This window comes from Salvelinus alpinus, chromosome 11 (genome assembly GCF_045679555.1).
Source record: "Salvelinus alpinus chromosome 11, SLU_Salpinus.1, whole genome shotgun sequence".
Lineage (NCBI taxonomy): Eukaryota > Metazoa > Chordata > Actinopteri > Salmoniformes > Salmonidae > Salvelinus > Salvelinus alpinus.
Window position 1 is genome coordinate 62635580 of NC_092096.1, and position 287177 is coordinate 62922756.

The 287177-nt window shown below is 43.9% G+C and overlaps 10 protein-coding genes and 1 pseudogene across 31 annotated transcripts in view; 7 read left to right on the forward strand and 4 right to left on the reverse strand.

The window, feature by feature from the left end:
- Positions 1-2451: 2451 nt before the first annotated feature.
- Positions 2452-10666, reverse strand: LOC139534623 (RNA-binding protein 4.1-like). 6 transcript variants are annotated; one of them, XM_071333899.1, is made up of 4 exons: positions 5807-5903; positions 4620-5044; positions 2919-3762; positions 2452-2663 (listed from the first exon to the last, which is right to left on the reverse strand). In XM_071333899.1, exons 2-3 carry the CDS (start codon positions 5029-5031, stop codon positions 2939-2941), a joined length of 1236 nt encoding a protein of 411 aa, XP_071190000.1. In that variant the 5' UTR covers positions 5032-5044; positions 5807-5903; the 3' UTR covers positions 2452-2663; positions 2919-2938. The 6 variants fall into 6 exon arrangements, with proteins under 6 accessions (XP_071190000.1, XP_071190004.1, XP_071190003.1 ...); XM_071333901.1 differs by lacking the exons at positions 2452-2663; positions 2919-3762; positions 4620-5044; positions 5807-5903 and adding exons at positions 6112-7890; positions 8163-8981; positions 9302-9737; positions 10488-10666; XM_071333903.1 differs by lacking the exons at positions 2919-3762; positions 4620-5044; positions 5807-5903 and adding exons at positions 9302-9737; positions 10488-10666.
- Positions 10667-24880: 14214 nt separating this feature from the next.
- Positions 24881-56476, reverse strand: LOC139534625 (mitogen-activated protein kinase kinase kinase kinase 2-like). Of its 2 annotated transcripts, none has more exons than XM_071333907.1 (32): positions 56022-56476; positions 48440-48497; positions 47675-47762; positions 47063-47127; positions 46930-46985; positions 45955-46002; positions 45785-45827; positions 45439-45511; positions 44547-44678; positions 40586-40648; positions 40320-40401; positions 36301-36411; positions 36007-36085; positions 34763-34821; positions 34532-34584; positions 34211-34249; positions 33288-33321; positions 32986-33148; positions 29554-29729; positions 28956-28997; positions 28607-28691; positions 28445-28524; positions 28128-28188; positions 27751-27883; positions 27450-27508; positions 27242-27345; positions 26648-26831; positions 26405-26497; positions 26218-26304; positions 25986-26056; positions 25840-25895; positions 24881-25725 (listed from the first exon to the last, which is right to left on the reverse strand). In XM_071333907.1, the coding sequence occupies exons 1-32, from the start codon at positions 56163-56165 to the stop codon at positions 25638-25640; spliced, it is 2709 nt and encodes a 902-aa protein (XP_071190008.1). In that variant the 5' UTR covers positions 56166-56476; the 3' UTR covers positions 24881-25637. The 2 variants fall into 2 exon arrangements, with proteins under 2 accessions (XP_071190008.1, XP_071190007.1); XM_071333906.1 differs by having other exon boundaries at positions 27450-27511.
- Positions 56477-56593: 117 nt separating this feature from the next.
- Positions 56594-67474, reverse strand: LOC139534626 (menin-like). 5 transcript variants are annotated; one of them, XM_071333911.1, is made up of 10 exons: positions 67418-67474; positions 64373-64895; positions 61417-61625; positions 61107-61235; positions 60877-60917; positions 60617-60704; positions 60320-60456; positions 58662-58788; positions 58188-58361; positions 56594-58043 (listed from the first exon to the last, which is right to left on the reverse strand). In XM_071333911.1, exons 2-10 carry the CDS (start codon positions 64821-64823, stop codon positions 57531-57533), a joined length of 1869 nt encoding a protein of 622 aa, XP_071190012.1. In that variant the 5' UTR covers positions 64824-64895; positions 67418-67474; the 3' UTR covers positions 56594-57530. The 5 variants fall into 5 exon arrangements, with proteins under 5 accessions (XP_071190012.1, XP_071190010.1, XP_071190013.1 ...); XM_071333909.1 differs by having other exon boundaries at positions 61408-61625; positions 67418-67469; XM_071333912.1 differs by lacking the exon at positions 67418-67474 and adding an exon at positions 65513-65720.
- Positions 67475-67951: 477 nt separating this feature from the next.
- Positions 67952-102435, forward strand: LOC139534652 (reticulon-3-like). Of its 4 annotated transcripts, XM_071333961.1 has the most exons (9): positions 67994-68295; positions 75569-75616; positions 80863-83337; positions 88947-89154; positions 90026-90164; positions 91303-91372; positions 96805-96851; positions 99655-99713; positions 99855-101393. In XM_071333961.1, exons 1-9 carry the CDS (start codon positions 68199-68201, stop codon positions 99901-99903), a joined length of 3192 nt encoding a protein of 1063 aa, XP_071190062.1. In that variant the 5' UTR covers positions 67994-68198; the 3' UTR covers positions 99904-101393. The 4 variants fall into 4 exon arrangements, with proteins under 4 accessions (XP_071190064.1, XP_071190062.1, XP_071190063.1 ...); XM_071333962.1 differs by lacking the exon at positions 80863-83337 and having other exon boundaries at positions 68009-68295; positions 99855-102435; XM_071333963.1 differs by lacking the exons at positions 75569-75616; positions 80863-83337 and having other exon boundaries at positions 67952-68295; positions 99855-102435.
- Positions 102213-126365, reverse strand: LOC139534653 (zinc finger translocation-associated protein-like). 3 transcript variants are annotated; one of them, XM_071333966.1, is made up of 8 exons: positions 126180-126365; positions 125819-125980; positions 123070-125423; positions 122686-122806; positions 107651-108175; positions 106954-107292; positions 105276-105764; positions 102213-105153 (listed from the first exon to the last, which is right to left on the reverse strand). In XM_071333966.1, the coding sequence occupies exons 5-8, from the start codon at positions 108123-108125 to the stop codon at positions 104684-104686; spliced, it is 1773 nt and encodes a 590-aa protein (XP_071190067.1). In that variant the 5' UTR covers positions 108126-108175; positions 122686-122806; positions 123070-125423; positions 125819-125980; positions 126180-126365; the 3' UTR covers positions 102213-104683. The 3 variants fall into 3 exon arrangements, with proteins under 3 accessions (XP_071190067.1, XP_071190068.1, XP_071190066.1); XM_071333967.1 differs by having other exon boundaries at positions 122686-125423; XM_071333965.1 differs by lacking the exons at positions 122686-122806; positions 123070-125423; positions 125819-125980; positions 126180-126365 and adding an exon at positions 108693-109161.
- On the forward strand, positions 109918-121894 carry LOC139534651 (uncharacterized). 3 transcript variants are annotated; one of them, XM_071333958.1, is made up of 8 exons: positions 109918-110064; positions 110916-114654; positions 115875-116786; positions 117005-117060; positions 117154-117215; positions 117459-117776; positions 117879-117984; positions 119366-121894. In XM_071333958.1, the coding sequence occupies exons 2-7, from the start codon at positions 111145-111147 to the stop codon at positions 117974-117976; spliced, it is 4956 nt and encodes a 1651-aa protein (XP_071190059.1). In that variant the 5' UTR covers positions 109918-110064; positions 110916-111144; the 3' UTR covers positions 117977-117984; positions 119366-121894. The 3 variants fall into 3 exon arrangements, with proteins under 3 accessions (XP_071190059.1, XP_071190060.1, XP_071190058.1); XM_071333959.1 differs by lacking the exon at positions 119366-121894 and adding an exon at positions 118454-119346; XM_071333957.1 differs by lacking the exon at positions 119366-121894 and adding an exon at positions 118259-119345.
- A 471-nt stretch (positions 126366-126836) lies between the features above and the next one.
- Positions 126837-163044, forward strand: LOC139534627 (echinoderm microtubule-associated protein-like 3). Of its 3 annotated transcripts, XM_071333913.1 has the most exons (25): positions 126837-126995; positions 147043-147216; positions 147523-147637; positions 150633-151154; positions 151730-151771; positions 152433-152549; positions 152825-152853; positions 154550-154579; positions 154871-154991; positions 155334-155483; positions 155612-155681; positions 156249-156359; positions 156634-156729; positions 157682-157816; positions 158087-158225; positions 158450-158601; positions 158704-158829; positions 159164-159295; positions 159389-159456; positions 160552-160640; positions 160803-160900; positions 161277-161364; positions 161458-161556; positions 161917-162047; positions 162150-163044. In XM_071333913.1, exons 1-25 carry the CDS (start codon positions 126971-126973, stop codon positions 162339-162341), a joined length of 3051 nt encoding a protein of 1016 aa, XP_071190014.1. In that variant the 5' UTR covers positions 126837-126970; the 3' UTR covers positions 162342-163044. The 3 variants fall into 3 exon arrangements, with proteins under 3 accessions (XP_071190014.1, XP_071190015.1, XP_071190016.1); XM_071333914.1 differs by lacking the exon at positions 150633-151154; XM_071333915.1 differs by lacking the exons at positions 150633-151154; positions 151730-151771.
- An 849-nt stretch (positions 163045-163893) lies between these two features.
- On the forward strand, positions 163894-201396 carry LOC139534629 (metastasis-associated protein MTA2-like). 2 transcript variants are annotated; one of them, XM_071333916.1, is made up of 18 exons: positions 163894-164294; positions 178689-178756; positions 182414-182507; positions 187292-187409; positions 188858-188921; positions 190931-191048; positions 191736-191838; positions 192333-192432; positions 193656-193844; positions 194045-194119; positions 194270-194328; positions 194432-194532; positions 194652-194809; positions 195053-195281; positions 195371-195460; positions 197201-197322; positions 197654-197796; positions 198237-201396. In XM_071333916.1, exons 1-18 carry the CDS (start codon positions 164267-164269, stop codon positions 198388-198390), a joined length of 2013 nt encoding a protein of 670 aa, XP_071190017.1. In that variant the 5' UTR covers positions 163894-164266; the 3' UTR covers positions 198391-201396. The 2 variants fall into 2 exon arrangements, with proteins under 2 accessions (XP_071190017.1, XP_071190018.1); XM_071333917.1 differs by having other exon boundaries at positions 194670-194809.
- Positions 201397-202219: 823 nt separating this feature from the next.
- On the forward strand, positions 202220-204352 carry cth1 (cysteine three histidine 1). The gene is made up of 2 exons (XM_071333919.1): positions 202220-202640; positions 203056-204352. The coding sequence occupies exons 1-2, from the start codon at positions 202632-202634 to the stop codon at positions 204004-204006; spliced, it is 960 nt and encodes a 319-aa protein (XP_071190020.1). The 5' UTR covers positions 202220-202631; the 3' UTR covers positions 204007-204352.
- A 1351-nt stretch (positions 204353-205703) lies between these two features.
- On the forward strand, positions 205704-213004 carry LOC139533353 (TAF6-like RNA polymerase II p300/CBP-associated factor-associated factor 65 kDa subunit 6L; annotated as a pseudogene).
- A 15946-nt stretch (positions 213005-228950) lies between these two features.
- LOC139534631 (EH domain-binding protein 1-like) overlaps positions 228951-287177 on the forward strand; it is a 58363-nt gene continuing 136 nt past the window's right edge. The window contains exons 1-20 of one of the 2 annotated variants that reach the window (XM_071333920.1): positions 228951-229243; positions 246170-246227; positions 247038-247133; positions 247250-247303; positions 247658-247839; positions 248198-248346; positions 248904-248963; positions 255394-255453; positions 257506-257662; positions 276407-276497; positions 276725-276891; positions 277045-277093; positions 277226-277747; positions 279023-279080; positions 279732-279769; positions 280009-280120; positions 280229-280328; positions 280687-280760; positions 283563-283677; positions 283998-287177. The exon at positions 283998-287177 is cut by the window's right edge and continues 136 nt beyond it. In XM_071333920.1, the coding sequence (XP_071190021.1) occupies positions 229140-229243; positions 246170-246227; positions 247038-247133; positions 247250-247303; positions 247658-247839; positions 248198-248346; positions 248904-248963; positions 255394-255453; positions 257506-257662; positions 276407-276497; positions 276725-276891; positions 277045-277093; positions 277226-277747; positions 279023-279080; positions 279732-279769; positions 280009-280120; positions 280229-280328; positions 280687-280760; positions 283563-283677; positions 283998-284094 (2343 nt within the window). In that variant the 5' untranslated portion in view covers positions 228951-229139 and the 3' untranslated portion in view covers positions 284095-287177. The remainder of the gene's footprint in view (positions 229244-246169; positions 246228-247037; positions 247134-247249; positions 247304-247657; positions 247840-248197; positions 248347-248903; positions 248964-255393; positions 255454-257505; positions 257663-276406; positions 276498-276724; positions 276892-277044; positions 277094-277225; positions 277748-279022; positions 279081-279731; positions 279770-280008; positions 280121-280228; positions 280329-280686; positions 280761-283562; positions 283678-283997) is intronic. The other variant, XM_071333921.1, reaches the window with a different exon arrangement.

Below are 287177 nucleotides of genomic sequence, written 5' to 3' on the forward strand. Positions count from 1 at the left end.
AGGCATGCGGACTGCAGATGTGGCCGCGGCAATACATTTCAATGTCCGTACTGTAAGACAGCGCTACAGGGAGACAGGATGGACAGCTTATCGTTCTCGCAGTGGCAGACCACGTGTAACAACACCTGCACAGGATCGGTACATCCGAACATCACACCTTCGGGACAGGTACAGGATGGCAACAACAACTGCCCTAGTTACACCAGGAACGCACAATCACTCCATCAGTGCTCAGACTGTCTGCAATAGGCTGAGAGAGGCTGGACTGAGGGCTTGTAGACCTGTTGTAAGGCAGGTCCTCACCAGACATCACCGGCAACAACGTCACCTATGGGCACAAACCCACCGTCACTGGACCAGACAGGATAGGCAAAAAGTGCTCTTCACTGACGAGTTGCGGTTTTGTCTCACCAGGGGTGGTCGGATTCGCGTTTAACGTCGAAGGAATGAGCGTTACACCGAGGCCTGTACTCTGGAGCGGGACCGATTTAGAGGTGGAGGGTCCGTCATGTCTGGGGCGGTGTGTCACAGCATCATCGGACTGAGCTTGTTGTCATTGCAGGCAATCTCAATGCTGTGTGTTACAGGGAAGACATCCTCCTCCCTCATGTGGTACCCTTCCTGCAAGCTCATCCTGACATGACCCTCCAGCATGACAATGCCACCAGCTTTACTGCTCGTTCTGTGCGTGATTTCCTGCAAGACAGAAATGTCAGTGTTCTGCCATGGCCAGCGAAGAGCCCGGATCTCAATCCCATTGAGCACGTCTGGAACCTGTTGAATCAGAGGGTGAGGACTAGGGCCATTCCCCCCAGAAATGTCCGGGAACTTGCAGGTGCCTTGGTGGAAGAATGTGGTAACATCTCACAGCAAGAATTGGCAAATCTGCTGCAGTCCATGAGGAGATCCACTGCAGTTCTTAATGCAGCTTGTGGCCACACCAGATACTGACTGTTACTTTTGATTTTTGACCCCCCTTTGTTCAGGGACACATTAATCCATTTCTGTTACCCCCTTTGTTCAGGGACACATTAATCCATTTCTGTTAGTCACATGTTTGTGGAACTTGTTCAGTTTGTGTCTCAGTTGTTGAATCTTATGTTCATACAAATATTAACACGTTAAAATAAACGCAGTCGACAGTGAGAGGACATTTATTTTTTTGCTGAGTTTGTGCCTTTCAAATAATTTCCAATCAATTGAATTTACCACAGGTGGACTCCAATAAAGTTGTAGAAACATCTCAAGGATGATCAATGGAAACAGGATGCACATGAGCTCAATTTTTAGTCTCAAAGCAAGTTTATAATAGCAATAAGGCACCTCTGAGGTTAGTGGCATATGGCCAATATACCACGGCTAAGTGCTATATCCAGGCCCTTCGCGTTGCGTTGTGTAAAAACAGCCCTTATCCGTAGGTATATTGGCCATATACCACACCTTCTCGTGCCTTATTGCCTAATTAACCACCTATAAAAAGGTGTGCTAACTAGTGTACAGGACAATGTTACCAATATCATGCATGAGTAACTGAGGAGCAATAAACTAAAATGTGAGCAGTTGTGTTCATTCTGCTGCTGACATTCTAGGGGGAAAACAACTACCTTCCAAGCTCACCTACTACCATCCAAAAGAAGAATGGGGTGGTGAACAAAACATGGTAAGAAATCATGAATCAAAAGACCAAACTTTTCAGACAGTGACTTTATTGAGAAACAGATGGACAGAAATTTTTCTCATATCATCATTCAGAACAAATGGTGCCAAATCCACTTCTAAAATACTGATTTTGTCAAGATTGAATGGGTTCATGGGGCCGGCCCATGGTGATGTATAAGCCTACACAACAGTTTAGAAATGTTCTAAAACTAAGAATCTATTCAAAGTGTAATATTTCATTCACACACAATTTGAATAATACTGTAACATTTGAAGTGAAACATTTTCTTTGATACAGGTGCAATTCAGCCAAAAAGCGGGATTTGGTCATTTGTCCATTGAGGCCCCTACCTTAGGTGTATAGTAGAATTACATGTGTATTATTTACACATTCATTCACAATACCTATGTATTTCGATGGTTTTAAAATGAATTATCCAGAAGAAAAAGGAACGCACACCTATTTAGGCGAGGTGCTGGCTAGCGGAGTAGAAAACTTAAAAATAAAGGAGAGCCGCAATCACGATGATTGTACCCTGATGAAGACAGCTTGCCTGTCGAAACGTTGGTAAATTAAATATTTTTGCATCTGAGCTCCTAGAGTGTGCGGCTCTCCTTTATTTAAAAAAAAATGAATTATAACAATTAGCAAATGATTGCATTCATCACAATAATGCATACAACTGCTACCAAAAGTCAACTGCATTGGATGATTCAACTGGTGCTACTTCTCTTATAACTGCAGGACTCACATTCAAATCAAAATAATGTGTACTTGGTTGGTTTATGTAAAAAAAAAAAAAAAAAAAAAAAAATATCTATGCACATTCTGCTTTTAGTGGGGAAATACAAACGTTACTAAGCGATCAGTTGACACACGAGACAAATACCGAACAGGGAAGCTAAATGTCTGCACTTTCACAGTCCCACGATTGCGGCCAAAGCAGAAATGCATCGTGAGTCGAAACAAAGATGGTCAACCGAGCACGAGACTGTCGCGATACCTGAAAAGAGAGCATACCAAATAGTAACATGGTCACCCACAAGATGCATTTAAGTTCTACGGCACGTATTCTCTTCTATTTGATCAACAAGCTTGATGGGCATCAGACTTATCAATCAACGTCAAGACAGAAAACCTGACGTTTACCTAGGACGTTACCTAGGAAATAAACTATCAAAACACCCAGTGTTTACATTAATACCAGTTCCCTGGGAACTTAATCACGCTAACCTGTGAAAGCTAAATCAGGTCTCACCTGGACAGGAGGGAGAAAGGTTAGTAAGCATATCGCGCCCGCTCGGCGTAGGGGTCCCGCGGGATGTCGTAAGCCGAGCTTCTGGGGAGAGAGGGCACCGGGGAGAGGCGCGCGCGCTCGTACGCCTCGGTAGGTATTCGCCGGAATGGGCTCCGGTCGCGGGAGTAGTATGAGGAGAGGGGTGCTGGTGGAGAAGGGAGAGGACGGTGCTCGTATAGGTCGGGGCTAGAGGGAGGCAGGCGCTCCCTCATTATGGCCGAGGAGAAAGGGTACGGTGGGCTGGGCAAAGGAACAGACCGGCGCTCTTCGAAATAACTGGCTCCATACGGGCGAGCCCGGTACTTCTCGTAGAAGTCCACGGCACCATACGGATCCCGGTCCTCGTACGATGACCGCCGCACAGGGTAGGCTGGGACCACGCCGTGGCTCCAGCTGCTGCCTCCGTACGCTGCCTCGCTGGCATACACCCGGGCCATGCTATGTTCGGCGGCGCTCATTCCGTAACCCGGTGGAAGCCCGTAACCCAATGTGCTTTCATAGCCTGCGGGCCGGCCGTACCCGGGCGCCCCGCCAAAGCCGTGCGCGGGAGAATAGCTTCCACTGTAACCTGGATCGCCGACACTCAAGCCCCGGTGATAACCGCAGCCACCGCCGAACCTAGGGGCACCGCCATTGAATCCGTCAGAGCTTGGCTCGGCACCCTCTCTGTAGTTGCCCGAAGTGTCGAGCGGGCACTCTTTGGACCAGTGGCCTTCCTGCCCGCACCGATAACAACCTGTCCTCTCTCCCATGCCCGGCGTTGTACGCAGGCGGCTAGTCGAAAGCTTCACGCTCATCAGTTTGCCTTAAAAAAGAAAAACGCAAGAGTTTACCACGATACAACAAACTGTCCCATCTATGCACATGCTCTACGGAATCAGATAAAAGCCAGGCATGAATTAGAACACCACCATCATAACATTCATCTTGGAACTCCTCTGAAAGTGAACTCCGACAACTGTTCCACGTTCTATGCATATGAATAAGCTACCTTCTTATTTATCATCACTATTAGAATTCCTAAAACCAGGTCTCAAGCATGGATTACACTTGAGGCCCACGCGATTTTCATAGAGTTGGGTATGGCTGCCTTTTCCTGTTACGCTCCTTGCCTACGGAAAACCCTGCAGACTAAACTTAAACTTGAGACTCTTGTCCTCCTTACTCATTTTAAATATTAATTGGAATATTTGTATTTTTGTACTGCTTGTAACCGTTTCAGGTAATGCAAGTTCTTGTGCTGTTAGTAGAATAACTTGTGTAAATGAAATCTGTTGCTGTATTTTTTTTTTTTTTTGTATTATCTGTGATCGTTTTGTTTGTCTTGTTTAGGTACAATAATTAAAAAACGATGTGTAAACTTGTATATGCAGGGCCCAGCTGTAAAAGAGACCTTGGTCTCCGTCTGTGTTCCTTGTTGAAATAAAGGTAAAATAATGCAGGCAAATCTAGAGTCCAAATTCTTGCCTGAAGTTGGGGGAAATGTGTACAACGTGTTGGATGTATTTTGAGATAGCGCTTGACTGTCCCTTACTCTTTCACCACTTACATGTATCCATGACTTACCCATCAGTTTTGTTAGTGAATAGAACTCATTCTAATTACCAGGGGGATACCTACACCACACTGGCAACTGACCAACCAAGCCCTGTGTGAGTTCACCTTGGAAGGCTGTGTTGTCCAGCCCACTGATGGCCTCCATGGCATCCTCCACACGCTCCAAGTGGACAAAGGCGTAGTCCTTCACTATGTCACACTCCACCACGGGGCCGTACTCCTCAAACTTTGCCCGCATCTCTTGGTTGGTGCAGCTGCTGTTGATATTGCCCACGTGCAGCTTGGTGGTGTCTTTGGGTCTGCCGCGGCTCATCTCCACGTTCATCTGCTCCCCGTTGAGCTCATAGTGGTGGAGGTTCTTGATGGCCTCCTCCGCTTCAGCTTTGTCCTTCATGTGCACAAAGCCAAAGTTCTTGACGATGTCACACTCAGAGACCTTTCCATACTGGGAGAAGAGGGAGCGCAGCTCCTCTGCCATGGTGTTTGGAGACAAGTTCCCAAAGAAGATTTTCACCATGGTGATGCTCCCACTTCAGTATATGAACAATGGAAGAGGATTAGACAAAGGAAATCATTTGATTAAAACAACAAAAAACTCTTGGCTCAGGGAGTCTTATGAACCTAAAAGTATATTGAGTAACCTATTAAAATATCAAATGATTGATCAATAAGCTAGTGTCTTAGGACTCTCTTTATGCATTGTTGTCGAGTCTCGTCGCATGTGTTTTGTTCTAATATATATATATATTATCCCAGCCCCGCATGAGGTGTTTTGCCTTAGGTAGGCCGTCAATGTAAATACGAATGTTGTTGTTCACAGACATGCCTAGTTAAATAAAAATGCACTATGCAGTGTAAGTGAATGCATTGGGTCATAAGTAGGAGGACCAGTTATTAACCAATCACAATGCTGTTTTTGCAACAGAGGTTATGCTTAGGAAGTGAACAAGTTGTACATTGCTCATTCATTCAAGCTCGCGAACTAACATTAACAATTTCAGCGACCAGCATCTTTGCACGTGTACTCGTTTGGAACGTGCATGAGAGCTAGCGACACTATTGCAGACAAGCTAGTAATTGCCTTTTGTGGCAACGCTAGCAAGTGTGTCGTCTGTCTGTGCATGCACAACGCGCATGCTACGCTAACAATAGATCCGAAACGCGTTGCATGATGGTCATATGATTTTACATAGTTGTATTTCATATTTGTGCTGGTTGCAACGGCAATACCTAACATGACATTAAAATGAATGGATAGCTAGCTAGATTACATGTTCTATATTCCTTCGTACCTTTCGCGGTGGACTCACTGGGTTGATGCCACTAGTTTCCGAAGGGCTGAAATGGCTCCTCTGCCCGCGTTTGCTACCTACGGCACAATCTCTATCCAGCCTCTCACAAGGCAGAACCAGATCGGGGTTCAAAATCAGACCTGTTGATTGGCCGAATGGACAATTGTTTTCTTCTTCTTGATTTAGTACCTATCATCAGGTTTTATAGTAAGTATCATCTGAAAAGTATTGTCAATGCATTATCAAGTATAGATGTGGAAAAAGTCCGGATGTCTCGAGAGGATAAATACAAATATGATTCTCACCAAAATACATTTTGGTTTATTAAAAAATAAAATGCATAAAACGTACACGCTTTGACTGTAGGAAATATACCAACTACAACAATTCCCATTAGAACTGAGCAGACAGATGCTCTGTTTAGACAGGCCGCCCAATTCTGATAATTTCCCCACAAATTTGTCTTTGACCAATCACAGCTCTTTTCACGTCAGCTCTTTTTGTATATCAGAATAGGGCTGCCCATCAAAACGCAGACTAAGGCACCCCAAGAACGTGATCAGACTAGAGCCCATTATATCTCAATGGTAATGTCATGTAAGTAAGCATTTCACCGTAAGGTCTACATTTGTTGTATTCGGCGCATGTGACAAAGTTTGATTTGATAGCAATGCCAGTTATGCTCATGTTATTTACTGTATTCAACATGTTTGTGTCTAGAAATAAATAATACAGTAATAGAGGACAATTTTGGATTATTAAAGCTTGGTTTGTTAGAAACAATATTTAGATTGTTGAAACAAGCCTCTTAAATTTGAATTTCAGACTGGACCATCCTAATCATGCAAAAATAGTTACTCTTGGAAGTGTATTAAACATGCACTTTTCCAATGAGTACCAACCGATTGCTTATTTTGGTTAGGAAACGCACACCGTTTTTAGCCCTGCAAATACACCCAAAATAATTCTAAAGCTGGAATGTTGTCTTGGGATAATGACAATGTTGTGACAGCAGATATTAACCAAAGAATGATTGAGGCCTCTAGTGGCCAAAAGCTGTACTGGCATGGGCAGCACCATAGAGGGCTTCCACCATTTTAATATAGACAACTGGGTGGGACTTCCAACTTCATTGGTTGATCCCTCCTGGTGACCCCGTTGGAGTCGTGTCCAACCAGGTCATCAGGAGGGAACAGCCAATTGTGTAGAGAATTGACTACCTCAAAATGGATGTCTCAATGGCGCTACCCATGCGGCCACAAATGCTATAATGGCACAGATGCAAAGATGAGTCCTCTATCTCAATGATATTAACTCAAGATAGCAAAAGCAGTATGACAACAGGATCTCCTCTACACTAAGTAGAACATCCTCCTTTATCAAAATGAAAGTTCTAAAATCCAGTGGATGAATTTCACAGATTGTTCTGGGGAATATTCATACCCGCCTATTCTTACATTGCTTTCCCAGGGGAAAAACATTTAAATAGGGGGGATTTTTTTTTTTAAATGACTACTGCGCTATACACGGCATGAAGTTTTAAATGAATAGTTGAACAAACCAATTAAATGAAAACAAGATATTTCTCAAAAAGGATAAATATTTCTCTAAACTACGGTCACCTCAATCCGACAAATAAAAAATGTGGCAAATTCAGAGGCCAATTTGCTTTGACGATTTTAAATCACAAGGGGGAGAGGAAAAAACACATTTAAAACCCCCCCCCCAAAAAACATGACCCACACAAACTAACAAAGCGATTTGAAAGCCGGTATAATTAAGCTAGTATTAACATCAAACTGTAGAAATGCCACACTGGTGGTTTTCGATAGCAAACAGGCGTTGTAACTGACAACTAAAATAAAGGAAGAATGTGGAGTGGTGTGGACTGATTGGTTAGTTGAGAGGATTATTCGTCTGCCGGCACCGGTGCCAGGAAGATGCACACGCCAATTTCCGTCCGCGTCACTCTCGCGTCACCACATTCCGAGTCGCGAAAGGTTTGTTTGCGGCACAGCTCGATGGAACCATGCAGCTGGGAGAAGGAATGGTAGCAAAGGAAAAGTCCGGCATTTCATACACACCTAGAAAAAGAGCAGAGCATTCGCTTTGAGAAATGGGATGGTGTCTCACGGTTTAAAAAGCACTGTGTGGGGGGGGGGGGGGGGATCTTAGTTCTTGTTCTTCATTGAAGAAATATAAAGATGAACACGAATATAAAGATGAACACGAGTCTACTGTATCCCAGTCCCCACTGTAACATCATCAAGTACCTGTTTTATAATAAATGGAACGCACCATTCCAGAACACACTCACCCACAGGAATGGGTTAGTATTCCTAGTTGATTGGCTCACCTTGGCAGTGTGTGGCTCAGTAAGCATAGCGTGCCCGATCGGTGTAGGGGTCCCTGGCCCGCGGGACAGCGTACGAAGAGCTTCTGGAGGACGACACCGGGGACAGCCGCGAGCGCTCGTAACCATAGCTGTCAGAGGCGACGGCCACTCGTCTGATCGGGCTGCGGTCTCGCAAGTAGTACGAGGCGGCCGCCGAGGGTGGTGGTAGCGGGCGGCGCTCGTACGGGTCGATACTAGAGGAGAGCCTTGAGAGGGAGGAAGAGGGGGGAGGGGGAGGTGGGATATAGCCGAGGCGGCGCTCTTCAAAATAGCTTGAGCCGTATGGCCGTGCTCTGTACTTCTCGTAATAGTCAACACTGCTGCTGTAGTGGTCTCGCTCGTAGGCCGATGCCCTTTCAGGATAGGAGCTCGGAAGCCTGCCGCTGTACCGATCCCTGGCATCTGCGCTGTACTCCCGAGCAGAGCCATAGCTAGGCCTACGGCTCAGAGGGGGAGGCCCCCCCAGGTAACTGGACGCTCTGCTATACCCTAGCCCGCCCATGTAGTCGGATGCCGCAGCTCTGGGGGGCATCCCGTAGCCACTAGGGTATCCGCCGCCACCCCTGCTGAAACCCCGTGGGAAGCCCCTGCCGCGGCCCCTCATTGGGCCACCCCCGGGTCGGTCATCGCGGTCACCGTAGCTACCGCCATTCTGACCGCCGTTAGGGCAGTCTTTCGACCAGTGACCCTGTTTCCCACAGACATAGCAGCCGGTTTGAGCTCCCATTCCCGGGACCGTGCGCAGGCGACTGGTGGACAGTTGTACGCTCATCAGCTTGCCTTTTGAGGAGAGAGAAGAGACGCATGAGACCGTTGGCTTCTGACACGCTCCACTGCTTCTTAACGACTAAAGTTATTTTCTTATTGCAAATACTTATATATTAGCATCAATTGGTTCACCTGCACTGTTACGTTGAAACCGAATAAAAGAACCACGGAAAAGACCCAACCTTATTGCCGTTACTTATTAATTGACCTCAGAATTAAACCAAAATGCTATAGCGGCATCACGTTACGAGCTTTATGCCATCTAAAAAGGAAGTGTATTCTGTAACTACGGAGAGCACAGACTATCTGCTCTCTTCTGCCTGCGGGTTCACCTTGGAAGGCTGTGTTGTCCAGCCCACTGATGGCCTCCATGGCATCATCCACAGACTCCATGTGGACAAAGGCGTAGTCCTTCACTATGTCAGCCTCAACCACAGGGCCATAAGCCTCAAACTTGGTCTTCAGCTCCTCATTGGTGCAACCCTCTGGGATGTTACTGACATGCAGCTTGGTGGTTGACTTTGGTCTGCCGCGGCTCATCTCCACGTTCATCTGAGCCCCGTTTAGCTCATAGTGGTGGAGATTCTTGATGGCCTCCTCCGCTTCAGCTTTGTCCTTCATGTGCACAAAGCCAAAGTTCTTGACAATATCACACTCAGATATCTTTCCATACTCAGAGAAGAGAGTGCGTAGCTCCTCCTGCGTGGTTCCGGAGGCGAGATTGCCTATGAAGATTTTCACCATCTTCAAATCAGAATGTTGTTATTCCTGCAAGGGGAGACAAGCAGTTTGTTTTTGTTTACCAAGTATATATCAAATATTTTTAGATTTAATTAAAGAACCACGTGTAGACGTAGCTTTACAAGACAGCCAACTTTCAAAAATAGTATGATATTATTATAAGCGTTCTTTAATACGTCAAGAGAATAATATGTCAGCAAGTTCTGACGTAACATTAGCTAGTTAGCTAACGTTACTTCCGCAGCTAGCTGACCAGGCCAACTAGCAAACAGTTGTTTAGCATTGATGACTTGCCATTTCATCATTCATGGCTAGCTATCAAGATTATATATAAATATTAATCTAGCAGCTAGCTTCAGAGGTTGCATCTAAAGTTTAATTTACCTCACTTTAGCCAGCTAACTTTGGTTAGCTTGCTATGCTCTGAGCTAACTGTGTTAATTGTAATTAAAAAAAAAAAATCTTATTTAGCTAAATCATGTGATAGAAAACTGGCTAACATTGGGTGATAGTCTGAAACCTCCAACTGAAATTCAAATGGTGTTGATAACCTAGCCAGCTAAGTTAGTTTGGTAGCCATTTGCGTTAGCTAGTATGCTACCGCCGATACTACAGTAGTTTTAGGAAGAAACGTTTGCGCGGTATGGTGCTAGCGTATCTAACTAGTTCCTACTTTTGGTCTAAAAAACACACCATGATAATATCGTACAGAATACCTTACTCCAAACTCTAACAACTAGTTAAATAAAATTAACCAATAACTGAAATGTCCCTCACCTGAACTATGAATTCAGCCGCCAATGAATGACTTCTGAAATGGCGTCGTGATGATTTTTCACCTTCTTCTTCTGTGGAATTACGGCGGTCCGCAAACATACCTTAGCACCACAGACAGAACAATGAGACAGATATTTTACCGGATGTGTAAATGTGAAGCATCCGCTTGGCTTTTCCACTCACAACCACGACAAAATTTGGTAGTGAGAAGATGAGACGAGATGGATTTTTACCGAAATTCTGCAAATGTTCTCATCGATGAAACATTTGATCACAATACAGTTTCTGTTGCCAAAACGATATCTGTGGACTGTTTTGTAGACTTTACCCTTTGCCAAAGTTTTTTTGTTAAAGTGCATGGTTTAGATGTATGCTAGAACGCGCAAACTATCTTTGGAAATAGTAATGGTGTCTTTTTGTGCCTCTAGTAAGCTTATTCTTCTTTGATGTTTAACTTCGGTTGGCCTCCAATACATGTTGCATTACCGCCATCTACTAGATTGGAGTACAACTTTACTATACTTCCCTTGAAAAAAATAAACAAATACCCTACCATCTAACGCTACACTCACAAAATTAAAAAAAACTCCCCTACTCCACAATGTAAATCTATTTAGTCCTACCTCATGCCAACAACCTGAAAGCATGGGACATCACCACTTAACACCCTGTAACTCTTCTGACGTCAAGTCCCGTACACTAAAATACAGTTGAAGTCGGAAGTTTACATACACTTAGGTTGGAGTCATTAAAACTCGTTTTTCAACCACCCCACAAATTTCTTGTTAACAAACTATAGTTTTGGCAAGTCGGTTAGGATATGTACATTATGCATGACACAAGTAATTTTTCCAACAATTGTTTACAGACAGATTATTTCACTTATAATTCACTATATCACAATTCCAGTGGGTCAGAAGTTCACATACACTAAGTTGACTGTGCCTTTAAACAGCTTGGAAAACTCCAGAAAATGATGTCTTGGCTTTAGAAGCTTCTGATAAGCTAATTGACAAAATTTGAGTCATTTGGATGTGTACCTGTGAATATATTTCAAGGCCATACCTTCAAACTCAGTGCCTTTTTGCTTGACATCATGGGAAAATCAAAAAGAAATCAGCCAAGACCTCAGACAAAAGAATTATAGACCTCCACAAGTCTGGTTCATCCTTGGGAGCATTTTCCAAACGCCTGAAGTCATTTGTACAAACAATAATAGGCAAGTATAAACACCATGGGACCACACAGCCGTCATACCGCTCAGGAAGGAGATGCGTTCTGTTTCCTAGAGATGAATGTACTTTGGTGCGAAAAGAGCAAATCAATCCCAAAACAACAGCAAAGGACCTTGTAAAGATGCTGGAGGAAACAGGTACAAAAGTATCTATATCCACAGTAAAACGAGTCCTATATCGACATACCCTGAAAGGCCGCTCAGCAAGGAAGAAGCCACTGCTCCAAAACCGCCATTAAAAAACCCAGACAACGGTTTGCAACTGCACATGGGGACAAAGATCGTACTTTTTGGAGAAATGTCCTCTGGTCTGATGAAACAAAAATAGAACTGTTTGGCCATAATGACCATTGTTATGTTTGGAAGTTAAAGGGGGAGGCTTGGAAGCCAAAGACACCATCCCAACCGTGAAGCACGGGGGTGGCAGCATCATGTTGTGGGGATGCTTTGCTGCAGGAGGGACTGGTGCACTTCACAAAATAGAAAAACATTGTGGGAAGCTTGTGGAAGGCTACCCAAAACGTTTGACCCAGGTTAAACAATTTAAAGACAATGCTACCAAATACTAATTGAGTGTATGTAAACTTCTGACCCACTGGGAATGTAATGATAGAAATAAAAGCAGAAATAAATAATTCTCAACTATTATTGTCGCATAGTTGACGCTGGAGAGGCGAAGCAGGTACGGGGAGTCAAACATTTAATAAGGAACAGACATGGAACGAGACAAGAACAGCATCAGCACAAGGGTAACAAAGACAAGAACAATTAATGCATCAACAGGGAACAGAGCAGGGGAACTGACAAATATAGGGGAAGTAATAAACAGGTGATGAGTGAGTCCAGGTGAATCCAATATCGCTGATGCGCGTGACGAGGGAAGGCAGGTGTGCGTAATTGATGATGGCAGGAGTGCGTGATGCAGGGAAGCCTGGCGCCCTCGAGCGCCAGGGGGGAAGAGCGGGAGCAGCCGTGACAATTATTCTGACATTTCACATTCTTAAAATAAAGTGGTGATCCTAACTGACCTAAAACAGGGAATTTTTATGAGGATTAAATGTCAGGAATTGTGAAAAACTGAGTTTAAATGTATTTGGCTAAGGTGTCTGTAAACTTCCAACTTCAACTGTATATACACACACTACATGACCAAAAGTATGTGGACACCTGCTCGTCGAATATCTCATGGGCTTTAATATGGAGTTGGTCCCCCCTTTGCTGCTACAACAGCCACCACTCTTCTGGGAAGGCTTTCCACTAGATTTTGGAACATTGCTGCGGGGACTTGCTTCCATTCAGCCACAAGAGCATTAGTGAGGTCGGGCACTGATGTTGTGCTATTATGCCTGGCTCGCAGTCGGCATTCCAGTTCACCCCAAAGGTGTTCGATGGGGTTGAGGTCAGGGTTCTATGCAGGCCAGTCATGTTCTTCCACATCGATCTCAACAAACCATTTCTGTATGGACATTGCTTTGTGCATGGTGGCATTGTCATGCTAAAACAGGAAAGGGCCTTCCCCAAACTGTTGCCACAAAGTTGCCACAAAGCAAAGAATTGTCTAGAATGTAGCATTAAGATTTCCCTTCACTGGAACTAAGGGGCCTAGCCCGAACCATGAAAACAGCCCCAGGCCATTATTCATCCTCCACCAAACTTTACAGTTGGCACTATGCATTCGGGCAGGTAGCGTTCTTTTGGCATCTGCCAAACCCATATCTGTCCATCGGACTGCCAGATGGTGAAGCATGATTCATCACTCCAGAGAACGCGTTTCAACTGCTCCCGAGTCCAATGGCGGCAAGCTTTACACAACTCCAGCCGACGCTTGACATTGTGCATGGTGATCTTAGGCTTGTGTGAGGCTGATCGACCATGGAAACCCATTTCATGAAGCTCCCGACAAAGTTCTTGTGCTGACGTTGCTTCCAGAGGCTGTTTGGGACTTGGTAGTGAGTGTTGCAACCGAGGACAGACGATTACAACGCACTACGCATTCAGCACTCAGTGGTCCCATTCTGTGAGCTTGTGTGGCCTACCACTTCGTGGCAGAGCCGTTGTTGCTCCTAGACATTTCAACTTCACAATAACATCACTTACAGTTGACCGGGGCAGCTCTAGCAGGGCAGAAAATTGGCGAACTGACTTGTTGTAAAGGTGGCATCCTATGACGGTGCCACAATGAAAGTCACTGAGCTCTTCAGTAAGGCCATTCTACAGCCAATGTTTGTCTATGGAGATTGCATGGCTGTGTGTTCGATTTTATGCACCTGTCAGCAACCGGTGTGGCTGAAATAGCCGAATACACAAATTTGAAGGGGTGTCCACATACATTTGTGTGTATATACTGTATATTCATTGCGGGAAAGGGGAGAGTTAAAAACATAATATACAATACAAAAATAAAATAAATCTCCCAAATCCCCACCCCACTCCTTCAGTGATAATCTAAATCACATCGCTACACAGGCTCATGTGTCTGTGTTGACCGAACATTAATCGACAGGATTCCTTGTAATGCACCCAAAAACGTTCAGCCGCACTCACAACGATTCCTATTTCCTCAGATTTCTTCTTTGTTTGCGCCGTGCAGTTTATAACCAATGCAATAAACGATACTAAGTCCACCTTTTTAACATGCAACGTGCCAGGGTCCTACTGGCAAGTAACATTTACTTCTGTCTCTAATCCAACTACCATGGTTTCTTCAACTTTACTCCCTTCTTCCACTCTTCTCACCCCCTCCGGATAGGAGACATGCTGGACAGCCCTTATTCTTGTCACCTCAGTCTCCTTCACCCTAACAGGGCACTTCATGAATTCTGGTACATGCTCACCACCACAATTGCAGCATTTTGCCTCAACTGTCATATGATACTCCTCCCATCTATATACACTTGACAAATGTCCGATAGTACATTTATCACACTGCAAGGGGTTTGGGCATGAAGGCTCTTACAGGATATCACACATAACCCAAATATACGTACAAAGGGCGAGACTCTTCAAATAACAAAATAATGGGCTTCCTCACTCCATCCACCATACAGGTCAGTTGGCGTGTACTAACCACTGGGCTTCCTCACTCCATCCACCATACGGATCAGTTGGTGTGTACTAACCACTGGGCTTCCTCACTCCATCCACCATACAGGTCAGTTGGCGTGTACTAACCACTGGGCTTCCTCACTCCATCCACCATACAGGTCAGTTGGCGTGTACTAACCACTGGGCTTCCTCACACCATTCACCATACAGGTCAGTTGGCGTGTACTAACCACTGGGCTTCCTCACACCATCCACCATACGGATCAGTTGGTGTGTACTAACCACTGGGCTTCCTCACTCCATCCACCATACGGATCAGTTGGCGTGTACTAACCACTGGGCTTCCTCACACCATCCACCATACAGGTCAGTTGGTGTGCACCAACCACTGACTCTATTTCTTTAGTTACATCCTTTGCACTCTCTTCTAGCGCCACTCCAACCCCTTTGATAGGCGCCCTGCTTCACAGATCCACGCACGATACATTCCAATCCGATATATTTTTCAGGTGCAAAGCACGCACCTTCTGCTGCCACAGCCTGTCATTTGAAATGGGAGCAAGTGATTCATAGCGGGCAAAACAAGCAAGGAGGTGGGCAGAGCCAAGCACGAGCTAGCAAGAGCCTATTGGCGAGTTCTAGAATTGATTTGCATATTTCCGTTAGGGAACGCCTACTCTGTGAAGTGAGCATGTGCAATAACTCAATTCGCCCTTGCACTCCTAAACAACGCAGTTTTTTAAAACTTTGGCAAATGGGAAAGTCTACCAACTAGTTTTGGAAACAGAAAACTGTATTGAGATCAAATGTTTAATCAATGAGAAAATTAGCAGAATGTCGGCCAAAAACCATTTAGCTCCATCTTCTCCCATTGCCGGCCCCTGGGCTTCCTCTAACCCTACACCCATTAAAACATCACCACTATTCCACCACTTTGGCCCTATCTGATCCTTCACCTGGCCGGCAGCCTGGGAGGACGGGACACTATGGTTCGAAACATCTTGTAAATATTCTGCAGTAAAATCTACTACACCCAAGTGCTTCTCCGCAGCTGCCACAACATCTATTTTCTGGAGAAGCCCCTGATGGAGTGTGCAGTTCTGGGCTCAATGTGGGCAAACGCGTTTAACCCGAACCCTTCCCATCTCCTTCAAGGTCACCCAAGTTGAGGTTCACGTTGAAGGTATCAACGTCAACGAAAGCGAATCTTAATCGAACCTAACCTACATGGATAAAAACATGAACCATGGAAGTAAGTGAGACTGTCATTATGCATAATGTACTTTGTAATACTCATGTTATACCAGTGCAGTGGTATATTTTTATATAACCAACTACCGCACCGATGTTAGCATAGTGTTAATTAGCACCCATTTGCAGGTGAGCTAGCTAATTGCTTACAATGAGGGAATCTTATTTGGACAAATGTGCCTACTTGAGCAGTAAGCCTAGGTTGACATGTACAGTTATGTAATCGATGTGATCGTTGATTTTCTGTGTTTCGTCAATGTATGCCTTGTTGTGTTTGCCTGGCTCTAAACGTATATCGTTGATGCCAACGGCCATTCCCTAAGTTACACATAGCGAGTCTACACAGCCTACACATAGTATATACAATAATGAAATTAAATGCCTATTGCTTATTTTATGCCTTTCTAATTATCATGCCTTTTATGTCTATGCTTATTTTCTTTGATGTATAGAGACACGTTAGTATGTTATTGGAGGGCCAGAGTCCCAAAATTAAAAAATGCATCAGCAGTCAACTTCATCACTGCCCCTTCTGCACATCAAAGGTCAACAACCACATCAAAGGTCATGCTTCAGTGGGGCACAGAGGTACTATTTCCTTCTTTGTTTATTGAATATATTTGACGTCCACGTTTTTTGATTTACCCTATTTTTTCAGTTACATCAGTGTATTTAATTAAATTGTATAACTTGTTACTTTACTGTTATTCCTCTCTTTCAGAGTTCACAATCATAAAGTGTGGCTTCAGTTGTAGAAATGCGACACACTTTCATTGTTGCTATTGCTACGGCAACAATAATCAACAGAGCACAGTTTCTGAAGCACCTGACATACCATCATCATCCAGTGGCACCTCAAGAGCACCCAGAGGCCCTTAAACAGTGGCCAGTGGCCCCTCAAGAGCACACAGAGGCCCTTAAACAGCGGCCAGTGGCCCCTCAAGAGCACCCAGAGGCCCTTAAACAGTGGCCCCTCAAGAGCACCCAGAGGCCCTTAAACAGAGGCCAGTGGTCCCTCAAGAGCACCCAGAGGCCCTTAAACAGTCCCCAGAGGCCCTTAAACAGTCCCCAGAGGCCCCCCAAGAGCACCCAGAGGCCCTTGAACATTCCCCAGAGGGACTGTGTTATGTGTTATGTTGTTTAGTAAAGATAACGTAGAAGTCACCCGAGTCTCTGATCTCTTTACTGGAGCTGGTATAACTTAATGTACAAAGCACATTCAGCTTGTCAGTATGTCGATATGGTATAGTCTGTCTCCATTCTCATGAGGAAAGTAAATAGCATTATAAATCAGGATAGGTAGTAACTGTATATATATGCTCAATGAAATAATATAATTACAAAGTTATAACATTTATCAACACAATTTTAACAGTACATGACATACATAACAAGTATGTTGTTCAATGCAACAATATCAGTAGCTTGTCTCAAATATAGCATGAAGCAAAAAGTGTTACAACACATGTGCTGGTACCACTTCATATAATATTTCTTACGATCTTCAAAAATGAAATACGTTTGTATTCAACGTGTGCCTTGCACAAACGTGTGTTTGTATTCAGTGTGTGACTGTCAAACCTCAGATGGACAAAAAAAACACTGGTGGGCGGGGTCAAATGTGGGCGGAGTCCCTACATTGAGCCAGGCCCCGAACTGCACGCTGTGATTGACGTTCCGTTTATGCAGTACAGTTGATAACCATGGCTATGAACGCTAAGACGCCAACCTTAGTAAAACATATCTTATTCTTTAGTATCATGGCATTCGCATATTTTGTTTGTGCATGCTGCCACCTACTGTGCGGTGGTGTGTGGTCGATAACGTTGCATTTTGTGATACAACAATAAGGGGAAAAGGAAAAAATATCCACCAACTAACCCTACATCTATATAGCACTACTACATACCACCAACTAACCCTAAATCTACTGCATATAGCACTACTACATACCACCAACTAACCCTATAGTATATCTACAGTGGGGCAAAAAAGTATTTAGTCAGCCACCAATTGTGCAAGTTCTCCCACTTAAAAAGATGAGAGAGGCCTGTAATTTTCATCATAGGTACACTTCAACTATGACAGACAAAATTAGAAAAAAAATCCAGAAAATCACATTGTAGGAATTTTAATGAATTTATTTGCAAATTATGGTGGAAAATAAGTATTTGGTCAATAACAAAAGTTTATCTCAATACTTTGTTATATACCCTTTGTTGGCAATGACAGAGGTCAAACGTTTTCTGTAAGTCTTCACAAGGTTTTCACACACTGTTGCTGGTATTTTGGCCCATTCCTCCATGCAGATCTCCTCTAGAGCAGTGATGTTTTGGGGCTGTTGCTGGGCAACACGGACTTTCAACTCCCTCCAAAGATTTTCTATGGGGTTGAGATCTGGAGACTGGCTAGGCCACTCCAGGACCTTGAAATGCTTCTTACGAAGCCACTCCTTCGTTGCCCTGGCGGTGTGTTTGGGATCATTGTCATGCTGAAAGACCCAGCCACGTTTCATCTTCAATGCCCATGCTGATGGAAGGAGGTTTTCACTAAAAATCTCACGATACATGGCCCCATTCATTCTTTCCTTTACACCAGGGGTGTCAAACTCATTTCGCATCGTGGGCCACATACGGCCTAGGGAGATGTCAAGTGGGCCGGACCATTAAAATTATACCATACTCTGCTATAAATAACCAAAATATCATGTCTTTCCTTTGTTTTGGTGTAAAGAAGCACAAGAACATTAGGAAAATATTGAAATTTAATGAACTATCCTTTTACAAAACATTTCATGAAACACCTCATATTTCCTTAGACAAATGTGCAATTTACTTTTATCATTCACAAATATGCATTGCAACTGATCCCACTGATTGTACAAAGGCACAAAACTTTAATTGGTACTGAAAAATATAGTAATGCACTTTAAGATTAAATGAGACTTTTAAAGAAAGGAATTTTTAAACCACTTACACATACGCATATAAAATCTAAATGTAATCCCTGCGTACACCTTACAAACTAAGGAGAGTGATTTTAAATGTGTAATGAAGAAAGTGTTCGCCTGTCCTGTAAATCTGTAAACTTCATACATGAAACATACATACACATACAATACATACTGAAAATTTATGGAGTTGTATGAACAGTAGAATTCCATCACACAACTTTTGTTTTGAAGCTGCTGACTAACATTAAAGTGCACATTTTTTTAAATCACCACAGTAAGGATTCATCTTCACAGAGCTGTATTCTTTCAATGCAAACAGTATCTAAGGCAGCATTTTAAAGGTGTTAGTCTAGTCTGGACTTGTATTTGTTCCTGAAACTTGGCATCTTTTGGCCTGTACAAGTGCATCAACACCAGGTGTCATGTCCTGACTAGCTGTCACTTTCAGAATCTCATTTAAGTGCTTGTTTGTGAGCCTTGAACGCATTTTTGTTTTATTGATATTCATCACTGAGAAAATTTGTTCACAAAGGTAGGTTGTCCCAAACATGCACAAAATTTTAGCAGCCAGGGCTGTTAATTTGGGGTACCCTGGTAGTAGATACTGATAAAATCTGTCCAGACCTACAGAGGCAAATTTGCCCTTCAAATCTGCATCACACTGCAAATCAATTATCTCTAGCTGAATTTCGACCGGCAGATCAGAAGCTTTAACTGTGAAAGGTGAGCGAAAAACTGAAAATTCTGTCTCAAGTTCACCAAATACCTGAAAACGTTTCTCAAACTCCCGCAGTAGTCCTGCAATTTTGTCTTTGTACCGTTTCATGTCCGCATCAGGTCTGGTCACACACACATCTCTCAGACAGGGGAAATGAGCAGGGTTGCCATTTGCCAGTTGCATCTCCCACAAAGTCAGCTTCAACTTAAATGCATGTATGTTGTCAGAAAACTGTGTGACAACTTTTTTGCGGCCTTGCAACATTTTGTTCAGATTGTTCAAGTGTTCAGTAATATCAACCAAGAATGCAAGGTCCCGTAGCCATTCCTGAGATTGTAATTCCAACACCGGTTTTCCTTTTTTCTCCATGAACTGTCCGATTTCCTCTCGTAGATCAAAGAAATGCCTCAGCACAGCGCCTCGGCTTAACCATCTCACTTCAGTGTGGTATGGCAGGCTGTGGGTAATGTTGCTGTCGCTGAGAAGTTTGTCAAACTGACGATGGTTCAGACCTCTGGACCGGATGAAATTTACAGTGCGAACAACCACCTCCATGACGTGGTCCATTTTCAGCGACTTGCAACACAATGCCTCCTGGTGCAAAATACAGTGAAATGTCCAGAAACGATCTCCTCCATTAAGGGCTTGTACTTTGTCTTTGAACTTTGTCGCGACACCTGCTTTCTTTCCGACCATGGATGGCGCGCCGTCTGTAGCCAGGCTGACAGCGCGGGACCAGTCCACTCCAACTCTGTCCAATGCAGCAACGACAGAGCCGAAAATGTCCTCGGCTGTTGTGGTGTCCATCATTGGCACCAACTCAAGAAACTCTTCAGTAACAGTCAATGTCTCATCAACTCCTCGAATAAATATGGCCAGTTGGGCCACGTCTGTGATGTCAGTGCTCTCGTCAATTGCCACGGAAAATGCAATAAATGACTTGACTCTCTGTTTCAATTGACTGTCTAAATCTGCCGATAGTTCCGAAATCCTCTCTGCTATAGTATTCCTCGTCAGGCTAATATTGGCAAAAGCTTGTCGCTTCTCGGGACATACAAGTTCAGCCGCCTTCATCATGCATCGTTTAACAAAGTCACCGTCGGAATACGGCTTCGATGCTAATGCTATTTCGCTAGCAATTAGGTAGCTGGCTTTTACCGCTGCTTCACTGACTTCTCGGCTCTGGATGAAAGTTGACTGCTGTTTCCTCAGACCCGCCAGCAATTCGTTAATCTTATCTCTTCTCAGTTGTCCTTGCAAGCCGTCATATTTTTCGCTGTGATGAGTCTCGTAGTGGCGTCGAATATTATATTCCTTCAATACCGAAACTTGTTGCAAACACACCAAGCACGAAGGTTTTCCGTGCATCTCTGTAAATAAATAGGACGTGGTCCATTTTTCTTTGAAAATTCTACACTCCTTATCTACTTTTCTCCGTTTGGATAACGACATTTTGGCTAATGAGGGTGTAGCGGAGAGGTAGAGACCAAGGTATTAACAACGTCGTAACAAGCAGCAGATGGCGCATTGATACCGTCTGCTGTTTTCAGTCTGTCTCAGTGATGCGGCTTGTCTTCTACTCTGATGGAAAGAGTGCGCCCCTTAGCGGATAATCCATGAATTGCAGCGAATTAAAAATATTAATTCCATGTCTTTTATGCATTTTTTCCACTTTCAAATTATCCTGCGGGCCTGATCGAACCTCCTTGGGGGCCGGTTCCGGCCCGCGGGCCGTATGTTTGACACCCCTGCTTTACACGGATCAGTCGTCCTGGTCCCTTTGCAGAAAAAAAGCCCCATAGCATGATGTTTCCACCCCCATGCTTCACAGTAGGTATGGTGTTCTTTGGATGCAACTCAGCATTCTTTGTCCTCCAAACACGACGAGTTGAGTTTTTACCAAAAAGTTCTATTTTGGTTTCATCTGACCATATGACATTCTCCCAATCTTCTTCTGGATCATCCATATGCTCTCTAGCAAACTTCAGACGGGCCTGGACATGTACTGGCTTAAGCAGGGGGACATGTCTGGCACTGCAGGATTTGAGTCCCTGGCGGCGTAGTGTGTTACTGATGGTAGGCTTTGTTACTTTGGTCCCAGCTCTCTGCAGGTCATTCACTAGGTCCCCCCGTGTGGTTCTGGGATTTTTGCTCACCGTTCTTGTGATCATTTTGACCCCACGGGGTGAGATCTTGCGTGGAGCCCCAGATCGAGGGAGATTATCAGTGGTCTTGTATGTCTTCCATTTCCTAATAATTGCTCCCACAGTTGATTTCTTCAAACCAAGCTGCTTACCTATTGCAGATTCAGTCTTCCCAGCCTGATGCAGGTCTACAATTTTGTTTCTGGTGTCCTTTGACAGCTCTTTGGTCTTGGCCACAGTGGAGTTTGGAGTGTGACTGTTTGAGGTTGTGGACAGGTGTCTTTTATACTGATAACAAGTTCAAACAGGTGCCATTAATACAGGTAACGAGTGGAGGGCAGAGGACCCTCTTAAAGAAGAAGTTACAGGTCTGTGAGAGCCAGAAATCTTCCTTGTTTGTAGGTGACCAAATACTTATTTTCCACCATAATTTGCAAATAAATTCATTAAAAATCCTACAATGTGATTTTCAGGATTTTTTTTTCTCATTTTGTCTGTCATAGTCCTCTCTCATCTTTTTAAGTGGGAGAACTTGCACAATTGGTGGCTGACTGAATACTTTTTTGCCCCACTGTATATACCACTAGTTCAGCGTTTCCAAAACCCGGTGCTGAGGACCCCAAAGGGTGCACGTTTTGGTTTTTGCACTTGCACTACACAGCTGATTCTTCAAATAATGAACTCATCATCAAGTTTTGGTTATTTGAATCAGCTGTGTTGCTAGGGCAACAACCAGAATGTGCACCCCTTTGGGTCTCCAGGACCGAGTTTGGGAAAAGCTGCTCTAGGGCAACTCTTTTCACTGCCTCAGCATACAACACCTTTTGTTCTACTCTAACCCTGGCAACATCAGCCTGTCTCTCTCGCACCGGTCACTTCTGATCCCTAGCGACATGGGCACCCCCACAATTGACACTGTTTTTTCCACCGATACCACACACTCCTTTGTCCCATGCCCTCCTGCACACTTCTCACGTCTCGGAATCTCCCTCCTACACACTGCTGCAACATGACCATAAGCTTGGCATCTGAAACACCTTAGTGGGTTTGGCACAAAAGCTATATAACGGTTTAACTGACATATCCTAACATGGCTTCATCAGGTAAAGACTGCTTCAAAACAAAAAAAGACAGACAATGTCTTCTAAGTTTCACCACACTCGCCACTGGGTCTGCGTGGCACCAAACGGCAGGTGTCACAGACACAGGGAATCTTCACTTTCAGTTGCTCCACCTCAACACAACGTCACCCCCGCAATGAATCCTTTCAAAGGCGCCCTGCTCTAGAGAGCAAAGCAAGTCACAGGTCTTGTCCCGAGGCATTTGACACAAGGCACCCGCTACCCCTGGACGGAAGAAACACAGAAAATCATCACAAGTCCACTTCGAGCTACCTTCACCGATTTAACAGTACCCAACTTATTTTACTCCCACTGGGTCATCAGCCAGGTCTCCTCATCATCTATCTTAGCTCAAAAAAAGACTACTGAAGTACGTTATTCCTATCACTCTATATTGGCCTCAGCCACAGATTATCCATTATATTGACCAGATACTCAAGTGGCTGCTCTAACAATGAAAATAAATTTCTTCAAAAATGGAAGGTATTCAGGAGGTAAGATCAGGTGAGACAATTCTAGCCAATGAGACGGCAGATACACATGATAAAAATGTCATGCGGACGACACATAGTTGTACATTTCGATGAAACATGGTGAAGGCCCAAAATTGCCTACCCTGGAAGCCTGTGTTTCATACATAAGGAAGTGGATGGCGACCAATGGTTTACTTTTAAACTCGGACAAAACAGAGATGCTAGTTCAAAGTCCCAGGAAACAAAGAGATCTTCTGTTGGATCTGACAATTAATCTTGATGGTTGTACAGTCGTCTCAAATAAAACTGTGAAGGACCTTGTCGTTACTCTGGACCCTGATCTCTCTTTTGACGAACATATCAAGAATATTTCAAGGGCAGGATTTCTCCATCTTTGTAACATTGCAAAAATCAGATTTTTGGGGTAAAAAATGATGCAGAAAAGCTAATCCATGTCTCTGACTCTATTGCAGGGGGCTGAGTCACTGACTTACTAGTGCTCTTCCATGCCGTCCCTAGGAGGGGTACATCACTTGAGTGGGTTGAGTCACTGACGTGATCTTCCTGTCCGGTTTTGCGCCACTTCGTTCTTGTGCGGTGGAGGAAATCTTTGTGGGCTATACTCAATCTTGTCTAAGGGTAGTAAGTTGATATCCCTCTAGTGGTAAGGGTAGTAAGTTGATATCCCTCTAGTGGTGTGTGGGCTGTACTTTGGCAAAGTGGGTGGGGTTTTAATCCTGCCTGGTTTGCCCTGTCCGGGGCCACAGTGTCCCCCACCCCTCCCATGTCTCAGCCTCCAGCAATAGTCTATGTTCCAGGGGGCTAGGGTCAGTCTGTTATATCTGATATAAATCTCCTGTCTTATCTGGTGTCCTGTGTGAATTTAATTATGCTCCCTCTAATTCTCCCTCCACTCCCGGAGGACCTGAGCCCTAGGACCATTTATTTGTATTTATTTATTTAACTAGGCAAGTCAGTTAAGAACAAATTCTTATTTACAATGACGGCCTACCCCGGCCAAACCCTAACCCGGACGACGCTGGGCCAATTGTGCGCCACCCTATGGGACTCCCAATCACGGCCGGTTGAGATACAGCCTGGAATTAAACCAAGGTCTGTAGTGACGCCTCTAGCACTGACCTGCAGTGCCTTAGACCGCTGCGCCACTCGGGAGACCATGCCTCAGAACTACCTGGCCTAATGACTCCTGGCTGTCCACATTCCACCTGGTCGTTCTGCTGCTCCAGTTTCAACTGTTCTGCCTGGTGCTATGAAACCCTGACCTGTTCACCGGATGTGCTACCTTGTCTCGGACCCGCTATTTTCGACTCTCTCTCTCGTCTTTGAAAAAAATCTATTGTTTGGCGTAAGTTAAAACTAAGTATACATAAAATCTCTTAAATCCATATTCCCACATCATATGATTTTCCCCCCAAAAAATTCAAAAAGCAACATGCATGCTCCTTCAAGTGTATTTCATGGATGATGAGTGTTACATTAGGCCTCATACTGCACAACCAAACCAAACCAAAATCATTAAACACAACATAGTATCACTACCAGTCTTTGAGCACTTTGTGGGAAAAAAACACATGTTGCAAGCCCTTTTTAGTGCTGGAATAGTCTTCATCTGGGTCTGGGAAACAGGCCTTTAAATTGATCTCAGTAAAGTCTTTCAAAGCACTTTTAGAATGTATTGGCACTCTGATTCTATGGCACATATTTTCTAAACTATTTATGTTGACATCTTGGAGCGGCGCCACCTATGCCATGACGTCACATAGTAATACTACAGTTAATGGACAGAGCAGGGTGGTATTCACAATGTTGTTTCAGGAGACAGGTCAGACTTCAGTTATCAGTCATACCAGTAAAAATAGACAATGGGGTTGTGTAAGGTTAAAAGTAGTTTGTGCCATTCAAGGGGTTAGAGGTCACGACAGGGGGCTCTCTCTGACAAGTCTTTTTTTACAAGTCCTTCCTCAAACACACACCAGCTCAGTTATCTCCCTGTGGTTTAGTGTGTGAGAGTCCCCCATGGTCTGTCTGTTCCCCATATGCAGGTAGAGGGGGTTAGTTCAGTTTGAGACAAGTCTACAGTGAGTTTATTAGGTGCCAGAGAAGCACTTCCCATCTCAAGACACACTCTTCTTCTCTTCTTACTTAAATCCCAATATCTATTATTTTCTTTCAGTCCTTTTCTCCCTTCTCTCAGTAGCTGCTTTCATGGCCAGTCAGGATATAGAGGTTGGTCATGGCTGACGGGTCCTCTGTGGGGGTACTCTGAAGAACAATATCCCTACAGAAACGACAAAAGACCGAATGTGATTCGTTTTCTCAGATAACCTTTGACCCCTAATGCGAACACACATAATGTGGTATTCAAGGTAACAGACCAGCGTTTGGAGCATACCTATTCGTCCCCAAGACCTGGAATACTCTGCTTTCGTCTGTGATTTCCTGCGTGACCTACAAAGATGAATGTAAATGTATTTCACTGTTTCGGCGAGATAATATACTTCCAATGCAGATCAAGCATTTACAATCAAACATAATCACCTCATTTGTGTGAAGACTCCTCCCTTTAAGACCATGCTTCCAGAAAGCCAGAACACTGTCCTGTAAACAAACTAGCCACACAACAGTAATGTCACAAAAAAAAATCTTCCACGCACGTAGTGTGTAGCTGTAACTACAGTACCTCACCCCTGCCTGTACCTATGATGTGGTGATGAATTGAGAACATTCTATGAGGTAAAGAATTATTATTGAGATTGAATGAAGTTAGTACTTAGTGTTTCAATGGGGAAGTCAAAGACAAGTTCAGCAGCCAGCTCCTTGGAGGGAAGACCTTGTAGGTTGACAATCTTCACAGTCTCTGTAAAGTGACATTAAAGATACCGTTAGTAGTGGACATTAAAAGGCAGGTGGTGCTAATGACATTCTAGGTAGGATGTAATATATTCCAATAGACTCACTCTCCAGTACAATGAGAACCGTGTCTCTGTCCAGCTGTGTTGCCTGCATGGCTCCCGGTCCGGCTCCGGTCCGGCCCCGGTCCGGCGTACTCTCTGTACACGCACGCACACACACACATGCACATATACAAAGACAGAGAGAAAGAAAGAAAGAGAGAGAGAGAGAGACAGAATTACGGTTATACAATTTCTCTACACAATGTCATACGGTTCAAATCCTAATATCTGACATCTCTGTGCTACCTGGTGAAGAATTTGGTGTGCCGTTCAACTCTATGATGTCGAACTTCAGCTGCTGGTTGGTTGGTGGTTTCCCTCCCTCTGCAGCACAGTCCCCCACCCCGACACATAGCTGTGGGAACTCATCCTTCACTAACACCAGTAGCTCAAAGATAGGGAGCGAATCAGGTAGACGTATGTCTATATGCTGAGAGGGAAAAAGGGTAGAAAGACCAATTTTACAAGTCTTACAGACATGGTTCATATACATGCACTACATGGCCAAAAGTATGTGGACACCTGCTCGTCGAACATCTCATTCCAAAATCCTGGGCATTAATATAGAGTCGGTCCTCCCCTTTGCTGCTATAATCTGCTCCACTCTTCTAGGAAGGCTTTCCACTAGATGTTGGAACATTGCTGCAGGAACTTGCTTCTATTCAGCCACAAGACCATTAGTGATGTCAGGCACTGATGTTGGGCGATTAGGCCTGGCTCGCAGTCGGAGTTTCAATTCATCCCAAAGGTGTTCAATAGGGTTGAGGTCAGGGCTCTGTGCAGGCCAGTCAAGTGTATGTTGTATGAAATAATTGTGAGTTTTGTTATGTCGATACACACCTTGAGCTGCAAGAACTTCTGCAGAGGCTCATACCACAAGAGTAGAATTAGACCTGATGGTACAGCCCCACACAGGAACGTGCTGTCTGTGTGTGGGTTTCTTGCTAGAGAGAGGAGAAAGAGCAATTTCAATTGAATCAATTTCAGATAAATTGAAGCAACTTTCTGTGTTGTGATTAAACATAATGCAGTGCCAAATTTCACTTACCCACGCTGCATCTTCGGCAGCCTTTAGTGTCTGGTATCTTCACAGTTACAGCATATTTCCTGCTGATTGACATTTTATATATTTTTAACTTTAAATTAGGACAGGCACATACTGTATATTGAAGACAAATTGAACCCGAACACATTGATGCTCACGCGCACACACACACACACGCGCACACACACGCACACGCACACACACACACACACACACACACACACACACACACACACACACACACACACACACACACACACACACACACACACACACACACGCACACAAACACACACACACACACCCCCTCTGCCTGGGGTTGATCCTCTCAGTGAGGCGGTTGGTACTGAGGGACAGGTGACTCTGTTTCTGCTGCTTGTGGCCCCTCTGTTCAAACAGAGCCGTCAGACTGTGGGAGTACAGCTGGGAAGACTTCCCTGGGGATGGGGTTGGAGAGGGGAGGAATGGTAAGAACCCGTGTTCAAATTTAGCAGTGCTTGATTGAGCTTGCCATGGTGCAATGGAACCAATGGAATAGTCTCAAAAGTGCAAACCCCACCCACCTGGCACTCAAGCAAACACTGAAATACTATTTGCAACCAGGTCTGGTTTATTACTGGAGTTGATGGTGTAGGATCCTATGAACAACATGATAGGTGTGTACTTGGGGTAGAGCTCTACCTGATACGGACATCAAGACATTGTTCATGACAAACAGCCAGGTACATCTCTGTGGGAGCAACTGTGGGGGGAAGAGAGAGGTATTCGTTTTAAGTTTTATTAGTCGTATGTACAGGATACACATGGTATATATACACTGTCTAACGAAATGCCTCCTCGCAGGTTCCTTCTCGACAATACAACAACAATAAGATAAGAATATGAACATAAAGTAAATGGCTCAGTAGAATAGTATTTGTGGTATGCTCTGAAATTGTAACGCAGACTACCCACATTAATTCATACTTTCCCACATTCATCAATATCTAAACTGTTACCTTCTCCAGGGTGTCCTCATGGAGCTCGTTGAGGTTGAGGGTGTAGACACCCTCTTCTGCCCCCAGAATAAGATACTGATCTGAGGAAGAGATAAGATAATGTCACGGCCATTTATAATGACCTTGTCTTAACCTCTTTAATAACCCCTTCTGTACCCCTACCTCTAGTTTTAGGGAGAATCCAGGTCACAGCACAGTGGATCTTCAAAGGACAACCATTGAAGACTTTAGAGAAACAGGCGCCCATCTATGAAACAAAACATGTTGTATTATCATGATGGCTATTTCTACATTGCTGTAAAATAGGCATGGTTAGACTATTATAATTTGTTTAATGTTCATCTTAGCAAACCATTGTTGCAGTGATCATTCCATCAAGGGTTTTTGAGACCAATAGCCATTAGCTACATAGCCTGTTTATAAGCATGTGGAAATATTGTTAGTTATTGATGCAGCAGCTTTTCTGTACTGTCTTAGGGCACATGCTGTTTGACTAGACCTCTGCACTTACATGAACTTGAGGGGTAGGAGGGAGTCCATGACAATCAGCTCTCTAGAAATTAAACAGGGTTAAACACAACAACAACAACAACAAAGAAGGATAACGGTGTAGTTCAAATGAGGATGTTGTTTAAATTCATGTCACAAAGCAGCGCCATAGGATCTGGCCATCTCTGAATTCTGTCGTCCTACGTGAAATGTTACAAAAGGATGGTTTATGAAAGGGGACATGGAAGAATGTATTGAAACATGTTATTAGGTTAACAAACCACACACTTTTTGTCAGTACCAGGGTTGATGTCAATTTCATTTCAGTCAGTTCAGGAAGTGAATTCAAATTCCAATCAAAAAATGAATGTCACTTTACTACTATTATGCTGGAATTTCACTTATTCCTTGGAAGTGTCTGACTTCACTTTGAATTGAACCCCTAAGTACTGGCTATGTACTGGTTAAGGATACCGTCTACTGGTAGCCTCAAATCCATACGATGTGTTGAAGCCAACTGCCACTGCCATTCTCGGGCGTCAGCAGCTACAGTATGGATATGAGGCTATGTACAGATACTGTATGTAGTGAGGCAACATTGCCCTGTGTTTTAAACTCACAGAGTTCGTCTTCCTCCTCAGTGTGCTCCACTCTGGAGAGAGAGAGGTTTCTCTGCATGATGAGGTCACCCCTTCTGTCTTCTTCTTCTCTGCCTGTACGGCGCCTCCCTCAGAAACACTGGGGTCACTACACCACTGTCTGCTGATGTCCTGAGTTGCAGAACACCTGGCCAAGACTGGAGAACAACAAGAGGACGAAGGAGGGGGAAAAAATGAATGTTGAAACGGGCTGTCGATCTTAGCATAGATGGAATTGGATTAAAACACACCGAAGATACACTACCTTTCAAAAGTTTGGGGTCACTTAGAAATGTCCTTATTTTTGAAAGAAAAGCAAAAAAATGTGTCCATTAAAAACATCAAATTGATCAGGAATACAGTGTAGACATTGTTAATGTTGTAAATGACTATTGTAGCTGGAAATGGCAGATTTTTTAATGGAATATCTACATAGGCGTACAGAGGCCCATTATCAGCAACCATCACTCCTGTGTTCCAATGGCACGTTGTGTTAGCTAATCCAAGTTCATCATTTTAAAAGGCTAATTGATCATTAGAAAACCCTTTTGCAATTATTTTAGCAAAGCTGAAAACTGTTGTTCTGATTAAAGAAGCAATAAAACTGGCCTTCTTTAGACTAGTTGTGTATCTGGAGCATCAGCATTTGTGGGTTCGATTACAGGCTCAAAATGGTCAGAAATAAAGAACTTTCTTCTGAAACTCGTCAGTCTATTATTGAGAGGCGACTCCGGGATGCTGGCCTTCTAGGCAGAGTTGCAAAGAAAGAGCCATATCTCATACTGGCCAATAGACTGTCCGTTTCCAGCTACAATAGTAATTTACAACATTAACAATGTCTACACTGTATCTCTGATCAATTTGATGTCATTTTAATGGACAAAAAATGTCCTCTTCTTTCAAAAACAAGGACATTTCTAAGTGACCCCAAACTTTTGAACGGTAGTGTATATAATTTAACATATCAAGAGCTTGGGACTATCTGGTTCTATCTGCAATCATTCTAAGATAATTGGCTTAAAAGTTCCAAACCCTCATTGGTTGGAATGGTGTCAGCAATTTTTATCTAGTAGTCTTTTGAACTTAACAACATGAATTGGGATATTTAGAGTACTATTTAGGTAGAGAACAAAATGCAGATAGAATCGTTTAGTCCCAAGCTCTCAATATTATGACTGCATTATAATAATAATTTGGTGGGTGCTTATATTTGTCCTGTTATACACAGTGTGTCATGGAAATGTGTTTTTTTGCATATCTCAACTCCCCCTGAGGCACCCGCAGGGAGTGGGGTCATTGCCAGGGTCACTAGTGGTTAGAGCATTGGGCTAGTAACCGAAAGGTTGCTGGATCGATCCCCTGAGCTGACAAGGTAAAAATGAGTCGTTCTGCCCCTGAGCAAGGCAGTTAACCCACTGTTCCCCGGGTGCCGAAGACATGGATGTCGATTAAGGCAGCCTCCCGCACCTCTCTGATTCAGAGGGGTTGGGTTAAATGCGGAAGACACATTTCAGTTGAAGGCATTCAGTTGTACAACTGACTAGGTATCCCCCTTTCCCATTGCACAGCGCCCCTGGAGCAATTAGGGTTAAGTGCCTTGCTCAAGGGCACAGCTCCAGTATTCGAATCAGTAGCCTTTCAGTTACTGGCCCTACGCTTTAACCTCATGGCTACCTGCAGCATTGGAATATATTACTCACTAGGCAAATACGGAACAGTAATTCTGTTGTCAATACAAATACTGACATCAACAGACTTCAGTAAATATTCACAACCCTTTTTTCCCACATTTTGTTGTGTTACAAAGCGGGATTAAATTGGATTTAACCGTAATTTTTCTGTCAATGATCTACACAAAATACACTGTAATGTTAAAGTGGAAGAAAAATGTGATATGTATTTTTTTATGAATGGAGAACAAAACCCTAATACAGCATATCTTGATTAGATAAGTATTGAACCCCCTGAGTCAATACATATTATTATCATCTTTGGCAGTGATTACAGCTGTCAGTCTTCCTGGGTAAGTCTCTAAGAGTTTGCACACCTGAATTGTACAATGTTTTCCCATTATTCTTTTAAAAATGGTTTAAGCGCTGTCAAATTGGTTGTTGATCATTGATAGATAACCATTTTCAAGATTTGCCAAACATTTTTAAGTCGATTTAAGTCAAAACTGAAACTAGGCCAATCAGGTCGTCTTGGTAAGCAACTCCAGTGTATATTTGGCCTTGTGTTTTAGGTATTTGTCCTGCTGAAAGGTGAATTTGTCTCCCAGTGTCTGTTGGAAAGCAGACTGAACCAAGTTATCCTCCAGGGTTTTACCTGTGCATAGCTCTATTCTGTTTCTTTTTATCCCAAAAAATGTCATCCTTCCCGATGACCAGCATACCCATAACATGATGCAGCCACCACCATGCTTAAAATTATGAAGAGTGGTACTCAGTGATGTGTTGTGTTGGATTTGCCCCAAACATAACGCTAAAGTTAATTTCTTTGCCACATTTTTTGCAGTATTATTTTAGTGCCTTATTGCAAACAGGATGCATGTTTTGGAATAATTTTTATTCTGTACAGGCTTCCTTCTTTTCACTCTGTCGTTTATGTTAGTATTGTGGAGTAACTACAATGTTGTTGATCCATCCTCAATTATCTCCTATCACAGCCATTAAACTCTGTAACTTTTAAAATCACCATTGGCCTCATGGTGAAATCCCAGAGCAGTTTCCTTACTCTCCGAGTTAGGAAAGGCGCCTGTATCTTTGTAGTGACTGGGTGTTTTGATACACCATACAAAGTGTAATTAATAACTGCACAATGCTCAAAGGGATATTCAATGTCTGCTTTTTTCTTTTACCCATCTACCAATAGGTGCCCTTCTTTTGAACCATTGGAAAACCTCCCAGTCTTTGTGGTTGAATATGTGCTTAAAATTCACTGCTCGACTAAGGGACCTTACAGATAATTGTATGTGTGGGATACAGAGATGTGGTAGTCATTTAAAAATCATGTTAACCACTATTATTGTACACAGAGTGAGTCCATGAAACGTATGTGACTTGTTAAGTACATCTTTACTCCTGAACTTAAATAGGCTTGCCATAACAAAAGGGTTGAATATTTATTGACTCAATACATTTCAGCTTCAAATTTTTTATTCATTTGTAAACATTTCTAAAATCATTATTTCACTTTGACATTATGCGGTGTTGTGTGTAGATCAGTGACACACAATCTCAATTGAATACTTTTAAAATTCAGGCTGTAACACAACAAAATGTGGAAAAAGACAAGAGGTGTGAATACTTTCTGAAGGCACTGTATATTAATCTCAGCACCCAGAACCAAATCAGTTGTCATGACAGATTGAAATATGACCTGTAAACATTGACTCTGTGTGTGGATTTTCCTTACCTGACGTGAAGTTTTTGGGTGTGTGGGTGGAGTCGGGCCCCAGGCTGGAGCTGGGGCCAAGGGTGAGGTCCTTGTCCTCCAGGGTGGGACAGAATGAGCTGATGGCAGGCAGGGAGGCTGTGGAAGGGCTGAATAACCCACTCTTCCTCCCACCTTTACCCCCCTACACAACCAGAAACATTAGACAAACCACTATCACGTAATGCAATAGGAAATAGCTGGAAGGATTATCTTCATATCTTGCGTTACACTTGATTGTTTCAGAAGATCTGTTTTCTTGGCGTTCTGTTATTGCTACTTACACCAGCAGATGGCACTCTCTTAATGGTTAAGCTCCTGGAAAAAGAAAGAGTCAATGGTAATGTTAGTGTTACACATATAACTTCTCAGAATGTCTCCCCTATGTGGAAGCTACCTGAATTGCAACAGCACTTGGCTGCGTTCCAATAAATCTTCCCCCTCCCCCGCATTCCATTTCCCATAACATGGAGGAGACTTGCGCTTGAGCCTTTTACTTTTAGTCCACCAGCTTCGAACAGCTGGAAAAAAACACCTGTGGTTATTCACATTGATTTATAAGGGATGGTACAACGATTCCCTACAATATTCAGTGTTTGTTTTCTTACATACAGTGTAGAATTTTAGCAATCAGGAAATGGCAGAGCGATTTCTACATTGGCAGCTTGACACGATTTCCACTAGACAACACAGCCACAAAGTAATAACAGCTTTCCCAATTTGACAACAGGAGAATATAACTGCAAATCGCAACACCGGCGGGTACGTAATACTTTGAAACACAATCATTCCACTATTACTGCAGATATATTATGGACATTTTCTGAAAATCATTAAAAAAAATCTTATGTGTAGCACCAATAATACTCATGCACTCTCTGCTAAATCAAAGGTAAATCAGATTTCCTTTCCACGTGGGATGCTTGCTTTCACAGTATATAAACTGACATGGGTTCAGTTATGTTGGCTCTTATTAGGACAAGATTTGGAGCAGGGCAGGGTCAATTAATTGTGAATATGCATACCCCAACAATAATAATCAGTGATCAAATATTATTTAGTTCTTTATCAGATAATGTCAAGTATTCAAAAGGTATTAATTTCAATGTGATTAAACAAACTTCCACAGCTTCCTTGATAAGAGGCATTGTCGCCGGGTAGAATACTGCTGAATAGTGTTTTTACAATGGGTGGTCTACTGGCCTACCTCAGCTGCAGAGCTTCCTCCACACATTCCAACAGGCTCCTGAAACAGGAAGACAAGATGTTAATCTCTCTATGGAGCCACTAGTTCTGAGAACATGATGTGACAGAGAATCGCCTATTCTGTGACAATGGGAGGGTTGGAGCTAGTGTTTTCTGTTATGGATTCAGGGGTTTTTCATTATTGTTCTCCTGTAAACTTGCTCTAGTGGGAACGTCAGGTCCACGGCCATACACACAGACAGTAGATTTGAAATAATGCTCGTAATAATGTTTGTTTGACGTACTGCTACCAATAGTTAACTGTGGAAGAGGAGCATCTTACGGTGACTCAGTGTCCTCTTCTGAGACGTCCCAATCGTCTCCGTACGAGCTTTGCTGAAAAATTACGAAGAATCATCAACAACATACACACCCATAATATCCCTATCAATAGAATTCATACATCTCCCACTGCCCCAAATAGCCATTCTATGTTGACATTCTATGTAAATCAAATTATGATATCAAATCATAAACCCCAACATGTAAAACACAAGAAAGAAATGTGACTCACCATATCAGGATAAGGCTCTGTCACTTTCCTCAACGGAGGCCCAAACTTCACCTGGTCCACTAAGGGAAACACAACTAAGTTGATCATGAGGAAAATGTACACTTCAATACAATATATGTATTTAATAACTGCTGAGCCGAAACATGTTTTATAATATGGCATGATCCTTTTATGTGATGAATTTACTATCAATGCCATTGGATAAAATCCAGGTGGATCTGCTATCCCACTGTCCTCTTATCATCTCTTGTTACGTATTCAGATCGATTGGTAAACTACTCTCATACTGAGCCCATATCACTGTGTTACAGTAATACCAAGTCATCGACTTCTGGCAGCTTTACCTTTCACCCCAGAAGACCCATTGTGATGCCCATACAAGAAGAGTCACAACACCCCTCTCCACTAGCACCATGTATTTGTTTTCGTGTTGACATGCTTGTCTAAATATATGCTGTCTTGTCCCTGGCTGCTGCAGAGTGGGCACATTGTCCACCACCACCACACCCTGTGTATGCTGTAACCTCACTGATAGGAGACATAGCAATAGTTCCTCAATCACCCCCCCCCCCCGCACTCCTCGTTTCCCCCACCTCCTCCCCCCAGAACCACTCCTCACGTGTGGGCACGTCAGAGGACCACAGAGGGAACATGCCATGTGCATGTGCAGGACAGTGACCCCTCTATGTGTCTCTCTGTGTCGGGTGACTCTAAGACTTGGGGACTTCCTCTCCACCACCTCCAAGTCTCAATGGGCTTCTTGTCACAGAGGTCAGGAACCCAAGTGTGTTGTGTCCTGCTCCATCTGCCCCAGTTTCACACATTATGCCAGTAAGGGTGATGTTGACCTCAACTCTCCAGGCACACATAATACACACAGATACACACACACACACGAACACACAGACATACAGATAGATACGCACGCACGCTCACACACACACACACACACACAAACACATGATCGACAATCAACACACATACACGGCCCTTCTCTAACTACAGATGAGTGATCACTTGAATTACCGTGGGCAGGTGTACCGTATTAACAGTAATAGCCAGACCACATTTCAGATGAAGATGTTCAGGGCAGAAGGCTCTCATTGACATTGTTTATTAGGATGGTTTTGCATATGGGGACATGAGTACTTCTATAACCTCTTCACACATTGTTGTGATGGTGCGTTGTGTGGGCTGACGATGGGGTTTCAGTGTACAAATTGTGTAGGGATTTGAAGACTCACGCTGCTCTTCAGACAGAGTCCTCTCTGCAGGCAGGAGTTTCCCTGCAGACTGGATCTTATCAGGAGCAGCTTCTCCATTCTACAGACAAACACACGGATGTGTTATACATTCACAGAATAAATCACACTAGGACCAAGCAATTTTCCAGAGAGAGCTAGGTGATTGCCATGTGTTACAAAGCAAGTGTGTGTGTGTGTGTTTTGTGTGTTTGTGTGGGTGTGCATTCGGCGTGTGTACTTGCATGCCTGCATGTGTGTGTGCATGTCTGTCTGTCTATGGTCACCTATCCTCACCTCCAGATCGTTGTCGTCCATGCTGTGTGTGGAGTGGAGGTCAGGGTTATTGGCCATGTCCAGCAGCTCAATAATCAGGTTACGGGTCAGCAACTGGGTCACAAACGGGTGCTGGGGAGACGGCAAGAGATACAGCTAATGACCTATAGCTTTTATGTGGCACTACATCAATAAATCACTTCATCATTAGTTTCCTTGCTCTCTCTCAGCTGCTGCACCCCTGTTATGGGCCCCTATAGAAATAAACACAGGATCCTAGGATGGCTATGCTTTTAGCACCTCAGACAGAGGCTTTAGACCAAATCCAATTTTATTTGTCACATGCGCCGAATACAACAGATGTAGACCTTACTGTGAAATGCTTACTTACCAGCCCTTAACCAACATTGCAGTTCAAGAAATAGAGTTAAGAAAAGATTTACTAAATAACCTAAAGTAAAAAATAAAATAAAAAGTAACACAATAAAATAACAATACAGAGGCTATTGTATATACAGGGGGTACCGGTACCAAGTCAATGTGCGGGGATACAGGTTAGTCGAGGTAATTTGTACATGTAGGTAGGGGTAAAGTGACTATGCATAGATAATAAACAGCGAGTAGCAGTATTGTAAAATCAAATGTTAAAAGTCTGGGTGGCCATTTTATTAATTGTTCAGCAGTCTTATGGCTTGGGGGTAGAAGCTGTTAAGGGCCTTTTGAACCTAGACTTGGTGTCACGTCTGCTCCCGCTCTCCCTCTCTGGCGCTCGAGGGCGCCAGGCTGCCCTTCATTACGCACACCTATCACCATCATTACGCGCAACAGCACTCATTGGACTCACCTGGACTCCTTCCCTTTGTTGATTGCCCCGTCTATAACTGTCTGCTCCTCCATTTGTTCCCGGTGTCAACATTAATGTCAATATGTGTACATGTCCAGACACTGTCCTGTCCTGTTCCATGTCCGTTGCTCATGAAATGTTCACTCCCTGTACCTGCTTCTCGTCTACCAGCGTCGTTCCTTACACTTGGTGCTCCGGTACAGCTTGCCGAACGGTAGCAGAGAGAACAGTCTATGACTTGGGTGACTGGAGTCTAACAATTTTTGGGGCCTTCCTCTGACACCGCCTAGTATATAGGTCCTGGATATCAGGAAGCTTGACCCCAGTGATGTACTGGGCCATACGCACTACCCTCTGTAGCTCCTTACTGTCGGATGCCGAGCAGTTGCCATACCAGGCGGTGATGCAACCGGCCAGGATGCTCTAGATGGTGCAGCTGTAGAACTTTTTGAGGATCTGGGGACCCATGCCAAATATCCTGAGGGGGAAAGGTGTTGTCGTGCCCTCTTCACGACTGTCTTGGTGTGTTTGGACCATGATAGTTTGTTGGTGATGTGGACACCAAGGAACTTGAAGCTCTCGACACGCTCTACTACAGCCCCGTTGATGTTAATGGGGGCATGTTAATGGGGCCACACAGTCATGGGTGAACAGGGAGTACAGTAGGGGACTAAGCATGCACACCTGAGGGGCCCCTGTGTTGAGGATCAGCGTGGCAAATGTGTTGTTGCCTACCCTTACCCCTTACCACATGGGAGCGGCCCGTCAGGAAGTCCAGGATCCAGTTGCAGAGGTAGGTGTTTAGTCCCATGAACCTTAGCTTAGTAATGAGCTTTGTGTTGAACGCTGAGCTGTAGTCAATGAACATCATTCTCACATAGGTGTTCCTTTCGTCCAGGTGGGAAATGGCAGTGTGGAGTGCGTTTGAGATTACGTAATCTATGGATCTGTTGGGGCGGTATGCGAATTGGATTGGGTCTAGGGTTTCCGGGATGAAGGTGTTGATGTGAGCCATGACCAGCCTTTCAAAGCACTTCATGGCTACTGACGTGAGTGCTACGGGTCGGTAGTCATTTAGGCAGGTTACCTTCGCTTTCTTGGGCACAGGGACTATGGTGGTCTGCTTGAAACATATAGGTATTACAGACTCGGTCAGGGAAAGGTTGAAAATGTCAGTGAAGACACTTGCCAGTTGGGTCCACCCATGCTCTGAGTACACGTCCTGGTAATCCGTCTGGCACCGCGGCCTTGTGAATGTTGACCTATTTAAAAGTCTTGCTCACATCGGCTATGGAGTGCATGCCTCAGTGTTGCTTGCCTCGAAGAGAGCATAAAAGGCATTTAGCTCATCTGGTAGGCTCGCGTCACTGGGCAGCTCGCGACTGGGTTTCCCTTTGTAGTCCGTAATAATTTGCAAGCCCTGCCACATCTGACGAGCATCAGAGCCGGTGTAGTAGGATTCAATCTTAATCCTGTATTGATGCTTTGCCTGTTTGATGGTTCGTCTGAGTGCATTTCTTATAAGCTTCCGGATTAGTGTTCCGCTCCTTGAAAGCGGCAGGTCTTGCCTTTAGCTCGATGCGGATGTTGCCTGTAATCCATGGCTTCTGGTTGGGATATGTATGTACGGTCACTGTGGGGACGACATCGTAAATGCACTTATTGATGTTGCCTGTGACTAAGGTGTTATACTCCTCAATGCCATTGGATGAATCCCAGAACATATTCCAGTCTGTTCTAGTAAAACAGTCCTGTAGCGTAGAACACATGTCATCTGACCACTTCCGTATTGAGTGAGTCACTGGTACTCCTTGCTTTAGTTTTTGCTTGTAAGCAGGAATCAGGAGGATAGAATTATGGTCAGATTGCCAAATGGAGAGCGAGGGAGAGCTTGTTTGCATCTCTGTGTGTGGAGTAAAGGTGGTCTAGAATTATTTTTCCACTGGTTGCACATGTGACATGCTGGTTGAAATTAGGTAAAAAGTCCCCAGACACTAGGAACGCTGCTTCTGGATGAGCATTTTCTTGTTTGCTTATGGCCTTATACAGCTTGTTGAGTGTGGTCTTAGTGCCAGCATCAGTTTGTGGTGGTAAATGGACAGGTACTAAAAATATATATGAAAACGCTCTTGGTAGATAGTATGGTCTACAGTTTATCATGAGGTACTCAACCTCAGGCGAGCAATACCTTGAGCCCTCCTTAATATTAGACATCGCGCACCAGCTGTTATTGACAAATAGACACACACCCCCCGTCTTACCAGACGTAGCTGTTCTGTCCTGCCGATGCACGGACAACCCAGCCAACTGAATATTATCCGTGTCGTCATTCAGCCATGACTAGGTGAACCATAAGATATTACAGTTTTTAATGTCCCGTTGGTAGGATAGTCTCAAGCTGAGATTTTCCAGTGATTGCACGTTGGCCAATAGAGCGAATGGTAGAGACAGGTTACACACTCGCCGACACATTTTTACAAGGCACTCCGATTTCCACCCCCTGTATTTCTGTCTTTTCTTCACGCGACTGATAGGGATTTGGACCTGGTCTCGGAGAACCTTTGCGTCAGACTCATTAAAGAAAAAATCTGTGTCCAGTTCAAGGTGAGTAATCGCTGTTTGATATCCAGAAGCTCTTTTCGGTCATAAGAGACAGTAGCAGCAACATTATGTACAAAATAAGTTACAAACAACGTGAAAAAACACACAAAGTAGCAGAGTTGTTTAGGAGCCTATAAAATGGCAGCCATCCCCTCCAGCGCCATCTTTTACCAGAGGCTCTGTCTAAAACAATGGGGAGTACTGATCGTCTTTCAGGGGCTGTTCCTTATTATAAACCGGGTGGTTCGAGTCCTGAATGCTGATTGGCTGAAAGCTGTGGTATACCACAAGTATGACCGAAAATGTATTTTTACTGTAGTAATTACATCGGTAACCAGTTTACAATAGCAATAAGGCAATATACCACGGCTAAGGAATGTTCAAAGCACGACGCAACACGGAGTGCCTGTACACAGCCCTTAGCCGTGGTGTATTGGCCATATATCACAAACCCCTGCGGTGCCTTATAAATCTTTTGTCATACCCGTGGTATAAGGTCTGATATACCACGGCTGTCAGCCAATCAGCATTCAGGGCCCAAACCACCCAGTTTATAATGATGAATTAATAATGAGCAGAGTGCACGGTAGTGTACCTGCAGTAACGTTTCGGCCGACGGCCTCTTCCTAGGGTTCTTGATGAGGGACATCTTCACAAAGCTCTGGAACCCTGCAGACCTTCGGGGAAAGTGACAGAGATGAGACAGCAGAAACACATACCCATCCTGGAGAATATGGATGCTGCATTCAGAGAACAGTCTAGTGTCAGGAGGATGCTTTTAGAGTGCAGGTATGTCACAGATGCTGCATTCTGAGTTGTCTGAATTATTTTGGAAATACGGTGTAATCATATTCATCTCACCACTTGGTCTTGTCCTTGAGCCTGGGAGGCTGGAAGCTGCTTTTTGACATCAACATCAAGGCTCTGGAACACAGTTTTAGTAGTTTGAAATGTCAACACAGTAGAAAACCTAGCCTGGTTGTAGAGATCTGTTTATTATGTACTTAAGCCAACTCCTTTGTCATTCGCTGACATGTTTGGCATAACAACGAGCAGTACAGAGGGGGGTTGTCTGTAGCACAAACACATGTGCTACCAAAGTGTGGGGGATAGTTTTGAGTCACACACCAAACTATTATACCATATTGAGGTATGTGGATAACCCACAAAAATGCAACATAACACAAATATCTATCTTCATCTGTCTCTCTTTTATCCAACTTTTCAATGCAATTATGGTGGATCTAAAGGAATGAAGGAAAAAGGGATAGAATGGAAACTACTTATTGTTGAGGTTAAGGCTGGAGTCCAGAGGGGACTGGTATGGAGCCACGTCTGTGTCCCTGTCTCTGCCTGGATATCTGGATCTGTTTCTGCCTGTCTGTGCCTCTGTCTCTGTTTGTGTCTGTGCCTCTGTCTCTGTTTGTGTCTGTGCCTCTGTCTCTGTTTGTGTCTGTGCCTCTGTCTCTGTTTGTGTCTGTGCCTCTGTCTCTGTTTGTGTCTGTGCCTCTGTCTCTGTTTGTGTCTGTGCCTCTGTCTCTGTTTGTGTCTGTGCCTCTGTCTCTGTTTGTGTCTGTGCCTCTGTTTGTGTCTGCCTCTGTCTATGTTTATGTCTGTGTCTCTGTTTGTGTCTGTGCCTCTGTCTCTGTTTGTGTCTGTGCCTCTGTCTCTGTTTGTGTCTGTGCCTCTGTCTCTGTTTGTGTCTGTGCCTCTGTCTCTGTTTGTGTCTGTGCCTCTGTCTCTGTTTGTGTCTGTGCCTCTGTCTCTGTTTGTGTCTGTGCCTCTGTTTGTGTCTGTGCCTCTGTTTGTGTCTGTGCCTCTGTCTCTGTTTGTGTCTGTGCCTCTGTCTCTGTTTGTGTCTGTGCCTCTGTCTCTGTTTGTGTCTGCCTCTGTCTCTGTTTATGTCTGTGTCTCTGTTTGTGTCTGTGCCTCTGTCTCTGTTTGTGTCTGTGCCTCTGTCTCTGTTTGTGTCTGTGCCTCTGTCTCTGTTTGTGTCTGTGCCTCTGTCTCTGTTTGTGTCTGTGCCTCTGTCTCTGTTTGTGTCTGTGCCTCTGTCTCTGTTTGTGTCTGTGCCTCTGTCTCTGTTTGTGTCTGTGCCTCTGTCTCTGTTTGTGTCTGTGCCTCTGTCTCTGTGTGTGTCTGTGCCTCTGTCTCTGTTTGTGTCTGTGCCTCTGCCTCTGTTTGTGTCTGTGCCTCTGTCTCTGTTTGTGTCTGTGCCTCTGTCTCTGTTTGTGTCTGTGCCTCTGTCTCTGTTTGTGTCTGTGCCTCTGTCTCTGTTTGTGTCTGTGCCTCTGTCTCTGTTTCTGTCTGTGCCTCTGTCTCTGTTTGTGTCTGTGCCTCTGTCTCTGTTTATGTCTGCGCCTCTGTTTGTGTCTGTGCCTCTGTCTCTGTTTGTGTCTGTGCCTCTGTTTGTGTCTGTGCCTCTGTCTCTGTTTGCGTCTGTGCCTCTGTCTCTGTGTGTGTATGTGCCTCTGTTTGTGTCTGTGCCTCTGTCTCTGTTTGTGTCTGTGCCTCTGTCTCTGTTTGCATCTGTGCCTCTGTCTCTGTGTGTGTCTGTGCCTCTGTCTCTGTTTGTGTCTGTGCCTCTGTCTCTGTTTATGTCTGCGCCTCTGTTTGTGTCTGTGCCTCTGTCTCTGTTTGTGTCTGTGCCTCTGTCTCTGTTTGTGTCTGTGCCTCTGTTTGTGTCTGTGCCTCTGTTTGTGTCTGTGCCTCTGTCTCTGTTTGTGTCTGTGCCTCTGCCTCTGTTTGTGTCTGTGCCTCTGTCTCTGTTTGTGTCTGTGCCTCTGTCTCTGTTTGTGTCTGTGCCTCTGTCTCTGTTTATGTCTGTGCCTCTGTTTGTGTCTGTGCCTCTGTCTCTGTTTGCGTCTGTGCCTCTGTCTCTGTGTGTGTATGTGCCTCTGTTTGTGTCTGTGCCTCTGTCTCTGTTTGTGTCTGTGCCTCTGTTTGTGTCTGTGCCTCTGTCTCTGTTTGTGTCTGTGCCTCTGCCTCTGTTTGTGTCTGTGCCTCTGTCTCTGTTTGTGTCTGTGCCTCTGTCTCTGTTTGTGTCTGTGCCTCTGTCTCTGTTTATGTCTGTGCCTCTGTGTCTGTGTCTCTGTTTGTGTCTGTGCCTCTGTTTGTGTCTGTGCCTCTGTCTCTGTGTGTGTCTGTGCCTCTGTCTCTGTGTGTGTCTGTGCCTCTGTCTCTGTTTGTGTCTGTGCCTCTGTCTCTGTTTGTGTCTGTGCCTCTGTCTCTGTGTGTGTCTGTGCCTCTGTTTGTGTCTGTGCCTCTGTCTCTGTTTGTGTCTGTGCCTCTGTCTCTGTTTGTGTCTGTGCCTCTGTCTCTGTTTGTGTCTGTGCCTCTGTCTCTGTTTGTGTCTGTGCTTCTGTCTCTGTTTGTGTCTGTGCCTCTGTCTCTGTTTATGTCTGTGCCTCTGTCTGTGTCTGTGCCTCTGTCTCTGTTTGTGTCTGTGCCTCTGTTTGTGTCTGTGCCTCTGTCTCTGTTTGTGTCTGTGCCTCTGTTTGTGTCTGTGCCTCTGTTTGTGTCTGTGCCTCTGTCTCTGTTTGTGTCTGTGCCTCTGTCTCTGTTTGTGTCTGTGCCTCTGTCTCTGTTTATGTCTGTGCCTCTGTTTGTGTCTGTGCCTCTGTCTCTGTTTGCGTCTGTGCCTCTGTCTCTGTGTGTGTATGTGCCTCTGTTTGTGTCTGTGCCTCTGTCTCTGTTTGTGTCTGTGCCTCTGTCTCTGTTTGTGTCTGTGCCTCTGTTTGTGTCTGTGTCTCTGTTTGTGTCTGTGCCCCTGTCTCTGTTTGTGTCTGTGCCTCTGTTTGTGTCTGTGCCTCTGTTTGTGTCTGTGCCTCTGTCTCTGTTTGTGTCTGTGCCTCTGTTTGTGTCTGTGCCTCTGTCTCTGTGTGTGTCTGTGCCTCTGTCTCTGTTTGTGTCTGTGCCTCTGTCTCTGTTTGTGTCTGTGCCTCTGTCTCTGTTTGTGTCTGTGCCTCTGTCTCTGTTTATGTCTGTGCCTCTGTTTGTGTCTGTGCCTCTGTCTCTGTTTGCGTCTGTGCCTCTGTCTCTGTGTGTGTATGTGCCTCTGTTTGTGTCTGTGCCTCTGTCTCTGTTTGTGCCTCTGCCTCTGTCTCTGTTTGTGTCTGTGCCTCTGTTTGTGTCTGTGTCTCTGTTTGTGTCTGTGCCCCTGTCTCTGTTTGTGTCTGTGCCTCTGTTTGTGTCTGTGCCTCTGTTTGTGTCTGTACCTCTGTCTCTGTTTGTGTCTGTGCCTCTGTTTGTGTCTGTGCCTCTGTTTGTGTCTGTGCCTCTGTTTGTGTCTGTGCCTCTGTTTGTGTCTGTGCCTCTGTCTCTGTTTGTGTCTGTGCCTTTGTTTGTGTCTGTGCCTCTGTTTGTGTCTGTGCCTCTGTCTCTGTTTGTGTCTGTGCCTCTGTTTGTGTCTGTGCCTCTGTCTCTGTGTGTGTCTGTGCCTGTTTGTTTCTGTGCCTCTGTCTCTGTTTGTGTCTGTGCCTCTGTCTCTGTTTGTGTCTGTGCCTCTGTCTCTGTTTGTGTCTCCGTCTGTGACTCTGTTTGTGTCTGTGCCTCTGTCTCTGTTTGTGTCTGTGCCTCTGTCTCTGTTTGTGTCTGTGCCTCTGTCTCTGTTTGTGTCTCCGTCTGTGCCTGTGTTGGTGTCTGTGCCTCTGTCTCTGTTTGTGTCTCTGTCTGTCTCTGTTTGTGTCTGTGCCTCTGTCTCTGTTTGTGTCTGTGCCTCTGTCTCTGTTTGTGTCTCCGTCTGTGCCTGTGTTGGTGTCTGTCTCTGTCTCTGTTTGTGTCTCCGTCTGTGCCTGTGTTGGTGTCTGTGCCTCTGTCTCACCTCATAGGGTGGAGGTCAAACATAGGCGGCTGGAGCTCTGCCAGCTCGATGGCCGTGATGCCCACCGCCCAGATGTCACACAGATGGTTGTACCCCCCCTTCTTCTCCACTGCTGCCACCTCCGGTGCCATCCTGGCACGGGTACATAAATACCAGTCAGATGAAATGAGTATTATAATGGTTATAATGCATTGTAAGACTTGTCATGTAAATAAAATATTATAATTTCATAATGATCCTGAAAGTTGTTCTGTTAGAAGACACATGTATTACTATGACCAGACCAATCAGTGTCTACGTAAAGCAGACCAATCAGTGTCTACGTAAAGCAGACCAATCAGTGTCTACGTAAAGCAGACCAATCAGTGTCTACGTAAAGCAGACCAATCAGTGTCTACGTAAAGCAGACCAATCAGTGTCTACGTAAAGCAGACCAATCAGTGTCTACGTAAAGCAGACCAATCAGTGTCTACGTAAAGCAGACCAATCAGTGTCTACGTAAAGCAGACCAATCAGTGTCTACGTAAAGCAGACCAAACAGTGTCTACGTAAAGCAGACCAATCAGTGTCTACGTAAAGCAGGGCAATCAGTGTCTACGTAAAGCAGACCAATCAGTGTCTACGTAAAGCAGACCAATCAGTGTCTACGTAAAGCAGACCAATCAGCGTCTACGTAAAGCAGGGCAAACAGTGTCTACGTAAAGCAGGGCAAACAGTGTCTACGTAAAGCAGACCAATCAGTGTCTACGTAAAACAGACCAATCAGTGTCTACGTAAAGCAGACCAATCAGTGTCTACGTAAAGCAGACCAATCGGGGTCTGCATTAAGCACCGACCAATCAGTGTCTACGTAAAGCAGACGAATCAGTGTCTGCTGATTCAGTTATCTTACCAGTAGGGAGTTCCTATAAAAGACTTCCTCTTGGCTACAGAAGCACTGATCTCTGCAGCAACTCCAAAATCGGCTACAGGAAAACAGAGACAGAGAGTCAGAGACAGTCTAGTCGCCGAGGGAGACTGAATCCAGAATCCAATATGTCTTATGAGTGGCTTGTTATTAGCACGCTAGTTAACCTCAAAGTTATTGCAGACAGTGTGTGTGTGTGTGTGTGTGTGTGTGTGTGTGTGTGTGTGTGTGTGTGTGTGTGTGTGTGTGTGTGTGTGTGTGTGTGTGTGTGTGTGTGTGTGTGTGTGTGTGTGTGTGTGTGTTGGATGGTATAGAATAGATGTTCACTGACCCAGTTTGATGTCTCCTCGTTCTGTGATGAGGATATTTGCTCCCTATAGACAGATGGACACACACACACACACAAGCGCACATACAAACACACACACAAGCTCACAAAGATATAAACACAGAAGATCCACAGACTGACAACAATAACATACAGCTATGTCAAAATGATACCTTTATGTCCCTATGCATTTTACTTGTCTCATGCAGGTGGTACAAGCCCTGTCGAAAAACAAAAACACAGAATCAGTTTGACAAATCTCTCAACCTCATCATTAGTTCACCCCACAAGCAGAGATCGGCAAAAATTATAAAATACAATTCCAAAATATCCTAAAGACCAATGTATCAAAATAAAATACAAAATACTTTTGCAAAGTATTGTATTGAATTAGAATACATAGAAAAAGACCCTATATCATTTTATTTCAGGACTGTTGAAAATTATTTAGAAAATACAAAATACTCTCTAAAGTGTCTTGTTGAAAAATATATTGGATTGTAGTTCAGGCCACTGAAATACATATGACAAAATACTCAAAAGTAATTGAAATACTAATTTCAAATACACGTAACAGAAATTCGGCCCATCTCTGCCTACAAGCTTATGGAGCCAGTCACAACACAACAGTGAGCAACAAACAGGGCCGGCTCCAGGCATAAGCAACATAAGCAGTCGCTTAGGGCCCCCAGCCCATTAGCAACCCCCCCCCCCCCCCCCTCCAAAACAAATACATATATTTTGGGGGATCTCAGTTAGAATAGTAGAATACACAAGGTTTACATTTGAAATTTGGTTTTCCATCAGAAGTTGTTCTCTTTTTGTGTCAGTCAATGACAGTCACTCGATTAGCCATGTCAGCTAACACATTTTATATTGGTAAGTTAGTCTAACCGGTTATCTAAATGTGTAGTAATCATGGCCGAATACTGACCGGGCAATCTCCCCAAAAGGCTAGAGCTGGCCCTGGCAACAAACACAAACTGCTGACATGAATAAGGAAGGTAATGTTATGTTGCTGTGCTGTGTGTGGTGCCACGGAACTTGATGCATCGCTTTCCTGTGGTTAGAAAGACATACGATTATATTGTGACTGTATCCCCCAGTTAGGAAAGTGAGAGAGCTCATATGTTATATGACTGACTAACCTGGAGGGTTTCTCTGCAGATGTAGGCTATCTGCTTCTCCTTGAACGGCCCAGTCACTGTGGAAATACCAGTAGAGACCTGAGATTAATGGCACATACAAGGGAGGGTGGAAAATAGTTTCAGCTGTGCGTACCGTGGTAAATGTCTTGTAACGACCCCCCTCCACAGTACTCCATGCATATCCATAATTTTGTGTTCCTGCAAAAATGATAGATCCAGTTTTATTATCAGTCTTTTGTCAACGCTTTCTGTTCCGTTGGCTTTCCAGACTAAAAAAGGGTATTTACATCTGAATATTTAGACAGCTTTCTGAGAACTTGGCTGTAGAGAAGTTTTACAATCCAAACAAATCACATTATTATCTGCCCTTGAAATGTTACAGAGGTAACAACACTCAGACGTTCCAAGAGGACCAAGCTAAAAAAGAGAGAACCTTGAGTGAAATCATTTTAAAGTCAGTGACAGTGTGTGTGTGTGTGTGTGTGTATGTGTGTGCGTGCATATGTTTCTCCCTATGTGTTTGTTAATGACCTCTATCAGCAATAGAGCTTTTTTGTGTGGAGCTCTACATTATCTGTGGTGTGGGAGAGAGTGTTGCATTCTATGTCCTAGTAGTGGGTGTTTGAGACAAGAGTGGATTTCGACACATCCAATAACACATCCAAGAACACTCACAATCCAAGGAATTCCATGGATGGACGTGGACTATCATAAAGTGTAAAATCAGACAAGCTTAGACATGTACCTGTGATAGCTGCCGAAATAGGCCACGATATTCTTGTGCTTACATTCCTTCATCATAGTGATCTCCTGCTGGATGGATGTGATATCACCTGAACAGAGAGCATGCAGGTCACATGTTCTGACATCTCAACACTAATATTGATATTAGTACTAGAACTACTACTACTGCTGCTGCTACTACTGCTGCTACTACCGCAGCTACTACTGCTACTACTACTACTACTGTTACTACTGCTGCTACTACTACTGCTACTACTATTGATGCTACTACTACTACTACTACTACTATTGCTGCTACTACTACTGCTGCTACTACTGCTACTACTGCTGCTACTACTACTGCTGCTGTATACTAGTATTACTAGTACTACTAATACTATTACTGATACTAGTACTAGAACTATACTACTACTAGTACTGATACTAGTACTAGAACTATACTACTACTACTACTGCTACTACTACTACTACTGATACGACTGCTACTACTGATACTACTACTACTGATACTACTACTACTACTATCACTGATACTCCTACTACTACTACTGCTACTACTGCTACTACTACTACTACTACTACTGATACTACTACTATAACTACTACTACTACTGCTGCTAATACTAGTAGTAGTTGTATCACTGTATCACACACAATATATTGTTTACAAAGAGTTAAGAATGTACTACACAAAATATGCATGAAGGGTAAACATGCAAGAATTGACCCATAATACAGGTCTGACAACACTGAGCTTTTCACTTACCAGGATCCAGTTTGACTATTTTGATGGCTGCCATTGCTGAACTCCTGATGTTTCGAGCCTGAAGGAAATGATAAAGTTAGCTGTGAGTGATTACCTGTGTGAACTTTCCTGTTAACAGGCTACAGAGTATACAGGCCACAGAATGCCATATATTAGTCAGCAGCAGGACATAGGCCTACAGCTAGATTCCATTACAGTGGAACAAAACCAACAGTAATCAATGTTTCCTTATGTCTTTTGCATCAACTTGCTGATGACTCCTTGCAATTGCTCTATTTACAACAGTCTATTATCTGTTTTTTCTCTAACTTTTTCTTAATGCATTTTCATCTCTGTTTGGAGGCCCTGGCCATCTTGATGATAAAAGACCCAAGCCCCCTAGTCAGCCATCTTGATGATAAAATACCCAAGTCCCCTAGTCAGCCATCTTGATGATAAAAGACCCGAGTCCCCTAGTCAGCCATCTTGATGATAAAAGACCCACGTCCCCTAGTCAGCCATCTTGATGATAAAAGACCCAAGTCCCCTAGTCAGCCATCTTGATGATAAAATACCCAATATTAGTTAGTTCCTGGTTTTATGGCCCGGCTGGTCACCTGCTCTCTCTGACATTCAGCATAACCTTGTATTGATGCAACAGTAGGAGATAGGGTGTGTTGGATAGTGAGAGGCCTGTTGGTGAGAGGTCTGTCTGTTCTACACAGTCCCAGGGTGCGTCCGAAATAGCACCCTCAAATCAAATTGGATTTGTCACATGCACCGAATACAACAGGTGTAGACTTCACAGTGAAATGCTTACTTACGAGCCCTTTCCCAACAATGCAGAGTTAAAAAGTAAGAAAAGATTAGCAAAAATAAAGAAATAAAGGAAATAGTAACACATTTTTAAAATTTTATTTCACCAGATAGGCCAGTTGAGAACAAGTTCTCATTTACAACTGCGACCTGGCCAAGATAAAGCAAAGCAGTGCGACACAAACAACAATACAGAGTTACACATGGAATAAACAAACATACAGTCAATAACACAATGGGGAAAAAATCTATATACAGTGTGTGCAAATGAGGTAAGATTAGGGAGGTAAAGGCAATAAATAGGCCGTAGTGGCGAAGTAATTACAATTCAGCAATTAAACACTGGAGTGATAGATGTGCAGAAGATGAATGTGCAAGTAGAGATACTGGGGTGCAAAGGAGCAACAAAAAAAATATATATATGGGGATGAGGTAGTTGGATAGGTTATTTACAGATGGGCTATGTACAGGTGCAGTGATCTGTGAGCTGCTCTGACAGCTGATGCTTAAAGTTAGTGAGGGAGATATGAGTCTCCAGCTTCAGTGATTTTTGCAATTCGTTCCAGTCATTGGCAGCAGAGAACTGGAAGGAAAGGCAGCCAAAGGAGGAATAGGCTTTGGGGATGACCAGTGAAATATACCTGCTGGAGCGCGTGCTACGGGTGGGTGCTGCTAAGGTGACCAGTGAGCTCAGATAAGGCGGGGATTTACCTAGCAACGACTTATAGATGACCTGGAGCCAGTGGGTTTGGCGACGAATATGAAGCGAGGGCCAGCCAACGAGAGCATAGAGGTCGCAGTGGTGGGTAGTATATGGGGCTTTGGTGACAAAACGGATGGCACTGTGATAGACTACATCCAATTTGCTGAGTAGAGTTTTGGAGGCTATTTTATAAATGACATCGCCGAAGTCCAGGATCGGTAGGTACTATAGTCAGTTTTACGAGGGTATGTTTGGCAGCATGAGTGAGGGATGCTATGTTGCGAAATAGGAAGCCGATTCCAGATTTAATTTTGGATTGGAGATGCTTAATGGGAGTCTGGAAGGAGAGTTTACAGTCTAACCAGACACCTAGTTATTTGTAATTGTCCACATATTCTAAGTCAGAACCGTCCAGAGTAGTGATGCTGGACGGGCGGGCAGGTGCGGGTAGCGATCGGTTGAAGAGCATGCATTTAGTTTTACTTGCATTTAAGAGCAGTTGGAGGCCACGAAAGGAGAGTTGTATGGCATTGAAGCTTGTCTGGAGGGTTGTTAACACAGTGTCCAAAGAAGGGCCAGAAGTATACAGAATGGTGTCGTCTGCGTAGAGATGGATCAGAGAATCACCAGCAGCAAGAGCAACATCATTGATGTATACAGAGAAAAGATAAAATGACTATAAAGAGGCTACATACTAGGAGTTCCGGTACTGAGTCAATGTGCAGGGCTACAAGGTAATTGAGGTAATATGTACATGTAGGTGTCCATGTACATGTATTGTGTAAGTGTGTGTGTGGCGTCAATTTTCATGTGTGTACGTACAGTGCATTCGGAAAGTATATTTATTTATTTATTTATTTATGTTGCTCCTTTGCACCCCATTATTTATATCTCTACTTTGCACATTCTTCCACTGCAAATCAACCATTCCAGTGTTTTACTTGCTATATTGTATTTACTTCGCCACCATGGCCTTTTTTTGCCTTTACCTCCCTTATCTCACCTCACTGCTCACATTGTATATAGACTTATTTTTCTACTGTATTATTGACTGTATGTTTGTTTTACTCCATGTGTAACTCTATGTTGCTGTATGTGTCGAACTGCTTTGCTTTATCTTGGCCAAGTCGCAATTGTAAATGAGAACGTGTTCTCAACTTGCCTACCTGGTTAAATAAAGGTGAAATAAATAAATAAAATAAATAAAATCAAGACTCTTCCTGGAGCTGGCCGCCCGGCCAAACTGAGCAATTGGGGGAGTAGGGCCTTGGTCAGGGAGGTGACCAAGAACCCGATGGTCACTCTGACAGAGCTCCAGAGTTCCTCTGTGGAGATGGGAGAACCTTCCAGAGGGACAACCATCTCTGCAGCACTCCTACAGTCAGGCCTTTATGGTAGAGTGGCCAGACGGAAGGCACAACTCAGCAAAAGGCACATGACAGCCCGCTTGGACTTTGCCAAAAGGCACGTAAAGGACTCTCAGACCATGATAAACTTTACTGAGCAAAGGGTCTGAATACTTAGGTAAATGTGATATTTCAATTTTATATTTATCATTTTGCAAAACTTTCCACCGAAATGTTTTTGCTTTGTCATTATGGGGTATTGTGTGTAGATTGATAAGGGGGAAAAAAAATATTTCATCCATTATAGAATAAGGCTGTAGCGTAACAAAATGTGGAAAAAGTCAAGGGGTCTGAATACTTTCCAAATGCACTGTATTTTGTGTGTGTGATTATATGTAGTGTGTGTGTGTGTGTGTGTGTGTGTGTGTGTGTGTGTGTGTGTGTGTGTGTGTGTGTGTGTGTGTGTGTGTGTGTGTGTGTGTGTGTGTGTGTGTGTGTGTGTGTGTGTGTGTGTTAGTGTAGTATGTGTGAGTGTGTGGGTAGAGTCCAGTGAGTGTGTGGGTAGAGTCCAGTGAGTGACATTTGATTAACTGTTCAACAGTCTTATGGCTTGGGGGTATAAGCTGTTCAGGAGCCTTTTGGTTGCAGACTTGGCACTCTGGTATCGCTTGCCGTGCCGTAGTATAGAGAACAGTCTATGACTTGGGTGGCTGGAGTCTTTGACAATTTTTAGGGCCTTCCACTGACACCGCCTGGTGTAGAGGTCCTGGATGGCAGGGAGCTCATCCCCAGTGATGTACTGGGCCGTACGCACTACCCTCTGTAGCTCCTTGCGGTCAGATGCCAAGCAGTTTCCATACCAGGCAGTGATGCAGCCAGTCAAGATGCTCTCAATGGAGCAACTGTTTTTGAGAATATTTTCAGCCTCCTGAGGGGGAAGAGGCGTTGTTCTGCCCTCTTCACGACTGTGTTGGTGGGTTTGGACCATCATAGGTCCTTAGTGATGTGGACACCGAGGAACTTGAAGCTCTCGACCTGCTTCACCACAGCCCTGTTTATGTGAATGTGAATGTTTACTGTAGTCCACGATTAGGTCCTTTGTCTTGCTGACGTTGAGGGAGAGGTTTTTGTCCTGGCACCACACTGCCAGGTCGCTGACCTCCTCCCTTTAGGCCGTCTCATCATCATCGTTGGCGATCAGGCCTACCACTGTCGTGTTGTCTGCAAACTTAATGATGGTGTTGGAGTCGTGCGTGGCCACGCAGTCATGGGCGAACAGGGAGTACAGGAGGGGACTAAGCACGCACCCCTAAAGGCCCCGTGTTGAGGGTCAGCGTGGCGGAGGTGTTGTTGCCTACCTTCATCACCTGGGGGCAGCCCATCAGGAAGTTTAATCTCAGGGTCCTTAACTTAGTGATGAGCTTGGAGGGCACTATGGTGTTGAACACTGAGCTTTTGTCAGTGAAAAGCATTCTCACATAGGTGTTCATTTTGTCCAGGTGGGAAAGGGCAGTGTGGAGTGCAATAGAGATTGCGTCATTTGTGGATCTGTTGGGGCAGTACGCGAATTGGAGTGGGTCCAGAGGGTCTGGAATGATGTTGTTGATGTGAGCAATGAACAGCATTTCATGGCGACAGATGTGAGTGCTATGGGACGATAGTTATTTAGACAGGTTACCTTGGCATTCTTGGCCACAGGGATTATAGCTGTCTGCTTGAAACATGTAGGTATTACAGAATGGATCAGGGAGAGGTTGAAAATGTTAGTGAAGACTCTTCACAGCTGGTCAGTGCATGCTCTCAGTATGCGTCCTGGTAGGCTCGCGTCACTGGACAGCTCGTGGCTGGGTTTCCCTTTGTAATCCGTGATAGTTTGCAAGCCCTGCCACATTCAACGAGCATCAGAGCCGGAGTAGTAGGATTTGATCTTGGTCCTGTATTAACTCTTTGCCTGTTTTATGGTTCGTTGGAGGGCGTAGCGGGATTTCTTAAAAGCATCCGTATTAGTGTCCCGCTCTTTGAAATCAGCAGCTCTAGCCTTTAGCTCAGTGCGTATGTTGCCTGTAATCCATGGCTTCTGGTTGGGATATGTACGTACGGTCCCCGTGGGAACGACGACGTCGATGCACTTATTAATGAAGCCGGTGACTGATGTGGTACATTCCTCGACCCTATTCCCTGTATAGTACACTACTTTTTATCAGGGCATGCATAAGGAATAGGGTTTCACTTCAAACTCGGATGCAGACAGACTTAGAGCTTTAAAAGTGTCAAGGTCAGCGACATGGTTTATATTGGGACATCAGCCGTTACGTAACAATGCTGAGGGAAAAGTCCCTGCTTTTGAATCCAAAGGATGTTGTTTGCAATGTCCATCCGACGTTCGTCCATTTCCTCCTGTTTTGTCCTGTAAATATGTATTGCTCCCATTCTTTCAGAAAGGTCAAACGTTGATGTGACGTCAGGTTTTAAGGCCCTTAGCTCTCTCTATGCACAACAAGCATAGAATCAGCCAATGGGCTATCAGGTTGCCTGTAAACAAAACCTGATGCTTGGCAACACCCCGAATTCATGTTTCTTTCCCCGTTATACTGGAGTACTTCCTGTGACTGAAGTGACAGTAATGTCTCTTTTAAGGTTCATCACTGGGCAGCCTGAAATAACAGTGTGCTGTTTGATAGAGTTACAGACGATGGGACTGAAAATAAAACTTTGATCAAGATTCCATAAGTTCTTTCTCACAAAGCTTGATTGAATCAGAGTGGAAATGACATACAACAAAAACACAGTTTTCCTGTATTACACATTCCAGTAGCGTGTTGCATTAAACTGGCCTTGGACCATTAATGATATTCAGTGAGAGATAGATAGGCCCACAACTGCAGTAACAGCGCAAATGGTAGTGTGTGTGATGTAACGTACAGTGACAAACGACCTGCAGCCCACAGTGTGACAGTGATGACTGGGCTCTGCAGTGCGGCTGCTGGTTTGTGAAACAGTTTTCTGTTCTGTGGGTTTCCCCCCACCATCGAACCTCAGGCAATCTCAGTCAGGTCATAACAAGCATATAACTATGAATGTACGTACGTACTCCTCATCCTGTCTTCGGCTTACTTTTGCATGCACACCAGAATACAAGACAAAAGGAACTATTCACTCATAAAAGAAAACAGCTAACAATCTTTGCGATTCTCAGAAAAACAAACCATTCTTGACTATGCAGCGAGTGACATACTTTCTATTAATTACATAGCCACAAAAGATCACACACTTGAAAATCGATGCCTCAGCTGGGTAGCAAGAAGTTTCGTGGATCTTGTGAACAATGGTCACCTTGAATGTCCACAAAGTCAGAGAGCCCACTAGGTAACAAGGCCAGTGGTTTGAACCCTGACCTCCAGGCAGCTCTACTAAAGCTGGAGAAAGAACAGTGGAGGAGAAAAAGAGTACTGCGAGGTAGTGGGAGGTGACAACAGGCCATTGTCTGTGGGACAGTAACAGTTTCCTCATTCACAGCAGGCAGGCACAGCCCGGGCATTTACATGTGGCTAAGGCATGGGGGGGTAGACATTACGTAACTTCGAGACTGAGAGAAACAAAGTGCAATTCTAAGGGATATTTTGAATTGTTCATAAATCTGTTCTTCGTCCAGCATACACCCATGCAACCAGACATGCTTCATCTACTCATTTGCTGGATGCAGAGTTCAACAGACCTCATTAGCCCAAAAGTTAACACAATTGTGCGTACAGTAAATGTTTTTCATTGTATGTCTGTTTACATTTGTAGCCTATTGGATAGGGAATGTTTTGGGTATGGGAGGAGAGGCACACAACGATTTGAGTCGGACTCCCTCGCAGGATGCATGTATGAGACATTCAGGGTGGGATTACAGGATGTTTGTTTCCTGCAGCTCACATCCCCGAGTCAAAATAGAATAGACTGATCGAAAACATACCTTTCTACATAAATTGGGCGTCAACAGCCAAGATCCATTAAACAGTGTTGATAAAAGTCAGTGCACTTCAAACTCGATATCTTGTATCATCCACCTGACTTAAACAGTGATATATGAAATAGGCTATTCTTCTGTCACAAAAGCAGCACAGAATAAAAGTATTGTTGAGAGGAGAGCAAATAAAAAGTGTAAAGCAGGTCTAACACAATGGAATGGAATGTCTGAGCCCTTATAAATGTTCCTTTAAGGGTCCTGATGGATGTTGGACTAATGGATCAGCCCGGATGCCAACCCAGCCTGATTGTGAATACTGATTAGCAGAAGATTAACTACTAGCCAGTGGAATGGGCATTATAGGCACTGAGCATCATTAACATGTGTGCACGTACTGTATCTCTCCTATACCCGAATTATTCTCAAATAGCAGCAAGGCAGGCAGGGGCGACATACGGCCAACCTTACCTGCATCTCCCTTGTTATTGGTTGTGGTAATAACACGTTTTAGAAGGTAGCCTATATTGTTAATTACGTGCGTAAAAGTTTGATTAGATTTGAAAGGACTCATTGATTAAAACAATATGGTAGCTTTTTTTATATCCTGTTTTAAAGTTGTAGCCTGTCAACATAAAATCGAACAATATTTCAATTGTGGAATAAATAAAAACTTGTTTTTAAACAGCTAGGCTACGTGACACGGCGCAGTAACCTAACCCATATAGAGCTTATTAAAACGCGTATGTGTGCTAATCTCCAAGCCGATCTGACATTTTCCCCACTCACCTTGAACACATCACCATACGTGCCAGTCCCAATACGTTGAATTAACTCGTAATCATTCAACGGGTCCAAAAACGAGACTCCAATAGTGGTATCCATGCTTACAGACTGAGCTGCGCCCGGACTCACACGCACGTTTTTATTCATTCATGACAACAATACATCCAGCGAATCAACCACTGGACGCAAGGTGTTTACTGGAGCGCAATACTCCACCACGATTCTTCTGACAGGCAAATAGAGCTAATAGCCTCAAATACTACTCTTCTTTCCAGGCATTCATCTTATTCTAGCCGAACCACAACTGGGGTTGTAGGCTGGGTTTCTGTATAAGCACTTTGTGATATCTCCTGACATAAAAAGGTGCTTTATAAATACATTTGATCGATTTATTATGGACCGTCGTGTATCCAAGTCAAGTGATCTCAAATCCCAAGTGTTAGAATATTTTCCTGATATATAACAGAATTTTACCACTCAGGAAAAGAAACTAGCAGATGCACACTGTACATCTACAAATACCCCATTATGACATGTGAAACAGTATTTCAATAATATTAAAAAGAGAAAGGGTATCATTTTAACTTATTTTATTATCTGCAGATAAAAAAAAAACAAGTTATCAAGCAAAATACTACTGAATGTAGCTACCAGGGACACCTACAGCAATCCCATTTAAACAGTGTGTGGTCTTTCTGGTCACTTTCTATTGCCTATTGCAGCTCTGGCTAGTCTCAACTAAAGGCCACCTACATTAGAAATAAAAGAGGCAAAGTATAAGGCAACAAATAGCTAGCATATAAAGAGACAACGTAACAGAGTTGGACATTGTTACACAGTAATAGTCCGAATCACTTCCAGGGATTTCAATCAAAAAGATAAATTAAGATTCAAGGGCAGAAAATATAGAATGGAATTCAGACTGCTTTCTAACAGAGTAATTCCCCCATTCCAAAATAGGTTCAGAGACAGGGTGTTTTCACCATTACTTTGGCTTTACAGAGCTTCTACACATAAATCAGTGAGAACTCAAGAGTTGATGTGCACTACTGCCCATTAGATCCACACAAAGTGACAGCAATTGAATGTTTTAACGGCCTATGATACACAATCATTATTGAATCACAAGATTAAAAAGAATGACTTGGTTGACAATTCTGTTCAAACTTGATTAAAGTGACTTCCTCCACATGTACACGTGTGTCATGTTCTTACCGACCCTCTTATGACCTTATCAGGGCTTATGATATGATTGCTAAAATAACCTTAAAAAAAAATTAATAAAAAAAAAGCTAATCGCTGATGCAGCAGTTGTGTGTGTATTGCCTTGCCTCTCAGTCGGTCCTATAGTCAGTCTCCCTTTGTTTTTCTCCCAATGGAAATTCTAGCCTGGTCCCAGATCTGTTTGTGCTGTATAGACACTCCTATGACAATGACTATGGGAGTTGGCTATACAACACAACCAGACATGGGAACCAGGCTGGAGAAAGTTCTACAGCCAGAGTTCTCCTTCTACAGAGATTTGCGCTGGCGCTTCATGAACGACATGGTGTAGTCTCCCGACTGTGTGCTCTTCTGCCTCTTCATTTGAACCTGTGACTGGGCGGTGAGCTGGAGCTTGATGGCACTGGAGTTGATCTTGGCTGCCGACAGCAGCTCCTTCATGCCTTTCATCTTCTTGCTCTGGAAGGCCACCAGGGGACCCACGCTGGGGGAGGGCAGCTGTTGGGCAGGAGAGGGCACCGGGCTGGGGGACTTGGCCTTGCCTTCTGGGTCTCCACCACGGAGTCCTGAGGAGCGACGCCGCGTCCCGCCCTCCCCACCTACTTTCTTGGCCTGGGCAGGCTGGGTTGGTGGTGGGACAGGGGTGGTGGGGGTGGATTGTGTAGGAGGGGAAGCTTGGTCTTCCAGTTTGGACTCACGTCTCGGCCCACGTCTTCGCCCCTCGCGGGGGTCCTCGCTGGATTGGTCGTCGTCGTCCTGGGGCTCCGGCTCTTTGGTGATGATAGACACTTTCTGACGGATCTGTGGAGGATGTAACAGTGAACAAGGATATAATAAAGTGTTTCAAAGGGTGGTTTGTGAAAACATCTAGTTGGGTTAAATAGGTTATAAAGTGACTAGGGATGCCTTTAAAGGGATAGTCCAGTCTTGTGGTGGTGTGATTACCTGTGCGTCAAAACGACTGAGGGACTGGACCAGGTAGGTGGCCCAGCCCACGTGGAGGACGGGGGTGGGGCTTCCCTCCTCCCACTTACAGATACCGTCATAAAACCGCAACAGGTGGGCAAAGCATTCTGGGTCCTGGAGGGCCGAGAGGGCGGCAGCCTGTATGGGCTGGTCCTGAGGTGGAGGTAGAAGGGGCGAGATAGGGGGTGAGAGAGAGAAGAGCGGGGCGAGAGAGAGGGAAGAGAGAGGGGAAGAGAAATCAATGGAACATAGGAAGGAAGAAGGAAATGAGTAGATAATAGATAGAGGGATAGAGGGGGGAAGTTAGATGAAAGGGGTCCATTCAACACATCAATGAAAGGCAGCTGTCATATGAGATATTATTAATGCATCATTCTGGGACATGAGATTAAAATGAGAAGGGGAAAAATGTTTACTCTGTTCTTAATGATGTAAAATTCCACTAGTCATTACCTTTTCTCCTCCCTCCCCTCCGCTCTCGGCAGCTGCAGCCGTCTCCTTCAGCAGGGTGGGGATGACGTCGTTGGCGATGTCGAAAAACTCCTTGTAGATCTCTTCATCCTCGCGGAAGTAGTTGTAGCTGGGGGAGTGAGATCATTGTACATTGTTATAAAGCACATGAGGTTTGACTTCTTTAAAAAGTGTCAGTTCATGATGACCTTTCATTCATTCAATTAGGTTATTTATTCTCCACGTACGCAGTAAAAGGGATATTAAAAGGTGTGAACACTTGTATCCCTTCTTTTTTTTCAAGAACCCAAAACCACGACAGAAAATACTCAAACGGCATTTTATTTATATTGGTAGATCACATGCCATGATCCTTGTTGTCGTGACAGCAAGCCGAGGGAGCCGAGACTGAAGAACAATGCGTGAAACAGGAAAGGCAGAGAGGTAAAGGGAAGTCAAGAGGAGAGGGAATGTACTGACTTGCCTCTCTGGTGCACACATCCTAGAGACAGAGACAGAAAGAGACCAACAGAGAAACAGGAGAAAATCGGTCTCGTCGGCTGTTCCCTGTGATCGGGTCGGTCAGTATTTTTAGCCCCTGCAGGCCGATGAACAGTGTTTATGTGGGAGTAAAGTGCAGGTTTACTGCCCCACGAGGACCAGAGCCAAGGCTGGAGGAAAGCTCCCTGCGATTGCCTGTCCTGAGGACATCGTATTTAGGCTACACACACCCTGTTAGTCAGACAGAATTATGCCCCTAGAAGACACGCATGCAATATAATGAGTACAGTGCCATACAAAACCACAAGCTAGCCTGAAAGGACATGGTCAGACAACTTGTTCCAGATTTAAGTCTACAAAACACTGTAATTAAGAGCCTAACGTTCCTGAGAGGCATCTGCTGCCCTCTGCTGTCAGAAAGGTGAAACAGTAACTGGTGTAAATTGTCACTGCATACCTCAGCAAAAGATGGTCAACAGGGTTTGCCTCAGTACCCATTGTTTCAATACTAATAATTAATAATCATGTAACTTTGTTGTTGTTGTTGTATTTTACCCCCTTTATCTACCTAATTTCAATCGTCTCATCCCTGCAACTCTCCAACGGCCTCGAGAGGCGAAGGTCAAGTCATACGTCCTCCAAAACATGACCTGCCAAACCGCGCTTCTTAACACCGCTCGCTTAACCCGGAAGCCAGCCGCAGCAATGTGTCGGAGGAAACACCATTCACCTGACCACCGAGATCAGCCTGCAGGCACCCGGCCCACCACAAGGAGTCGCTAGAGAGCAATGAGCCAAGTAAAGCCACCCCCCCAGCCAAACCCTCACGGTACCTGGACGATGCTGGGTAAATTGCGCACCGCCCTGTGTGACTCCCAATCACGGCCGGTTGTGACACAGCCCAGGATCCAACCCGGGTCTGTGGTGATGCCTCTAGCACTGCGAAGCAATGCCTTAGAATGCTGTGCCACTCGGGAGGTCAAATTTGACTTTTATAGCCCTTTTCATTGGGAAGTTAAGGGACACTTAAATGAACGATGCCAAAGGTTATTTCTGTGGGCCAAACATACCTTTTTACCATTAAACACAGATAGTTGACACAGAGCAGCCGCGTAAGGAGCATAGAGAAGGTAGCTAAGCTAGTTGCTCCAGTAACTTACTCCTGCATGACCTGTGCAGCCTCGGCCCAGGCCCCCAGTGCCTCCCGGACCTCCCTGTGTCTGTAGTGGTAGCCAGCCAGGTACATGAAAGGGTAGATGTGTTCGTTGTTGTAGTACTTCTTAGCAGAGTTCACAGCCTGGAAAAAATTAAAAATTAAAAACACACATACATGCAAGGTATGAATAACTCCTCAAAATGAGCTGATTAAATTATATTTCAAGGATGATTTTGTTAAGATGACGTTTCAAATCAAAATGTCACCGCTTTATTGTTGGTGTACAGATCCACACACTCACTTTAAGGTGGATGGTGTAGGGGTTCTCTTTGCCAGGGATGGGCTCCTGATCCTCCAGGTCAGCCAGGGTGCCCATGGCCATGGGATATCTGTGGCACAGCAAGGGAAAAGAGCCACTTGGTTGATATGACAGAACAATAACATGCTTACAACAAAAAATATAATTCATTTGGATGTAACCAATAAGCATTTTCACCACAACACTTCAAAACGAATGTAGTATTTCAACAAGCTTTTGAGATGCATCAAAAAATAAATCACCTTTCCAGGTCTCCTCGCTCATAGAGCAGCCATAGAAGCCTCTGTGTAGGAAAAAGATCAGAGAGACCGAGGACAACACAGAAAAGCATTTATGAGTTAAATATAAACTACAGTTCCAGCCAGCGTGATGTCTTTGATGATGCCAACAGGTGCGTTTTAGGTGAAACTCTCCCCTTACAATATTCATTATATCACACTTATCATCCCCAATGTGCTGATGGTGGTCACACCTGTTGAAGCTGTAGCATCTCAGAGCTGTCAGTGTGCAGGTCCAGTGAAGGGTTGATGGCACACACCATGAAGGCCACCTCCATGTTCCTGTTACACTTCATATAGGAACCCTTCAGGTACAGCCAGCTCTGGAGGACAGGGGGGAGATGGGGGTTAGGGTTGAGAGGTGTTGTACTGTGTTTACAAGTTCAAGGTTTGTGTGTAGAACAGCAGTTCTAAGTTGATAAGTAGCTATATTAAAAAGGTGTGTGAGTGCATGTTATTATAATGTAATTGCAAGGGGTGGAAGTATCTCTGTACCTTACTTACCCTCTCGCCGACACCGGCGGCAACTGTCTGCCCCCTCCGGTCCTCGTTGCCCTTGCCGTGCCAGGTGACCTCAGCTGTCTCCTCTCCGTTCTTGCCAAAGATGACCCAGGCGTGGTCCTCGGACAGGGCCAGGTGCACATCCCGCAGCCCCAGAACCTGGCACGCTGCCACCACTGCAAATGCCACCCCCGAGCTGTCCAGCTTTGTGCCTGTTCAAAATAAAGAAAAGCAATAGGATTGAGTTAGTAACAGCTTTAGCCTCCTTCAGACAAAACAACCTTGTATTTTAGTCAAACTATACAACATGCTTTCCTGTTTGTGAACAATGGTTTTTATTGGGTCACAAGGGCAATACAATCACACAAAAAAACATTACTTTTCCCGGGTATTTTGTTATCCCCCCCCACTTACACACCGTCCCATCCCCACCTATCCCAAACATACCCCAGTCAAACACACTACCAGTCAAATGTTTGGACACACCTACTCATTCCAGGGTTTCTTTATTTTACTATTTTCTACATTGTAGAATAATAGTGAAGACATCAAAACTATGAAATAACACATATGGAATCATGTTGTAACCCAAAAGGTGTTAAACGAATCAAAATATATCTTATATTTGAGATTCTTCAAAGTAGCCACCCTTTGCCTTGACAGCTTTGCATTCTTGGCATTCTCTCAATCAGCTTCACGAGGTAGTCACCTGGAATGCATTTCAAAGAACAAGTGTGCCTTGTTAGAAGTTAATTTGTGGAATTTCTTTCCTTCTTAGTGCGTTTGAGCCAATCAGTTGTGTTGTGACAAGGTAGGGATGATATACAGAAGGTAGCCCTATTTGGTAAAAGACCAAGTCCATATTATGGGAAAAACAGCTCAAATAAGTGAAGAGAAACGACAGTCCATCATTACTTTAAGACATAACGGTCAGTCAATCTGGAACCTTTCAAGAACTTTGAAAGTTTCTTCAAGTGCAGTCGCAAAAACATCAAGCGCTATGATGAAACTGGCTCTCATGAAGACCGCCACAGGAAAAGAAGACCCAGAATTACCTCTGCTGCAGAGGATAAGTTCATTAGAGTTAACTGCACCTCAGATTACAGCCCAAATAAATGCTTCCCAGAGTTCAAGTAACAGACACATCTCAACATCAACTGTTCAGAGGAGACTGCGTGAATCAGGCCTTCATGGTTGAATTGCTACAAAGAAACCACTGCTAAAGGATACCAATAAGAAGAGACTTGCTTGGGCCAAGAAACACGAGCAATGGACATTAGATCGGTGGAAATATGTCCGTTGGTCTGATGAGTCCAAATTTGAGATGTTTAGTTCCAACCGTCGTAACTTTGTGAGACGCAGAGTAGGCGAACGGATGATCTCCGCATGTGTAGTTCCCACCGTGAAGCATAGAGGAGGAGGTGTGATGGTGTGGGGGTGCTTTGCTGGTGACAATCAGTTATTTAGAAGTCAAGGCACACTTAACCAGCAGGGCTACCACAGTATTCTGCAACGATACGCCATCCCATCTGGTTTGCGCTTAGTGGGACTATAATTTCTTTTCCAACAGGACAATGACCCAACACACCTCCAGGCTATGTAAGGGATATTTGACCAAGGATAATGATGGAGTGCTGCATCAGATGACCTGGCCTCCATCATCACCCAACACCAACCCAATTGAGATGGTTTGGGATGAGTTGGACCGTAAAGTGAAGGAAAAGCAGCCAACAAGTGCTCAGCATATGTGGGAACTCCTTCAAGACTGTTGGAAAAGCATTCAAGGTGAAGCTTGTGGAGAGAATGCCAAGAGTGTGCAAAGCTGTCATCAAGGCAAAGGGTGGCTACTTTAAAGTTTGGGGTCACTTGGAAAAGTCCTTGTTTTTTAAAGTAAAGCACATTTTTTGTCAATTAAAATAACATAAAATTGATCCGAAATACAGTGTAGACATTGTTAATGCTGTAAATGACTATCGCAGCTGGATTTTTTAATGGAATATCTACATAGGCGTACAGATGCCCATTATCAGCAACCATCACTTCTGTGTTCCAATGGCACGTTGTGTTAGCTATTCCAATTTTATCATTTTAAAAGGCTAATTGATCATTAGAAAACACTTTTGCAATTATGTTAGCAGAGATGAACTGTTGTTCTGATTATAGAAGCAATAAAACTGGCCTTCTTTAGACTAGTTGAGTATCTGGAGCATCAGCATTTGTGGGTTCGATTACAGGCTCAAAATGGCCAGAAACAAAGACCTTTCTTCTGAAACTCGTCAGTCTATTATTGTTCTGAGAAATGAAGGCTATTCCATGCGAGAAATTGCCAAGAAACTGAAGATCTCATACAACGCTGTGTACTACTCCCTTCACAGAACAGCGCAAACTGTCTCTAACCAGAATAGAAAGAGGAGTGGGAGGCCCCAGTGCACAACTGAGAAAGAGGACAAGTATATTAGTGTGTCTAGTTTGAGAAACAGATGCCTCACAAGTCCTCAATAGTACCCGCAAAACACCAGTCTCGACGTCAACAGTGAACAGGCGACTCCGGGATGCTGGCCGTCTAGGCAGAGTTCCTCTGTCCAGTGTCTGTGTTTTGCTCATCTGAATCTTTTCTTCTTATTGTCCAGTCTAGGATATGGCTTTTCCTTGAAAGCCAGCATCCCGGAGTCGCCTCTTAAGTGTTGACGTCGAGACTGGTGTTTTGCGGGTACTATTTAATGAAGCTGCCAGATAAGGACTTGTGAGGCTTCTGTTCCTCAAACTAGACACACTAATGTACTTGTCCTCCAGATACTCAACTAGTCTAAAGAAGGCCCGTATTATTGCTTCTTTAATCAGAACAACAGTTTTCAACGGTGCTAACATAATTGCAAAAGGGTTTTCTAATGATCAATTAGCCTTTTAAAATGACAGAATAAGACGTATGATATGATCAGCCATGTACCCCAAATCCTACCTGTGATGAGACTGAAGAGGGATTGGATGTGGGCGCGGTCCTTAAAGTAGGAGCGGCTCAGGCTGTTCCAGATGACGTCAGACACCTTCTTCACCAGTTCCCTGCTGGATCCGCCGGCAGGCCTGCGGTACTGAGACAGGTCCACTGCTCCCCGGATTTGGGCAGTGAAACGCTCACGTAGGGCCGACAGCATCCCTAACTCCACTGTAGGGAAGCAGGAGTTTGGACAGTCGGGCTCCAGTGGCTCGAAGCGCACCCCCGGGACGTTTATTGGTATGACCCGGTTCACGGCCAGGAAGTGTTCAACGAAGCCCAGGACCAATGAGAGAAGGGCCAGGTCCGGTTCGGGTTTACGGAGCTCCGCGTCGAACAACGCAACCACACCATCGATCCCCTTTAGGGGAAAGTGTTTCTTCTGGGCTGAGTGTAGTCCCATGTTGACCCCTCTCATCCGTCACAGTTCGCAGTCACTCACTAGGCCGGTGTGTCTTCTCCACTCTCAGCTGCAGTGATGTCATAGGGGCTGGATGAGAGGAAAGTGTAAATCAGTACCAGCACACACATTGAAATCAGTTATACTGTATTTCCCCTAACATTCAAAGGCCTTTGTATGGCTTCTTTCACTTTGTGCAAAAAAAACAACTGTAGACTGACTAGCCTAAGTGGGCGTGGCACAAATATCCATTCATTACGCAAAATATGTTAAAAAAAAGAAGCTTAACCTAATACTGGGAACAAATATTGATATCTGATACAAACTGGGCTAACTAGCTAATAACAATGTTTTAAAATAATACCAAATCCAGATAATTGCATGATAGTTTAAAATGGTTCGATAAAATTTCACCACCCCACACAAGATCGTAAAATTAACAATAAGCTATTAAATTAATTTTTGGTCAAGACAAAACACGAAGGTTGAGGAATTTGATAGACCGGCAGGTGCAGTTAGCAACAATATGCAAATAGGCTATGCAATATGCCTAAGCTAGCAAGCTGTGCTAGCAGGTATAATAGCAAAACATGTACAACTACATGAAAATACAACTATTATGTGTATTCCAATCGATTTACAAACCTTCCGGAACTCATAGCCCGCTCGTAAGCTTATTAATATTTCGAAAGAAACCTAATACGCACCCGTTAGTTCAATGCTACACCCACATGTTTTTGTTTGTGCCTTGCTTTTGCCGCGCAGTTCTATGACTGTATTCGGGCTGTTCAAACGTGTCAGAACTTTGGCGCACCTTCAAATAGCTACCAACAATGCAGAGTCGTGCTTAATCGAAGATTAGACAGTTCAACGTATTTGCAGCTCTACTAAGCTGCGCACCCAGCGCTCAGTTTAAACGTGTTTGAACGAGCCCCCTTTTGTCCTTCCTTATTGACTGGACAGATGCATGTATGGAAATGTAGTTCAACTTTACACCATTGTTGCCAAAACGTTCTAAATAAGATCACCGGAGACGACTTAACCTAGTTGTCTGGGGAACTACTAGGCGACATTATATAAGATGATCAGACTAGGTTCTAAATGAGCTTGCCCATGAGCATGTATGAAGTGTTTTTGTGTTTGCCAACCATTTAGCCCCTATAATTAAAGCCTATTTTTATTTAATGCTGTGTCTCATGGATGCCTAAATGTGATTTTAAAATGTGACAAAAAAATGTCTTGCCTACAGAAAAACGTTAATTTGAAAAAATGTGGGGGGTGTACACGCCTCTTTATCATGATGTAATGTTTATCACGAGACTTGCCATCACTGTTTCAGTTAACGCGTTATAATGTTGGGTTAAGGCAATGTTTTATACAGAAATGTGATATTGCATAGGCAGGGTGGGCAAAAATGACTAAATACAATTACAAAATACCATAAAGATCAAGGTATCCAAATAAATCACAGAAAACTTGTATTTTGAAATTTATTTAATTGAAATACAGTTATACATTTGCAAGTAGCAAGCCCAAACAGAAACAACATTCTCAATAAATGTTACAGAAACATTACATTTACTTGCTATGACTGTGATTAGTGTTGTTTTATCTACCTTAGTTGAATGCACTGACTTGAGTCACTCTGGATAAGAGTTTCTGCTGAATGACCTCAACATATGTGTGGAAATTAACATACCAAAATGAACTGCAAAGCACACTGGGTATTATTATTGGCCTTGTTTCAGGGGGCATGTCTAGATGGGATACAGCTTTACCTAATTATCCTAAACTGCTACAAAAGTCAATTTTGACAAAAGCCATAGCCCTTCCAGACAAAACCTTGATTTGGGGCAGAGCTCATTAGAATAATACTTAGCATGCTTTGCGATTGTCTATTTTTTCATACACATTTATAATTAATTTACTTAGCAGACACTGTTATCACACCATAATGCAATCAGACTTCTGATATCAATGCAGGGTGAAAGGGGGCCACAAAATGGTGAACCGCTATAATTAAGAATAATATATAGTCTTTTGTATTTGGAAAATACAAATTACAGCTCTTGAAAGTATCTTGTTCCAAAATGCATTGGAGTGTAGTTCTGCCCAGTGCAATACAAATTACTCAGAAGCAATTGAACTAAACAAAAATATAAACGGAACATGGAAAGTGTTGGTCCCATGTTTCATGAGCTGAAATAAAAGATCCCAGAAATGTTTCATAAGCACAAAAAGCTTATTCCTTTCAAATTGTGTGCACAGAAGTCTCAAGTTTTTAGGGGGCGTGCAATTGGCATGGTGACTGCAGAAATGTCCACTAGAACTGTTGCCAGAGAATTTAATGTTCATGTCTCTACCATAAACTGCCTCAAAGGCCGTTTTAGAAAATGTTTGTCCAACCGGCCTCAGAACCGCAGACCACGTGTATGGCGTCGTGTGGGCAAGCGTTTAGCTGAGGTCAACGCATAAGCTACGGACAACGAACACCATTTATTTGACCCTTATTTAACTAGGCAAGTCAGTTATAAACAAATTCTTATTTTCAATGACGGCCTAGGAACAGTGGGTTAACTGCCTTGTTTAGGGGCAGAACGACAGATGTTTACCTTGTCAGCTCGGGAATAAGATCTTCCAACCTTCTGGTTACTAGTCCAACGCGCTAACCACTAGGCTACCTTCCGCCCCAATTGCATTTTATCGATGCCAATTTGAATGCACAAAAATACTTTGATGAGATCCATTGGGCCCATTGTGAAGCCAATTTTGTTTTAAGGTATCTGTGACCAATAGATGCATATCTGTATTCCCAGTCATGTGAAATCCATAGATTAGGGCCTAATGAATTTATTTCAATTGACTGATTTCCTCATATGAACTGTAAAAGTAAAAATCTATGAAATTATTGCATTTTGCTTTAAAATCTATGTTCAGTATACATATTTCCAATACATGTAACACAAATACTGCCCATCTCTGTGAATAGGCCTACACTGGGCTTAGCTTTTTTTTATTTTATAGCCTAAGCACTTTATAAGGCCTATTTACATTCTCAAATTAGAAAACATAGGGTCATGTTTGCATAATAAAATGTGGTAGGTATTTTTCCATAAATAGGCTATACATTTATAAACACAATGGGAAAATGTTGGGTATAGCCCTTTAAATGAGCTAACGTCAAATGTCCGCCTTGTTTCGCTCTTTCTATCCTGCACTCACAGCGCTTCAGTACGTGCGCGTGAAGGTGCACAGGCTCGGTGACACTTGCACCCAGCTCTTTGGGAATAGGAGGAAAGTCGGAAGAAGAGGATATTTTAAGGACAGCAATAACAGACAAAACAACATTTATTCTCGCCGTTACTGTGCAGAATATTGTGAAATTACAGGAAAATGGCAGATTCAATGACCCAGTCCGCCCAGATATCATCGTCGCAGGGGCTTGCCGATGGACAGAACTCTGTTGCGACCAAAGACTCAAAAATGTCGGGTAAGATGGATGTGTTGCAATAGTCAACATAGAAATTATGTTTAAACGTTCAGTAACACAGGTGCTTTGAAATAAAGTAGCCCGTTGTTCTAATGTAAGACCGTCAAAAAACAATGTTTTAGGACCGTGAAAGGCAGGTACATTTAAAATGCTTAGCTCTACACTTATTTGTTCGTTGGGTAGGTTAACCAGTATATTGTCCTTGTCTCTGTAAGCACTTGACATAGTCAAGTTGTTGAACAAGTAGTCCATACCTTGTAAGCTGATGATTTTGCATTATTGTGAGCGTTAAAGGGTGCTAAATATCCTAATATTAGACGTTTCACTTGACCAACAAACACCCACCGCCCTTTATGGGATCGAACGATACTCCACTGACGAGAAATTGTTTTAGAACACCGTTACCACCTACCCGTCGTTGGTTCGAGAAACGCGCACCACGATTTGATGGAACACCAAACTAGTCTACTTGCTTTGCCAAAGTTTTCTCAATCTCTGCAATCCCGAACTTTGTATTTACCAGACAAGGAAACAGAACGCGATGACACATTTTATTCTCTATTTGGGCCACGGTGAAATGGCTACATGTTGCAGGGACTGTGATCTGCACTGCAGATTCATTGTTACCAATGATTTGTAAATACACTAGTTGACTGACAGGGGGCGCTGTTATGAAGTCACCGTTCCTCCATCTTGGCACTCCCCCATTGTAAAAATATATTTAACTAGGCAAGTCATTTAATTAAGTCCATCACTGATGGCCGAGGAACAGTGTCCTGCCTTATTCGGGGGCAGAACGACAGATTTTTACTTTGTCAGCTCGGGGATTTGATCTTGCAACCTTTCAGTTACTAGTCCAACACTCTAAACACTAGGCTACCTGCCTCCCCTCAATACATGGATGGCATCAACAATCCAGGGTTTATATACATTGTTGATTGTTATTGGGCAACTGCAAATTTTAAGGGAGAACCTCTTAAAGGGCTGCTGTTTTTCCTGTTGCCAAATCACCTGCACATTGGTTAACAAAGCCATGCAAGAATATTAGTGCTTCACAGTCCAATCACTAATTTTCTCGCTATGATGCATTGATTCTATGGTCTGTTTTTCATTTCTTTTTTGTCTTTGGATGCATGTGTCCTGTAAGCTATATGATTGGGGGGAGGAAAGGACACTTGTCTCTGCAACAGTCTTCAAACTGACAGTATTTTGTTCATTAGGGAAGGGCATTTCAAATAGTATAATCCATCTATTCAGCAAACCATGTCTCACTTATAAAACTTGAAACAAGCATCTGTTGGGAGTACATTTGGAGCTGTGTATTAGGCTATAACTTCCTGTATATTATGCTATATTGGCAAATACTAATGGGGCAATGATAGTAAAATAAATGTTACACTGCCATACATGCACTCAAACATATTCAGTTGGCCTTGCTGTTATGATTTTTGTCTTTTTAAAATATTTTTTGCGTTTTCCTTTGTTTTTAATCTTTTTCTCTTTTGTTCAATTTGTTGGTGCATTGGGTGGGGAATGGAATTATAATTTTTTCTTCGGGGGGACTGTGGGGGAGGTCTTGGATGGTTGAGGGGCAGCTCTTTGGGAACTGTGGGGGGGATCTTTCCCTTGAGCAGGGCGTTGACCCTGGTTGCTTCTGTGTCGCTCTGGATGGGAGGCTGTTCGATGACCAATGTGACGTAGTTGTTGAGCGGCTTCACTGCATGTATATTGTATTTAAAAATAAAAAAAAATTACACTAAAGTAGCCTAATCAGATGATCAATGTACAAACTGCTCTTAAATAGAAAATCATTACGGTACTTTATTGGTTGACATACAGGTTGTGTGTTACAGGCTTACTTTACCATATGTTAACAACCAACCCCTTTAAATGTAGTTTACTGTATATCATTTCAAAGGCATGCTAAAAAGGGACCCAGCTCATATTGCAAACAGGGAATGCTTCTGTGTTCTGTTCAAGGCTGAATACCAGTTATATTGCCTCAAGTGGGTGTGTCACAAAGTCATTTACTAACTGGTACATGTTTCAAAGGGGAGTCATATTTACGCTTCGATCACACCGACAGCGTCGTTGCATTTTGGTACACCAGAATTACGTTAATTTCCAATCAAATGCTGTGTTTGCCTTGCAGCATTGTGTTGCAGTGCGTTCGGTGTGGTGCATACGTTGGAGTTATCGAACGTATGCGTCAAACTGTATGCGTAGACGGCTTGACGGAAATGGTAGCAGAAGGTGGATGTTGAACTTTAGTTGAATACATATTCAGATGATACTGCTTACTATTTTGCGCAACGACGCTGTCAGTGTGTTCGACGCGTTAGCCCAGTGTGATAACTTTTTCCGTATTTTTTTTAAAGTGTAAATTTCAACTTTTTTTTAACTGATCTCCAATATATTGGGATTGCCTTTGCATTTTTCTGAAGTCCATGCTACCTTGTCAGTTGTCCGTCTACCATTCTTTCATTTGGCCTTGGTCACACAGACCAGATGCCAGTAACTTGCTGCCTTGTCATTACTATTTTTTCCCCCCTTACGTCAGCTGTATGATTTAATGATGACACTACAGTCCTTGTTGGACCCTTGGCGCTACTGTCGTACAGTATCAATGTCCCGTGGCAAAGGTAATGTAGCACCCAGTCTGGAGGAAACCAAATGGACTTACAGTACCAGTCAAAAGTTTGGAAAGACTTACTCATTCCAGGTTTTTAATATATATTTTTTTTTTTACTCTTTTCTACATTGTAGAATAATAGTGAAGACATCAAGACTATTAAATAACACATATGGAATCATGTAGTGACCAAAAAAGGGTTAAGCGACTCAAAATATTTGTTATATTTGAGATTCTTTAAAGTAGCCACCCTTTGCCTTGATGACCGCTTTGCACACTTGGCCTATCTTGCTCTCTGAGGCCGGTGTTGGCCAGTCTCTTTCATGCCTACTTCATTCTCAACACACTTGAGTGACAACACTAAGGAAGTGACCATAGAGATCAACCTAAGAGGTCTCACATCTAAAAGTGCATTGAGCCAGTTGATTGTCAGGGTTATTTAGTTCATGAAAAGCACCCCCTATTCTTTTCGATGCTGCTTTTACGAGGTGATTGTGCAAGCTCCGTCAATGGAACCATTTATCTAAGGTGGCAGAATGTCCATGGGTCTACTGTTTTGTTGGACTGTACAGGAGAATTTGTTACAATGATTTCTGAATATCTCAGAAATGCTGTTCAAGTTGTCAGTGTTTGATTCAGTGCTATTTTCTTTCTTCCTGCATCTGTTTTAATAGGAAGTTAAAACACTGCCTGTAAAACCAAAACAACTACTGGATTGGAGATGCATTATTCAAACTCGGTAATTTTACTGTGTTATCAGAGCTAAATCCGGTGCTCTACCGACTCCTGTTTCATAGGCTATGGACATTTTGATCTGGATTTCCACCCGTTTTCAGTTAGAACGACGGTCGAGGTCAGCAAACGGCAAGATGTTTTTAGTTTGAAAGATGTGTGCTAGTTCAAGCTACAGTAGTGACTAAGGATTACTTTAGACTAGAAATGTTATGATTTGAAATGCTGCATTTTGCAGAGTGGGAATCAACATTCGGCTGGTTTTAGCTTGAGCGTTAAGATGCAGTGAAACAGATACAGGCTGAGGAATGATCCAGAATCTAGGCCAGTGCAATGAGGAGCCTGCAGATAAGACCATGGCTGTAGTTTGTGAGAGAACATGGGGTACTTTTGGCTCCCTCTCCTATCTGCCTCTTATTTTCTCCCCCTCTCTGGCTGGCGCTCTGTTCTGGCAGACTATATAGTCTAAGGTCAGTAAATCTGGCTGAGGCAGCAAACTGGCCCCCCCGGGGGTTTGAGTGTCTTGACTTGACTTTCCTCGGGATGGGACAGAAATGGCTGGTAGGACTGGGAATGCAATGTTAGGCCCTCGTTCAGTTGTGTGCCATTGGCCCTCAAGGGCTCCCCCATAGATGAGCCTACATCCAGTAGTATTAGAGAATAGGGCGGCATGGTGCCAAAGCAGGTTCACTTCCTACTCATGTCTGCCGGTCATGAGAATGTTGTATCAAGGCTGGAAGTGTTGGAAACACGAGCTATATGAAGCCATGTTTAACCCTTGTCATAGACAACCTTAACAAGAGGAATGGTTAAAGTCTGTAAAAATGCACATTTTTCATCTTTGTCAGTCTGCTAAAAGGGAGTGGTTCTCTTGCATAGATCTTCTTAGATAAGTGACTCTAGAGGTTGTTTTTGTGGACACTGGGAGGATACGTTTCCATCTGAAATGCTTCGTGTACTTGCACGCTACCACCAATGGTTTCAGGCTATTTGGAATTGTCAGCGAAAGAAGCGTAACGTTGACTAATTTTCTTATTGCAGGTGTGGCATAGGTAGATTAAGACTCGCCCAGGCTCTTAAAGAGGAATGTTACATAGCAAGGGCTCGTCGACCTGATCAGCCAGTCTCCTACGTGAATCGTTTTGGGGTGACGATGACTCTAATTGATTAACCGGCTCTTGAACTTTATATATATATCATACACACATATACTGAGTCTACAAAACATTAAGAACAACTGCTCTTTCCATGACACAGACGAGGTAAATCCAGGTGAAAGCTATGGTCACTTGTTAAATCCACTCCAATCGGTGTAGATGAAGGGGAGGAGACAGGTTAAAGAATGAATGTTAAGCCTTGAGAAATGGATTGTGTTTGTGTGCTATTCAGAGGGTGAATGGACAAGACAAGATTATACAGTTGAAGTCGGAAGTTTACGTTGACTGTGCCTTTTAAACAGGTTGGAAAATTCCAGAAAATTATGTCATGGCTTTAGAAGCTTCTGATAAGCTAATTTACATAATTTGAGTCAATTGGAGGTGTACCTGTGGATGTATTTAAAGGTCTACCTTCAAACTCAGTGCCTCTTTGCTTGACATCATGGAAAAATCAAAAGCAATCAGCCAAGACCTCAGAAAAAAATTGTAGACCTCCAAGTCTGGTTCATCCTTGGGAGCAATTTCCAAACACCTGAAGGTACCACGTTCACCTGTACAAACAATAGTACCCAAGTATAAACACCATGGGACCATGCAGCCGTCATACCGCTCAGGAAGGAGATGTAGTCTGTCTCCTAGAGATGAACATACTTTGGTGCGAAAAGTGCAAATCAATCCCAGAACAACAGCAAAGGACCTTGTGAAGATTCTGGAGGAAACAGGTACATAAGTATCTATATCCACAGTAAAACGAGTCCTATATCGACATACCCTGAAAGGCCGCTCAGCAAGGAAGAAGCCACTGCTCCAAAACCGCCATAGAAAAGCCAGACTACGGTTTGCAACTGCACGTGGGGATAAAGATTGTTCTTTTAGGAGAAATGTCCTCTGGTCTGATGAAACAAAAATAAAATTGTTTGGCCATAATGACCATCGTTATGTTTGGAGGAAAAAGGGGGATGCTTGCAAGCTGACGAACACCATCCCAACCGTGAAGCACGCGGCTGGCAGCATCATGTTGTGGGGGTGCTTTGCTGCAGGAGGGACTGGTGCACTTCACAAAATAGATGGCATCATGAGGAAGGAAAATGATGTGGATATATTGAAGCAAGACATCAGTCAGGAAGTTAAAGCTTGGTCGCAAATGGGTCTTCCAAATGGACAATGACCCCAAGCATACTTCCAAAGTTGTGGCAAAATGGCTTAAGGACAACAAAGTCAAGGTATTGGAGTGGCCATCACAAAGCCCTGACCTCAATCCTATAGATCATTTGTGGGTAGAACTGAAAAAGTGTCTGAGCAAGGAGGCCTACAAACCTGACTCCGTTACACCAGCTCTGTCAGGAGGAATGGGCCAACATTCACCCAACTTATTGTGGGACGCTTGTGGCAGGCTACCCAAAACGTTTGATCCAAGTTTAACAATTTAAAGGCAATGCTACCCAATACTAATTGAGTGTATGTAAACTTCTGACCCACTGGGAATGTGATGAAAGAAATAAAAGCTGAAATAAATCATTCTCTACTATTATTCTGACATTTCCCATTCTTAAAATAAATTGGTGATCCTAACTGACCTAAGACAGGGAGTTTTTACTTGGATTAAATGTCAGGAATTGTGAAACTGTCTAAGGTGTATGTAAACTTCTGACTTCAACTGTAGTGGCTGCATGCATACACTAAATGACTGATAGGTGGCTCTGTGTTGAAGCCACTGTTCCTCCATCTTGGTACTCTCCCGCCGTTGTAAAATGTATTAATGTCTACATTCATTTTTGCCCCACTTATTATATTAGACACCTTAATGCATACTTTTAAAATTGTATGTGAGCTAAATGAAAATACAAAGATTTCCTTAATGTACAATCTGTAGAGATTACTAATGTCACTGTCTGCACTAAAACTAAAATACTTAAATACACAATTTTGTCCTTGAATCCATTTAGTTAAACTACTGTAGAATTCCTATGGAGGACTGCTCCTACTAGGGGTGTCATATGGCCGACTGGAGCCTTCAAAGCCTCTCAATGGTCAATACATGGCATTAGTGGTCCTTGGTTTATATACATCATTGTTGCCATCCCATCTCACTCACAGCTGAGTAAATTCCCCTACATGTCTCCTCTGGTGTTTCCCAGCTGTTAAATGTGTAAGGAAGGAAAAGCAAAACCTTGTTCCTCCTTCGATTATTCATGGAGGCTGTTAGATGGGACTATTGCTCTACAAAAACTGTTCTTGTGATCACTTGGGTTACATAATGAATTACCATCAAGCGAGTGCAATGTGGGTGTGTGATTGGCGACGGGTATCGTAAACCAAAGGAGAAATATGTACAAATTGCATAAAAATTATGGAAAGTACCATACAATGTTATGAGAAGTGTGACGTTGTTGGAAGCATCGTTGTTTGTGCGTCGTGAAGAATTTGCGTTTGTCATATTTGTTATTGTCTTTGCTTGCATAGGAAATGTTAACGTGCATGGATTAAGTTGATCATAGGTGTTTATTGGTAGTAAACTGGTAGACGCTACCAGTTGCATGGGGCTTGCATGTTAGTAGTTATTTTTTCCGTAGCTTCTGACATTGTAAAGCATACAGTATTGTATAGTTGATATAAGGTTGGATTAGTGGGAGTCCCACCAGGCATCCAGTTGACGTTAATGTATAAAATTGTGGGTGGTTGTTATGGGGATGGGAGTTATTTTCTGCCACTGTAGGATGTTCATTCTTCTGTCCTTTTTTAATTTTTTCAGATTCCTTTCTTTCCTCTTCGCCTGTATCTCTCATTCAGTCTCCTCAAGGCAAGTGTATGGTTCTGTTACGCTGCTCGTCTGCTATCCTCCCTTTCACGACCTTCACGCTCTCTTTCCCTGTCATTCTCTCTTGCTCGGCTGCCGCTGTAATGCCTTCCATTCCTCTCTAGTGCCCTTCTCCTACTCTAGTCCAGTCCAAGTACTTCATACTAGAGGCTTGGAAACATTTAATTCCACCCCCACTACGCAATCTTCAACAGAGCCCACCCCTAGAAGCCCTGTAACTGTATCCCATCTGTTTCCTGCTGACCGCCTGCACTAATTGCAATTTAGCTGGGCAGCGAGGCTCCTCCCTCTTTCAACAGTGTCTGACTTGGAATTTTCAACCCCCCCCAACTGGAGGCCAGACCTGTTCAATTACTAGGACCAACAGGCCCAACCCCGAAGCCCCTGACTGACGCCCATGGTGCATGGCAAGGGAAATCACGTGTTTAAAAAAAAAAATATATATATATATATTTAAGGGAAGTTTGCACAGAGTTCAGGTTTAAAGCCTGTTTTTAAGTGAAGATGTCTTCAGTTTAAAGCCTGTTTTTAAGTGAAGATGTCTTCAGGCATGCATGTGATGTACCATACTGGATACAGCATATATGCTAGACACACAGCCTGACACGTGATGAATTGATTAATCCACAGAGCTAATTGAGATGTACAGTAATGGATCAAGCCATCTATTGATGTAGTGATACAGTAGATTGATTCCCAATGGAATGCACTGACTTTCCCAGTGGAATAGGTTGAAATTGATGGAATAAATTGGCATCAAGGAGGCATCAAACTAGCAGCACAGTGATGAGGAATATTGCATGTTTGGAATTAGATGAGTAATTCCCCAAAGCTCCCTCTAACCTCCCCCAGAACCCCCCCCTGCTCCCTGATCTTACCCCTATCCGAAAACTGACAAGACCTACAAATGACAGCAAGCGGATCTATTTCTAGTCTTTACTGCCTGCTCCACTCTGTCGCATTATTTAGGTCAACGGCACTGTAGGTCCAAGATAATCCCAAGATTGCCACCTTATTTTAAGAAAGCTGAGAGAAGTTCAAGTTCACGATGAGGAAAAACTCTAAAAATGGCTCAGGTTGGTTGTCCCAGAAGGGCCCTAGCTGTCCTTGGATAGATGGCCCCTTCATCCAGGCCTTATGCCCCATCTCGAAGAGCCTCCCACCCCAGTCCCTTCACCGGCACTGGAGGATGAGAGGCACTGGGGAGGGACCCACTCCACTCGCTGCTCTATGCCCACATAAGGCTGGGGTCGGCGCCCTCCTCCCTGGATGCGCTCTGCCCCTCTACCTCTGCTTATAGCTTCTTAAGCTTTTTGCATGTCACCACTGCTGGAGCCAAAAAGTAGTTTTTATTTTAGGGACTATCGTAAAATGTATGTATTTTGTTTTCTTGATGTAGCTTTTTTTGCTTGGTTTGTTTTCTGAAACACAATTTCGTTAGTTTTTATAAAAGTAGCCTACAATGTGTAGACCTGTACAGTATAGCAAGAGTATTAAACTTAAGCCAGACTAGATTAGAGGTCGACCGATTAGGATTTTTCAACACCGATACCGATTATTGGAGGACAAAAAAAGCCGATACCGATTAATCGGACGATTTATAAAAAATAAAAAAACATTTATATATATATATATCATACACACACACATTTTTGTAATAATGACAATTGCAACAATACTGAATGAACAATGAACACTTTTATTTTAACTTAATATAATACATAAATAAAATCTATTTAGTCTCAAATAACATGAGAACATATGTTAAAACGAACCACCAGCTTTCATGGGTCTTCAATATTGCCTGCTAACCTGGATTTCTTTTAGCTAAATATGCAGGTTTAAAAATATATACTTGTGTATTGATTTTAAGAAAGGCAATGACAGTCATTGATTGTTTTTTTATAAGGTAAGTTTAATGCTAGCTAGCAACTTACCTTAGCTTACTGCATCCGCGTAACAGGCAGGCTCCTCGTGGAGTGCAATGTAATCAGGTGTTAGAGCATTGGACTAGTTAACTGTAAGGTTGCAAGATTGGATCCCCCGAGCTGACAAGGTTAAACTGTCGTTCTGCCCCGTTCCTAGGCCGTCATTGAAAATAAGAATGTGTTCTTAACTGACTTGCCTAGTTAAATAAAGATTAAATAAAGGTGTAAAAAATAAAAATATATTTTTTTAAATCGGCAAATTGGCGCCCAAAAATACCGATTTCCGATTGTTATGAATACTTGGTATCGGCCCTAATTAATCGGCCATTCTGATTAATCGGTCGACCTCTAGACTAGATGGCCAGAAACTGAATCTGTCCTATGTAGTGCTAGGATATTAAGTCAAACAGCTAATCACACGGTGAGGGAGATGGGCCTTGGAGCTATTCCATCCATCACTAATTGGAAATGACACTGCTGTACCCAATGGAATTTGATCTCTTATCATACAGTGACTCCTTTTCTCTGCAGCAAAAATATTCCACTGTGTTCACGCTTTTGTGAATAGTAGTACTTGTATCATTTTTAACAATAACAGATTGTAGGCTTACCACAACGCGCAATATCCTCATACCTTCAAGTGTACCTAATATGCAGTTCTAGTCCTTTTTTAAAGATGTCTAGCTTTTTCTTGTCTAGAGGCAAACCTTTTCTTGATTTAGCTAAGCTGTGATCCCTACTGGAAGGCTGTGTCTTATCAAGTAAACTATTTGACTCATCCGCATAGTGTAAATCAGCTCAATCATTTTGGCACTATCTCATCTTGAAGAAATGCATCCCTTTTTGAGTCTTCCTGCTAGACATATTTTGGGATGTGTGACGTTTGTTGGACCATGTTCAATAGACCATTTAAAACGGGGATTAGTAACGAGTGTCCCTTTAAAAAAAATCCCACACACTTTAGCACTCAACTCCAATTACTGTGGGGAGTAGATGACGTAATATAATAACCTCTATCTCGAACAACTGAGGACCACAGGAAGTGATGTTCTCATCAGAGGTTGAATGAGTATTACAAAACTGTGTTTGACAGTTTCTTATATGTTTTTGGGTCGTGTTATTTGTGATTCCAATCAGGGAGTGTCGGCTCCCTGTTGCCAGTGGCTCTGATTCCTGTTCACGGTGCAGTAGCTGTTTTGTCATTTGTTTACTTGCGTCGAGCCAAAATGCTACATTGTTTTCGGCTAGATGGAAAGTCCATTTGTGTATGTGGCCTAGTTTGAACAATGCATAATGGACCTCAATGGGAGGGGAAGGTACAGACCAAGACAGCCCACCCTTGAGTTGTGTACCGATGAACAACATGTCCACGGTGCTGTGGGTTTAGGATGGCTGCAGGGTCAAGCTGACTGGCCACAATGCCTATACAGAGCACCAAGCTACAATAACACAATACTATTAACTCGTTGACGTAAGCTGTTGGGTAGTTTATGAAATGTACTATAACATTGGATTTGAAAAGAAACGGCGCCATTGATTTGTTCCTCTTAGATTAGGATCTCTTGACTCCATTTATAGTAAATAACCATATAGAAGGAGAAATGGACCTTGTTGCATTTGGAAAAAGTACCAGCTGCATATTTGACCTGTTCCTTCCGGAGATATTGCCTCAAAGCAGGGGTCAAACCTTGGTCTCTGTTTGCCTGGGGATGGCAGAGGCAAGCAGACAGCTGATGTGTACCTCCCAATATAGCTGCCAATTCTCCACTATGATTGCTTGTCTCTGGGTGTTGGAAAAGTACAGGGGGGGGACCATTAAGCTGAAAAGGGATCATGTGATTATTGGAGCAGCTTGGAACATCTTGCGGATTATGTATGCATCCCCCCCCCAAATGACCCAGGATACCCGTGGCACTGTGCCATGGAGGGGATCCTTGTCCCAGTCTGACTCTGTCACTTCAGCTATGGCGTGTGGCAATAGCAGCAGGTTAGTGTGCTTAGTGGCGTATTGACAGACTGCAGCACAGGGGGGGACATGATTTAGGAAGCCTCAACACCAGGACTATTGTCCAGCTTGTTATGTGTGCTGTGTTAGCTGGGTGTTCTTATTGATTACACCGATGGTCGGATGGGACAAGGCCAGACTAGTGAGACGTAGTCATGCTTGCAAATTGGTCCGTAGGTCATCTGAGGATGAGACTAGTCCTGTAAATCAATGATGTTTTAATTTCACTCCGGTTATATTTTTGAGTCTGAGGTAGTGCACTGTATTCATTCCTGGGATGAGTCATCTCAGGACATTAAAGATATTTGATTGTCGTTCTTCTGTTTGATTAATATTGTACCTAATTTACAAGATTATGGTATGACGCTTAAACATAATTATGTTGGCATTGCGTTACTTACACAGACATCTGCAGGATGGAAGACACGAAGAAGAGTATTCCCCTTCAGAGTATCGCCCTTCGTATGTAGGCCTATAGGTTGTTTTCAGATAGTAGCTCATTTGGTAATCAAATTATTTGTTAATTAGGTCATTATAGAATAACACCTTTTTAATTTAACTCCTGTTTATACTAGGCTACAGTCGCTTGACCTTAGTCTCTGGCCCATTTTTAAAAGGCATTGCAAGTTAAAATGGGGAGCATTTATCCTATGTGACCTTTGCTTCTAGGCACATTTTATATCTGGTCCCTGTTGTCACATTCAGTTCTATGATGTTGGTCTTCGGGAGATGTGAAGTGACTGCTCAACGGTTCTCAGTAAGGTCGTTGATATTACCCAGATAGAGGAAGGAAGGATAGATTGAGTGTACCAACCCTTCCTCCATCACAAGTATTTTGTAAGACATACCAGACACGGAGTACCCGATTTAACTAAACTCCAGGCCATAGTCTATGCAGCTGTACTTAAAAAATATATTCATAGCAAAAGATGTGATTGTGATGTAGACCACAATGCATATGCTACCACAGGTCACACAGTATAACAGTTTTGTTTATAGATACAATTTTCTTATTTCGTTTGGAGCTGCTTCATTTCGACCATACAAGTCATTTCCAATGTTGCCTCATTGAAAAGGCTCTTCAATGGCAACAACTTGAGACGTTAAGTCAGCAATGCATGCTGACTGACGCCCTCATCCATTACTGACTTTAAACCGTCTCATGCTATGCACGACTGCTTGGGCTGCAACAAAATGGCCTCCACCGACTATAACTGGAAGTGCATGGGAGTTTGAGTGTGTGTGATTTTTATGCCCTCCTTCTTCCCTTCCCTGCCTCCGTGCATGGCCGACAGACAAAAGGGTGGTGCTGGGCTCTGACACACCCTCAGAAGGGGTGGCCACCTCCCTTCGCATCGCCAGTTCTTCTCAACCCGGCTCATCTTCTTCCGCTAACTACGGGAGCGACCCATCGTCAGGTCAGCCTGACGGAAAGCAAGATGATTCACCGACTGTGACGTCCCCCGTGTCTGAGAGGATTAAGGCACTGGAGGCCCTGGCAGCAAAGGAGGAGCCCAAGAACGACGGCGGCTTCCCTTACTTCAAAGAGCGCCACTATGAGACGTCTCCTACTGAGGCGCCAACAGAGAGCACCTCACCCTTCCAGAGAAAAGGAGCCTCCATTGATCAGGAATCGCCAGAATCCCCCTTTGAGGTCATGGGAGAAGCCCGACAAGGGAGTGAGTTTGAAGATACTGCAGACTGGATGAAAGCTCACTTACCCCCTGTGCCTGACTTTGAAGATGCTCTTGTATCAGAGGAGGATGGCAAATCCCAAGAGATAAAAGTGGCAGATAAAGTGGTGCGTGATGATCCAGAGGCGTTTGCCTCTGTCCCTGACGCTTTCATGGACTCTCCCATTGAAAGGCCTGAACTGAAAAATGTCTTCAAAGACCCAGCGCAGCAGTCTAGCATCGAGGAAGAAATTGACCTGAGCTTCCTACCTAAAGCTTACATAACAGACACCCAAGGCCCTCCTGACCTTCATTCCGAGATCACTGCTTCGCCTGCCCCTCCTGCTGGTTTGGACTCTGCCTATCCCTCTGACTCTAAAGAGAAGGATTTGAAGACCAAGCAGGCCCCATGGGGTGGTGACCTGGCGCTCCCAGAGGTAGTCGACAGCTCAGGAGACTCTGAGGACACAGCCTCCATTCCTGGCCCCTCTTCGTCAAGTGATGCTACACCTGCCCACAACCCCTCTGTTCCTTCTCTCCCTACTGAAGAAAAGGAAACCCCGCCAGCAAAGCAGCCAATGCGGGTCCCTACCATCAATGTTATTGAGACAGACGAGCCGAATTACAGCGATGAGGAGATGGAGATTGAAATAGAGGACGAAAGTTATGAAGTTGTAGGAGACCCTGTGAAAGAGGCACCAAAAACACCTGAGCCAGAATCAGATGTGACTAAAAAGGAATTTTCCCAAATTCCTCCCTTAGAATATGAGGGTTATTCTCCTCCCTCCTCTCCTGTCGACTCTGATGAATATTCACCTAAACACAAGATCCTGAAATCTGAATTGGATACAGATAATATGAAGACCACAGTACCTAATGATGAGTCAAAGGGCTCAAGTGCTGACGGTTCACAAGCACAGAAAGTGGAGTCTGACCACTCACAGACTCCCAATGAGTCTAATGGAAAGTCTTCACCTTCCACTGCCAAACCTCCTGAGAAAACCGCAGAGAACCTTTCAGACTTTCCAGAATATGATGATGATGACTGGTCAACTGGCTCGCAAGATATCTTAATTAAATCGAGCTCTGCTAATGTTGCAGCTCAGGATCGTCCACTTTGCCCCTCATACAAGTTTGAAGAGAAGCCAGAGTCTGATATTAAAGAGGATTATATGCAGTCAGTTGAGCTTTCAAAATCCAACTACATGGAGGATGACGCAATCCGTAAATACGACAGACAGTCTTTTGAAGATGAAGACTCACTTCCATCCATGAATGACACCATTGATGATAAAGAGCTGAACTTTAACACTGTACGTGAGCCTTCTTCCGATCCAACCTCACAGATCCATATGGGAACACTACTCCCTCAAAACAATGCAACCACTGTGGAGCAGGATATCCCCTCGATGGCTGAAGTGGACTCCTCCCCCAAGCCTGTTGGAGGCCAGCCATCTCCCAGGGAGTTTCCCAAAGATCCATTCACCTCTTTCCAGAGCGAACTGCCTGGCAGCACCCTGGAGCCCAAGACTGAGAAGAAATTGAATGATGAAATCCTCATTACAGATAGCATTGTCAACAGCAAGACACATCCACCTAAGGAAGCTGAAGCAGGACACCAGTCACCAGACAATACCAGTGACCCAGAAAGCATTGAGCCGGACTGCTCAGTCTCTGGTGCCACGGACAGCTTCGTCGAGTTCATGAGGGAGTGCCTGAAGTCACGACAGGACGAAGATCCAGAAGACCTCCGTCAAGATCTCACAGCCAAGGATGAGTGTCCTAAAACAGGCGCCCCTCCCTCCCAGTCCACACCAACCATGGTCATGGATCTGGAGCAGGAACGCCTCACTATCAATGCACTCAAAGAGTTGGGCAGCAGCCAAGAGGAGGAGGCTGACCTCCAGTCTAGTATCAAGGCTTCTGAGAAATCCCAGTCTTCCTTTATATCGACAACCTCCGACCCTCCTTCTCCCCAAAACAAACCTGCTTCCTACGGTGTATATTCCAAAGAGGTAGAAGCCATCGACGTGTGGGTGGCAGAGGCCTACCACCTTGCAGAGCATGTCTTGGCAGCAATACTAACGCACTTGTCAGGTAACACGTCTTCCCTCTGGGATCTATGCCTGCTAACCTCACACAAGCAAAGCACAATGATCACTCTTCCCCTCTCTCTCTCTCACTTGCACCTTTCTCCCATCTTGGTCTTCCTATTCAAAATAGGAGCACACTAACTATATAACATATGGTATATAATCACCATGTTGATTTTCTTTTTTTATTCTGATACAGGTGCCTTTGCGTGTATTACTGAAATATTTATTTTAGTCAAGCCTTCTGAAGGTCTCCACGTTCAGAGTGCAGTTATTACAAAAGTCAAAAGGGTCAAACTATATATTGTGCTGCGTGTGTATTTTCAAAATGACCCCCCATGTCCTTAAGCTTGGCAGTAATCATGGTCGGACAGTGGGTGGTGGGCAGTTCAAACGTGGCTTCCTGGTGTCTGCTTGCAATGTCCCTGGAAGTCAGGTGGAATAGTCGATCCACCAGTGTTGGGTTTCTGCTTTGGGCGACGTTCCACGCTACAGTGCACTTGGAACAGGACGGGAGACGATCATCCCAGAGACTGATGGTCATTTTGAAGGAGTGGACTTTACTCAACTTTTTTTGTGATGACATCATTCATCCATTATGATCCTGCTGGATTGGATGTTACAAAGCATGACCAGACTCAGTAGAGAGAATTATGTGAAAAATACTCCGATATTCATGGGTCATTGTGGGCTGCTCTCAGGTCTGCATGTGCCTAAGTGTGAGTTGGCAAAAGGCTATACAGATGGGACCAGGCTAGGGGGCATTGGTCCTCTTTGTTTTTTGTGTGAAAATTGTCACAGTAGGCTGAGATGCAGGGTACCAATCGCTCTAATTAATCTTGTCCTCCTCTTGAATCATGGTACAGCACCCCCCCCCCCCCCCTCCTTCCCTTATCTGGAAAATGATACGCCGTGTGTGTGTGACCAATTTGGTTTTAATGGTACAAAGGATGCAGTAAATGGACTTCTGCTCAATATCTCAAATCAAATGTTATTTGTCACATGCACCTTACAGTGAAATGCTTACTTGCAAGCCCTTAACCAACAATGCAGTTTCAGAAAGTATTTACAAAAATAAACTGAAGTAAAAAAATGTTTTGACCATATGATCATCCAATATTGCATACATTATCACGGCTGTCATTGTTACATACCGTCTAACAAGCTGTCAAGTCTACTCTATTTATATACATTTAGTGTAATGGTCGTCTGCTTTTGATTTACCCAGTGGCAGGATAGCCCTCTACTTCAGTGTAGAGTTAAAGCAAATAGGGGACCTCTTCCTATTCTCTTCCTGCTCAGTGCAAAAAGGAAATCCAAACCTGGCACACATTGACTGGTATGCAGACGAGTGAATGCAGGATGCACTCAAACCCGTACAGTCTCTGTGAGCTTAACCTACACCACGGGCATGCTATGGAGCGGTAGGTCATCACTGAGGCAACCAGTAACTAGGGGAAGGTGTATGCTATGCAGTCGCGGAGGGAATGATAAAGAAGTATTACAGTGAAGTACTGTTTGAAAGCTGCTTTAGCACAATGTGTATATAGTGAAGGCTGAAGGTTGCATTTTTATTCTAACATATTGATCAATAATGCACTATATATACGGAGTTGACCCAACTTTGGCAACGCCTTCCTCATTGAGTCCCCCGCCCCTTTTGCCCTCAACAGCCTCAATTTGTCAGGACATGGACTCTACAAGGGGTCAAAAGCGTTCCACAAGGATGCTGGCCCATGTTGACTCCAATGCTTCCCACAGATTTGTTAAGTTGGTTGGATGTCCTTTGGGTGGTGGACAATTCTTGATACATGGGAAACTGTTGTGTGAAAAACCCAGCAGCGTTGCAGTTCTTGACACAAACCGGGGAGCCTGGCACCTAGTACCATACCTCGTTCAAAGGCACTTAAATATTTTATCTTGCCCATTCACCCTCTGATTGGCGCACATACACAAGCCATGTCTCAATTGTCTCAACGCTTAAAAATCCTTCTTTACACTTTTAGGGCTGCAATCCCGTTAACGGGATCGATATGACAACAGCCAGTGAAAGTGCAGGGCGCCAAATTCAAACAACAAATCTCATAATTAAAATTCCTCAAACATACAACTATCTTGTACCATTTTAAAGGCAATCTTGTTAATCCCACCACAGTGTCTGATTTTCAAAAAGGCTTTACAGCAAAAGCACAACAAAGGATTGTTAGGTCACCGCCGAAACACAGCCATTTTTCCAGCCAAAGACAGGAGTCACAAAAAGCAGAAATATAGATAAAATGAATCACTAACCTTTGATCTTCATCAGATGACACTCATGGAACTTCATGTTACACAATACATGTATGTTTTGTTCGGTAAAGTTCATATTTATATCAAATCTCACGTTGATCAAAGATTGGCGCGTTATGTTCAGTAGTTCCAAAAACATCCGGTGATTTAGCAGAGAGCCACATCAATTTCCAGAAATACTCATAATAAACGATGATCAAAGATCAAGTGTTATACATGGAATTTTAGATCCACTTTTCCTTAATGCAACCGCTGTGTCAGATTTCAAAAAAGCTTTATGGAAAAAGCAAACCATGCAATAATCCCAATCAAGACAAAAATATATCCGCCATATTATGCAGTCAACAGAAGTCAGAAATAACATTATAAATATTCACTTACCTTTGATCTTCATCAGAATGCACTCCCAGGAATCCCAGTTCCACAAATGTTTGTTTTGTTCGGTAATGTCCATCATTTATGTCCAAATAGCTACTTTAGGTAGCACGTTTGGTAAACAAATCCGAAGTCACGAAGCGCGTTCACTAAAAGCAGACATGTCAAACGATGTATTGAATCAATCTTTAGGATGTTTTTAACAAATCTTCAATAATGTTCCAACCGGAGAACTCCTTTGTCTTCAGAAATGCGATATTACAGAGCTCGCTCTCACATGAACGCGCATGTTCAGCTCATGATAGACTTTACTCAATCCCCTCTCCTTCGGCCCCACTTCACAGTAGAAGCATCAGACAAGGTTCTAAAGACTGACATCTAGTGGAAGCCGTAGGAAGTGCAAAATGACCCATATCCCACTGTGTATTCGATAGGCGATGAGTTGAAAACCTACAAACCTCAGATTTCCCACTTCCTGGTTGGATTTTTTTCTTCTTCTGTTTTTTTGCCTGCCATATGAGTTCTGTTATACTAAGACATCATTCAAACAGTTTTAGAAACGTCAGTGTTAACTATCCAATACTAATAATAATATGCATATATTAGCAACTGGGACTGAGGAGCAGGCAGTTTACTCTGGGCACCTTTTCATCCAAGCTACTCAATACTGCCCCTGCAGCCATAAGAAGTTAACCTGTCTCCTCCCCTTCATCTACACTGATTGAAGTGGATTCAACAAGTAACATCCATAAGGGATGATCGATTGACCAGGTGAAAGCTGTTTAATGGAAGGAGCAGTTGTTCATAATGTTGACTAGTGGTTACTGTATACTTAAAGACCAAAATTCAAAAAGCATAGCTTAAATATTTGGGCCTATTTTTCTCTCAATCTGCTACATGTATAGGATTTCTTTTTTTAAGTGCCCATTTTCCCGTTTGAACCTTGTCCTGTCCCTTAGCTTCCACAGTGTTGCTGCCTCAACTTCCCAGGTTGTTAGGCGTGGAATGCCTGGCTAGGTGAGTTAAGTTTATTTTAGTGCGTTTTTAACTACCTGTTTTAGTTGGATTGGCTCCATTGTTGATAATTTCAGCGTGGGTATACCAGTTTTCCATCAATGGGCCTCAAAAAGAAATGGATATACTCCTGCTGATATGAATCAGTCATCTTCCCAAATAGGGTACACATTTGGACATTGGTATCTTGGGTTAGTAAGAAAATCTTGACTTGCTGCCAGGCCTTTAAAGATTAGTTCAAATCAGGCAGTCCAATTTGAGTAAGAATTGTTTTAATCCTGTGTTTATGTGGACTGTGAGGGATAGGGCCGGCCAGTCAGTCAGAAGGAAGTGGATCATGTGAAGACTTGAATCAAACTTACCCACCCATGCCAATGTGTGTAATCACCTATGGTATTTGAATTGCATAATGAAGCTTTATCAGCTGGTTTAGCTTCACAGGAGTAAAGAATTCCAGTCTGTGTCCAGGCTGTTGTATTAGGTCAAACACACATACTGCCAAGCAGGAGGTGGTGTGGTGCCTGTACCTTTAAGAGCTGGTTGCTGTCCAGTGAGGTAGAAAGCAGCCCACTGCAGCTCTGTTGACACTGGGAACGTTGCTTGAGCCTGTAACACGGAGGGGGGACGATAATGAACGAGGGCCGTCAGCCCAGGCTGCCTCCCTGTGGGTACCAACAAGCATGCTGGGAGGGACTCGGACCCCTGCAGTGCTGGGTGAGGAAACCCCACTTGTTCACTTGGCGCTGCTCAGCAGACAGTCAGGCGGCATCAGGAACATTAGAGTGTGGTCTGTCCTCCTACAACAGGGGCGCTGCTGCTCTGTCAGTCTGTAAACAAGTTTTTATTTTTCACCGTCATGCAGCCGGGCTTCACATTTGAACTGATACACAACATATTGTAGTATATTTGGAACAATGTTATTTAATAATGGAGATTTCGATTTTTGATAAATAGGCCTGCAGAGGAGCAGTGTTTTATTACATTAGTTGTGAGAAAACAATACTAAATTAGAGGAAGGGTAAAAGAGCACTATGAGAACCAAGTATCTTAATCCTCCCTCGTTCAATAAACCCCCACACAGTTGTCTAGAATTGCCAGTTAACATTGACACACTGCATCCAATATGAGTGGGTATTTTTACATTAATAAAATATCTGCAGTGTAGCCTAATTTCACAACACATCTATATCCTGTTTCAGTAACAGGATATATAAGTGATTGTTTTTCTCCTCCACTCAATCTTGTGTAAATTTGTGCCTTTACTATGTGCAGCCCTGGATAAATTCCTATTACCCATCTGTAACACTGCCCCACGACGCAGCTGCTTACAAGCTGATAACATATGACGATATTAATCTTAGCTGCCCTATTTTGACGACGTGACATGCTAGATCTGAGTGTCGGTATGTAGGGCCAGGGGGGGGTGTAGTGAATGAGTGAAACCAAAACGCCAACAGAATTTCCTCTGTGGTTGCATTATGGATCCTCTCGAGGGGAGTGGGAGGGGTTGTGTGTGTCTGCGCTACTCTGCTCTCCCCCTTAATCAGCTGAAACACACAGCAGCCCAAGCCTGGAGCCCCCAGAGGCACGTGGGAGTCAGCAATTTACCCAAGGTTTCTTTAAATGCCTCCTTTTCATGCAGATGAAGGGAGGCCATAACAGGGTGCATAACAGCTCTGTATAGAGATTAAATTCTGCATGCATGACTCTGTCCACACATACACACACACACACACACTTTTTTTTATATATAGGTCTGAGGTTGGAGATCACAATTTGTTAGTTGTGTGGTCAGTATGTGCTGTGCAATGAGTAACCTTAATTATTTCCTCTTCTCCCTCCTAATCTCTCTCCTCCACATATGCTCATAAACAATAAATACACACACACACACCCCTTTCCCCCCTACACACCCCTATCTCTCACCCACTCTAGTCAAGGACTTGGTGCACTGGCGAGACCCCAAGAAGTCTGGCGTGGTATTCGGCCTGTCCCTGCTGACACTCTTGTCCCTGGCGGCGTTCAGCGTCATCAGCGTTGTCTCCTACCTGCTCCTTGCCCTGCTCTGTGTCACCATCTCCTTCCGCATCTACAAGGCTGTCGTCCAGGCCGTGCAGAAGTCCGACGACGGACACCCCTTCAAGTAAAGCAGCATACTTCATAGGGAACCTTGTGATGCTTAACTACCAACTCTTGTATTGGTTTATTTGTTAGAACATGAAAAAGACAGTGGTGGTGGTAGTAGAGGTTGCTTGATAGGACACACACGGCTGTGGTTGGCAAAATGTCTACCAGACTAGCCTAAGAAGGGCCAGGAATTGAATTCACCACATGACCAGGAGAAATGCTATGCCCCATTTTAATAAGTTATTGCCGTTTTTAGTATGATGAATATACATCTTCATCGTAGTAATTTCCCATTGGCGACCAAAAATACTATCTGCTGAAAACTCTCCAAATGGGGAATAAAAAATAAATAAATGCAAAGCTCCAGCAGCATATTTGTGCTTGTTGTCATAACCTTTGCCTGAGTTAATTATTTTATACTGGAGAGGGCTTATTTCAGTTGAGCATCACAACCCAGCCGTACAGACTGATGACTAATACAATGGCTGCGTTCCAGGCTGCCTACATAGCACTCGTATCAGATGAAGTCATTTGAATGGGGTTCCTTCAATGTTGAACACTACCTCGGCATTTGCAGAGTTCTGATAACGCGAACGGGGCCTAATACTCTTTATTATGCCTGAAAACAATTGTTGTCATAGAAAAAAAGAGTAACTAGCAATCGCGTGAAATTTAAAGCGGCTTGGTTGGTTTAGCGATGATCTAATTAGCGCTTAGCACGTTAGCCTGAAATTAGCAAATTAAACCATGAAATGTGTTATTTTAGTAATTAGCTCATAGCAGGTTAGCCTGAAATGGTCCAATGAAAGCAATTTGTTAGATTAGCATTTAGCAGCTTAGTCTGAGTTCACAGCTTCATCTACCATGCTGTGGTTGGTTCTCCTCAGAGCTCTGATGGAGAAGGATGTCAGCGTTCCCCCGGAGACCTTCCGCAAGCACGTGGACTCCAGTCTGACCCACATCAACCGACTCCTAAAACAGCTGCGCAAACTCTTCCTAGTTGAGGACCTCATCGACTCCCTGAAGGTGAGTTTAGGGGTCTGTCCTTCTGCCTGTCAGTCAGTTGTCATCCCCCCCTAAGGGTATCTGACCCTCGGTTCATGATTGATAGTGTTAGACCAGTGACTCCTTCCATAGTAGCTCTTGCGTGTTTGTGTGCATCGTCTTGCATCTTACCTCGTTTAGCGTCTTGTGCTTACACACCCTTGTGTGTAAATATGTACGGGACCCTAAACAAGGTATCGTGCTTGACAGTCCTAAACTGACTGACGACTTCTCATATTCCTAGGTCTCTTCCCCCTTTAACTCTCTTCTCCTGGCGCACAATCTTTTTATAACTCGCACACACTCTGAACACTTCCTGCTGTATGTGTCTTTTAATAAACCTCTCTAGCAACTCAACCCTATTGTATCCTGCAGTGTTAGTGTGACAGGGATCTATAGTCGAGTTGTTCATGTGACCTATGGGAGAGGGAGGGAGAGCTCCATGCTATGGCTGTGTGCATCAATCCCACAGGGTAGGTGCTAAATAAGCCCTTGGTTAGTACCGCAGCCATCAGATGGCAGCAAGCTAGTGGACCTAGAACTCAGCTCATGGTTAGCTATGCTGCGGAGATGGATGGAGGGGGCGGGGCTACTTCCAGTGTGCCAGCTCATTAGAGACCCGACATACCAACCTATCAGACCAAGACGACCGTCGCTGGTCCATTCCACCGCCGCTATGGCAGAGATGATGCTCCTAACTTCACTTCCAGCTTATTAAATCAACCTTCAAACCCTCTCCCTAGCTGGAGGTAGAAGCTGTCCTTAACCTTAGATATAGGATCAGATTACCATATCTCCATAACCTAACCTTAGCCAACATGGCGATTAGAAAGATATTTGACCCAACAACAGTTGTTAGGGGCAAATTCTCCCTCGTCATTCATACATATTGCATGTCATGGTGATGAACCGTGGATGTATTCCGTAGGGGGTGGGACTTTTAGAGAACGTTCACATAGAAATGTAATGCTATTCTACATGACAGAACTATGCCTGTTCTACATTTCTGTCTGCAAGGATTGAACTACTTAACCTCTCTTGAACAGGCCCCAGGCAACCAGTGTTCTAACCAATGATTTAATGACATCATTGGCTGTAACCCGGCTTGTTTTCCTCCCAGCTGGCTGTTGTGATGTGGCTGCTGACCTACGTGGGAGCCGTCTTCAACGGCATCACCATCCTCATCCTGGGTAAGAGGCTATTGCAGCACTGCACGGAGGTCATGTGTGGTGTGCAGCGTTAAACACTTTGAAATGTAATAGATATCTATGGCGTTTGAGAACTTTTTCATGTCGGCTGGTTTGAACATGCATGAAACCTATGAGACTGAAAGGGGGCTGTCTATTTTACTTAGTGACCTATATTTCCATCTGACCTGGTCTACGGCCAACACACGTATTGAATAATCTTGATGGATTTATGTTTATATGGATGTGGGGCACACAGATTGTTCTCGCTGATGCCGGAGAAATGCATTTTGTAGAATCGACAGTTTGCAAATGTCACAGCTGTTCGGGGCGTTGCCAACCTGTGAAAGACATGTAAGGCAAATTGACTACACACTCAAATTATACTTTTTTTTAACATAAAAAAAATAATAATTGTCTTCTGATGTGGTTAAAGGATTGTTGTGGACTTAGAACATCCCATTTTTGTTCTATACTGAACAGAAATATAAACGCAACAATTTCTACGATTTTACTGAGTTACAGTTCATATAAGGAAATCAGTCAATTGAAATAAACTCACTCAGCCCTAATCTATGGATACCTTAACAAAAATAGTTTTAGCGCGTGGATCAGGAAACCAGTATCTGGTGTGACCACCATTTGCCTCCTGCAGTGCGACACATGACTTTCGCTTAGAGCTGATCAGGCTGTTGATTGTGGAATGTTGTCCCGCTCCTCTTCAATGACTGTTCGAAGTTGTTGGATATTGGCGGGAACTGGAACACTCTGTCGATCAAGAGCATCCCAAACATGCTCAATGGTTGACATGTCCGAGTGTGCATTATCTTGCTGAAACATGAGGTGATGGCGGCGGATGAATGGCACAACAATGGACCTCCAGGATCTCTGTGCATTCAAATTGCCAGCAATAAAATGCAATTGTGTTTGTCTGTAGCTTGTGCCTGTCAATACCATAACCCCACCATGGGGCACTCTGTTCACAACGTTGACATCAGCAAACCGCTCTCCCACACAACGCCATACACGTGGTCCGCGGTTGTGAGGCTGGTTGGATGTACTGCCAAATTCTCTAAAATGGCGTTGGAGCCGGCTTATGGTAGAGAAATTAACATTCTAATGTCTGGTAACGGCGCTGGTGAATATTTCTGCAGTCAGCATGCCAATTGCACGCTCGCTCAAAACTCTGCGGCATTGTGTTGTGACAAAACTGCACGTTTTAGTGGCCTTTTATTGTCCCCAGCACAAGGTGCACCTGTGTAATGATCATGCTGTTTAATTGTCTTCTTGATATGCCCCACCTGTCAGGTGGATGGATTATCATGGCAGAGGAGAAATGAGCACTAATGGATGTAAATTTGCGAGAAACAACCTTTTTGTGCGTATGGAAAATATCTGTGTTTTATTTCATATTGCGTTTTAATATTGTTTAAATATTGTGTGTGTGTAAAAATAAAGTGTGAATTTCAGTGAAAAAATCCAAAACCTTGAAAAATGAAACGGAACAGAATTTGGGCCCTAATAAATACGCCTAAAATAGAATGGGTGCATTTTCATGAAGAAAATGTTTCTACTTCAGCTGTCTAAAAATATGTGTGTGGGAGATGTAGACTTTAAGTTAATGTAGGTCTGATATACTTTAGTAGACTGCAATATATTTTATTTCAGTTATGAAAAAGGGTAGCTCTATGCCTCCTGAAAAATGCTTAACTCCAATGTATTGGATTTAGCCGTACCCTGACACAAACTATTATACTGTTGCTATCCTGAGCTACTTCTTGTGTGTATGTAATGACCTGTACAGTGTATTCAGACCACTTAAGTTTTTTCCACATTTTGTTACGTTACAGCCTATTCTAAAATGGATTACATTGATGAGGAAAACAATCTACACACAATAACCCATAATGACAAAGTGAAAACAGGTTTTTCAAAATTGTTGGACATTTATATAATGGTCACTCTGACAGACTTCCCTTGTGGAGATGGGAGAAACTTCCAGAAGGACAACCATCTCTGCAGCACTCCACCAGCCTGGCCTTTATGGTAGAGTGGCCAGACAAAAGCCACTCCTCAGTAAAAGGCACATGACAGCCCGCTTGGAGTTTGCCTAAAGGACTCTCAAACCATGAAACAAGATTCTCTGGTCTGATGAAACCAAGATTGAACTCATTGGCCTGAATGTCAAGCGTCACGTCTGGAGGAAACCTAGCACCATCCCTACAGTGAAGCATGGTGGTGGCAGCATCATGTTGTGGGGATGTTTTTCAGCGGCAGGGACTGGGAGACTAGTCAAGATCGAGGCAAAGTACAGAGATCCTTGATGAAAACCTGCTCCAGAGCACTCGGGACCTCAGACAGGTGTGACGGAACACCTTCCAACAGGCACCGGCCCTTAACACACAGCCAAGACAATGCAGGAGGCGCATCGGGACAAGTCTATGAATGTCATTGAGTGGCCCAGCCAGAGCCCGGACTTGAACCCGCTTGAACATTTCAGGAGAGACCTGAAAATAGCTGTGCTGCGATGCTCCCCATACAACCTGACAGAGCTTGAGAGGATCTGCAGAGAAGAATGGGAGAAACTCTCCAAATACAGGTGTGCCAAGCTTGTAGGGTCATACCCAAGAAGACGCAGTGTTGTAATTGCTACCAAATATGCTTCAACCAACTACAGAGTAAATGGCCTGAAATACTCATGTACAGTTGAAGTCGGAAGTTTACATACACTTATGTTGGAGTCAATAAAACTCGTTTTTCAACCACTCCACAAATTTCTTGTTAACCAACTATAGTTTTGGCAAGTCGGTTAGGACATCTACTTCGTCCATGACACAAGGAATTTTTCCAACAATTGTTTACAGACAGATTATTTCACTTTATAATTCACTGTATCAGAAGTTCACATACACTAAGTTGACTGTGCCTTTAAACAGCTTGGAAAATTCCAGAAAATGATGTCATGGCTTCAAGGCCTACCTTCAAACTTGGTGCCTCTTTGTTTGATATCATAGGAAAATCAAAAGAAATCAGCCATGACCTCAGAAAAAAAATTGTAGACCTCCACAAATCTTTCATCCTTGGGAGCAATTTCCAAAAGCCTGAAGGTACCACGTTCATCTGTAAGAACAATAGTACGCAAGTATAAACACCATGGGACCACGCAGCCGTCATACCGCTCAGGAAGGAGACGCGTTCTGTTTCCTAGAGATGAACGTACTTTTGTGCGCAAAGTGCAAATAAATACCAGAACAACAGCAAAGGACCTTGTGAAGATGCTGGAGGAAACCGGTACAAAAGTATCTATAGCCACAGTAAAACGAGTCCTATATCAACATACCCTGAAAGGCCGCTCAGCAAGGAAGAAGCCACTGCTCCAAAACCGCCATAGAAAAGACAGACTATGGTTTGCAACTGCACGTGGGGACAAAGATCGTACTTTTTGGAGAAATGTCCTCTGGTCTGATGAAACAAAAATAAAATTGTTTGGCCATAATGACCATTGTTATGTTTGGAGGAAAAATGGGGAGGCTTGCAAGCCAACAAGCAGCATCATGTTGTGGGGGTGCTTTGCTGCAGGAGGGACTGGTGCACTTCACAAAATAGATTGCATCATGAGGAAGGAAAATTGTGGATATATATAAATAAAGCAACATCTCAAGTCAGTCCGGAAGTTAAAGCTTGGTCACAAATGGGTCTTCAAAATGGACAATGACCCCAAGCATACTTCCAAAGTTGTGGCAAAATGGCTTAAGGACAACAAAGCCAAGGTATTGGAGTGGCCATCACAAACCCTGACCTCAATCCTATAGGAAATGTGTGGGTAGAACTGAAAAAGCGTGTGCAAGCAAGGAGGCCTACAAACCTGACTCGGTTACACAAGCTCTGTCAGGAGGAATGGGCCAAAATTCACCCAACTTGTGGAAGGCTACCCAAAAAGTAGGTCAAGTTAAACAATTTAAAGGCAATGCTACCAAATACTAATTGAGTGGATGTAATCTTCTGACCCACTGGGAATGTGATGAACGAAATAAAAGCTGAAATAAATCATTCTCTCTACTATTATTCTGACATTTCACATTCTTAAAATAAAGTGGTGATTCTAACTGACCTGAGACAGGGAATCTTTACTAGGATTAAATGTCAGGAATTGTGAAACTGAGTTTTAATGTATTTGGCTAAGGTGTATGAAAACTTCCGACTTCAACTGTAAGTGTGATATTTAATCCATTTTAGAATAAGGCTAACGTAACAAAGTGGAGAAAGTTGAGGGGTCTGAATACTTTCCACATGCACTGTGTAACTGCTAAATGCACAAACACTGCATGTTAATGTATGTAACTTGTAAAAGTCTTTTCTGTGTTTTTTCCCCCGTTGTCAGACCCCAGTATGACTAGCTGTCGCCGTTGGTGTCGGCTAATGGGGATCCTAATAAATAAAAATAGGGGCCACGTTAGAATTCCCAGCAAGTGGCACGGTGCATAGGGTGTTAGGCTACTCAGCTCCCTGGCGTGAAAGACAAAGTATTAGGGAACTTTCCATTCGGAGGGGACAGTGTAGCCATCCTCGCTATGAGCCACGTTACATTTCCCACCAAGTGGTTTAACCCTACTGGTGCGACGTGTACGGTGTTTTCTTTTCACGCCAGCGACCCCGGGCTCTATTCCCTGCCTCCGCCGTTAGCCTTTTGGTATTGTAGCCAAAAGCTCTTGGTGAGGTCGCTAGGTGTAGTACTAAGGTTGTTTAGTATCCTATGTTTAAACCAACTGGACACACTGTAAATGGGGTCAAATGTCATAGAATGTGCTAGAAAATGTATCAAACATTTTCCATTTAACAAAATATAAACATATAAAAAAACGTTTTGTTTTTTAAAAGGTTAGTTCAGTCTCACTGGACCCATTTAAGACCAATTCCACACACTTTTTTTACTGTGCAATTCTGTCACTAAAATGCTTAGCGTTTTAGAACTCCCTATGGGTCTTGCTGGAGTGTTGTGAGCAGGTCACGCTCCTTAAGTCCAGCGACACCGTGACCTTTTCCTAGATTGACAAAATGGATGATACGGTCTGAGGTCACTGGCGGCACAGACTGTGGCTTCATACGATTTGGCTCATTAGATCAGCACTACCCAAATGGCCTGCTGCTTTTTCAAACAACACCAAATGTCAGGAATATTGCTCTAAACTCGGTTAATGGCATCTGACACCATCCCAGTTTACTGGGTGGTAAAGCCTAATTGGTTGTTTTTGTCAGGGGATGTCTTACTAGTAAAATGGTTTACACTGTCTACATCCCTGAAAGCAACATTATTATTATTATTGTGATAGACAGTAACTTTTATTTTTATATAGGCCTGTGTGCCTTGAGGTCAGCTGCTGGTTTCCTGTGTTATTTCACTGTCATTTCAATATAATATTTTTGCTCTCCTCCAGCTGACATCCTCCTCTTTGCCGTACCCCCCTTCTATGAGAAGAACAAGGTGAGTCTGACCCTTGACCTTTTTGTCTTGTGACATCCTAGAAGTAGAACTTTTTTTTAAATTATTCCATTCCTTAGAGCTACGTATATAGACTGGAGTCATGCTGGTGAATCAATGTACCTTGAGCTTGACCTATATATGGTTCTGGATTGTCCCATGAGCATTGACAATTATGACGGCGTCATCCTTTGGCTGGCACCAACTAGATCCACCGGTGTGGCCTCACCGGATGACCAGGCTCTTTACGAGTTGTTGGGGGCTATTTGTGTCCTTATCAGCGTTATAGCACAAGGCTGATTCGACATTCAAAGTCAGTTTACTGTCAGTGACAAGGTGGCTTTCAGTGTCCGGTTAAATAAAGTTATTCCCTTTACATAATGAACCTGTATTTCCATAAATGAGGCCTAGATTTTTCGTAGTTGTCTACATACCACCATAGACCGAGGCGGGCACTAAAACCGATACTCAATGAGTTGTATTCCGCCATAAACAAACAGGAAAACGCTCATCCAGAGACTGCACTTCTAGTGCACGGGGACATAAATGCAGGGAAACTTAAATCAGTTTTACCTCATTTCTATCAGCTTAAATGTGCAACCAGAGGGAAAAAAATTCTAGACCCCCTTTACTCCACACAGAGATGCGTACAAAGCTCTCCCTCACCCTCCATTTGGCAAATCTGACCATAACTCTATCCTCCTGATAGCTGCTTACAATCAAAAATTAAATCAGGAAGCACCGGTGACTTGGTCTATATACATATATTTTTTAAAAGTGGTCAGATGAAGCAGATGCTAAACTTCAGGACTGTTTTGCTAGCACAGACTGGAATATGTTCCTGGATTCTTCCGATGGCATTGAGGAGTATACCACATCAGTCACTGGCTTTATCAATAAGTGCATCGAGGACGTCGTCCCCACAGTGACTGTATGTACATACCCCAACCAGAAGCCATGGATTACAGGCAACATTCACACTGAGCTAAAGGGTAGAGCTGCCGCTTTCAAGGAGTGGGACTCTAACCCGCAAGCTTATAAGAAATCCCACTATGCCCTCTGACAAACCATTAAACAGGCAAAGCATCAATACAAGACTAAGATCGAATCGTACTACACCGGCTCCGACGCTTGTCGGATGTGGTAGGGATTGCAAACTATTACAGACTACAAAGAGACGCACAGGCGAGAGCTGCCCAGTGACACGAGCTAAATCACTTCTACGCTCGCTTCGAGGCAAATAACACTGAAACATGCATGAGGGCATCAGCTGTTCCGGACGACTGATCACGCTCTCCGCATCCGACGTGAGTAAGACCTTCAAACAGGGCAACATTCACAAGGCCACTGGGCTAGACGGATTACCAGGACTTGTACTCCGAGCATGCGCTGACCAACTGGCAAGTGTCTTCACTGACATTTTCAAACTCTCCCTGTCCGAATCTGTAATGCCTACATATTTTAAGTAGACCACCATAGTCCCTGTGCCCAAGAACACAAAGGTAACCTGCCTAAATGACTACCGACCCGTAGCACTCATATCTGTATCCATAAAATGCTTTGAAAGGCTGGTCATGGCTCACATCCACACCATTATCCCAGAAACCCTAGACCCACTCCAATTTGCAAACCACCCCAACAGATCCTAAAATGATGCAATCTCTATTGCACTCCACACTGCCCTTTCCCACCTGGACAAAGGGAACACCTATGTGAGAATGCTTTTCATTGACTACAGCTCAGCGTTCAGCACCATAGTGCCCTCAAAGCTCATCACTAAGCTAAGGACCCTGGGACTAAACACCTCCCTCTGCAACTGGATCCTGGACTTCCTGACGAGCCGCCCCCAGGTGGTAAGGGTCGGTAACAACACATCTGCCATGCTGATCCTCAACACGGGGGCCCCTCAGGGGTGTGTGATCAGTCCCCTCCTGTACTCTCTTCTTACTCATGACTGCACGATCCAACACAGTCATTAAGTTTGCTGACGACACAACAGGGGTAGGCCTGATCACCGACACTGCCGGACAGCCTATTGGGAGGTAGTCAGAGACTTGGCAGTGTGGTGCCAGGACAACAACTTCTCACTCAATGTGATCAAGACAAATGAGATGATTGTGGACTACAGGGAAAGGAGGATCGAGCATGCCCCCATTTTCACCGACGGGGCTGTAGTGGAGCTGGTTGAGTGCTTCAAGTTCCTTGAAGCCCACATCAGCAATAAACTAACACGGTCCAAGCATGGGGGGATTTTCTTAACTGCATTGTTGGTTAAGGGCTTGTAAGTAAGCATTTCACTAAGGTTGTATTCGGTGTATGTGACAAATAACATTTAAGGACAGCATTTTATTCTTCTAAACAAACACAGTGTGCAAAGTAACCATAACAACCGTAATACCGTATGTCATGGTATCTGACTACGTGTTTTTTAGCTCTTGACTTCTAATTACGCAATAAGGCACAAGGAGGTGTGGTATATTGACAATATACCACGGCTAAGGGCGTCTTAGTGTCTGCTTACAGCCCTGATCCGTGGTATATTGGTTATATACCACAAACCTCCGAGGGGCCTTATTGCTATTATAAACTGGTTACCAATGTAATTAGAGCAGTAAAAATACATGTTTTGTCATACCTGTGGTATACTGTCTGAAATAACACGGCTGTCAGAAAATTAGCATTTTGGGCTCGAACCAGTTTATAATTTTGTTTGCACAACGAGACATTGTTTTATAGATCAGGTCTGTTTTGAGTTTGACTGTAAATGACTATAAAACTCAGTTGCCTTCCTCTCGTTCTTCCCCAGACTCAGATTGATCACTACATGGAAATCGCCCGTACTCAAGTCAACACGACAATGGCCAAGTAAGCGGTCCCAACCAAGACTGTTTCAATGTCCTCTTCTCTGTCAACAGGATGTCGGAGTTCAATTGACTACAGTGTCAGTGTTGTCATGATCATTGGTATGTTCTGATGGTTTTCATTTGTCTATCTTTTCTCCTCCAGGCTGCAAGAGAAACTCCCTGGAGCCATCAAGCGTACGAAAGCTGAATGATTGACCCTCATACATCTTAATCACCATCCTCCATCACATTTATCCCATCTTAAACCCCCTGCCCTCCCCCTCTCCCTTCTCTTTCCCTACTGTCTCCCTCCCGCCTACCATCTGCACTGAACCAGCTAGGTAGAAAAAAAAATCTCAAATGCTACTCAATATTCAATGTAAACCGCTCAGCTTAACTACAAGAATTTAGGAAAAGAATGGTGCCTATTGCGCCAGCAGGAAACGCGTCTCTAACGGGAGGAAGTGATGTAACGCTTCAGCATAACACATGTCTTTGATGCAGGGGTCAAGTGAACTAGACTGAATCAATGACCTGGTATTGTAGTGTAAAGTTGGGAAGGTGTAGGGAGTATCATTGACGAGTTAGGACCAGTGTTTGTTTCGCAAAAAAGCAGATGTCTGTACTTTTTAACTATGCCTTTCACTGAACATAAGTTTAAAAAAATAAGTGAAAAAAAGAGCTAACTGATAAATAACCTTTTGGGTGTAATTTGTGGCTAGTCTTTTTCCTTCTTTCTCTGTGTAGCAGTTGTATGGATAAACAAAAGAAAATAGTTGTTTTGAACCTGGTACTGGGATTTCACTGTTACTGATTGGCCTGTTATGGAGTTTTCTTCCCCTTAAAGGCTCGTATGTATAACGTTTCTGCAATGCACTGAACTTTTCAAATCCCATGAGCAGGTTGAAATAAAAGGATTGGAACACTGAACCAGCTGTGACACTTTTGGTATAGTTCACGCCGTTTTGATTTGTAGTCACATTTTACCAAGTGCATCCAACAGGCTCTGTCTTTCTCTGCTGTGTGAAACAAGTTAGCGCTGCTTTTTAGAAAGGGGGAACTCTCTCTTACAGCAGTCATAACTCGTTTTTTTAAAAGCAACTGTTCAAGTCATCAATGTCAGTCTCACGTTCACCTGTTTATTATTATTGTTAGTGATATGATTATTACTTATAGGATTGCTGCTGTTGACTCCCTTTTTAGCTCTGTAAAAGGCTCCATAGTATCTTCATTGCGCTTCATAACTGCTCGACTTCTCCAGTGAGACCTCTTGGAAAACGGTTGGATATGGGTTCAAAGACTGTTTGCTTTTTGGAAGGTAGTTAGCAGTATAACCCCAAAGAAACGATGGGTTCAAGAAGAGGTCTGGTGGGTGTTGTAGTCACAGGAGGTTGGTGACAGCTTAATTGGGGAGAACGGGCTTGTAGTAATGACTGGAGCAGAATCAGTGGAATGGTATCAAACACATGGTTTCCAGGTGTTTGAGGCCATTCCATTTGTGCCGTGCCATTTTCCCCTCAGCAGCCTCAAATGCAATGGATTTGTTTTTTTATTTGAATGCCATGAAGTGAATGTCATTGCATAAGCTGGAAACACATTTTCACACTTTATATATAGGCTGTATCATATAATTTTATTTGTTCAGATAATTATTTGTGATTGTTAAAATAGTTTGGATTTCAATAAAAACCGTGGTCAACTATTTTAAGGCTACTGTTACGTCTCTGTGATGGCAAAGTGTCTTCGAAAGGGATTTTAAAAGCAATTTGTAGATGGAAAAATATAATGGCCGGTTCTAGCGCCTACTGTGATTGTTAATAATCAGACATTGTGCCCAAACTAAGTTTGCACGTCATTTTCAGAGCAATCTCTCTACATTTCGCACTAAAGCTAAACGACTACTGTTGTAACAACTTCTACAATGAGCGTTCTCACATTGCCTCTCATCACTACTCAGATGTCTGTTAACTGCTGAACGTTACCCTGCAACATTGATGGAACATTTCTCTTCATGCATGCAAACCAGTGTTTCATATTGGGCCCCAATGTTGTCAGTGGTCACACTGCCTCACATAGTTGGAGCAGCAAAGTTTCTTGGTCTCCTTGTGCATGCATGTGTGTGTATCCAACTCCGTGACAGTTAAAGTCTTACTCTACTCTCCACTCATTAACTCACACTATTGGACTTTTGTTCTAGATGGTTTTTTTTCTCACACACACACGTTCACCCACCCACAGTTGAACGTATCCAATGTCTGTAAACCACTGTCCTTGTGACGCTGGACTAAAGGAACCTTCAGTAGCCATGATGAGGACCTCATGATGAATAGGTGTTCCAGACAGTTAGACTTTTCATGGGGCGCTTTTTCATTGAAGGAAGGCAATGCTACCAATGTTTTCAATAGATTATAATGCAGACCTCTTGATTTATTTAGTGCAAAATACAATAAATCTACATGCAAAAAAAAGTTTCCATGACACATTTGCCTTTATTTATTTTTGGGGTCTTTTTTTTCTTGCAGTGGTGGGAGGGGTGTGGCAGGAGTTTTTTTGGGGGGGTGGATTTGGAAGGAGTTTTTTTTTCTTCTCTTTGGCATTCTTTTGTTTTGCTTTTGACTGTATTGGTAACCAACATCTCAGATCTGATAGTTATCATTGACTAGTTCACATTTTGGAGCTATAAAAAAATTGTGATCCCTGTACTGATGTCAAAGTGGAATAAATAAAAAATGTCAAGGACAAGATTTTGGGTGATTTGTTTGTCCATCTGTGGTATGCTCTACAACTTTTTGAAGAGTAAACATTTCAGCATGTCTGAACCGTTGGGATTAAATGGAGTCAAGATTAAAAATAATTTTGAAAGAGAAGATTGGGTCCAGTCTGCACATATGGAAGGTAATATGACTGGTTTGATCAGAGGATTATACTGTATACTGTAATAGCCATGGTAAACCCAATCAGGTATTCATGCATTCATTCACAGTATTGCTTTAGGTTCTCACCAGCTGTGTCTACAAATGACCGTTGAAGTAGTCAGTTTTACCAAAATGTTTTCTACATTTCCCAGATAACCAGTCAAACAATATTATCCACATCCTTTTTTTATTACAAGGCTCATTTGAGGACAGAATGCATATCAACCTTTTGCCAAGTACAGGTTGAATACAGAGCAGGTACTTGAAATAATTGAGGGAAGACCATGAAATCAGTCCCGTAAAAAAAAATGTTTTGCTTGTGTCCTCACCCAAGCTAACAAAGTACCACCAAAGGGTATTTTTAATGTGCCCCCTATACACACACTGACACAAACATACATGTAAATCATTGCAATAGACAAGGTGTATTCTTATTCAATCACTTTGCCATATTTAAGTCCTATTTTTAAAAAACATTTTTAAGTGCTGAGTCACAAAGCTTATTACAACCTGATTCTGTGGCCGCTCCAAGCCCAGATGGAATTATTTCACCTCTCCTTGCCCATCCCCTGCATGCAAAAATGACCACTGCGTCAACTAGGGCAGTGTCTGAAAACAACTGTCAAATCCTTTCTTCCTCCGTCCTTGTTTCCTCAACTCTCAAAGCGCATTAGAGAAGATCGAAGGTCCCCCCCCCTTGGACCTGCAATGCACTTTGAGAGTAATTGAGGAAACAAGGACAGAGAAAGCAAAGATTTGAAAGTTAGTAACGTTTTCACACAACCGAAGTCAGCAACACAGGCAGCTTAGGTTAGAGGAAGTGATATTCAACACTGATGTCCCTTCCTCTCCACATAACTGGACAAATGCTGCCATTTGGTTCTTTGAATGAGACAGTTAAGTCCATGGGTTGTAAACTGTTGTCATAGTAAGTGTAGTTTGTCGTTCACTCTCTTTTGTTGCCTGTCGTTTGTTCCAGCTGTGCACTGGACAACTTTCCTTTCACTGTTGTTGGAATCCGATAGGACCATTTTAACTACAGTTGAAATGAATGACAACCAATGTATGTGCTAATTTTGACAAGCTAACAAGCGAGCACAGATGAAAAACAGACAATCCCTGAGTTGTTATTTTTCCTGGTGGAGTGATATTTCAGAGGTCACTGAAATAAGGGCGAGTGAGGGGGTCATTTCAGAGGTGGTTAATTTGGTGATTTATTTCCTGATGCTGTTGTCATTTTTTTTTAATGTAGTTAATTGTTGTTCATTGTTGCATAAACCTTGTAATATGTGAGTTATTGAAATGGAAGCCGTACATGTGAAATCTTCTATAAATAAAGCTAGAATGCTCTCATAAACTAAGTGCCTCAGCTGTAGAAGGCAATCCCTCCACAATCATGCATGACTTCAGAATTCCCATGCAAAATGACATTCACGTGGCATCGTTTCATTTTATCAGTGAAGTAGAAAAAATGGCCGTAATTACAAACCTTTTTGTAAAAACCACGTGTAAAAGTGCTTGTAAAAGAAAATCATAATAATTCAAATATTCAACACTATTTACATAGATTTTTGTGTGTGCAGCTTTTTTTTGTTGCTAATAAGAGAATCAGAAATAGCTGTGGGCCATTGTAACAATAGTGCTGTGGGCCATTGTAACAATAGTGCTGTGACACTGGAAAAGACAAGGAAGATGAGATCTTCTAATTCAAGAATGAGACAAATCTCTGGAGGACGCCTATTTACCTCATTGTAAACAAGGAATTTCCTTTTTAAATAACGGGATGTAATTGAGTCACTAAAGATGATCACATCTTTAAGTGTTGTTCATTGTCTTTAGCAATACACCTCAAACACCCTCTCATTCAATCACCTACACACCCAAATCTAGGTTTTAGTACATTTTTGGGACAGGAAGTGCTATATTGTATGCTCGCTGAAACAATCACCAACTGTGCCAGTCACTGCACAACTCATGACAGAGCTCTACCAAGCCTTGTTTCTATCTTCCTCAGAAAGAGAGACTTGGAAAGGAAAGTGGGGTGGACAGAGAACAACCATGCCTGGCGCCCCTCGTCCTAGCGGACAAAGAGGCCAGCGGTCGTCTGTCCGAGTGCCGTGTGTCCGTGGTCTTGTGAGGAGAAACAGTCATCCGAGTGGACGAAGTGCAGGGCAGTCTGGTTGTAGCTGAGCAGGGCCTGCTGTCTCTCGTTGGGGCCATACACCAGAGAATGAGGGTGAACCTGTTGGATGTGTCTCTTGATGGTGCTGACTTTGAGAGTGGCTAATGTCGCCCCGCACACCATACAGATCAACCCGTGTCTCCGGCAGTCATAGTCCATCAGAAACTCCATCCTCCAGCGCACCTGGTAGTTCCGCCGCTGGTCCTTGCCCGGGTAGTGGCCGTGGCGCCCCGGAGTCGCAGGCATGGTGGCGACCCCCTCCTCCTTCTTTACGGCCTTGGGGGTGGCCATCTTGGTGGTCCTGTTGTTGTTGTCGGCCATCTCTCCCGCCACAGGGAGGCTGACAATGTCACTGGGGTCCACTTCTGTCAGAGAGAGGGGGGAGTCAGTCAGTAAGAGGGCAATTGGTGAATCACTTAGCATTTCCTCTTTCTCTGAAAGTAGCTACAGTCTGTCTTTTACATTGGTTGGAACTTAAAATATTTACCTTCTTTCATCTGCACGGCAGGGTTGTCTTCCGTGGGAGCCTCTTTGGTCCAGGCCTCGGCCATGGCATCCCTCTCCTCCCGGGCCAGGCTGGTGGTCTCAGGGTGGCATTCCTGGATGTGGCGGCGGAAGCTGCTCACCTTGGCCATGGGCAGGGCCTGGGAGCACACCATGCAGAAGGTGCCACGACCCTGGGGTCCGTAGGCCACCATGTAGTCCAGGCGCAGCCGCCAGGGGAAGCCCCCACGGAGACGCCTCTTCCTGGGTTGGTGGAGAGGGAGTATGGGAGTGGTCATCTCTGGAGCTCCACCAACGCCATCACCGCTATCAACCATGTCCTGTATCTCTGATAACGCCTCATCGTTGTCCTCTGCATACGTGTCTGAGCCGATCTGAATGGTCTCCAGCTCATCAGAGAAGTCCACCCCAGCATCTCTCTCGTCTTTGGTGTTGGGCTCAGATTTGATGAAGTCGTTTAGAGGGTTGGATTCTGATATGGGGGATGGGGTGGGGTTGAGGAATGAGAGTTTAGTTAGGGACATAAACACTGAGAATACAAAACATTAAGAACACCTGCTCTTTCCATGACATAGACCAGGTAAATCCAGGTGAAAGCTATGATCCCTTATTGATGTCACTTGTTAAATCCACTTAAATCAGTGTATATAAAGCAGAGGAGACAGGTTAAATAAGGATTTTTAAGCCTTGAGACAGTTGAGACATGGATTGTGTATGTGTGCCATTCAGAGGGTGAATGGGCAAGACAACAGATTTAGGTGGTTTTGAACAAGGTATGGTAGTAGGTACCAGGCGCACCGGTTTGTGTCAAGAACTGCAACGCTGCTGGGTTTTTCACGCTCAACAGTTTCCCGTGTGTATCAATAATGCTCCACCGCCCAAAGGACATCCAGCCAACTTGACACAACTGTGGGAAGTATTGGAGTCAACATGGGCCAGCATCCCTGTGGAACGCTTTCGACAACTTGTAGAGTCCATGCCCCAATGAATTGAGGCTGTTCTGAGGGCAAAAGGTGTGGGGGGGCAACTCAATATTTATTTTACCTTTATTTAAACTAGGCAAGTCAGTTGAGAACAAATTCTTATTTTCAATGACGGCCTAGGAACAGCGGGTTAACTGCCTTTTTCATGGGCAGGACGACAGATTCTTACCTTGTCAGCTTGGGGATTTGATCTTGCAACTTTTCGGCCCAACTCTTTAAGCACTAGGCTACCTGCCGCCCCGTACGAGGAAGATGTTCCTAATGTTTGGTATGCTCAGTGTATATTCAAGGATATAAATGGCTATTAACCAGCGTATCAGTTGTTATCAGAACAAAAGCCATTTTAGATCAGTGCTGCAGAAAAGATCTATGTAACTGGTTTACCTTTGTACACAGATACATACAAATGTAACAAAAATAAATCAGTCCAGCTCACTTCAAAACACACACATTCAAAAGCTGATAAAACTTCCTGAAGCCACAGTGACTGAAATGAAAAGGCTGCAATGCTAGCTCACCATTAAAAACACATTTTATTCAAGCAACTATTAAAAGCTTGACGTTTCGGCCTTCATCAATGCCCTTCATCATAACAATGACAAAGATGAAGCCACAGTTACAGAATAACTCCCTCCCTGTCCTGTTACCACCCCCACGTCCTACCTCCCTCAGTCTCACCATGTGTCTGGGCCCAGGTCTGCAGGATGCAGTGCTTCTCCTCCGAGCTGTAGACCAGCGACTGGGGGTGGATGTCAAGCACGTGGCTCTTGATGTGGTCCAGGTGGAGCGAGGGCAGCGGACGGCCGCACACCATGCAAACCAGCCTGCCCGCCTCCGCCTGGTACTCCATGAGGAACTCCTGTCGGAACCAGGCGTGGAGCGAGTCGTTCAGGTAGCGCTCCAGGGTCTTGGCAGAGGGCCCGGGGAGCTCCTCCTGCTGGAGGGGGACTGAGGGAGAGGGTGATGGGGTCGTGGACCGGGGCTGGAGTTTGGGGGACACCATACCACCAGGTTTTCCTATGAAAGGTAAAGTGGAGAGGGGATATGCAGTTTAAATGTTAACGTAAATCAAAAAATATAGTTTGACAATCACATAAAAATGTAATATGTAACCATCTGTAAAAAGACAATTCAGGTTAAGATCATTAGTACGAGAGCAGCCTTTTTTCTTACGACTACATAAAGCCACTGCACAATGACATCACCCTCTTACACGACTGTAAAAGTGGATCTTGGCTGTATGAGCATGACTGTACAACATAAACACTTAACAGACATGCTCATACTGCCACCAAGTGCAAGATCCTGAAACTCTTATCATAAAACTAGGCCATGATATTTTAATCCACTCCAGTCTCCAGAAACCCCCACCCACCGGTGGAGTGGCGAGCACAGTCCAGCAGCTCCTCCTCCTGTCCCTGGGAGATGGCGGCCACCCCTCCGGCCGGACAGTACAGCCTCTGGCCCCCCTCCAGACCCAGGTGGCTTTCCCAGCCCGAACGGATCACCTCCTTGTCGGCCGAGCTCCACAGCAGAGAGTCCGGGTGCTTCTGTCTAATATGCCTCTTGATGGTACTGAGTTTGAGCGTGGCCAGCGAGCTCCCACACACCATGCAGATCATGCCGTGGCGACGGGGGTCAAAGTCCATCAGGAACTCGCTGCGCCAGTACTCGTGGTAATAGCGCCGATGATCCCTGCCCGGGATGCGGCTGAGGCCGGGTCGGGAGGCGCATTGGACCTTCTCTTTGCGTCCAGAGGGGCCCGGGATGGGAGAAAGGAGGAAGGGGGAGTCCGGACCCTCGGTGACACTCCAGTAGCTGGTGCCTGGGGACCAAAGGGGGGTCACCATCTCTTCCTCGTCATCATCGCCCACCTGGCCATTGGTCAGACCGTCCTTCTCTAGGAAAGAGAGAGCGTGTGAGAGAAAGAGTTAAGAGATTCACATGCAATAGGTATAGGTTATTCCTGGCAATGATGTAATGAAGCAGTACATTTCAAAGCTCTATAAGGTATAATTCTAATTATATTTCTCAGAATGGCTCGTATCACATACCCCGACATTACCAAATATATGTATTCCGTTAGAAATACGCAGACACAATAATTGGGGTTCATAATAAAATCGTTAATCTGTGGACAATATTCTATTTTCGCACGGAACCCCCGCCATCAGAAACAGGGCAGCGACTCCATTAAGACGAGTTAGCCGCCGCTAATTTCCGCTGGGTGGCGACTGTGCATCACAGCAAGCAACCAGCATGGTATTTTGCCTTTGTTTATAGTGGAGCCACTGAGACAAGAGGGCCATGCTGCTAGATGGCATTGTCCGTCACACAGATTAACTGTGACAAAGGGTGGCGAGCAGACTAAGGGTCGAGTCTCCGTACTCTCGAAACAAAAACATTACAATCTTTACCTCCTGAACAGTGTCCCAAGTCACTCTGCTCTTGCGTCGCTTCCTCCTCTCCGCTTATTATTAATGAGAGAGAATCTGCCTGCTCAGCACACGGAAGGACCACAGGCTCGCTCTCCCCGGTCTCTTTCTCTTCCATTACTCTGCAACGTTACACTATTTACTAATGCCTTCAATTCGCTCTGATAGACCAGGTAGGAACTGTATTTTTTGAGAATCGTTCAGCACGCGTTTTGCAAGCTATCTAGACCATGAACGGACACATCGCTTTTTGGGTGCCCCTCGTCCCCCACGCACTCAACCTGGAGCAAAGTTAACTTTTCATATATCGCTACGATATTTGGTCGGTTTTATATCCTTCTTCGGGTGTGAGCCTCTCCTGTTCATGATGAGCTATAGCGGCCTCTTGTTTGTATTTGAAGGCTCTGCTTGTCTTCAGGGTGGGGAGCCGAGCTTGGGGCCCCTGGGGCTCCTTAAGGGGCTCCTGGGTAAATTTAAAGAGACAGTAGCGGCATTCACGCAGCGACACGCACACCCAGGGGCCAGATGTGTGTAGGTTACGTTCTACTGCAAAATTAATTGGACAAACATGTAACACTTTACCTTGGTTTTGTTTTCTTACTTAAAAGACAACGGTTAATTAAATATATATATGGGGGGGGGGGTTGTTGAATTGGTGTCCATAGTCGGCCTACTCTTCCACTATTTATGAATAATTCCTTCTGTACACTGACTTCTGCATAATCTCAGGGAACATCATTACAATGTATCTTGCACTGTCATTACTTCGTGTTCATTATAGTGAACTTTTGAGGTATTGAGAGAAATACTTCTATATTCCCATGTGCAAATATTTGCCAAAATGCTCAAATTCGCAACCATGGATAAATATAACACCGGTAGCAACATTGTCTATAATTTAAATATTTGTGGAAATGTTGCATCTGTCAAATGTTCTAGAACAGATATTAAATTACCAATTCTTTAATTGATTGGATTCTAATTTATTGATTGGTGCAGTTTTCCAACATGGTACAATTCTATTACCAATAGTCTAGAATACAACTTTGTTATAGGGTGGATATGTGTGGCGTCTTGGAGACACAGTATATGGATAAAAATTGCTCAATTTCATTGACCATCTATAAACCAAATTATGTCCCCTGTTGTGGTAGTACGGCTTTAAGAGGCTTGTGTCTGTCCACGCGACGCAGTTTACACACAAGCAGCAAGGTCCCACATCCTGGTACTTTTCAACGTTGTCAAGGAAGGCATCGATAGAGAGAAAGGCTCGAGGGAAGTAGCTGCAGTGTCCTGACAGTATATCTGTCCAAACGTTCACAAACTGTCCCGGAAAGTTAGGTGTAACTACCAGGTAATGCATATGCATGTTTTTTCACACCTTTTCAACCATCCTACTCTTTCACCGCTAGCTTGGATATATGCTTTTCGATTCATTTAGACAAGAAACACACGCAGACAGACGCCAGTCCGTGTGGACAGGGGAGGAGGAAGAGATTGTCCATTGTACGCTGGTAGAGACATTAATATCACCAAAGGTGTTACATTTTCCGGGGGGTTTTCGTTTGAATTTGTGGCTATGCTTTAGTACTCGTCGGCACACTGCGTTTGGTATTCGTATGAGAATAAATAAAGAATGAAAAATGGCACACGACAGACATAATTTGTGATAGACGGAGGACTTGGTTTAAAGAGACAGTGCCATTTGTTCTCTTCCTGGTTGTTGTGCATGCTCTTTGATGCTGGCTGTCTGAGAGCGAACACAGCCTGTATTTGGATGCGTTGCAGGATTCATATGCCAAAAATATTACATTTGTATAGTCTAAATTAGGAACCACAAAATATTTGATTAATTAGGCCTATATTAATTAGTTAAATAGGGTGCGCACAAGTTATTTCTTGCTTCCTTTATTTTTATTAAAGTCAATATCTAAGCCAGCCAGAAATTGTGTTAATAAATGCCAATACTCGACAATGATATCAATATATAATTTACTATATTGAATATTTAGCTTTAATTTTGGGATGGATAAATGGGGTGCAACCATGTAGTTTGAAGACGTATGTTTATTAATTTGGTTCCTAAACTGGCAACAGTTTAAAACAACTTCAAGATGTGATATGTCAGCAAACAATCACATTTCCCAAGACCTATTAGATTAGTATATTTGTCTCGCTAAGCGTGTTGTTTATTCTCATTTTCAGGACCATTTGTTGTCTGTTAATGTCAAGATGTGGCGGGTGACCACCAGAGATGGGAGACGGACATAACAAGACCTATAGAATGTTACTCAATAGCATACGACAATGTAGGCTAAAGGCTGACAGCATCCATTTTAGGTGAACATTGGACGAAGGAGAGTGGGATGAGTGAAGATTCTGCAGCCAGCACAGTTTGGTGAAGAGCACGAGAGGTGACCAATCAGAAACTAGCATGCCAACCACCAAGGGAACTGGAGGGGCTGGCAGCCCACGGGGTCAGCGCTACCGTCCAGCCTCAGAGTTCGACGATGCCACACTTGCCCAAAAGAGAGAGTACTGGAAGACCAAGAAACGAGAGCAGAGGGCCAAGCTGTCAGAGGTCAAGAGGGAAAAAGATACAAACAGAGTATGTAACTCCTTGGGCAGAAATGCAGTCCATAAGACCCTAACCTCTATGGTGTTGAATCCCAGTGCCTCTTGTTCAATGGCAGGGTCTGCCCCCACTTTGTTGAATAGCGATGGTTCCTACCAAACCAATGTCGATGGTGCACCTGTAGTTTTATTAAAGGGAAAGGGTTCTGCTATCTCCTATCATCTGAACCATAGTGTTGCGGAAGAGGACCAAAACTCTTCCTCAGCAAACCAAAAGGAGAAGTGGTTCCAGAGGATAAAACTTGACAAAGTCTTGCCTCAGTTCCCAACGTCCAGTACAGGTCCAGGAGAAGGTGCGATGGTCTGCAAGATGTCGGTGAAAAGTTCCCCAACAGGGGGCACTGTGATCGGAACGGTTACCTCAGCCAAACCCAACGGAGTGCTGCTCAACAGTGGCTCCTCCTTGCCTCTGGGAAGAGTGGCAGTGAGACCCTCAGGTTCTGCACCTCGCCAACCACAGAGCGGAATGACTATTCTGAATGGCGGCTCTCCTGTAGTGTCAACACAGAAGCATCTGGCCACCCAGAGTGTATCAAGGCCTGATGCGTTAACTGAGACGCAAGTTACCGTGCGTGTTCAGCCTGGACCGCTAACTGCTAACATTACCTCAGGGTTGCCCATCGTGACCAATCAGCCTGCCCCTGTCCTCATTCACAAACCAGAGGGTAGGCCTATAGGGATGAAAGTAACACAACTAGGTGGGACAAAGCGTGACCCGGTCACAGGCCAAGAAGTTAGTTGTATCAACGACACATCAGCTACACTGGAGACTGCGGAGGACAAAGCCGCCAAGCGCAGAGAGAATTGGCGCATCAAGAAGCGAGAACAGAGAGCGAAGCAGGCGGTTAGGTTAACGAAGGCTAGAGAGAGAATCACGAACATGGAGATAACGTTGCAAAAAGCTGGACCCAACGTGGTCATTGAACGTCCTCCGTCTGCTTTGAGTGGACAGGGCCATAGGCAGTGTATTAATAGAGTCAGGGTCCCGTTCATCTCAGCCGGACGCCTGCTGAAGAACGCCAGAGCAGTGGCTAGCGTTGTAGTCAAAAGGGAGTCTGAGGATTCAGTCCTGGCTAAGCTAACTGCAGTCAACGCTAATCAACAGACTGTTCAGGTAAAAGTAGAGAATCCGCAGGACGCTGAACCAACAATGCAGACTGGCATGGCATCGAATGTCATTGGTTTTAAACCTGCAGGGGAACCAAGCAGAAGGCTCCCTGGTCCAGGGCAGTTTGCCAACACTAGCCAAGGTATGGTCCGTTGTAGGACTCCGAGACAGAGGTTCATTGAAATCCAAAGGAATTTCCTGGGTCAGAGAAACATGAGAAAGTCCCCCTGTCATGCTACAGCCTTCAAAACCTGCAACGCACTCCGAGAGGACCCAACGGAGACACCCGAGCAGAGGGTGTCCCGGAAGCGGGAATACTGGCGTGTCAAGAAGCGGGAACAGCGAGCTAAGCTGTCAGTGGAAGTCCGAGCTAAGATGAAGGAGAAGGATGCTCTGATGCGAAGAGTCAACCGGTACCAGAGCATATTGGAGGATATGAGGAAGGCGAGAGCAGCGGGCTGCAACACACTGCCACAACCAACAGGAAATGGGCCGACCCACACCAGCGCCTCAGAGACCATCGGAGGGTTCATCAAGGAGGACGGTACATTGACCAATACCATTCCCCAAATGTATCTCATTACAGAAGCAAAAGAGACAGGGGATGAAATTGGTGGCATCGGTGGGATGCCTGTTAATAATTCATTTACGAACACTAACATACAGCGCCAACACCAACTGCTTCCCAAACACACTGGTGATACATATAGTAATATGGTACATCAAATACGGGTCAACCCACCACCTCTAATCCGTCCTGCTCAAGTTAATGTCTCCTGTCCTCCCATCGGCCTATCAATCAGAAAGCCTCCCAGGTTAGTTTCAGGCAGCCCCCCGAAAAACCTCCCTAATCCACACACAGTCGTCCAGCCCCAGAGTCGTATCACCCTCACACACCCTCAAAACATTCAAAACACCTTTCCTGGTTTGCCTACAGCGATACCGAAGCCGGCTAGCTGGGTCATGCAGATGGCTGTCAAAGCTTCTACAGCATCAGCAGCGCTCAACTTGGACCCAAAGCTAACAGAGGAGGAAAAGATGGCTAAGAAGAGAGAGTACTGGAGGGTAAAGAAACGAGAGCAGAGGGCGGCACGCGCCACCCGCCTAAGGCAAGGAGTTCAAGCTAGGGGAAAGACTGCCTCACAGAAGAGGCGGAACCAAAGGTTAGCACGATTAGCTATCGCCATTCCCAATGTCAACAACACACTGACTATCAAGCCTCTCTCAAACACCAGTGTGTCCACGTCTCCACAGGGAGACCAAATCAAACAAGAGAGAGGATCAACCTCAACAGACGCTCCATGTCCTCTACTGGAACAACCCCTCTGTGTTGATATCAAACCGTCCCGGTGTTCACCGCCACCACAGACCGAGCCACCAGACCCAGCCTCGAGTGCTGACAGCCAGGCCACCACTCTCTTGGTGGTGGCTTCTATGAAGAAGCTGCTGGAGGAATCCCTCAGCACTGTGGCTGACTGGAAAACGGAACAGCCAGACTGTATTACAGAACAGCTGCCTTGTAAAAGTGATCCTCAGACATGTTCTTACAAGGATGCTTCCGTCCAGATGGAGGTCAAGCCAAATCTACCTCTGCTCACCCTGGAAGATGAGGAGAAGGTCTCCCTATCTGGTGACCTATCGTTGGAGGTCAAAGGATGGAAGGTGGATGCTGACGCCTTGCCATCCTGCCAGGTAACCATTTGCCCATTGAGCCCCCATCCTAAGGACTCTCCCCTGTCAAGTCCTTGCACTGAAAGTCTGTCTTTCCCAGCTCCCCCTCCCTCTGAACCCACCTCTCACACACCCACACACTCTTGGTCCCACACGGCAGCTTCCAGAGGACCACCCCTCCCTCGCAGAGCCCAGAGGCTGCGTGCCAAAAAAGCAGGACACCACCACTGCTGCTCCCCAGAACCCCCAAAGCTACACCATCAGCCTCAACAACAACAACAACAACCACCTCATCAACAACATGAAAATCAACATCGACATCAACCACCTCATCAACAACATCAAAATCAACAACAACTTCAGCAACATCAGCACGCCCCAGAGGTGACAGGCCAGAATGTGACTCTGGAGAAGAAGAGGGAGTACTGGAGGACGATAAAGAGGCAGCAGAGAGCTAGGACTGCCAGGCAGGGAGGAGGGGGGCTGAGGCGGGGGGACTACGGCAGACGACTGGCCCTCAAAGCAGCACAGGTGGGTGGATGTCATTTGTAATCTTGATATTACATTTCATCACTGCAGATTTCGTCATTCACAATGGTAGCCCTCTACCTATCATTTCAATTAAATTTGAGGCAAAAGTATGTTTTGGGGTTATGTCAGTTGGAGTGTGGAACTGATATGTAGTTTGCAAAGCATTGTAGGTGCTTACAGAATAAACTGTAGAGTTGTCTTCTGGTCAGGCCCACTGTCAAGTCCAACTGAAATACCATGAACCTATACTGAACAGAAATATAAATGCAACAATTTCATAGATTTTACTGAGTTAAATTCTTTAGGCCGTAATCTATGGATTTCACATCACTGGGTATACAGATACGCATCTGTTGGTCACAGACAACCTTTAAATAAAAAGTAGGGGTGTGGATCGGAAATCCAGTCAGTATCTGGTGTGACCACCATTCGCCTCAAGCAGCGCGACATCGCCTTTGCATAGAATTGATCAGGCTGCTGAATGTTGTACCACTCTTCAATGGCTGTGCAAAGTTGCTGGATATTGGTGGGAACTGGAACACGCTGTTATACACATCGATCCAGAGCATCCCACACATGCTCAATGGGTGATATGTCTGGTGAGTGTGCAGGCCATGGAAGAACCGGGACATTTTTAGCTTCCAGGATTTTTGTACAGATCCTTGCGACATGGTGCCGTGCATTATCATGCTGAAACACAAGGTGACGGCGGGATGAATGGCACGACAATGGGCCTCCAAGATCTTGTCACGGTATCTCTGGGCATTCAAATTGCCAACAATAAAATGTAATTATATTTGTTGTTTGTAGCTTATGCCTGCCCATACGAAAACCTCACGCCACCATGGGGCACTCTGTTCACAACGTTGGCATCAGCACACCGCTCATCCACACGATGCCATTCGGTTTAGTGTGGCCTTTTACTGTCCCCAGCACAAGGTGCACCTGCCACACCTGTCAGGTGGATGTGCGTATTAAACATTTCTGGGATTTTTTCTTTCAGGTCATGAAACATGGGACCAACACTTTTACATGTTGCATTTATATTTTTGTTCAGTCTATTTGAGGAAGAGGGGGATATATATTCTGAGAACTGGACAAACATAAACAAGTACATTTTTGTAAAGATCAACATATAGATCAAATAACCTTGGTTATTAATGTTTCTGTATATTGTGACATAAAACTAATGTAAACGTATTCATTGATTTGTGTTTCAGGTTTCGAATCTCCTCATTGTGAAGACACACACACAGAGGCCAGTGCAGAGAAGCGGAAGCTTCGGTCTACACACAGCACCATTGCTCGAACTGCAGTCCCCCCCACTTCTCCAGCCTATATCTCCCCCTGCTTCTGGACCCAAGGCTAGCCTCAGCATGGTCACCAACATCCCTACACTTCTGGTTGTAGACCCCACTACCTCCAACATGGGACAGCCATATGATACAACACAGCTCAACCCTCCTGTCAACTGTACCAGCATCTCCAATTCACCCATTGGTCACACAGGGTCCCCACAGACATCTCATAGCTTCAGTACCGTGTCTATCCCTATAGGAGGTGGTGTCACTGTCCCCCCATTGAGTGAGGGGAAGAAAGACGGGCTGCTATTGGTGGAGAACCAACAGGAAGCGGCCCCAGGATCCAGCGCTGACTCGCCCCACGTTCTAAAATGGAGACTGCGAGTGCAGGAAACCTCAGACACCGATACCTCACCCATCGCTACTCTCACACCTCCTCCCAACCCTTTGACTAGCATAAAACTCTTACCCATTCAGCATCCCAGTCAAACATCCTCTTTCACCCCAACACAGACTCCTTTCAAATATCAAGGTGCTCAGATTTCTCAAAGTGGGAATGTACAAAATGTACGATCGCCTACATTGCAGGGGCTCACCAAAAGCCCTATCTACATAAGCCCAATGGGTCCGCCCAAGCCAGTGCCGGGGGAGTCGGAAGAGGAGACTCTGAGGAAGAAGAGGGAGTACTGGAGGGTGAGGAAGAAGGAGCAGAGAGCCAGGAAAGCAATGAGAGATGGGGAGATGACAGAGAAGAGGCCCTCGGTCAACTGGCAGCCCATCCTTCCTAACACTCATCATCCTCAACAGCTGCTTGAGGAGATGGAGACACAGGTAACATTTTCAATAGTCAACATTTCAAAGAAAAGGCCATATAATATTGTAAAAAGTCAGAATTGTATGTTTAACCATTGACTGAACCGTAACTTTGCTTAAATCATGCATTGATACCAAGGGTTGAGGATTCAGCCTTGGGTAACTTTCATTCCTCTTGGTCAGTTCATTTTTTTTTTAGGGCTGACTAACTCCTTTCGTTTTTTTCTCAACCAAAGGAACAGGATCCTGACCGGTGGTTCAACACCTCCGAGGACTCTGAACTACTTCTGAGGTGAGACAAGTTTTCAGACTTTTCTCTGACGTTTCTGTTACCTCAGTGTGTGTGTGTTGGTAGTAATCATAACTGATGTCCTTTTTTCCATAGTACTTCCACAGAGACAGACATGTGCTACTTTCCTGACTTTGGCCAAACTGAACCTTTAGAAGGTAATACATTTGATACTTCTAGATCTTTTCAGCCTAAATCTAGCTATAGGCCTTTCTTAGAGTAACCTTGTTGTCTTAGTAGAAAATGTGGCTAACTAGCCCAAATATTTATTCAAATATGTTGGACCCCTGGCTAGTAGAAAGTCATCATGGACTAGTAGAAATTGCAGTCTACTGGCCCGACTGACCAGTTCCCAAAATCCTAAAGTTCCATGTCTCACAATACCACTATCTTTCCTCTAGACGAATCAGAGCTCCTTTTCCTACACGACGATCTTGGCGACAACTACGACGGCGCCATCTCGGATGCTGTATGGAGGAATCGCTACCTCATGGACTACGACCCGCTGAACCAGCTGCTGGTGTGCATGGTGTGCGGGGAGCTCCAGTACTCCCACAGCCTGGAGGGGGTGAGGGCCCACATTGACGAGGCCCACCCAGATACCCTGAGCCTGGAGTCCCCGGAGCACCTTCGCATCCTAGAGGCCTGGGACGAGCAGGTGTCCAGGAGAGAACGCTTCTTCACCAGCCAGCTGCAGCAACACAGTGGGACGATGGGAGGTAATTAGGCTATATTAGAGGGCCCAGAGTTCTTCCTGTTCCTGGCGATGGGGAAATTTGGTATTGAGTATTTCTGTTATATACAAGCACATTTTGTTTCAGGGGACAGTGTCAACCTCCCAGCAGAAGTAATGGTTGATACAGAGGACTCGTCATACCCGACGAACAGCAAAAGCTCTAGAACGATTAAAAGACTCTGAGGGCTAAGGTGAGCATTTGAGCCTTCATAACTGTACATTGCACAGACACCATCCATGTCTGTATATCATAATGTTGACCGTAGCTCTCTGTATACCAAGGGGTGTATTCTTATGTCTGTAGGAATACGTTTTTCCGACACATTGTTTGACAAACTCGTACGTCCTACCTACTTGTCCTAATTTACAGAAGCACAAATAGCTCAATTCCAGACAGCATAAAACAATAGAGGAAGTGAAAACATTTCTGCTGTTTTCTTTTGTGTATTATCTTTTCCGGAGCAGTTCCTCTACAAAGGATGAACTAAACTTGGAACTGTATAACTGTATAGAGGACATGGAACGACAAGAGGCAAGCTTTACCTCATTAACTTTGGGATAGACCCACACATATACACACACCCACACGCACTAATGTATCTTCTTGCTGGGTTTTTTTTACCCCTTTTTATCCCCAATTTCGTGGTATCCAATTGGTAGTTACAATCTTGTCCCATCGCTGCAACTCCTGTACGGACTCGGGAGAGGAGACGATCGAGAGCCATGCGTCCTCCGAAACACAACCCAACCAAGCCACACTGCTTCTTTGACACAATGCCCACTTAACCCGGAAGCCAGTTGCACCAATGTGTCGGAGGAAACACCGTACACCTGGCTACTGTGTCAGCGTGCACTGTTCCCGGTCCGCCACAGGAGTCGCTAGTGCGCGATGGGACAAGGACATCCCTGCCGGCCAAATCCTCCCCTAACCCGGACGACACTGGGCCAATTGTGCGCTGCCCCATGGGTCTCCCGGTTGCGGCCGGCTGCGACAGAGCCTGGACTCGAACCCAGAATCTCTAGTGGCACAGCTAGCACTGCGATGCAGTGCTTTAGACCACTGCGCCACTCGGGAGGCCTTCTTGATGTTTTAGCGCCATTTTGTAGCGATCATCATTCACTACTACTACTACACCATGTCTCCTGTGCCCTAAACCAAAATAATACACTGCTCAAAAAAATAAAGCGAACACTTAAACAACACAATGTAACTCCAAGTCAATCACACTTCTGTGAAATCAAACTGTCCACTTAGGAAGCAACACTGATTGACAATAAATTTCACATGCTGTTGTGCAAATGGAATAGACAACAGGTGGAAATTATAGGCAATTAGCAAGACACCCCCAATAAAGGAGTGGTTCTGCAGGTGGTGACCACAGACCACTTCTCAGTTCCTATGCTTCCTGGCTGATGTTTTGGTCACTTTTGAATGCTGGCGGTGCTTTCACTCTAGTGGTAGCATGAGACGGAGTCTACAACCCACACAAGTGGCTCAGGTAGTGCAGCTCATCCAGGATGGCACATCAATGCGAGCTGTGGCAAGAACGTTTGCTGTGTCTGTCAGCGTAGTGTCCAGAGCATGGAGGCGCTACCAGGAGACAGGCCAGTACATCAGGAGACGTGGAGGAGGCCGTAGGAGGGCAACAACCCAGCAGCAGGACCGCTACCTCCGCCTTTGTGCAAGAAGGAGCAGGAGGAGCACTGCCAGAGCCCTGCAAAATGACCTCCAGCAGGCCACAAATGTGCATGTGTCTGCTCAAACGGTCAGAAACAGACTCCATGAGGGTGGTATGAGGGCCCGACGTCCACAGGTGGGGGTTGTGCTTACAGCCCAACACCGTGCAGGACGTTTGGCATTTGCCAGAGAACACCAAGATTGGCAAATTCGCCACTGGCGCCCTGTGCTCTTCACAGATGAAAGCAGGTTCACACTGAGCACATGTGACAGTCTGGAGACGCTGTGGAGAACGTTCTTCTGCCTGCAACATCCTCCAGCATGACCGGTTTGGCGGTGGGTCAGTCATGGTGTGGGGTGGCATTTCTTTGGGGGGCCGCACAGCCCTCCATGGGCTCGCCAGAGGTAGCCTGACTGCCATTAGGTACCGAGATGAGATCCTCAGACCCCTTGTGAGACCATATGCTTGTGCGGTTGGCCCTGGGTTCCTCCTAATGCAAGACAATGCTAGACCTCATGTGGCTGGAGTGTGTCAGCAGTTCCTGCAAGAGGAAGGCATTGATGCTATGGACTTGCCCGCCCGTTCCCCAGACCTGAATCCAATTGAGCACATCTGGGACATCATGTCTCGCTCCATCCACCAACGCCACGTTGCACCACAGACTGTCCAGGAGTTGGCGGATGCTTTAGTCCAGGTCTGGGAGGAGATCCCTCAGGAGACCATCCGCCACCTCATCAGGAGCATGCCCAGGCGTTGTAGGGAGGTCATACAGGCACGTGGAGGCCACACACACTACTGAGCCTCATTTTGACTTGTTTTAAGGACATTACATCAAAGTTGGATCAGCCTGTAGTGTGGTTTTCCACTTTAATTTTGAGTGTGACTCCAAATCCAGACCCCCATGGGTTGATAAATTTGATTTCCATTGATAATTTTTGTGTGATTTTGTTGTCAGCACATTGAACTATGTAAAGAAAAAAGTATTTAATAAGAATAGTTAATTCATTCAGATCTAGGATGTGTTATTTTAGTGTTCCCTTTATGTTTTTGAGCAGTGTATATCAATGAGGGATGTCACTGGGCTCTATAATGTCGTTGTGCTTTATAACATACTAAAGCACAGTCAGGGCTCTCCCTCAGTCCACAGCACTGGGTTAACTTAACCTCCCTATTATGTGTCCATGACAAACAGGTCAGTGATGTTCTTCAATCTGAATGAATGTGTCCTTACTCTTCAATGTATCAGGATCTATATGATCCAGGTTTTTAAGGGTAAATAGCAGACCTGTGAATTTGACTTAGAGACCATGCGTCCATTGAAATGGTCTACAGGTGATCAATTGTTCAATGATTGATATTTGTCTGTACATACAGTACATTTTATAATTTTACTTAATGATAAGTTTATTTAATATTTCTCACAAATACTATCAGTTTTGTATAAAGTTTTGTACTGTATTAACAATTTGTTATTCAGGTCCAAGACCATCAGTTTTATTTCTTCCCTCTTCACAAGGGACATCCTTGCATGAGGGTATTCTAAATATGTCCTAAAATGTACTGGTATAATTATTTTTCTTGCAGCATACTGTATCTACAAGACTGACTCTTCAAAATACTTATTTGACACACAAAACAACATGTTTTCATAAATCGTTGTTCTGGAATATAGAAATGTTCTTCCTTTTAATAAATGTAAACATTGTTTTTGTAATGCTGATTTGACAAATGTATTTCTGCACTGTAAATACAACACAAAATCGTTATGTTTAAAGGGGTGGTGAAATGTCAAAACCCTTTTAATGTATTATTTGATTGCCTATCACTTAATTGTTGCTCACGTTTTGTTTCTGATCTGATTCATATTTCCTTGTCTATTTATACTGTATACATTATTCTTAATGCCTTTATTTAGTCTGAACAATCAGTCAGTGGCACAGATATAGATTATTATTACATTTTATTTAATTGTATCCCTGATTTTTAACAATCAATTATCAGCATATGTATTTTTTATTACTTTTTAAACAAACAAAAAAATATTGATCCATTGGCCTGCTGCTTGGTTGTTTTATATACTTCCTATATGTAACAGAAAATGTGTGGAATGGACTTCCATTTGTATTGTTTTTGGTTCACCAATATGCTGACAATAATGTCCTATAGAGCACAAAGCTTTGGAAGTCAGTCTTCTGTTGTCTTAACAGACTGAAAATGCATTGAAAACAGATTGTACTGTGATTTAACTTTTTCTTGTACAGCTGTAGCAAACTGTAAATGTACAGGGGACACTGACCAAGCTGTATGATTATACCTGTTGAGAATGTACCTCTTTGAATTGGTTCCTACCTTTGTCTGTTTTAAAAGGGAATGTTCAAATGCCTTTTCGGTACTAATAAACCCTTTTTTCTATCTTTTAAAAGTGGTTCTGATTTATTGCTAGCTGGCACTATCAAGGAGGGTGTATATGAGGCCATAACTTTATCCCCATTGTCAACAATACTTAAAGATAAGTCAACAATGTGCATCACAATTCACTTCAACTGTCCAATTTTTTTGAAAAGGTGATACATATTTAAGGCAACTGACTGAGTTAATGTCAATGCACACTAGTTTCAACACTGATTTAGGTTGTCACCCTTCACTCAGGTACAAAGTAACAAATATAATGAAAATACTATGAAAACAGTATGGTACGCATAAGAGATTATGTACATCAGTCGTATATTTTTCCTGATTTGAGGCTTTCTTGAATCTTGACACGGTGCTAATTAAAAGTAAGCGCAAGAGCCTTGTCAAAGACATTTAAGACAACATTAAATGAGTTTAGAGGGCGTTGGGTTAAATAAGTACCTAAGCTTGGTTTCTTGAAACCTACAAGTTGACAATAGGTGGGTACAGTATACTTCGGTATTAAATCCACTTATTTAATGAAATCCTATTACCAGATGTTTATGAGGCCCAGGAGTGACCTGACAAGGAAGAGTTAGTTATGATAAAAGCTCTCAGCTAATACTCTCTCTGGTAGAGAAATGGGCTCTGTCACAGTCCTGTAGCTGTTTACTGCTTCCCTCTCAAACGCTACGGCGATGTTCCTCCTCCACAACAATGTAGGGAGCCGTCTCTTCCTCTCCTGATATATAGGATCCTGACTAGTCTCCCTGCTGCTGAAAAACATCCCCACAGCATGACGCTGTCTCCACCATGCTTCACCTTAGGGATGGTGCCAGGTTTTCCTCCAGACGTGACACTTGGCATTCAGGCCAAAGAGTTCAATCTTGGTTTCATCAGACCAGAGAATCTTGTTTCTCATGGTCGAGGTGCCTTTTGGTACCTGGAATGCATTTCAATTAATTGGTGTGCCTTGTTAAAAGTTCATTTGTGAAATGTATTTTCCTTAATGCATTTGAGCCAATCAGTTGTGCTGTGACAAGGTAGGGGTGGTATACAGAAGATAGCCTTTTTTGGTAGAAGACCAAGTCCATATTATGGCAAGAACAGCTCAAATAAGTGAAGAGAAATGACAGTCCATCATTACTTTAAGACATGAAGGTCAGTCAATCCGGAAAATTTCAAGAACTTTTAAAGTTTCTTCACCTGCAGTTGCAAAAACCATCAGCCACTATGATGAAACTGTCTCTCATGAGGACCGCCACAGGAAAGGAAGACCCAGAGTTACCTCTGCTGTTGAGGATAAGTTCATTAGAGTTAACTGCACCTCAGATTGCAGCCCAAATAAATGCTTCACAGAGTTCAAGTAACACACATCTCAACATCAACTGTTCAGAGAAGACTGCATGAATCAGGCCTTCATGGTCAAATTGCTGCAAAGAAACCACTACTAAAGGACACCAATAAGATTAAGAGACTTGCTTGGGCCAAGAAACACGAGCAATGGACATTAGACTGGTGGAAATCTGTCCTTTGGTCTAATGAGTCCAAATTTTAGATTTTTTGGTTCCAACCACCATGTCTTTGTGAGACGCAGAGTTGGTGAACGGATGATCTCTGCATGTGTGGTTCCCACCGTGAAGCATAGAGGAGGTGTGATGGTGTGGTTGTGCTTTGCTGGTGACACTGTCAATGATTTATTTAGAATTCAAGGCACACTTAACTAGCATGGCTACCACAGCATTCTGCAACAATACACCATCCCATCTGGTTTGAGCTTAGTGGAACTATAATTTGAAACAACACACCTCCAGGCTGCGTAAGGGGTATTTGACCAGGAAGGAGAGTGATGGAGTGCTGCATCAGATGACCTGGCCTCCACAATCACCCGACATCAACCCAATTGAGATGGTTTGGGATGAGTTGGACTGCAGATTGAAGGAAAAGCAGCCAACAAGTGCTCAGCATCTGTGGGAACTCCTTCAAGACTGTTGGAAAAGCATTCCAGGTGAAGCTGGTTGAGAGAATGCCAAGAGTGTGCAAAGCTGTCATCAAGGGTGGCTACTTTGTTTAACACTTTTTTGGTTACTACATGTTTCCATGTGTTATTTTATAGTGTTGATGTCTTCACTATTATTCTAAAATGTAGAAAATCTGAAAAATAAAGAAAACCCTGGAATGAGTAGGTGTGTCCAAGCTTTTGACTGGTAACAACATTGAGAACCGTATGTTTGCAGTGCATCATCTGGAGTTGCACCTAGCCAATGATAACTGATAAATTAAATATAGGTTGTTAGTGATGCGGTTGAGACTGAGGCGGACCAAGTCAACAAGGTCCCCAGGGAGCTGCAGGGGGACGGGAAAGGGGTTGGCGTGCTTGAACTTGGGGAACCATTAGAAGATGCGCTGGTACTTCCTCATAGGGTGAATCTTGTCCCTGAAGATCTGGACCTTAAGTCTCGACATTTGGCATGATACCTGATGATACAGAACATGAATGAATGACAAAAAAAGGGTCTGTCAATGAAATCTCTAGCTTCATATTTTAATGGTTTGAGAGCCACTGTTCTGAAAACTGTGGGCCAAATCGCGCTCTCTCTCTCTCTCTCTCACACACACCAGTGTTACCCCTATATTCATTTAGCAGGGATGGGCAACCGCTGCTAAATTGTTGCCGCCACGAAATATATATATTTTTTAAACAATACAAATGTGGGGTTTGGTAAAATGTTGTCAGTATAAATATAAACGACTAAAACCAGATGTAAAGTATGTAGAAAAGTTAATCGACCTATATATTTTTTAAATAAGATCATCTTTGACAACTAACAACCACCACTAAAAACTAGAGTCAGAGAGAATCTAAAATTCCAAAAGTGTCATGGCATGGGGCCCCCATTGATTTTGTTACATTTCAGTCACTCAGATAGCATAAGCCATGGCAAAATGTGTAGTATTGCAGGAAATTTGCTTTAAAATAGCAAAACTGTGTCTGTGGCCAAGAGGAGGGTCATTAAAATATTTGGTCGGAGACCACGCAATTGGCCACGCCCACTAGCACGCCCCTACGCTAACTTTGCCACCGTTGCTGAAACAAATCGTAGGGGAAACAGTAAACACACAACACAACCACACCACTGTCTCCCCCCCAACCACCATAGTTCTCCATCTGTTCCAGCAGGTGCACCCCACACTCCTGCTGTCGGGGGTAGTGTTTGAACATGCACTGGATAAAGTTCCTGGGCACAAACACCTCCTTGGGGAAAACATCCAACAGCTTGTTGTAAACTGTAAGGTCCCGTTCCACACCGAACTCTGGCACCTTCTTCAAGGCTGCGTAAATGAACTCTACGCGACCTCGATGCCATATGCCCCTCTTCCTGAAGACATCCACCACTCCGTTGAAGGTGGCTTTAGTCTTTGCCTTCCTGGCCAACCTCTCAAACAGGTCATCATGAGTTATCAGTGACTTGTCATTTATTCTACCCTCGTCCTCTTAGGTCTGTGGGTACGAGCTGGCTCTTATAACATCCAGGGCTGCCATGGAAACGCCTCAGTGCCTGTTGAGGACGAGGAAATGTATTGATGAGGAGATACAAGCAGTCAACATAGTTCAACAAAATGCATAAAAGGGTAACTTGATACACCGTAGTGCAGGGCTCTCCAACCTTGTTCCTGGAGAGCTACTATCCTGTAGGTTTTCATTCCAACCCTAATCTAGTGCATTTGTTTCTAATAATGAATTGGTTTATAAGATGAATCAGGTTAGTTACAACTGGGGTTGGAGTGAAAACCTACAGGATAGCTCACCTAGAACATGGTTGGAGAGCCCTGCCATAGTGCTCCTAACCCTACGATTGAGGATAACGATCATCCATCGCTATCCACTCAAATTTAACTACCATGTCGATGTGATTACCTGGGGAAATTCCTATGGATTTAGGGTGTGACATACCTGGCCACAGGTGTTGTGTAGTGTAATTAGGGGAAATGCTGTGGCTGTCTGACACAGGGTAGCATGTTGGACAGCTGCTCTGACAGAGGGGGCCAGGAACCACACACTCTGGAACCGGAGTAGACAGCGGGCACTGTTCATGGTTCATGCATCATGTGGCTCCTACAAAAGAGAAGAGTGAAGCTGACATGATTAACAAGATAAGCAGATGGGACAAATAGTACAGGGACACTATGAATCTGCACTAATATTAATATATTGTGACAGCTTGCAAAACATACGTGCAGATTAATCTCTGTGGTTTTAATGGAAGCATGAAACAAACAGACATAAACACAGGAAAACATACTGTATCTTTTACCTAGCTATAAGTAGCCATGTTCAATTTATGACTATGTGACAATTCAACTTGTGAGTGACCTTAGAAGCTCGCAAGTTATACGTAGAGGTAAACGTGTGGTGAGATTAATCTCCATTGTATCAAGTCTCCTTCAGACATGTCACTCCATGGGCATCTCCATGTAGAACCCCCGGATGCATTTCCTGGTTCAACCGGGTTTTTGTTCCCCCATCATAACAAAAACAAGGACGCCGAGCTTTAGTTCCGCCATGGTGTAGATGAAGATAAGTACAAAAACACGCCACCAGGTGGCAGGAAATATCTTTGAAATTAAAAATATCAGTTGAACAGAACTTTTGGATGACAGGAGGTATAACTCAAAAGGTAGTACTACAACGTTTCAGTAAGGAGCATTTTATTATTACATACACACATAGCCATCGCAAAACGCGGGGATAGTTTTACCATACTTGTCTCCACGAGCATACTTTAGGAAATTCTGGTGCGGAGTCTATGTGAATCTATTGGGTGAATTTTCACTTGTCCCCCCAATGTTCAGCTCATTTCCTGGATTTGTGTAAAGTATTTGAGTGCATTCTTTTTTTTGGGGGGGGGGGGGTTTCCACACAATCCTCTCTAGCAACTGCGCACGTTGCCATGCGTGTCTCCTCTCTTTTCTAAAGAAACAACTTCAGCGCGAGCTCCCGGGTGTGATTTCTGACACCCTCCGGGGTCGAGCAGCAGCATGGAAAATACACCCCAAAACAAACTCCACTCCTAGAAGACAGTAAATAACTTCTGGGCAATCAGTCATGGATGGTTCTACGAATAGCCTAGGTAAGTAAAGCATCTAAAATCGTATTTGTAGTTAACCGTTTTAAACTTTGAGTTGCTACTTTCTGTATCTCAACCACACAGTTACTTATGTGGGCGTATCAGTCTGCAAATTACAAAGCAGCATGTGTAGTTTGTGCGAAACATGCAATTGAAAAACTGAAAACACACCTTTGCAATTGTATAAAGGAGTAATAGCACTTTGATGATAACCTAGGGCCAATGATGTTATGTGCTTTCAGTTTGTAAGGATTTTGCTATGTTCTTGTTCACTGTTTTAAATCATGAAAATTCACTTTGTTGTATCCTCTAGGTAAGTGTGAAACAAAGTCATTTATATCCCCCATCTCTCTTGAGTTAGGGTGTGCATATGGAGTTCTGGTGAATGTACTGGCAGACGTGGGAACAGAATGTTATCTAGAATGTTCTCTCCCAATTGGGTAGGATGCTAGATTACTTTTTGCCAGGTTAGCTCCTTAGTTTGTGGTCTCTTGACTGTTTCTATGGCAAGGCAACCCCATTAGCTACACCAATAAAGAGAACAGGTATGCATTCAAATTGATTGATTTTAATTTGAATAGTGATGTATCACTATAAGCTCCTTGATCACGCTAAAACAACAGTCATATTCAAAGTTCCAGGGCGACAGTCCTATATGGAAGTTAGTTCAGTGCATTGATGAACAGGCTAGACACAATTTAATCTGTCCAGAGTTATGGATGCATTTAAAGCCCTGTCAGAGTTCTACAGTCACGGTAGTTGTTGGACCACCATCTGCACTTGAGAAACTTCAACGGTTCCTAGATCAAGCAAGAGAGAGGAACTATAACTATAAACCGCATATTGACATGATGGGTGTTCAAGATTTTTAGTAGCCCTTACCATATGATGCATGAACTAATTTGGGGGTACCTACCCACCTCTAACCCAAACATCTTTGGGCATGGTTTTAAATGTAAATAAACAGATATTCAGTATTAATTGTGTTTCCCTCCATTTTGCAGTAGCATTGGTTATGTTGCTACCGCCTTGGCAATGCAACTTTTAATGGGTTCTATAAAGGAGTAGAATGGGAGCCATTGTGGCGTATCTGTCTCAGTCCCACTTTAGGTGCTGCTGTTTTGTTTACCGTCTTGTAAACGGGGCACACAGGGGTACAGTCAATAATTGAGAGCATCAAAACCGTGATGTGTCATAGTATTTGGTATTTTATTAGGATCCCCATTAGCTGTTTCGAAAGGAGTAGCTACTTTTCCTGGGGTCCACATAAAACATGTAACATGACATAATACAGAACATTAATAGACAAAAACAGATCAAGTACAGAACTACGTAAATGTAAAAATGGCACACACAGCCTACATATCAATACATACACACAATATCTAGGTCAAATAAGGGAGAAGCGTTGTGTCCCGTGAGGGGTTGATATATCTGTTTTTTGAAACCAGGTTTGCTGTTCATTTGAGCAATATGAGATGGAAGGGAGTTCCATGCAATAATGGCTCTATAATACTGAAAGCTTTCTTGAATTTGGAGACTGTGAAAAGACCCCTTTGGCATGTCTGGTGGGGTAAGTGTGTGTGTCAGAGCCGTGTGTAAGTTGACTGCAAACAATTTGGAATTTTCAATACATTAATGTTTCTTATAAAAAGAAGTGATGCAGTCGGTCTCTCCTTAACTCTTAGCCAAGAGAGACTGGCATGCATCGTATTGATATTAGCCCTCTGACTACAATGAAGTGCAAGACGTGCCGCTCTGTTCTAGCTATAGCTTAACTAGGTCTTTCTTTGCAGCACTTGACCACATGACTGGACAATGATCAAGATAAGATAAAACTAGAGCCTGCAGGACTTGCTTTTTTGTGTGTGATGTCAAAAAAGCAGAACATCTCTTTTATTATGGAAAGACCTCTCCCCATTTTTACAACCATTGAATCTATGTTTTGGTCCATGACAGTTTACAATCTAAGGTAACAGCAAATCATTTAGTCTCCTCAACTTGTTCAACAGTCGCACCATTCATTACCAGATCCAGCTGAGGTCTAGAGCTTAGGAAATGATTTGTACCAAATACAATGCTCTTAGTTTTAGAGACGTTCAGGACCAGTTTATTAATGGCCACCCATTCCAAAACAGACTGCATCTATTTGTTTAGGGTTTCAGTGACTTCATTAGCTGTGGTTGTTGACACAAATATGGCTGAATCATTAGCATACATGGACACAAAGGCTTTGTTTAATGCCAGTGGCAGGTCATTGGTGAAAAGAGTAGAGGGCCTAGAGAGCTGCCCTGCGGTACACCACACCCTACATGTTTGAAATTATAGAGACTTCCATGAAAGAAAACCCTCTGTGTTATATTAGATAGACAGCTCTGGATCCAGGTTGAAAAGCATATGTTTTCTCAACAACAGGTTATGGTCAATAATATCCAAGGCTGCACTGAAATCTAACAGTAGAGCTCCCACAATCTTCTATTATCAATTTCTTTCAACAGTCATTTGTGTCAGTGCAGTATATGTTGAGTAAATTGCAACTGACTGATCTACAAATAATATTGAGTAGTTAGTTAGTTATGATTTTTAGATCAATCAGTCTCAACTCGCCTTTAAAGTCGGCTGCAATATCTAACGGGCCCGATATCACATGGAGAGGCAGACGCCCGGTTAGCAACTGTGGGTAATGCCTGTCTGTCAGTATGTTTTAGAGGTCGACCGATTATTCGCATGGCCGATTAATTACGGCCGATTTCAAGTTTTCATAACAATCAGTAATCGGCATTTTTGGACGCCGATTATGGTTGCAATCCACGAGGAGACTGCGTGGCAGGCTGACCACCTGCTATGCGAGTGCAGCAAGGAGCCAAGGTAAGTTGCTAGCTAGCATTAAACTTACCTTATAAAAACAATCAATCTTACCATAATCACTAGTTAACTACACATGGTTGATGATATTACTAGTTTAACTAGCTTGTCCTGCATTGCATATAATCAATGTGGTGCCTGTTAATTTATCATCAAATCACAGCCTACTTCACCAAACGGGTGATGATTTAACAAAAGCGCATTTGCGAAAAAGCACAATCGTTGCAACAATGAACCTAACCATAAACATCAATGCCTTTCTTAAAATCAATACACAAGTATATATTTTTAAACCTGCATATTTAGTTAAGAAATTCATGTTAGCAGGCAATATTAACCAGGGAAATTGTGTCACTTCTCTTGCGTTCTGTGCACGCAGAGTCAGGGTATATGCAGCAGTTTGGGCCGCCTGGCTTGTTGCGAACTGTGTGAAGACCATTTCTTCCTAACAAAGACCGTAATTAATTTGCCAGAATTTTACATAATTATGACATAACATTGAAGGTTGTGCAATGTAACAGCAATATTTAGACTTAGGGTTGCCACCAGTTCGATAAAATACATAACGTTTCTGTGTTTCACTGAAAGAATAAACATTTAGTTTTCGAAATGATAGTTTCCGGATTTGACCATATTACTGACCTAAGGCTCGTATTTCTGTGTTTATTATATTATGAGTCTATGATTTGATATTTGATAGAGCAGTCTGACTGAGCGGTGGTAAGCAGCAGCAGGCTCGTAAGCATTCATTCAAACAGCACTTTCTTGTGTTTGCCAGCAGCTCTTCACAATGCTTGAAGCACAGCGATGTTTATGACTTCAAGCCTATCAACTCCCGAGATCAGGCTGGCAATACTAAAGTGTCTATAAGAACATCCAATAGTCAAAGGTCTATGAAATACAAATGGTATAGAGAGAAATAGTCCTATAATAACTACAACCTAAAACTTCTTAACTGGGAATATTGAAGACTCATGTTAAAAGGAACCACCAGCTTTCATATATTCTCATGTTCTGAGCAAGGAACTTAAACGTTAGCTTTTTTACATGGCACATATTGCACTTTTACTTCCTTCTCAAACACTGTTTTTGCATTATTTAAACCAAATTAAAGATGTTTCATTATTTATTTGAGACTAAATAGATTTTATTTATGTATTATATTAAGTTAAAATAAAAGTGCTCATTCAGTATTGTTGTAATTGTCATTATTACATCATACATATATATATATATATATATATAAAAATCGGCCGATTTAATTGGTATAGGCTTTTTTTGGTTGAGCTTCAATATTTGCGACCAACATTTAATCTTCAGCTAGTATCAAATACAGAGTATTCTACGGCAGGCTTTGGTGTGTCAAGGATTGATGTAGGTTGAGCAGCCGACGAAAGTCCACACATTTCCATCAGACAATGCTACTCTGAAATTTCTCCTAGGATAATAAGATATGATCATAGAGCAGCGTTTTCTATTAAACTTTAGACAGGGAGTAATAGCAGCAGACAGTATTCATTTCCCTGCATATATTCTCGCAGGTGTGGCTGAGTCTCTCAGTGTGTTCTGCTGTAATGTAGCTATATCTCTCTGTTTCGGTTCAGTGTGCAAAGTTAGATGGAAGACTGTATCGCCCACAGCTCGTGCAGAGGTGTAAAGTAAGGCACAGGATGTATTGTGGTGGCATCATGCTCGTGATGATATGGGTCCCGGGGACAAGTGACGGGGACAGACGCTCTCTGTAGGTGGTGAATGCCACCCGTCACGGTGCATCACTGGAAAGGAGTTGACAAAGGGTGGGTGAAATGTGGGAAGAGGCTGTGTGTGGACGTGTTTAATTCTTCTTGTGGGGACCAGAAGTCCCAAATGGGGAAATGTTGTTAGTCCCAACTAGGTCAAATGCTATTTCTAGGGGGTTTGGGGTTATGGTTGGGAGCTAGGGTTCAGGTTAGGTGTTTGGGTTAGGGAAAATAGGATTTTGAATGGGACTGAATTGTGTGTCCCCTCAAGGTTAGCTGTACAAGACTGTGTGTGTGTATGTGTGTGCTGTCAATCCTTACTCTTGAGAGTCTAGGATGGAAAATAACCGTCACGTCTCGATTTTAAGACTGTTTCAACCACAATGAAGTAACAGTGATAAATCAGTCGAACAATCTGTTGAGGTTAGATTGCAAGTAAGGACTTTGGATACATCAAGATAAGAAAATCCCAAACTATTAAGATTAGAAAAAACATCTATAAAACAAAAAGATAGAAACGAAAACGTCCTTATAGCCATAAAACCACTATGTTGACACCAATTCAAACCTCGATTAAAAAGTACTTTTTCCTTTTAATTTAACTACAGTTCTTCAAAAAGTCAGCCTGGGCAAAATATTTATTTGAAATGTTTAACCTTTATTTATCTAGGTGAGTCAATTTCTTTACAATGACAGCCTGGCCAGTGACAACTGAGAAGTGCTGTGCAATAAATAAAATACATAAAAAAATTACAAAAAAACATTAAATCACAGGACAAGACAGACATCACAACACAGAAGCACATGGACATATGACAAACAAGTCAATCCAGAACAGTTACAGCACGAGGAGAACAGATATCATAAAACAACATCTAGATGATGTTGCTCTAATTTGACTCTTTTCTGTGCTGAGTGGCCTGGGCCATCTGAGGTGTTGTGGGCGGTAAAGGGCTCTACACCAGGGATCATCAACTAGATTCAGACGCAGGCCTATTTTTATATATATTTTCTTTTCTTGAGCGGATGGTCGGTGGGGCGGAACATACAGTTCATTCAGAAAGTATTCAGACACCTTGACTCTTACCACATTTAAAAAAAAATATTTAACCTTTATTTAACTAGTCAAGACAGTTAAGAACAAATTCTTATTTACAATGACGGCCTACTGGTGAACAGTGGGTTAACTGCCTTGTTCAGGGGCAGAACGACAGACTTTTACCTTGTCAGCTCGGAGATTTGATCCAGCAACCTTTCGGTGTGCTGGCACGACGCTCTAACCACTAAGCTGCCGCCACATTTTTTAAGTTACAGCCTTATTCTAAAATGGATTAAATAAAACAAAATCCTCATCAATCTACACACAACACCCCATAATGTCAAAGTGAAAACAGGTTTTTAGAAATCTTTGCACATTTATAAAACATTAAAAACAGAAACCTTATTTTCTAAAGTATTCAGACCGTTTGCTATGAGACTCAATTGAACTCAGGTGCATCCTGTTTCCATTGATCATTCAATTGATTGGACATGATTTGGAAAGGCGCACACATCAGTCTATATATAAGGTCCCACAGTTGACAGTGCATGTCAGAGCAAAAACCAAGCCATGTGGTCGAAGGAATTGACCATAGAGCTCCGAGACAGGATTGTGTCGAGGCACAGATTTGAGGAAGGGTACCAAGACATTTCTGCAGCATTGAAAGTCCCCAAGAACTCAGTGGCCTCCATCATTCTTAAATTTAACAAGTTTGGAACCACCAAGACTCTTCCTAGAGCTGGGCGCCCGGCCAAACTGAGCAATCGGGGGAGAAGGGTCTTGGTCAGGGAGGTGACCAAGAACCTGATGGTCACTCTGACAGAGCTCCAGAGTTCCTCTGTGGAGATGGGAGAACCTGCCAGAAGGACAACCCTCTCTGCAGCATTTCACCAATCAGGCCTTTATGGTAGAGTGGCCAGACGGAAGCTACTCCTCAATAAAAGGCACATGACAGCCCGCTTGGAGTTTGCCAAAAGGCAACTAAAGGACTCTCAGACAATGATAAACAAGATTCTCTGGTCTGATGAAACCAAGATTGAACTCTTTGGTCTGAATGCCAAGCGTCACGTCTGGAGGAAACCTGGCACCATCCCTACAGTGAAGCATGGTGGTGGCAGCATCATGCTGTGGGGATGTTTTTCAGCGGCAGGGGCTGGGAGACTATTCAGGATCGAGGGGAAGATGAACGGAGTAAAGTACAGAGAGATCCTTGATGAAAACCTGCTCCAGAGCGATTAGGACCTCAGACTGAGGCGAAGGTTCACCCTACAACCGGACAACGACCCTAAGCACACAGCCAAGACAATGCAGGAGTGGCTTCGGGACAAGTCTCTGAATGTTCTTGAGTGGCCCAGCCAGAGCCCGGACTTGAAACTGATCTAACATCTCTGGAGAGACCTGAAAATAGCTGTGCATCGACGCTCCACATCCAACCTGACAGAGCTTACTTATGTAAATGTGATATTTCATTATTATTTTTTTATACATTTGCAAAAATATCCCCAAACTGTTTTTGCTTTTTCATTATGGGGTATTGTGTGTAGATTGATGAGAAACAAATCTATTTTAGAATAAGGCTGTAACGAAGCAAAATGTGGAAAAGTCAAGGGGTCTGAATACTTTCCGAATGCACTGTAATTACAAATAATTTGTGGACTGCAAACTGACTGCGAGAAGCCCAAATATGTATAATGTTTGACTAAAACATAATCATTTCAAACCTTGCTTACATTTGTATACGATCATGATTTCTGAAATCAAAATCACTTGGGGCTGATTTCCTGATGTGTTTACAGTGTGTTATATTATGTCCATTATGCTCAGAGAACTTGGGGCTCCAAATATAACCATCCGCGGCGTAAAGCGTAATTGTGTTTTCTTTTCCTACCAGTATCGTTGTTTATCAGTTATCATCAGTGTGATGGTTCTGATATTCCTTGGTGATATGGCGTCCAACTCTATACAAACAGTGGCTTAAACTGATCCCTGGAATAACAATTTGTTGAGGCGTTGTTTGAGTTGGAGTCACTTTCATAAAGTCACCATAAATAATGAATGGAGAATGTAGTTGTGTATTTTACTACTGTTAGCCAGGTACTGCTTCGTCAAGAAACTATTTCCAGCTTTAGTTGATTTTAAAATGGATTGAGGGAGAGAGTGGATGTGTGTATGATGAGAGAAAGAGAAAGGAACAGAAAGCCAGAGAGAAAGAGATAAAAAGAGAAAGACGTGAAGAACAGAGCGGCTCCAACATTCAATCAGACCAGAGACCACACTCCACTCCAGCTCTCCAGATTGCTTCCAGCCCCATCCATTTCAGTCGTTGTGCATGTGTATGTTCCTCTCCAGCTTCCTTTGGGACTCACCCGCGGGCCTTGGCTTGTCATGAGAAAAAAAGTTGTAACGACAAAAAAAATAGAAGCTTGGAAATTTGTGACAAGGCAGCTGGGTGCGTGTGTGTGTGTCCATGTGTGTGTGTGTCCATGTGTGTGTGTGAGCAAACAACCCTCTCCAGTGTTCTCTAACAATGTGCAGCATTATTGCGCTAGACGCCGGTCTGGGCAATTCCAGTCCTCGGGGGCCTGATTGGTGTCATACTTTTCTCCCATCCCTAGCAAACGCAGCTGATTTTAACTAATTGCATTCTAAACTGAAGATCATGATTAGTTGACTATTGGAGTCAGGTGTGTTAGCTGGGACTGGGGCAAAAGTGTGACACCAATCAGGCCCCTGAGGACTGTAGTTGCCCAGGCCTGCTCTAGAGGAAACATAAACCCCTCTTCCTTTTCACTTCCTGAGGACATTCTATTCCCATCTGTTGCTCCTGTTCACAACCATAAATACCATACCTCCCCTAAAAACAGACCAAGAACACAAACCACTAATTACTTCCCGATGTGTTCAGGAGTGCTATTGGCTACGTTCTTGAACGTCCCCCTGAAAGATGGGTTGTGCCTAAGACTGCAACAGTTCTTGATCTTACTCCTCATCACAAATTAATGAAGAATGATAAGGTATCTTACAGTAACCAATCTCTCCTTTGAGAGTGCAGACCTGCAGTACCTGCTGCAACAATGCAATGTACAGTAGTCCTGCAAGTTCCCAACTGTGCCTTTTGTACCTGCAAGTGGCCAGCAGTGTACCTTTTTATAATGGCTAAGGTCTCACCCAGTTTTGTAAAATGTGTTCCCTTTACGTACCACACTGCTTTTGTAGGTACACATATTGAAATGGAACTCTTTATTAAAAGTTGTATTAGTGGTAGAAGTTTGAATGGTTAGCATTAGCAACAGCAACGGTAATAATACCAGGCAAACCTTAAATACACTGAACAAAAATATAAATGCAACATGTAATGTTGGTCCAATGTTTCATGAGCTGAAATGAAAAATCCCAGAAATGTTAGACTACGTGTAACCATGCCAGCCCAGGACCTCCACATCTGGCTTCATCACCTGTAACTCAGTAAAATCTTCGAAATTGTTGCATTTGATATTTTTGTTCAGTGTATATTACATTGTCATTTATGCGATGGCTCAAGATTCTGTCCACATTCTTGGCTTCATCTTTCAAGACCCCTTGGGATTTGATCTCTGACTCATAGCCACGTTTGCTCAGATCTGTGAGTTTTGGCATTTAATGCTAGTCTTGCTCCATTCGCCACAGATAATAGCAGTAATACTGTATTAATAACTTAATTTCTGTGTTTATTTAAATATGATAACTATACTGACTAAAGACCCATTATTCAGAGGTGCAGGCCCACACAATCTGAGATAAATCAAGACAACCTCTACATTATACACATTGTCATATGATTTTTTTCCTGTGTAAAGTTTGCGTGAGTCATTTTGTGTATGACGTTAAAGCCTCTTTCCTGCAAAAACACTCTGGGTTTGGATTGTGGGAGTGTTGGTGCTTTTAGTGCTTTTGTTTAGTTGTGTGTGTGCGCGAGCAAAAACGAGGCAGAGAAAGTGATAGAACGATTGCATGGAAGAGTCTGTCTGAATTGGAAGGTGAATAAAATAGATCATGTTTCAGTGATCATTAACAGTACACATAGTCCATTGTAATCTCTTCTTTCTCTCAGCTGTTTCTCATTTCTAACTGTTAAAAGTTTCGACCACAAGTCTTAACTTCATGCTTCGCAGTTGATCGAATCTTTTGCCAAAAACGATGGGAGTTGAAAGACTGAAAAGGAATCTCTTCCATGTTGCTGGCTTTTCATTTAGGTTTCAAGTCAGTGGATTGGAACAGAGGCTAATGTGTTACAACCCATTCCATAGAGATAGGCCTAAAATGTAAATACTTCTGTTCTATTTAAAGGTGCAGTATGCAGAAATAACTCCGCCATTTCTGTTTGTGACAAAACAAGCAGTCATTCTGTAGAGAATTATTATACCATCTAAACAGCTGTGAAATATATTTTCCATAACAAAAATATTGTATTTTCAGCTGTTTGAAGCGTGTGTGCAAAAACGAAAGTAAAAAAACACAGAAACGAAACTTAAGAATAGAAATAGCGCACATAGAAGATATCTACAGTTTCTTAGACTTGCTTTCAATGAGAATGACAGATCTATGACTCACATTTATACGTGAATTTGGTCGGGTCGCCCAAAAAGTTACATATTGCAGCATTAATTCTGTATCCCATACTGTGTTGTTTAGTATACACTCTGAGATTAGACCTCCTCGTTGGTTTAGGGGCCCTATTATCTGTAGGCCACAGAGCATCTACTCTTCACAGTGCTGGCGAATGTCAATATTCTTTAGTGCCCTAACTCAACCACTTGAGTCAGGTGTTTCCTGTCCTTGATTAGAGATTCTTGTTCTACTGCTACATTCTAAGCCCTCTTCAAACAAGTGTGTGAAGTCACGTGTTTCCCTATGTATGTCATCATGACCAAGTTCATTGAGTTCAACTACAGTTCGCCTCAGCGTGGAATTTAAACGGCAAGAATATTATGTATGTAGTATTATCAAAACCACGGTATAGTGCACACTACATTCTCTCATTTCATGTATTGTTCTCGAAAAGCCTTTCGTGAACAATACATGAACAATACATAAGGAAAAATGACACTTTAAACAGTTGGATAAGAATGAGGTGGCCAAGCGACCATGCAATCCATCACCAGCGGAGAAACAGTTCTCAAGCCTTTTGTGAACTAACACTCGCACTTGTCTTTTTTCCCTTTACTAGCACTGACTTCACTGATAGCAACTTTATTGATGAAAAATGTACTATGGTTGTGATATGTGGTTGTTCCACCTAGCTACCTTAAGAGGAATAAGTCGCGCTGGATAAGAGCGTCTGCTAAATGACTCAAATGTAATGTAAATGTATTCCTGTATCATCTTCCATAGCTGTTGTTGTTCTGTCTGTGTGGTGTGTTTCCAGTGAGAGGCTTGGTCTGGCCCTGTAGACAGCTGGTTCAGTCTCAGTCTGAACACAGACAGCAGAGAGAGTCTTCCTACCAGCAAGGCTCAATGACCCCATTGTGTATGGACTGGAGCTATGGTTCTGGTCGTCGTGTGGGTGGATGGGTGGGTGGGTTGGGTGGAGTGAAGCCATGGTTCTGGTTTCAGAGATTGCATACGAAAGTGTGCAGGAGTGTGTGGGTGTATTGATTTGAAGCCATCACTGGAATCTGAAAATATATATTTTTTTCTTGCAGGCTTCAAGGCGAGGGATATTTTCATGCTTTCAAGTCGTTAAGCGGAACTGTTTCTCCTCTAGTGATGGATTGCATGTTCGCTTGGCCACTGCATTCTTATCCAACTGTTTAAAGTGTCATTTTTCCTTACGAGCCAAACCAGGCAAAACAGTCAAGTGCTCTAGGAGTTTTTAGGAAACGCTTCACCCAGTGCTCACTAGTAAGTAGGTGAGAGGCTCTCGGTGAGAACCACTCCTCCTCTCAATGGAAATGAGCACACTTGGAGTAACAAATACTTACTATCAACAACAATGACCGTTAAATGATAGCTTAACTGCTACAGTGCATGGATTCAGTAGCAGCATAGGTTATACCAGCTGTGGTGCCAGTAGGCAAAGGGTTAGGGACAAAGTATAGAGAAAGTATCATGCTGTGAGTCACTTACATACAGGACACCTTGACTTGATTATGAGAATTCCCCGTTTTTGGGGATTTTCGCAAAATGTAATCCATAGAATGGCCCTTCTGGAGGAAAGTACAGTCATGGCCAAAAGTTTTAGGAATGACACAAATATTAATTTCCACAAAATTTGCTGCTTCAGTGTCTTTAAATATTTTTGGCAGATGTTACTATGGAATACTGAAGTATAATTACAAGCATTTCATACGTGTCAAAGGCTTTTATTGACAATTACATGAAGTTGATGCACAGAGTCAATATTTGCAGTGTTGACCCTTCTTTTACAAGACCTCTGCAATCCGCCCTGGCATGCTGTAAATTAACTTCTGGGCCACATCCTGACTGATGGCAGCTCATTCTTGCATAATCAATGCTTGGAGTTTGTCAGAATTTGTGGATTTTTGTTTGTCCACCCGCCTCTTGAGGATTGACCACAAGTTCTCAATGGGATTAAGGTCTGGGGAGTTTCCTGGCCATGGACCCAAAATACCGATGTTTTGTTCCCCGAGCCACTTAGTTATCACTTTTGCCTTATGGCAAGGTGCTCCATCATGCTGGAAAAGGCATTGTTCGTCACCAAACTGTTCCTGGATGGTTGGGAGAAGTTGCTCTCGGAGGATGCGTTGGTACTATTCTTTATTCATGGCTGTGTTCTTAGGCAAAATTGTGAGTGAGCCCACTCCCTTGGCTGAGAAGAAACCCCACACATGCATGGTCTCAGGATGCTTTACTGTTGGCATAACACAGGACTGATGGTAGTGCTCACCTTGTCTTCTCCGGACAAGCTTTTTTCCGGATGCCCCAAACAATCGGATAGGGGATTCATCAGAGAAAATGACTTTACCCCAGTCCTCAGCAGTCCAATCCCTGTACCTTTTGCAGAATATCAGTCTGTCCCTGATGTTTTTCATGGAGAGAAGTTGCTTCTTTGCTGCCCTTCTTGACTCCAGGCCATCCTCAAAGCCATCGCCTCACTGTGGGTGCAGATGCACTCACACCTGCCTGCTGCCATTCCTGAGCAAGCTCTACTGGTGGTGCCCCGATCCCGCAGCTGAATCAACTTTAGGAGAGGGTCCTGGCGCTTGCTGGACTTTCTTGGGCGCCCTGAAGCCTTCTTCACAGCAATTGAACCGCTCTCCTTGACGTTCTTGATGATCCGATTAAATGGTTGATTTAGGTGCAATCTTACTGGCTGCAATATCCTTGCCTGTGAAGCCCTTTTTGTGCAAAGCAATGATTGCGGCACGTGTTTCCTTTTTAGGTAACCATGGTTGACAGAGGAAGAACAATGATTCCAAGCACCGCCTTCCTTTTGAAGCTTCCAGTCTGTTATTCGAACTCAATCAGCATGACAGAGTGATCTCCAGCCTTGTCCACGTCAACACTCACACCTGTGTTAAGGAGAGAATCACTGACATGATGTCAGCTGGTCCTTTTGTGGCAGGGCTGAAATGCAGTGGAAATGTTTTTGGGGGATTCAGTTCATTTGCATGGCAAAGAGGGACTTTGCAATTAATTGCAATTCATCTGATCACTCTTCATAATATTCTGGAGTATATGCAAAATATCCATCATACAAACTGAGGCAGCAGACTTTGTGAAAATGTATATTTGTGTCATTCTCAACTTTTGGCCACGACTGTAGAGCAGTGCAGTAGTCTAATCTAGAAGTGACAAAAGCATCATTTTTGGACAGAAAGTTCCTGATTTTTGCAATGTTATGTAGATGGAAAAAAGCTGTCCTTGACACAGTCTTGATAAGTTCGTCAAAAGAGAGATCAGGGTCCAGAGTAACGCTGAGGTCCTTCACAGTTTTATTTGAGACGACTTTACAACCATCAAGATTAATTGTCAGATTCAACAGAAGATCTCTTTGTTTCTTGGGACCTAGAACTAGCATCTCTGTTTTGTCCGAGTTTAAAAGTAGAACGTTTGCTGCCATCCACTTCCTTATGTCTGAAACACAGGTTTCCAGGGAGGGCAGTTTTGGGGCTTCACCATGTTTCATCGAAATGTACAGCTGTGTGTCGTCCGCATAGCAGTGAAAGTTGACATTGTGTTTCTGAATGACATCCCCAAGAGGTAAAATATATAGTGAAAACAATTGTGGACCTAAAACAGAGTCTTGAGTAACACCGAAATGTACAGTTGATTTGTCAGAGGACAAACCATTTACAGAGACAAAGTGATATCTTTCTGACAGATAAGATCTAAACCAGGCCAGAACTTGTCCATGTTGACCAATTTGGGTTTCCAATCTCTCCAAAAGAATGTGGTGATCGATGGTATCAAAAGCAGCACTAAGGTTTAGGAGCACGAGGACAGGTGCAGAGCCTCGGTCTGATGCCATTAAAAGGTCATTTTCCACCTTCACAAGTGCAGTCTCAATGCTATGATGGGGTCTAAAACCAGACTGAAGCGTTTCGTAAATGTTGTTTGTCTTCAGGAAGGCAGTGAGTTGCTACGCAACAGCTTTTTCATTATTTTTTTTTAGAGGAATGGGCGCCAAGCACAGGAAGCAGCTCTTTCAGTAGTTTAGTTGGAATAGGGTCCAGTATGCAGTTTGAAGGTTTAGAGGCCATTACTATTTTCATCAATGTGTCAAGAGATATAGTATTAAAAAACTTTTGTGTCTCCCTTGATCCTAGGTCCTGGCAGTGTTGTTCAGACTCAGGAAAACTGAGCTTTGGAGAAATACACAGATTTAATTGAGGAGTCCGTAATTTGCTTTCTAATGATCATGATCTTTTCGTCAAAGAAGTTCATGAATTTATCACTGCTGAAGTGAAAGCCATCCTCTCTTGGGGAATGCTGCTTTTTAGTTAGCTTTGCAACTGTATCAAAAATACATTTTGGATTGTTCTTATTCTCCTCAATTAGGTTGGAAAAATTGGATGATCGAGCAGCAGTGAGAGCTCTTCGATACTGCACGGTTCTGTCTTTCCAAGCCAATCAGAAGACTTCCAGTTGGTGTAGCGCTATTTCCGTTCCAATTTTCTGGAAGCTTGCTTCAGGGCTCGGGTATTTTCTGTATACCAGGGTGATAGTTTCTTATGACAAATGTTTTTAGGGGTGCGACTGCATCTAGGTATTACGCAAGGTTAAATTGAGTTCCTCAGTTAGGTGGTTAGCTGATTTTTGTACTCTGACGTCCTTGGGTAGGTGGAGGGAGTCTGGAAGGGCATCTAGGAATCTTTGGGTTGTCTGAGAATTTATAGCACGGCTTCTGATGATCCTTGGTTGGGGTCTGAGCAGATTAGTTGTTGTGATTGCAAACGTAATGAAATGGTGGGCCGATAGTCCAGGATTATGAGGAAAAACATTAAGATCCACAACATTTATTCCACGGGACACTGCCACAGAGTATGACTGTGGCAGTGAGTAGGTCCGGAGACATGTTGGACAAAACCCGATGATGGCTCCGAAAACCTTTTTGAGTGGGTCTGTGGACTTTTCCATGTGAATATTAAAGTCACCAAAAATTTGAATATTATCTGCCATGACTACAAGATCCTATAAGAATTCATGGAGGAACGCTGTATACGGCCCAGGAGGCCTGTAAACAGTAGCTATAAAAAGTGATTGAGTAGGCTGCATAGATTTCATGACAAGAAGCTCAACAGAAAACAGTTGTTTTTGTGAATTTAAATGTGCTTTCGTAAATGTTAGCAACACCTCCACCTTTGCGGGATGTGCAGGGGATATGGTCACTAGTGTAACCAGGAGGAGAGGCCTCGTTTAACACAGTAAAATCATCAGGCTTAAGCCATGTTTCAGTTAGGCCAATCACATCAAGATAATGATCAGTGATTAGTTCATTGACTATAACTGCCTTGGAAGTGAGGGATCTAACATTAAGTAGCTCTATTTTGAGATGTGAGATATCACAATCTCTTTCAATAATGACAGGAATGAAGGAGGTCTTTATTCCAGTGAGATTGCTAAGGCGAACACTGCCATGTTTAGTGTTGCCCAACCTAGATCAAGGCACAGACAGTCTCAATGGGGATAGCTGAGCTGACTACACTGTGCTAGTGGCAGACTCCACTAAGCTGGCAGGCTGGCTAACAGCCTGCTGCCTGCACCCTATCTCATTGTGGAGCTAGGCGAATTTGAGCCCTGTCTATGTTCGCAGATAAGAAGAGAGCACCCCTTCAGCTAGGATGGAGTCCATCACTCTTCAGCAGGCCAGGCTTGGTCCTGTTTGTGGGTGAGTCCCAGAAAGTGTGCCAATTATCTACAAATTCTAAATTTTGGGAGGGGCAGAAAACAGTTTCATCTTTGCCTCGATCCTGACTAGTCTACCAGTCCCTGCTGCTGAAAAACTTTTCCACAGCATGATGCTCCCACCACCATGCTTCACCGTAGGGATGGTGCCCTGTTTCCTCCAGACGTGATGCTTGGCATTCAGGCCAAAGAGTTCAATCTTGGTTTCATCAGACCAGAAAATGTTGTTTCTCATGGTCTGAGAGTCTTTTGGTGCCTTTTGGCTAACTCCAAGCGTGCTGTCATGTGCCTTTTAGTGAGGAGTGACTTCCGTCTGGCCACTCTACCATTATGGCCAGGTTGGTGGAGTGCTGCAGAGATGATTGTCGATGATTGTCGAAATGGAAGTTTCTCCCATTTCCACAGAGGAACTCTGGAGCTTTGTCAGAGTGACCATCGGGTTCTTGGTCACCTCTCTGACCAAGGCCATTCTCCCCCGATTGCTCAGTTTGGCAGGGCAGCCAGCTCTAGGAAGAGCCTTGGTGGTTCCAAATTTCTTCTATTTAAGAATGATGGAGGCCACTGTGTTCTTGGGGTCATTCAATGTTGTAGAAATGTTTTGGTACCCTTCCCCAGATCTGTGCCTCGACATAATACTGTCTCGAAGCTCTACGGACAATTCCTTCAACCTCATGGCTTGCTTTTTGCTCTGACATGCACTGTCAACTGTGGGACCTTTATATAGACAGGTGTGTGCATTTCCAAATCATGTGCAATCAATTGAATTTACCACAGATGGACTCCAAGTTGTAGAAACATCTCAAGGATGATCAATGGAAACAGGATGCACCTCAGCTCAATTTAGAGTCTCATGGCAAAGGTTCTGAATACTTATGTAAATAAGGTATTTATGTTATATATTTTTAATAGATTAGATAAAATTTCCCAAAACCTGTTTTCGCTTTGTCATTATGGGGTATTGTGTGTAGATTGCTGAGGATTTGTATTTAATCCATTTTAGAATAAGGCTGTAACGTAACAAAATGTGGAAAAAGTCAAGGGGTCTAAATACTTTCCGAAGGCACTGTACATCACTGATTTCTATGTGCACAAACATACATAACCTTGTCCTTTCAACATATTTTTCTGCATGACATCTTATCGCATGATTTTGTTCCCAACAGCCAAATTGGTAGAAGAACACATCCCTTTGCAGCAGGTTACCAAAAAAATGGTCAATGGCACCACCCCAGGATTTGGTCGCACCACCCCAGGATTTGGTCGCACCAATTTTCTTCCGCAGCATCATGCAATATCATTCACCTTTTATAAAGTCATTCACAGTGCTTTCGACTGTGTAATAGACTACTGAGATGGTAGGCTATCCAAAAGATGTTGTTTCATCTAACATGCCCAAGCAGGAATGGACGGTTCAAGATATTTTGATGTGCAACCTAATCTATTGATTGTCATGAATTGTGAATTGACAATAAGGGGTTTTATATATATATATATATATATATATTTTTTTTCAATAGAGAATTTGTCTACATCTTTATGTGCACTAATATCATAGGCTAATTTATTTTGGGGCTTATTCACCACATGAGGAAGTGAAAACTCAAAGCACATTAGCTAGATCGCTAACGCTAAGTATAATACCCACTTCTAGTAGTCATGTATTAATCTAACAGTAAATGTAATGTCCTAAAAATAAACTATTTTACAACCAAGAAATTTGATATGGCTTTAAATAGAAGCGCGAGGAATTCATTATCACTAGAACAATCTATTTAGACCTGATCAGAAAGCTTCTTTCCTTGCAGGTTCTTAATCAATCAGACAATTTACATTTTCCCTGGCCCAGACAGATTTGACATATTTATACTGTGGCGTTGTTAAATTCTAGTTTCTGATTGGCTTGAAGGTTATTCTAGAGCGTGCATTATTTCCCTATAACGCACGGTATAATTCAATGGTAATAGAATATGTAAGAATGGACTATGTTTGAAAGCAAAAGTCGAATTGATAACATTATTGGTATTATTGAAATTAGATTTTATAGCAAGCTAGGACTGATGGTTATCTAAACTAGCAAGTCTGTTTGTTTGGTTTTCAAGGCAACTACTGTCCCTTCTCTAGTAAATTTGCGCGCTACCTCAGTGGATGTTTAACACATTTCTACCTGCAAATGAAAACATTTCCAGTGGTAAATGTTCTAAATTATAGCCATGGTGTAAAATGGATAATCAACTCGGGGCTCTATGCGTTCTCTGGAAAATAACGAACGACGTGGAATAGCGCGTCGTGGAACCCACCATCCACGTCGTTTGTTATTTTCCAGAGAACACACAGCCTCTCGTTAATTATCCATTACTTATTATATTCTTCTGAGCCATTTACTTTGTTAGTGTTCTTCATTTTTATTCTTAATTTTTGTTGTTGCATTGTCGAGAAGGAAGGAAGCATTTTGTTGCGTACCCCATGCATAAGACTAATAAAACCTGAAACTTTAAACACACTAAAATATAGCAAATGCGGTCATACAACGCTGAACGTAGTGTAGGCCGCACTATAAACAAGCTGCAGTTGGCTCAGGGTCTGATCATTGTTCACATGACATTGCGACATACAGGAATGCTGTCTTCTTCGCTTTCAAATCTGAGGGATTTTGTTGGAAATGTAAACACACATGATCAAATAGACCCAATCCCAAAACGTACACACATATAGATAAATTGTAAGTCTGTGGCGATTTATTAATATCCTAACAGACTCAAATCCTTTTGTTAAACACCACCTAATTATTAACAAGTCTTCCTACTGCAATGTCTCAGGAAATTAGCAGGAAACGTAGACATGTCCAGAATCATCATGGAATAGGCAGTCCCAACACTTTAGAGAAAGTAGGTCTGCGGACACTTAACAATCATTTTAGCTAAACCCTGTTCCCTAAACACAACCTGATGATAAACAATTAGAACATTCCACTCCTTTTTTTGCGAAGCTGCTGGAAATTGCAAAAGGTTGAGAAAACCAGAAACATATGCTTTAACTTCTTTCCTCCTAATGGTGGTAACAGTCTCCTGCCTTCTTTTACTAATGGTGGTAACAGTCTCCTGCCTTCTTTTACTAATGGTGGTAAAAGTCTCCTGCCTTCTTTTACTAATGGTGGTAACAGTCTCCTGCCTTCTTTTACTAATGGTGGTAACAGTCTCCTGCCTTCTTTTACTAATGGTGGTAACAGTCTCCTGCCTTCTTTTACTAATGGTGGTAACAGTCTCCTGCCTTCTTTTACTAATGGTGGTAAAAGTCTCCTGCCTTCTTTTACTAATGGTGGTAACAGTCTCCTGCCTTCTTTTACTAATGGTGGTAACAGTCTCCTGCCTTCTTTTACTAATGGTGGTAACAGTCTCCTGCCTTCTTTTACTAATGGTGGTAACAGTCTCCTGCCTTCTTTTACTAATGGTGGTAACAGTCTCCTGCCTTCTTTTACTAATGGTGGTAACAGTCTCCTGCCTTCTTTTACTAATGGTGGTAACATTCTCCTGCCTTCTTTTTGTGATGGAAAAGGACTTAGTTCAGTAAATTAGCAGTGTCAGAGTACCATGATGTTCAAGTAGAGTAAGTAAATATGTTTCTCTCAACTCATGAAGTGTCATCCCATCCTTTAAGTTGTAGACAGTGCTGGATGAGGCCATTAATGTTGGCTTTATAGTCAGTCGTTGCAGGAGGCTCATCTTCATGCAGAATGGAAGTCTTCCTGTCTCTTTTGAGGAATATTTGTGGGCTGTTAGCAGTATTTACAACACCAGGGTCATGTCTTACTGCTTGCATCTTTTAAAGTTTTCCCATCTTGCATTTTATAGTTGTATCCAACCTATGCATTGGTATTGATAGTAGTACTTCACTTCTATATTTCATTTGTCTAGAGGACAATCCTATCTGCCAATGGAGTGACAGCATTGAGTTGGATATAGACTACCATTGGTTGTCCTTATTTTCCCAATATCCACAAATTATCTGACAGCATGTGGTTCCATACTGTCTCCTGATTTGTTGTCATGGTCCGTCTGCACAGATGACGTGTCCGGCAGCAGCGCTGAGTACCCAGACCGTGTGTCCATGATGGAGGGGCGTCTGCAGTCGCAGGAAGATGAGATCACGCTGCTGAAGTCATCACTGGCCGACGCGCTACGCAGGCTCCGCCTCCACGACCAGTTGATCCCCCTGCTTAAACAGCAGATCATCGCAGGTGGATGGCCAACCATCAGACCACAGTTGTACTCTTTTAACATTATTGTGCCCGAACCGTACGGTGCTGGCTTGGATATTTTCTTCACCGCACGGTTCCAGCAAATATCTTGAATGTTTAACCAGGCCTGTAAAGTGCAGCTCGGCTCAGTAGTGTGAAAAGGGTTGTAGATGATTAACTACAGTACACAAGCAATAAGCTGTAACCAATACATTATCCTACCCGTGTCTTGTGCTTCTATGAAAATTCCATCCTTGAACTAAATGTGTGTGATTGTGTCCATTTTTTGTGTGTGTGTGTCCTCAGTAAACCCTGCAGCCTCCCGTGTCCTGAACCAGGTTTACGGCTCTGACGGTTTCTCCAGCTCCAGTAAACTGTCCTCCAGCTCAGCCCTGGACAGCCCCCGCCACCCTGCCACCAGGTACTGTGCCAGGCCAGTGCAGAGGGACTGTGGGCATGGAATGGGTTGGCTGGCATGTTTGTCCAGAGCCATATATGGAGATATGGCTCAAACATGATCAATGTGTGGAAATAAGGCATAGTTTGACAGTCTTTGGACTTCATGACCAGAATGTTACAGTTGAAGTCGGAAGTTTACATACACCTTAGCCAAATACATTTAAACTCAGTTTTTCACAATTCCTGACATTTAATCCAAGTAAAAATTAGTTAGGATCACAACTTTATTTTAAGAATGTGAAATATCAGAACAATAGTAGAGAGAATGATTTATTTCAGCTTTTATTTCTTTCATCACATTCCCAGTGGGTCAGAAGTTTACATCCACTCAATTAGTATTTGGTAGCATTGCCTTTAAATTGTTTAACTTGGGTCAAATGTATCGGGTAGCCTTCCATAAGCTTCCCACAATAAATTGGGTGAATTTTGGCCCATTCCTCCTGACAGAGCTGGTGTAACTGAGTCAGGTTTGTAAGGCCTCCTTGCTCGCACACGCTTTTTCAGTTCTACCCACAAATTTTCCATAGGATTGAGGTCAGGGCTTTGTGATGGCCACTCCAATACCTTGGCTTTGTTGTCCTTAAGCCATTTTGCCACAACTTTGGAAGTATGCTTGGGGTCATTGTCCATTTGGAAGACCCATTTGTGACCAAGCTTTAACTTCCTGACTGATGTCTTGAGATGTTGCTTCAATATATCCACATACCTTTCCTTCTTCATGAAGCCATCTATTTTGTGATGTGCACCAGTCACTCCTGCAGCAAAGCACCCCCACAACATGATGCTGCCATCCCCGTGCTTCACGGTTGGGATGGTGTTCTTCGGTTTGCAAGCCTCCCCCTTTTTCCTCCAAACATAACGATGGTCATTATGGCCAAACAATTTTATTTTTGTTTCATCAGACCAGAGGACATTTCTCCAAAAAGTACGGTCTTTGTCCCCATGTGCAGTTGCAAACCGTAGTCTGGCTTTTTTTATGGCGATTTTGGAGCAGTGGCTTCTTCCTTGCTGAGCGGCCTTTCAGGTTATGTCGATATAGGGCTCGGTTTACTGTGGATATAGATACTTCTGTACCTATTTCCTCCAGCATCTTCACAAGGTCCTTTGCTGTTCTGTGATTTGATTTGCACTTTTCGCACCAAAGTACGTTCGTCTCTAGGAGACAGAACGCGTCTCCTTCCTGAACGTTATAATGGCTGCGTGGGCCCATGGTGTTTATACTTGCATACTATTGTTTGTACAGATGAACATGGTACCTTCAGGCGTTTGGAAATTGCTCCCAAGGATGAACCAGACTTGTGGAGCTCTACAAAAAAAATTCCGAGGTCTTGGCTGATTTCTTTTGATTTTCCCGTGATGTCAAGCAAAGAGGCACTGAGTAGGCCTTGAAATACATCCACAGATACACCTCCAATTGACTCAAATGACGTCAGTTAACCTATCAGAAGCTTCTAAAGCCATGACATCATTTTCTGGAATTTTCCAAGCTGTTTAAAGGCACGGTCAACTTAGTGTATGTAAACTTTTGACCAACTGGAATTGTGATACAGTGAAATAATTTGTCTGTAAACAATTGTTGGAAAAATTACTTGTGTCATGCACAAAGTAGATGTCTTAACTGCCTTGCCAAAACTATAGTTTGTTAACAAGAAATTTGTGGAGTGGTTGAAAAATGATTTTTAATGACTCCAACCTAAGTGTATGTACATTTCCGACTTCAACTGTAGGTAGGTAGGTAGGTGTGTATATTTATGTGTAACATTCATAGACTCTTTTTCCTAGTCCCAATCTAAAATGTATTTAGCACCTAGCCCACTATTGATATTTTACCTGCCTTGATTCAAAATGTATGTTGTTTTTATTGTATAACATTTAATTTTTTTTCCTCTGTAGAGCTTTGAGATATAACTGTATAATGAAAAGCGCTATACAAATTTTATGTAGTTTTATTCTGTATATACACACTGGCCAGTTTATTAGGTTCATTCATCTAGTTGCCTCCAGAACAGCCTGAATTCTTTGTGGCGTGGATTCAACAAGATGTCGGGAAACATTTTTTGCTCAAATGGTATCAAGGGACCAAACGTGTGCCAGGAGAAAATTCCCCACACCAGTACACCACCAACCTGTACCGTTGACACCATGCAGGATGGTTCCATAGACTCATGCTACTTAAGCCAAATCCTGACTGTGCCATCAGCATGACGCAACAGGAATCAGGATTGGTTGGACCAGGCAATGTTTTTCCACTCCTCAATTGTCCAGTTTTGGTGATTGTGTGCCCACTGGTGCCACTTCTTCTTGTTTTTAGCTGATAGGAGTGGAACCTGGTGTGGTCGTCTGCTGTTAATAGCCCATCCGTGAGCAGGACCAACGAGTTATGTGTTCTGAGGTGCCTTTCTGCACAACACTGTTGTACTGCACTGTTATGTCTGTTTCTGGCCCACCTGTTAGCTTGCACCATTCTTGCCATTCTCATTCGACCTCTCTCGTGAACAAGCTGCTTTCGCCCACAGGACTGCCGCTGACTGGATGTTTTTAGTTTTTTGCACCATTCTCTGTAAACTCTAGACACTGTTGTGCATGAAAAGCCCAGTCATTTCTGAGATACTGGATCTGGCGTGCCTGGCACCGGCGATCATACAACGCTCAAAGTCGCTCCGGTCACTCGTTTTGCCGAACAGAACCTGTCGAACAGGAACTGAATGCGTCGGCGTCGGTCTGCCTGCGTTATATAGCAATCCACGACCACGTGACTCACTGTCTGTAGGAGCGATTCATTTTCGTGAACAGTGTGGTGTACTTAATAAACTGTCCAGTGAGTCTTCTCACTCACTCACAGCATTTAACTTGTTTAGGAAAGTCTTGTTATTAGAGCTGAGTAAATTAATAGTATTATGATGTTTGTTTGTATTCTCTCTCTATTAATCTCAACTCTATACTGTGTGTGTATTTAGCCAAGTACTAAACAGCACTGAAGGTGAGAATGGCTCTAATGGTGAGAAAGGCTCTAACTCTACATCCCCGGGCCTCATACATAAGACCCCAACGTATGATCGGGCTACCCAGACAGACCTCACTCCTCTGATGCAGGAGCTAGACAGGGTCCCCCTTGCTCTCACCAGGCCTGTCCAGAGCCTCTCCCTGGAGGATGCCCTTCCCGAGGGGATGTCTCTGACAGAGGAGGCTCGGGCCAAGTTCCACCACATCCAGGGACTAGAACTGGAGGAGCAGGAGAAGGATGAGGAAGGGGAGGAGAAGGACCTGAGTTGGGCGTCTTCCGTAGAGGAGGCCATCCACCCCACCGCCATCAGGAACCTCCAGAGAGATGACCTCCAGGACCCAAATGGCTCCACGGAGAGCTTGAGCTCAGCCTCCCAGACCCCAATCTCGGGGTCCCCAGCCCCCCCTAAGGACCTGTCCGCCAGCCCCCGGAGCGGACCTCTCTCCACCATCCTGGAGGGCGAGAAAAAACCCCTGTGCGTTGTCGCCACCTCTCCTTCTCTTCTCCATTCCTACCTGATTGCATGGTTTTTGGGGGAAATCACCTCTTTTTGACACTGTCTCCTATTCTCTATGCTTTTATTACTACAAAGCGCCAGTGTCAAAACTCTAATCTAAGATTCAGTTTGCGGTAGCCAGTTTTCTGATTCTATTAGGTTGCGTTATGGAAAGCCTTCAGTACCAAGGAGCATACCTTACGTGTCTCCCGCTGGATCCGGCTGCTGTGTTATTTTCCATTTGTTTGAAAGGAGCTAAATGTGTGTACACTAACCTGATAATCAAATCTGAGCCTCGTCCTTTAATTCAAGCATGGATTGATTCAGCATGATTTCCTACATGTGGATATTTCAATGGGGCTTTTCATCTGACATTCTTTTGGGAGATTTTTTCGCTTCATGCTGCTCTATAATCACACAAAACATTTTCCAGCTTCCTCCGTGTGTGTGTGTATGCATGCACATATGTGGTTGTGTGTTTGTTGTTTTGTTTGCTAATTATTACTTGCAAGAGGTCTGTTGCCAATTGATAGCATATGTTTCTGTCCATGAAGAAGTCCATCAGCTCAACCCTGCCACACCATGGAAACTAAGAGGTACTAAGACAGTGGTGTCTAAGTTATGTACAAGGATATGAACTGGGCTATTCAGTTCCAAACTGATCTACTACGTACTATATGCATGTGTGTTATCACTAGGAGCCACAGTGGAGACCCACTGGGCAAAAACTAGTTGACTCAACATTGTTTCCACATCATTTCAACCCCCAAAAACAATGTAATGACGTTGAATCAACATGGAAAACTAATTGGATTTGCAAAAAGTCATCAACGTAAGGGTGTTTTTAGATTTTTTCCCCACCCAACTTTTAACCTAAATCCAATGACGGGTGCATTTTTTTGTTATTGATTTCGCGCTGAATTCACTATCGTTGACAACTCAACCAAATATAAATCAAAACTAGACGTTGAACTGACGGCTGTATCCAGTGGGGAGGAGGTCATCTGTGTTTCACTTCCTATTATGTATTGTGTTGGAACATCATTGGTCACATGACAAGGGCCATTTCCTCTAGTTATTGGGCAAGTCATTATCAGGAAAATCTGTGTGTGTGTTCCAGCAAAAATATGCCCCATCATAGAATACACGTTGAAACACACATTCAACGTTCATCAGTGTGTGTGTGTGTGTGTGCGTGTGTGTTTGTGGAACCCTGCATATAAATCCTCTTATGCTGCCTATCCACTCATTGTCCAGAGCTCGCAGGAACAGTGAGAAACTGGTGAAGGACCCCCAGGAGAAGACAAAGAAGCTGCTGGACAAAAAGGCGGCATCCTCGGCCAACCTACTTAACAGATCCCCCAGTCTGGAGAGGTGAGAGAAGTCCCATCCATCAGCAAGATTGTCTTTAAAACTCATTCTCACATCACATTTTCCTACGGCTGCATAAACATGACGTATTTCACCAAGTAGTCACTCATTGGAGTTCCCTTTCTTCTACTATAATAAAATGACTTTCCCATGAAAAGTCTTCATCTCCCAATTGTGTGAGCTGGGCCCAAAGACCGTATAATATAACGTTTGGTCCCAGTGGTTGAAAGAGTCTTTGGATATAATGTGTCTGTCTAACAGTTTTTCTTTTCTCACAGCCGGACCAGGGATCTTATCGCCAGAGCAGGTAATACATATCCAACAACACTACTCTCTCCCCAGACTCGGGTTGCAACCAGGACTTCTGGAAAACAAGGGAATTTATTGAAAGTTCCTGGAATTTGGAACCCTTACTTCAGACGTTCTATAATGCATTATTCAAACTCTATGTAGTCTTAAATGACTGGCTGACTGACTGCAGGCCAGATCTGGACTTTTCATTCCCCTTCTTTAGTTTGGGACGCTAAACTGCATACAAAATGTCAAAGATAGTATTCAGACAGCGCAATACTCATGCTTAGTTAACTTTTCAGCTTTTAATGAGCGTTGGCTTTGAGTGTGATTTAGCTTTATAATGGGACTCGTTCCAAAACCAGAGAGAGTTAGAGCACAGTCCCTCTTCTATTGTATTTAATATTGTCTCTAAGTATTTAGAGGTTGAACCTAATGGGGATTCAGTTTGCGTAAAGTCAGTTTCATATGCCCATAATAGTCTGTAAATGTGATCAATGATCCACAAGACAAGGAGTTTCTACTAGACAAAGGGTGCATGAAGTGAGCCTTCAAAAGAGCTTAAGTCCGTATCGGAGACTACTACAACAACAAGTGACTGACCACTGGACATTGCATCATCTAGTCGTCTATGGGGCTAAAGGTCATTTAAAGTTCATCACTGTCCATTTCTCCGCCCGCCACATACAGAAAAAAAAACCTGGTCAGAAAATACCTCATCATACTGGGATCACAGGAAAACCAGTGTTTATTTTTACAGTCACGTTTTCACGAGGCAGAGCGGCAGCCGTTTCTGACGTTAAACACGGGAGAGTCTGTTTAGTACTCCAATGCTCCCTGGAAAGCCATCCATTGTGGTAAGCCGTGCTGCCGCACCACTCCCAGACTCCTGACGGGATGATGGATGGATGTTTTACCGGAGAAGGAAGGACGCCAAAAATATTAATGTTTTTTTGGTCTCTTTCTCTCTTTCTGTGAGCTGTCCAGGACAAGACTTATTAACTTTTTCTCTGTCTCTCTGAGTTGGCCTGAGACAGGTCTGCCTGTATTCAGCACGAGTTAGGTTGTCTCTTAACTGCCTCTCCTGCATCATGAGAGGGCTGTAAAGTGTAACCAGGTCATTTAGATAAGCAATAACTGAATTGAACTATATCCTACTCACTACATCCTAACTGAATGTCAATACTTGGAAGTGGCAATCGTGTGAAAATGCCACTCCATTTTAAATCAATCAAAAGCAGTCATTGATGCGTTTCAACAGGGTCCACGAGCGGTATGAAGTAGACCCATGGGGAAATTCCAAATAGTGTCAACAATGACTAATAAAAAAATCAGGTCATTACCATATAGTTAAACTGCAGACTTTCCCTCCCTTGTGAAGAGAGCCCTGCTTTTTAGTTTTACAACCTTTTCAAAGCGAGACAGACAGATTCCCACCAGAAACATCCCAAACCAGAACCATCAACATGTAAAACCCATTCTCCTCTCCCCCAACCTTTTAAATTGAAGTAACAGTCATCTAGATGACAGGCTTGGTGTTGGAAAACCACCCCTCTGGTTTGCTCATAGACCTCATTCGACCGGCTCTGAATCTGGTCCCGAAGGGTCCGTAATGTCAAAGCATGATCTGCTCTGCTGGAATCAGCTGTGATTTAGTGTTCCTAGGTTCCTTGTTTATTTGTCTCTCTCCCTCTCTTTCTCTCTTCTCGTAGGATCTCCCGGGTCCAGACGAGGAACCCAAGGTATGAGACGTCATGTGTTAACTGTTATGTCATTCAACTAAATGTAGGTGCTTGGGATTCATACAGGCTAATGGTACAGACTGTTGACTTTTTGTTATGGAGTGAATTATTGGTAGATATTGTAGCATCACCAGAGCTTTGGTAGTTTAGACAGGCTGTTGAAAGAGCAAAACATTTGAGGATAAGATTGAGAAAGTTCATATTGACCCATGGTAGTGATTGGAGATTAATATGTATCCATTGTCCAGTCTTGTCTTACTTTATTTTTCTCCCTCTCTCATTGGCTGACAGGTCAATCAATCAAGATGTTCATCCGTGGTCGACCAATCACCATGTATGTCCCCTCCAACATCCAGAACTACGAGGACCTGAGGATGGAGCCACCTGTAGAGAAACTGGAACTCGATTGGGTGTATCCTCCCACAAGTCACGACCAGTGGGGCGTTGATAAAGCAGCATTTTAGTTTTTAAATTCCATTCATGGTTGATTAGAATGCTTGATATTCTATAGTTCTAAGTTTCTTGGATGAAAGCCATGAAGTCCATATTGCCAATCAGTCAGAGAAACATATTTAAGTTATCGAATGTCCTTGAGCCAAGTCATCCTCTCCTCAGGTGAATGGAAGTTATGTCATCTATAAATCACATATTATGGGTGTAGCTGTGGGTGAAATTGCTTTAGGCTCAATTAATGATTTAGACTGATGAACCAATGAGACGCTTCAGTGATGTCACCTTGACTGGAGCCGCATAGTTACGGTTACCGAGGACGGGACTGCCGGGCCAACCTGTACCTGCTGTCGTCGGGTGAGGCGGTGTACTTCATCGCCTGTGTGGTGGTGTTGTACCACATCAACAACCGCACACAGCGCCACTACCGCAAACATACCGACTGTGTCCGCTGGTGAGTGGCTCAGACCCAACCTCGACCTCTCGTATCATTACATAACTGTACAAAATCAACTAAAACCAATTGTGAGAATTGATTGTGAAGTTGACGCTTTATGATATCCCAATTTGTCTTTATTTCAGTCTGACCATCCATCCAGACAAGGTACGGGTGGCATCAGGACAGACGGCGGGGGTGGACAAGGATGGAAAGGTGAGGGGCGTTTGGGCTATTTAAAGGCCCAGTGCAGTCAAAAATGTGATTTTCTGTGTTTTATATAGATTTACACACTGTGAAATTGTGAAAATGATAATGTCCTTTTAGTGTAAGAGCTGTTTGAAAAGACCACCTTAAATGTCAGCCTGTTTTGGTCAGGTGGAGTTTTGACCTGCCTAGTGACATCACCAGGTGGTAAATGAGTTAATAGACCAATAAGAGTGCCAAACCTCTCTGCCAATAACAGCTAGTTTTCAGTTTTCCCCTCCCCACTTACACCACTCCCAGACAGTCCTAGCAATTTTTGTTTCTTTTTGACCATTTTAATTGAAAACAATCACTGTAAGGTACTTAAATGTCAACCAGAAATGGCTCTATTGGACCTTTTTAAGGAACATCATCTGTCACTATTTAAAACGAAAATGTTTCCATTCTTGCTGGTGTCCCTTTAAGACTTAAAAAAAAAAAAAAGGTCATACTATCAAATACACAGAAAAAAGTATTGTATACATATAATAACACACATGATACTAATTAACAATCCTTGTCTAATTTATGTCTTAGCCCCTGCAGCCTTATGTCCATATCTGGGATTCCTCCACACTGATCACCCTACAACAGATAGGACTGGGCACCTTTGAGAGAGGTGTAGGGTCTGTGGCTTTCTCCTTTGCAGTAAGTGTTTATTCCCACTACAAAACAACCCTCCCACACACACACACACTAGATGCTACTGAGTTTATGGCCTATATTTAGTACAGTATTTCTCATCTCACTAAGGCTATTGAAGAACCCCTGACACCTAATCTCCATACAGGACTCTCAAACAAAACCAATACAGGCTTTAATACATTAGTCCTGATTTGTGACTGGGCTGCATCATCTCTCCATCTGTCATATGCCCTCTCACTGGTTCTTTCTCTCCTTCTTACTTCTCCTCTGCTTGCAGGACGCTGGAGCCTTCCTCTGTGTGATTGATGACTCCAATGAACACATGCTGTCTGTGTGGGACTGTGCCAAAGGAACCAAGCACACAGAGGTTAAGGTAAAGCAATGCACCAAGACACGCACATGCACGTTTTCATGCAAGCCCACAGGCACGTACAAAGACACACACACACAGATTCCTATTCATATTGCACTGTAGGTTTAATGCAGTAAAATGCAATTAATCAATACCATTTACAGTATACATCTTGATACGGCTTCCTTGTGTTATAACAACAAAAATCTACCCCTATCTTTGCAGGTAGCCAAGCCTGTAATTTGCATGCGTAGGCTGTTAAAGACGGCATTACATTAGTGAGAATCTTCAGATCCCTGAAAAGGAGGCCTATTTGCATAGATTAAGCAAAAATAAATTCTTCCACATCACCTAGTTCTGTCACAGGCTTTTGTCCCAAATGTTTCTACTTCCCTGAGAGTCATTTCAGCGGTGTTGCCACGGCAACTGTGTAAATATTTTAGACTGAATTTGTCCAGCGGTGTGTGCTCTATATGCATATGTGTGTGTGTGTGTGTGTTAGGGGGGTTTGGATATTAGGTGGGTGTTTATATGACATCATTTTCTCTCTTGGTCTCAAGTTTCTTGTAGCACACATGCAGAACTTCTCGTATTTTCGCCAAATTGATTTAGCATAAGCATCATTTGTCACGAGTGCCCTAGATTCGAGAGCCCATTTTTGAATCTCCAGTGAAATTTGGGAGTGGTCCCAAGGAGTGGCAAGGGAAAAGGTTCAGCCCACATAAATATATGAGATGGTTCAACGTATGTAACATTTACCCATCCCCCGCTGGACTGTAATGCATCTGCAAATTGAAACTAAGTTGCAGAAGTGTTATGCCCCATCATACAATCTGAACTGTCCTCAAGTGAATTCCAAGGTTGGAAAATTCGTAGAAATGCAGGTTTGAGATTAACATTGGAGTTCACAAAGATTTTGCATTTGAGTGAATTATTTGATTTTTAAATGTTCTCCTTGTGTGTGTTAATCCAGAGCACCAACGAGGCAGTGTTTGCAGTGGAGTTCAACCCCAGCGACAGCACCAACATTATCACTTGTGGAAAGTCTCACATCTATTTCTGGACCCTGAGTGCAGGCTCACTCACCAAGAAACAGGGCATCTTCGGGGTGAGGGAAGTCCCTTAACTACTCTTCATCTGAAAAGTATTTTTCACATAGACAAAAGATATGTGACCAATGGGTATATCAAACCCGGCTTATCTGTATGACTCAAGAAAGACTATTCTAGCCCATTGAGCTAAAGCCTAGACCAACTCTGGAGGCGAAAACGAGTCTGCAGGTCTCACGCAAGGCTACTTCTCACTAAACCACCTCCGCTACATATCGTCATTCAAACTTATTATCGGTTTGTAATGTTGCTCTTCTTTCCTCTGTCAGAAATACAAGAAACCCAAGTTCATCCAGTGCTTCCTGTTTAGCCTGACGGGAGACGTGCTGACCGGGGACTCCGAGGGGAACATCCTGACATGGGGCAAATCACCCGGCGACGTCAAGACACTGGGGAAAGGAGCCAAAGGTAACGGTCTGTTCCAAATGGGCTCCAAATATGGACTAGGCTCTCCATGTGAAATACAGTGTATATAAACTAATAATACAATATCATCTGATTTAGTACCTCCTTAGCCAATAATGTACCAGACATATGTGGCTATCTTTTCCGCTTGCTCCCCGAATGTGAGAGACCCGTGACAAAAGACAACAAAGTAATCTTCTTCACCTCCTCTCTCCCTTCTGTTGAAGAGACGTTCCAGATCATGCGTCAGACACGGGCCCATGACGGCAGTGTGTTTACGCTGTGTATGCTGCAGGGGGGCGCTCTCCTCAGCGGCGGGGGCAAAGACCGCAAGATCATCCGCTGGAGTGCAGACCTGGCGCCCGAGAGAGAGTGTGAGGTGAAAGACGCGTGTTTCAAAACCGAGCGTGTTTCAACATTTAAGACCTTTTTGTATGTATTTGTGTGTAATTTCAGAATAAAATATATGAATTTATTATAGATTCCAGAAAAGTTTGGTGCGGTCCGTTGCATCACAGATGTAAACGGGGAAGAGGTGTTGGTTGGTACCACCCGAAATGCCATCCTGAGGGGCACTTTCTCTGATGGCTTCGTGGCCATAGTGCAGGTATGTTAACATTGGCATGATGGAGTATGTACTGGGTGGTTTGTGGTTAAACACCTGGTCTGCACATGTTCTGCGCTCCGATCTCCTACACTTCTCCGTTCTTCCCAAAGTGTGCACTTTCTCCCTCCCCCTCGTGGATTTCTAAGTATTATATTGTTGTATGCCCTCACATGGGTTAGAGGGAGTTTCCACCGTGTCTTACACCATATACATTCATTTTAAATCCACAATGGCAGTGAACAAGTGCACACTACAGGGAGAAGCATAGAGAATAGAAACCTAAAACCAGTGTGTGTATTGAGTGTGTGTGTGTGTGTTGCTCTCCCCTGTGCAGGGTCATGTGGATGAGATGTGGGGTTTGGCTACTCACCCCTCTCAGGATATCTTCCTCACCTGTGGACATGACAGACAGGTGTGCGTGTGGAACACAGCGGAGCACAAACTGGACTGGTGCACCACGCTGGAGGTGGGCGGGAGTGGACAATACACAAACATACATGCACATATAGACACATGCACACCCCTACACAAATACTGATATTCATACTGTATTTTTCAGGAGTATGGGCTGTGTGCAGACTTCTGTCCTAATGGGGCCGTGGTGACTGTTGGGCTCAGCACAGGCAGGTGAGATAATACCACAGCATCAAACTCCTTTCAGGAGACACGTCTCTCTGGCTAGAGAGTAGAGCAGGAAATAGTCCCAGTTGGTATTCACGTAATAATAAGGAATTCGCCTCGACTACGCCCACAAATTGGGGAAAACTGACATGGTTTCCTATTGACCCCCATTTCAATAAAAATATATATATACAGAAATAACAAAACACGCCGAAAGGTTGCTGTGTTGTTCAACCTACATTTCACAATGCTCCCATAGAGAAATAGAGGCAGCGAAAAGAGCCCTGTGGTTTTATGCTATTCAATGTGGGTACGCGGTGTCCAAGTAGGTTACGAGTAGCTATGCGTGTGGAAAACATTTAATCACAGGTAAGACAATTAACTTGTTTAGTACGGGCCATTTGTAACTCCACTCACTACTTGGAGCTGTATAGTCTGTTTTTGTATTGTTGGTCTTGGCTAGCTTAATGTTCCGGTCGGTAGCTAGCACTCAGTCAAGTGGCTGCTAGCATCGTTATGAAAAGGGGCATGAGGGGAGCCCTACAATATAAAGTAGTGAGAACAATAGGGAGCAAGCAATGTTGAAAAGTCATCTTTAATCATGTTCTTCTCTTAAATGTAGTTTTGTAATTGACTAAAACAAGCAGAGCAGCAGGTAGCCTAGTGGTTAGAGCGTTGGGCCAGTAAACGAAACGTTCTGCCCCTAAACAAGGCAGTTAACCCACTGTTCCTAGGCCGTGACTAAATAAGAATTTGTTCTTAACTGACTTGCCTAGTTAAATGTTAAAAAATTTAAAAGAACATTTAGTTAGAAAAAGATTTTGCTGTGAGCCTATGTTTAGGTAAACAAACGTTGTTTTCCCCACAGGTGGGCAGGGTCGCGACGTTCTATCTCATACCAAGCATTATCAACTCATATAAAGCGTCAATCAATATAAATACTTGCATGTTAATTACCATGCCTTTGTGACATGAAACAATACAAATGATACACAACCCCAAGATGATAAAAAATAAATAATTGTTTAGTGGTTCAAACCTTCACACTGGTTGTCTGCCTCTGCCCAAACCCCCTACCACCTCCAAATACCCCTGTAACAGATGGCTGGTTCTTGACCTGCAGACCAAAGAGGTGATCTCAGACTACACCGACGGGAATGAACAGCTGTCCGTCATGAGATATTCACCAGGTCAGAGGTTAAGCTCCTTTCCTCAGTGTCTCAGAATGGATTGAATTTCAACCATGATTCAGTAATATGTACTCACTTGGCACTATGATGGATCTCTATTATTTATTAAACATTTTATTGCCTTTATTTGGAACATGCCTTTGTTTTCATTTCCCCTTTCAGACGGTAGCTTTTTGGCCGTGGGTTCCCATGACAACTTCATCTACGTCTACAACGTCACCGAGAGTGGACGGCGCTACTCCCGCTACGGAAAGTGCAATGTAAGTTGCAGTACATTCTGGGGTGTTGGGGATGGTTGTGGATTATTTATGTCATGAATGAGTGGTTCATTGTGGGGTACAGTAGAGCTCAGGACACATTTGTCATGGTGTTTATGTAACAGTATAACTTTAGACCGTCCCCTCGCCCCGACACGGGCGCGAACCAGGAACCCTCTGCACACATCAACAACAGTCACCCACGAAGCGTCGTTACCCATCGCTCCACAAAAGCCGTGGCCCTTGCAGAGCAAGGGGAAACCCTACTTCAAGTCTCAGAGCAAGTGACGTAACCGATTGAAACGCTATTAGCGCCTACCCGCTAACACATCCGTTACATTTAGGTGTCGTGTCAATTTTTTATGTCTGTTATTTTTAGGGTCACTCCAGCTTCATCACTCACCTTGATTGGTCCAAAGATGGGAAGTACATTATGTCCAATTCGGGCGACTACGAAATCCTTTACTGTGAGTGACTGTGAAAATGTCTACATTTCCATGTCTCATTTGAACAGTATAATATGTCCTATTTTCCTAATGACTATTGGTCTTCTCAAACAGGGGACGTTGCTGGAGGTTGCAAACTGTTGAGGAACCGCTATGAGAGCAAAGACCGAGAATGGGCGTCCTACACCTGCGTACTGGGCTTCCACGTCATGGGTGAGAGTGACAAAGCGATCACCCTGTTGCAGGAGAACTTTCCTGCAATGCAGGACATTTTAAAACGTGTTGTGTATTTGAGGTTTAAAAAGTTTTCTGAAGTTTTTAATTTACACTTAGATATGTCAGAATTTATTTTCCCTTACGAAAAATGTATCAACACCTAGAAAAATGTCCATTAATTATAATCCACATAATAATTCATATTTCTTGTTGCTGCAGGATTATTTTCCTGCTGTAGCAAACTGGCTCAAATTAAGATCCTACATCTGTATTTCAAAGCTCTCAGTATCACACAACCCCTTAGCAGTGACTGAGTATTCAACCTGTATTGTGTGTTATTTTCTGTCTGTCCCATAGGTGTGTGGTTGGAAGGTTCCGACGGTACAGACATCAACGCCCTCTGTCGCTCCCACAGTGAGAGGGTGGTAGCGGTGGCTGATGACTTCTGTAAAGTCCACCTCTTCCAGTATCCCTGCCCAAAACCCAAGGTCAGGGATAACACAGCTCCACATTTACAATTGATTTCCATTATTTCTACTCCTTTCACCAAAACGTTCACCGCATATCAACTGTCTTCTTTTATCCATCAGGCCCCAAACCACAGTTATGAGGGCCACGGCAGTCACGTGACCAATGTGCGCTTCACCCACTGTGACAGTCACTTGCTCTCTATGGGTGGCAAGGACACCTGTATCCTCCAGTGGGAGGTCAAGAGAGCAGGAACAGGGGATGGTGGAGACCGCCTACACTCTGCATCCTTCGCCAGTTCCCCAGAACCTTAAAGGAGGGAAAGAGACATTAAGAGAAAATCAAATCACATTTTATTGGTCACATGCGCCAAATACAACAGGTGAAGAAGACCTTACCGTGAAATGCTTACATACAAGTCTTTAACCAGTTCTACCTAAATAGAGTTAAGAAAATATTGACTAAATAAACTAAAGTAAAACATTAAAAAGCAACACAATAAAATAACAATAACGAGGCTATATACATGGTACCAAGTCAATGTGTGGGGGTACAGCTTAGTCAAAGTAATTTGCACATGTAGGTAGGGGTAAAGACAGAGAGTGATAGAGAAGCAGAAGGGAGAGACATTTTTACAGAGTGGGGAGTAACGTAGACAGAGAGGGAACTGGCTGGCCCTTGTATATCATCAGTACAAAAGTTGTAAGGTCAGCCAAGGACCTGTGGTGTATTGCTTCATCGGATTCTTACAGTACAGAAGGCTTTGGATTCCATAGGATTCTCTTTTCAAGCATGATGAAGTTTTGTTTTTACAGATATTAGACCCACATGATGAAATGGAAACGTTACTACATCTGGGCACAATCTACTTCTCAATTTCAGTTACATTCCTAGTCTGACATTTGAAAAAGGTCAAGCTTTCAAATCAACTGCCTGTTTGACTGCCATCATCAACTGACGACAAAGGGATCAATTGTTGAGAACATTCCAAAATATCCCATTTTGTTTACCATACAAGCGTACCGTAGTGGTGTTTTATGGTTATTCTCTTGTCAGAAAAGTAATATCATATATATTTTGCTTTATTGCTATCTCTAGGAATATTGACCTCTTTTGTGCTTCAAACGTTTGCATTTTGCTAGACGGTGACAATCTTTCAAGTGCATTTACTCATTAGTTTCAACTGCAATATCTCCTGTATTAGACAAATTAATTAATGTGTACCTTATTGTAGTACACTTTTGTATTTGATATCTTCTGTGTTTATTTAAAAGTACTTTTGAATGTGTCATCGTTTCCTATGTCTGTAGATATTTCTATCAATAAACAATTACAAAAAAACTATGCTTATGAATTCATAGCATCTTTCTAAAAGTATTCAAGCATTTTCAGTGGGGTGTACTTGTACTCAAATTATTTTTACATCATTGATTGTACTGTAAGTTCTAAAAACAGCATGCTATCGAAATTCTCGCTAGAGGGCAGTGTTGTTCAAATAAGGGCCATGTTGAGTTGTCATTCTGCTTCAACTACTGTACTATATCTGAGTCTAGCCTCTGGAAGTGGTGGAAGGCTGTATACGTGTCTCGTCAATGTGTTCATCTGCATACTCTAAATGCCCAACATGTCAACCAGATGATCTGTCTTCAGTTTTACTTTAGTTATAGCTATTGGGTGATAAACAACAATGTTGGTTACATTTTTGCTCTTTTATTAAAAACTTAATCAGTGGTTCTTAGTGTTTGTAATGGTGATAGTTGGAGCAACTGTTGTTATGAATTGTGTGTGTTTCCGGAGTTTTCCGATTCTAAACGACGTTATTTTCCGAAGCTGACGTTTTCGAACGGGAGGGGCGGACTGTGTGTGTGTGTGTGTGTGTGTACTGAGCAGAGGTGAAGAAGAGGAGGATGAAGCTGGGAACGGAGGATGGGAGGAAGAGTGGAATAAGCGACAGGCTAGCTATCAAGGGCTGTGTATGCATGCCTGCAAGTGTGAATGCGTGAGTGAGGAAGAGGGAGGTGGTTATCGGACTGAAACAAAGACGCATTTTGGAACCCCGAAACATTAACGGAAACTTTAAACTTTTACCAGCAAGAGCTTGGCTACTGTGCCGGGTCCCGGCTTTGTTTCGAGGCAGGGGAGGTTTACAATAAATGCAGGGATAAAATAGCCCCAGATCGAAAAAAAATTACGCAAGAGGGGAATCCCTTGGATAGTGTTTGTTGGGGGTAACGAGAGAATGGCGGCCAACATGTACCGAGTGGGAGGTAAGTCTTTTTTTTTTTTTTGAGACCTCAGCGTGATTGTTAGCTAGCTATGCTAGGGTAGTTAGCTAGCTGATTTGCATTTGGTAGCTAGCGAGTGATAGTTATTTCCGCGAAGGCTGGCTAACTAACAGGCTAACGCTACCTAGCTAACTTGTTAGCAGGACATGTCAAATTAGAACGCGTTCCTTGGCTATTGGTAGCGTGAACTAGTTTAGCTTACGTAGCTTGATTTAGTTGGCTATAAGACTTTAATCAACTTGCAGTGTATCGTTAGCTGGCATAGTTAAGTTTATATAACTAGCCATTTAACGCCAGTTGAAACCAACAAGTTAACTTGAGTATGATAAAGTTACTCAAACATGTTTGTTTTACTTAGCCAGGTAACGTTAGCATACTCGACTGCAAGCGTTAGGTACCATCTGTCACTTGGTTTGGCTAGATCGCTAACGTAACGTCAATTTACAGCTAGCTAGCAAGTTAGCTTGCTGGCTCTGTAGGTAGTTAGCGTATGCTACCAATCATAGTACGACAATTGATTATAGCTAAGTGGGAAGCAGCTTTATTGTTCAGAAGATCATCCCAAACTTCAATCTGTTCCGCAATTTATACTCATCGTTACCATTTAGCTACATTGTTTACATAGGTTACAAAATGGTGCATTTAGCAAGCTAACAATACTCACGTCTGTATGTTAAACGCCGGTAAACGTGTGTTAGTTAGGTCGCAAGCTGGCCATAGCTAAACCGTCTGGATTCCTCTTCAACCCACAGGGTCGACAGCTTTATTTTACCATCAACATTGCAATTTTATGAGATTATATTATTGGTGGTGGGAAAGATTATCAACATCAGCGGTCTTGACTTGGTGCGACGTTGATGTTCTTAATGTCTTGGCTTGAGTCCGTGTTTTGGTGGATGCACAGCCACTGACTGAACCAGTGAAATATATAGTTATAATGATACACACTGATACATTCTTGCTATTTTATCGTTATCGTATAAGGTCCCACAAGAGCGTCTGTTTTTAGGTCACGGTGATTAAACGGTGCAGTGTCAGAGGAGATGCTACCTTGTTTCTGTGCATAATACAATGTAATCAAGCTCTTGTGCAAAATAGCCCCACAGAAAGCATTGGGCCAAACATCATTGATATGATTACTACTAGTAGATAACGTGTTGCAGTACATGAATATGATAATGAATGCCTTCTTTTACAGGCAACAGTATAGATGGATTTAACCCCTGACTGTCTGAAAGCCACATGACAGCAAGGCATTGTTTCGGTTGCAGCATTATGCATTTATTTAGTCTCAACGAACATGGCAATTACAGTATGGTATTTCAACCTTTTAAACCCCCTCACCTCAGTTATCTTGGCCTTGAGACTGTGCCTGAGATGGCACTGTTCTGCAGATGGTAGTGTCTTCCGGCCTGTCTGTTGATAATGCCTGCCTGCTTTTAGTCCCCCACATCAGTAACTTCGCAACACTGCCTCCCAGCACCTCAGAGCGCGACAAAATACTTATGCACCGTCGACCTACTGGAGGGAATCTTCCCTGAGAGCTCGAGCAAGAGTCAACCATTAAGTCTAATGTTGTGATGTTCATGCTAATTTTCTTGCTCCAAGTCAAGGTGGTCACAAAGACCAGTGCCTAGCAGAATGTCTACCCATTTGGGCAGCTCTGACAGCACTCCTACTTAGAGATGTGTTCTGAATAAGGGCCTTGGTTTGGTATGTGTCTAAAACCTGTTGTTTATGGTGAATTTCAAAGTAAAACCAAAGTGTTGTGTTAAGCGAGTTCTGTTATCTTCCCAAACAGTAGTGACAGCACATTGAATGCTGTCACAGCTACTAACTGTTGCTGCTTCTCCGTGGTGAAGCTTTTACTTCTGACGTGTCACTCTTGACATTATACATTTACATTTAAGTCATTTAGCAGACGCTCATTATGCGTGTGGAAATTAAATTGAGCCCTAATGATTAATTGGGATATGAGGGCGGCCTGTTGTATTTGCTCAGTGAGGCGGTTAGTCCCGAGGGTCCCACATTTCATCGTTTTAAATGTTTATCTGCACCTCATCTGAAAGAGTATAGTCTAGTGGATATAGGCCTACTACTGTATTCAAAACAGTAATTTACCTCACAGAAACCCACGTGTCACTCTTCTCATGACTAGCTTTTACTTGCCTCCATTAGCTGAATTGAATGGCTTGGTCTAGGGCACAGGTGTCAAACTCATTCCACGGGGGGCCGAGTGTCTGCAGGTTTTCGCTCCTCCCTTGTACTTGATTGATGAATTAGCATCACTAATTAGTTAGGAACTCCCCACACCTGGTTGTCTAGGGCTTTATTGAAAAGAAAAACCAAAAACCTGCAGACACTAGGCACTCCGTGGAATGAGTTTGACACCCCTGGTCTAAGGCTATGCCCTGTTTTATATCCAGAGGAGCCTATCGACAGGCTGGGTACAAGTCCTGTTGATATAAAGCGCATGGAATGAATCAATGGGGCAGTGCTTGCCACAGATGTTTTGTATGTAGCAATAGACTCACTAGCAGGACTGTGATGGTCATGGAAATTTGGATGGCGGTAATCGGCCAGCCAAATGACCGTGGTTCACATAACTTTTGAATAACAAAAAAATTACTATCATTTTTGGGATGCACGATATATCGGTTAAACATATCGGAATCTGACGATATTAGTTAAAAATGCCAACATCGGTATCGGCCCGGTGTCTAGTTTAACGGCGATGTTAAAAACCGATTTCAAAGCTACCGTGCATACCTAATATAACGTAGGTACATGACGTAATGACGCCACATAAAATTTGGTGCTACACGTGCAACACAGCATTCCTAATCTAGCCCACAATGCCTGCTGTGTGGATCGAGCAATCAACAAGTCAAGCAGTCATTTGAAAGAGTAACAGCGAGACAACTCGAAGACGAAATCCATTAAAGTCAAGATAATGGAATTCATTGCCCTTGACAATCAACCGTTCTGTCGTGGGTGATGTTGGTTTTCGCCGACTGGTCGAGCACCGGTACACACTACCAAGTGTGCTATTTTTCAGATGTTGCCCTACCGGAGTTACACAGTAATAGCGTCACTGCTATTACCTTAACAACATACATACTATGGAATGCCGTTTGGGTCTTTGCGTGTCAAAAAAGATACAGTAGTACTGTCAAAGCTGTATAAAAATGTCAGCAAACACCGGCCACGAACGATGTGTTTACAATACCGCTTTGGTAATAAAGCATAATTTGTTCGACCGCAACTTCTGGGCTAGCTAGCTTTATCTTGGTACCTAGCTAGCACCAATACAACCAGCCTGAAAACAATGACCAGTAAAAACTGCAGTCATTTTCATTATTCTTAGCAATGATTTAGGAATCCTTGTAAGTATTAGCTAGGTTGCCATTTATTGTTCGCCTATTAAAATTTAACTTCAGTAAATTAAAATAAATATCTAGCCAGCTACTGAACCCTGTTGCCCAAAGCTAACATTATAAGCAGCCAGCTAGCTTCATCTGGCTAATGAGGCTCGACCGGACCTGGTTATGTGTTGTGAAGCTAGCCACAATAAGAATTAGGCACAATAGTGGAATTTGCAGTTTGCCTTTAAAATAAAATTGTCATTAACAGTGATGCAAATGAATACAAATAGTAGAATTATGCCATACTTTTATTTTGAAGGCTAACCCAAAGTCAGCTTTTGTGGCTAATCCTTATTGTGGCTAGCTTCACGTAGATCAATCAATCAATTTTATTTTATATAGCCCTTCGTACATCAGCTAATATCTCGAAGTGCTGTACAGACACCCAGCCTAAAACCCCAAACAGCTAGTAATGCAGGTGTAGAAGCACGGTGGCTAGGAAAAACTCCCTAGAAAGGCCAAAACCTAGGAAGAAACCTAGAGAGGAACCAGGCTATGAGGGGTGGCCAGTCCTCTTCTGGCTGTGCCGGGTGGAGATTATAACAGAACTATGCCAAGATGTTCAAAAATGTTCATAAGTGACAAGCATGGTCAAATAATAATCATGAATAATTTTCAGTTGGCTTTTCATAGCCGATCATCAAGAGTTGAAAAACAACAGGTCTGGGACAGGTGGCGGTTCCATAACCGCAGGCAGAACAGCTGAAACTGGAATAGCAGCAAGGCCAGGCGGACTGGGGACAGCAAGGAGTCACCACGGGCGGCAGTCCCGACGCATGGTCCTAGGGCCCAGGTCCTCCGAGAGAAAGAAAGAGAGAAGGAGAAAATTAGAGAGAGCCAAGATTTTCAAAATTTCCATAAATGACAAGCATGGTCAAATAATAATCAGGAATAAATCTCAGTTGGCTTTTCATAGCCGATCATTAAGAGTTGAAAACAGCAGGTCTGGGACAGGTAGGGGTTCCATGACCGCAGGCAGAACAGTTGAAACTGGAATAGCAGCAAGGCCAGGCGGACTGGGGACAGCAAGGAGTCACCACGGCCGGTAGTCCCGACGTATGGTCCTAGGGCTCAGGTCCTCCGAGAGAAAGAAAGAGAGAAGGAGAAAATTAGAGAGAGCCAAGATTTTCAAAATGTTCATAAATGACAAGCATGGTCAAATAATAATCAGGAATAAATCTGTTGGCTTTTCATAGCCGATCATTAAGAGTTGAAAACAGCAGGTCTGGGACAGGTAGGGGTTCCGTAACCACAGGCAGAACAGTTGAAACTGGAATAGCAGCAAGGCCAGGCGGACTGGGGACAGCAAGGTGTCATCATGCCCGGTAGTCCTGACGTATGGTCCTAGGGCTCAGGTTCTCAGAGAGAAAGAGAGAACGAGAGAATTAGAGAGAGCATACTTAAATTCACACAGGACACTGGATAAGACAGGAGAAGTACTCTAGGTAACCAACTGACCCTAGCCCCCCGACACAAACTACTGCAGCATAAATACTGGAGGCTGAGACAGGAGCGGTCAGGAGACACTGTGGCCCCATCCGAAGAAACCCCCGGACAGGGCCAAATAGGAAGGATATAACCCCACCACTTTGCCAAAGCACAGCCCCCGCACCACTAGAGGGAAATCCTCAACCACCAACTTACAATCCTGAGACAAGGCCGAGTATAGCCCACAAAGGTCTCCACCACAGCACAAACCAAGGGGGGGCGCCAACCCAGACAGGAAGATCACGTCAGTAACTCAACCCACTCAAGTGACGCACCCCTCCTAGGGACGGCATGAAAGAGCACCAGCAAGCCAGTGACTCAGCCCCTGTAACAGGGTTAGAGGCAGAGAATCCCAGTGGAGAGAGGGGAACCGGCCTGGCAGAGACAGCAAGGGCGGTTCGTTGCTCCAGAGCCTTTCCGTTCACCTTCACACTCCTGGGCCAGGCTACACTCAATCATATGACCTACTGAAGAGATAAGTCTTCAGTAAAGACTTAAAGGTTGAGACCGAGTCTGCGTCTCTCACATGGGTAGGCAGACTGTTCCATAAAAATGGAGATCTATAGGAGAAAGCCCTGCCTCCCGCTGTTTGCTTAGAAATTCTAGGGACAATTAGGAGGCCTGCGTCTTGTGACCGTAGCGTACGTATTGGTATGTACGGCAGGACCAACTCGGAAAGATAGGTAGGAGCAAGCCCATGTAACGCTTTATAGGTTAACAGTAAAACCTTGAAATCAGCCCTTGCCTTAACAGGAAGCCAGTGTAGGGAAGCTAGCACTGGAGTAATATGATCAAATTTCTTGGTTCTAGTCAGGATTCTAGCAGCCGTATTTAGCACTAACTGAAGTTTATTTAGTGCTTTATCCGGGTAGCCGGAAAGTAGAGCATTGCAGTAGTCTAACCTAGAAGTAACAAATGCATGGATTAATTTTTCTGCATCATTTTTGGACAGAAAATATCTGATTTTTGCAATGTTACGTAGATGGAAAAAAGCTGTCCTTGAAACAGTCTTGATATGTTCGTCAAAAGAGAGATCAGGGTCAAGAGTAACGCCGAGGTCCTTCACAGTTTTATTTGAGACGACTTTACAACCATCAAGATGAATTGTCAGATTTAACAGAAGATCTCTTTGTTTCTTGGGACCTAGAACAAGCATCTCTGTTTTGTCCGAGTTTAAAAGTAGAAAGTTTTCAGCCATCCACTTCCTTATGTCTGAAACACAGGCTTCTAGCGAGGGCAATTTTGGGGCTTCACCATGTTTCATTGAAATGTACAGCTGTGTGTCATCCGCATAGCAGTGAAAGTTAACATTATGTTTTCGAATAACATCCCCAAGAGGTAAAATATATAGTGAAAACAATAGTGGTCCTAAAACGGAACCTTGAGGAACACCGAAATGTACAGTTGATTTGTCAGAGGACAGACCATTCACAGAGACAAACTGATATCTTTCCGACAGGTAAGATCTAAACCAGGCCAGAACTTGTCCGTGTAGACCAATTTGGGTTTCCAGTCTCTCCAAAAGAATGTGGTGATCGATGGTGTCAAAGGCAGCACTAAGGTCTAGTAGCACGAGGACAGATGCAGAGCCTCGGTCTGACGCCATTAAAAGGTCATTTACCACCTTCACAAGTGCAGTCTCAGTGCTATGATGGGGTCTAAAACCAGACTGAAGCATTTCGTATACATTATTTGTCTTCAGAAAGGCAGTGAGTTGCTGCGCAACAGCTTTTTCTAAAATCTTTGAGAGGAATGGAAGATTCGATATAGGCCGATAGTTTTTTATATTTTCCGGGTCAAGGTTTGGCTTTTTCAAGAGAGGCTTTATCACTGCCACTTTTAGTGAGTTTGGTACACATCCGGTGGATAGAGAGCTGTTTATTATGTTCAACATAGGAGGGCCAAGCACAGGAAGCAGCTCCTTCAGCAGTTTAGTAGGAATAGGATCCAGTATGCAGCTTGAAGGTTTAGAGGCCATGATTATTTTCATCATTGTGTCAAGAGATATAGTACTAAAACACTTAAGTGTCTCTCCCGATCCCAGGCCCTCGCAGAGCTGTGCAGATCCAGGACAGCTAAGCCCTGGAGGAATACGCAGATTCAAAGAGGAGTCCGTAATTTGCTTTCTAATGGTCATGATCTTTTCCTCAAAGAAGTTCATGAATTTATTACTGCTGAAGTGAAAGCCATCCTCTCTTGGGGAATGCTGCTTTTTAGTTAGTTTCGCAACAGTATCAAAAAGAAATTTTGGATTGTTCTTATTTTCCTCGATTAAGTTGGAAAAGTAGGATGAGCGAGCAGCAGTGAGGGCTCTTCGGTACTGCACGGTACTGTCTTTCCAAGCTAGTCGGAAGACTTCCAGTTTGGTGTGGCGCCATTTCCGTTCCAATTTCCTGGAAGCTTGCTTCAAAGCTCGGGTATTTTCTGTATACCAGGGAGCTAGTTTCTTATGACAAATGTTTTTCGTTTTTAGGGGTGCAACTGCATCTAGGGTATTGCGCAAGGTTAAATTGAGTTCCTCAGTTAGGTGGTTAACTGATTTTTGTCCTCTGACGTCCTTGGGTAGGCAGAAGGAGTCTGGAAGGGCATCAAGGAATTTTTGTGTTGTCTGAGAATTAATAGCACGACTTTTGATGCTCCTTGGTTGGGGTCTGAGCAGATTATTTGTTGCGATTGCAAACGTAATAAAATGGTGGTCCGATAGTCCAGGATTATGTGGAAAAACATTAAGATCTACAACATTTATTCCATGGGACAAAACTAGGTCCAGAGTATGACTGTGGCAGTGAGTAGGTCCAGAGACATGTTGGACAAAACCCACTGAGTCGATAATGGCTCCGAAAGACTTTTGGAGTGGGTCTGTGGACTTCTCCATGTGAATATTAAAATCACCAAAAATTAGAATATGAGCTGCTATGACTACAAGGTCTGATAGGAATTCAGGAAACTCAGAGAGGAACGCTGTATATGGCCCAGGAGGCCTGTAAACAGTAGCTATAAAAAGTGATTGAGTAGGCTGCATAGATTTCATGACTAGAAGCTCAAAAGACGAAAACGCCATTTTTTTTTTTGTAAATTGAAATTTGCTATCGTAAATGTTAGCAACACCTCCGCCTTTGCGGGATGCACGGGGGATATGGTCACTAGTGTAACCAGGAGGTGAGGCCTCATTTAACACAGTAAATTCATCAGGCTTAAGCCATGTTTCAGTCAGGCCAATCTCATCAAGATTATGATCAGTGATTAGTTCATTGACTATGACTGCCTTTGAAGTGAGGGATCTAACATTAAGTAACCCTATTTTGAGATGTGAGGTATCACGATCTCTTTCAATGATGGCAGGAATGGAGGAGGTCTTTATCCTAATAAGATTGCTAAGGCGAACACCGCCATGTTTAGTTTTGCCCAACCTAGGTCGAGGCACAGACACAGTCTCAATGGGTATGGCTGAGCTGACTACACTGACTGTGCTATTGGCAGACTCCACTAAGCTGGCAGGTTGGCTAACAGCCTGCTGCCTGGCCTGCACCCTATTTCATTGTGGGGCTAGAGGAGTTAGAGCCCTGTCTATGTTGGTAGATAAGATGAGAGCACCCCTCCAGCTAGGATGGAGTCCGTCACTCCTCAGCAGGTCAGGCTTGGTCCTGTTTGTGGGTGAGTCCCAGAAAGAGGGCCAATTATCTACAAATTCTATCTTTTGGGAGGGGCAGAAAACAGTTTTCAACCAGCGATTGAGTGCTGAGACTCTGCTGTAGAGCTCGTCACTCCCCCTAACTGGGAGGGGGCCAGAGACAATTACTCGATGCCGACACATCTTTCTAGCTGATTTACACGCTGAAGCTATGTTGCACTTGGTGACCTCTGACTGTTTCATCCTAACATCGTTGGTGCCGACGTGGATAACAATATCTCTATACTCTCTACACTCGCCAGATTTAGCTTTAGCCAGCACCATCTTTAGATTAGCCTTAACGTCGGTAGCCCTGCCCCCTGGTAAACAGTGTATGATCGCTGGGTGATTCGCTTTAAGTCTAATACTGCGGGTAATGGAGTCGCCAATGACTAGGGTTTTCAATTTGTCAGAGCTAATGGTGGGAGCCTTCGGCGTCTCAGACCCCGTAACGGGAGGAGTAGAGACAAGAGAAGACTCAGACTCAGACTCCGACTCGCTACATAATGGGGAGAACCGGTTGAAAGTTTCTGTCGGCTGAATGAGCGACACCGGTTGAGCATTCCAACAGCATTTCCCTCCAGAAGCCATGAGAAAGTTGTCCGGCTGCGGGGACTGTGCGGGGGGATTTATACTAACGTTACTATCTGTACTTACTGGTGGCACAGACGCTGTTTTTTCCTTTCCTACACTGAAATTACCCTTGCCTAACGATTGCGTCTGAAGCTGGGCTTGTAGCACAGCTATTCTCGCCGTAAGGCGATCGTTCTCCTGTATATTATGAGTACAGCGACTGCAATTAGAAGACATCATGTTAATGTTACTACTTAGCTTCGGCTGTTGAAGGTGTTGACGAACCATGTCCAGATAAAGCGTCCGGAGTGAAAAAGTTGAATGAGGGAAAAAAGTTGCGATGGAAAAAAACTAAAAATATAAACGGTAATTAAAAACAAAAACAAAACAAAAAAACGTAAAGTTGTCAGCTAGCAAAGTAAAGTTGGCAGCAAAACGCACAGCAACAAAACGCACAGCAACACGTCTGCAGATTCAACAGGAAGTGACGCACCTCGCAACAGGAAGTGACGCAACAGGAAGTGACGTAGATGGGTCCGACCACCATTAATCAAATAACCCTAATTTCTAAAACAGTTCTTATTTTAGATGACAGCTAGCTAACTGTATAGCTAACTGTATAGCTACAGCTACTCAAACAGATTGTCATTTTGCTATGTTTTTGGGGAAGAACTACATTGTTTGCATCCATGAGCTTGCTTGCTTTTCTTTATGACCAGCACTGTAGGTGCACGAGACAACTTTACCGGCATCATAGCATACATATCGATGAATCGTTGTGACATATGAAATATGAGTGATTGTGTAATAACTACGTAAAAAATGTATGAATGCGTTAAATTATTATTTGACGTGCAGTCATATTCAGGTCCTGATTGGTCAACAAGCTTGTTTGACACGTCAAATAGTGTTATATTTTTTGACACGCAAAGACCCAAACGGTGTTCCATAGAAATCCTAGTTGAGAATGAAATGACAGAACAAAGGAACAACGAAACAGCACAGCAAGTAAGTGAAATAAATTGGTTTTGATTATGTTTTACTGGTAATGGGGACATATTTAAATGCCAACAAAATAACTTTTTGTGTGTGTGTGTGTGTGGTGTGGTGTGTGGTGTGTGTGTGTGTGTGTGTGTGTGTGTGTGTGTGTGTGTGTGTGTGTGTGTGTGTGTGTGTGTGTGTGTGTGTGTGTGTCACCTTTTATTTAACTAGGCAAGTCGGTTAAGAACACATTTTTATTTAAAGTGAAGGCCCGGACGACGCTGGGCCAATTGTGCGCCGCACTATGGGACTCTCAATCACGGCCGGATGTGATACACCCTGGATTCGAACCAGGGACTGTAGTGACACCTCTTGCACTGAGATGCAGTGCTTTAGACTGCTGTGTGTGTGTTAACTATTTAACTGTACCAGAATGCTTAAAAGACCACAAAATATTTCAATATTGGTTATCGGTATCAGGTTTTTTTTTTGGCAAGGAAAATATCGGATATCGCTATCGGCCAAAAATGTAATATCGGTGCATCACTAATTATTTTAAAACACGCATTTTCTCCTTACCTTCTCTCCCGACTGCATCTGCTGCCATAGAAAGTTAATTAATAAACAGGCTTCCCTATTCCAGTCAATGATGGCATAATGTGTGGACTGGACGCCATTGAGAGTGTACCCAGAGGCTCAAAGCAGGAAGTAAAAGCAGGAAGTGTACCCATCAATATGTGCTGTGATTTTGTTGATTAAACTCAACAATTACAAAAACTACATTCCATTGCGTGAGTCACATCAGTTAACAATACATCATACCATGCAGCCATTGCGACTGTACCCATGAGTTTACCAGTCATTGCCAACTGCACGAATGCCCGGCTGTCCCGTCTTCAGTCAGCTGTTAGGTCCCCACACAAATATATATTTTTATTCTTCAAATAACTATTGGTGATAATGATATTTTTATATAAAATCCAAAAAAATGAACATCATCAGACATCTGGTTAGTGCTGACAAAGTATCTGGGCTAAGGTTGTCTTCTCAGACTGTGTTCCCCATTCCTCTTAAAAAAAAAAAAACTCCCTGGGCCATTGATCCGCGAGGCACCGCTTCAGCCTACTGTCTCTCACTGATTCAGGCAGGCAAGGAGCCCCCATAGCACAAAGAGGGAGGACACGGGGCAAGACGGAGAGCCTAGAACATGGATGAGTGTGGAGAAAGAGGGATAAATTGATGAATGGAAAGAAAATAGGGGACCTCTTTCTCATCAGTGTTGAGACAGACAGCATAGGACTTCTCCCTGTAGTAGTGCGAAAAATGTGCTCCCACTCCAACCATCCAAGTGTTGATGTCTTCACAAGAATTCTACAGTGTAGAAAATAGTACAAATAAAGAAACCCTGGAATGAGTAGGCGTGTCCGAACTTTTGACAGGTACTGTGTGTGTGTAAACACATTTTGTTATAACATAACACCTGAATAACGAATGAACCGTATATAAAAACAAACCAGCCTATTGAACATATGCGTTGTTGCCTTTAGGCATTCCAAAAAATACGGCTATAAAAACAATAACCCGCATTTGGATATGCTACAAATTACAAAATGGGCCCAAATAAAGTAAACCAAATAAATGAGTGCAAGTAAGTATTTCAAGGCACACTTAACAGAATATTTTAGCCTAGGCCTGAGCTACATTTCTTTCGAAATAAGACGCATCTGTGAATAGGTTTTGAAAATTCAACAAATAACTGCAATGAAGAACTATTCGGCCTATTTTCCTTTTCATTATATCTTACCTAAAAGGTTTCTGTCAAGGAACACAAGCATGTTTACCTTTTCTGGCTTTAATAGACTGTGGGGTAACAATCAGTAACCTATTGCCTGCTGTACTGAAAACACAATAAGACGGAAGACTTATTGCACAGATGCAGAGGTAGGCCTATTTGCGGGCGACGTTGGCCCAGAGAGCAAAGTGACCCTCTTTCGCTCTCCACCATGAGTGGGTCATCAGATCCTCCGATGACATCTTCGAGTAGGTAGGATGTGAGCTCTGCGCTGGCCCACTGTTGCGCCTTGTGTGACAGGTTTACTTCGCTCTCCCAAGTAGACCGCCCAGGGATGTCTTCTATGGTGAGCATGCGTACTCGGTCTCAGTGGAAATTGTCAGAAATCACAATTTGAAAGGGTTTCGTATCACACAGTAGGCCTACGATGTGTGGTTACAAATCACCATTCAAAGGTGTCGGGTACTACATTACCATATGATTTGGTTTATATTTGTTTATTTGCACACAAGAAAATATGATTTCCACATTGTACTCTAATGATTAGACTCGAATCGGGTGGTTTGTGCATTACACAGGGTCGTCACTAGTTGCCACAGTCATAAACCCCGCCTATTTCTTCAATTTTTCTCTAATTAAAATCTGCTTTTAAACCTAACCCTAACCTCCACCCTAACCACATTTCTAACCTTATGCCTAACCTTAAATTAAATATATATTTCCCCCCATTCATTTTCTCGATATAGCCAGATTGTTTACTGCGTTGCTCGGTAACGATGCGCTTCCCAAGCCATGGATTTAAAAAAAAAACGTCAACGATGTTTGGACAGGTCGAAGGGAGGATGTGTCATTCCAGACATCGCCCAACCCTAGTATGTCATCACCAGTTATCATATATTTGCTTGTGTTTTGTAGATGTGTTGAACAGAGTTTTTGATTAGTCAGGACAGTCATTTAGCTGAGAGATGTGGTACAGGCCCAGTGGTCTTCGCTGTGACCTGCAAATGACCCCTAAAACACACGGGTAGGTTTCCCTTCCACTCCACTGCTAAAACCAAAATATTGGCCAAATGGGGCAAAATATAATGCATCATGCCATATAACTGGCGAGGAAGCCATTATGGTGGGTTAAGGTTTGATATTGTAACCTAGACCTTAGTTGTAGGCCTATAATAGTGCAGGCATACATCAAACCTATTTTTGTGTTGTTTTGGAAGTGATTGGAAATGAATAACATCCTACCTACTATGGTTAATTCATTATCACTTCAGCAACTCTGGAATAACCGACTACTCCTCCTTGGTCAGTGTAGCGAAATGCTTGTGCTTCTAGTTCCGACCGTGCTGTAATATCTAACAAGTAATCTAACAATTTCACAACAACTACCTTATACACACAAGTGTAAAGGAATGAATATGTACATATAAATATATGGATGAGCGATGGCCGAACGGCATAGGCAAGATGCAATAGATGGTATAGAGTACAGTATATACATATGAGATGAGTAATGTAGGGTATGTAAACATTATTTAAAGTGGCATTTAGGCTGTGCCATTTGAAAATAAACCCATCCCAGCCAGTGTGAAGGCCTAGTAGTAGCTATAATCTTTAGTTAGCTTGTGTCCGCTGAGGAATTTAGCCAGGCCTCTGACACTGCAGCCAGTCTTTTGAATGGGATATTCAGTGTTCGTCAAATCAAAGTTTATTTGTCACGTGCACCTGAAATGCTTACTTACAGGCCCTTACCAACAGTGCAATTTTTAAGTAAAAAATAGGTATTAGGTGAACAATAGATAAGCACGGAAATGACAGTAAAAAGACAGTGAATAATAACAGTAGCGAGGCTATGTACAGGCACTGGTCAGTGCCGTTGACCCTGGATAAACTATCACTGGGCTGTGTGGAAGAGATGGAGGCCCACCGTCTCTGTAGGTAAAGGCTTCGAGCTTAGTTCATTGAATGGAAGTCTCATTTTTTGTCACTTTTTTAGTCACACCAGCATCTTTCATATCGTAGCTGTATTCTGAGAAGGGAATTAAATTCCTAGACCTCGCATGCAAGCACCAATCATGTTATGAGGTAGCCTGGGATGTCCGAGTGGATATTACCTCACTTGTCTTTTGAAATGGAAGACACACAGACAGGACAGGACGTGTTGTGCAAAGCTATTCGCTCTCCCTACCCAGCACCAGTCGCCGTTTTTGCTGGATTGATTTTGCCTGGCCAAAGCCTGCCTGCGTGATGTCATTACTGTGGTGGGTAGTGGGTTCCCCTTAGTCATATTAGTAATTGACTGTACAAGGACTCACATTCCAAACTCCTCACACAACAAGGGTTTTCCTTTGAACATGTTACAGTAACCGAAGAGATCAAGTTCAAAGTCCCACACACTGAATTAACATGATACAAATTTGTATGATTTCTACTTTCTCTTTCCCTTTCAGATTACGTGTACTTTGAGAATTCCTCCAGCAACCCTTACCTGATCCGCAGAATAGAAGAGCTCAACAAGGTTGGTGGAATAATCGGTCCTTCACATCTAACCTCTGATTTGGTGCGTTTACATAAAAAAATCTTGCTGACATTGACAACCCCTTTGTAAAGGTTATCATATCTGACCTTATAGCCAGTCTGTCTGTAACCCATTCATACCCTGGGATGATGCTGGTGGTAACACACACACACAGACAGTAGGGACAAGATGCTGGTACAAGAGCCATTACATAACGTGGCTAGCTGTAGCAGTAGTGTAGCGGCGTATGGCACATGCTTGTTTCCCAGTCAAAGGATTAAGCCCATTTATGTAACACTCTTAAATTGAAGGGGTTGTGGCGAACACCACTATGAAAACTCAATCTAATGGAAGTAGAGGAGGAGGGGAATAATATACAGTTGAAGTCTGAAGTTTACATACACCTTAGCCAAATACGTTTAAACTCAGTCTTTCACAATTCCTGACATTTAATCCTAGTAAAAATTCCCTGTTTTAGGTCAGTTGGGATCACCACTTTATTTTAAGAATGTGAAATGTCAGAATAATAGTAGAGAGTGATTTATTTCAGCTTTTATTTCTTTCATCACATTTCCAGCGGGTCAGAAGTTTACATACACTCAATTAGTATTTGGTAGCATTGCCTTTAAATTGTTTAACTTGGGTCAGAGGTTTCGGGTAGCTGTCCACAAGCTTCCCACAATAGGTTGGGTGAATTTTGGCCCATTCCTCCTGACAGAGCTGGTGTAACCGAGTCAGGTTTGTAGGCCTCCTTGTTCGCACACGCTTTTTCAGTTCTACGGGATTGAGGTCAGGGCTTTGATGGCCTCTCCAATATCTTAACTTTGTTGTCCTTAAGCCATTTTGCCACAACTTTGGAAGTACCTGTATAAAAGACACCTGTCCACACACTCAATCAAACAGACTCCAACCTCTCCACAATGGCCAAGACCAGAGAGCTGTGTAAGGACATCAGGGATAAAATTGTAGACCTGCACAAGGCTGGGATGGGCTACAGGACAATAGGCAAGCAGCTTGGTGAGAAGGAAGCAACTGTTGGCGCAATTATTAGAAAATGGAAGAAGTTCAAGATGACGGTCAATCACCCTCGGTCTGGGGCTCCATGCAAGATCTCACCTCGTGGGGCATCAATGATCATGAGGAAGGTGAGGGATCAGCCCAGAACTACACGGCAGGACCTGGTCAATGACCTGAAGAGAGCTGGGACCACAGTCTCAAAGAAAACCATTAGTAACACACTACGCCGTCATGGATTAAAATCCTGCAGCACACGCAAGGTCCCCCTGCTCAAGCCAGCGCATGTCCAGGCCTGTCTGAAGTTTGCCAATGACCATCTGGAGGAGGAATGGGAGAAGGTCATGTGGTCTGATGAGACAAAAATAGAGCTTTTTGGTCTAAACTCCCCTCGCCGTGTTTGGAGGAAGAAGAAGGATGAGTACAACCCCAAGAACACCATCCCAACCGTGAAGCATGGATGTGGAAACATCATTCTTTGGGGATTCTTTTCTGCAAAGGGGACAGGATGACTGCACCGTATTGAGGGGAGGATGGATGGGGCCATGTATCGCGAGATCTTGGCCAACAACCTCCTTCCCTCAGTAAGAGCATTGAAGATGGGTCGTGGCTGGGTCTTCCAGCATGACAACGACCCGAAACACACAGCCAGGGCAACTAAGGAGTGGCTCCGTAAGAAGCATCTCAAGGTCCTGGAGTGGCCTAGCCAGTCTCCAGACCTGAACCCAATAGAAAATCTTTGGAGGGAGCTGAAAGTCGTATTGCCCAGCGACAGCCCCAAAACCTGAAGGATCTGGAGAAGGTCTGTATGGAGGAGTGGGCCAACATCCCTGCTGCAGTGTGTGCAAACCTGGTCAAGAACTACAGGAACTGTATGATCGCTGTAATTACAAACAAAGGTTTCTGTACCAAATATTAAGTTCTGCTTTTCTGAAGTATCAAATACTTATGTCATGCAAATTAATTACTTAAAAATCATACAATGTGATTTTCTGGATTTTTTTTTGAAGTGTACCTATGATACAAATTACAGACCTCTACATGCTTTGTAAGTAGGAAAACCTGCAAAAGCGGCAGGTTATCAAATACTTGTTCTCCCCACTATATATATATATATACACACACACACAGTACCAGTCAAAAGTGTGGACACCTACTCATTCAATGTTTTTTTTTCTTTATTTTGAATATTTTCTACATTGTAGAATAATAGTGAAGACAAACTATGAAATAACACATGGGATCATGTAGTAACCCAACAAGTGTTGAAACAAATCAAAGTATATTTATTTTAGATTTTTCAAAGTAGCCACCCTTTGCCTTGATGACAGCTTTGCACACTCTTGGTATTCTCTCAACCAGCTTCACCTGGAATGTTTTTCCAACAGTCTTGAAGGAGTTTCCACATATGCTGAGCACTTGTTGGCTGCTTTTCCTTCACTCTGCAGTCCAACTCATCCCAAAACATCTGAAGTGGGTTGAGGTCGGTTGATTGTGGGGGCCAGGTCATCTGATGCAGCACTCCGTCACTTCTTTGAAGCAGTTTGCCCATGAAGGCCTGATTCACGCAGTCTCCTCTGAACAGTTGATGTTGAGATGTTTCTGTTACTTGAACTCTATGAAGCAATTTCTGAGGCTGGTAACTAATTTTCTTATCCTCTGCAGCAGAGGTAACTCTGGGTCTTCCTTTCCTGTGGCGGTCCTCACGAGAGCCAGTTTCATCATAGTGCTTGATGGTTTTTGCAACTGTTCTTGAAATGGTCCGGATTGACTGACCTTCATGTCCTAAAGTAATGATGGACTGTTGTTTCTCTTTGCTTATTTGAGCTTTACTTGCCATAATATGGACATAGCCCTATTTGGTAAAAGACCATCTTCTGTATATCACCCCTACCTTGTCACAACACAACTGATTGGCTCAAACGCATTAAGAAGAACATCAATTCCACAAAATAACTTTGAACAAGGCACACCTGTTAATTGAAATGCATTCCAGGTGACTACCTCATGAAGCTGGTTGAGAGAATGCCAAGTGTGCAAAGCTGTCATCAAGGCAAGGGGTGGCTGCTTTGAATAATGTATGATATATTTTGATTTGTTTAACACCTTTTTGGTTACTACATGATTCCATATGTGTTATTTCATAGTTTTGACGTCTTCGCTATTCTACAATGTAGAAAATAGTAAAAATAAAGAAAAACCCTTGAATGAGTAGGTGTGTCCAAACTTTTGACTGGTACTGCATGTATGCATGTATGTTATGTATATCATTACTGTTATTGTGACTGAGGATGCGTCAGAAATGGCATCCTGTTCCCTATCTAGTGCACTACCTTTGTCCAGAGCTTCGTTGAGGCTGCCATTTCATGTCAGGCTGGGAATTGCCAAGGGCCTCACGATACGATGATATCATGATACTTCGGTGCTGATACGATGTGTTATGATTCGATGACGTGATTTTATTGCAATTTTTCCACACGTATTGCTCACTACGTTATATGTCTGCTGCAGAGAGACGAGAGCTTGAGATTTGTTTTGATCAGTCATGGAAATAAGAAAGACAAATATTCAAGAAAGGCAATTTGGCAAGCTTTGGAAGTGCCGCCCAATAGTAATTGACCGCTCTTGTCACGTCTCTCTCAGACGGCCAATGGGAACGTGGAAGCCAAGGTGGTGTGCCTGTTTCGGAGGAGGGACATCTCGGGCAACCTCAACACTCTGGCCGACAGCAACGCAAGTGAGTACAACCGTCTTTCTACCTGTTTACTTCAGTCTCTCTCTTAGTCTGTCAGAACTCTGTTCCGACACTGCGTTCTAATACATTCTGCTTGAGAGTGGGCTAGTTCTTATCTCTATGCTAAACTAATGCTGTGTAGTCTAATGCTGTGTAGTCTATGCTCTCTGTAAAGTTATTGAAGAGCATTATTAGTCTAGACGAAACATCCTCTTTCATAAACCAGTTTATTATCTCCATCCAGGATATGAGTACTGTTTTGTGTTCCAATCAGATTGGCATCTCCCTCTGCACTACCAGCAGGCAATTGGCTCTCTCTCTAAGTAGATGGATGCTCTGGTTGCGTCCCAAACGGTACCCTATTCCCTATATAGTGCACTACTTTTGACCAGATCCTTATGGGTCTTAGTGCGCTACTTTTGACCCATCTATGGAATAGGGTACCATTTGGGACACACCTCAGTCTCCTTCTGAAGCACACCTCGGTCTCCTTCTGAAGCACAACTGTGTGTGAGAGACTGTGCATAGTGCTGTCCCACTGCAGCTTTTAGTAGGAAGTGGATACTGAAATAGGATTCATTCTCTATGGAGAAGGGGAAATTAGTTTTTGTTTCTATCATGAATCATACTGTACTTGTTGTTTGTTGTAGTAGGACTAATAGTGTCTGGCTATTGGTTTGAGAGTCAGTGTTTAAATCACACACAGTCAAGGGTATCTCACTGAAGTGACCTGGTGCAGAGAGGTAGCGATGAAGAGGTAGAGAGATGTAGGGGGGAGAGAGAGGAGAGGTGGAGGGAGAGCGAAGCGGGTGCCGAGGTAGTTAGGTGATGCTAATGACACACCGATGACTGAGTTCTCCTTGGATTCTCTCACACACACCTCTAACATGGACGGCTGCATTCAGTGCTCCAGACAAGACACTCCGATCCACACCTCAAAATGGATGCATTATCGACCTGGAATGCAATTTTATAGTACTTAGTACTGTATGTAATGCTGATGAACATAGCTGAATTTGTCCGACTATTTGGATAGAATGTTGATATTTCTTTTTTTTTATTATTATGTGAGGTACCTGTGTACAGTATCTCCAGTTTGGTTTCACTAAAGATACTTAGGCTATTGTAAGTCACTCTGGATTAGGGCTTCTGCTGTGAAGAAAAACATTGGTCCTGTCTGTGGCTGTTTAGTGACAATAGTCAGTCCAGTAGGAGGCAGGCATGGCCAGGAGGAGCAAGGTGGGTGGGTGATCTCCTCTCCTGCCTCAGCCCTGGAGCTCTGCTAGCCGTGTGGTTATGTCACCGCGGTGTGTTGGCGTTAACTGGCCCTGTGGCCTATGTGCTGTGGAGGTATTCCATCTACCCTCCCCTGGAGGTCAGCGGAAAAACAGAGGGCCCTCAAACTGGCTGGAACCAGTCTATGAACCTGGGAGAGAGGAGGAGGCTGAGGTTGTGTTCCAAATAAATGGCCACAACTGGTCCGGCGTACTGACCGTGTCCAGTCTAGCCCCAGTCAACCTTCGAGAACTGGTCTGGCCTTTTTGCCTGTTCTGCTCCGGTCTGGCATTATTTTGTATATACACCCGCTGTCGGCCGTTACGCTACTCTATGTCTTTGGTCTCCCTCTCCTGCGTTTTGGCTCTGGCGCCCCAAAACAAAATGCCTGTACTCCAGCCTCCCACTCGGCAGCACAAGCCACTGCTTTGGCACTGTCCTGTTATACAGGACCAGGGCTTCTTTCTCCTCTCCCACCAGACCCCCCAACACCCCCTCTCATCTGAGTGCAGCCCCCTGCACCCCTCCCTCTCTGCCTATCCTCCGGTCCAGGCACACTGCTCAGAACAAAAGGCCCTTGATGTGTCCCACAGGGCTGCGGCACGCAATGGGTTAACTCTGACTTGCCTTGTGTCTTTGTCAGGGAAGAGTGTATGTGAGAGACTGTGTGCAGGGAGAGAGAGAGAGCGCGTGCGCTGGTCTGCCCGTTTGTGTGTCCCTCCTGTGTGTGTGTACAGTATGCGTTTCTTTTTTTACGTGTGTGTGTGTGTGTGTGTGTGTGTGTGTGTGTGTGTGTGTGTGTGTGTGTGTGTGTGTGTGTGTGTGTGTGTGTGTGTGTGTGTGTGTGTGTGTGTGTGTGTGTGTGTGTGTGTGTGTGTGGGGGTAGATAATGGGGGGGATGGGCGCCTCAGGTTTGGTGCACAGGGTTTCCCACTTAGTCTGGCAGGGACTCGCCGGACAAGGGAGGGGGTGATGGTGGAGGAGGGGGGTTGAGGGATGGCAGGAGGGGTTAACAGAAAGGGGTGTGGTCTGAGGTCCCCTCCCTCTACCACTGACAGGGTTTCCTTTGGCTGAGTGCAGGGGCGGAGTCCGTGGAGATCGAGAGATAGTCCTGCCCAGTGCTCTCTCCCCGCTCAATTCACCACCCCCGCCACCTCACACACATTACTGACTCACCCTCCTGAAATTTAGAAATGTACAATCTAGTAGTGTAACACAAGGTATAATACAAAACTGTCTTCCGTATGAGGAAAATGAATGTTTCTTTATCAGCATGGACTCATTTTAGCCTGCCAGATCATTAAGGCTATATGCAGTAATTTTTTTACATTGTAAGGGCATACTAGGTCAGTCCCTAGAATAGACAGGAATAGTTTGTCCTTCCGAGCAGGAAATTATGTTCATGGTCGTATTGGTTACACTTACGTAGTAAGGACCGGTACAAGATAAAGTACCAGGGCATACAGTGCGTTCAGTATTCAGACCCCTTCCCTTTTTCCACATTTAGTTACGTTACAGCCTTATGCTAAAATGGATTAAATGTGTGTTTGTCCTCAGTCTACACAAAATACCCAATAATGACAAAACGAAAAACCAGGTTTTTTTTAGATTTTTTTGCAAATGTTTAAAAAAAACACACCTTATTTACATAAGTATTCAGACCCTTTGCTATGAGACTCGAAATTGAGCTCAGGTGCATCCTGTTTCCATTGATCATCCTTGAGATGTTTCTACAACTTGACTGGACATGGATTTGGAAAGGCACACACCTGTCTATATAAGGTCCCACAGTTGTCAGTGCAAAAACCAAGCCATGAGGTCGAAGGAAAGGTACCAAAACTTTTCTTCAGCATTGAAGGTCCCCAAGAACACAATGGCCTCCATTTTTAATTGAAAGAAGTTTGGAACCACCAAGACTCTTCCTAGAGCTGGCCGCCCGGCCAAACTGATCAATCGGGGGAGAAGGGCCTTGCTCAGGGAGGTGACCAAGAACCCGATGGTTACTCTGACAGAGGTCCAGAATACCTCTGATGGGAAAACCTTCCAGAAGGACAACCATCTCTGCAGCACTCCACCAATCAGGCCTTTATGGTTGGGTGGCCAGACAAAAGCCACTCCTCAGTAAAAGCCACATGACAGCCCGCTTGGATTTTTGCCAAAAGGAACCTAAAGGACTCTGCCAGTGAGAAACAAGATTCTCTGGTCTCTTTGGCCTGGTTGTCAAGTGTCACGTCTGGAGGAAACCTGGCACTATCCCTATGGTGTAGCATGGTGGTGGCAGCATCATGCTGTGGGGATGTTTTTCAGCAGCAGGGACTGGGAGACCAGTCAGGATCGAGGCAAAGATAAACGGAGCAAAGTACATAGAGATCCTTGATGAAAACCTGCTCCAGAGCACTCAAGACCTCAGACTGGGGTGATGGTTCACCTTCCAACAGGACAACGACCCTAAGCACACAGCCAAGACAATGCAGGAGTGGCAAATCTCTGAATGTCCTTGAGTGGCCCAGCCAGAGCCTGGACTTGAACCCAATCTAACATCTCTGAAGAGACCTGAAAATAGCTGTCCAGCGACGCTCCACATCCAACCTGACAGAGCTTGAAAGGATCTGCAGAGAAGAATAGGAAAAACTCCCCAAATACAGGTGTGCCATGCTTGTAGCGTCATACTCAAGGCTGTAATTGCTACCAAAAGCTATTCGACAAGGTACTAGGGTCTGTAATGTGTCTGAATATTTATGTAAACGTCATATTTCAGTTTTTTCTATTATTAGTAAGTTAGCTAACATTTCTAAAACCTGTTTTTGCTTTGTCTTAATGGGTTATTGTGTGTAGATTTAAAGTTTATTTTTTAATTGAAATAATTTTAGAATAAGGCTGTAATGTAACCAAATGTGGGGGGTCAAGGGGTCTGAATGCTTTCCATTTGCACTCTATATAAAGACAGACTTTCCAGCATTTCCAGATTTCTATGAAATGTGACCTATAATTAATTATATGTAAGTGAAGTAGTTTTCCTTCCATAAAAATGGTAATTAAGTTTGTTAAAAGTATCATCCTCTATGAGGAAATGGCAATCTTTTTTTTTTTTAATGGTCTGCTTGAGATACAAATTTGAGGTGGGGTTTTTGAAGTGTGTCCCCCCCCCCCACCCCATTTTTCCCCTCCCAATTTATGCTTCGCCACAAATAGGAGTATAGGATGAGTCAACATATGTCCCCGGAGGCAGCTGTTCCATCCTGTGTTCCGGCACTCACTTTCTGAGCTTTATCCCTTTTACTGTAATCCATCAAAGGTTTATTTCTCAATAAAACTTGAAAAAATATATATATTTTAAAAAATTATACAAATTATACAAAGGTAAAGCGGGATCTTCATCCCCACAGCCACAATTATCAATCAGTTGTATTGATGTGAATTAATTTTATCATACCCTGATCAAGATTATTAGAGCCCATAGAATTGGAAAGTGTGCTTTGTTGCTCATTTTGTTTTTGTGTGTTTTTTCATAGGAGACTTTGAGGAGGAGTCCAAGCAGCCCACAGTGTCTGAACAGCAGAAACACCAGCTGAAACACAGAGAACTCTTCCTCTCTCGGCAGTTTGAGTCTTTACCAGCCACTCACATAAGGTAATCGAGAGAGAGCGTGTGTGTCCTGAGGCGTAGACTCACCACATAGCAGTAGCTGCAAACAAGAGTTCTGCCATTGAACCAGTTCAACCCTGACAGGATATAGTGTCATATGACAGGACTGATATGTCCATTCCTGACTTCCCTCATCAACTCATCCATGGCTGCGTCCTCTCTGACTTTAAAATGGCCAGAGTTGCGCCCCTTCTCAAGAAACCAACACTCGACCCCTCTGACGTCATAAACTACAGACTGGTATTCCTTTCTTTTCTCTCAAACACTTGAGCATGCTGTCTATGACCAACTCTGTCGCTATCTCTCACAGAATGATATTCTTGACCCTAAGCAGTCAGGCTTCAAAACTGGTCACTCAACTGAGAATGCTCTCCTCTGTGTCACGGAGGCTCTCCGCACTGCCAAAGTTGACTCTCTCTCTCGCTTATGTTCCCATCCTACCGAGTTCTATCCGATGCCTTCGACACGTGAACCATCAGATCTTCCTCTCCAGCCTCTCAGGCCGTTCCTACCAGGTGACGTGGAGAGGATCTGTGTCTGCACCACATACTCTCACTACTGGTGTCCCCCAGGGCTCAGTTCTAGGCCCTCTCCTCTCTCTACACCAAATCACTCGGCTCTGTCATATCTTCACTGGTCTCTCCTATCATTGCTATGTGAATGACACTCAACTACTTTTCTCCCCCCCTTCTGACACCCAGGTGGCAACACGCCAGTCAGCTTGAATGTCGGCCTACTACTTCAAGCTCAACATCAACAAGAATGAGCTGCTCTTCCTCCCAGGGAAGAGTCCTTAAGGTCCTTATCTCCCGTCTGGACTAGTGCAATTTGTTGTTGGCTGGGTTCGCCACTCGTGCCATCAAACCCCTGCAACTTGTCCAGAACACCACAGCCCGCCTGGTGTTCTCTTATGTCACCCCACTCCTCCGCACACTCCACTGGCTTCCAGTCGAAGCTCGTATCCACTACAAGACCATGGTACTTGCCTACGGAGCAACTACCATGCCCCTCCCTACCTTTAAGCTATGCTCAAACCCTACACCTCAACCAGAGTACTCCGTTCTGCCACCTCTGGTCTTTTGGCCTTCCCACCTAAACTTATCTATGGCATATTCATAACCATTAAGCCAGTAATGTGTTCAAAATGTCCCTTCGTAACATGAACCATCACAGTTCAGGCTCTTGATCTCAAAATAAGTTGAGGGGTTATAAGTGTAGAAATACTTGAATTGTGTTGAAATTTTCTTCAATATTTGTAACTTGTTCATTTACAGCATTTCCACAGACATTTATTTTGTTTTCCAATGCCTTATTGGGGATATATTACAGTATCGAGGATTGGTGCAGGTCAGTTCAGATGAATAGTGTGTATTGCATGGTACCTTATTGACCTCTGAATGCTCTTCCCCGGTCACCCCTCTCTCTCTCCCCAGGGGGAAATGTAACGTTACACTCCTCAACGAAACAGACGTCCTCGCCGGATACCTGGAGAAAGAGGTGAGCTTCACTTTTTTTACAATGAGGCAAACTGGACACTAAGGATTTATTCCAAAATATTTGCATCTCCCCCAAATATATTTGTATTACTCTTTTGCGCAAGGACTGTAAAACACAAGGAGAAATTAAAGGAGGAGAAGGAAGGAGAAAGTAGTGCTGTAGGTACTGAAGCATTGAGTGACGGTGTAAATCAGGGATGGGTAACTTTGATGGGACATTTGCAACTCAATAGATCAGGGGTCGGAAACCTTTTTTGTGTAGATTGTCAATTTTACAATTTATTCTACCAATTCTAACGATCTGCGTGCCAGTAATGATTTGCATATGTGCACTACAACTAATTGTCTATATTGAACATCTAATTGCCCACAAACGGATGAATTCGCTCACTAAACAGAGGCGCTGTCCATTAGCACCACGGGCTTGATCTTGGAACACAGATTCTCCTGGTGAATGTGATAGTGACAATCTGATCTAAAATCAGCTCTGTGAATCCTTTGTTTCCCCACCATAGCGGGGCCATCGTCAGTTGTAATAGCCAATAGCTCTCTCTCTTAAAAATGACCTGCGATGGCTTTTGCCACATCTTTCCCTTGAGTAGTACAATGCATGGGTTTTAGGCCACGCTCCTCATGTACCTGCTCTGAGTCACAGTATCATGGAATGTCATTCACATCCACACTCATCAAGAGCCACACAGGTGCATCTTTTAACGCTACAGTTTGCTGTTCCTTTCCATTTTCAACCATCTCGGTAATGCGCCTTTTCAACAGTTCTGGCAGACACAGGCGTTTCTTTTATCTTTGAGATGATTGTCTTTGTCAGGCAATCCATCAAATAAAGCCTGCGAACTACTGAGGAAAGCCTCCTTGATATATTCCTCATTTAGCAAATGGTTTTCCATGTTTAGGAATGCCCTGCTCAACTCTGTAGCTCCCCTCTGTAGCTTGACTTTAGACTGCATGTAGATTTGTAAACACACTGCTTTGCTTTTCATACCTGGACACGGCCCTCTTGATTCCTTCATTATTGTCCGCCTCCCCCTGAAGTTTTTCTCATGTCTCGTTTTAAAATGACGCCGTACACTTGATGTCCGACAAACAACAGTTTTAAGAATCCATACTCCTTTGTCCAAGAGGCAATACATGAGTGGACATCTGCCTTATTTTCCATTGACATTTTGTGTCCTGAACTTTTTTAAATAACAAAAGAAGGCTTGCTAGCTGCTTGGCATGTGAAAACGAATCTCATCTTCAGTGTTGCCTTGGTTTTGAATTAGGCGGGAGAGGCTAGGTGGGTCGTCTTGAACAGAACTAATCATATGAAACTCCTGCAAAATCTTGAAAGCCCATTGGCTAATCAGGATTGACACCCCTTGGGAACTACAACATTGCAGTGAATCCCAATGCAATTTTGAAACCAATGCCTGCAATTTCAATTATTTTCTCCAGTTTATACCAAATAACGTATTGCCAAAAATAAGTGAGATAATAAACGTCAAACCAAGGCTTAGCACGCCACGCAAAAAAAGTAAAATACACTTTTTATTTTTTGGGGGGGGAGTTCAGTGCCTTGCACAACACCATCAGATGGGACATGGGATCAGAAAGCAGTGTCCATACCACATTATGCAAACTTTTTTTATACATGTATAGAGATGCCGGCTATTGTTGATCATGAAATTTTGGTTACAAGTCATGGGAAAAGTGATGAAATTTGATCTTTCAAAATGTATATGAACCCTGGCTAGAGTAACTTACCAATATTTTATTTTATTTTATTAAAGTTAGCTGACATGGGCTAATTGAGTAACTGTCAGTGTCTGACAAAAGAGAAACTGCTTATGCGCACAACCAAATGTTTTGCTATTCTAACTCTCAACAGTAAGTTAAGAGTTATATTACTGAGTTTCTGAGTGGAACTTGGCCAGAAGGGGGGCTGGCTGCCAGTTGCCCATCCCCGATGTAAATTCTCTAGCCCCAACCTTCCATCTGTTTTCTGTGCTCCAGGAGTGTTTCTTCTACTCGCTGGTGTTTGACCCGGTCCAGAAGACCCTGTTGGCGGACCAAGGAGAGATTCGGGTGGGCTCCAAGTACCAGGCCGAGATCCCCGACAAGTTAGCCGAAGGTCTGTGTCTGTCTGTGTGTAGAAGGGGGGGTGTTTGGGTGGCTGAACTCTGACCTTTTACACCGGCCTATCAGGTTGCAGCCTATTATAGTGATCATAGTGCTCTCAGACTTAACACACATTTAAGTTGGGCCCCATTTCTAAAAGTGCTAGGTTTGAAGAATGTCTGCTATCTATCACGTGTCTAAATTATTTGAGCTGTATGGGATCGTAAATCATGAGTAGGGAGAAATCGGTCATGTTTTGGAATGGAAAAGGGGAATCTGTGTTCCTGTTGGAGAACTCAATTTTCTGCCCACTGAACACGACGTCACTTCCCTTCTGACAGCAAGTAGTGTAGTTAGATGTTTCCCTCTTGTTTTATCTTCCCTTGTGTAGCCTAGCCAGTGTTAAGTTGAAGGTTGCCATTTTGTGAAGGTTGTTTGTGCCTTTGTGACACTAGTTCAGTCTGGTTAGACCGACATGCATACCCTGTCCATTTTGTTGTTTTCACCTTCTGCTCTCATTCATCTATTTCTCTTTGACTCATCTCTCTCCTATTCATTTATTTCACCATTGCCTCTCCTCTCATGTCTCTCTCTCTTGTTTCCCAAATAGTGGGTCACGCAACCACAACCAGTGTCTCTGTCTGTCTGCAACATTTGTTAACATGTCTGATGGTTGTCCTCTTGCTGTCATCTCTCCCAGGTGAAGAAGACACCCGTATTCAGGAGAAGCTGGAGGTCAAGGTGTGGCACCCCGACAACCAGCTCAAAGACCCACAGATCGACCAGTTTCTGGTGGTGGCTCGGTGAGTGTCCCCTGGCCCTGTCCCCCTCCATCTGTCACACATTGCCCTGGTTACACCCTGTTGCTATGGAGGTCCTTGTCAGGGCCTTGTTGTCATGAGCTTGGAACACATTCTGAAGTAATGTAAACTGGATGGCTTTGAGTTGCAAAGTGTCCACCTTTTTGAGCTTGATATTAGTGTATTGAGATTTTGCAATGTTCTCAAGACATCTTTGAATGGTCTTGCCTAAGCGGTGTAGTAGCAGTAGGACTCCAGTCAACATACAGCATGTTTGGGCCCAAGTCTGTTTTTGGAGGGAATCGACTTTATGTAGGGAACGACCTCAAGCTGCAGCACCATCTAGTGGCCATATGGTGAAAATTCACACCGATTTACAAAACCGCAATCGATAGGGTATTTTTTGTCTCGTTCTTGATAAGTTAGGAGTTTGTCTGTTTCAGTACTGGGTTTGTCATTTGATTCTAATGATGATATTTGATGGTTGTGTGTTCCAGTGCTGTGGGGACGTTTGCCCGAGCCCTGGACTGCAGCAGCTCTATCCGTCAACCCAGCCTGCATATGAGTGCTGCGGCCGCCTCCCGAGACATCACGCTGGTGAGACACATACACTTTGTCTCGTCACCATGGGACATGGACAATCACTAAGCGCTCTGCATATAACCCTTAAAACAATGGATATCTACCTTGTCCTAATTCGTACATGTAATGTTATTCATTATATTGGACTATACACTCAGTGGGCAGTTTATTAGGTACACCACCCCGTTCATGAAAATGGTTCCTACAGATGGTGAGTCACGCCGCTGTGGCTTGCTATAGAAAGCATGCAGACAGGCATCGAGGCATTAAGTTACTGATCAACTGAACGTTAGAATGGGCAAAACCAGGGACCTAAGCAACTTTGAGAGTGGTATGATCATCGGTGCCAGGCGCGCCAGGTCCAGTATCTCAGAGACGGCCGCCCTCCTGGGCTTTTCACACACGACAGTGTCTAGGGTTTACTGAGAATGGTGCAACAAACTAAAAACATCCACTCAGTCCTGTGGGTGGAAACAGCTGAGAGGTGAGAGGTCGAAGGAGAATGACAAGAATTGTGCAAGCTAACAGGCGCGCCACAAACCGTAAACAACCACACAGGGATCTACTCCTATCAGCTAAAAACAAGAAGAAGCGGCTCCAGTGGGCACGCGATCACCAACACTGGACAATTTGAAGAGTGGAAAAACATTGCCTGGTCCGAAGAATCCCAGTTCCTGTTGCGTCATGCTAATGTCAGAGTCAGGATTTGGCATAAGCAGCATGATCCCATGGACTCATCCTGCATGGTGTCAACGGTACAGGCTGCTGGGGAATGTTCTCCTGGTACACGTTAGACCGCTGCGCCACTCAGGACCTAAGGCACTGCATCTCAGTGCTAGAGGCGTCAATACAGACACCTTGGTTCAAATCCAGGCTGTATCACAACCAGCCGTGATTGGGTGTCCCATAGGGTGGCGCACAATTGATCCAGCTTCGTCCAGGTTTGGCCGGTGTAGGCCGTCATTGTAAATAAGAATTTGTTATTAACTAACTTGCCTAGTTAAATGAAAAAAAACTTGCCTAGTTAAATGAAAAATAACTTGCCTAGTTAAATGAAAAATATTTCAGGCTGTTCTGGAGGCAAAGGGGGGTCCGACACAGTACTTGATGGGTGTACCTAATAAACTGGCCACTTAGTTTACCATGTAATGTCATTTCACATTTTTAAAACATTTCAATACGGTAACCTGTGTCTAAAATGACCAATATATCTAATGGTCCCCGCTCTCCCCCTCTAGTTCCATGCGATGGATACCCTGCAGAAGAACGGCTACGACCTCGCCAAGGCCATGTCCACGCTGGTGCCGCAGGGCGGGCCCGTGCTCTGCCGTGACGAGATGGAGGAGTGGAGCGCCTCAGAGGCCATGCTGTTCGAGGAGGCCCTTGAGAAGTATGGCAAGGACTTCAACGACATCCGCCAGGACTTTGTAAGTGTCCTCCCGTATTCCACTAATAGATATCTGGCTTGTGTTCAGAAAGAACAGTAAGGTCAAATATTTTGAATCTAGAAAGAGAAGTACCTCCTCCGTTTCAAAACGCACCTCCGGAACACCACTCTATATTAACTGTATCCTATGTGCTTTCATCTGGTCAGTGTTGAAGGATGTTCTGACTCTGTTGTCCCCAGTTGCCGTGGAAGTCACTAGCCAGCGTGGTTCAGTTCTACTACATGTGGAAAACCACCGACCGCTACATTCAACAGGTAAAATACACCACTCTGCCATTGAGCCACACTCTACGAAACAATGAGAGAGTACTATGCATTGGCCTAAGTGATATATAATGCAGAATTGTCTTCACAAGCAGAGCTACTTGTTGCTACTTTGCAAATTGAATTGTATGTTTGTTTCAGAAACGACTCAAGGCAGCGGAAGCAGACAGCAAGCTGAAGCAGGTTTACATCCCCACCTAGTGAGTAACCGTCTGAACTGCAGCAGAGCCAATGCACAATCTCCATCATTACCACGGTAACTAAACACATCAACTCTCTCTCTCTCTCTCTCTCTACCTCCAGCACCAAGCCCAACCCCAACCAGATCATGGCTCCTGGTAACAAGCCTGGCATGAACGGGGCCGCTGGCTTCCAGAAAGGACTGAGCTGTGAGAGCTGCCGTAGTGAGTATTCTGCCATACAACTTTAGTTTGTGTTTTGTGTCTGGTCTATTGTCTGTCTGACTAACTGTAGTGAACAATCCCATGATTTTGACGTATTTCTTTTTCTGGACATCTAACAGATCTCCCCTCTGTTGCAGCCGCCCAGTCAGCACAGTGGTACGCGTGGGGTCCTCCCAACATGCAGTGCAGACTGTGTGCATCCTGCTGGATCTACTGGAAGAAGTACGGAGGCCTGAAGACCCCCACACAGCTAGAGGGCGCCGCAAGATCTGGCTCAGTATGTCTGCTTTTATTAACCTGCTGCCCTAAACCACTCAAATACTGGGTGCACCTCAATAGCCTAGCTTTCCTTTATCTGCATAGGACAGGGAAGAGCGAGTTAATATAATTTTAATTTCCGAATTCTTGGTGGCCTAGCCGGTGTTATCAGATCATTACAGCTCCAGCAGAGGAGAGGAAGCCAATGTAGACTGAGATATTCAATCATGATATTTTGATATATTAACTCTTGGCCCCTCAGGAGTCAACCCCCCGAGGTCACATGACCCGCCAGGAAGTGCAGGGCCTGTCACCTTTCACGACTAGTGGGGGGCGGGCCAAGCTGCTGGCCAAAAACCGCCAGACGTTCATCCTGCAGACCACCAAGCTGACGCGCATCGCCCGCCGCGTCTGCACCGACATCCTGCAGCCCCGCAGCGCCGCACGCCGCCCCTACGCCTCCATCAACGCCAATGCCGTCAAGGCCGAGTGTGAGTATATGGACACGCATGAACATACACACACATTATATATACACACACACACACTTTCTGTAATGCTTATGGTGTTCTTTTCTCAGGTATGATAAGGCTGCCTAAAGCGACCAAGGCACCTATAAAGAACTGCTCGATCCCTCGACCACCGCTGGCCACCATAGTGAAGGAACTGGGTAAGAAAATAGTCCAATCACAGAAGAAATTATCATTGAGATCCTGAGAGGTCTTACGTTGCTGACACTGTGTGTATTTACCCACGTTTGGCACGGACACTAAAATAACTTGTGTGTAATTTTTCTCCCTAATTGCGTTTATGTTTCCATGCTCCTGCTGTCGAAATACAGTACCAGTTAAAACTACCTACTCATTCAAGGGTTTTTCTTTGTTTTTACTATTTTCTACATTGTAGAATAATAGTGAAGACATCATAACTACGAAATAACACATATGGAATCATGTATTAACCCAAAAATGTTACACAAATCAAAATATGTTTTAGATTTTAAATTCTTCAAAGTAGCCACCCTTTGCCTTGATGACAGCTTTGCACACTCTTGGCATTCTCTCAACCAGCTTCACCTGGGATGCTTTTCCAACAGTCTTGAAGGAGTTCCCACATATGATGAGCACTTGTTGGCTGCTTTTCCTTCAATCTGCGGTCCAACTCATCCCAAACCATCTCAATTGGGTTGAGGTCGGGTGATTGTGGAGGCCAGGTCATCTGATGCAGCACTCCATCACTCTCCTTCTTGGTCAAATAGCCCTTACACAGCCTGGAGGTGTGTTTTGGGTCATTGTCCCACTAAGCGCAAACCAGATGGGATGGCATATCGCTGTGGGTGTCATGCTGGTTAAGTGTGCCTTAAATTCTAAGTAAATCACTGACAGTGTCACCAGCAAAGCACCATCACACCACCTCCTCCATGCTTCACGGTGGGAACCACACATGCGGAGATCATCCGTTCGCCTACTCTGCGTCTCACAAAGACACGGCAGTTGGAACCAAAAATCTCAAATATGGACTCATCAGACCAAAGGACAGATTTCCACTGGTCTAATTTCCATTCCTCGTGTTTCTTGGTCCAAGCAAGTCTCTTCTTCTTATTGGTGTCCTTCAGTAGTGGTTTCTTTGCAGCAATTCGACCATGAAGGCCTGATTCGAACAGTCTCCTCTGAGCAGTTGATGTTGAGATGTGTCTGTTACTTGAACTCTGAAGCATTTATTTGGGCTGCAATCTGAGGTGCAGTTAACTCTAATGAACTTATCCTCTACAGCAGAGGTAACTCTGGGTCTTCTTTTCCTGTGGCGGTCCTCATGAGAGACAGTTTCATCATAGCGCTTGATGGTGTTTTCAACCGCACTTGAAGAAACTTTCAAAGTTCTTGAAATGTCCCACTTTGACTGACCTTCATGTCTTAAAGTAATGATGGACTGTCATTTCTCTTCGCTTATTTGAGCTGTTCTTGACATAATATGGACTTGGTCTTTTACCAAATAGGGCTATCTTCTGTATACCACCCCTACCTTGTCACAACACAACTGATTGGCTCAAACGCATTAGAAGGAAAGAAATTCCACAAATGTACTTTCAACAAGTCACACCTGTTAATTGAAATGTATTCCAGGTGACTACCTAATCAAGGCAAAGGGTGGCTACTTTGAAGAATCTCAAATCTAAAATATATTTTGATTTAACACCTTTTTTTGGTTACTACATGGTTCCATATGTGTTATGTCATAGTTTTGATGTCTTCACTATTTTTCTAAAATGTATAAAATAGTAAAAATAAAGAAAAACCCTTGAATGAGTTGGTGTGTCCAAATGTTTGACTGGTACTGTATCATGAAGCGGTATGCACTTTTATTTTAAGTGGCTTCGTTTTTGATTGGAGTTCTCCTTTCCTCTCTCCAGCCATCCAGGCTCCACTCAAGCTGAAGGCCCCCAGAGGCACCCCCACCCCCATCAACCGCAACCAGGCCAACCAGCCCCGCGGGGGATCGGCCCTGCTCGGGAAGAGGCCCTTTGACAGCAGCGTGAGTACTCCTCGCACACGCATGCAAACACACAAACCACAACCGCCATTTTTACTTCCTCTATCTGTCAATCCATACATGTGACACTGACCGGTTCTTGTTTGGTATAGACGGCCTCATTTACTGTAACCTTGGGTAGTGTCTCATGTCCCTGTCTACTCAGACTGCAGAGAGGGACAGACTGGCACTGGTTCTGGTTCCTCTGTAACAGTGGGAGATCTACTGACCATCTGTCTCTCTCCATCACCGCTGAGCATAGCAGCATGACCACAGCTTGGGCCAAGTGGCTACACACACACACCTCTCACTGTTCTTCTCTTATTGGTCACAGGCGTTGGCACTGCCGTTCCCCACCAATGGGAGGCCGTTCACATCAGGCATGAGGACCACCTCTCAGTCAGTGATCAAGCGTCAGAAAGTGAACCAAGGAGACGCGCCAAACCCTGTGGTTTTTGTTGCTACTAAATACACCAGGTAGGTCCTGGTCTCTGAGCGTCTGTTATTCTCTTTAGTAGCAGTCAGCAGGAAGATACAAATCACCTTCTGTGCTTTTTGGTTGAGAAATCTACGCAGTTCTATATTGAACACCTGACAAAGGGATCAATCTTAGTCCAAACATATTCTCCCACTGAATGTTTTGCCATATACCTGATTGATCCCTTTGTCAGATGTTCAATATAGTACTATGTAGATTTCTCAATCTGAGATGAAGGTTTTTCTTCTTTGCACCTGTGCACTTTGACATTAGGCTGTGTTTTATACAGGCAGCCAAATTCTGAACAGATCTTTTGCCAATAATTGGGCAAAAAATGAGAAGGTGCTACCTGTGTCAACAAAGCCTTGGACTCCTAGGTGTGCCAATGTTGATCTGAGTCCTACAGATAATTCACCGTGTGTATTTCTGTCCCCTCCAGGGCTCTGAGGAAACACCTGACCCAGTCTGAGATGCGGCGGGCAGCCAGGAAACCACACCTCCCCGTCAGGGTCAAGCTGCCCCTGCCTCCCCGGCCCCTGGCTCTAGCCATCCTGCCCTCCAGCACCAGCGAGCCCATCGTCCTGGAAGACTAACCCCCCCACTGCGAAACAGGGAGGGCGCACCACCGCGCACCGACCTGCTAGTGTAGCAGCACAACCCCATACCAGTAGTTGTTTTCTCTCGTCGTATTTTTTAAATCTCGTCTTCTGTTCTGTTACCTCCCAAAAGCTGACGTGCTGCTCCCACCCCCCCCCACCCCCCACACACACACACACGAGTGACACCCACATGTATGCATTACATCTAGTACATGGCATCAATTCTTTACACACACACTACGCATACACTGAGTGTACAAAACATTAGGAACACCCCCTTTTGCCCTCAGGAACGCCTCAAACCCAGCAGCGTTGCAGTTCTTGACACTCAAACCAGTGCACCTGGCACCTACTACCATACCCTGTTCAAAGGCACTTAAATATTTTGTCTTGCCCATTCACCCTCTGAATAACACACAATCCATGTCTCAAGGCTTAGAAATCCTTCTTTAACCTGTGTCCTCCCCTTCATCTACACTGATTGAGGTGTATTTAACAAGTGACGTCAATAAGGGATCATAGCATTCACCTGGTCCGTCTATGTCAGGGGTGGGCAACTCCAGTCCTCGGGGCCTGATTGCCTCCCCTGGTCTATGTCATCGAAAGAGCAGGTGTTTTTAATGTTTTGTACACTGAGTGTATACACAGACACAACACCCCCCACATACACGCACTAGGCTTTGGGCTTTACTATTTTATTCCGGCTCTTTTTGCTTAATTATTTTTGCTCCCCTTTTTTTTTTATGGCAAATAATTTTAACTGTGTAATTTAAAATCAGAAATATTTCTCATCCTGAAATAATGGTGATTTAAGCACACTTTATTTTTTCCCCTCCAGGTCCTTTCTTATCTGTGTAAATATTAGTAGCATTTTGAGGGGTTGACACCTAATTGTTTGGGGACTGGTAGGGGTGTGGTTGTGGGAGGGCCATGGAAATAGAAATACTAGAACCACAGCAATTTGACTAAATGTCCGTTCTAGTTATTCATATTCTATAGGGAGGGCTATGTGGGGCAGTTTTTTAGCATGTTTTTGGGAAAGTCTATTTTGATCAAGGTTTCACCCACTTGTTCCATCATAGGTCTGGGAGGTTGCAGTAAAGTGCTTTGTGTGACCCATCCTTCAAGGATACTTGTCAGATTCTACTTTAGACCCCCGTCTTCTCTTACACCATCACATCAGGCCCCACCCCCTCTCCACACCTAAATTAGACCTGATCCTGCCCCCTATCTCTCCACAATCCTATCAGAAGTTACGTTTGAGGGTTTGATAGTGAGGAAATCAATTCTGTTGACCCCCCCCCCCCCCCCCCCCGGGTCTTTTTAACATCAGCAGCTTTCCACCCAACTCCCTCTCATAACCTCTAGGTGTTGAGCTCTGTTTTTCTAGTTGATTGTCGTCACAATCAATTTGAGTCCTGTCTTGTTTACCATCACTTGATTGTCACACTTTTTACAGACGTTTATTTACCCATCTGGAGAGAGACAGTCGGGATCCTTCTCTGTAATGCATTTGGGTGCATTTTGGTTTTGACTGAGAAAGACCGCTTGAGTTGCCTGGCTACCCAGCCACATCGTTCCCACTAACTGACGTTCCTTCTCCACGATGAGTCTGGATTTGCCTGCCTCCCCCGACGATTTCTAGAACGCAAACACATACTGACCGTTCTGATTGGTCCCAGAAACCTATGGGTTGGGCCAGAGCCTGCCTACATGCTGACGTTATCAACTTTGATACACTGATTGGTTAGACTATCCAATCACTGATGGATTTGTTTTGTTCAACGCCCCTCATTTTGAAGTCAAACAAGCAACGTCTAGGATGGCAGTTTTAGACTGAATGAATGTAGCGATCGATAGAGCAGAGGAATTAAATTCAGGATGAATCGTCAGGCAACCGCTTGAGTACAGCGGTCTTGTGTCTTCAATACTATGGTAGGCGAGAGGAAAAAGTAAGGGTTTAGGAAAGGGTGGTGTAAGTTAACAAGGTAGATGAGTTTCATATTGTGTAGGTTTGGAAGATATTCAAACAAAATTGGTACTGGATGTGGATCTGATTGTTTGGGACATGCAAAATAGATACTGTTGTCTTTGAGGTCCTTATTGGGAGAAATATGGGTTTGTTTTAGTGGAGTCAGAATTGAGCCATAAAAAAATAAAACATTCTAGGTGTAAAACTCCATTCTTAGACGGCCCCTGTTAATTTTGTCACCTGTACCAATAAATCATATGCCTTCAGCTCTCCCAAACATAGACTAGGCCACAGCAATTATGACAATGGACTGTTTGGGTCTTGGGTTTGAATGAAAGTGGCAAATGATGTTACGAGCTGGTTGTTGTCAGATAATGTTGTTACTAAAGCAGCAATATGTATTGGCCTGGGTGCTGGAGTCACGTCGTTGATGATGGGAGTGGAATCTCCAGGGATGTCTCTACTTGTGGGTTGATTTGGTTTGAATCTTAATTTTCCCTTTTTGTGTTTATTATGAAGAAAGGGTGAGTTTAGATTAAATTAATTCTTAATTGGATATTATAATTCCTCTTTCTCCCTCAGGGCTCTGTGTGCAATGGCAGCCAGTATGGGGGTAGAAATGACTGATTTATAAGCAAGTTTGGTCCCAATGTGGGCTTTTGTAATGTTTCTAAAACAATTTGAAGTGTTAAAATACTAATCTGAAGAAGGAAAAAAAAAACTTGGCCTATTGAAAAGTAGTTTTTTTATATTAAATCTTTGGGGAAGAAGGCTTGTAATTACTCCATATTGTGGAGAGGGTTAAAATACTGTACATGTGAACATTGCTCTCCATTGGGTGGGTTTGGAGGGGGGGGCAAATCAGAGCAGGTGGGAGGGATGTAGAGGGGGTTAGAATTTTGTATGTTGGAGAGAGAATTATGCTACAATTAATGGGTTTTCTCAAGTGTTTTTTATTCCAATGTCTGTATCCTTTTAATGTATCTTGATAAGAAAATAAAGATTTTTTTTTTCTTTGTGGTCCTATACATTTATCTGGTGTGTGCTTTTTCTGGACGTGTATGATGTAATGTTGCTTAGATGTCAGTGTCAAATGTAAACACGCATGATTAACGGGCTCCCGAGTGGCGCAGTGGTCTAAGTCGCTGCATCTCAGTGCTTGAGGCGTCACTACAGACACCCTGGTTCGATTTCAGGCTGTATCACAACCGGCCGTGATTGGGAGGCCCATAGGGCGGCGCACAATTGGCCCAGCATTGGCCGGTGTAGTCCGTCATTGTAAATACGAATTTGTTCATAACTGACTTGCCTAGTTAAATAATTGAATGATATCCTTTATCAATTGAACATTTTGAGGTATACATATGAACCACACGATGGTGTTGGATTCTGTAGAAAATAAATTTTGTAACCTTAGACTAGTTCCGCCAAACAAGAACAATTTATTGTATATATATATTCCAAGAACACAGTATAACTTTTAAACTGAATAATACTTTGATCAATCATAAATACACAGTGGCTGCATTCACACAGGCAGCCCAATTCTGATCTTTTCCCATAATTATAGGCAAAAGATCTTATCTGATTGGTCAAAAGACCAATTACGGGAAAAATATCAGAATTAGGCTGCCTGTGTAAACAGCCTATATGTCACACAAAGGTTTATATTTCCCCCCTAACAGACAGCATTTAATTAACAAATTACTCAGGTGTGAGGTTGACCTCCAACTGTGGTGTGAATTGGCAGAGAACAGAATAATTGTTTATGTACCCAATGGGCTTGACGTTAGTAATCAGGGCATTAATTGGCATATGTTTATTGCGTCCGTGCTAAGGACCATTTCATCCGGCGCTAAAACTGCAACGTTGTCGCAGAGACTCAACGCCATTGGCCGTTGCTAATCGAATACCAGCTACATTGCATCTGATTGGTGGATTCGAACGCCCTACTGGCGTTTAATGTTGCACAGCTGATCCTCGTTTTAAAGGGAAGGCGGGAGTGGGAACTGGGTCAAGTTAAAATACAGAGGACACAGGCGCAAGATACGTGCGACTTCATAACAAAGCAAGTAGGGTGGCCGGTAGTTCACTTCGTTAACGGTCTGTAGGCTAGAATAGGTTTTAACGTTTATTTTATTTCTACGAATTTCATACGGAAAACAGTTCTTTAGAATTTGGCTTGGACATTGAAGTTACAGTCTAACAACAGGTGGAGAGCGTCGGAGGCACAGTCGTTGGGCAATATCTTCAATTCGTAACAATGTTTAAGGTATAGTAATGCTGCTTTTATGCTTTGTTTCAGAAATACTTCATTGTGATGCTTCTTCAGTAGCTTACCCTGCTTTTATTGGATTTTCTATAGTAAAATAAATTGCTTTCTAAGTTAGACGTGGCAGTTGCTTGCCTTTTTTTCATTTAACCTCCTTTTTATCCAGGTTAGTCTCATTAAGACATTCTCTACTTCAAAGGACCAGGGGGAACAATGTTTGAGACAATATTCTGTCATGTGATGAGATTAGTGTTAAGTCGGCCTGTTTTTTGTTGTTGACTAATTGTGGTATGTACACAGAGCTACTTGCTAGTGTACTGTTGCATTTTCACTGTCTCCTGACCTAGTTTCAGGTGATTACCATCCAAATAAATCCTTTCAAACTTGACATTTACAATGGTTCTCTACTCCTCAGAGAAGCAGTGATGACCTGCCCATGTTCCCCTACCATGAGGGACTAGATGACCTGTTGTTCCCTAGGGAGCACTGCTCAACTGGAGGTGGGGGAAGCATGTCCATGGCTGAGGCCCTCCTGCCCCTAGTGGAGTCTCCCTCCCAGATCCCCTGGTTGTGCTCCACCCGCTATAAGACGGAGCTGTGCAGCCGCTATGCCGACACGGGCTTCTGCAAGTATGCTGAGCGCTGCCAGTTTGCCCATGGCCTCCACGACCTCCACGTGCAGTCCCGCCACCCCAAGTACAAGACGGAACTGTGCCGGACCTTCCACACAGCAGGCTACTGCGTCTATGGCACCCGCTGCCTGTTCGCCCACACTGCCAAGGAGCAGCGTCCCCCCCACCGCCGGCGCCGCAACATCCCCTGCCGCACCTACCGCTCGTTCGGTGTGTGCCCCTTTGGCTCACGCTGCAACTTCCTGCACATCGAGGGTGACGGTAATGGCGGCCTCAGTGATGGCGGCCTGGAGTCCCCAGACAGCGCTCCTGAGAAGGCCCCCATTGCCAGGCCCCAGCCACAATCCCAGGACTGGAAGCCCCGCGGGGCCCTGTGCCGCACCTTTAGCTCCTTTGGCTTCTGCCTCTACGGCACCCGCTGCTGTTTCCAACACGGCCTGCCGAGCAACATCCAGGGGGGCGCCCCCGCCCATCTGCTGTCCCTAGCTTCGGACAGGTTCTCCTCTTCTCCCTGCTCCTCATCCTCCTCTCCCCCATCTGGACTGCCCTCCCCGGTCTGGCCTGATGATTCATCCACCCCGCTGAACAACCCTGTGGCCCACAATGCCTTCGCCTTCTCCAGCCAGCTGAATGATGTGCTGCTGCCTCTGGCCCTCAGGCTCCAGCAACTGGAGAACAGCCAGGCCATGGAGGCTGCCTGCAACATGCAGGGTGTCTGGGGGAACAAGCTTTAGTCACTAGGCAAGAATGGTATTGTAACTAATGTGATGTATATTGTGATGGTTTGCTATGATCTTGGAGGCCACATGTATTTTAATAGGGGGGTGGAGATAGTGTCTTTTGGGGTGTTCCATGTGTCAATCTTCAATAGTAGTTTGGAGAGACTGATTAGACTGTCCTGCATTACAATTTGTATGGCCTCATTGGTGTTCTGACTGATCCACTCATCTTTGTTTATATGTAGATTAGGCCTTGTAACTGTACATTTTAATGAGGTTATACGTGTTTATTTAAGAGTTTTAACTTAAGTTTTTATTTATTGTGATACTTCTGCCTTGAATAAACCACAATTTTTAACAACTTCTCCTTCATTCACTGAACGAGCCAGAACTTTTTACTGCTATCATGATTCCATTTTAGTAAGCTGTTCTATTTTTGGCCAATAGGTAACTACTTTTACCTTGTCTGGGTAGGCTTTAATTACATAAATTATGCTCTTAATGGAGACTTTTCTACCTGTGTACTTGACATTTGGGATGCAAGCCCCAAATTTGACTTAAACTGCACTAAAAGGGCATAATATTTTTCTCTTCCTGACTGCTACTGGCCTTTTAAACGGACTACTTGCAATCACTTTATTCCTTGAACGTGCTTGATTGCACTGACTGGCTCATTTTACAATGCCATTTAAATCTCAATACACTCTTAAGCTCAATTCAAACGGAAGCATTTAGCTAAGCTTGGTCATCAACTTGATGACAGCTGTGTGGCAACATTGCTGCTCTATGCATTTACACCACCGTCAGGAGGATCTTTGTTTTCAATTAAAGGGCGGGGGCTTGGTTGTCGGCGTGATGGACAATCCCTCATCCGGTAAGTGAGCAAGTCGAATTGTGAGATGTGTCGCTTTGCACACATCGGTTGGCATTGGTGCACGCATAGTGGCTAGTTTACGAAGTAACACACCATGTTAGTTTACACAAGTTACACTTGTGGATTATTTTGCAGGTATGTCCACGAGGCGGCGCTGTAAGCATGGCGGACAGGGAGCAGAAGCGCACAGCGAGTCTGTCAAACTCGTGAGTCATGGCCGAAAGTGCGCGAGTTGAGTTTAGTAACGATGTGGCTGCTTTGCTGGCTGAAGATGTCTGGTACCGGTTTAGGGAAACCACACAGGTACACAATGAAGCGATTATCAAAATCAATGGAGATAGTGTGGCCAGAAGCGAATATATATATTTTTAAACTAACGAGAAAAGAGGCACAATCTCTAAGCCAAAGAGATTCGCTGCAGAGACGGACGAGCCCCCGTTCGCTGGTTCTAGCAGCGAAGAGGGCGAACCGGATGAGTCCGAGCCATCCACTTCCACCGATGATGACAGCTCTCTGGGTGGACAAGAACAGGTGGTCGGACCAGGCCTAGCCACACCTCCAAACAATGCTGGCAGAGACCCTATCTGAGACCCGGACTCAGATTCGTCGCGATGTGAATGGATCTTTACGGGATATGTTAGTGCAGGTTGGGCCATATCAGGATAAGGTGGGGAATTTCCCAAGAGTTGAGGGGCAACGAAAATGTTCGGTGGCCCACTACAATATGAGGATGACGAACGGGGAGAGAGTGGAGATACCATGGCTCGTTAATTCCAAGCAAAACGATGCGGCCTTCTGTTTTTGCTGTTTTTCACATGAGGGCAAATCTGCGCTGGTCATGGATGGAACCAGGCACTGGAAGAATCTGTGCCACCTCAGCTCGCATGAGAAGTCGCATGACCGCCTAGATAGTATCCAGAGGTGGAAGGAGCTGGAGATCAGGCTGGTGTCCAAGCAAACTATCGATGCCCAACGGGGTATTGACAGAGAGACTTCTCTATTGGCCGTATGTGCTGCAGAGGCTCATAGCCCTGATATGTGTAATGGCCACCCAAAACATTGCGCTACGTAGGACCAGGCTGAACGAGCCAAATAATGTGAACTTTCTGAAGTTTGTTGAAATGCTGGATTTCTTTGATTTGATTTCAGGACCATGGACAGCTACCGAGAGAAAACATCGCTGACTGCAATGCAGCATCACAGCAGAGGGAAGAGAACACTCTAGGCGGGCTACGAATTGAAGAAATGCTGAAATGTATGTTGGACAATCAAATTAGGTATGTAAATAAAACAAATTTGGTAAGACTGGGTCATTGACAGAAAGCGTATTTTACACTGCTCCAGCAAAACGAGGCCCGCCATGCATTTATGAAAGCACTTTTTTGCAAAGCTCAAATTATCTCACTCTTTTTACAGTTCTAAAGGAATATTAAATGATATGTTAGATATGTTAAATAAAAGTGTCATTTTTATTGTAATATCAGATGTCATATTATTAGTAAGAAAGTCTGTTTACTACTATAGGCAGCTGGCTGAATAGTGATTGCAACATTGTAACTCTGATGCAGGGGTTAAAGTAAAATTAATTTTTTGCCCGGTAAGGGACCTCCTATATGTGCACGCTCGCACCAACTATTTTTATGAGCCAAATCATATAATTACATGTAGAATTGGAGCCTATTTCGTCCTATTCAAACACGTGGTAGGCCTACCTGTTTGACAAATACTATTATGCTATCCATAGATGTCGGTATAGCCAAATCCTCCAATACTGTCCCATGCACTCCTTAAATACATATGAAGTCAGAAGTTTACATACACTTAGGTTGGAGTCATTAAAACTCGTTTTTCAACCACTCCACAAATTTCTTGTTAACAAACTATAGTTTTAGCAAGTCGGTTAGGACAACTACTTTGTCCATGACACAAGTAATTTTTCCAACAATTGTTTACAGACAGATTTTTTCACTTATAATTCACTGTATCACAATTCCAGTGGGTCAGAAGTTTACATACACTAAATTGACTGTGCCTTTAAACAGCTTGGAAAATTCCAGAAAATGATGTCATGGCTTTAGAAGCTTCTGATAGGCTAATTGACATCATTTGAGTCAATTGGAGGTGTACCTGTGGATGTATTTCAAGGCCTACCTTCAAGCATGACATCATGGGAAAATCAAAAGAAATCAGCCAAGACCTCAGAAAACAATTGGTTCATCCTTGGGAGCAATTTCCAAACTCCTGAAGGTACCACGTTCATCTGTACAAACAACAGTACGCAAGTATAAACACCATGAACACAGCCGTCATACTGCTCAGGAAGGAGACGCGTTCTGTCTCCTAGAGATGAACATACTTTGGTGCAAAAAGTGCAAATCAATCCCAAAACAGCAGCAAAGGACCTTGTGAAGATGCTGGAGGAAACAGGTACAAAAGTATCTATATCCACAGTAAAACGAGTCCTATATCAACATAACCTGAAAGGCCGCTCAGCAAGGAAGAAGCCACTGCTTCAAAACCGCCATAAAAAAGCCAGACAACAGTTTGCAACTGCACATGGGGATAAAGATCGTACTTTTTGGAGAAATGTCCTCTGGTCTGATGAAACAAAAATAGAACTGTTTGGCCATAATGACCATTGTTATGTTTGGAGGAAAAAGGGGAGGCTTGCAAACCGAAGAACACCATCCCAACTATGAAGCACGGGGGTGGCAGCATCATGTTGTGGGGGTGCTTTGCTGCAGGAGAGACTGGTGCACTTCACAAAATAGATAGCATCATGAGGTGGGGAAATTATGTGGATATATTGAAGCAACATCTCCAGACATCAGTCAGGAAGTTCAAGCTTGGTCGCAAATGGGTCTTCCAAATGGACAATGACCACAAGCATACTTCCAAAGCCACCATTTTAAAGTCAAATCAATGCGCATTCTGTGTTTATGAGATGTAGTAACATTTATAGTGACTATGATTTGTTATCCTACTTGTGAACATGTCTTATCTGGATAGGAAAGGGAACCTGGAAGTTTAAGGTACAGTTAAGGGCTCTGAGTAAATGTGAACATTGAGTGAGATTTACTCCCAGAGCTTTTGCAGAGTTGTTGAGCCCTCTCTTTGCCCTCCTTCACATTATCCGGTGCTGTACAAACTCTCTCTGAGCATCTACTTAAGTACCATCAGCAGATCACCTGGGTCATACTAGGAGAGGACCCACCCCTTATGAAGGCACACTACAGTTTTTCCCCGAGATCTCCATGTAATACAACTCAATTGAATGGAGAAACGGTTGAAATCGCTCTAACATGTAATCCATGGAGGATGAACTATTTATTCTACAGGTGGCTTTGCTGGGTCTCCAGTCCAACTGTAAGATTGCTGCCCTCCTGCAATATTTTGTACATGTCATCAGTGGGGTATGTTATACTTATTTAAAAAATCTAACTTCATTAATGTCACTTCATACATTCAATTGTCCAGTCATTTAGTGCCTATAGGGCACAGAGTTTCTCTTGACCACATGACCTGACCAGGGCTGATCATTTTGGATGGCAGTAATTGGCCAGCCAAATGACCGCAGTCACCATAATAACTGATTGAGTAGCATATTTCCCCCTTTCTATACTAAATCTATGCTTCCTTTCTATACTAAATCTATACTTCCTTTCTATACTAAATGTAACTAGTACTGTATTTCGTATATCCCCTCTCATTCACCCCTCTCTCCATTCTGCCCACCCCAGGAGAAGTCTGTTCTCCTCTCATCCACCCCTCTCTCCATTCTGCCCCCCCCCCCCAGGAGACGTCTGTTCTCCTCTCATCCACCCCTCTCTCCATTCTGCCCCCCCAGGTGAAGTCTGTTCTCCTCTCATCCACCCCTCTCTCCATTCTGCCCCCCCAGGTGAAGTCTGTTCTCCTCTCATCCACCCCTCTCTCCACTCTGCCCCCCCAGGTGAAGTCTGTTCTCCTCTCATCCACCCCTCTCTCCATTCTGCCCCCCAGGTGAAGTCTGTTCTCCTCTCATCCACCCCTCTCTCCACTCTGCCCCCACAGGTGAAGTCTGTTCTCCTCTCATCCACCCCTCTCTCCATTCTGCCCCCCCAGGTGAAGTCTGTTCTCCTCCCCTCTCTCCATTCTGCCCCCCCAGGTGAAGTCTGTTCTCCTCTCATCCACCCCTCTCTCCATTCTGCCCCCCCAGGTGAAGTCTGTTCTCCTCTCATCCACCCCTCTCTCCACTCTGCCCCCACAGGTGAAGTCTGTTCTCCTCTCATCCACCCCTCTCTCCACTCTGCCCCCACAGGTGAAGTCTGTTCTCCTCTCATCCACCCCTCTCTCCACTCTGCCCCCCCAGGTGAGGTCTGTTCTCCTCTCATCCACTCATGATCTAGAGCAGCTTAACTGTCTCCTCCACATGGTGAAGAGCCTGGTTCAGAACCATTACCTGTACCTCGGCTCGTACGTACGCATCCCGGTGTCCAGCGTCGTGTACTGCATCCTGGAGCCGCTGGTCGCCTCCAACTCCCTCAACGACCACCGGATCCTTAGGGAGTACGCAGCTCTGCGGGTCAGCCACATGTTCTGGTATGTTGTCCAGCTCTCAATACACGGGGGCCCTGAAAGTTACGTACCCAGTGTCGTCCTCCTCTCCCTTTATACCAATCTGATCTTCATGTGTTGTGTGGCTCTGTCGGTAGAGCATGGCGCTTGCAACGGCCAGGGTTAGGGTTCAATTCCCGCTGGGTCCACCCATACGTAAAAATGTATGCACGCATGACTTAAGTCACTTTGGATAAAAGCGTCTGCTAAATAACATATATATTATTGTGTGACCATGACATTAGACACCAAACGGAAGTCAGACACCACACCGATCCATCCTGTTTATGTCTTGTCATTTCCTCTACACAAGATGGTGGAATATAAACATGGCCATGCTTCGACCATTGATCTAATTCCCTCCTAATAGAAACATGGTCATGCTTCGACCATTGATCTAATTCCCTCCTAATAGAAACATGGCCATGCTTCGACCATTGATCTAATTCCCTCCTAATAGAAACATGGTCATACTACGACCATTGATCTAATTCCCTCCTAATAGAAACATGGTCATGCTTCGACCATTGATCTAATTCCCTCCTAATATAAACATGGTCATGCTTCGACCATTGATCTAATTCCCTCCTAATAGAAACATGGTCATGCTTCGACCATTGATCTAATTCCCTCCTAATAGAAACATGGTCATGCTTCGACCATTGATCTAATTCCCTCCTAATAGAAACATGGTCATGCTTCGACCATTGATCTAATTCCCTCCTAATAGAAACATGGCCATGCTTCGACCATTGATCTAATTCCCTCCTAATAGAAACATGGTCATGCTTCGACCATTGATCTAATTCCCTCCTAATAGAAACATGGTCATGCTTCGACCATTGATCTAATTCCCTCCTAATAGAAACATGGCCATGCTTCGACCATTGATCTATTTCCCTTCTAAACCCGTGTCTTTGCCAGGACCCATGGAGCCCTGGTCAGTGGTCTGTACCACCAGATTCTGCTGTCTCTGCAGAAGGTTCTGTCAGACCCGGTCCGCCCGCTGTGTTCTCACTATGGAGTTGTAGGGGGCTACATGCACTTAGAGGAAATGTATCCACCTTCCATCCATCTTGATTATTTATGTATGAAAATAGAATTTCTTTCATTTAGAGATCCTTGGCTTTGCTGATCACTGTGTGTGTTGTCTGTCTTTGTAGGCTGTTGAGAGAGTCATATGTCCTTACCTGCAATCTGTCCTGGATGACTACTCTGTCTCCAATGCCCAGGTGAAAGCAGACGGACACAAGGTCTATGGAGCAATCCTGGTGAGTACAGTAGACCAGTCACTGAATCTGAAATGTTTTCTGATGCAAACAGAGCTGTCCAAAGTAATACAAGATAATCCCAATAATGAATTGTTACAAATTGCATTTATGTATTACCTTTCACCCGATCTCAAAGCACTTTGCATTTTTATGTTGGTTCAACTCCCTATCAACCACCAAGTACCAATGCCCTCTCTGTCCTGCAGGTGGCAGTGGAGCACCTGCTAAAGATTAGAGCCCTGTCTCTCTCCCTGCCAGCAGAGGCAGCACCCAGCCACGCTTCGGGAGTGTGATTTCCGCCGGGCTCAGCCTCTCTCCGAGGCCACCCTGGGCATCGCCAGTCACCTGCAGGGACCTGGGGGAGCTGGCACCCCCTGGAATGACTGGACCCCATCCACCTGCCCGCCATGTACTGTGAGCTCTACTCCTCCTTTGGAAAACAACTGGCAGTGCGTTTCAGCACGGACCCCGACTTGGGAGGTTGCCTTCCCCTTCCCAGCCCCCTGATACGCCAATCCAGACACCACGTACAAGATGCCCCAGCTCACCGCTAACCTCAAAATCAACCCCTGGCAGGACGGGAGCCCTTGCACCGAGCCCTCTCCACCCATCCTAGCTGCCACTGCTCCGGGATACACAATGTGGGTGGGGTGGGGTGGGGTGGGGTGGGGTGTGGTGGCAGGTGGCCTAGTGGTTAAGAGGGTTGGGCTAGTAACCAAAAGGTTATTGGTTCGAGCCGACGAGGTGAAATTTTCTGTCTGTGCCTTTGAGCAAGACACTTAAGTCCAATTGCACCTGTAAGGCACAGCTGTCGCTATTTGATATTTGATATTATTTATAAATATTTGATTAAGTTGCATACAATAACTGTACAATTTACAATGCACTTCTCTGTGCAAACAGGTAGTTACTTTCTATCATCTTACACATTGTCCTTGGGATTGGTGGACAATCAAACTGAAAAGAAGCAACTTCTATTGCTTAGGGATGGATCGACATTTACATAATGGGTACCTGAAGGAAAATGTGGGAGGGTCATGCTTTTAACATTTCAGTCAAGGGGTTTCATTAAAAAAAAAATCTAGTCCAGGGTACGGTCATGTAATTTATGAAATGTCAATATTTCTCAGTTGCTTATTAGGCTATATATAGATATGCCCGATGCCGCCCCTCATCTCTGATTCTCTGCTGGCTGCGCAATATACGGTGAGCCTATAGGCTATTTAGTGTGGTCTCAATCACATTATCCATAGCCTATAGGCTACGAAGTGCATGCTCAGAGAAGCACAGAGCAAAGTTATATTTCTAAGATAGTTGCTGGGATGGTGTAAATAAAACTAGGCTGTATTACACACTGTGATGGATATTACAACCCTGAGCCCCGGCCTGCTCTGCTCTTGCTGATGAAAAACGTGTTTTGTGTGCTGCCTAACAATGGCTGTGCTGTGTAGGCTTACAGTGGCAGTTCAGGAGGAGAGTCAAATGTTTGTTGTTGCTTGGACTAGCCTATAGCCTATGTTCTGTTCAGTTTGAGAAGGAGAGCACAAAGATGAGGAGGACCTGAGAATAACTTTGATAGCTTGCTACTACTATAATTGAATTGATTAAAAACAATATGTTTCTTATCCATGATGTAGGCCTATTTTATCAGGGTTATCAACCTCACAATAAGCCAGATTCGAGTAACTTACATTGTGTTGCTGTAACTTGAAGCAGCAGACGCGGCACAATCAATCTGAAATGGACATCTCATGGAGATTAAATTAGGCATAATTCATTTCAACCGTCTTCATTTTAATTAGACTTTACTAAGAAGAAGGTTTTGTGTTCCTACATCTGCATCGCTTGCTGTTAGGGGTTTTAGGCTGAGTTTCTGTACAACACTTTGTGACATCTGCTGATGTAAAAAGGCTTTATAAATACATTTGATTGTGTTGGAGTTTATTTCTTCCTATTTAAGAAATAACAGGTAGGCTGTAGGCTGCTATATCCATAGATTTGTTGGTCAATTCCTGCACCCACAATGCACTCTTTAAATAGCCTATCTCCGTGTCAGTGAAGTGACGGGCTTTCCGAGTCTTTTCGGTGAGCCTACTCATTTGGCTCCAAACCGCTCTTCGTTCAAAATGCTTAAAAGTGACACGCCCTGATCTGTTTCACCTGTCTTTGTGCTTGTCTCCACCCCCCTCCAGGTGTCGCCCATCTTCCCCATTATCCCCTGTGTATTTATACCTGTGTTCTCTATTTGTCTGTTGCCAGTTCGTTTTGTTCGTAGAACCGAGCAGCGTTTTGTTTCCCTGTTCCTTGCGCCTGTTTTCTAGTTTCCCGGTTCTGATCGTTCGGCCTTACCTGACGTGACCCGACACAGAGCCCGCCAGCTGTCATGTACCTTACACCCTCTCTGAATTATTGACCCCTGCCTGCCTCGTCTTGACGTCTGCCTGCCCCTGTTTAAGGAATAAACTTTTGTTTCTTCAACACTGTCTGCACATGGGTCATACCTTAAAACGTGAAGGAAAAAAAAGTCTACCTAGAATCCTAGATATAGCAAATGTAAAGCCCAAAAGGTAGGCTACTGTTATGTCAGATCGTGAAATGCGTTTTCAAATACATTTTGACCTGTCTTAATATTTTTTTTAAAATACAACTTTTTTTAACACACTGAAAAAATTAGCGTGGACCAGATTGACTGCTCTCCCAACTATTTTTTGTTTCTTCAGTGAAGATTCATCATTATTTTGTATCTGCAGAAAAACGTTGTTTTGAGCTTAACAAGCAGTAGCATCAGTATGCAAATCAGGGAGCCAAGTGAACAGCTCTTTTCTTCGATGCGTTCACCAAAAAGATCCGTTCAAAAAGAGCCGTTCCTTCGCGAACGACCGATCACTGTGGCAGTGAAGCGCTGTTAAGTTAAAACCACGACTTGAATTCAGGAAGTAGGAGAGGGTATGCCATAGGCCTACTTTTTATTAAAGAAAATGGCAAAAAGCACAGGCCAACCTCTTGTTAGCTTAAGATTTTGAAGAAAATAAAACGGATCCGATTATATATAACGTGATCTATAACAGCAACATGTAAAGTGTTGGTCCCATGTTTCATGAGCTGAAACAAAAGAAAATGTGTTTACATCCCTGTTAGTGACTTTTTCTCCTTTGCCAAGCATATCAAAAAGCTAATTATGCAGCTTATGCAGCTTCCACACACCTTGTGCTGGGGACAGTAAAAGGCCACTCTAAAATGTGCGGTTTTGTCACACAACACAATGCCACAGAGTTTTGAGGGAGCGTGCAACTGGCATGCTGACTGTGGGAATGTCCACTAGAGCTGTTGCCAGATAATTGGATGTTAATTTCTCTACCATAACCTCCAACGCCGTTTTTGAGAATTTGACAGTACCTCCAACCGGCCTCACAACCGCAGACCACGTGTAACCACGCCAGCCCAGGACCTCCACATCCGGCTTCTTCACCTGTGGGATCGTCTGAGACCAGCTACCCGGACAGCTGATGAAACTGGGTTTGCACAACCCAGTTGTCAGAAAACATCTCAAGGAAGCTCCTCCATGTGCTCGTTGTCCTCACCAGGGTCTTGACCTGACTGCAGTTCTGCGTCGTAACCGACTTCCGTGGGCAAATGCTCACCTTCGATGGCCACTGGCACGCTGGAGAAGTGTGCTCTTCACGGATGAATCGCGGCTTCAACTGTACGTGTGAGCGAGTGGTTTGCTGGTGTCAACGTTGTGAAAAGTGCCCGATGGTGGTGGTGGTGGGGTTATGGTATGGGCAAGCATAAGCTATGGACAACGAACACAATTGCATTTGATAGATGGCATTTTTAATGCACCGAGATACCGTAACGAGATCCTGAGGCCCATTGTCGTGCCATTCATCCGCCGCCATTACCTCATGTTTCAGCATGATAATGCACAGCACTGTGTTGCAAAGATCTGTACACAACTCCAGGAAGCTGAAAATCTCCCTGGCCTGCATACTCACCAGACATGTCACCCATTGAGCATGTTTGGGATGCTCTGGGATCAAGGTGTACGACAGCGTGTTCCAGTTCACGCCAATATCCAGCAACTTTGCACAGAGGAGTGGGTCAACATTCCACAGGCGACAATCAACAGCCTGAGCAACTCTATGCGAAGGAGATGGCAAATGGTGGTCATGCCAGATACTGACTGGTTTTCTGATCCACGCCCCTACCTTTGGAAAAAAAAGGTATCTGTGACTGATAGATGCATATCTGTATTCCCAGTCATGTGACATCCATCTATTAGGGCCTAATGAATTTATTTAAATTGACTGATTTCTTTATATCAACTGTAACTCTGAAAATCTTTGAAATTGTTGTATGTTGTGTTGAGTGTACATAGGCCCTAAAGCCGTCTTTGAATAGCGTACACCACTCTACACTATCCTCAATAACAAACTCCAACAAGCAAGAGCCTGACTTTCAACCTCCTCAGAACTATAGATGGGGCAAGCAAGCCTACATATCTACTCTATTCTGAGGTAACCAGAACACGGTTCCCAACTCTCACCATTAGCATTACATTTCAGTCATTCAAAGACATCGAAATATTCAGTATATGGTGATTTGGTCCTCAGTACAGCCAATAGTCGTCCTCTTGGGGATGGATACACATATTTATTTGTTTATAACAACTTTAACAGATATGTGGATATGACCACCAGATGGTAATCTAGTCTACACGTAGGCTGCTAACGGTCATTAAAGTCATCTTGATTGTAAATATGTTTAAAAGATTATATATTCATACTCAAGTGATAATATTTATTTGGACTATGTAGAATGATGTAAATCGTGTGATGCGGTGAGTTTCTTTTGTGAATGTAAAACCCGTAGAAGAGTTGTGTTTGTGTATTCTGCTTCTGTTTGTGTATTCTGCTTGTGTTTGTGTATTCTGCTTCTGTTTGTGTATTCTGCTTGTGTTTGTGTATTCTGCTTGTGTTTGTGTATTCTGCTTCTGTTTGTGTATTCTGCTTCTGTTTGTGTATTCTGCTTGTGTTTGTGTATTCTGCTTGTGTTTGTGTATTCTGCTTGTGTTTGTGTATTCTGCTTCTGTTTGTGTATTCTGCTTGTGTTTGTGTATTCTGCTTCTGTTTGTGTATTCTGCTTGTGTTTGAATGTACAATACAGTTTAGTGACAATGTTTTTCTACATCCTCTGTGTGTTTTAAAAAGATAAGAGATAGAAGTATCTGAGAAGCCAGACAGTCTTAACAATAACTAATAACAGACAGTCTTAACAATAACTAATAACAGACAGTCTTAACAATAACTAATAACAGACAGCCTTAACAATAACTAATAACAGACCATCTTAAAAATAACTAATAACAGTCTTAACAATAACTAATAACAGACAGTCTTAACAATGACTAATAACAGACAGTCTTAACAATAACTAATAACAGACAGTCTTAACAATGACTAATAACAGACAGTCTTAACAATATCTAATAACAGACAGTCTTAAAAATAACCAATAACAGACACAATTGACATTTGCAGGGCCAGCTGTGCTATCTCAAATCAAATCAAATCAAATTTTATTGGTCGCATACACATGGTTAGCAGATGTTAATGCGAGTGTAGCGAAATGCTTGTGTTCCGACCGTGCCGTAATATATAACAAGTAGTTTAACCATTTCACAACAACTACCTTATACACACAAGTGTAAAGGAATGAGGATGAGCGATGGCCGAACGGCATAGGCAAAATGCAGTAGATGGTATAGAGTACAGTATATATATATGAGATGAGTCATGTAGGGCATGTAAACATTATATAAAGTGGCATTGTTTAAGTGACTAGTGATACCTTTATTACATCCAATTATTCATTATTAAAGTGGCTAGAGATTGAGTCTGTATGTTGGCAGAAGCCACTCAATGTTAGTGATGGCTGTTTAACAGTCTGATGGCCTTGAGATAGAAGCTGTTTTTCAGTCTCTCGGTCCCAGCTTTGATGCACCTGTACTGACCTCGCCTTCTGGATGATAGCGGGGTGAACAGGCAGTGGCTTGGGTGGTTGTTGTCCTTGATGATCTTTTTGGCCTTCCTGTGACATCGGGTGGTGTAGGTGTCCTGGAGGGCAGGTAGTTTGCCCCCGGTGATGCGTTGTGCAGACCTCACTACCCCCTGGAGAGCCTTACAGTTGTGGGCGGAGCAGTTGCCGTACCAGGCGGTGATACAGCCCGACAGGATGCTCTCGATTGTGCATCTGTAAAAGTTTGTTTTTGGTGACAAGCCAAATTTCTTCAGCCACCTGAGGTTGAAGAGGCGCTGTTGCGCCTTCTTCACCACGCTGTCTGTGTGGGTGGACCAATTAAGTTTGTCCGTGATGTGTACGCCGAGCAACTTAAAACTTTCCACCTTCTCCACTACTGTCCCGTCGATGTGGATAGGGGGGTGCTCCCTCTGGTGTTTCCTGAAGTCCACGATCATCTCCTTTGTTTTGTTGACGTTGAGTGTGAGGTTATTTTCCTGACACCACACTCCGAGGGCCCTCACCTCCTCCCTGTAGGCCGTCTCGTCGTTGTTGGTAATCAAGCCTACCACTGTAGTGTCGTCTGCAAACTTGATGATTGAGTTGGAGGCGTGCAAGGCCACGCAGTCATGGGTGAACAGGGAGTACAGGAGAGGGCTGAGAACACACTCTTGTTGGGCCCCAGTGGATCAGCGGGGTGGAGATGTTGTTTCCTACCCTCACCACCTGGGGGCGGCCCGTCAGAAAGTCCAGGACCCAGTTGCACAGGGCGGGGTCAAGACCCAGGGTCTCGAGCTTAATGACGAGTTTGGAGGGTACTATGGCGTTAAATGCTGAGCTGTAATCGATGACCAGCATTCTTACATAGGTATTCCTCTTGTCCAGATGGGTTAAGGCAGTGTGCAGTGTGGTTGCGATTGCATCGTCTGTGGACCTATTGGGGCGGTAAGCAAATTGGAGTGGGTCTAGGGTGTCAGGTAGGGTGGAGGTGATATGATCCTTGACTAGTCTCTCAAAGCACTTCATGATGACGGAAGTGAGTGCTACGGGGCGATAGTCGTTTAGCTCAGTTACCTTACCTTTCTTGGGAACAGGAACAATGGTGGCCCTCCTGAAGCATGTGGGAACAGCAGACTGGGATAGGGATTGATTGAATATGTCCGTAAACACACCAGCCAGCTGGTCTGCGCATGCTCTGAGGACGCGGCTAGGGATGCCGTCTTGTCCGGCAGCCTTGCGAGGGTTAACATGTTGATCGAAGCAATCTTGAAGCGTGGAATCAGATTGGTCGGACCAGCATTGAACAGACCTAAGCACGAGCGGTTCCTGTTTAAGTTTCTGTCTATAGGCTGGGAGCAACAAAATGGAGTCGTGGTCAGATTTGCCGAAAGGAGGGCGAGGGAGGGCTTTGTATGCATTGCGGAAATTAGAGTAGCAATGATCCAGGGTGTTGCCAGCCCGGGTCGCGCATTCGATATGCTGATCAAATTTAGGGAGCCTTGTTTTCAGATTAGCCTTGTTAAAATCCCCAGCTACAATAAATGCAGCCTCAGGATATGTGGTTTCCAGTTTACATAGAGTCAAATGAAGTTCTTTCAGGGCCGTTGAGGTGTCTGCTTGGGGGGGATATACACGGCTGTGATTATAATCGAAGAGAATTCTCTTGGTAGTTAATGCGGTCGGCATTTGATTGTAAGGAATTCTAGGTCAGGTGAACAAAAGGACTTGAGTTCCTGTATGTTGTTATGATCACACCACGTCTCGTTAATCATAAGGCACACGCCCGCCCTTCTTCTTACCACATAGATGTTTGTTTCTGTCGGCGCGATGCGTGAAGAAACCTGGTGGCTGTACCGACTCTGATAACGTGTCCCGAGTGAGCCATGTTTCTGTGAAACAAAGAATGTTAAAATCTCTGATGTCTCTCTGGAAGGCAACCCTTGCTCGGATTTCGTCTAACTTGTTGTCAAGAGACTGGACATTGGCGATGGGCGGTGTGCCCGTCTACGGAGCCTGACCAGAAGACCGCTCCGTCTGCCTCTTCTGCGGCGCTGTTGTTTTGGGTCGCCTACTGGGATCCGATCCATTGTCCTGGGTGGTGGGCCAAACAGAGGATCCGCTTCGGGAAAGTCGTATTCCTGGTCGTAATGTTGGTAAGTTGACATTGCTCTTATATCCAATAGTTCCCCCCGGCTGTATGTAATAAGACTTAAGATTTCCTGGGGTAACAGTGTAAGAAATAATACGTAAAAAAATGAAATACTGCATAGTTTCCTAAGAATGCTTTGTGTCATGAGAAACAAAGCATTTTCATTTTTCCCACTCCATACTATGACTCAAAACTAACAAGAATTGCATGCCTACAGGTACTCCAAAAACAATTGTGGTTAGAATCGAAGTCCTACACTTTGCTATTACAAGTGGTAGTCATCTAAATGACTGACAATACAGTCAGTCCCTAACAAATGCAATGGCTAAGGACTGTCATGATCACGAATGCACTAACCAGTTATGGTATCATTTTTCCTTATCCATAATTGAACCCTATTTTTATTCTGGGCATGCTCTGTACATGTTTTTCTTGCAGTTTCATAATGTACCTTTCTTTTACCAAATCAAATGGGAAATGTACCCTATCTTGTGAGAGGAGCTCTCTGATGACGCTTTGTCATTGACAGCAGCCCAGTTAGTGGTAGTTCTGCCCTGCTTAGACTCTGTTTCTGTGTGAAAGAGTGGGGGCCCGTGGACCATGACTCAGAGCCTGTGCCCAGTACTGGCAACGCTGCCCTGGCACCCCACCAGCCAGCTGCCCAGCCTCCTAGGCACCCACATTGCCTCTGTAAACACATCAGACACAGCAGTGCTTATTAGGTCATTCTCGTGAATTAGGTCATTGTGAGGGTGTTAAACTGGATGTGGGTATGCATTGAGGTGGTATCTTCCTAGTTGTCATTGGATATAGGAATATGTTTTTGGTGTAATCTCACTGTTGTTGAGATTTGTAATATGGGTATGAGATTGTGTTCAGTCATTTCAGTACTGTCTATATGAATGATATACAGATTTTAAGATGACGACACGACCGGAATATCGATTAGGCCTATGAGTTTAGTATAGCCGTTTTTTCATAACATTTTAGTTTAAGTAGGTCTAATGTGATGATATTATAAAAACATAAAGTGCATATTTTTCTCTAATGACCATATAATAAAAACATTACAACTCACCATGTCGCTAAATCAGTGGGAGCCCTGAGCTTGTTTCCTGACAAAACGATGGTCCCATCTAGGGGTGATGGGAGACAGTGCCATATTCCCTATGTTCGGATGAAGAGGAGGAGGAACGCCGTCACACCTAAATTCTAAAGTGAACTGACGATTCAACTTTGTGTCACAGAAAAAGTTTGTGACAGAAAATAAACTTGGCCGCTAGCCTAATTAACACAGACTTAATGGATGCTATGATGACCTCCTGTGGCTGAGACTTCCCACTCATTCATCGTCTACCAATTATGTAAACAAACATGGACAGGATCCTTATCTCAAACGGTGCTCTCATTAGAGACGTGACATGTTGTGCCCCATTTTGTATCTAAACCCTCCATTGGAAGTCAGCTGTTTGCATACAGTTGCTCTGAAGTGCCATTTCCCCCAGCACATTTGTGGGCCCAGGTGGCACTGAATAACAGTGCAGCTGGAAAACAGGAAGTGGAGCGACCAATGGGTGGCCCACCAACAGGAAATATATTGATGTGGAAACATATTACCTCTAAATAACACCCTAGAACCTGTCTACATGAGTTAATAAGGGAGTTATTCTCATCTCTTGGGGTAGAGAGTGTGATAGTTTGCGCTCGGTAAAGTAAGTCAAGTCAATTCTTGGGTCAAAGTGAATGTTCATTGTATAAAAAGCTTGTCAGACAACAGCAGTGGTGTAGTGGAGGTACACGCCATATCAATTAATAAGGCTGATGGAACAGTTCAGAATGTTTATCTGAAAATGTTTAAATATTATTCATTCACATTTTAGATGCAGCAATGTGCACAGGACGGCAGGCCCATAACGAGGGTTTGAGTCGTTAGGTCCGGAAGGAGGGAATTCCCCCCAGGATATTTTTTGAAAGTGAAGCTTGTTTACTGCATTTATATATAATGAAAATGCTATTTGGAGAACAGCAAAAACAAGCAAAAAGGACCCTTTCCATTACCACCTTGGCTGCTGTAGGTACATTCAGCTATATTTAGCTATACAATGGTAATGCTATACCCATGAAAGTGGTGAAATATGATAAATGATTCACACTGACACGTAGCATCAGTGACAAAACAAAAACGTATGACATTTTGAAACTGTGTTGTTTTGAATTTAGATAGCATTTTAATATCGGCCTATAGGGCAGATAGGCAATGTGGATATGTTCATATACAGTGGGGAGAACAAGTATTTGATACACTGCCGATTTTGCAGGTTTTCCTACTTACAAAGCATGTAGAGGTCTGTCATTTTTATCATAGGTACACTTCAACTGTGAGAGACGGAATCTAAAACAAAAATCCAGAAAATCACATTGTATGATTTTTAAGTAATTAATTTGCATTTTATTGAATGACATAAGTATTTGATCACCTACCAACCAGTAAGAATTCCGGCTCTCACAGACCTGTAAGTTTTTCTTTAAGAAGCCCTCCTGTTCTCCACTCATTACCTGTATTAACTGCACCTGTTTGAACTCGTTACCTGTATAAAAGACACCTGTCCACACACTCAATCAAACAGACTCCAACCTCTCCACAATGGCCAAGACCAGAGAGCTGTGTAAGGACATCAGGGATAAATTGTAGACCTGTACAAGGCTGGGATGGGCTACAGGACAATAGGCAAGCAGCTTGGTGAGAAGGCAACAACTGTTGGCACAATTATTAGAAAATGGAAGAAGTTCAAGATGACGGTCAATCACCCTCGGTCTGGGGCTCCATGCAAGATCTCACCTCGTGGGGCATCAATGATCATGAGGAATGTGAGGGATCAGCCCAGAACTACACGGCAGGACCTGGTCAATGACCTGAAGAGAGCTGGGACCACAGTCTCAAAGAAAACCATTAGTAACACACTACGCCGTCATGGATTAAAATCCTGCAGCGCACGCAAGGTCCCCCTGCTCAAGCCAGCGCATGTCCAGGCCCGTCTGAAGTTTGCCAATGACCATCTGGATGATCCAGAGGAGGAATGGGAGAAGGTCATGTGGTCTGATGAGACAAAAATAGAGCTTTTTGCTCTAAACTCCACTCGCCGTGTTTGGAGGAATAGAAGGATGAGTACAACCCCAAGAACACCATCCCAACCGTGAAGCATGGAGGTGGAAACATCATTCTTTGGGGATGCTTTTCTGCAAAGGGGACAGGACGACTGCACCGTATTGAGGGGAGGATGGATGGGGCCATGTATCGCGAGATCTTGGCCAACAACCTCCTTCCCTCAGTAAGAGCATTGAAGATGGGTCGTGGCTGGGTCTTCCAGCATGACAACGACACGAAGCACACAGCCATGGCAACTAAGGAGTGGCTCCGTAAGAAGCATCTCAAGGTCCTGGAGTGGCCTAGCCAGTCTCCAGACCTGAACCCAATAGAAAATCTTTGGAGGGAGCTGAAACTCCGTATTGCCCAGCGACAGCCCCGAAACCTGAAGGATCTGGAGAAGATCTGTAGGGAGGAGTGGGCCAAAATCCCTGCTGCAGTGTGTGCAAACCTAGTCAAGAACTACAGGAAACGTATGATCTCTGTAATTGCAAACAAAGGTTTCTGTACCAAATATTAAGTTCTGCTTTTCTGATGTATCAAATACTTATGTCATGCAATAAAATGCAAATTAATTACTTAAAAATCATACAATGTGATTTTCTGGATTTTTGTTTTAGATTCCGTCTCTCATAGTTGAAGTGTACCTATGATAAAAATTACAGACCTCTACATGCTTTGTAAGTAGGAAAACCTGCAAAATCGTCAGTGTATCAAATACTTGTTCTCCCCACTGTATATGTTTCAATATCTTATTTTTTTAAGTTCCTAACTTGTTTGATACGATTGGTACAAGTTTAGGAACAACTGTGCTAACCTGTCTCTCTGCTTGCTTCCGCGATGACCTAGCTAAATGGCGCATGTGGAGGATACATTCAAGGTAATGTGGACAGAGAAGGAAATGCATTGCTTTACACTGACCACCAAGGTGTACGCTTTCCATGCATACTAAATGTTTGCAATTTTGGTGACTTGACCTACATTACTCTATGAATGTGTCCATATTGCATGATTTATGGACTTTATTTTATTTTTTTATTTTTTTATTTAACCTTTATTTAACTAGGCAAGCCAGTTAAGAACAAATTGGAAACAGAGATGGAAACATTTGTTAGAAATGTAGAAAGAAGGGAGATCTAAAGATGCAACAACTATCATGGGTTGCTAATATGACGAGGATAATGCCTTTGGCTGCTAGACAAAGAAAGAAAGTTGAAAGAAATCCAAGAGAACAGGAGAACACATATGAGAAAGTCTTTATAAAATAATTGCCTCTATGTTTCTATGTTGGGATTTTGGCTATAGACTACTTTGAAGCAAGGAAAGCCATGCCTCATAATATGAAGTAAAACGTCCAAGTTTCAAACTATTAAGGAACAGGAAAAATATAGAGATGATAATGATAGGCCTAACTGTCTTCTGGTAGATGGAAAGGCTTCCCAAAAACCTTCTCTATTAAATGTTAATTCGCTACAAAGAAGCCTATGCCTACCTGGCAGAATTATATGATTATTTGCATCAATCCAGTGGCCATTTGTTTTGCAAACTGGGTAACTACACTCAGATCAAAATGTATTATGTTATTTCCTAGCTGAGGAAAGCTCAACTCTGTTCTCTTATATTGAGGCGGAGTTGAGTTTGGTAACTGGTCGCGGGATTTGCTAGCAACAACATTGTGTCACCATCAGTAGAGGTGCGTGGGTAAAATCCCTGAGGATGCCAAGCCAAGCCAGTAAAAAGGCCATATTACAACCTATGTTGTGATAATTGCGTTGTTTGCTCTATAACCCATTTCACCACCGTGATATACAATTTACAAGGCCGTGACAACAAAAAGGCAACAGTCACACAGTGAGAATAAATTTAACTACACATACTTTTGTTTCATCACAAAACCGGAGAGCAACAAAGCAAATATACCATGTAACAAACATTCATATCACCTGCAGCATGGTCAAGCAAGTTAATGTTTTTCGACAGTTCACTAAACAACTAGTGATTTACAACCACAGAGTTACCGCAAGTCAGCACAAAGACAACAGGAGCACTGCCTCCGCTATTCCAGCACCATTTTAACATAACCTTTTAGACATCATCAAATCAACTTGGCTATATATGTTTAGTTTAATACACTGAAAACAAACTTAAAGATACCAAAAACAATTTAGTCCAATCAATTTAGCTAAATATCACGTCTGTCCATGGTATTGATTTCTGTCTCTATGTGTGTTTGTATGTTTGTGCAAGTAAAAAAAAAAATTGGGACGCCGATGCCATCCTGCTGTCTTTCATGTTGACGAAATGGTCTATGGCTCTGTCATTCAGTACACTTGTAGTTTTTGTTGTCATAGGCAACCTAGCTAAAATCCTTGCTAGCCTAGCTTCCTTGCATTGGCAATAATGAACTAGCTAAGTTAGTTAGTTAGTTTGTTAACGTGAGCCTGCTAGGCTACATCTAGTGGCACAACATATGAATCTATGTTTAGATCATAATCGTCATCATAATCATTGGCCTGTACAGAGAATTAAGTCAAAACCACAAGTCCAAATCCCCATCTCCATCCATGGTTTAGGAAAGGACTGATTTAGAAAGCTAGCTACTGCACGACATCAACACAAGCAGACCAAAAACAGACACCTTTTTCTGAAAATGACATTTTACTTAGGAAGTGATTTGATTGGTGTGAAGCCAAATCTAAACTGGCCTCCCTCGGAGGGCGTTTTGTTGCACCAGCACAACCCACAGTTGAGGTCAGCTCAAAGCTGATTTGGCTAATCCTTTCATTAAAAAATGATCAAGGAAGACTAAATGCTTGCTGGCATCAATCAATCAAACAAATGCTATGGTAAAAACATGTCATACTCTTTTGGTCCAAACAGCATCAGATACATGGGCTACACTGAGACAGAGGGGCTTGGTTTCCCTACCTCCAATGATTTCTCCGGTGAGATTCAGCCACTTGTGAATTGAAAGAAAAATTATGAAAACACAGACAGAGACGAAAGATAAATTATTTCATAATTTATATAATTGTTTTATTGGTCAGATATTTGCCCTTGCCATCCATGAATACACGCCACTGGTCACCATCAGTCGATTCTTGTAAAAATGTAAATTCTGAAAACGCTTACCTGTACCTACATTTTTTTATTTTTTTATTTAACCTTTATTTAACTAGGCAAGCCAGTTAAGAACAAATTGGAAACAGAGATGGAAACATTTGTTAGAAATGTAGAAAGAGGGGAGATCTAAAGATGCAACAACTATCATGGGTTGCTAATATGACTAGGATAATGCCTTTGGCTGCTAGACAATGAAAGAAAGTTGAAAGAAATCCAGGAGAACAGGAGAACACATATGAGGAAGTCTTTATAAAATAATTGCCTCTATGTTTCTATGTTGGGATTTTGGCTATAGACTACTTTGAAGCAAGGAAAGCCATGCCTCATAATATGAAGTAAAACGTCCAAGTTTCAAACTATTAAGGAACAGGAAAAATATAGAGACGATAATGATAGGCCTAACTGTCTTCTGGTAGATGGAAAGGCTTCCCAAAAACGTTCTCTATTAAATGTTAATTCGCTACAAAGAAGCCTATGCCTACCTGGCAGAATGATATGATTATTTGCATCAATCCAGTGGCCATTTGTTTTGCAAACTGGGTAACTACACTCAGATCAAAATGTATTACGTTATTTCCTAGCTGAGGAAAGCTCAACTCTGTTCTCTTATATTGAGGCGGAGTTGAGTTTGGTAACTGGTCGCGGGATTTGCTAGCAACAACATTGTGTCACCATCAGTAGAGGTGCGTGGGTAAAATCCCTGAGGATGCCAAGCCAAGCCAGTAAAAAGGCCATATTACAACCTATGTTGTGATAATTGCGTTGTTTGCTCTATAACCCATTTCACCACCGTGATATACAATTTACAAGGCCGTGACAACAAAAAGGCAACAGTCACACAGTGAGAATAAATTTAACTACACATACTTTTGTTTCATCACAAAACCGGAGAGCAACAAAGCAAATATACCATGTAACAAACATTCATATCACCTGCAGCATGGTCAAGCAAGTTAATGTTTTTCGACAGTTCACTAAACAACTAGTGATTTACAACCACAGAGTTACCGCAAGTCAGCACAAAGACAACAGGAGCACTGCCTCCGCTATTCCAGCACCATTTTAACATAACCTTTTAGACATCATCAAATCAACTTGGCTATATATGTTTAGTTTAATACACTGAAAACAAACTTAAAGATACCAAAAACAATTTAGTCCAATCAATTTAGCTAAATATCACGTCTGTCCATGGTATTGATTTCTGTCTCTATGTGTGTTTGTATGTTTGTGCAAGTAAAAAAAAAAATTGGGACGCCGATGCCATCCTGCTGTCTTTCATGTTGACGAAATGGTCTATGGCTCTGTCATTCAGTACACTTGTAGTTTTTGTTGTCATAGGCAACCTAGCTAAAATCCTTGCTAGCCTAGCTTCCTTGCATTGGCAATAATGAACTAGCTAAGTTAGTTAGTTAGTTTGTTAACGTGAGCCTGCTAGGCTACATCTAGTGGCACAACATATGAATCTATGTTTAGATCATAATCGTCATCATAATCATTGGCCTGTACAGAGAATTAAGTCAAAACCACAAGTCCAAATCCCCATCTCTATCCATGGTTTAGGAAAGGACTGATTTAGAAAGCTAGCTACTGCACGACATCAACACAAGCAGACCAAAAACAGACACCTTTTTCTGAAAATGACATTTTGCTTAGGAAGTGATTTGATTGGTGTGATCTTTATCGAATACAACCACCAATTGTTTTTCTCCCCCCCCCTCCCCCCCTCATTTGTGTTGCTCAGCTCAGCGCGAATGTGCATGTGTCAAGTGAATTGTTCAGTGCTATTCAGATTTCCTTGGGACGTCCCTACCCTAAACCCTAACCTTAACTCTTACCCTAACCTTAACCATAAACCTTACCTAACCCTTCCAGGCACCACTACACCACTGGCCAACAGGTACATATTTGTCCTCATTTGATATATGCAGCTCAGTGTACATGAACCATATAAGTAGAATCTATGAACTCCCTGACCCACATCACCAAAAATATTGTTAACATATTAGAATGGGATTAGGTCCAGGGATGACCTGCAGTTTTACAGCCCAGAGCAGATATTTGTACTGGTACTGGTATCAGAGTCTTCACATTTCTAAATATATAGTTAATATTTTGGTTAACTTGGTTATTGTATTGGTTATAGTTAACATAGGGTTATAGGTAACGTATTGGTTGGTACAGTTAACATTTTGGTTATAGTTAATATATTGGTTATAGTTACCATTTTGGTTATAGTTACCGTATTGGTGAATGTAGTTAACGTATTGGTTAGTAGAGGTAACGTATTACGTTGTGGGATGTCCTGGGATGATGCTTTGCAGGGAACATTTCAACAAGTTAGTATAGGTATCAGAGTCCTAATGTAGCTTCAAATAAACTAACAAAATCCGTTCCTAAATGTCTACACTAGTGTATTAAATAGTTATAACACTACTACTACTGTAATATCCCTGCTTGGGTTTGATGAACTGTTGTCCATTTCCAGAATTTAAACCTCTGTAATTATAGCTATTTGGGACCAGGAAATACAATTCCAAGAATAGTTTATCAGATAAACATAACCTCACCATAATGGACCTTTGGCAAAGGACCAACTAGAAAAAGACTAGTATTCCCATGTGTGCTGAACCCTCTCGTTTCTTCCTTATTTCTGCCTTTAGCTGGCTGGACTTTTCCAACCCGAATCCAGCTGCTTCCCAACTAAAACCCTGCTGAGAAGGAGGATGTGTGTGTGCAGACAGGCGAGGTTAAGCACACATGGAAGCAGCTCATAGGAATGGGCTGGGAACAGAATCTATCATTCAGCGTCTGTCAAGGACTCACACCATAGCCTACATTTCGCGACAGATTTACTCCGTACAGGGGCCAAATCCATGACCTCACAAAAAGAGTCTAGGAACTGACCAATGGCATTGCTCCACCGATATGACTATATAAAGTAACCCTATAGCATCATATTAGGATTTAGACTCGTAGAAAAAAAACGGAATATTATTGATTCATATTCAATCATAGAATAATGTTATATAAACTGTTACATCATATATTGTATTGGACAGCTATGGGAAGAGATATGGTTGTATTGCTTCTCGTTTTTTTCTTCTTAGGGCCAGTAAGAAAATCCCCAGTTGCCTGTGACTGTCGGCGTTGCGCCACTGTTTATAAATAAACGCCAGATTAAACAGGATCTGTTATTGGGGACAGTGTACTGTAGCCTATGGTTTGCTGTATGAAGGGGCTAAACTCCAGCATATTGGCCTGACATGTTTCCTGACCCCACAAGAATTCCAGGTCTCGCATGTTCCCCAGTTATTTTTGTAGGCTATTGGTACCTGTTGAATATCACTTACCACACCTAAGCAAAAACAAGAAACCTAGTGAGTGTGTTTATTACCATGCTATTACCATCATACTTTGAATAATTGACAAACATAATTTTCATATTTAACCAAAATAATTTGCATATTCCCCTCCCAACCCTTTACTCTTAAAAGGCACATTGCTTTCCCACCTTCATCTCAAACAATGGTCTAAACCAGGCAATGCTTTCTGTTTTTTTCAGACATAAAAAAAATAATATATATCAGTAAAATATGATTTAAACAACATACTGGTCAAATGTAAAATTGTAATTGTTTTTAATAAAGTCATAGGCTACTAGGGATAATGCATTCACGCTAATAATTTTTAATTACAAGTGTTATGATTAGCTATTAAGTTTTGTGTTTGGGGTGTCACTGCTCGTTCCTGTCGCAGCGTGCGTTTGTTTTGCCTCAGTTCTGTGTGTGACATTCTAGACGTGAAGTTGTGAACACGTCAGTAAGACTGTTGAACATCGACTGTCTTTCTTGCGCAGCAAACGCAAGTGCTGCACCAATAGACTCCTTAGCAGAACGCGAGGAGGACAGAGGGGTACTGTGACGACGATTTTAGTAATGTCTCTTGAGAAATAACATTATAAGGTCTCTAAACATGACTTCGGTGTGGAAGAGACTTCAGCGTGTCGGCAAGAAAGCTTCGAAGTTCCAGTTTGCGGTGACTTTTCAAGAACTGACAGTAGAATGCACGAAGAAATGGTAAGTAAACATGCTTTTTTTTTTTTAGCTTTGATAAAATTGTCATGTCTGAACCGATAAAACGCAACCTCGTGGGACCTCTGTCCCCAGCTCGAGCTGTGATGTTTTAAGGTCATACTTTTAGATTCACATTTGGTTGGTGCAAAGCTATGTTGTCAGTTATAGGCTAAATGATGGTTTAATGTTGTCAGTTGCGTACTGCTATCACATTGTCTTCCCCACTAAATTTTTTGTTGATTGTACAAGTTTATACCATCAGTGCATCGTGCGTTATACTGTACTGTACAGCTTTGGGTGAGCGTACGCCTTTGACAGCCAATACACTTCCGCATTTGCCCTTTTCCTTTTCTAATCATCGTCATGCGACAAGCATCCTAATTGACATTCAGTTATTCAGAGGGGAAGCATTAAAACTGTTTTTTTGGAGGGTAAGCAATAGATGTGTCCAAATTCAAATATAAAAATGTGTAAGCCTAAACTATGAAGTGTCACAGGTCTATAACAGGTGAATGAACTACAGGTGATGCTGTACGATGATGATGATGTCATTTATTCATGGTTCATCATCCTTGTCATCATCATCATCACCTGTAGTGCATATAATTTCCCCTTGTTCCAAGCAGGTGTTATTATTTTTCGACCATACAGTGCATTCAGAAAGTATTCAGACCCCTTGACATTTTCCAAATGTTGTTACGTTAAAGCCTTTTTCTAAAATGGATTCAATTGTTTTTTCCCCCTCATTAATCTATACACAATACCCCATAATGACAAAGTAAAAACTGTTTTTTAGAAATGTTTGCAAATGTATTACAAATGTAAAACTGAAATATCACATTAACATAAGTATTCAGACCCTTTACTCAGTACTTTGTTCAAGCACCTTTGGCAGCGATTACAGCCTCGAGTCTTCTTGGGTATGACGCTACAAGCTTGCCACACCTGTAGTTGGGGGGTTTCTCCCATTCTTCTCTGCAGATTCTCACACCTCTGTCAGGTTGGATGGGGAGCGTTCAAGTCCGGGCTCTGGCTGGGCCACTCAGGGACATTCAGAAACTTGTCCCGAAGCCACTCCCGCGTTGTCTTGGCTGTGTGCTTAGTGTCGTTGTCCTGTTGGAAAGTGAACCTTCGACCCAGTCTGAGGTCCTGAGTGCTATGAAGCAGGTTTTCATCAAGGATCTCTCTGTACTTTGCTCCGTTCATCTTTCCTTCAATCCTGATTAGTCTCCCAGTCCCTGCCGCTGAAAAACATAGTATGATGCGGCCACCACCATGCTTCACCGTACAGATGGTGCCAGGTTTTCTCCAACGTCTAGTGTGATTTACATTTGGTTGAGTTGTCAACTATTGTGAATTCAATGTGAAATCAACCAAGAATTGTTCACCTTATCATAGGATTTAGCTTAAAAGTTAGGTGAAAAAAATAAGAAACTCCCTTACCTTGATGACTTTTTGCAAATCCAATCAGTTATCCATGTTGATTCAACGTCATCACATAACATTTTGGTTGTGGAAATGATGCGGAAACAACGTTGATTCAACCAGTTCTTGCCCAGTGGGATGTTATTTCAGCATTTCAAGCTGATACTGTATCTCTTAGTCTAACCTAACCTAATATAATCATGTAATCAATAGCTCATGTGGAATAAAGACCGTCAGGCCGGGTGAGGCAGAGTGCTATGCAGACCCTCTGACAACCCGATGCACTGCTGCATATGACTGCTGAGCAGCCAGGTGCTGCACACACACACACACGGCAGGGTTTTAACTTAAGTCAGTTCTTATGTATGGATGGAATGCGTGTACAGCCAGTGGTGCTGTGGCTGTGGTTCCTGTCTGGGCCCTGGCTCTGCATTAATTCCATTAGCATTACTCACACTGTACCTGGAATGTTCTTCCTCCAACTGCCCAGCCCTAGCAGACTACCTCCCTGTCTCTCTACCCTCATTGTTGTAGTATACACCAACTTGACTAGTATCAGCATGTTCTTGGAATTGCTGTCTACCGAACCATTCTCCTATACATAGTGTATGCATATTCAGCTTGATGATAACATCATTCAGTACAGTCTAATTTTAATGTTATAAGAGTCAAGCTTGACCAGTTTGAAAACGAGTCATCAATTGCATGGCTTTTATGACTGTTTGATGTATGAGATTAACACAAGTGGTGTTTTGTCGGCTGGTGATGGAGTCAGTATGTTTTGGTGATCTGACTCTTGGCAGCAAACTGTGGTTCTGTATGGGCCTCTGCTTGTTCACTGTTTAAGAGTAATATCATGTGAAATCACAGACCACACAACATCACATCAGTCACTCAACAAGCCCCAGCAGGACAGCATTAAAAGGCCGTTAATATGGATGAAATGATATATTGGTCCGACTCTACAGAGAATAGCAGTAATGTTACCAGACATGGTGTACGTTTCCATGTTTCCAGTTCGCAAGAAGAATGTGAAAAATGTGGATCAACTAGACAGGTCGTCCTGCTTAACTGATTAGTAAAATGACTCTTCAGTTTGCAACAATAGAGGCGTGTGTGCGTACAGTGCATTCGGAAAGTATTCAGACCCCTTGACTTTTTCCATAATTTTGTTACATTACAGACTTATTCTAAAATATATATATTTTTAATAATCCTCATCAATCTACACACAATACCTCATAATGACAAAGCGAAAACAGGTGTTTAAACATTTGTGCAAATTTATACAAATAAAATAACTGAAATAACTTATAACTTATTTACATAAGTATTCAGACCCTTACAACCAACTAATTGCAGCATTACCGCAAAGCGGAAGGGGGGAAAAGTAAGGATCTTGTAAGTCGGCCTTGCATTAAAGACCAAAGTTGTGTAAAGAAAATTGTGATAAAACAAATATACAGTATATCACAAAAGTGAGTACACCCCTCACATTTTTGTAAATATTTGAGTATATCTTTTCATGTGACAACACTGAAGAAATGACACTTTGCTACAATGTAAAGTAGTGAGTATAACGGCTTGTATAACAGTGTAAATTTGCTGTCCCCTCAAAATAACTCAACACAGCCATTAATGTCTAAACCGCTGGCAACAAAAGTGAGTACACCCCTGAAAATGCCCAAATCGGGCCCAATTAGCCATTTTCCCTCCCCAGTGTCATGTGACTCATTAGTGTTACACTTTATTTTATTTTTTGTATTATTTTTTTTAATTTAAATTTTTTAATCCCCTTTTCTCCCCAATTTTCGTGGTATCCAATCGCTAGTAATTACTATCTTGTCTCATCGCTACAACTCCCGTACGGGCTCGGGAGAGACGAAGGTCGAAAGCCATGCGTCCTCCGAAGCACAACCCAACCAAGCCGCACTGCTTCTTAACACAGCGCGCCTCCAACCCGGAAGCCAGCCGCACCAATGTGTCGGAGGAAACACCGTGCACCCGGCCCCTTTGGTAATTACGGGCCGCGCGCACCGCGCGCACTGCGCCCGGCCCGCCACAGGAGTCGCGGGTGGAGCGCGATGAGACAAGGATATCCCTACCGGCCAAACCCTGGGCGCGAATCCAGAGACTCTGGTGGCACAGCTAGCGCTGCGATGCAGTGCCCTAGACCACTGCGCCACCTGGGAGGCCTCACTTTTAGTAAAAAATGTTATCTTTAATTTACAATCTGTAGAAGCTATGAGAATAGAAAGGTTCAGTACTTTTGTGAAGCATCACAGCACAGTTGAAAAATATATGGCAAATAGAAATCCAATATGTATGATGTCAAGAGATAGATGGGAGGGGTTTGAAAGGAGCTGAAGGGTGGGACTAATAACAACAAGATAACAAATGTAAAATATACTGTCTGTAAAATGTATATAGGTTCAGAACTTTTGTGAAACAGCACAGTTAAAAATATATGGCAAATAGAAACTAATATCAAATATCAAACTGGATGGAAAATCAGAAATAGTTGAGGAGAGGTTGAGGGTAGTGGAATGCAGGACTAAAAACAAACAGAATATAACTATTGTAAAATAAATTGTGTCCGTAAAAGGTATATAGTGTTTATAAGCTAGAAGTAAAGCCTAAGTGTTGTTGTTCATTAGTTTACACCAATTAGGGGAGGGGTGGTCGGGTTAATAAAGGAAATATATTTTAATAAGATATGTGTATGTGTGTGTATATGTATATGTACACTTGTCACGCCCTGACCATAGAGAGCTTTTTATTCTCTATATTGGTTAGGTCCGGGTGTGACTAGAGGTGGGTCATCTAGGGGATTATGTTTCTATGTTGGCCAGGTATGGTTCCCAATCAGAGGCAGCTGTTTGTCGTTGTCTCTAATTGGGGATCATATTTAGGCAGCCATTTCCCCTGTGTGCTTTGTGGGATCTTGACTATGGATAGTTGCATGTTAACACTATTGTTAGCTTCACGTTTAATTTTGAGATTTATTGTTTTTGGTTTTGCTGTGAGTTTCACCTAGAAATAAAAAGATGTGGAACCCAGATCACGCTGCACTTTGGTCCAGTTATTATAACGATCATGACAACACTAGCTTTCAAAAGTTTGGGGTCACTTAGAAATGTCCTTGTTTTTGAAAGAAAAGCAAAAAAAATTGTCCATTAAAATAACATCAAATTGATCAGAAATACAGTGTAAACATTGTTAATGTTGGAAATGACTATTGTAACTGGAAATGGCTGATTTTTAATGGAATATCTACATAGGCTTACAGAGGCCCATTATCAGCAACAATCACTCCTGTGTTCCAATGGCAAGTTGTGTTAGCTAATCCAAGTTTATCATTTTAAAAGGTTAATTGATCATTAGAAAACCCTTTTGCAATTATGTTAGCACTGTTGTCCTGATTAAAGATGCAATAAAACTGGCCTTCTTTAGACTAGTTGAGTATCTGGAGCATCAGCATTTGTGGGTTCGATTACAGGCTCAAAATGGCCAGAAACAAATAACTTTCTTCTGAAACTCCTCAGTCTATTCTTGTTCTGAGAAATGAAGGCTATTCCATGCGAGAAATTGCTAAGAAACTGAAGACCTCGTACAACGCTGTGTACTACTCCCTTCACAGAACAGCGCAAACTGGCTAACCAGAATAGAAAAGGGAGTGGGAGACCCCGGTGCACAACTGAGAAAGAGGACAAGTACATTAGAGTGTCTAGTTTGAGAAACAGATGCCTCACAAGTCCTCAACTGGCTTAAATAGTATCCGCAAAACACCAGTCTCAACGTCAACAGTGAAGAGGCGACTCCGGGATGCTGGCCTTCTAGGCAGAGTTGCAAAGAAAAAGCCATATCTCAGACTGGCCAATGAAAATAAAAGATTAAGATGGGCAAATGAACACCGACACTGGACAGAGGAAGATTGGAAAAAAGTGTTATGGACAGACAAATCTAAGTTTAAGGTGTTCGGTTCACAAAGAAGAACATTCGTGAGACGCAGAAAAAATTAAAAGATGCTGGATGAGTGCTTGATGCCATCTGTCAAGCATGGTGGAGGTAATGTGATGGTCTGGGGGTGCTTTGGTGGTGAAAAAGTGGGAGATTTGTACAGGGTAAAACAGATCTTGAAGAAGGAAGGCTATCACTCCATTTTGCAACGCCATGCCATACCCTGTAGACGGCGCTTAATTGGAGCCAATTTCCTCCTACAACAGGACAATGACACAGCTCCAAACTATGCAATAACTATTTAGGGAAGAAGCAGTCAGCTGGTATAATGTCTATAATGGAGTGGCCAGCACAGTCACCGGATCTAAACCCTATTGAGCTATTGTGGGAGCAGCTTGACCGTCAAGCCAATCCAACTTGTGGGAGGTGCTTCAGGAAGCATGGGGTGAAATCTCTTCAGATTACCTGAAGAAATTGACAACTAGAATGACAAATGGCAAGGCTGTAGTTTCTGCAAATGGAGGATTCTTTGACGAAAGCAAAGTTTGAAGGACACAATTGTTATTTCAATGAAAAATCATTATTTATAACCTTGTCAATGTTTTCACTATATTTCCTATTAATTTTGCAACTAACAAGGATATTTCTAAGTGACCCCAAACTTTTAAACGGTAGTGTATGTGGGTATGTACAGTTGAAGTCTGAAGTTTAAATACACCTTAGCCAAATACATTTAAACACAGTTTTCACAATTCCTGACATTTGATCCTAGAAAAAATTCCCTGTCTTAGGTCAGTTAGGATCACCACTTTATTTTAAGAATGTGAAATGTCAGAATAATAGTAGAAAGAATGATTTATTTCACTTTTTATTTCATCACATTCTCATTGGGTCAGAAGTTTACATACACTAAATTAATTAAATTAGTATTTGGTAGCATTGCCTTCAAATTGTTTAACTTGGGTCAAACGTTTCGGTTGTCCTTCCACAAGCTTCCCACAATAAGTTGGGTGAATTTGTCCCATTCCTCCTGACAGAGCTGGTGTAACTGAGTCAGGTTTGTAGGCCTCCTTGCTCGCACAAGTTTTTTCACTTCTGCCCACAAATCTTTTATAGGATTGAGTTCAGAGCTTTGGGATGGCCACTCCAATACCTTGACTTTGTTGTCCTTAAGCCATTTTGCTGCAACTTTGGAAGTATGCTTGGAGTCATTTTCCATTTGGAAGACCCATTTGCAACCAAGCTTCAACTTCCTGACTGATGTCTTGAGATGTTGCTTCAATATATCCACATAATTTTCCTGCCTCATGATGCCATCTATTTTGTGAAGTGCACTAGTCCCTCCTGCAGCAAAGCATCATCACAACATGATGCTGCCACCCCCGTGCTTCACAGTTAGGATGGTGTTCTTTGGCTTGCAAGCCTCCCCCTTTTCCCTCCAAACATAACGATGGTCACTATGGCCAAACAGTTCTATTTTTGTTTCATCAGACCAGAGAACATTACTCCAAAAAGTACGATATTTGTCCCCATGTGCAGTTGCAAACCATTGTCTGGCATTTTTAATGGCGGTTTAGGAGCAGTGGCTTCTTCCTTGCTGAGTGGCCTTTCAGGTTATGTCGATATAGGACTCGTTTTACTGTGGATATAGATACTTTTGTACCTGTTTCCTCCAGCATCTTCACAAGGTCTTTTGTTGTTGTTCTGGGATTGATTTGCACTTTTTGCACCAAAGTACGTTCATCTCTAGGAGACAGAGCGCGTCTCCTTCCTGAGCGTTATGATGGCTGCGTGGTCAAATGGTGTTTATACTTGCGTACAATTTTTTTTCTGAGGTCTTGGCTGATTTCTTTTGATTTTCCCATGATGTCAAGCAAAGAGGCACTGAGACTGAAGATACGGTAGGCCTTGAAATACATCCACAGATACACCTCCAATTGACTCAAATGATGTCAATTACCTTATAAGAAGCATCTAAAGCCATGACATCATTTTCTGGAATTTTCCAAGCTTTTTAAAGGCACAGTCAACTTAGTGTATGTAAACTTCTGACCCCTTGGAATTGTGATACAGGGAATTATAAGTGAAATAATCTGTATGTAAACAATTGTTGGAAAAATTACTTGAGTCATGGACGAAGTAGATGTCCTAACCGACTTGACAAAACTACAGTTTGTTAACAAGACATTTGTGGAGTGGTTGAAAAACGAGTTTTAATGACTCCAACCGAAGTGTATGTAAACTTCCAACTTCAACTGTATATATACAGTTGCGTAGCAGTAAGACATGTGTTTGTTTTGTCCCGTATTCAATATTCAATCTTTTTATTTTTTTTTTTATTTTTTTTATATATTTCAATTTCTTTTTTCCATTTTCGTATTAAATAAACCTTCCTGCAACCCGCCTCACCCAATGTGGTACGGATCTGCTATTTTTTAGACCTTATAACTGGAACCTCTATCAGAAGCTAGCCATCAGGAGCTAGCCAGCTAGCTATTTAGTCATTATTAGTCACTGCTGGCGGTATTTACCTTTAGCTCAGACACCAGACGCTTTAGCCCGGATAATACCTGCCAGTCTGCACAGCGCGATATCAGCCATGAGCATATCGGACTACTTTTCTCCACTACACTCTGAAAGTCCTTGAGTGGCCCAGCCAGAGCTCAGACTTGAACCCGATCAAACATCTCAGGAGAGACCTGAAAATAGCTGTGCTGTGACGTTCCCCATCCAACCTGACAGAGCTTTAGAGGATATGCAGAGAAGAATGGGAGAACCTCCCCAATTACAGGTGTGCCAAGCTTGTAGCGTCAAGAAGAGTCGAAGCTGTAATCCCTGACAAAGGTGCTTTAACAAAGTACTGGGTAAAGTGTCTGAATACTTATGTAAATGTGATATTTCAGTTTTTTATATTTAATACATTTGCATAAATTTCTAAAAACCCTTTTTTACTTTGTCATTATGGGGTATTGTGTGTAGATTGATGAGGAAGAAAGCCATTGAATAAATTTTAGAACAAGGGGTCTGAATACTTTCCGAGTACACCGTATGTCCTGGTTCGTTCTGCATGTTCTCTCCAAATACAGAGCATTAGTCTGTCAAGTGTTTTTCCTCAAGAATGCATGCTGGGAGTGGGAACAAAAACATACACTCATGTGACAGGATGTAATATGAAAATGTTATGGTACAGATGATCTCTTATAACACCGTGACCTATAAGATGATGTGGTCCCATTCACACAACTATGGTTATTTCCCTTAGGCTACTTGGTATAACTACCTCTGTAAACACTTGTTTTAGTGGCATCAGCATGTTGAGTGACTCAATTAGGTGACAGGTCAGTCAGTGACAAGCTCGGGTTACTTACCGACCATTACGTCTCATGTATTTCCCAATTAGGTACCTTCATTGTGCCTAAAATGGGTCCTAAAATGTTCTACTGCTTGAGTACCGGCACCTCTTATATAATATTGTCTCTAGAAAAGTACAGAAACCGTACAATACATCCCCAAAGGTAGACTGTGGTTTGTAACAACTCTAGAGCACGTGGCTGGCAGGTGTATGTGGCAGGCTGATATTTGTCTGGCAGGTGTATGTGGCAGGCTGATATTTAGCTGGTGTTGTGTGTGGCAGGCTGACATTTGTCTGGCAGGTGTATGTGGCAGGCTGATATTTAGCTGGCGTTGTGTGGGGAAGGCTGATATTTGGCTGGCGTTGTGTGGGGCAGGCTGACATTTGTCTGGCAGGTGTATGTGGCAGGCTGATATTTAGCTGGCGTTGTGTGGGGCAGGCTGATATTTGGCTGGCGTTGTGTGGGGCAGGCTGACATTTGTCTGGCAGGTGTATGTGGCAGGCTGATATTTAGCTGGCGTTGTGTGGGGCAGGCTGACATTTGTCTGGCAGGTGTATGTGGCAGGCTGATATTTAGCTGGTGTTGTGTGGGGCAGGTTGATATTTGGCTGGCGTTGTGTGGGGCAGGCTGACATTTGTCTGGCAGGTGTATGTGGCAGGCTGATATTTGGCTGGCAGGTGTATGTGGCAGGCTGATATTTAGCTGGCGTTGTGTGGGGCAGGCTGATATTGGGCTGGCAGGTGTATGTGGCAGGCTGATATTTAGCTGGCGTTGTGTGTGGCAGGCTGACATTTGTCTGGCAGGTGTATGTGGCAGGCTGATATTTAGCTGGTGTTGTGTGGGGCAGGTTGATATTTGGCTGGCGTTGTGTGTGGCAGGCTGACATTTGTCTGGCAGGTGTATGTGGCAGGCTGATATTTAGCTGGTGTTGTGTGGGGCAGGCTGACATTTGTCTGGCAGGTGTATGTGGCAGGCTGATATTTAGCTGGTGTTGTGTGGGGCAGGCTGATATTGGGCTGGCAGGTGTATGTGGCAGGCTGATATTTTGCTGGCGTTGTGTGGGGCAGGCTGATATTGGGCTGTCAGGTGTATGTGGCAGGCTGATATTTAGCTGGCGTTGTGTGGGGCAGGCAGATATTTGCTTGGCAGGTGTTTGGGGCAGGCTGATATTTGGCTGGCAGGTGTATGGGGCAGGCTGATATTTGGCTGTCAGGTGTATGGGGCAGGCTGATATTTGGCTGGCAGGTGTATGGGGCAGGCTGATATTTGGCTGGCAGGTGTATGTGGCAGGCTGATATTTAGCTGGTGTTGTGTGGGGCAGGCTGATATTTAGCTGGTGTTGTGTGGGGCAGGCTGATATTTAGCTGGTGTTGTGTGGGGCAGGCTGATATTGGGCTGGCAGGTGTATGTGGCAGGCTGATATTTAGCTGGTGTTGTGTGGGGCAGGCTGATATTGGGCTGGCAGGTGTATGTGGCAGGCTGATATTTAGCTGGTGTTGTGTGGGGCAGGCTGATATTTAGCTGGTGTTGTGTGTGGCAGGCTGATATTTAGCTGGCGTTGTGTGGGGCAGGCTGATATTTGGCTGGCAGGTGTATGTGGCAGGCTGATATTTAGCTGGCGTTGTGTGGGGCAGGCTGATATTTGGCTGGCGTTGTGTGGGGCAGGCTGATATTTGGTTGGCGTTGTGTGGGGCAGGCTGATATTGGGCTGGCAGGTGTATGTGGCAGGCTGATATTTAGCTGGCGTTGTGTGGGGCAGGCAGATATTTGCTTGGCAGGTGTTTGGGGCAGGCTGATATTTGGCTGGTAGGTGTATGGGGCAGGCTGATATTTAGATGGCGTTGTGTGGGGCAGGCTGATATTTAGATGGCGTTGTGTGGGGCAGGCTGATATTTAGATGGCGTTGTGTGGGGCAGGCTGATATTTAGATGGCGTTGTGTGGGGCAGGCTGATATTTAGCTGGTGTTGTGTGGGGCAGGCTGATATTTAGATGGCGTTGTGTGGGGCAGGCTGATATTTAGCTGGCGTTGTGTGGGGCAGGCTGATATTTAGATGGCGTTGTGTGGGGCAGGCTGATATTTAGCTGGCGTTGTGTGGGGCAGGCTGATATTTAGCTGGTGTTGTGTGGGGCAGGCTGATATTGGGCTGGCAGGTGTATGTGGCAGGCTGATATTTAGCTGGCGTTGTGTGGGGCAGGCTGATATTTGGCTGGCGTTGTGTGGGGCAGGCTGATATTGGGCTGGCAGGTGTATGTGGCAGGCTGATATTTAGATGGCGTTGTGTGGGGCAGGCAGATATTTGCTTGGCAGGTGTTTGGGGCAGGCTGATATTTGGCTGGCGTTGTGTGGGGCAGGCTGATATTTAGATGGCGTTGTGTGGGGCAGGCTGATATTTAGATGGCGTTGTGTGGGGCAGGCTGATATTTAGATGGCGTTGTGTGGGGCAGGCTGATATTTAGATGGCGTTGTGTGGGGCAGGCTGATGTTTAGATGGCGTTGTGTGGGGCAGGCTGATATTTAGATGGCGTTGTGTGGGGCAGGCTGATATTTAGATGGCGTTGTGTGGGGCAGGCTGATATTTGGCTGGCTGGTGGGTGGGGCAGGCAGATATTTGGCTGGCAGGTGTATGGGGCAGGCAGATATTTGCCTGGCAGGTGTATGGGGCAGGCAGATATTTGCCTGGCAGGTGTATGGGGCAGGCTGATATTTGGCTGGTAGGTGTATGGGGCAGGCTGATATTTAGATGGCGTTGTGTGGGGCAGGCTGATATTTAGATGGCGTTGTGTGGGGCAGGCTGATATTTAGATGGCGTTGTGTGGGGCAGGCTGATATTTAGCTGGTGTTGTGTGGGGCAGGCTGATATTTAGATGGCGTTGTGTGGGGCAGGCTGATATTTAGCTGGCGTTGTGTGGGGCAGGCTGATATTTAGATGGCGTTGTGTGGGGCAGGCTGATATTTAGCTGGCGTTGTGTGGGGCAGGCTGATATTTAGCTGGTGTTGTGTGGGGCAGGCTGATATTGGGCTGGCAGGTGTATGTGGCAGGCTGATATTTAGCTGGCGTTGTGTGGGGCAGGCTGATATTTGGCTGGCGTTGTGTGGGGCAGGCTGATATTGGGCTGGCAGGTGTATGTGGCAGGCTGATATTTAGATGGCGTTGTGTGGGGCAGGCTGATATTTAGATGGCGTTGTGTGGGGCAGGCTGATATTTAGATGGCGTTGTGTGGGGCAGGCTGATGTTTAGATGGCGTTGTGTGGGGCAGGCTGATATTTAGATGGCGTTGTGTGGGGCAGGCTGATATTTGGCTGGCTGGTGGGTGGGGCAGGCAGATATTTGGCTGGCAGGTGTATGGGGCAGGCAGATATTTGCCTGGCAGGTGTATGGGGCAGGCAGATATTTGCCTGGCAGGTGTATGGGGCAGGCAGATATTCGCCTGGCAGGTGGGTGAGTTAGCAGTTAACCTAATGGTTAAGCCCCACCATTCCACAGGTCTATTTCTGTGGCCCCCCACCACCTCACCTTTCCCCCCACCAGCTCACCTTTCCCCCCACCACCTCACCTTTCCCCCCACCACCTCACCTTTCCCCCCACCACCTCACCTTTCCCCCAGCCTCCTCCACTTTGCCCCCACCACCTCACCTTTCCCCCAGCCTCCTCCACTTTGCCCCCACCACCTCACCTTTCCCCCAGCCTCCTCCACTTTGCCCCCACCACCTCACCTTTCCCCCAGCCTCCTCCACTTTGCCCCCACCACCTCACCTTTCCCCCAGCCTCCTCCACTTTGCCCCCACCACCTCACCTTTCCCCCAGCCTCCTCCACTTTGCCCCCACCACCTCACCTTTCCCCCAGCCTCCTCCACTTTGCCCCCACCACCTCACCTTTCCCCCAGCCTCCTCCACTTTGCCCCCACCACCTCACCTTTCCTCCAGCCTCCTCCACTTTGCCCCCACAACCTCACCTTTTCCCCAGCCTCCTCCACTTTGCCCCCACCACCTCACCTTTTCCCCAGCCTCCTCCACTTTGCCCCCACCACCTCACCTTTCCCCCAGCCTCCTCCACTTTGCCCCCACCACCTCACCTTTTCCCCAGCCTCCTCCACTTTGCCCCCACCACTTCACCTTTCCCCAGCCTCCTCCACTTTGCCCCCACCACTTCACCTTTCCCCCAGCCTCCTCCACTTTGCCCCCACCACCTCACCTTTCCCCAGCCTCCTCCACTTTGCCCCCACCACCTCACCTTTCCCCAGCCACCTCCACTTTGCCCTTACTCTCCGATCCTCCCAGCTTCTGTAACTGGCCTGCAACATGAGAGAGGCCCATCCCGTCCAGTCATACTGTTTACTCTCCCCTTACTCTCTACCTCCCTACTTCTCTCATCCTCAGCCAGCAAACAAATAGTGAGTTACTCACAGGCAGTTCAACTTTTAAGAACCTATGTTCATTCTAGCATACTAAGAAGACTTAAGAGTGCATTCTGTTACATTTCCACATGCAAATAGCCTGTTGCTTGTTTTCTGTCGGAGTCGTCCGGACTGACTATCTTGCTGACTCTCACTATTGGTTCTTGTTATTGGGAGATGAAAGCAGGTCAACAACATGGCATTAGGTTATTTCACATCCACACAACAAATCTTTTCTAGGATTACATAATAGCTGATCCAGTCTAGAATAGGTCTGTTGGTAGACAACCATCTTTGTGTGACGTACAGGTAGGAGGTAGCTGGCCGCAGCTGCTGGAGACAAGGTGAAGTATTGTGGCCTGACGGTTGCTAGGGACCACACCCTCCAGTAATAGGGCCCTGAGGACTGTAATCGCACAAGTGAGAAAAAAAACATGTCCAAGCTGGGTTTTGTTCAGTAGGGAGCAAGGAGGTGTGAAACATGGAGTGAAACATGGAGGTTCTACCTACCCCAAACGTGTCCAATGAGGATGTTTTAGAAAGTTTTTGCTACAGTGGGACCTGCTGAACACTAAAATCATCATGTGTCTCATAGCAGAGGCAACCAGAGGAGGCATCCTCTCTGACACTCAGGCTGTAGTTAGTTTGTTGATGTTGATCCCATTGTGGAGTTCATTCTATACCGCAGTCTGTTAGTTAGAGCTTTGATTATTTCAATCAGATGTGTAGTGCTAGGGAAAAAACCAAAACGTGCACTCGGGGGCAGGACCAAGTTTGGGAAACTCTGAGTTACAGCCCTGAACAGAGTCACAAGATGGCTGACGCTTCCCCTCCTTCTCTTGTGTTTACGCAGCAGACAGATGTGTGTGTGTGTGTGTGTGTGTTTGTATTTGAGAGAAGGCCAACGGGTCATTTCTTAAGCTTTTATCTTAGTGTCCCTTAATTCATAAACTCTTTACACATTTTGTTGTGTTACAGCCTGAATTCAAAATGGGTAATAAATCTACACACAATACCCGACAATGACAAAGTGAAAACATGTTTTTTTTAAATGTTTGCAAATGTATTGAAAATTAAATACAGAAATATCTCATTTACATTAGTATTCACACCCCTGAGTCAATATATGTTAGAATCACCTTTGGCAGCGATTATAGCTGTGAGCCATTCTTGGTAAGAGCTTTGAACACCTAGATTTGTACAATATTTGCCAATTATTATTTTCAAGCTCTGTCAAATTGGTGGTTGATCATTGCTAGACAACCATTTTCAAATCTTGCCATAGATTTTCAAGCAGATTTAAGTCAAAACTGTAACTCGGCCACTCACTGTCTTCTTGGTAAGCAACTCCAGTGTAGATTTGGCCTTGTGTTTGAAGTTATCGTCCTGCTGAAAGGTGAATTAATCTCCCAGTGTCTGGTGGAAGCAGACTGAACCAGGTTTTCCTTTAGGATTATGCCTGTGCTTAGCGTCATTCTGTAAATGTTTTATCCTGAAAAACTCCCCAGTCCTTAACAATTACAAGCATAACCATAAGATGATGCAGCCACCACTATACTTGCAAAATATGGAGAGATATTACTCAGTAATATGTTGTATTGAATTTTCCCCAAAGTGAATTGCTTTTCCACATTTTTTGCAGTACTACTTTAGTGCCTTGTTGCAAACAGGATGCATGTGTAGAAATATTTGTATTCCTTCCTTTTTTCACTCTGTCAATTAGGTTAATATTGTGGAGTAACTACAATGTTGTGGTCCCATCCTCAGTTTTCTCCTATCACAACCATTAAACTGTAATTATTTTAAAGTCAACATTGGCCTCATGGTGAAATCCCTGAGTGGTTTCCTTCCTCTCCAGCAACTGAGTTAGGAAAGACACCTGTAACTTTGTAGTGAGTAGGTTTATTGATACACCACCCAAAGTGTAGTTAATAACTTCACCATGCTCAAAGGGATATTCAATGGGATATTCAATTCTACCAATAAGTGCCCTTCTTTGTGATAGATATAGAACTTTATGAACTCAGCAGCTCCCGCTTTCTCCCGTTGTGCTATTTACAAACAAACACGTGACTGGCTCAACTGTTCTGGAGAACTACGGTAAGCTTCATAATGTCAAATAATGTGACAGGTGAAATGAAGAACGCAATCTGCTTTATCTCCTAACGTATTGCACAAGTTGACTGCAGGTAAATATTCACAACTTCAAATAAATAGTTTTGACGGTATTGACGGTATTGAAAAATCATCCTGTGGCTTTTTCCAAATAGCCCAGTATTGTGGTATATATGAAGAATGCAAGGTAGCCTAGTGGTTAGAGCGTTGGACTAGTAACTGAAAGGTTGCAAGATTGAATCGCCGAGCTGACAAGGTACAAATCTGTTGTTCTGCCCCTGAACAAGGCAGTTAACCCACTGTTCCTAGACCAGTTAACCCACTGTTCCTAGACCAGTTAACCCACTGTTCCTAGACCGTCATTGAAAATAAGAATTTGTTGTTAACTGACTTGCTTGGTAAAATAAATGTATATCTATTATTACCTGAAGTGGGTTAGATAATCAAATATTGCATTTTTAAAGGAAACACTGATCCCTCAACATTACAAATATTAATATCTCAAAAGTACCCATTTTTATGTTGCTAATTTGAGACATATTGTTTGGAATACTCTTCAAACACATCAAATATACAGAGTATGCTTTCTGCTACTTTTTGAAGAAGTTCTACATTAGAAATTGATATCACAGCCTCCTGTAGGATTACACATTCAGCAAATCACCAGCAGAGTCCCATTGAATCCATTTTCCCATTCAGCTGTGTTGGTTGTGGTCATAAAATGTAGCAGAGAGCCCACTCTAGACATTTGATGCACTTGTAGATTATTGTAGGCCAACAGTAAATGTCTAAAAAGGGCCTAAAATGGCCTCATGATTTTCTGAAAGATGCTCATGTAAAAACATACTTCCTCTCAATTAAGTGAGAATTGGCAGAAAAATCGGAGTTACCAAAAATATTTTCGGCCTATGCTGGCATGGAATCAACCTTAAGCGTTAACAGTGTTATTGTATGCTTATACATAGTTTTTTTTTTACCCCTTTTTTCTCCCCAATTTCGTGGTATCAAATTGGTAGTAGTTACAGTTTTGTTTCATCGCTGCAACTCCCATATGGACTCGGGAGAGGCCAAGGTCAAGAGCCATGCGTCCTCCGAAACACAACCCAACCAAGCCGCACTGCTTCTTGACACAATGCCCATCCAACCCGGAAGCCAGCCGCACCAATGTGTTGGACCTGGTCAGTGTGCACTGTGTCCAGCTCGCCACAGGAGTCGCTAGTGTGCGATGCGACAAGGATATCCCTGCTGGCCAAACCCTCCCTAACCCGGACGACGCTGGGCCAATTGTGCGCCGCCCCGTGGGCCTCCCGGTCGCGGCCGGCTGCGACAGAGCCTGGGCTCGAACCCAGAATCTCTGGTGGCACAGCTAGCACTGCGATGCAGTGCCTTAGACCACTGCGCCACCCCGGAGGCTTGCTTAAACATTCTTAATGTATGCTTATACAATGCTTATGTGTGCTTATACAGTGTGTGTGTGCTTATACAGTGTGTATGTGTGCTGATACAGTGTGTGTATGCTTATACAGTGTGTATGTGTGCTTATACAGTGTGTATGTGTGCTTATACAGTGTGTATGTATGCTTATACAGTGTGTATGTATGCTTATACAGTGTGTATGTATGCACAATGCTTATTATGTGTACTTCCTCATTGTTCTGTCTGTTTTTTTTTACTTACAGGCAGCCAGACAAACTGAGAGTAGTATGGAGCAGGAGAAACCGGAGAAATTGCACCAAGGTAATATGGGGAAGGAACTTCATTCAACAAGTAGACTAGTGACATATGTAGGCCTGTTTGTCTAGCACTTGTCATCACGATAAAGTGTGATAAGGCCCCTACTGTATGTAGCCTACCTGAGGGTGTGTAGCCTATAAGGTGAAAGGTCAGATTTTCTGGTGTTTGAGGAAATGGAACCATGTATACGTAGAAGTGTGGTATGTTTTGAGTTCAGACATAAATCATTCTGGCTTTATTCATCACAGTAATTGCTTCATTAATCACATCACATTTAAGGTGCACTATGCAGAAATCACTCCGCCATTTCCTGGTTGCTAAAACTCTAATAGTTTGCCTTATTTCAGTTTATGTGACAAAATAAGCAAGTATAGTGTAGAGAATTATTGTACCATCTAAACCCGCTGTGAAATATGTTTTTCATAACCAAACATATTGTATTTCCAGCTGTTTGAAGCTGGTGTACAAAACCCAAAGTAAAATATGCAAAAATGAAACTTAAGAACGGGAAGCATAGAAATATCGCACATAGAAGAGATATACAGTTTCTTACACTTGCTTTCAATGAGAATGACAGATCTATAACTCCCATTTCTATGTGAATTTGGTCGGGTCGCCCAAAAAGTGACATAGTGCAGCTTTAAGCTTAGTTGCTTATAGTCACAATGTGTTCATTATTTATCACGTTCAACACTCTACAAGCCACACGTGACTTATTTAGTATACACTACAATTCATAGGTATGACTGGGTTCCCCCAGTCAGCGTATTATCAGATCCTTTCCCTGACTTGATATTTACCCCATTTCCTCAGCTGCATGGGTGGCAGCCTGGCATCAAGAACCCCTACAGGGGCACGGTGGTGTGGCAGGTGCCCGAAAACCTGGACATCACCGTCACACTCTTCAAGGTATGGAATCTCACCCCTGGAAAGATGTGTGCAAATGATTGGGAAATTATTTAGATTAATCTGTGTTTGGATGGACAAAACATGTTTCCTTATTCTCAAAATCGCTCTTCTTTTAGGACCCGACTGCAGATGAATTTGAAGACAAGGACTGGACATTCATCATTGAGAATGTGAGTCTTTTTGTCTGATGTGGTGGCATGAATAGATGTTTCTATCAATTAGAATTTTGAGTCAAAACACACATACATACACATTTTGAGTCAAAACACACATACATACACATTTTGAGTCAAAACACACATACATACACATTTTGAGTCAAAACACACATACATACACATTGAGTGTTTAAAGTTTGACAGAGCTGTTGCGAATGACGTAGTGCATGCTACAAAAACATTTCCTGGGTTTAAGCCTTTTTAATACAGTTTAGGAAAAACATTTCCTCTTGACTATACCAAAGTATTGGATTTAAACAGCATCGGTAGGAAAGCCTGAGTTAACCCCTGACCTTTGCCCCGCAGGAGACTAACAAGGGCCACAGGAAGGTGCTGGCGTCGGTGGACGTCAACATGAAGAAGTTTGCCAGCGCCACGCCTGCCCAGTACGACCTGACGCTGAAGCTCAAGCCCCTGTCTGTGAAGGTGGTGGAAGCCACACTCAAACTGACCTTGACCTGCGTCTTCCTCAAAGAGGGCAAGGCCACGTGAGTTGCCATTTATCTAATCAGTCATGCTTATCACAGGCTTACCGTATTATGTCGAGTCCCTTGGCTACTAAAATGTTTACCGTAATATGTCAAGTAGACAGAGATTGAGATACTAAATGGTTTACCACATTATGTGAAGTAGAAAAAGCCTTGAGTCAACGGTCTCTCAACAAAGCTTACCGTTAAAAAAACAAAGCTTTGTGATGGTGTATAACCTTTTGAGTTGGACATTACTGACCTGTAACATTATAGTCAGTTAATGGTGTTTAATGATTAGTCATATACAGTCAATTAGACAATATTACTGTTTCTGGATGAGTTATGATACAAGGCTTCTTCCTTTGTAATCCAACAGAGATGAGGACATGCAGAGTCTGGCCAGTCTGATGAGCCTGAAGCAGAGTGACATCGGCAACCTGGACGACTTCAACGATAGTGACGAGGAGGAGGGCGAGAGGAGGGTCAGCATCGGAGCCGGCATGGGCCCCGCCACTCCCGTCACAGGTAGTGGTCTCGACACATATGACAAGTCATCAGATCTCGCTTTCCAGGATCGAGTCAAGACGGAGAAGAATGTGTATGAGACCGAGACACTCAAAATGCTCTGGTCTTGAGTACTGCCACACTGATAAATACAGTAGATTTGTGCAGTACTAACCTTGCATGCACACCGGAAAACACAAGCCCACTTATCCACTCCATCTCACAGGTAAACAACACTGCCATAGGAGATGCTTCCTTTGCATATGTTTGCCAGCCTTCTGAGGTGTGACAGATTTGAAGTGTTTAATGTTTGAAAACTTTGCTCAATACACCTGCATGGCATATTGCTCCACTCTCCAGCCTCACACGTAATGCCTCAACTACGGTTGCCCAGTAGGAACTCACAATTGCCCACATTTTCCCTTTCGAATGTATGAATGCCAAGCAAATCTCTATCCACGCCAAATCTCTTTCCACGCCAAATCTCTTTCCACGCCAAGCTTCCCTTTCCGTAATAAATCAATATCCTTTCCTTCCTTTTCTTTTCTTTAATATTTTCCTCCCTTCAACTCTGAAAGCACCCACGAGAAGAATACGTGATCAGGCATGGAGGCCTGTGATTGACCCAGAGCCCCCAGGTAACTTCCTGTTTCCGCCCCTGCTCCCGCCTCCTATGAATCCTGATTGGATCTTTTCCCTGGCTCTGGTCCTATCCCCTCTCCTCCTATATAACATCCCATCCCTCATTTCAAATGTTAATATTTCTGTGTTATATGCGTTTATCTAAATATTGATCATCAAACTATTCACATCATTTGTATGGTTTGATTAATCATATTTATTAAACCCAATGGATATTAGCCAATGAGGTGTCAAATTAAGTTGTATACCTCATTACATTCTCATGTTAAGTCATTAAATCAGATACTCTCTGCAAGGCTGTACCTCAAACTTGTCTGTCCATAACACTTTTTTCCAATCTTCCTCTGTCCAGTGTCTGTGTTCATTTGCCCATCTTAATCTTTTATTTTTATTGGCCAGTCTGAGATATGGCTTTTTCTTTGCAACTCTGCCTAGAAGGCCAGCATCCCGGAGTCGCCTCTTCACTGTTGACGTTGAGACTGGTGTTTTGCGCGTACTATTTAATGAAGCTGCCAGTTGAGGACTTGTGAGGCATCTGTTTCTCAAACTAGACACTCTAATGTACTTGTCCTCTTGCGCAGTTGTGCACCGGGGCCTCCCACTCCTCTTTCTATTCTGGTTAGGCCAGTTTGCTCTGTTCTGTGAAGGGAGTAGTGCACAGCGTTGTACGAGATCTTAATTTTCTTGGCAATTTCTCGCATGGAATAGCCTTCATTTCTCAGAACAATAATAGACTGACGAGTTTCAGAAGAAAGTTCTTTGTTACTGGCCATTTTGAGCCTGTAATCGAACCCACAAATGCTGATGCTCCAGATACTCAACTAGTCTAAAGAAGGCCAGTTGTATTGCTTCTTTAATCAGGACAACAGTTGTCAGCTGTGCTAACATAATGGCCAAAGGGTTTTCTAATGATCAATTAGCCTTTTAAAATGATAAACTTGGATTAGCTAACACAACGTGCCATTGGAACACAGGAGTGATGGTTGCTGATAATGGGCCTCTGTACACCTTTGTAAAATCTAAAAAACACCTACAAATCAGCCGTTTCCAGCTACAATAGTCATTTCCAACATGAACAATGTCTACACTGTATTTCTGATCAATTTGATGTTATTTTAACAGACAAAAACATGCTTTTCTTTCAAAAACAAGGACATTTCTAAATGACCCCAAACTTTTGAACGGTAGTGTAAGTAAACAAATTAGTAGTCGTTTCAATAACTGTTTGAAGTGATGGAATCTGTTACGTGTTAATCTTTATAGTTACACAATATGGATTCCTAAGGTATCCTACACCCATAAGAGCTCACCTTTTCCTTTTAAATTCCTATCAAGTATCAAAAGTACTATAATTAAACTGTGGGACTGAATACTGGGGCCTGACCAGGAATTCTGGTCCCTGGTTTGTTGGGATGGGACTAGGATTTAGTCATTTATAATGAAGAGTTACAGTGAGAGAAAACATTTATTTGAGCAACTGTACAGTTTGAATGTCTGGGATGAGTATCTGAGTACTATCCCTATCCGTTTCTTATCTACTTTCATTCTTCCCCTCTTTCCTTTTCTCACTTCCCCTTCCCTGCTGTTCTTGTTTTCCCTCCTCTCTTTTCTCTGGAACCCTCTTCCTCAACTGCATTTCACCTCTTTTAATGTATTTGATACCTGTATATCTCTACAACACTTATTGTCTCTACTTTCTCTTCTGTTCTCTCCTGCATCTGTCCTCCTTTCTATCTGCTGCTCCAACTCTTTTCTTTCTTCCTCTTTTTTCTGCCCATCACCTCCACCTCCCCGCCTCCCTCTTTCTGCCCATCATCTCCACCACCCCGCCTCCCTCTTTCTGCCCATTATCTCTCCTCGCACCCGCCCTTATCTCTGACCCCACCCCGCCTCCCTCTTTCTGCCCATCATCTCTCCTCCCACCCCGCCCTTATCTCTGACCCCACCCCGCCTCCCTCTTTCTGCCCATCATCTCTCCTCCCACCCCGCCCTCATCTTTGACCCCACCCCGCCTCCCTCTTTCTGCCCATTATCTCTCCTCCCACCCCGCCCTCATCTCTGACCCCACCCCGCCTCCCTCTTTCTGCCCATTATCTCTCCTCCCACCCCGCCCTTATCTCTGACCCCACCCCGCCTCCCTCTTTCTGCCCATTATCTCTCCTCCCACCCCGCCCTCATCTTTGACCCCACCCCGCCTCCCTCTTTCTGCCCATTATCTCTCCTCCCACCCCGCCCTCATCTCTGACCCCACCCCGCCTCCCTCTTTCTGCCCATCATCTCTCCTCGCACCCCGCCCTCATCGCTGACCCCACCCCGCCTCCCTCTTTCTGCCCATTATCTCTCCTCGCACCCCGCCCTCATCTCTGACCCCACCCCGCCTCCCTCTTTCTGCCCATCATCTCTCCTCGCACCCCGCCCTCATCTCTGACCCCACCCCGCCTCCCTCTTTCTGTCCATCATCTCTCCTCGCACCCCGCCCTCATCTCTGACCCCACCCCGCCTCCCTCTTTCTGCCCATCATCTCTCCTCGCACCCCGCCCTCATCTCTGACCCCACCCCGCCTCCCTCTTTCTGCCCATCATCTCTCCTCGCACCCCGCCCTTATCTCTGACCCCACCCCGCCTCCCTCTTTCTGCCCATCATCTCTCCTCCCACCCCGCCCTCATCTCTGACCCCACCCCGCCTCCCTCTTTCTGCCCATCATCTCTCCTCCCACCCCGCCCTTATCTCTGACCCCACCCCGCCTCCCTCTTTCTGCCCATCATCTCTCCTCCCACCCCGCCCTTATCGCTGACCCCACCCCGCCTCCCTCTTTCTGCCCATCATCTCTCCTCCCACCCCGCCCTCATCTCTGACCCCACCCCGCCTCCCTCTTTCTGCCCATCATCTCTCCTCCCACCCCGCCCTCATCTCTTTCACCCAGCTGCCAGTGAGATAGTGCCAAATGAGCTACACCAATCTGTCTCTACCATCTCATTCCTGTCACGCCCCCCTCTGTCCGTACCCCTCGACCCCTCTGCCCCGCCTCCCGCCCCTGCCGCCCACTCCCGACTCAACACCGACCCCGAGGGCACCACTCACCCGGCACGACCCTCCCCCTATCCCTACCAAGTGCCAGCCTTTGTCTGCTCCCACTCACCTGCACTGCCAGAAATCATTCCAGCCCGCCGCTGGCTCAGGTACTGGCAGACAGACTGACTGACTCACGGTCTTATCACTGTGGTTTTCAGTCACAGACCACACCTATTGTAATAAGTAAATAGTCAATTTGCAGATTTTATTCAAGGAGTGAATACCCGCATGTTTCATTCTGTGCATAGCGTTAGCTAGTACATCAGGTAGAATATTTGTTTGACATTTGATAAATGATTGAAGGTTGATTGCTTTAAAGAGAAGAGAGAGTTCTGAGAAATTGAGAGAGGCATTTGTTGTTTGGGAATTCTGACTCATGGGAAGACATTAAAGGGGCCTCCGATTTGTTATATAATGTAACTGTCTATGGTCTGAGGCCCCCCCTGCTGTTTAAAACAGTTTAGCCACAGCAAGATTGAGAAAAACATGTCGACAGATTCCTGGAGGAATGAACTGAATGTCCTGAATGTGCTGAATTACCTTTAGACATACACAGGTCTGGAATACTTATTTTCTCCACTGACCGAAATGCTAGCCGTTGAAAGTTTATTGTCGAGGTTGCCGGGGGCGATTACCTCATTTCCATAGCAACTGTCCTAACTCGCAGTGAATTTGTTCATCAAGGCGGTGAAATATTTTATGGTTTCTGGCATTGGTCCATTTACTTCCTGTCATGACTGTTGCTAGGGAAGTGAGGTCGCAGTTAATAGGGCTGTTCAGGGAGATTGTTGGACACACTAGAGGAATGCTTCTTTGCTGGATTTATATGTGGAGTCGTTTAGTTGTTGAGTACTTTACTTTATTTAGACTAGTTTGAAGAGAAAGCATGTTCTTTTTTTGAGAACATTTAGCCAAGCTTAATGACAATGTATTTTCTGTATTTTCTCTGTACTGGTCGGAGCACTTTTAACTCCATTAAGAGAAACCAGTGACAGGGACTTAAATCTATGACGTTCTCCACAGATGTGGGAGGGCCCTCATTGGCATATTTCCCAGCATGCTCTGTTGCAGGTTTGTTTCAATATCTGTGTTTTCGCATGTGCATTGATTGTTTTTTATCTTGAGCTCCACAAGGATAAGAAACGTACATTTTTCTAAACTAATCAAATCTCTAAGTGGTTGGATTCATAGCAACCGTTAGTTGTTGGTGGAGGTATTCTTCTTGTAGTATATTTTCTAACCTACACTCCGGCATTTTAAATGCAAGTTGTGAGTGATGGAAAAGTGATGGATATCCAACAGAGGTTGTCCAACAGAGATTGGATATCACATTGCAAACCACCCTTATAACACAAAGGAAGTCAACTGAAACAGAAATGTACTTTGCTGTAGTTGATTTTTTTATGAAAAACACAGAAAAGTGTAAAATGGCAAGGGAGTTGGTTAAAAACGACAGTGAAAACAGTAACATGGCAATTGGAGTTAAATTTAAGAAACTCTCTGAGAGTTGGATGTTTACTCCATTTAGTGTCGTTTTAACTCCAAAAATATCAACACCATGACCAGAGTACTTCTAACACAAAATAGGGGTGGGACCATATAAACCCCAAAATAGTGTTCACTTTGACTCCCTAGAAGTTGAATTAACTCTTGCAATTTTACTCTCTCCTCTACCGTTTTTTCTCAGTGCCCATATCTGTAGCCCGGAAGCCCCCTGGCTTCCAGAGTGACCCGGCTCTGGACCCTGACACCCTTTTCTTCTCTAACCACCCATATACAATCCCTCTATTTCGCCCTCTTCTCCCTCTATTTCTCCCTCACATCCTTCTATTTCTCCCTCACCTCCCTCTATTTCTCCCTCACATCCTTCTATTTCTCCCTCACCTCCTTCTATTTCTCCCTCACATCCTTCTATTTCTCCCTCACATCCTTCTATTTCTCCCTCACATCCTTTTATTTTTCCCTCACATCCTTCTATTTTCCCCTCACATCCTTCTATTTCTCCCTCACATCCTTCTATTTCTCCCTCACATCCTTCTAATCCTCCCTCACATCCTTCTATTTCTCCCTCACATCCTCTCTCCGGCCCCTCTTTTTCTCAAACTTGTGCCTTATTTTAATCCCTTGTTACCTTTCCCTCCCCGAATTCTTCCCCTTCTCATCCCTCCCTCCATTCTACCCCTGCTCATCCCTCCCTCACAGTTCGTTGGTAGAGTGAATGGAGGCCGCCCAAAACCCAGGCCCCTCTGGCCCAGCCGGGCCAGATTTCTGCACCCCTCTCCCCCTGAGCCAGTAGAGCTGGTGCCCCTGGGGCAGACAAAGGAGAGCATGGCAACATGTAATCCTGCTTTGTGTCCCTCCGTGTCCTTCTCCCTTGATGTGTCCCCTTCTCCCATGTCGCAGTCTCCTCTCTCCTCTCCCTCTCTTCTCACCTCCCTCTCCTCTCCCCTCACTTCCCTATCCCCTTCCCTCACCTCCCTCTCCTCTCATCTCACCTCTCCTCACTTCCCTATTCCCTATTCCCTCTCCTCCCTCTCCCTTCACCACCCTCCCCCCTTCCCTCACTTCCTTCTCCCCTCTCCTCACCTCCCTCTCCTCTCATCTCACCTCACCTCACCTGTTGCCCCATGTTGTGTCCCCGCTCCTGGTCCCTCCCCTGATGCTATTGGTGCTTCTCCGTGTGCTGCAGATCCTGCTTCTGCCACTGTCCCCCAGTCAGGTAAAGATCTCAAAGATAGACTCAGCCCCCAGCATTGACATTGGACAAATGCTTGTCTAACCAGTCTACAAAATTATACTATGATCGCAACTGGTTGATACATTTATACATCTACTCCCTCTTTTCTCCCTTGTCCTTTCCTTTCTTGTCTTCCCTGTGTCCTACAATTCTTTTTCTGCTCTCCTCTGGCACTCCCCCCTCTCCTCTCCTCTCACCCCCTATCCTGGACTCTCTCCTGGCCAGCCCTCTCAGACTCAAGTCCCCAATTCCCCCCTCCCAGTACCAGTCACTGCTCCCCTGTCTGTCCAAGAGACAGGTATACAACCTGAGGCAACAAACGGAGAAGGCATTCACTGACAAAGTCCTTAAGTTTAATAATGGGGAAAATAAATGACAGAATGTTATGATGAAAACATGTATTCCCTTCTCAAGCTTCACATGAGAACACCTGGCACCTGGCTAGTTGTTTTGGTTGTAACAGTCTCTTGCAAATTCTAGTTGAATGTAAGAATTGTATGTTAGCATTATATGTTTTCTTCATTCATTGGTCACTTCACAGGTGTCAAGCCGGTTGCCAAGCCAACTCTCTCGTTCAGATAATCATGTCTAACCAGGTCCTGTCTGTTCCCTTCTAGAGTTTCAGAGGCAGTTGAGCACTCTGACAGAGGAGGAATACAGCACTGCCACAACTCCAAGTGAGTAAGACCTAATGCAAACACAATGCCTTTTAGGAACATCCCTAAATCTATACAACAGGGCCAAATCCTAACTTGAGATCCGTGTGCTTAACTTTCCTCAAAACTTCAAATTTATAGGGCACAGTGTTAAAAAGGCTATGATATACTAGCAATTTTTTGTGGCAATGTTGCTTGGCAACGGATAGGGGTATGAGACACTGGAGCAATAGTGAGCATTGAGCAACATGGACATGAATAATAGATTTCATATGAAACGTAGATCAACTTAAAACTTAATTTCCCCATTTATTTACTCATCTTCTATACCAATATCTGCGCTCTGATTGGAGGATTTCTAAAAGTTGCCCACAAGTTGCTCATTTTCAATGGAAAAATGTTGCAGCAACCATTGATGGCAACATACAGTTGAGGTCGGAAGTTTACATACACTTATGTTGGAGTCATTAAAACTCGTTTTACAAATACTCCACAAATTTCTTGTTAACAAACTATAGTTTTGGCAAGTCGGTTAGGACAACTACTTTGTCCATGACACAAGTAATTTTACCAACAATTGTTTACAGACAAATTATTTCACTTATAATTCACTGTATCACAATTCCAGTGGGTCAGAAGTTTACATACACTAAGTTGACTGTGCCTTTAAACAGCTTGGGAAATTCCAGAAAATGGTTTCATGGCTTGAGAAGCTTCTGATAGGCTAATTGACACCATTTGAGTCAATTGGAGGTGTACCTGTGGATGTATTTCAAGGCCTACCTTCAAACTCAGTGCCTCTTTGCTTGACATCATGGGAAAATCAAAAGAAATCAGCCAAGACCTCAGAAAAAAAATTGTAGACCTCCACAAGTCTGGTTCATCCTTGGGAGCAATTTCCAAACGCCTGAAGGTACCAACAATAGTCCGTAAGTATAAAGACCATGGGACCACGCAGCCATCATACCGCTCAGGAGATGAACGTACTTTGGTGCGAAAAGTGAAAATCAATCCCAGAACAACAGCAAAGGACCTTGTGAAGATGCTGGAGGAAACGGGTACAAAAGTATCTATATCCACAGTAAAACGAGTCCTATATCGACATAACCTGAAAGGCCGCTCAGCAAGGAAGAAGCCACTGCTCCAAAACTGCCAATAAAAAAGCCAGACTACGGTTTGCAACTGCACATGAGAACAAATATCGTACTTTTTGGAGAAATGTCCTCTGGTCTGATGAAACAAAAATAGAACTGTTTGGCCATAGTGACCATCGTTATGTTTGGAGGAAAATGGGGGAGGCTTGCAAGCCGAAAAACACTATCCCAACCGTGAAGCATGGGGGTGGCAGCATCATGTTGTGGGGGTGCTTTGCTGCAAGAGGGATTGGTGCACTTCACAAAATAGATGGAATCATGAGGCAGGAAAATTATGTGGATATATTGAAGCAACATCTCAAGACATCAGTCAGGAAGTTCAAGCTTGGTCCAAATGGACAATCACCCCAAGCATACTTCCAAAGTTGTGGCAAAATGGCTTTAGGACAATGAAGTCAAGGTATTGGAGTGGCCATCACAAAGCCCTGACCTCAACCCTATAGAAAATTTGTGGGCAGAATTGAAAAAATGTGTGCGAGCAAGGAGGCCTACAAATCTGACTCCGTTACACCAGCTCTGTCAGGAGGAATGGGCCAAAATTCACCCAGCTTATTGTGGGAAGCTTGTGGAAGGCTACCCGAAACGTTTGATCCAAGTTAAACAATTTAAAGGCAATGCTACCAAATACTAATTGAGTGAATGTAAACTGACAAACTGGGAATGTGATGAAAGAAATAAAAGCTGAAATAAATCATTCTCTCTACTATTATTCTGACATTTCACATTCTTAAAATAAAGTGATGATCCTAACTGACCTAAGACAGGGAATTCTTACCAGGATTAAATGTCAGGAATTGTGAAAAACTGAGTTTAAATGTATTTGGCTAAGGTGTATGTAAACTTCCGACTTCAACTGTAGCTAGTGTATCATCAGGGTTGACTTCAGCTTCATGATGTTCTCCACTGTTATCCCCTCTAGACCACACTGCTGGAATGATCAGTATTGCCAGTCAGAGGCCAGACCCAACAACGTCCACACTTGACCCATTGGCTAAGCCCTTTGGGACAACAGTCCATGAGAGAAGGCAGGAGGCATTCTCAATGTTTGGAGTGGAGGTTGTCCAGGCAATGGCAGGGTGAGTAAATTCAAAGGTTGTACAGATATAGACTGGTTGGTTGTCTAGCAACAAAACCGACCTGTGGTTGTCTAGCAACAAAACCGACCTGTGGTTGTCTAGCAACAAAACCGACCTGTGGTTGTCTAGCAACAAAACCGACCTGTGGTTGTCTAGCAACAAAACCGACCTGTGGTTGTTTAGCAACAAATTCGACCTGTGGTTGTTAAGCAACAAAACCGACCTGTGCGCAACTATGGGGCAAAACAGACGGGGTTGGCTTGGAATGTTGACAACATGTAAACTAGATTTAATCTCCAATGTTTATTGAAAACATAAATACATTTGCACAATGAGCACGTGTTGTCTCTCAAATACATAATTACAGTTGTTGGTTAGCTAGCTAGCGAATTGTAGCCATATTAGCAATGAAACATCTCAAAACAAGACATGGTATCAAGAACAAGATGAACCGAGCCTCTGACGATTCCCCACATGGCAGCTTCTTGTCATTGTTGCCATCTGACCACCAGAATCACAACAACTCACCAACATCTGCCCCATTGAAGCGTGCTGTCACTGATCCCTCCGGGACTTTGTCATCACACACACCTGGTCCCCATTTTCCTGATTGTAATTGTATAAATGTGCCCTTTGGTTTCCATTGGGCTGTCGATTATTGTTACAATGTCCGTTGGTCGTGTGAGTGCTGTGCTGTGCTGTGCTGTGCTGTCTTTCGTGCCACATGTATTGCACAGATGATTACTGGGCTCGCCCCAGTGTATTTGAGGTACTCCTCACTCTTTTGTTTTGGTTTCAACCCTGTGTTTTGTATACGTGTTTGTTTGGTCTTCGATCCCCGTGCCTTTACATGGCGCGCTGTAATTTGGGTAAATAAAACCCCCTATTACGCATTCCTGCGCCTGTCTCCCGATCCCTTTATACCAATGTGCACGTTGTTTTGGTGATGTTGTCAGCTATTAGTGGTGGTGATCATTATTTCTGCTTGGAATGACTGGATTGGTTTTAACCTTTGCATGATGGAGTTTGTAAGACAACGTAAGATGACACTTTGAAAGAAAAAAAAGTGTTAATTTGTCCTTAATTTGTGACTTTCACCTTCCTACTAACTTGAAGTAGGCCTAAAACATTTGTGGGCCAGCATATCATGGAATATCAGGGGCATTATAGACGTGTCTTATTCGTTTAGATATAGATATGTAAAAATGTAATAAAAAATGTATGCACTCTACTGTAAGTCGCTCTGGATAAGAGCGTCTGCTAAATGACTAAAATGTAAATGTAATATACTGTCATGGATAACTGTATGAAATTGTTGGAAGCATGGCAGGTTTCATAAAAGTTAATTAAAACCACTTGTTCGCTGTGGCACAAGATAGAGCTACATATTCTTTCACACTCAGGATGCATGGTCACTGTAACAACGTATTCATCTAACCAAAAGGTTGCTGGATCGAATCCCTGAGCTGACAAGGTAAAAATCTGTCGTTCTGCCCCTGAACAAGGCAGTTAACCCACTGTTCCCCCGGTAGGGCGTCATTGTAAATAAGAATTTGAACTTAACTGACTTGCCTTGTGATTCATTGAAAACTACTGGAAACCGAAATGATTGTATAAGTTTCCGGTTGGCAGATCCATAGTGTGTCAAGTTTCCTCAAGCTGCAATACTGTTGCAATACATAGCGAGATCACTGCTCATCTTGACCCAGGGATAGTCTTACACGATTGGCTTCTTTTGACTGAATGCTTGCTAGTTGGCTACTCTGTGTGCAGTCTAGTAGTACGCTACCTCAGGTAGTATGCCAAAGAATTAATGTAAGATCCTTAGCAAAGCTCTACTTACAGTAGCACCCCATAGAAGGGTCTCTGACCGTGCCTGAGATGGGCAAACTTGCCTGTTTTTTGTCTGCATTGTTGCTATGGAGATACACTCTCCCCCACCCTTGAGCTCTGAACTCTGACCTTGATTTGTTTGTCCGTCAGACCTGAGCGCATGACCCCTCTCTTACCCTTTAGCCCCAGAGCACCCTCTGTTCCGGGGCTCCAATATTTTGAGATGCCATAACTGTAAAAAGTAAAGAGTCAGGCAGAGGAGAGGTCAACCAGGGCACTCCCAGTTCCAACACCCCAACAACCTCTTCCTTCTGCACCCATGCAAGGGCCTGGCTTACCTGAGCCCACAGCCATGAAGTCACGTGACAGAACAATGAGTCACTTGATCAAGATGTCCATGCAGATGGGGACACCGTTATGCCAAAGCCAGAGCCTGAACAGATTGTGGCGGTAGCCATTGGGCATCAGAGCGTGCTTCCAAAAGAGAAAGAGCAGGGTACGTCACTTGGTCCCTAAGAAAATACTCCTAAAGATTCTTCCAAAAGAACAAGAGGGTACAAGATGTTCAAGAGGTTTCAAAATAACAAGTGGGACCCATGGACTGGGGGTGTGGCATGGTGCACAATCACTACACACCCATGTTCCTCAATGTGTCACTCTCATTAAACTAGTTCTAAAAGATATAAGCATTTCCTGAAGACATGTAATACTAATGTAGTTTGCTTTTCAATAAATATTAAGGCCTTTTCACACTAGCTATTTAAATACAATAGCATGTTTTGGGAACTACATTGGTACTATTCTCTGGAATATTTCCTTGGTGTCCCCTGTCCCTTTAGAACTAAAAGTATGGATGCCTTGCTGCCATCTTGTCCGAGAGTGGCCAGTTTTCCTGGTTTCCCAGCCATATTAATTAAGAACAGATTTAAGGCCCGACCTGAAGAATGGTCCATTAATAAAAGCCCATTATGGGAGAAGCCACTGAAAGGAACCCCAATAATCACCACTGCTCCTCGGATGAGGACCAGAAAGTAATGGAACATATGGCTGCCCTGTTGCTAAGTTATCCAAGGGTAGCCAGTGTTCCTGGGTTCCCCTCGGCACAACAACCCAAAACAGAAAGAGCAGCACAACAACCCAAAACAGAAAGACCAGCACAACAACCCAAAACAGAAAGACCAGCACAACAACCCAAAACAGAAAGAGCAGCACAACAACCCAAAACAGAAAGACCAGTACAACAACCCAAAACAGAAAGAGCAGCACAACAACCCAAAACAGAAAGAGCAGCACAACAACCCAAACAGAAAGAGCAGCACAACAACCCAAACAGAAAGAGCAGCACAACAACTCAAAACAGAAAGACCAGTACAACAACCCAAACAGAAAGAGCAGCACAACAACTCAAAACAGAAAGAGCAGCACAACAACCCAAAACAGAAAGAGCAGCACAACAACCTAAAACAGAAAGAGCAGCACAACAACTCAAAACAGAAAGACCAGTACAACAACCCAAAACAGAAAGAGCAGCACAACAACTCAAAACAGAAAGACCAGTACAACAACCCAAAACAGAAAGAGCAGCACAACAACTCAAAACAGAAAGAGCAGCACAACAACCCAAAACAGAAAGAGCAGCACAACAACCCAAAACAGAAAGACCAGCACAACAACCCAAAACAGAAAGTCTTGAAAAACAAATGGAACCAAGTATGGGGAATCTAGCGCCAACTTGCACAAGGGTATCCAGTGCACCTGGTTTGGCCTCCAGGAAGCCAAAGAAGACTGGAGGGGCTGAGGCTGTAAGCTGGGCTGTAGATAAGAAGCTGCTATGGGAGAGATCACATGATGAGAAGACAGTTATAGGGCTTTCTTCATCAGTTGATTTAGACAAGGTGCATGGAGATGTTGAAACGTATGGTAGCACTTGTCACATCTTGTCTAAGTGAGAGTACTTTTCCTGGTTTTCCATCTGTTCCAAGGCCCAAAGCCCAGGTTGTACCAAGCATACTTTACATACTGCCAACTTTCCCAAGGGTATCTAGAGTTCCTGGATTGCCAACCATAGACCAAACGAAGGCAATAGACTGGTCAGTAGATATTAAGTCTCTGTTTAAGAGGTCTCCTACAGATGTAGAATTATTGATGGTCCGTTTAGAGGATGTTGACACAGTCTATCATGATAGTGAAAAGAACAAGGAAATAGTGTATCTTGCACCGTCCTGCCCAAGAGCAGAACGTATTCCTGGCTTTCCCTCTGCCCTAGGGCAAGCGCCAACCAAATGACCCAATGTTGGGATAATAAGCCTTTCTGAATCTGAGCCGAGTATGGTTAACCTAATGCTTACATGCCCTTTAATGGCTAGAGTTTCTGGTTTACCCTCTAAACAGCCAATTAAGTCAAATAATGTTGACTGGCATGTCACTTTTGGAGAGGCCATTGAAGAAAATAACAGTTTGTGGTACAGGCAATGCCACACGAGAACAAAGAACTTACAAATAACATGGTACAGTAGATATGTTACCGTCTTGCCCAAAGAAAGCCAGGATTCCTGGCTTCCCTTCTGCACCACAAGCAAAAGCTCTCTTATAGCAGCAAAGGGGGGACCAACTCCATATTAATGACCATGAAGTGTGGGCTGTAGATCAAAGACCATTCTGGGAAAAAAGACAAAGAGATTCCAGCTTTTGGAGTCAGTAGATCCGGCGATGCAAAGGGTATGGCAGCTATATGTACTTGGTTTCCCTTCAGCACAGCATCCAATTATAGAACCACGAGAGCCAAACATGGTCAGTCCACAAGAGTCAAACATGTTCAGGGACCATACCTCAGGACTACCTGGCCTGATGACTCCTTGCTGTCCCCAGTCCACCTGGTCGTGCTGCTGCTCCAGTTTCAACTGTTCTGCCTGCGGCTATGGAACCCTGACCTGTTCACCGGATGTGCTACCTTGTCCCGGACCTGCTGTTTTCGACTCTATCTCTCTACCGCACCTGATGTCTCAAACTCTGAATGCTTGGCTATGAAAAGCCAACTGACATTTACCTCTGAGGTGCTGACCTGTTGCACCCTCTACAACCACTGTGATTATTATTATTTGACCCTGCTGGTCATCTATGAACATTTGAACATCTTGGCCATGTTCTGTTATAATCTCCACCCGGCACAGCCAGAAGAGGACTGGCCACCCCTCAGAGCCTGGTTCCTCTATAGGTCTCTTCATAGGTTCCTGCCATTCTAGGGAGTTTTTCCTAGCCACCATGCTTCTACATCTGCATTGCTTGCTGTTTGGGGTTTTAGCCTGTGTTTCTGTATAGCACTTTGTGACATCAGCTGATGTAAGAAAGGCTTTATAAATACATTTGATTGATTGATTGATTCAGTCTTTTGCCAATTTGCCCAATGGTTACACATGCCTAAAGGATCTCATCTACAAAAACGCTAAGTCAAGAGGATCCTCCGATTCAACAGTGGCCTGTGAAGGAGAGGCCATTTTGGGAAAATACACTGAAAGAGGAAACTGTGAAGTCTGGCTCCCGCGCATGATGAATTAAAGAAGGGAATGGTGGCTATGTTGCCATCTTTCCCAAGTGAGGCCATTGCCCCTGGTTTTCCATCGACACATTCTCAAACGCCTCTCAACAGTGGTTCTTCTCTCCATCTGTGTGGGCAGAGGAGATCTATGACTGCAAGAAGGAGAGCCATACAGATCCTAGCTACAAACCTCAACTAACCAAAGTAGTGCTGAATGAGAACAAACAAGAATCTGAATATGGCTCAGTGTTGGAGGGGCTCAAAGAGGAGGGGGGCATTCAGACCAGATATGAGGCATAGGAAGTGGGCGTTCTAGAAAAAGGGTGAGTGAGTGGGAGTAGGAGAGCAAACAATTCCAAATCTGCGTTATGGCATTTTTCTAAAACTTTAAAGTACATTTCTATGCCTGTCAGTTGAATTTCAACCCTGTTTTCAGAAACTTGCATTGCAGAATGTGGCTCACCATTCCTGCAGACATGCCATTATTCTTGACTGTCAGAGATAGGTGGGTTGTGTTTTGCTGCAGGAGTGCAGCTGTTCTTGTTTGGCAGCTTACGATAATGCTTTTGAACCATCTCATCCACATCTGACTGACATTACTGTGCTTTTTGCACTATTGTTGCAAGGCGCATGCCCTGTGCTCTTTTCCCTCATTTATTTAGTATCTCTCTTCGTGTTGCTCTCTTTCAGCCCTCCTGTCAGTCTCCCATCCAAGGGGGACAGACATTGCGATATGGGATGGGTGCAACTGTTGACAATGAGCCAAAATAAATTTCACACAGCCAGACCACTTGTGAGGTTGTGGCCCTGGCAAAGTGTCAAGTTGTGGAGGACTTGGAGATGATATGTAAGGATGAAATGGAAGAGGAAGTCATAGTCAGGCTCCGGAATAGAGCATTCTGGGAAGGAAGAGGTTACTGTGGCTAGGCAGGTGGAAGTGTATGAGATGCGGTAAGTGTATAAGGGCCACAGCGCTCAACCTCACTACCTACCATCATGGTGCTGGTTTAGTAGTGTTGATCTGCATGGTGCTGGTTTAGTAGTGTTGATCTGCATGGTGCTGGTTTAGTAGTGTTGATCTGCATGGTGCTGGTTTAGTCGTGTTGATCTGCATGGTGCTGGTTTAGTAGTGTTGATCTGCACGGTGCTGGTTTAGTAGTGTTGATCTGCATGGTGCTGGTTTAGTAGTGTTGATCTGCACGGTGCTGGTTTAGTAGTGTTGAACTGCACGGTGCTGGTTTAGTAGTGTTGATCTGCACGGTGCTGGTTTAGTAGTGTTGATCTGCACGGTGCTGGTTTAGTAGTGTTGATCTGCATGGTGCTGGTTTAGTAGTGTTGATCTGCATGGTGCTGGTTTAGTAGTGTTGAACTGCATGGTGCTGGTTTAGTAGTGTTGATCTGCATGGTGCTGGTTTAGTAGTGTTGATCTGCACGGTGCTGGTTTAGTAGTGTTGATCTGCATGGTGCTGGTTTAGTAGTGTTGATCTGCACGGTGCTGGTTTAGTAGTGTTGAACTGCACGGTGCTGGTTTAGTAGTGTTGAACTGCATGGTGCTGGTTTAGTAGTGATCTGCACGGTGCTGGTTTAGTAGTGTTGATCTGCATGGTGCTGGTTTAGTAGTGTTGATCTGCATGGTGCTGGTTTAGTAGTGTTGATCTGCATGGTGCTGGTTTAGTAGTGTTGATCTGCATGGTGCTGGTTTAGTAGTGTTGATCTGCACGGTGCTGGTTTAGTAGTGTTGATCTGCACGGTGCTGGTTTAGTAGTGTTGATCTGCACGGTGCTGGTTTAGTAGTGTTGATCTACACGGTGCTGGTTTAGTAGTGTTGATCTGCATGGTGCTGGTTTAGTAGTGTTGATCTGCATGGTGCTGGTTTAGTAGTGTTGATCTGCATGGTGCTGGTTTAGTAGTGTTGATCTGCACGGTGCTGGTTTAGTAGTGTTGATCTGCACGGTGCTGGTTTAGTAGTGTTGAACTGCATGGTGCTGGTTTAGTAGTGTTGAACTGCACGGTGCTGGTTTAGTAGTGTTGAACTGCACGGTTCTGGTTTAGTAGTGTTGAACTGCATGGTGCTGGTTTAGTAGTGTTGAACTGCATGGTGCTGGTTTAGTAGTGTTGAACTGCATGGTGCTGGTTTAGTAGTGTTGATCTGCACGGTGCTGGTTTAGTAGTGTTGAACTGCATGGTGCTGGTTTAGTAGTGTTGATCTGCACGGTGCTGGTTTAGTAGTGTTGATCTGCACGGTGCTGGTTTAGTAGTGTTGATCTGCACGGTGCTGGTTTAGTAGTGTTGATCTGCACGGTGCTGGTTTAGTAGTGTTGATCTGCATGGTGCTGGTTTAGTAGTGTTGATCTGCATGGTGCTGGTTTAGTAGTGTTGAACTGCATGGTGCTGGTTTAGTAGTGTTGATCTGCATGGTGCTGGTTTAGTAGTGTTGATCTGCACGGTGCTGGTTTAGTAGTGTTGATCTGCATGGTGCTGGTTTAGTAGTGTTGATCTGCACGGTGCTGGTTTAGTAGTGTTGAACTGCACGGTGCTGGTTTAGTAGTGTTGAACTGCATGGTGCTGGTTTAGTAGTGATCTGCACGGTGCTGGTTTAGTAGTGTTGATCTGCATGGTGCTGGTTTAGTAGTGTTGATCTGCATGGTGCTGGTTTAGTAGTGTTGATCTGCATGGTGCTGGTTTAGTAGTGTTGATCTGCATGGTGCTGGTTTAGTAGTGTTGATCTGCACGGTGCTGGTTTAGTAGTGTTGATCTGCACGGTGCTGGTTTAGTAGTGTTGATCTGCACGGTGCTGGTTTAGTAGTGTTGATCTGCACGGTGCTGGTTTAGTAGTGTTGATCTGCAAGGTGCTGGTTTAGTAGTGTTGATCTGCATGGTGCTGGTTTAGTAGTGTTGATCTGCACGGTGCTGGTTTAGTAGTGTTGATCTGCACGGTGCTGGTTTAGTAGTGTTGAACTGCATGGTGCTGGTTTAGTAGTGTTGAACTGCACGGTGCTGGTTTAGTAGTGTTGAACTGCACGGTTCTGGTTTAGTAGTGTTGAACTGCATGGTGCTGGTTTAGTAGTGTTGAACTGCATGGTGCTGGTTTAGTAGTGTTGATCTGCATGGTGCTGGTTTAGTAGTGTTGATCTGCATGGTGCTGGTTTAGTAGTGTTGATCTGCACGGTGCTGGTTTAGTAGTGTTGATCTGCACGGTGCTGGTTTAGTAGTGTTGATCTGCATGGTGCTGGTTTAGTAGTGTTGATCTGCATGGTGCTGGTTTAGTAGTGTTGATCTGCATGGTGCTGGTTTAGTAGTGTTGATCTGCATGGTGCTGGTTTAGTAGTGTTGATCTGCATGGTGCTGGTTTAGTAGTGTTGATCTGCATGGTGCTGGTTTAGTAGTGTTGAACTGCATGGTGCTGGTTTAGTAGTGTTGATCTGCATGGTGCTGGTTTAGTAGTGTTGATCTGCATGGTGCTGGTTTAGTAGTGTTGATCTGCATGGTGCTGGTTTAGTAGTGTTGATCTGCACGGTGCTGGTTTAGTAGTGTTGAACTGCACGGTGCTGGTTTAGTAGTGTTGATCTGCACGGTGCTGGTTTAGTAGTGTTGATCTGCACGGTGCTGGTTTACTAGTGTTGATCTGCACGGTGCTGGTTTACTAGTGTTGATCTGCACGGTGCTGGTTTAGTAGTGTTGATCTGCACGGTGCTGGTTTAGTAGTGTTGATCTGCATGGTGCTGGTTTAGTAGTGTTGATCTGCACGGTGCTGGTTTAGTAGTGTTGAACTGCACGGTGCTGGTTTAGTAGTGTTGAACTGCATGATGCTGGTTTAGTAGTGTTGAACTGCATGGTGCTGGTTTAGTAGTGTTGAACTGCACGGTGCTGGTTTAGTAGTGTTGATCTGCACGGTGCTGGTTTAGTAGTGTTGATCTGCATGGTGCTGGTTTAGTAGTGTTGATCTGCACGGTGCTGGTTTAGTAGTGTTGATCTGCATGGTGCTGGTTTAGTAGTGTTGATCTGCACGGTGCTGGTTTAGTAGTGTTGATCTGCATGGTGCTGGTTTAGTAGTGTTGAACTGCACGGTGCTGGTTTAGTAGTGTTGATCTGCACGGTGCTGGTTTAGTAGTGTTGATCTGCATGGTGCTGGTTTAGTAGTGTTGATCTGCATGGTGCTGGTTTAGTAGTGTTGAACTGCATGGTGCTGGTTTAGTAGTGTTGATCTGCACGGTGCTGGTTTAGTAGTGTTGAACTGCATGGTGCTGGTTTAGTAGTGTTGATCTGCATGGTGCTGGTTTAGTAGTGTTGATCTGCATGGTGCTGGTTTAGTAGTGTTTATCTGCACGGTGCTGGTTTAGTAGTGTTGATCTGCACGGTGCTGGTTTAGTAGTGTTGATCTGCACGGTGCTGGTTTAGTAGTGTTGATCTGCACGGTGCTGGTTTAGTAGTGTTGATCTGCACGGTGCTGGTTTAGTAGTGTTGATCTGCATGGTGCTGGTTTAGTAGTGTTGAACTGCATGGTGCTGGTTTAGTAGTGTTGATCTGCACGGTGCTGGTTTAGTAGTGTTGATCTGCACGGTGCTGGTTTAGTAGTGTTGATCTGCACGGTGCTGGTTTAGTAGTGTTGATCTGCACGGTGCTGGTTTAGTAGTGTTGATCTGCACGGTGCTGGTTTAGTAGTGTTGAACTGCACGGTGCTGGTTTAGTAGTGTTGAACTGCACGGTGCTGGTTTAGTAGTGTTGATCTGCACGGTGCTGGTTTAGTAGTGTTGATCTGCATGGTGCTGGTTTAGTAGTGTTGAACTGCATGGTGCTGGTTTAGTAGTGTTGATCTGCACGGTGCTGGTTTAGTAGTGTTGATCTGCACGGTGCTGGTTTAGTAGTGTTGATCTGCACGGTGCTGGTTTAGTAGTGTTGATCTGCACGGTGCTGGTTTAGTAGTGTTGATCTGCATGGTGCTGGTTTAGTAGTGTTGATCTGCATGGTGCTGGTTTAGTAGTGTTGATCTGCATGGTGCTGGTTTAGTAGTGTTGATCTGCACGGTGCTGGTTTAGTAGTGTTGATCTGCATGGTGCTGGTTTAGTAGTGTTGATCTGCACGGTGCTGGTTTAGTAGTGTTGATCTGCATGGTGCTGGTTTAGTAGTGTTGATCTGCACGGTGCTGGTTTAGTAGTGTTGATCTGCATGGTGCTGGTTTAGTAGTGTTGATCTGCATGGTGCTGGTTTAGTAGTGTTGATCTGCATGGTGCTGGTTTAGTAGTGTTGATCTGCATGGTGCTGGTTTAGTAGTGTTGATCTGCATGGTGCTGGTTTAGTAGTGTTGATCTGCATGGTGCTGGTTTAGTAGTGTTGATCTGCACGGTGCTGGTTTAGTAGTGTTGATCTGCACGGTGCTGGTTTAGTAGTGTTGAACTGCACGGTGCTGGTTTAGTAGTGTTGAACTGCATGGTGCTGGTTTAGTAGTGTTGATCTGCATGGTGCTGGTTTAGTAGTGTTGAACTGCATGGTGCTGGTTTAGTAGTGTTGAACTGCATGGTGCTGGTTTAGTAGTGTTGATCTGCACGGTGCTGGTTTAGTAGTGTTGATCTGCACGGTGCTGGTTTAGTAGTGTTGATCTGCATGGTGCTGGTTTAGTAGTGTTGATCTGCATGGTGCTGGTTTAGTAGTGTTGATCTGCATGGTGCTGGTTTAGTAGTGTTGATCTGCATGGTGCTGGTTTAGTAGTGTTGATCTGCATGGTGCTGGTTTAGTAGTGTTGATCTGCACGGTGCTGGTTTAGTAGTGATCTGCACGGTGCTGGTTTAGTAGTGTTGATCTGCATGGTGCTGGTTTAGTAGTGTTGATCTGCATGGTGCTGGTTTAGTAGTGTTGATCTGCATGGTGCTGGTTTAGTAGTGTTGATCTGCATGGTGCTGGTTTAGTAGTGTTGAACTGCATGGTGCTGGTTTAGTAGTGTTGATCTGCATGGTGCTGGTTTAGTAGTGTTGAACTGCACGGTGCTGGTTTAGTAGTGTTGAACTGCATGGTGCTGGTTTAGTAGTGTTGATCTGCATGGTGCTGGTTTAGTAGTGTTGATCTGCACGGTGCTGGTTTAGTAGTGTTGAACTGCATGGTGATGGTTTAGTAGTGTTGATCTGCATGGTGCTGGTTTAGTAGTGTTGATCTGCATGGTGCTGCATATCTATTGCCGTTTTTGGGGTTGGGATTTAAAACAACTTAAACAGAGCATTTAGCCCCCTGCAGCAACGTAATAAAATCACATTGTAGGATTTGTGCTTCTAGACTTATTCATTATATTTTCCAATATTTTGCATTCTCAATTTTAATTTGGATGAATATATAACATTTTGTGAGCAAAGGCTTTGAAAAATGATTTATATTTGTTTGTGTTGTGCGTTGTATGGTATTTATGCACCTAGGCCGGCTCTTATCTCGATTTAAATGGTTGCATTATTAACTGTCATTTTCATGAATAATCAGAGATAATATTTTTGAGCGTGAGTTTTGGTTTGTGTGTGATAGTTTTAGAACTTTCCATTTGATTGCTTTGTTCTTACTGAAAGACTCTGCTTTCTTGGTTTTCATAATCACCTCTGACCATGGTCTCCTCAGACCTGAAAACATGGTTTCTCTGCTGCCATAATACCTAAGAGTTGCCAGTGCACCAGGGTTTCTATCCACTCAAGCATCCTGTTCAGAGGCTGTTAGAATACTGTCCAGTGGACAATAGCATATTATGGGAGATGCCAAGAAAGGATGGTTCAGAGCTCTCTATCGAAAGATCAAAAGAAGAGAGAGACATGGTGAGAGGAATGGCAGATATGGTCTCATCTTGTCCAAGCACTGTCAGCATTCGGGGATTTCTGTCTCCACATCTGTCCAAGGAAGTCGAGTTAGAGAGGGAACCTAACATGGCAGATCTAATGCCATCCTGCCTAAGAGTGGCTGGCACACTCGGATTCCCTTCACTTGAAAGTCAAGTAAAGGAGTGTACAATCAACATTGAGGCCATTTGGGAGAAGCTCCCGAAGGGGAAAATAAGGATGACCTTTATGTCCACTCCACATTTAGACAGATTAAACGAAGACAAAGAGCTAATGAAACACATGGTGGCTCTGGTACCATCATGCCCTACTGCAACAAGTATTCCTGGCTTCACCTCTGCACCACATCCCAAAGATGAGGTAGATCCAAGTATGTTGAGTCTTGTGCCAGTTTGCCCCAAAGTGTCCAGTCTCCCTGGTTTTGCATCCACTGAGGGGGTTACAACATTAGAGTGGCTTGTTGACCTAAAGTCTATGTTTGAGCACTTGCAGAAAAATAAGGAGAATAAAGAAGAAAAAGTTTTTCCAAAATACAGATCGAAAGAACACAGTGAGAAAGTTAAAGCAATGGTTGCTATGGTGTCATGTGGCTCAGACGTATCCATGATTCCTGGCTTCCCCTCTGCACCACATCCAAAAGCTGAGGTGGGGCCAAGTAGTGTGAATCTTGTTCCCTCCTGCCTTAAAGTTTCTAGTCTCCCTGGTTTTCCATCCATTGAGAAGGATAGGTGGGCAGGGTGGGTTGTTGACCAGAGGCCATTGTTGAAGAGACCACTAAAGGAGAGGTAAGTCATTATTGACAGCTCTAAAGCAGACCAAGAGGAAATGAAAACCAATATTCCTTTGAGTCTATCATGTACACACTCTGCAAGGATCCCTGGCTTCCCATCTGTACCACAACCCAATATGATGATTATTTTGCCTGCTTGCTCTAAAGCTTCCAGTGAGGGGGTTACAACATTAGAGTGGCTTGTTGACCCCAAGCCTGTGTTTGAGCACTTACTGAAGAAGAAGAAGAAGAAGGAAGATTATGTTTTTCCAAAAGACAAATCAAAAGAAGACATTGACCAAATGAAACCAGTAGTTGCTTTGGTGCCATGTTGCCCAGAAGAAGCCAGGATTCCTAGCTTCCGCTCTGCACCACAACCTAAGAGGGAACTTAATAGTGTGGATCTCACACGATCTTGCCCCAAAAGCTCCAGTCTCCCAGGTTTCCCATCGACGGCCAAAGTCCAGACAAGAGATTGGCACGTTGAACAGAAGCCTTTGTTTGAGAAGAAGCTGAAAGATAAGACCGTAATAATCAAAGATAGGACACCAGAAGACAGAGAAAATAGGGTGTCACTGGCGCCATCTTGCCCATGTGAGACTCTCACTTCTGGGTTCCCGTCCTTTACACAACTAAAAGCAATAGAAGAACAAACCGTGTTTTCCCTAATGCGAGCTTGTCCAAGTGAATCTAGAGAACCAGGATTACCTTCTAGACAGCCATCTGAATTAGCTCGAACCCAGGGAGATGAATCTGTGAGTTCTATGCAGCCAATGTGGGAAAAACCATTGAAGGAAAGTAGGTCAGAGGATATGGTGCTTTCCAAGCCTGACCTAGGCAGTGCAGTTAGAGATGAAAACCCAAAACTATGCTTGCACTGGTACCATCTTGCCCCGAGGCAGCAAGCTTCCTGGTTTCCCATCTGCCCCTCCCCACAGTCTAGAGTCTATAGAGGCAAATGGTAAGACGTGTGTGGTTAGGTATGCAATATCTTTTTTTCCAGTGTCTCGCATTGCAAGTGGAAAGCAACATACTTCGTTTTTTGGTTTCTAAGAGACAAGTATGCAGACAGAGAAGAAAGAGGTTACTGGAGAAGCAGCAGAGTATGCTCTAGATAAGGGGTAAGTGTTTGAGCACATGGCTCTCTGCATGGATTTCAGTGGTAGTGAAACATTGCTGTTTTTTGTTTGGTCTGCAACGGCCACTGTAAAGCCAGATATTTTAGCTCTGGCAAACCTCTTAAGACCACATGGCGTGTTTGGTCATTTTACATGGCGTGATACTTTGCATCTGAGATGTGTTTTGGGTCTGTGAACCTGTTACATGGAGATAATATATTATAGAGTGATATTCTTACTAAATTTGTGACGGATGAGTTGTTTTGGTGCATGCCAATAACTGTGTGTTTTTCTGTATGTAGCATGGATTCTGTGGGGATGTTCTAGTCAATGTTCACCTCTCATGTTAGTGTCCTCGACAGCCCACAAATAGAGAAAATCCCATCTGAGGAATCTGAGGAGATCCAGAAGTCCTCTGCAGTGTTAGAACCAGAGCTAGTCTTAGGATGGGAGGTGTTGGAGGCTGAGGGGTCTGTGGCAGAGAAGCAGCAGGAGGCCTCTGGCTTAGTACAGACCAGTGTTGGTGTCTTCTCCAGAGGGTAAGTGGGAGATTGTAGGCTCCTATGTAGCACGGCAAAGTGTGTGGTGTGTTCTGTAGATTCTTACTCTAATTGTCACCAGTGTCACCCTCATGTTCACTCGTTTATTTATATTAATGTTTGCATATAATGGCATTTTCTATTTTTGATCTTCGTCATTGATTTAACAAATCCTATTTTGGTCAAATCAAGTACTTTTAGCAATTCTCACATATAGTTAATAAAATAAATGTATTGAAGTTTGAATGATCTGTGTTTAATCTCTCAGATTTTTAAATGTGTTGAGGCTTTTTATATGGTTTCGAATGCTCCCAATGTTTACCATGCCTGTTTTAAAGCTCAGTCCCTCAATTACAGTAAGTAATCCCTCTCTCACAGTTATGAAACAGTAGCAGCCATGCTGGGTCCGTCTGGCTCCTCTCCAACAGAAGGTGCAGTCCCATCAGAGAGCTCCTCTGAACCTGTCCCAGATACATCTACCCTCGTCCAGGAAGCAGTGTCTGGAAAGGCACCGCACCTTGAGGGTGAAACCAAAAATACGATTGAACTCCCAACCACCGCTGAGCCATGCTTGTTGAATCTGGAAGACAAACAGTCAATGAGTGAGGCAATGAGACAAGACACTGAGGATGGGTTTGTTAAAGTCCAAGATCTAAGCAGTATGAGAAAATGGCCGTCATTGACGGAGGCTGACCTTACTGAGATCTCCAGAGGAAAGTTTGTGGTAACTGGGGAAGAAGAGATTTACCTTGACTTGTGGGCGCAAATAGGGGAGAAATCAACATTAAAAGCACAGGACTCTGGACAGATAACAGGTTATGTTGACATTTATTCAGCCGGGTCACCTATCGAGACAGAATTATCAACTTCATTACACCTGGACAAGGGGTGAGTGTCCTGGCAGCAAACCGGTGTCTGAACTATTTGGCTGCACTGCTTGAAAATACAAATGCGGTATTAAGTCATAACATTGTCTTTCGGTCGCATAATGTTTGGCTCAGCCATGCTTGTTACTCAGTGAACTGTGATGGACAAGTCTACAGTATGTGTCAAATTTAAGCTGCGTCTTGATGTTTAAGGCACTTGTTTTGTGGGCCCAGGTGTTCTAATGTAAACTAAGGTCTTCAGTGTCTCTGTGCACTGTTTATGCTGCTACCTATGTCATGCATGTTTGTCTTGTAAAGAAAAACCTGTGGCTTTTTGTTAGTTATAATCAGTCAATGTGTTGAGTTCTTCTACTTCTGGAACGCTTCTCCAGTGTCTGCTCAGTGGAATGGGATATGTAATCGCTTCTGTGAGTTGTGCCAGCTTGTGGAATGTGAGGGGTTGCTTTACTGATATTATCATTTCAATAGTCATTTAATAGAATGTAATTCTACAGCAAGATCTGAGCCATGATATTTTCTCACCTTTTATTTTTTTTAACCTTATTAAGCACCCAACATGCAAGCACAGAGGAAGCCTCTGCCCCTACCTCACAACCTACTACAGACAAGTTGCTGTTAGAGGACAAGGCTCAAGAACATATAGTACCCATCCCAGATAAACCCTCTGATGATCAGACACTCACCTCAGATTAAACACAATCAGAAGTTGCCGCTGTTGTCGCTGGCCAGGCTGTCCCTGCACAGGTAACAACTGAACTGGTCGCTCCTCATCATGTAAAGAAACGAGACAGTAGTCTTCCTCCAGAAACTCGACAGGAAGCTGATGATCAAGGGATTGTATTTAAGGTAGTCCCTTCACGGCCTCCAAGGAGAAAAGACTGTCTCACTTCAGAGCGCAAACAGAAATCTGAGAATGTATCTGTACAGATGCCCACTGAAGTGAGAGGAGACCGTAGTCTTTCAACAGAACCTCTAAAGAAAGATGATTGCCAGAAGGGTTTCACTGCCCAGGCACCAGCTGAGATGGTACCATCACATCCTGGTAGGAAAATAGATCAACAGAGCCTCAACAAAAAACTGATGCCCCTGTCCAGGTGCCCACTGAACTGGTCCCTCCTCGCCGTACTAAGACAAGCCTCACTAAAGAGACACCACATGTAACCGGCGTTATCCCAGCTCCACGCACCAGGGGAACCTATAGTGCTTCCAGTGCAGAACGTTCACAGAAACCTGGCCAGGTAGCCACTGAACTGATTCTACCATGGCCTGTGAAGAAACAAGACAGCTTCACTCCAGAGCCATCTCATAAAGCTGATGAGCCAGAGAATCTGATTGCCCAGGCGGTCGCTAAGCTGATTCCACCTCAACGCACCAGGAAAGCGTCTCTCTCTCTCCCGAACTGCGACAGAAAGCTGACGATTTACAGACTGTTACTGGTCAGGCCACAATTGTTCCCCTAACTCCATATCATGTACCTACAGAGTCATACCCCGACTTGTGTGGGAGAGACTGCCCCCCTCTCGATCATCAGAAAAATAGAAAAATAGCCCCGCCCAGGCGCAGCGAGAAAACTCATTCTCCCCCAGTGGAATCAAGCAAAGCAGAGGATGGCGCAGATGCATCTGTGGCTTTAGAGGCCCTGAATGCTGCCAACCAGGGGTCTACAGCTCCAGCCCAGATAGAGGATCTTATGATAACCTTTTCAAAGTTGTCTGAGGCAGAGAAGCAGTCTCCGGAAGTGACAGAAACAGCCACTGAGTCACTTGAAGATGAGCCAGCTCAGAAGGCCTCACCAGAAGTCACAGACTCATTTGAAAAGGTTGAGGCGGAGAAGCAGACCTTGGAAGTGACTGAAACAGCCAATGATTCACTTGAAGATGAGCCAGCTCAAAAGGCCTCAACAGAGGACATTGCACCAGGAGTAAAGATGGAAGGCAAGCAGGAGATCTTTCCAGTCCCAAAGCCTCGTGGGAAACGAGACCCAACCCCACCTGTCCAAACAGATGCTACCCGACAGAAGACCTGGCATGCCTCTATTGGGGATAACACCCAGTCACCTGCAGCCTCTGGGCTGGAACCACCTCAAAGCAACAAGAGGAGCAGTAGTCTTCCGTACCCCCTGGTGGCCAGCTTGCAGCATCTGGGGAAGAGGTGGTTGCTCCTCTGCGTAAAAGGAGGAGTAAACTAAACTTAGAACAATCGAGCATGCCTGTTCCAGTTTCCCGCTCTAAAATTGCCTTGATTTCCATCAGAAAAAGAGGAACTCTACAATGGACTCCTCATTCACCAGCCAGACAGACTTCCTTGAGGGCTCGCTATCTCTCTCTCAGGAAGACAAACAAGACACCAGTCAGGAAGCCACAGAGGGTTCAATATCATTAACCTCAAACATGGCCTCCGAAGGGAGCTTTGTCACAATTTCTCGCTCAGAGGAGATGTCACCAGAAGTACAACTCTGTGAGAAGGGACTGGAGGAGAGCAGGGAGAGCTGGATCTTCACAGAAACCACTATGGTCACGAGGCCTTCACAGAAACCACTATGGTCACCGAGGCCTTCACAGAAACCACTATGGTCACCGAGGCCTTCACAGAAACCGCTATGGTCACCGAGGCCTTCACAGAAACTGCTATGGTCAGTGAGTTCTTCGTAGACACTGTAAGAGAGGACATTGACAGGGGTTCAGAGGCAGAGGCTGTCTTTGAGAAGGGACTGGATGGAAAGCTTGACCTTTACAGATACTACCGTGGTCACTCAGGCCTTCACAGAAACCCCTATGGTCACTGAGTTTTTTGAAGACACTGTAATCAAGGATATTGAGAGAGGTTCAGAGGCAGAAGCACTTGACACGACCTCTCCAACCACCGGTACGCCAGCTGAGGACGACTGGTTACATGTTGAGGGAGCCAAAGAGACAGAGCAGATGGAGGTAGAGAGCAAAGACATGTGGGTTGAAGAGATGGACTTTGGCTTTGAGTCAGTAGACATATCTACTGGTGGCTTAGATGAGGAGAGGTACGTTATGTTGAGTTGGACACGCATGTGCAATACAGTGGTTGATTGACGCGTGGCCATTTCTGAGTGCATTTACATATAGTAATTCTGTGTGACTAGAATGCTTTTCTGAAAGGAAACTGATTGAGAAAATGCCATATATTTAATCCTTTACCATTATTTGAAATGTGTTGCTACTAAACTGTTACATCCAGATTATGCTGTGTAGTCGGGTCATATTAAATCCCTGTCTTTCTCTTTTTAGGCAGCAGGGGGGAGCAGAGGAGCCAACAACGCCTAAAGGCGGAGCTGTAAACTCTCAGGAAACGGGTCTAGGCAGTGCTGCTTCCCCAGAAGTATGTTATTTATAGTCTATCAGTTGACCAATCCTCCACCATCATTTTGCATCAGTGACCTTTGAAAGGAAATTCTGATTCATAACTGTCCATTTTGTCAATGACAAACACAACTTTTTTAGGGTATTACTGTGTGATACCTGGTCATTTCTGCACCATAAACTGAAGTGCCACTTATATTTGACTCTGAATTGACCTATTATATCTGATGTCATTTGTTGTCTTAGTGCCTCATGGCCAGTCCTGGCCTTGTTACCTCCAGCCAGTCCCTACTGGAGTGGTGTCAGGAAGTCATCAAAGAACACAAGGGGGTCAAGATCACCAACTTCAGCACATCCTGGAGGAACGGCCTGGCCTTCTGTGCCCTGCTACACCACTTCCACCCGGACAGGATGTAGGTACCCCCTCTGTGACGCGTTTAGACATAAACATGAGCAGGCATTGTGTAATGGCTTGTTTAACCTTTAAAAATGACATCATCATTTTTGTGTTAACTTGTTTCCTGTTCTTGTAGTGTGTATTGATTCTCTATTTCTTCGCTGCTTAGAAACTTTGAGATGCTGGACCCTTATGACATCAAGCGCAACAACAAGAAGGTGATTTGTTGTCTTTATGTTATCTCATCATGTCATAATCACTATCAACAGCCAGGCCTTAAATGTGACTATCAATTGGTTAACTGCTGAATATTTTCCCCACCCAACCCATCTCCTCTCATTTTCCCCCAGGCCTTCGACGGTTTCGCAGAGTTGGGCATCTCACGGCTGATAGAGCCCTCGGACATGGTCCTCCTGGCCGTGCCTGACCGCCTCATCGTCATGACCTACCTCAACCAGATCCGCACCTACTTCACGGGCCAGGAGCTGAGTGTGTTGCACATCGAGGCGGACAACAGTGAGTCCAGTTACGGCATGGTCGGGGAGAGCCGGGTGGGCCCCGACCCGGAGGCCGCTGCACGCTACTGTCAACGGATCCAAGATGAGGCCCTCACAATGGAGACCAATGTGGGCGCTGCAGAGAAGAAGGTGGATAGTGACACTAAGGAGGGCACCAATAGGGAAGTGGTCCCACCCCCTAGAACCAAACGCCTGCAGGGTGCAGGGGAAGCAGGAGGGGCCCAAGCCCCCGTCGTACCCCCCAGGACACATTTCCTATCTGCCAAGTCTGGGTTCTCCCACCTAAAGGATGCAGATCTGATTAAGAAACGACGGTCACAACGCAGGTCAATAGTCGAGGCAGCCTCAACCGAGGTCAGTGGCCTACGATCTCTCTCTCTCTTCACTTTCTCTCCCTCTCATCCCCCCTCGTTGTCTCTCTTTCTCTCTTCACTTTCTCTCCCTCTCATCCCCCCTCGTTGTCGCTCTGTCTCTCTTCACTTTCTCTCCCTCTCATCCCCCTTCGTTGTCTCTCTTTCTCTCTTCACTTTCTCTCCCTCTCATCCCCCCTCTTTGTCTCTCTTTCTCTCTTTACTTTCTCTCCCTCTCATCCCCCCTCGTTGTCTCTCTTTCTCTCTTTACTTTCTCTCCCTCTCATCCCCCCTCGTTGTCTCTCTTTCTCTCTTCACTTTCTCTCCCTCTCATCCCCCTCTTTGTCTCTCTTTCTCTCTTTACTTTCTCTCCCTCTCATCCCCCCTCGTTGTCTCTCTTTCTCTCTTCACTTTCTCTCCCTCTCATCCCCCTCTTTGTCTCTTTCTCTCTTTACTTTCTCTCCCTCTCATCCCCCTCTTTGTCTCTCTTTCTCTCTTTACTTTCTCTCCCTCTCATCCCCCCTCGTTGTCTCTCTTTCTCTCTTCACTTTCTCTCCCTCTCATCCCCCTCTTTGTCTCTCTTTCTCTCTTTACTTTCTCTCCCTCTCATCCCCCCTCGTTGTCTCTCTTTCTCTCTTCACTTTCTCTCCCTCTCATCCCCCTCTTTGTCTCTCTTTCTCTCTTTACTTTCTCTCCCTCTCATCCCCCCTCGTTGTCTCTCTTTCTCTCTTCACTTTCTCTCCCTCTCATCCCCCTCTTTGTCTCTCTTTCTCTCTTTACTTTCTCTCCCTCTCATCCCCCCTCTTTGTCTCTCTTTCTCTCTTCACTTTCTCTCCCTCTCATCCCCCCTCGTTGTCTCTCTTTCTCTCTTTACTTTCTCTCCCTCTCATCCCCCCTCGTTGTCTCTCTTTCTCTCTTCACTTTCTTTCCCTCTCATCCCCCTCTTTGTCTCTCTTTCTCTCTTTACTTTCTCTCCCTCTCATCCCCCTCTTTGTCTCTCTTTCTTTCTTTACTTTCTCTCCCTCTCATCCCCCTCTTTGTCTCTTTCTCTCTTCACTTTCTCTCCCTCTCATCCCCCTCTTTGTCGCTCTTTCTCTCTTCACTTTCTCTCCCTCTCATCCCCCTCTTTGTCTCTCTTTCTCTCTTTACTTTCTCTCCCTCTCATCCCCCTCTTTGTCTCTTTCTCTCTTCACTTTCTCTCCCTCTCATCCCCCCTCTTTGTCTCTCTATCTCTCTCTCCACTTTCTGCCACTTAATCTCTCTGTGTGATTTGTTGTAGTTACAGGTTGCTACAGCACAGGAAGAGAGTGGAGCTGACAGAATAAAATCAGAAACAGGTACATACAGTATATTGATTTGTATGATGTGTTCTGAGTTCACACACACACACACACACACACACACACACACACACACACACACACACACACACACACACACACACACACACACACACACACACACACACACACACACACACACACACACACACACACTTACTGAGTCCCCAGTTTCTCAGGTACTTTATGATTGTGAACCACCCCTCAGAGGACCAGTGGAGAGGAGGAGAAGAGAGGAGAGGAGAGATGGAGAGGAGAGATGGAGAGGAGAGATGGAGAGGAGAGGAGAGGAGAGGAGAGGTGGAGAGATGGAGAGAGAGATGGAGAGAGAGATGGAGAGAGAGATGGAGAGGAGAGATAGAGAGGAGAGATAGAGAGGAGAGATGGAGTACAGACACAAGTCATCACAGTTGTCTCTGTTGTACTTGGCTCATCCATCCCCTGAGCATTGACTCACTCTAATTACTTTGAAGGCTTCCTGTCGTTAGGCTAAGGACTCTAATCATATCAAACTATGTTAATTACCTCGTCATCACAGTCTAGTTTGCCACTTTGATGCTCTTCCAGTAATTGGAGCTACTGCATAATGTTGCTGTGTATCTCGTTACGCTGTGTGTGTGTGTGTGTGTGTGTGTGTGTTTCATATAGGAAGGACATCTGGTGAAGAAGGACGATCGGCTGAGGAGGTCTGTCACTTTCACAAGTCACTGTCTGCCACTGTCATAAACACTGGAAATACCAATGTTCTGTATCAGAAAGAAGTATCATTCTCTCTGTGTGTGTGTGTGTGTGTGTGTGTGTGTGTGTGTGTGTGTGTGTGTGTGTGTGTGTGTGTGTGTGTGTGTGTGTGTGTGTGTGTGTGTGTGTGTGTGTGTGTGTGTGTGTGTGTGTGTGTGTGTGTGTGTGTGTGTGTGTGTGTGTACAGGACACCAGCCAGTATGTGCTGAGGGAGATGCAGGCCCTAGAGTTTGAACAGAAGCACATTGACAGCAGGGCAGACATCGTGGAAAGGAGACTACGGCAACTGATGGAGTCAGGTGAGAGGGGGATGGAGAAAGAGACAGAAAAATACCCTTGAATAAAGGCTTTCAGTATTGTCAAAACGTCTCTTTATAATGATGCCCTCTCTGTCTCCATACATGTAGGTAGTGAGAAGATGCAGGAGGAGAAGCTGATTCAGGAGTGGTTCACTCTGGTCAACAAGAAGAACGCCCTCATCAGGAGACAAGACCAACTACAGCTATTGTAAGATCCACCATCCCCACTGTGTTCTCCACCGTTACCTAGTGCTTTAAACAACACTGTTTATTTTTTACATTGAACCTTTATTTAACTAGGCAAGTCAGTTAAGAACAAATTCTTATTTACAATGACGGCCTACTCCGGCAAACTCGGACGACGCTGGGCCAATTGTGTGCCGCCCTATGGGACTCCCAATCATGTCCGGTTGTGATACAGCCTGGAATCGAACCAGGGTGTTTGTAGTGACGCCTCAAGCACTGAGATGCAGTGCCTTAGACCACAGCGCCGCTCGGGAGCCCTCAACACGGACATATTACAGACACATTACATTGATGTAACCACACGGCATTCTGCTCCACAGGCAAGAAGAGCAGGACCTGGAGACGAGGTTTGAGATGCTGAACCGAGAGCTGAGAGACATGATGGCTATTGAAGGTAAGACTACAGAACCAATATACTGAACTACAAGATCCACGATGCCACTCTATTCTGTGATACAGCTCATTACTGGGGTCAAAGTGACACTACAAACCATAAAATAACAAAAATATCTCTGCAAAGGAAATGAGAATAGTGTGCTGTTGCGTATGGCAGTCTTAGGTTCTAATTTCTGGTACAATGGACGGACTCAGAAAAACACTCAAACTAGATTTATGCAACACACTGTGTGTTGCAGCTGCAGAGCACACGCATACAGCGCACACAAACATACACTGACAGTGTACCCTGCAAAGCACCCCCACACCATCACACCTTTTCCTCCGTGATTCACGGTGGGAACCACACATGCGGAGATCATCCGTTCACCTACTCCTGCGTCTCACAAAGACACTGCGGTTGGAACCAAATATCTCAAATTTGGACTCGTCAGACCAAAGGACAGATTTCCACCGGTTTAATGTCCATTGCTTGTGTTTCTTGGCCCAAGCAAGTCTTATTCTTATTGGTGTCCTTTAGTAGTGGTTTCTTTGCAGCAATTCGACCATGAAGGCCTGATTCACGCAGTCTCCTCTGAACAGTTGATGTTGAGATGTGTCTGTTACTTGAACTCTGTGAAGCATTTTTTGGGGCTGCAATCTGAGGTGCAGTTAACTCTAATGAACTTATCCTCTGCAGCAGAGGTAACTCTGGGTCTTCCTTTCCTGTGGCGGTCCTCATGAGAGACAGTTTCATCGTAGCGGCTGATGGTTTTTGCGACTGCTATTGAAGATACTTTAAATGTTATTGAAATGTTCCTGATTGACTGACCTTCATGTCTTAAAGTAATGATGGACTGTCGTTTCTCTTTGCCTATTTGAGCTGTTCTTGCCATAATATGGACTTGGTCTTTTACCAAATAGGGCTATCTGCTGTATACCACCCCTACCTTGTCACAACACAACTGATTGACTCACACGCATTAAGAAGGAAATAAATTCCACAAATTAACTTTGAACAAGGCACACCTGTTAATTGAAATGCATTCCAGGTGACTACCTCATGAAGCTGGTTGAGAGAATGCCAAGAGTGTGCAAAGCTGTCATCAAGGCAAAGGGTGGCTACTTTCAAGAATCTCAAATATAAAATATATTTTGATTTGTTTAACACTTTTTTGGTTACTACATGATTCCATATGTGTTATTTCATAGTTGTGATGTCTTCACTATTATTCTACAATGTAGAAAATGAGTCTGTACTGAGTCTGTTCAACCTATTGGTATTGTCGTGGCCCAGCCTGAGTCCAGAACCTTGGTGCTCCTCATTGCCTTTCTCAGGTCTTCTTATCAGTCAGGAGAGGCTTTGAGTTATTGGGAGGACACATCCCCGCAGTCTACTGCCGTCCACTAGATAATTACACCTCTCATACACAAAGAGTTTAAACCTAACACTACTTTCAATCTCTAAGAATATATAGAAACGGTATATTCATACTAAGAGTATATAATGATATAAAACAGTGAAGATATATAAGAACTGTAATTTATGATCTATCAGCTCCAACCCCAGACACATGGCTCCTATTCAACCTTATGGACTCATTCTGGCACTCAGAGTTCTTTCCCTCTGCCCAAATACAATGCTCATAGATCATTCCATCTAACCCATGTTTACTACTGCTAGGCTCATTTAGAATTAGAAACAGATTAAAAACGGCTCGTCAGATAGTCTCCAACAGCAGTAAACTTTGGACGTGATTAACTCACAATTAATGTCTGTTTCGTAAAGTCAGACTTCCCAACTATGCCGTGGTATCTGTCCACCTGCTGGTTTGAGGAAGTGATCCTTTCTTTAATGACACAATTTATTGTAATCCTTTGTTTACTTCCAGTTGAATCATGAGGGTATAGTTTAAAATGAAGAAACATATTGCAATAAAAAGCTGGTCATGGAACTCAATTGCATGTTGGCAAAGCAACAACTGTCTTCTCTACTCTGTACCACCCTCAATCTCTTACCACTGTCTCCCTCTCTCCCTCTCCTCCGCTCACTGTCTCCCTCTCTTCCTCTTTCACTCTCTCCCTCTCCTCCGCTCACTGTCTCCCTCTCTTCCTCTCCTCCGCTCACTGTCTCCCTCTCTTCCTCTTTCACTCTCTCCCTCTCCTCCGCTCACTGTCTCCCTCTCTTCCTCTCCTCCGCTCACTGTCTCCCTCTCTTCCTCTTTCACTCTCTTCCTCTCCTCCTCTCACGCTCTCACTCTCTCCCTCTCCTCCTCTCACACTCTCACTCTCTCCCTCTCTTCCTCTCCTCCTCTCACGCTCTCCATCTCTTCCTCTCTCCCTCTCTCCCTCTCTTCCTCTCTCCCTCTCTCCCTCTCTTCCTCTCTTCCTCTCTCCCTCTCTCCCTCTCTTCCTCTCTTCCTCTCTCCCTCTCTCCCTCTCTTCCTCTCCTCCTCTCACGCTCTCCCTCTCTTCCTCTTTCACTCTCTTCCTCTCCTCCTCTCACGCTCTCCATCTCTTCCTCTCTCCCTGTCTCCCTCTCTTCCTCTCTTTCTCTCACTCTCCCTCTCTTCCTCTCACTCTCTCCCTCTCTTTCTCTCCTCCGCTCACCCTCTCCCTCTCTTCTTCTCCTCCACTCACTCTCTCCCTCTCTGCTATCTTCCTTTCTCCCTCTCTACCTCTCCGCTCACTCTCTCCCCCTCTTCCTCTCTCCTATCTTCCTCTCTTCCTCTCTGCTCACTCTCTTCCTCTCTTCCCCTCTCCCTCTCTCCCCCTCCCTTTTTCCTCTCTCTCTCTCCCCCTCCCTTTTCCTGTCCTCCAGAGTGGCAGGAGACAGTGGCCCATAAACACAGGGAGCAGCTGCTACTGCAGGAGCTGGTGTCTCTGGTCAACCTGAGGGACGAGCTGGTCCACGACATGGACGCCAAGGAGAAAGGGTGAGACAGCCAGGGCTGCATCCCAAATGGTACCCTATTCCCTATATAGTGCACTACTTTTGGCTAAAGCCTAATTGGCCCCTGGTAAAAAAGTAGTGCACGATATAGGGAATTGGCCCAGCTGAGTCACACATGCTGAATACACACAGCAAACACAGACGCTCATCTGGGAGGACGGTATGCTATGGGGTGAATGAGATGTCAGGTGTCTTTGTGAGTTTTGTCTTCCTCTGCCACACAGTTGAACGTAAGTCTGAGAGAGTGACTGTTTGCTATGGGACTACTGTTCTAGCAGGTCTCTACCTGTTCTCTGCGCCTAGGGCTCTGGAGGAGGACGAGAGGCTGGAGAGAGGCCTGGAGCAGAGACGCAGGAAGTACAGCAAGAAGAGCAAGCAGGAGAAGTGTGCACTGCAGTGAGGCCTGGCGTTGGACACACCTGAACCAGGCAGCCTAGTAGAAGATCACACCCGAACCAGGCAGCCCAGTGGAAAGTCACACCTGAACCAGGCAGTCCAGTCGAAGGTCACACCCGAACCAGGCAGTCCAATTGAAGATCACACCTGAACCAGGCAGCCCAGTGGAAAGTCACACCTGAACCAGGCAGTCCAGTCGAAGGTCACACCCGAACCAGGCAGTCCAATTGAAGATCACACCTGAACTAGGCAGCCCAGTGGAAAGTCACACCCGAACCAGGCAGTCCAGTGGAAAGTCACACCTGAACCAGGCAGTCCAGTCGAAGGTCACACCTGAACCAGGCAGTCCAGTGGAAGGTCACACCGGAACCAGGCTGCCCAGTGGAAGGTCACACCTGAACCAGGCAGCCCAGTGGAAGGTCACCTGGATGCACATTGGGACTAAAGTTGTATGTGTGTGGATCATGACATCAACACTGCATGGAAGAGACTGAGAACTGTGTTATGGGACTGCACTAGGAGGACATAAAACAATGTTCACTCACCCCCTCTCTATGATATGACAGAGCCTCATTGCAACCTATGACTGGTTGTCAACAGTCACCCTGCTCTTCAGATTGTGTTTTGATTGGATTTAAGTTGTGTTTTTTTGTGCATAGTGTGTGTGTACTGTTAGGTTTTAATTTTGAGTAAATAACTCATGGACACTAGAGAAGCTTAACCAAGTTGAATTCTTTCCAAAGGGTCGTTACAGCTGTAATTCAGACAAAGACAAAGCTTCACCCGTGGTAGTATTCATACCCCACTTTGGGTGGAGTCTCCTCCTTATCGCTAAACATTGCATCCTTCCTGCTAATGAGCCTTCAATGGTTTCACCCAGAATCCAACAGTACGTGTGTGTGTGTGTGTGTGTGTGTGTGTGTGTGTGTGTGTGTGTGTGTGTGTGTGTGTGTGTGTGTGTGTGTGTGTGTGTGTGTGTGTGTGTGTGTGTGTGAATGTGTGCCTTGATGTGTGTTTGTTAGCGTGTGTGATTGAGAGTGCCAAAGAGGACACTACACTTTGTTACACAATCTATGACTATATGCCGTTATTTAGTGTTTTAACTTCAGGTCACAAAGGCATACCCCTAACTAACTAATCACCAGATAAGTGCCTTACAGCTTTTTTAAAAAGCTTTCCAAAATGGTTCTTCAACTGTCCCCATAGGATTTTTGGTTCCAGGTAGAACCTTTTTTGGTTCCAGGTAGAACCCTCTCTGGAAAGGGTTTTACATGGAAAACAAAAGGGTTCTACATGGAATCAAAAGGGTTCTACCTGGAACCAAAAATAGTTATTCAAAGGGTTCTCCTATGGGGATAGCCGATTAACCGTTTTAGGTTCTAAATAGCACCTTTCTTTCTAAGATACTGTATAATCTGTTACAGTAGTGTATTATACAATGGGTTACTTCAGAAAGGTATTTTCTACTGAATGGGATATTAGGGAAAGGGCAGGGCTCAGTAGTTAGCTACATCAAATACCTACATTAGACCCATGCAGCAGGTGGATTGATTCACCCCTTTTCACCTATTGTTAAATAAGCAGTCTGATTATTGACAATTACAATGGCAAGATGGAAGTGAAGTGGTCAATTTGTGCAAACAAAGAATGCCAAAACGAGCTTCCTCATTTATTGCAGTACGTTGGCTTGGACTGTGCAGACAGCACACAGCAAGCATCTGTTGTCTGATTCTTTTATTGAGGTGAATGTATGTGGATGTCGACGAAAAGAACAGAACGGACATTGTTGACAAGGTCTTGTGATTGAAGATGTTAAATGTTTACTTTGGGTGCACCAACACTCAGGCAGAGTGGGAGATCTTGGATGAAAGGGGAAAAGGACAGAAGTCTATACTGTAGGTACATTATACTGCAGCTTGGTGTCTGAAAGAACAAAACAGTTTAAACGTGTTGGAAATATTTGATGCTTTTATTTATTGAATAGGTATTCGACAGATAATCCTACATATCCTGCCTGTCAAATGTGCCTTTAACCAGATCCATAGTAAAAACAAAATGTCCAGAAGTAGGACTCAACTTTGTGTTCCTAGTTCACAAATGTTTATGCAGTGAGTTCAGTTACTGTTTGTGACATTAGTCTTGTAATGCCTTGTTTTCCATTGATTGTTTTTTGTTGTTTTGAAAGTTAAATAAGGAAGCGGTGGAGTCTGAAAATGATCAATTTCAAGATGCTCTAAAATGCTAGAGAACAGGAATATTCAAACGGAAAACATCAGGCAAATGCATGTTTCTTAGTGTTTCCATCTTAACCTTACAACTATCAATTGCTATAGTCTTATGCACATGCTTATTAGCGAATCTGTAATATACAAAAGTGTAAATAACCCTCATACATGATAAAAAAAATACACTTTACTTTAGCTAAAATATATTCTAGTATTAAAACTCCAGCACTTCGTTACAGCAGTATTACTGCAGATGTAGGATCTGAATTTGAGCCAGTTACTACAGCAGGAAAATAATCTTGCAGCAACAGGAAATGTGAATTATTATGTGGATTATAATTAATGGACATTTTTGTATGGGGTTGATACATTTATAATTAGGGCAAATCAAGTCTGAAATGTCAAAGTGGAAATTACAAACTTTCGATGCATTTTTAAAACTAAAATACACTACAAGTTTGCGTTTCCTGCTGTGCAGGAAAATTCTCTGCAACAAAAGAGTGATCAAATTAAGATCCTACATGTATATTATTGGCCAGGCAGGAGTGCACCGGAGGTTGATATTTGCTTGACATCTGCTCCTCTACACTTTGTGTAATGTTACGTTATCATGAGCGCAGGCGTTTCTATTTCAGTGGAGGAACTACTTAACAGAGTGAAAACATGATTCTGTCTGGAGTTATTTTGGGTGACACTGGAGAGTGAAATTCGTTTAGAAGTGTTTGAATTTGTGTTCTAGCTTGTTCCCCCTCTGCCCCACTGTTGTTAGTTACTGTGTTAATGTTGCTACCACTGTGTAAGTTTGAGAGATTTAACTTTCAGTTTTCTGAAATAGCTTTTGGGGAAGGTTTTGTTTGTTTTA

What these genes read in the sequence shown, in the direction of transcription:
- LOC139534629 (XM_071333916.1), top strand. Translation starts at nt 164,267, where the DNA reads ATGGCGGCCAACATGTACCGAGTGGGAG. An exon ending in TCTGGCCGACAGCAACGCAA is followed by an intron (nt 182,508 to 187,291) that starts GTGAGTACAACC and finishes GTTTTTTCATAG; the next exon opens with GAGACTTTGAGGAGGAGTCC. An exon ending in CCCCGACAAGTTAGCCGAAG is followed by an intron (nt 191,049 to 191,735) that starts GTCTGTGTCTGT and finishes CATCTCTCCCAG; the next exon opens with GTGAAGAAGACACCCGTATT.
- LOC139534652 (XM_071333961.1), top strand. Translation starts at nt 68,199, where the DNA reads ATGGCAGATTCAATGACCCAGTCCGCCCAGATATCATCGTCGCAGGGG. An exon ending in ACCTCATCGACTCCCTGAAG is followed by an intron (nt 90,165 to 91,302) that starts GTGAGTTTAGGG and finishes TTTTCCTCCCAG; the next exon opens with CTGGCTGTTGTGATGTGGCT. An exon ending in CATCACCATCCTCATCCTGG is followed by an intron (nt 91,373 to 96,804) that starts GTAAGAGGCTAT and finishes GCTCTCCTCCAG; the next exon opens with CTGACATCCTCCTCTTTGCC.
- LOC139534625 (XM_071333906.1), bottom strand. Translation starts at nt 56,165, where the DNA reads ATGAATAAAAACGTGCGTGTGAGTCCGGGCGCAGCTCAGTCTGTAAGC. An exon ending in GAAGAGGACACTGAGTCACC is followed by an intron (nt 34,250 to 34,531) that starts GTAAGATGCTCC and finishes TTCCTGTTTCAG; the next exon opens with GAGCCTGTTGGAATGTGTGG. An exon ending in CTGCCGAAGATGCAGCGTGG is followed by an intron (nt 27,346 to 27,449) that starts GTAAGTGAAATT and finishes TCCTCTCTCTAG; the next exon opens with CAAGAAACCCACACACAGAC.
- LOC139534626 (XM_071333909.1), bottom strand. Translation starts at nt 64,823, where the DNA reads ATGAGAGGGGTCAACATGGGACTACACTCAGCCCAGAAGAAACACTTT. An exon ending in CCTCTTCAGTCTCATCACAG is followed by an intron (nt 61,626 to 64,372) that starts GTAGGATTTGGG and finishes TATTTTGAACAG; the next exon opens with GCACAAAGCTGGACAGCTCG. An exon ending in GAGCGAGGAGACCTGGAAAG is followed by an intron (nt 60,705 to 60,876) that starts GTGATTTATTTT and finishes GCTGTGCCACAG; the next exon opens with ATATCCCATGGCCATGGGCA.
- LOC139534623 (XM_071333899.1), bottom strand. Translation starts at nt 5,031, where the DNA reads ATGGTGAAAATCTTCTTTGGGAACTTGTCTCCAAACACCATGGCAGAG. An exon ending in GGACAACACAGCCTTCCAAG is followed by an intron (nt 3,763 to 4,619) that starts GTGAACTCACAC and finishes TTCTTTTTTAAG; the next exon opens with GCAAACTGATGAGCGTGAAG.
- LOC139534653 (XM_071333965.1), bottom strand. Translation starts at nt 108,828, where the DNA reads ATGGAAGAGAAAGAGACCGGGGAGAGCGAGCCTGTGGTCCTTCCGTGT. An exon ending in CTTGGGACACTGTTCAGGAG is followed by an intron (nt 108,176 to 108,692) that starts GTAAAGATTGTA and finishes TCTCTTTCCTAG; the next exon opens with AGAAGGACGGTCTGACCAAT. An exon ending in GACCTGGGCCCAGACACATG is followed by an intron (nt 105,765 to 106,953) that starts GTGAGACTGAGG and finishes CCCCCATATCAG; the next exon opens with AATCCAACCCTCTAAACGAC.
- LOC139534651 (XM_071333958.1), top strand. Translation starts at nt 111,145, where the DNA reads ATGCCAACCACCAAGGGAACTGGAGGGGCTGGCAGCCCACGGGGTCAG. An exon ending in TGGCCCTCAAAGCAGCACAG is followed by an intron (nt 114,655 to 115,874) that starts GTGGGTGGATGT and finishes TTTGTGTTTCAG; the next exon opens with GTTTCGAATCTCCTCATTGT. An exon ending in GACTCTGAACTACTTCTGAG is followed by an intron (nt 117,061 to 117,153) that starts GTGAGACAAGTT and finishes TTTTTTCCATAG; the next exon opens with TACTTCCACAGAGACAGACA.
- LOC139534627 (XM_071333913.1), top strand. Translation starts at nt 126,971, where the DNA reads ATGGATGGTTCTACGAATAGCCTAG. An exon ending in CACACCATGGAAACTAAGAG is followed by an intron (nt 151,772 to 152,432) that starts GTACTAAGACAG and finishes CTCATTGTCCAG; the next exon opens with AGCTCGCAGGAACAGTGAGA. An exon ending in ACTGGTGCACCACGCTGGAG is followed by an intron (nt 159,296 to 159,388) that starts GTGGGCGGGAGT and finishes TGTATTTTTCAG; the next exon opens with GAGTATGGGCTGTGTGCAGA.